Source organism: Lutjanus erythropterus, chromosome 21 (genome assembly GCF_056507025.1).
Source record: "Lutjanus erythropterus isolate fLutEry1 chromosome 21, fLutEry1.hap2, whole genome shotgun sequence".
NCBI lineage: Eukaryota > Metazoa > Chordata > Actinopteri > Lutjaniformes > Lutjanidae > Lutjanus > Lutjanus erythropterus.
In genome coordinates this window covers 9714537-9980000 of record NC_139337.1, presented here as the reverse complement: position 1 = coordinate 9980000, position 265464 = coordinate 9714537, and the positions used below count along the sequence as shown (strand labels likewise).

Here is a 265464-nt window from a genome sequence, read left to right as displayed (position 1 = left end):
ACGTATGCTCTCTCCACTATGTATGTATGTATGTATGTATCTATGTATGTATGCTCTCTCCACTATGTATGTATGTATGTATGCACGTATGCTCTCTCCACTATGTATGTATTTATGTATGTATGTATGTATGTATGTATGTATGTATGTATGCTCTCTCCACTATGTATGTATGTATGTATGTATGTATGTATGTATGTATGCTCTCTCCACTATGTATGTGTGTATGTATGTATGTATGTATGTATGTATGTATGTATGCTCTCTCCACTATGTATGTATGTATGCATCTATGTAGGTATGTATGTATGCTCTCTCCACTATGTATGTATGTATGTATGCATGTATGTATGTATGTATGTATGTATGTATGTATGTATTCTCTCTCCACTATGTATGTATGTATGTATGTATGTATGCTCTCTCCACTATGTATGTATGTATGTATGTATGTATGTATATATGTATGTATGCTCTCTCCACTATGTATGTATGTATGTATGTATGTATGCTCTCTCCACTATGTATGTATGTATGTATGTATGTATGTATGTATGCTCTCTCCACTATGTATGTATGTATGTATGTATGTATGTATGCTCTCTCCACTATGTATGTATGTATGTATGTATGCTCTCTCCACTGTGTATGTATGTATGTATGTATGTATGCTCTCTCCACTATGTATGTATGTATGTATGTATGTATGCTCTCTCCACTATATATGTATGTATGTATGCTCTCTCCACTATGTATGTATGTATGTATGTATGCTGTCTCCACTATGTATGTATGTATTTATGTATGTATGTATGCTCTCTCCACTATGTATGTATGTATGTATGTATGTATGCTTTCTCCACTATGTATGTATATATGTATGTATGTATGTATGTATGTATGTATGCTCTCTCCACTATGTATGTATGCATGTATGTATGTATGTATGTATGTCTCAAAAGTCAAAAAATGAACAAGTCAGTTGTCATTATGTTTTGTCATTTTTATTAAACCTGTACTCACAGAGGTAAATCTCATGGCATGTCAGCTGACCACTATCACTTGACATAGGCTAGAGGAAGATGGTAAATGGTCCGTATTTATATAGTGCTTTACTATACCTGAAACGATACCCAAAACGCTTTACATTATACATCACATTCACCCAGTCACACACTCAAGGCGGAAGAGCTGCCATGCAAGACGTTAACCACGACCCATCAGGAGCGGTTAGGGGTTCGGTGTCTTGCTCAGGGACACCTCAACATGACCTCTGTAGGCCAGGATCGAACCAGCAACGGTTACAAGATGGCCACTCTACCCACTGAGCCATACTGCCCCGTCATTCAAAGTGATACAATAGCCATTTATGAGAGGATATATTTATGTCAAATTTTAAATAATATGTTGGTTTTATGAATACCTATGCATACCCTCGTCAAATGAAGTGTTACTTAAATTTGTTTTGTTAGTTTGTGGTTGTTTTCACGAGATAGTGATTTGTTGGAAAACTGTGGAGAGCGAAGTATGTTTAGGGAAGCAATAGTTATTCTCTTGTTTCAAAGTCAGTGTATTTAACAGTCTTAGATTCTCAAAACACAAAATATAGACCTCTATATTACATTATCTGTCAATTTTTACATTATCATTTTTTTTTTTTAAAAAAAGACCCACCTGAAAATGTAATAAATCTCCAATAATGTAATAAGGTATTACATTATCGGTAAAAATGTTATTAAAATATCAGTCAGAATATTTTATTACATTATTGGTCAAGTTATTACATTATCGGGTTTTATTACATTTTCGATTGAGTTAAGTGCAAATTTGAGCACATTTTCAGGCGTTATTACATTTTCAGTAAATTGTTACATTATTGGGTGCTACAAGGGTATCTGCAGGGTCTTAAAAAAGCATTAAGTTTAAACATCTAAAATTAAGGCCATAAAAGTCTGAAATTTGATTTGCAAGTCTTGAATTTTGTTAACAAAGGTCTGATGGGATTCTAGAAATACTGTAAAGTCATAAATAATTGTTAAATGAATACGTTTTGGTGTAAAAAGTCAGTGAAGAGCAGAGCAGAGACTGTGCAGTGAAGAGACAATAAAGTGAAACTAAGTCAAAGATTAGCGTACTTGGGTTCATGACATCATGCTCATTACTGTAAGCAAGTCCTATAAAACCCAGTGAGTTAAAAGCCAATTCTTTATCAATACACCTGTTCAATAACCGTAAAACATGGATGCTGCAAGGTGCCAGTCTGCTCTGTCCACAGTCTCTCATCCATCAGCTTTGTTTTACACAAGCACAGCATGATAGCTTGGCTAATAGCATTAGCTATTAGCTGTCTGTATGAATTCAAACTGTTGAACTCAAATTGCCACAAACCTTAAAACTTTTGTACACTTCCTGCTGGATGAGAAAAATGAGCCCTTCCTCTCTCCGTGATACCTGCAGGCAGTGATCAGAGAAAAACAGACAACATGATGATTCTGACAGATAATGTGACTATGGATTATGGATTATGGTTTATGTAGACACTTAACTGTTGTAAACATTACTGTTGCTGCTATGGAAACAACATTTAGTTATATCGGTGCCAGATTTCAGCAGCTGGGAGATCATCTCAGACAAACAACAGGGTTGAATGCTCTGGTAGGGATGTTAATGATTAATGGAATAATTGCTGTTAAGAATTTAGTGAATTAAAAATTCATTTATCAATAATTAATCAATAATCAAGATTTTTGTCTGGTGGAGCCAGTTGAATTTTCAACTATCAGTTGAAATGCAGAAAATGCAGGAAAATACAAAACACTATATCACTCCAGATGTGAACGGTACCCAACCAAAGCAGTTATGCAGCTCCTTTTGGGAATGTCCAGATCAGTGCAGAGTTCCAGTACATGTATAAAATGTTCTTAAGACAAGGAACCGTTGAGTATTTGGCATTGTTTGTTTAAAAATAAAACAAACATTTTTTACAATTAATAAAGTTATGAAATAAATGCAGATTAAATGCAGATTCTTTGATGGTTTTTTGACTCAGTGATTAATTGCCTAATAGTTGCAAGCTGTATGTCCATTATCCTTTTCAGTGGCAGTAATCCTGCCATACACATAATGTTCTACGTGACAACAGATCTTTATAGATTGTTGTCATTATGTATTTGGCCTGGCCTATGAATTTCTGGACATAAGGTTTGAGTGTGATAGGGCTGGAACTAGTGATTATTTTCTCAATTAATGGATTGATCATTTGCTCTAAAAATATCAGAAAATATAACAAAATTTATATGTCAAAGATGACATCATGAACTGCCTTGTTTCATCGAGCCAAAGGACTTTGATTAATTAATCGATTATCAAAAAATCAGGTTGAGTTGTACAACAAAAGAGTTCTGTGTGTGTGTGTGTGTGTGTGTGTGTGTGTGTGTGTTTCTCCACTTTACAACTTATAAGCAATTTTTGTTTTAACGGACCCTCCAACAATAGCAGGTTGATCTCTCCCTGCTGTTTCTCTGGCTAATTTTCCAGAATCTCTGATATGACATAATGATATGGCGTAAATGGCATAATTTCCACATCTCTCCTGTGGGAACAGCGGAGGAGAGGAGAGTGTGAATGGTTTAATAGGCAGAAGAGGTTGGGAGCTGGAGGGGAGACAGCCTCTCGTTTTCCACCGTCTTCAGCGGCAATTACAGCTAACACTTCCTGACAGTGAACCGTGGCAGCTAAAAGTGCAGCACACACCCTCTGTCCCACCGCCCCGCCATAATTGCAGAGTAATGACAACTGCACGTGAGCTAACAAAAAGACCGAGAGCAAACAAGAAGTGACAGCAGACTTGCTCTACAAACCGAATGCCATGTCACGTTTGTCTCTCCTGCCATCAGCAGCTTTCATAGACATTTGATAGCATTTGATAGAACTACACGTTTGAGTGTGTATATATATGTGTGTTTGTGGGTTTGTGTGTGTGTGTGTGTGTGGTGTCTGTATGCAGATTTGACATCCTGTCTCTGGAGGAATACACCGGCACTTACCAGGTTCTCAGCAACTGTCAGTATTGCAGCAGCACAGCAAAATAACAAAGTGCTCTAAAACCTCTTAGTCGTCTGTACCTGAATTGTTTCATTTACATTTTACCTTTTAGGCATTTGGCGTACTCTCTCATCCACTTACAGTGAGCACATTGTGATACTCCCTGAGATTTTCTTAAATTCACACATCAGTCATTATGTACTTATTAAGAAGGAAGATAAGGATCAAAGCCAAACTGCCAGAACAAATACTCTAGTTAGCTTGGCAGATTTATGTAAGATAAAAATGTGCTGTTAGGTAAAGACATAACAAGTGGGCTGGAAATGTGGCTTCAAGACATGTTGAACAACAGTCTTATTGTGAAGGTTTTTGGTCTTTGCCTTTTTGTTTAGCATCACTGTTGGTTGTTTGTAGAGCTGTACCCGACAGAAATTTGTCAGTTTAATTGGATTTGACTGTTCTACACAAAGATTCAACCTTTGTTTTTCCACATAGACTATCAAGCAACACTTTATTGAATTGTCAGATTTTTGAATGGGTTTTGGCAGGACATTCAGGGCGACAGCAAGGTTCACGTAATATAGTAAACAAGCCAAGTTAAAGCCTGGATTATACTCCCAAGCTAATATGTGCTAAATACAATGATGATGGGTTGGAAACATGCAACATTTTTTTTGTTGACACTAGATATTAAAGAAAGACTGTACCATTGATGTGAGCTGTAAATTCACCACTTCTAAGTAGAGGTCAGAAAATAACCCTGACTGGACAGAGCCTTTCTTCTGGGTCCAGGTCGGCAGGACCTGTCCTTTGCTTTCATCAGCAGGTCAGGTCGACTTGATGTAGTGGTGGATATTTAACCCAAATGAAAAACAAGGAGTGTTCACTTTGCAGCTAATACTGGTGACTGAAATGTACCTGGAGTACACTGCAAAACAAAACAAAACAAAAAAAACCCCCAAAAACTAACAAAAACCAAAAAACGATTGCTCAACTTGAATCTTGGTTGACTGAGGGGTCTCCGACTGATGACTCGTATCTTTGACTTTCAGGGGGCAGCCCAAGTTGTTAGTGTGTTTCTTTTAATTACACTGAAATCTCTTGCTGGATATCTGTATATTAATTCCCTCAATGGAGAAGATCCATTTAATTAGGAACTATTGTACAAGTAAATAATTGTCTGGCCACAGAATTTCATTGCCCTTGCAATCCACAAACGATAAAAGAAATCAAACATCACTGCTGAGTTAACTAAAGATAGCTGTATCCATTTCTTAAATTTCAGTTTAACAACAGCCTGAAATTCACACACTGCTGTGAGGCAATGGGCTGTGGATGTGAGAGTGATTATTTTCATTTTAAGAGTGTAGAACTGACTATAATAGCTTTTGTCTCAGGAAAGAAGAAGGGAGCAATTTGATGCCATAATTGCACAAAATCTGTGTAGTCAGTATAATAAAACTTTGATTTCATTGTAGCTGCTGAAGCTGGTGGGATCTGGGCTTTGACTGACATACTGTAAAATTACACCCCTGTCTTGAGAACGACCATAGCCCCCTTTGGCTGAAAACGAGCACTGTAAAACCAGTCGCTCAGTATGTGTGTCTGAGGCGAACACTTGATCACAGGTTAGTTAATGATGGTATTGAATAAATGGCATGGGGGCTGATTTTCTCTGTAGATCAAAGTGAATCAGAAAAGAGTCTTAGTGATGATCTAACTGAAGTTTTTACTGTAAAAAGTGTGGCCTGCTCTTAGAATGGAGTTTGGTTCAACAGTACCAAAACAGCAAAGTGACAAATGGCCGAATGCATTACCTAAAGATTGAATCACACTGAAAGGACCCCTATTTCTTCTTTTTTTTTTTTCTGTGTAACAACACCAATCGTTGATCGGCAAAGATGCTGCAAAAGTGCTCACCTAAATGGGCTCCTAATAGCTAAACAGTGATACGGTTCTCTTATTTTCTGCAAAGACCTGAATTTATATCGACTGCCAGTCTAATTAGAGTGGCTGTTTTCACCCAGAAAGGGGCAGGAGCATGATGCAGGAGCAAAATATCTGGATGGGCTGCTCTCATCCATTCTAATAAATCTTGTCGGTATGTTGGTCAAAGAAGTTCAGGCAGGAAAACTTGGTCCACAGAGGACCACCAAACCAGACCTGCCTAATCTTTATGGGTCTAGAGGACCTTTGGGGTTTATGGTTAAGGGGAAATTCAGCTCACTTCAACATCTCTGACTGCAAAAAGTTCCCATGATTCCCTCTTCCTTTGCAACTCCCTATGCCTACGATCACAGGGAGTCTTGACCTTGGCTGTCAGACACTGCAGAGATGCCATTAAGTAACACTGAATACTCCCCTCCCTCCTCACCACCCATTCTAAAAACCCTTTAACCTTAATCAACCTTTTAATCAATTACCTTGTCTGATTACACTCCCCACACACCTCCCACCGAGCACACCTCCTATCTTCCCTTCTCTCTGTCTCTCTGCCTCTTGTATTCCCAGGTGGGCTGTACCCTGCAATGTCAGAAGGTGCCTGTAACGATACAGCAGTTTTCTCCAGCCCCGGCCTCTCTAATAGGACAAAGTTTAGTCCCCTAATTAGCCCTTAATGCTGTGTCAATTTGAATTAAGAAGGAAGCCAGTTTTAGAAAGAAAAACTAGATGTGGAGCTCTAGACGCTGCTTGTGTGTGTGAAGGGACTCAACGCTAATCTTAATCAAGAATCAGCTAGCTTTTTTCTTTACGCTCCCTCCATGACTGAACAGGAACAAAAGGGAGCAGAGAAGAAAAAAAGCCTCATAGGAGCGACTGACATACAGTAATAGATTGGAAATATTAAAGGTCTATTAAATGAATGGCTAGGCCTGACCTCAGTGCTATCATGTGGAGCAGCGCATCACGGCTGGTTGGAGAAAGGGCGTGGGAGGAGGGGAATGCTGCATGCATATAAAGAAAGTTTCTGCCTCCGTTTCTCCTCCCAATATAGCTGATAAAATGATGGAGCAAATTATATTATGCATTTGGCATCATTTAGCTTTTTATCCTGTCTATTATCTTGTGGTATAAAGGCTGAAGTGACACTTGCATTCCACTTAAAGAGTACAAGAGGAAAGTCTCTTTAAAGTTTTTTTTTTTTCAAAGTGACCTCTTCTGGTTGAAAGTTTCAAGTGTTTTGTATCACAAAATCTAGATTTTCAGCTGCTGTTAAGGAATTATAGCAACAATAACCAGAAACCTGCTGGATTCCTACTGTGTGAAGCAGTAAATAAAATTTACAATGCACTGTTACTGTATTCCATATTGTGTCCATATTTTGTAAAAGACAAATTTAAAAAGAGTCAGTTGTTGTAACACATTAACATCACATGTTGCCATTGAAAGTGTGTGTCAGCTAGTTTAGAAATAGTTATCTAAAAGTAATGAATAAACAGTTTAAATAGATAGAACTAATGGATAGATGAGTGAAAAGGTTAGGTAAAAGTGGGGTTGCACGATCTGGTAAAAAAGTCATTGCGATTATTTTGACTTACATTGATATTGAGATATGTGATATGATTAGTAGGAATGATAATTTTTGCCTCAGAGGTTCCATTTCCACAGAAAAAAACTATTAAAATTGTGATGATGTGACATTTGAAAACATGTTGGCCAGATTTGTCTGCCAGAGCATCTCTACGGCACTACAGGACTTCATTATAATACTGTTTTGTTACATGTTTTTGTTTGTTTTTTTCTTACTTATCAAAAAATTGCAGATGCTATTTCTGTTGATTCACACATGGCAATTGGCTAAAAGTAATGAATGCAATGACTTATTGATTATATAATCAATAAGATAGTGATTGTGAGACAGTTCTAGCAGCCTGCATGCTTTACCTGCATTTGGCTGGTGGCTAGTGCTTATTTTGTGCCCTGCTTGGAACCTTTTGCCCATTAATATATATATTTTTCATTTAATTCTTCAAGTAGCATGCAGCAGCAATATTGATGTATTTTTTTGCGGTTCTCTTTGCAGTATTGGGTTTATTGAACGTGATCGTGAAGTGAAATGCTAACAGAGTACATGAGCCTCACTATAAATCTGTGTAAGAGCAAGGCAGAAATCATCTTTCATAGCATCTCACCAGCACATTTGGTGGTGTTAAAACTTTCAAGTCATTATCTAAACCATCAATTTGTTCTGACATCTGTACTCCCGTGACAGGAACGTAGCATGTAAGTGTGATCCTGCTTCTAATCAGTGTGAACTTTCTGATGTTGTACCTGATACACCCTCTCCTGGTTCAGGCAGTGTCATTTTATCTTAACAAACGACTGTGTCTCGTGTGGCTCTGTCTCATCTTTATAGATGTAAATACAGCGTCTGTAGAAGAGGGGGACTTTACTGGCTATAAATGAGTTTTCACTTCTGACACTTTCTTCCTTTTCCTGAACTGGATAAAGTGGAAGCACCTTTGCTGTACTTTTCCTATCATCTTCACTGCACTTAAATTCCATTGTGTAGTACAGTGTGAATCTCTTAAATATGATACACTTTTTGTTTCAGCTTGAACACACAATGGAGAGTATTACATCCTCTGTCCTAACAACTGGCTTGTGTGTGTGTCCTTTTTTTTTTGCAGCACAGTGACGTCGGCGGTGTTCACGGTGGGTGACAATGTGGTTTCAGGGAGTGACGACCGCACTGTCAAGGTGTGGGATTTGAAAAACATGAGGTCGCCTATAGCAACCATCCGCACTGACTCAGCTGTGAACAGGTAGGTGAAAGTAGGGATGTGACTGGATGAGAGCCGAGCTCTGTAGGTGCTCCAGGAAGTCTCTTTTGATTCTCTGCGGACAAATAAGGTCACTAAAGAATCTGAGAATAGAGAATTCATACATCAAAATCGATTCCTAATCTGAAAATGATTTTGATTCCACACGAGCATGTTGTCATATTGCTGTGTGAAGGTGTTTCATCGTGGATGAATCATGACACAGTGGGCACAAATGTAAAAGACCATTCTCCTATTGAACAGCAAGTCGCTCAGAAGGGCTCCATATGGAAATGTGTGCAAACTAAAGTTGCAGCATGGTATTAAAATGAATGCTTATTATATTTTTGCTCATCTATGGTATTGAGTCCTGCTGTATTAGTTTTAAAAAAAGAATTTTCCTGTATTAGTGTTATTAAAAAGAAAAATATTAACTTATGCTGTATTGGTTTTGTAAAAATACTAAATTCCATCATATTAAAGTTCTGAAAAATTGTGAATTATATCTCATTAGTGTAATTTAAAAAGCATTTAAGTCTACAGCATTAGTGTAAAAAAAAAAAAAGAAATCTGCTGTATTAGTCGTATTAAAAAATAGGACATAATATCTTAGAAAGTTATAAATATTGTGTTTTTTTCCAACCAAAAAACCTTCTGTTTTCATCTGTTTACTGGTCACTGTAACTGATGTTAATTCTACTACTACTCTCATACTGTTGCAACTCAAGTGCAAACTAGAAAGTGAAAACGTGCGAAAGCGAATTTGTGCTTTGGAGAGCTCTGTAAATCTAATGCTGAGCTATATTTCAAAACAGTGAAAAATTAAAAACAGTAGAATAAAAGTCCACAATGCAGTTGCACTGCAGAACTTGGAGTATCAACAAAGTGTGGCCAAGATTGAAAGTGAACTCTGATCTGATCTTTCAGAGTAAGCGTCTCTGCCAACCAGAGGATCATCGCACTGCCGCATGACAATCGACAGGTCCGACTGTTTGACATGAGCGGAGTGAGGCTGGCCAGACTTCCACGCAGCAACAGAATGGTAAGAACAGGAACAACGTAGATGGGAATGCCGTGTGTTTGATCAGCCATTTGCCATAATTAAACCTAAGTCAAGTCAAAGTTTATTATAGCCCATATCACAAAACATGTCTCAAAGCTCTGTACATAACAAAATACACTGAAAAACAGTGAAATAATCTACATATAAAACTCTGTAACAACATTTTAAAACTATTTAAAAATATATAAAAATAAAGGTCAAATTAAACAAAACACAGTATGCGTATTTGGATAGGGAAGTGGTTTGAAAGAAGAGGTACTTGGTAAGAAAAAAACCTGCCACATAATGATAACTTGTTTACTTATTTACTGACATGTTGTGATCATAGAGCCCTAACAGGTACAAGGACTGACTAGAGGTAATAAGGATAGGATGGTGCAAGTCTGTGTAATACTTAATAGTAGAATATTGACGTCGGATCTAGCATGTACAGGAAAGGGTAATAAGTCTTGGTTATTATCCCAGCAGCAGTATATTTATAAATTGTACTTTGTTAACAGCTGGTTTGAGTAAGCCTGAGAAAAAAGTGTTATTATAGTTGAGTCCAGATCAGAAAAATGTAGAAAAAGTATTTCAACATCACCCAAGGAAAGAATGGAACAGATCTAGGAGATATTTTGTAAATGGAAATATTCAGTCTTTGTAATTTCCTTGATTTGTTTTTAAAAAGGGAGATTAAAAAAAATCTAATCTGATGTGGATCAAGAACTAGCAGTTCATCAGTATTGAAAAGGAGGAAGTTAGATGACATCAGTTGTTTGATACTAAAAAGCATTCTTCCAGCATCACAGGCACCAGGCTTGATGGAGATATAGAGCAGAGTATCATCTGCATAGGAATGTACAAAAACACCTCGATTTAATGATTTATTAATTTATGAAGGGACAACATGTAGAGAACAGAATAGGATCAAGCACAGAGCCTTGTGCCACACCATAATTGACCTTAGTGCAGTCTCATAAGAGTTGTTGTGAAAGACAAAGTGAGATCTGCCAGTTGAATATGATCTAATCGAGGGGAGAACAGGATCAGTGAGACCAGTATAAGTAAAAACCTAATCATTTAAATGTGTGTTTGCACAGGGTCATAGGCGAATGGTGTGTTGCACAGCATGGAACGAAGAGAACCAGTCATGCAACTTGTTCACCTGCGGCTTCGACCGGCAGGCCATCGGCTGGAACATCAACATCCCCGCCCTGCTGCAGGAGAAGTGATGCCGCTGACACACACATATCAGAAACACACAGTAGAGTAGGACTCGGTGCACATAAACACTGTAATCTGTGGCCTCGCACATGCTACTATGTTGGAAGAGTTTACCCTGTGAAGCATTTTAGTTGTCATGTAGTATACTGATTTCCAGCTGCTCGGATGTGTGAAAAACATGATTTATTATCACAGTTACAGTACTGTTGCTTTTGAAAATGCAGCTATTAGCATTGACTGACAGGAGCATGGATTACTCTGATTTATTGTGTACATCTGCAGTTTAAAGCTGCAAAAACATCTCCTGGGGCTGTATTACAGAAACTTCCTACCTTGCAGATCAGCTACCATAACTGTTTGGTTACCATGGTAATTAAGTTTAGGACATGATTTAGGAAAAAAAAACATTACAAATGAACAGCTCCTAAGTTAATGTTCTTAATCCTAACTTAAGATAGGAAATGTGTATTACACAAGCATCCTAACTTCCCAAAACTTTGAGTAAACTCTCCTAACTTCAGCATAATCGTAAAGGTGTTCTATCTTAAACTCTTCCACCTGTACACATAGCTAACATACTAACTAGCTAGTGCTAATGTTTGCTAACAATAGCTAACGATTGCAGTTGCTTACAGTAGTATTTGCTAACAGTAGCTCACAGTAGTGTTTGCTGAAAATAGCTTATAGTAGTGTTCACTAACAGTAGCTCAAAGTAATGTTTGCTAATGGTAGCTAACTGTAGTATTTGCTAACAACAGCTCATGGTAGTGTTCACTAACAGTATCTTACACTATTGTTCTCTAAGGGTCGTGTTCGATAACAGTAGCTGACAGTAGTGTTCACTGACAGTAGCCCTTGGTAGTGTTAGCTAAGGGTAGCTAATAGAACTGTTTGCTAACAATAGCTCATGGTAGAATTCACTAACAATAGCTTACAGTAGTGTTAACTAGTTAGTTAGTTGATAAGTGACATTGTATTGAGTATTTAGGATTTCCTAACCTGAGATACGATAAAATAAATAAAAGAAGATAGGATTCCTGAAGTTAGTTAGGATTTGCTTCTGTAATACCAAATTTCTAAAAATCTCCTCGAAGACTCATCTTGTCTTGAAAATAGGAAGTTTCTGTTCCATGGCCCTCGGTGTTTAAGTGACTAACATGGGGTCCAAGTGTGTGTGTGTGAGGCCACAGAGCTGATCTCGTGTATTTGACCCTTTCACTTATTTAGCATGACTTGTGAATTGTGACCTGGCTAGTATGATCCTCTCACTCCTAGCCTTTTCTGTTTTAAAGTATAAAAGTATATATTTGACTCCACGGTCATAGGCTGCTGCTCACATCACTGTTGTTTAGTTACTGCTGAACAGTTGCTCTTGCATGTAGATAATTTGCGAATGTTACTTGTAAAGTTGTGAGAGAACAATTATAAGGCCAGGAGAGTTTGTAGAATACAATATAAAGACGTTGTGTATATATTATGTCGTGGCCTAGTTAAGTGACCTGATTGTGTTGCAGGTTGTCGCTAATTCATGGATTAAGTGTCTTTACGGTTATCTCCCTTATGAGGGCAGCAAAGATAACGTGGCTCTGTGAAACATTTTTATCCTTTTAGTCAGTCTTTCTTATCATGGAACAAAACATATCATATCGAGGCCTGCCACATCACCCAGCCTGCTGGGTCGTTCAGTTGTCTTAAAAGTGTGTCACACAGGATCTACTGTCCTGCGTGAAAGTTTGAGATTTGAGTCTTTCCCTATTACCTTTTGATGCTTTCGATTCACACTCAGCCTCCATATTATTTCAAACTTATGATGCTGTAACTCTGCCTTGTTCCATGTTTACAGTAGGATTTAATTTTTTAAGTATTACTCTATTCTGCCTCTCTGTCAGAATGCAAAGTGTCAAGAGCATAGCAATAATGGAAAAACAACAGCACTTCTGTTGCTCACAAATCTTTTGTAGGTCTGGGAAAGGGACTTTTCAACATGAACATAATCTAATATTCCTTATATGTTACAGGTTTAGGTGTGACTACTTTTAGCCATAAGATATTTCCTTGTGTCAGTGAATTACAGACCCATCTTCCTCAGCCTGTTGCCAACTCAGAGCCCTGCATTGCTGTAATGTGTCAACCCCAAGTGAACTTGTTGGTTACTGGTTATTTCTGTGCTTCAGTAACAGCCTGTCAATATGAAGTTATAGTGTTTACACTTTGCATTGAACCCTTTTAGCCTTGTATAACCTCTTGCACCTTTTGTTGTAGATGGCGCTTTTCAGTCTGCGAGAGAAACTCTTTATCCCAAATACAGAAGCAATAACCCAGCTCCTCTATGTTTCTGGTGCTCAGTGTGAAGCCCATTTCTGTCTTAGAAATCAGTGAAAACGACTTGAAATACGCACTGAATCTCAGTTTGTTTTAACTAGAACTGACCCTTCCTAAGTCCCACCTCTTTTTGCTGTGCTCCAAAAGCAGTTCTAACTAGCTTGCTAATCTACATCAGTCATTAGCTACTTAACTCGTGTTTTGCTATGTAGAATAACACTGGCAAACTACAACTGACTGCTGATCTTACAGTGGAGGACTCATCGTCGATTGTTATTGTCAAATTAATTGCCTAGCACATATCAAGAACCGAGAATTTCACTGAGGCTCTGCTTGGTACCAACCTCACTCAACTGTTACTGACGGAGCAGTTACTTGGTATGACAGACCCAAAAGGGGTGGGGCTTCGGAAGGGTTATTTGGGCTTGAACGTAATCCAGGAAACTCTATTTGTTACACTTGTGCAATATCCTAAACATGAAGTCATGCTGTAGTTTTTGATCTTCAGATGTTTAACTTATTTCAGAGCTGTAAGTTCCATAAAATGATCTTATGTATTTGTGTGAGTGATGTGGTTGTAGCTCAGTGTGTGTAGGTATGCAAAACTTACCCCAAAGTTGGCTTCAGGCTACACACTTCATCAACAATAGAGTCAGGATGGATTTTTGAAGTAGCATGAACCTAAAAATGTAAGAAACTTATTTAAATGCCTTACCATTGCATTGAAAATTGTGCATTAGCCTTATCCATCTGAGCATCAATGCACTTTTCCAAATGCTTGTTAAATAACTAATTGTGTTCCACTGCACAGCGCGGATAGGATTTTTATTCCTGTTTCATTCAGGGAACTCAATCTCGCGCCCACTGATATCAATGTCATTTTAATCTGCAGGTAGAAAGGCAAGTCCGACTTGCACCCCACATGAATTCTGACTCGGAGGAAATATGATTTTGGATTGATACATTAAATTATTGCGTGCCACGTTGGAGGGGTAAAAAAAAAGTGGATAGGCTTCGCTTCATTGTAGCGAATCATATTCAACTCAAACTTCATTATGTGATCTACTTTGCATACTTTATTGTGACGGGTACGTGCTCTCTGACACTTTCCAATAAAAATGTGTGATTTCCTTTTCCAGTCTCTCGTGTCTCTTTTTCATCTTATTTAACACAAACCTCTCACCCTTTTATTCAGTCCAATAAGATGTATCACTTTAAAATCACACTTTATTCCACTATATGGAAATCTGGGAGCTTGTAATAATGATGTCTTGTGATAATGAGCAAGGAGCTATAAGGTGTATGAATATGTGTAGAGTGCAAACAAGAACTATTCTTCCCAAGGCTGATTTAACACTTAATATTTTTAGTTTGTGTAAAGTTTCATTGCGAAGTCGTCCTCCAGCTCAAAGGAGGCCATTTGACAGGTACACAGTTTTCACACATACATATGCTCTCTAACACATTGAAGTGGGTTAAATAAAGAAGGCAATGTTTTATCTTCTGTCTCAGTTTAGATGCAGTGTCTAATCTTAGTATCTACAGGCATTTTTACAGAAGACATTCTAACTTAACCCAGTAGGAAAAGTAACACCTGACTCTCCTCTAGATAAATGTCACAAGACCAGGGCCCTGCTGACAAATCAGCTAAATGGAATTCAGCCCATAATTAATTTTTATTAAATTCACCTGTCCTTTTCCTGCTGTGACATTTCCAAATGTCTTCCAGGAAAAGGGCCTTTTTTCTAGGTATGGATCTGATGTGTCGATTGTTGATATCTAACCTAAGATCCACTGGAGTTTGAAATTAATATAGACAGACTCGTCGAACAGCATGATGCCATTTTTAATTCCAGGAAGTGTTATATTAAATTAGAACCTCGAGGATCTGTGCATATCAGTTTCTCTTAAAAGCTGTCATTGTAGATATGAAGCTCCGGTAGCTCATGTCTTATGAGACATTTTATCATACGCACCTGTGTCCCAAGCATAACTGCATAGTAGGGCAGCACAGTTCATTGAAATATTATCAGAATGGCCAAGTGCTATATCCAAATTATAAAAGCAACAGTTCTTTGAAAGGAAAAATGTGTGAAAACAGCATTATACTGAAATACTGTAGTGCTAAACTTTCCTACGTTACTTTATGCTGATTACAAGGTTTACAAAGTTAAGATACCCTTTGCTCCAAGTTAATAAAAACACTGTGCTAGATGTGAAAGCTGTAAAGGTGATGATTTGTTAATGATGCATTCATAACAGGTTTCTGCTGCCCCCAAGTGGCCAAAAACTGTTATTGCAGGTTTACGTTAAAACCGTATGAGACGCTTAGAGATAAAATCGCTTTCAAGTCAAAAACATCATATGGAAAGTAACTAGTTAGTCAAAGAAATGTCGTGGAGTAAAAAGCACTGTACATGTCCCTCTGGAAAGTAGTAAAGTAGAACTAGAAAAGATCAAGTACAATACGATCACATCATATTTCTTCTACTACTTATAATAGCATACAGTACTTGGGTAAATATACTTTGTTACTTCTGCAACATTAACTGTATTTTGGTGGCAAAAAGCTGCAACACTTTATTGATTATTAAATGAATCTCCAACTAATTTGATAGTTAATTGTTTTGAGACATTTTTTTAATAGAAATTCTCTGGTTTCAGCTATTCAGTGTAAATATTTTCTGGTTTCTTGACTCCTCTCTGACAGTAAACTGAATATCTTTGGAAAACAGCGATCAACATCTTCACAATTTTCTGACGCATTATAGGCCAAATAATAACTCGTTTAATCAAGAAAATAATCAACGGACTAATTGCTAAGAAAAAAAATGTTAGTTGCAGCCCTACAGAGAATGGTTGGCACCAGTCTAAAAACCACTCAGTATGTAAGGGGTGTATATCGGTCTGAGCCTGTATGTTGAAACAGTGTCATACTTAAAGTGTTATGGCTCTTAGATTTTATTGAGAAACAGCACGACACTGGCAGACAGAATATTCTGTGTTGAGTTTTACCTCTCTGTCCTCGTCCATTAGATTATAGCGGTCTGGCCGTGACCAGCCACTGGAGCAAATTGTCAATTATGATGTTTATTGTAGAGCACACAGTCGACTCCATGGCCTTAGGGGGAAGGGTGGGTGCTGCTGAGGAGGCATACCTCGACCCAACCCCCCCCCTACCACCCTACCACCACCACCACCACCACCACCTCTTTTCTCCTCTCTTCTTCTTCCTCGCTTCATTCTTCCTCCAGGCTAATTTGGTGGCTGGTCTGTATGACACCTGCCACCGAGCCTAACAGAGATAACCATTTCCCCCTGGATTTCCCCTGGGAGAGACAGGAGGAGGGAGGCCTCTAATATTTGTCTGGATGCTCCTGAGGCTGGCTATAGAAAGGTGATCATGAAGCTGACATAGTGGAAACGGACAAATATCAGCACTCATTATTAGATTTTTCTGTATTTCTTTTAAGACAAATAAAATATTGTTGTTGACAAGGTAAAATTACAAGATTTTGTGTTTTTATTCACATATACAGTACAAACATTCACTTTTTATTTGTTACTGAAGTGCAATTTACAGACCTTAGCAGCAATTCTTCATATACTTTAATTTACATCATAATTAGACATTTTAGGATCTCTTTCACATCTTTTTCAACATCTTTTATACATTTGTTTACATATGTACACTCTTAGATACAATATTGCCATTCAGACATGCCTTATAGTTATTATCTCTCAAAATAAATCTGTAAATCTGTTTGGATGGCTAATACAGTCGTCGTGAAACATGGTGCGATGATGTTACCTGTGTGACGAACTATGTTACGTCTGTAGTTATGGAGTGTAGGCTGATGATGAAACAAAGAAAATCTGCACTACATGTTGATTAAAGACAAACACTACCTCTGTGTTCTGATACACACAGACAAGATTTACACAAAAGCTGATCTTTGCCAACATAGGAGGGCAGATTGAGGATTTTCAGCGCTTTTTAAAGGTCTAAACAAAGAATCAGACTAAATGGCCTCTGAAAACTGACTTCAGGTGTTGTTTACTTCATTAAAGCTGCCACAGGCCGAGACCCCAGGCCCTCAGAGACCCTTAAGTCCCAAGCTCAATATATGTCAATTGTGTTTGGTAATTTGGCAAACTGCAGATGTATTAGTGAATTTACATTAGGGCCAGACAAACCTACTGGTTGACCGATATTATTGGCTCGATATTGGACCATCACAGCTATACTGGCGTGTGAAAATGTTTCTTTAAACAGAACAAAATGTCCATTTTTATTTATTTAAATGTTTTTTGTTTTTTTTTGACTCCCTAATATCAGTATCAGCTAAAAAATCCAGTATCATCCAGGCTTTAATTGCATCTCTGCATTTCTAAAGTTCAGTATTAAGTCTTGACCATCAATTCATAATGCACATTTTGCTTTAGGAACTAATTTTGTTTCTTTGTTGTGCCTTCTCTTGTGGCATCAAAATGTATTATTTTAATTTGTGTTTTCATGGGGCATTTTTTCGACTAAAGTTGTGTCTAAACAAATTACCACAAACGAACTGACATACAGAAAATCTAGGGGCAGTTCAGACATAGAAGTTGGCCTCAATACACAATAAAGCTGCTGATGTACAGGGGGTGGGTAGAGGTGTTGGGGGTTAATAAGGGTCCCTAGGCTTATGTCATTTGCACATAATATATTGTAGCAATATCTTTATGTTTTGCCATTTTCAGGACAACCGTCTTCCAGAATTTTACTCTCATGACAAAAAAAAAAACTTTACAATGGCATACAGACCATCATGCAACATAAAAACTCCAATGAAATATGAGATGCTAAAATATTTTAGGTCATCTTTGAAAGGCAGATCCATCATACCCATTCAGTATTAGTAAGAAGCTGACTGAGGAACAGGACCTTTAACTGGTTTGTCTCACATGCCAAGATGTCCCAGAGTTTCCCCTATGAGTAAAGAAGTCTTGCATGAACAGAACATTTTGTGCCAAAGTTGGAACAGTTTTGGTTATTTCATGAGTTTTCTGGGCTTAAAGTGAGGATGAGGGGGTTTGGGAGGTGGGAGGTGGGGGGGTGGCTTCATTTAGAAAAAGGTCACATACTTTAGTGAACCAATCAGGATGATTAGTTGGTTCAATGATTTTTCCCCAAACTTTAACTTTTACTTATTAAATCATGAATATTTAATGTTTTAGAGAAATTCTTAAGATTTGAAACCAAGCTTTTAGGGGCTTTAAAACTTTCAAAAAAGTATATCAAATTTACAGCTGTGAAGATTCAAAACGGGGCCGTACACTCTTAACAGTGTTGCGGAAACCATGAAAAGGAGGTAAACTAATAAATCTACTATCAAAAAAAGCTTGTCAAACTAAAACAACTTTCAAAAAGTAATTTAGCTGCATCAAATGAACACACTGAGTCTGGTATGCAGAGGTACAATTAAACTGACCCTGAGTACTGTGATTTCAAACTGATTTATTGACAAGGGCAGGTCAGTCGTCACTTGGGCAGCTCCAGGATGTGTTTTAAGGTGAGGACAGGGAGCATTTGTTGATGACTACACCCCAACACTGCCTATTAAAGCCCTGTTTAGACCTTTTAAAGGATAAAAAAAATGGCCCAGTGAATGTGAAGCCAGATGCAGGTCACATGTAGGTCAACTTCTGTCTTGTGTGAGTCTGTCTGTGTGTTAGAACATCCTCCCCACACACTGATCTCCACTGACATCTACACTTCAACTGACCAGACAGTCAACAGTTTGACTTGACGCTGTCTCCTGACTGGAGCACATACAGTACTGTGATGCTGCCAGAACGGGGGGCAGCAACAGTAAGGAACAGGACAGGGGAACAATGACAGGAAAACACCACCAGATGTCACTCTCACAACTCCGATCTTACTGCTGACTGAGCCACGCTGGTGGCGGTTTGGATGCCTCGACTAAAAATCCTTGAAGAGAATACAGCAATGACAGAACCACAACAGTCATATGATCATAATGAACATCAACACTTCAGCTGCATAAAAAAAAATCACACACAGTCAGTGCGGATGTTTACATGGAGACATAAAAACAGTGTGAGGTACAAATGTACATGGTGGTGATCAGGGATATTTACCTCGCTGATTTTTAATCTTTAAATCGTGCGTGAAGTGCGTAGAAAATGACGTTTCAAAATAAAATCCCTCAAGACGATCACTGACAGTGAGGAGGGTGGGGGTTTACAAAACTTTCCTCCACCTCGACTATCTTCTGTCTGTTCAGGGCGGTCATGACCACAGAAAGAAAAGCACGAGTCGATCAGGTCAACGAGGCCTCCCTAATGAGTCACGACCGAAACGCGCTCTTATTGGTGGCTTCGATTCAGACGTACGGAAGCTCGCTGAAAACTGAGGTCATCCAGGTCAAAAGACAGAGAGAGAAATGAATTTAGTATGAAAGGGAAGGAAAAACAGGAATCCCTTCCTCTTCCTCCATCATCACCTCCACCTGTGCTTAAGCGAGCTGTAATGGCGGCGTTTATGCAGCAAGCCTCTATTCTTCTCCGTCTCTCTACCCAGTGGGGTGAGGACGGGAGGAGAAAAAAAAGGAGAGGGTGTATTAACCTGTCGTCGTGTCGTGTTAACCTCCGCCGCGCTTGAAAGGCAGGTGGAGGAGGAGGGGTGGACGGGTAGAGGAGAGAGCGACAAAGAGGAGGAGGAGGCGAGGGGAATGGGTGGAGAGAATAAAATGGAAAAAAAAGAGGGCAAGGAGGGAGAGGTGGAGACAAAAGAAGGAGAAGGGAAGTCAGGAGTCAAAGGGTGAGTCGGAGAAGGAGGACAAAGACAGGAATGAGAGAAGGAAGGTGAGGCTCGTCGCTTCCCGTCCTCTTCCTCTATCAGCCGTCACCCTGACAGGGCTGGTAATTGGACGTGGACCTCTCCGTCTCTCTTTCTTTTCCTCTTTCTCTGTCTCCCTCTCTCCCCCGTGGCTCTGCTCCTCAGCGGGAGCCTTGGGGCCCGGAAATAGCTGATGACAAGATAGCGGCTGCCTTTCATTCCGCTCAAGGTTACCCCACCCTTCCTTGACAGCCGGAGAGGGGGGTATTTAGGTGTGTGTTTGCTTAAAACGTGTGTGTTTGTGCGTTTAAAAGGAGGGCAAGTCAAAGAAAGAAAGAGTCCGTCTTTTTATGTCCTGTTTTCTTTTCAGGCCGTCCGGTTGACCTTCCTCTACAGGGTGGACAGCAACACTCTTAGAAATAGAAATAAGAATTTTTCCTGAAGGAACAAGGTTCTACCCAGAACCATTTGCTTCTGAACCTTTTTTTTTTTTTAAAATAAATGGTTCATTGAACGTTCTTTGTGAGACTAAGGGTTCCCTTAAGAATCTGTCTCCATGGAACCCTTTCTGGAAGAAAGAATTCGTCAAGGATTGCTGAAATCCTCTAAGAAGTCTTTCGTCAAGGGTTTGTTAAGGGTTCTTTGGAAGACAAAGAGTTCCATTAAGAACTTTTTCATCCATAGAACCCTTTTTAGAAAAAGGTTCTTCAAGGATTGTTGAAATCCTTTAAATACTCTTTCCTCAAGTGTTCTTCAAGGGTTCTTTGTAAGATTAAGGGCTCCATTAAGAACCTTTTTTATCCAAAGAGAAGTTAGAGTTCTTCAAGAATTGTTAAAATCCTCCGTCAAGGGTTAGTGAAGAGTATAATATAAAAGGGTTCTCAATAGAACCCCCATGGTGGATTCAAGATAAAACCCTTGCAAAAGAAAAGGGTTCTCAGCTGAACTCCATGGGGTGGGTTCTTCTTAGCAGCCTCAAAAGATGGGCAGGTTTTGGATAGAACCTCCAGACCGGACTCTCAGTAGAGCCTTTCCCCATAGAAAAGTTCTCTGTAGAAACTCTCTTAAGGGATCCAAGGTGAAATCTTTCACAGATGGTTCTTGGTATAACCCGTTATGTTCTAGGGAGAACTCTCTAACAGTCCTTTTCTACCAAATTACCTCTGGTTCTTGAAACAATCTGCGTTTCCACCTATTTTGAGTGGAACCATTGTAATACTGGATGTCATCAACAGAGGGCGCTGTACAATGTACAACAACTTGTAGAACATGACACATCCACTCTGGTTCTCAAGGAAAACCTGCTAATTTTCGATTCCAGCAGGGTACCAACTTTTTGGGTTTGGATCGGTGGAAATCCTTAAAACTGTTCAAATGTAGGTGCAGGAACCAGAACAGGGCCGGTTCCATGTTGGTCTATGAAAAGATTCCACGTGTAAACTCTAAAAAAAGGTTCTACCATGAACCAAAAAGGGTTTTCCAATGGGAACAAGTCGAAGAACCCTTTATGGTTCTAGTTAGCACCTTTATTTCTAAGACTGCGGAATGACACACACACACAAACACACACACACACGGAGGTGATAGTGTTGAGTTCAGAGGTCGCAGTGGGAAACATTCAGGTATGAAGGTGTGAAGCAGGATGTTGGTACAGAGTCATCTTACCCTAAAAAAATAAAGGATAAACAAACATACACTCTGTCTCACACACACACACACACACACACTCTCGTCCTCAGACCGACAGCAGGAACTGTTCCTGCTCAGGCGGCTTCTTGACCCAGGTGCCGAGGCCCGTTTCCTGCAGAGATCTGAACCACTGCTGCTTCACTGTCTGGTAGGGACGCGCCGCCATCTTGGCCTCGCAGTACATGAGCTGGCGGTCCACCGAGCCGGACACGTGGATCCCCAACTGGAGAGGGTAAGCAAGCGAGAAAGACAGGAGGAAAGACAGAGAAAGAGGAATTGTGGGAGTCAGATAAAAGCGACACAGAGACAGACATGAAGATAGGACGGAAAACAAAGAGAGGAATAAAGCCGGGGCAGAGAGGCTAAAGGTTTCGTCAAGCGGGGGGGAAGAGAAGAAGAAGAAGAAGGAGAGCGACCAAACAAAACGAATGAGCCGGCACAAATGCATTTGGGTGGGGTTGGGAGGTGGCGGGGTGGTGGTGGGGGGGCTCCAACAGCTGTGTAATCTCCCCATTTAAATTTCACAAGCAATTGAACATTCTCTGTGCTTTTTGCGCATTCCTATTGTCGCGAGGGGAAACAATGAAGATCGGCGGAGAGACAAGTGGGGAGAGACAGAGAGGGAGAGAGTGAAAGTTTCTTTTGGAGATTAGTGCGACTGCTCTTGCGTGGCCCTTATATACGGCGCGCAGGGAGCACTTAGGGTGGGGGCCTCCTCGAGTACTCCTCCAAATAATTATGGTTTCATAGTCATTATGCTTTAACGGCCGCCATTTGGCGTTGCAGGCAGTGTGTGTTACATAAAGTTTCAGAATGGAAATGAAAGTGCAGCGGCTCTGTGTGCTGACGTTAAAGATCCGAGCTGCCAGTTTTTGATAAGCCGCATAGACAGCAGATGTTGCCGGGCCAACAAATTTATCTATGGCGGGGAGGAAATTCCACATCTCCTCTGCAGAGCGTTCACCTGCAGCCACTCGGATTTTAATACACGTGTCGGTGCTTTTTGACTGAGTGGATGTTGGCATGCAGCTCTGCAGTTAATGCGCGTATGTGCTCACATGCGATTCCTGATGGCAGAGGACTGCATATTGTTCCTGACGACATGTGAGTAATGCTTCCTGTTTTCCAGCAGAGGAGCATTTACAGCAACTGAAGCAGAGTGGTGAAACACATTTATTCACAGAATAAAAATGGAACTATTGTTCAGGCTCATATTAATTAAATAGTACATCATAATATTTTACCAGCGAGTAACAGATACACTGTGGAGGGTGCTTTTTAATTAACATTTAAATTGGTAGGACTCTTTCATAGCAGATATTTTCGACATGTCATAACAAGCAGAGCACAGTGTAATTAGTAATAGCAATAATGGCTGTATTCCATTTAGTTGTGCCAGTAGCCTGGTATTCTTATACCTGTGTTTTTTCTACCATAACGTAAGTGTCAAAATCTCTGCTGTGAGAAAACGCCTACAGAGTGAGAGGAGCATTATTTTTATAACTGTAAATTCACATTTCTTGTGATGATACCCTGAATATTCCACAACAGACACCTGAGAGGCAGGTGTAGAATTTAACACGGTGCAAAGGACATAAATAATAATTAATCACTTGAATTGTCTTGACTTTGACTCTGGGATGCCTCTGTAGTTTAGAATCGCAGCATTCAAAGTGCGAGCCTGACCTGGGCAGTGTTGGAATGTAACTAAGTACATTTACTCAAATACTTTACTTTAGTGTTTCCACTTTTTCCAACTTTTCACTTCTCCTTGACTACATATCAGAGGCAAATTTACTTTACTCCACTACATTTATCTGACAGCTTTAGTTACTTTGCAGATAACAATTTTTAATGCCCTTCCTGTCCAGCGAACACCTTGTATCTCCAAATTTGGTCATTTCGAATGTTTGTGATAAACTGAAGGATTAAGTGTTACTTCAGGGGTTGAGAGAAGATAACTAAGCTTAAGATAAACAAACTTTTTAAAAAAACCCTATTGGATTAGTTGTTATGAGCATCATCAAGCTGAAAAAGGCCTATTTATCTGAGCTCATGAAAAGTTGACCTTTTAAAGACACATGGTTTTACTACACTACAATCACATCCTGGTCTTATAGAATGTGATGCACTGTTGTAGCTTAAACAACCGCAGATAAATCACTTAAAATGAGCTCAACTGAACTCAACATCTACAACAGTAATATGCAACATACACACAAATGCAGCGGTAAAAGACAATGGCACAAATCAGAGCTGTAACAAATTCAGAACTCTTCTTTGGCGTGATTGGGAACAAAACACCACATCACAGTCGCAGTTCATCCAAAAGTTCTGACTTTTAAACTGAAAGTGTTTTATCAGGTTTCTATAAAACAAAATATGTCTTTAGTTTGTGCACACGACAGAATTTTAAGCTCATGATTAAATGGTTCTTAGCGAAATGAAGCTTGTTAGCTTGTTTTCTGGTATACAGTCTAATACCTTTTTTTTTTCCAGCCAAAGATCTGACATCTTCTAACACAGTGTTATTTTCTGTTGCAGTTGCTGATGTCTTGGAAGTGCTGCAAATGCCATTAATTAAATTAACTACTTAATTAATAGCTGTAGCTCCATATATTTGTCAAATGATGAATTTGAAATCAACTTTTAAATGGTTGCAAAAGAAGCAAATTATGCATTAAATAGTTTGTAGTAAATAAACCAGGCTACAAACAGCTCAGCTTTCATCAAAAGTTGGAGAAGAAAGCTATGATCACAAAAAGTAGAGGTTGCAAACTAGAAACAAAGCTAATTATTTGCCTACTGCAGATAAACCTCAAAGGAAAAGAAGAAGAAACAAAACCTGTTGTATTGTTTTGTGATGTTTGTCAGTCAGAAGTTATTCAGAAAAGCTGCTCCCATCTCTTATTAAGTGCATGAACTTTTTCGAAAAAGGCAAAAAGCACCTCAAGCCAGTGTAATTTTTTTTTTTTTTTCAGGTTTTGTTTCCATCAACCTTTTCTAATGCAATACTTAAAAATGTGCATAAAAATACATTGATGGAAACAGATATTGTCTATAAATTTCACAGCAGCCTAAAATACAATTCAGCCACTGACCCAAAGTGTTGCTCTCATAGATTCTCTCTCTCCACTGATAAATTTTCCGGAGCCCGTTCTGCCCTGACTTTAACTTCCCTGTGGACAGTTGCTCTCACCTTGCGGTAAAGTCTGCTCCAGCGGGTGAACAGGGTGTGCTTGCAAAGACGCGAGGGTGTCCCTGATTCCCGTCTCCGTCCTGTGGCCGTGTTGACCACCTCCAACTGTGCGTCACCCAGCGTCCAGTTGACACTCACGCACGAGGCCTTCCCCGGCTGCTGGTACTCGGCGCTGCTCAGCCCTGCAGGGAGGACAACAGGGGAGAGGTTTAATCTCTTAAATTCAAGCCATCCAAATGATCTCTATTGTGTAAAACAAAACATTTCATCAAAGTGTTAGTAAATGTAATGCGGCTGAGAGTAAAACCCAGACAAGAGGAGAAAATTTGTTATTTTCCTTTCAAACCTGCACTTTGTTGTTTCGTTTAACCTTCCTTCACCTTCCCTCACACTCTCCCTGAGGCCGATGGCAGACAAAGTTTTGCAGCGCTGCAAAAAGCCAAGTCAACCCAGGCCTGAAACTGCACGGCTGTTTATATGAAGCTTTGATACGCCCTCAGAGAGAGGCAGGGAGGTGAGAAGAGGAGGGCTACTGAGCACATAAGCAATGTGTTCCTGCCTTTGTATTAGTACTTGTCTGCTCTTGAGCTCCTAACAGCTTCGATGTACGCTGTAAATATTATCCGCAGTCACAAAGATGAACCTTCCCCGACACTGGACCGTCTGTGTCAATGTCCCGCCCTCTCTACCTTCACTCTCTGAAATAATTAGCCTCGCTAGCAAAGCACACAAAGCGATCAGTCGAGGGAGGAGAAACAGAGAGGTGGAAGGAGAGTGGAGGTGAGTGGCAGCCACACTGGGTTCTGCATCGAGAACACGGGTGATTGCAGAGGTGCCGGGGCTGTGGTGGAAACAGAGCTGGCAGCTGGGAGAGAAACGAACGAGCGCCCAGGGCCAAAATGTTCTTGAGAGGTCGGCACGAGTGTTTCAGTTTTCCAGTGTATTCTGGGTAAGGAAATGAGAGTTGTGACACTAGCTATGTTCTGATCTACAGTGTCCTTAGGCTGTACTCCCTGCTCAGGGAATTTTGACTGGAACAAAACACTGAGTGAAACAAAACAAACAAAACAAAAGCTGAAACAAAACTCAATTTTATCGAAATGTAGGCAATGTAAGTTTTGAATAATTTAGAATTAGCAATAAATACAAAATATAAAAATATGTATGGGATGTAAAACTCCTCTGTGAGCTCCATTGTTTGATTCTGGTGTGATGACTTATGGGTAATCTTGCTTGTCAACTTCTGGCAAAGTGATGAACCCTTGTTCACTTCTTCCCCACACAGTTCACAGTTCCCTTTGAACTGAGTATTTCTTGCTCCCTACAGTTCAGAATCTTTCTTAACATGGCTGAATGCCCTGTGCAAGTCCACTTCACAGTCAGCTTCCAGACCATCAGAGTGCAGCCTCTGTGTTGGAGCTGCTCTGCTCCAAGCAGGAGAAAAATGCTGAGCCACGTACTGCTTAGAGATGAAGTGAAGAAATGGATCTGCCAGAAGTTTCCAGCAGTGGTAAAGAGGTATATATTTTTACAGCAATAATGCAAACTGATCACTGTTGTCTCAGATGTGAAGTTGGCCATAAGAGGTTGTAAACTGGTTTTTGTGATTAACAACGGAACAACTGTTATTGCTACAGACAGTTCCACATTTTTCTCTCTTGCCAAGAGTTAGTAGATGATAACTTTGATTAAGTGTCTGTATTTAGAAGTTCTACATGCACTCTTGGACAGAGCCGGACCAGTTCTTTCCTCCTGTTCCCTGTCTTCATTATAAGTTAAACTTAACCAGTGTAGGTACCAGATGTCATTGGCCTGCCAGATGTTCTTGTGGTCATGATTGGCTGTATGTCACAAAGTGCGTGGATGCTGTGTACAAACAACTGCTTATGTAATGTTAGCACTGTGATGTTAATCTGACATTTGTTGCGCATTTGGTTTTGTTAAGGACAATATTCTGTTAAGGTGCCAGCAAAAAGAATTAGGTAATAAGGCCCGGTACCCACAAAATGCATCGTTGACTATTAATAAGTGCATAATTAACTGCTAATAAATGCATAATTAAGTACGTAGAAATCTTAATAAAGGAACAACAATAACTTAGTAAAGGTTCAATGATATAATAGGTACAGTGGGTCAATAAATCTGTTTATAATGCTATTATAAACAATTAGAAGAAACTTTTATTAACATTCTTAAGCAGTCAATAAAGTTATCAAGTTTCTAATAATTGCTTATAAATGTGAATCTAATAATAAACATGTTTGTTATGCTATTATTAACCCTTATATATTCTTATTTACACATTAATGCTAATAAGCATCTTATAAAGGCTTTATTACCTATTAAATAATGCTCATTACAGACACTTTATTATAAAGTGTTACCCAGTATTCTATTAAGTTGGATTAATTAGCTAGTTAACATTAGCTGTTAGAAAAAAAATAAAATAAAATAAGACCACAGAGAAATCTTGATATTACTTTGACAAAAATCCAATTATCAAAGCTTAACATGAAATGTTTGTAAATACTGTCGGGTGTGCAGCCAGTCATAATGTGTATAACCTCTGTGAAGCACAGTTGGCAGGCCGATCACATCTGGTACATACACTGGCTGCTGGCTGTTGGTTCATATTTAGCAAGTGGTATCTGTCTTCTAAACTAACTCTTGGCAAGGTAGGTAGAATTACTGTTTCCCAAAATGTCAAACTGCTTCATTAAGTGTTATGCCCATATACTGATATTATTGTAAATAACAATAAAACAAGTTACAGAAAGCAGCAAATTGCTCATCTGTTTGTTAGCTGACCTCTGTGTCTTCCTCTCAGCATTATCAGAGCTGAAACTGTCTGATGTAAAGTGTTTACTATGATTTACACCACAATATGCTGCATTGTATTTTTATCATGGATGCGTTTTTTTTTTTTTTACTTCTAGCTGACAGTACAGAGGAAACATTGGGTACATTATGTGTCATAGTGCCACACACAAGTTCACATGTAGCATCTAAGCTAACAAAGCCTGACAGTTAAGTGCTGCTTGAACATTATATCCACTCTAAATCTGTAAAAGTGTCTTCAGAAAGGAATCACTGTCTTGGATTTCACCTCGACTTCAAACCCAGTTATTTATCATATCATGCGATGTTAAAGGTTCCTTCATAGAATATCAGTAGACAGATTCTGCGCGACGGGCGAACAACAGTCGCCTCTGATCTCTTCGTCTGACAGACAGCTTGTTACAGTACAATACCTGATGTACAATACCACAATACATGCCTGCAGATCATCTCTCCCCCTGCCACACTCATTTTCCCGTCTTCACTCTTCCATTCACCAATCGCGGCTCTCCTTTTCTGTAGCTCCTTGGAGCTGGAATGAATTGCCTGCCACAGTAACAATCCTCCAAGTCTCTTATTACCCATCTCTTCTCTCTTGTGGAGACGCACCTCTTTGAACAAAAGACCCTCCTATCCATCCTGCCTTTTTCCTTTCTCTCGCTCCATTCATGGCTCATTTCATCCCTTCAATGGACTTGACTCCTCTGTTTCTGTAATAGCCAATTTGATTTTTCCCTCATTGAAGACTTGATCAATTTCTCTTCTGGGAAGTGTTTGGCAGACATGAAAGAGGCAGAATTAGAGCCTTCGGTTATGGGATTTCTAACTGTACAGTACACATACTCGCAGCTTAATATCTGAGGCTGCTGTAGAACTACAATAAAGGAGAGTCTGAGTGTTTATGTGTACACACTGCATCTATCCCGCATTACTGTAGTACTACAGGGTTTCCCACACATGTTCCTCATGGGGGTGGAGCAGCACAGGAGGAGTGATGAAGCAACAGGTAATAGACTTCATCACTTTCTGTGGAAGAGGCAGCATCTCAGCACTTTACCTCACGTGCTTCACGCAAATAGTTAAAGTACACACTCTGACTCTAACTCTAACCTGAACCTTAGTAGGGGCAAAACCACACCAATTCAGCACCATGGACAGCGCTGGCAGTCACTGAACTTCGAACTGCAGGGAAAGTGTGTGTTTTTAGACCATTTGGGTGTTTGTTTTCAGGGTAACGGGCTGTCAGACAAATGGGCATTCAGGCCAACGGGACTATTGAGGTTTTGGAAAAATGGGCCATCAGAACAATGGACAGTCCCCCTTTTCTGTGAGTCCTTATAGGACTAGATTGGAAAGACTGAAAGTCTTATATTCTTGATATATGCAGAATGTGGGGATGTATATAAATATTGCATTGCATCAACACAGCTTCCCCTGTTCCACCAATCATTGCAGTCCCATGCGCAAACATCATACATGTAAGTTTTATTTGTTTAAAAAAACATTGTTAAGGGTACGGAAAAGAACACGGTTTTTGTTACTATTACTGACATTTATTAATGCTCTGTGGACTACGTTTACCAAGAACACTCAGAGCAGAGTGTGGATTTATTCTTCCTGGAACAAGCTGCCTTTGATTTTTAATGAATTATACAAAAAATATGCAAAAAATGCCTAAAAACATTGCAACATGCGTCATAACTTTATTGAAAAGTGGCAGTGAAATCAGGCGTTTAAGGCTACAACAATCCCCAAAAAATGCACATGAAATCCTGGAAGGACTTAAACAATGTGATCAAAAATTTCAAACCACCCTCCCATCATGTAAAACCTACAGGTCTCCAGTTATAGGCCATTTTTTCTCAGGTCGGTGATGTCATGTTCTGTGGCTTTTAGTCTCTGGATGTATTTGTTTGTTTTACAACTTGTTTAACCTGAGGCAGGCCAAACAAGCAACAATGATAGCAATCGTATCACAAAGTTGCTGGAATTGGTATCAGTAATGAAAAATGGTATAGGAACATCTGTACAACAGTGACAATCTGAATTGTGAGTATGTGAAATGTCTAGCTGTAAAACAAGCGCATGTACTGCAAACCTCCAAAAGTGGTGAACAACCATTATTACTGTTTCCTTATCTTTTGTTCTGATTCTTCTTATCCCAAAACGACAAAGCCCTGCCACAGTTTCTGTTCACGCTGCGGTGGAGGCGAACGGCAGGACGGGAGTGAAGGACAAGTCAGTCCATCGATGTGTTTGGCCCTGCGGGTTCAGGTGGAGCTGCTTTGGCTGTGTGTGATAAGAGCACGCCCTGCGATCCCCAGGAATTTCCTCTAGGGGTGTTGCTTTTAAATAACCCTGGACACACAATAGCTGGGGAGCTCATCAGAGCCAATGAAAGGATGGAGGAGGAGGAGATGAGAGGAGGTGGGGGAGGAGGTACCCACACAGACATCTGAATGCAACCGAAGCTCTCTTTTCCTTTCCCCCCTTCCTGCCTTGCTGCCTCCATCTTTCCCCTCTCTCTCTGTCCGAGCTCCCTTCAGATTGAATGGCTGTCTGATAAGGGCTGTGATTACATTGATTTGGTGTAGGGCCATCTCCACTGTCTGTCCATCTTCCTTCCACCCCTTTTTCCCTTCCTTCACCCTTCTACCCTTCAGTGGACTGTAGCTACTTGAGGTACTGCTGGCGCAATGATCTGACAGTTGGGGATGTGTGGACTCACACACAGAAAACACACATCACATGTCAGAGGGGAAGGCAGAGTGTTTGCAGGAGACACAGGAGGCCACCTTTGTTTTGTGTAAAGAGTAGAGCAGAAGGTAAAAATCAGGTCTATATCATTCGTCAACACAAGGAACCCTGAACAAGACCCCGTTTACACCTGCTACTAATACAATACTTTGGTGATCTGATCACAAGTGGACAGCTCAGATATGACAATATTCACTCAGTGTGCAGGCAATATGTTCTGGACCACACTGAAGGACCACTTACTCACTGCAATGTAAACTGACCTGCCCTAAGTCCAGCTACTTTTTATTCTGTGCTTCAGTGACAATTGAGCAAACTTTGTACTTGGTAAACCTTCTCCTTTCCTGTTACATCTACTTAGATATGCTATACGCTAGACTCATCTATGTTGCAATGAAAACTTTTGAAGATGGTTTAAAAAATATCTTTTGCTAAGGGAAAGTTGACAGAAGCACCAAACTTGCTCAACTGTTATTGGAGAACAGAGCAAAAAGTGACGGGACCTGTAACAGGTTTGGGCTCTCTTAACTGCCAGGATAAGCAGGAGATGTTCAGTAACACACTTGCAGTTTCAACTCACCATTGAACTAATAACGGTATATACCCAGCCTCCTTTGAAAAAATTGTGCAAGTTTGTGAGTTATTCTGTAGGGAGAAAAACAATCAACACCGAGGAAAAATGGCTATGGCCTTTTTGATCATTTGTGCCTTTTTGTAGATTCGGCATTAAATGCAATTCATTAAGTTGTTTCCTTCCTTGTAAACAACCCTGTGTCGGTTTGTCATGGCATCACCGTCTAAAGTGCATCTTATCTGGCAAAATTTCAATTGACCCTGTTTCGTACCTAGACTCCCCTAAAAAGTTTTAAATTTTATGAGTTGTTGAGTTAGGAGAAACTTTATAAACTTTGCAAAACACTATCTATGATAAATTCTTAATTATTTGGGCCTTCTTGTAAATTTGGCAAATATTATACATTGAGTTATTTCTTTCTTTCTTGGTGGCGACTACTGTTAGTCCACCAGTAACTATGGTTTGGTCTTGCATATGTGTTTATTTGCATATAGAGCAGAGAAGTGAAATCTGATCACAAATGATCATTCAAGGTTCATGGAAGTCACACAGTATTCAGAGCTGTCCACTTGTGATAAGATCACCTGAGACATGTTAATGCAAGGTGTAAACAGCCTTTAAGAAACAGCGTAGAGGACATTCTGCAGCATCAACTTGTGTTAGCAGGTGAGGAAAAACTCTACATAGTCATTAAACAATCTATGTACTTAATGTGACATTTATTATAGTCAGAGTGAATAACTTAATATTATAAGTAAGTATAAATGATGGACAAATCATACGTGACCACAATCCTCTAAATGTTAGCTGCAGCTTGTACTATCTGAAACCAAAAACTCATCCCTGAAAAGTCAAATGACTCCATTCACAAAGCCATTGAACAAATCATGAGAAATGCTCGCTGAAGGCCGTGGTCGAAGGATTCAATGATGAATTCGTCCCAGCTATCATCACCAGAGGACAATTCAGCACAATTATCAATCTTGATGAGGACAGGCCTCACAAAATATTCATCCTCATGGCACCCAATTACCCGGAGCAGAGGCCCGCAACACAAAGAGCTCCTGTGCCCTTCAAGAAGTACACTTGAAACCTGATAAAAGTACGGTGGATACAGAGAGTGTAGCATGTAGAGTGTGTGATTGTCACCGTCTTTGTTCCTATCAATGATGCTTGCAACAAAATGTGCCCTACATCTCTGCGAGTCTCTGTCGCTCAGCTTCTCCGACTGGCCTAGATCTGAAGTGATGGCTGATGCAGTTCCTACAAGTTGGGTGTCATTCAGATCCTCTTCCAGCATTCATCTCCGCTACAAACGAAAGCCTCAGGTCTCAGCGGAGCCCTGGAGGCAGACGTGCCAGACAACTTCTTAGCTGTTGCTTGTCTGGCTGGCACAATGTAACTGTAGAGAAGCGCGGGTACATGAGTTTGTTGAGCGTGTGCGTGCGTGTGTGTGGGTGTTACACGTGTGATCTGTTGTGTTTCATTTGGTCTGGAGCTGACATATTTATTAAAAGGAACCACTGAAAATAGATAGTGTATACATACAGCCCAGCATCTCTGTATGGGAAACCCCATCTGAAAACACAGAGATGCTTTTATTTAGCACAGAAAGGTATGTCACTGTTTAAAGAGTAGAAAGAACAGTCTGACATTTAGCTGGAGAAAATAAAAATGGAAATAAAAAACTTTCACTAAATCATTTGGAAGCCAAAATAAGATCCAAGCAGGTCAATCAACCAAACTGTTAACTCGTGGTTTAGTAAATTTAAAACGTTTTTAATTAACCACATTGGCTACAGGGTATTCCTGATGTATTTCCCTCATGCTTTAAAAGAGCTAAAAACCATGAATTCTTCTTTTTCTGCAACATGACGTTTGGTATATGAAACATTAAATGTAAAAGTCATTAATAATGAACGCAGACAGACATCTATGAGCTCCCAGTAGATCTTTCATGGTGATGTTCTGTAGTAAAGTACAGAAGTGGCTTCATATTAAATTGCAAAGACTAATCTTAAAAGGGATGTTAATAAATATTTAAGTAATAATATAATGGATACCAATCGATCAAATGACTGCGTTTAATGTGAAAGTGATCGATCACAGTGATAATCCTGCAGTGTTATAATCAGACTCTTCAGTATCACTGAGTTGTGCAGAGATTGATAACACGTTTTAACCTGCTGATTTGGTTTTACAACCTGCAACTTTTTTGTTTTATTCTCTCTCACCAAGCTGTATTTCCACTTACGGTACAGCTTGATATGATGTAGTGAAGCTATTCCAGCACTTAGGAAACAACACACACACACACACACACACGCTTGCCAGGTTGAGTGGCAGTGGAAATGCGACTACAGCATCATTTTCATTCCACAGGAAGCTGTTCTGAGTCACAAAGCTCTAAAATAATTTGGTGCTACCTTCCCAGCACCAAACAGCAGTTAGTCAGCAACCAGCTAGATAACATAGAAGAGCATTTAGCAGCTAAAGAATTTCCTCACAGAAGTTGGTGGAGACCAACACACAAATAAAAGAGAGTCAGTATTGACATACAGTAACGTGGACACCAACATGACAAAAGATGAATGCTAATGTTTCACCATATTGGCTGATGTGCAAAAAACTGCTGTATTTAGTATAGCAACAAATATACCAGATTAATTTAAAAGTGATAATATATCAGTGTTGTGTTCACAGCTTGTTTCTGATGCCCAAAAGTATAAAACTAAAAATAAATCGACTAAATATAGCTGATGTACTACAGTTGACTTGTTTTTGCTGAGTAATGTCATGCAGTGGTTTTCAGTTGGAAGCCCCTTATCCTTCTATGAAATGGGAAAATAGTTGTTTGTGCTTCAACACAGCATGTTATGTGACTTCAAATGCTCTTATTCAAAACTACTGTATTGTAAAAATATCACAGTGATTACAGATATAAAAAACACTAATCAAATCCACTGCACCTGACTCCTGGAACCAAACACTGCATAAAATCAATATACATATTCTATTTGGACACTTCAACCTCCCAACCTCTACTTGCAATTGTTTTACACATTTGTATTTCATTTACATTTAAATTTTAATTTCTAAGATCACCTTCCCTAACCAGACATTTTTCTGTTTCTTTTTTTGTAAGTGACTTGATGTCATTGTAAATGAGGGTCACTCTCTAGTATAAATATATAAAAGGTTGAATGAATGAACGAATGAATGAACGAATGAATGAATGGAAAATTACAGCATCACTTTTGAGATTATGTTAGTGTCCTAAAAACACTTAAAAAAGTGCCAAATGATTATGAATCTAATCTTAGTCACATGGATAATCTGGACGCCCACATTCTCATCACTTACCGGGGAAACTGTACAACACAGTGAAATTCCAGACAGAAATCAGTTCATTTCAATGGATCCCTGCCATCAGTAGATTTGTTCACAGAAGTAAATTTGCACTATTTCACCATCTTGACAGTTCTGACCTTTAAGGAAACGAAAGACCCGCAGACCAATCCCAAACAGAGAAAAATCTCATTACCTGTTGCACCACCCTCAAATAGTCAATATGTCAGTGAGCTTCCAGCTACAGCTATACTGAAAGAACTCGTGAATGAATTCCATTGTGCCACCTTCAATGTGAAGTCGATGTATTCCTAAATGTAATTATCACACTGAGACGTGTTTGCATGGAGATCATACCGCTGAGCAGGGGCTGGTTGCGTCTGTGCGTGGCAGGTAGGGGGCCCAGGCGCTCTAGCCGCTGGTTCAGAACTCTGCCCAGATGGCCCGTGTGGCGGAGGCTGCCGACGGTCACGCTGTGCAGGTACACCGGCTCCACGAAGTGGCTCAGCAACGCCCCCTGCAGGCCAAGGACGTTCCATCTGTGGGGAGGGAGGAGATAGAGAATGGAGGAGCGGTTTGATGGTTTGAAAAGCAGATAAGGAGGGGAAGGTGAGAGGAAGGAGGGACAAAAGAACATTTATGAGGTGTGGATGAAAGAAAGAAGAAAAAAAGGAGAGAAAAAAGGAGAGAAGACAACAGTTGGGAGGAAGGAGAGAAGAAACAGGGGGGAAGGAGGAGAAAGGGGAGAGATGGAAGGGAGAAAAAGGCAGAGAGACAGATGTGAGAGCTTCAATGACAGGTAGAGACAATTTGATCATTATCTTGATGTGGGACGTGATGAATAACAGCCACCGGACTAACAACACACACCAGCAGATACACACATAATCTGACAAACACACACACACGTCCTCTTCTCTCCCTTTCCCTGGTTCAGATACACAAACCATCACCAACAACAGCAACAGCAGCAAAGGTCAGTACATCAGCATTCATTACATGGAACAACACATTACCATGTGTGCATTCATCAGCACCATTGAGGTTAATGCACTGCATGGGATTGCGAGAAAGCCTCCGATGATCGCTCAGAGCGAGGGCCGATCACCTCAGGATTTGTTTCGGGTGAAATCCACAAGTGACACAAAATCACTGTGGGGCTAATCCTGCCAGCCCCAGTGACCAACATCTGATACTGTAGTCTTCAGGTGGACTCAGGAGGGGCAATTTCCACCTCCTGGTGCCCCAGTGTTTGAAAAAACACAGCAAAAGTGCCCTCTTGGATGCCTTTGTGGTAAATAAAACATTGTAAATTGCCCTCTAGGGAGTCCATCCAGTGAACATGTGATAGTGTCCTCTAGGGTGCCTTTTCATTGGTGATAACATGATAAAATGCCCTCCTGGGTGTCTATCCAGTGGACAAGAAGTGGCAAAGTGCCCCCTAGGGTGCCCTACCATTGGACAAAACATGATTAAGTGCCCTCTACAGTGCCTTCCAATGTACAAAACGAAAACCCAGGGTGCTTTTTTAGTGGACAAAACGTGTTCAAGTTTCTGCTTGGGTGCCTTTCAGCGGAGAAAATGCAATGCAGTGGTGTGCGATGTCCTTGTGTTGAGGTGTTGTATTTGTTGGAGCAACTTTTAATCTAAACCAAGGACTGGAACTGTTTCACCGTAAACGCATCACGACTTTTGCTGTTGCTGGTGTCCCACTGCGTACAGCTGGTGCCCTTTTTACTTTTTTCGCCCCTGTCCCTCAAACAGCCTGAGTCCGCCACTGCTGTAGCCAGCTGGTCATGTGCAACCTACTGCAGAAATCCCCTCTATTTAACCAGCAGATGCTAATTTATGGATGGAAAATGATAATTACTGTGTTTATTATCATTCCTGCCCTTCATAGAGGGAGAGAAAGCCTGCTGCGTGCCGTCTCTCCGGTGCACCGGACTAATGAACTTATGCGATGCACAATCAAAGCCTCGACATTATGCTACTAATTTTTAGATCATTGTTCTTTTTGTTAATCAATGTCTCTTTATCATGGATGCAATTACAGCGGCTGCTTGTTTTGTTTTTGTTTTTTTCTCTCCCTCCGACTTAATAATCACTCATTACGGCTTCTTTCGCTTCCCGAGCAGTCAATTAACATCAACGGCTTTCTGGGAATCACTAAATGCGCTCACGAAGCAGGCAGCGCCCGCCCGCCTACGCTGTACCTGCAATCTGTCAGGGAGATCTGTCCTTCCTTCTCAAAACAGAGAGGAGGAGCTTTGTTCAAACAAAAAAAAGCACACACGCACACACACACACACACACACACACACACACACACACACACACACACACACACACACAACCTCCACCAAAACAGAAATAGTTTAGCCTGAAATATTAATTTACCCAGAAAGCGACACCGTGAATCAGAAACATCTTCTAATCTCATGCAAGAAAAGACAGCCATCTGGCTCGGGCGTGTGAATTTAAAGAGAGGAGAGGGGAGAGACCTCCTCTCTGCCTCTCTCTGTCTCTCTACATCTATCCTTTCTTCCCTCCCCCGGTAAACGCAGACCATTAAAGTAATGTGTTCATCTGCATAAAACTGCAGTGGAATTGAGAACATCATCGTTATATGAAAGCCATTTAGGCCCCTCAATTAAATCCAGCTGTCGACTTCAAATCAAATATTAGCAGAGGAGCTTCACTGGGCCTGGATTAAGAAAACAAAATGATGATCATCAGGTGAAGTGATGTTCGGGTGCCCATTATCAGAAATGTTTATGATAAGAGCAAAGATCCTAAATTCCCCGGCGGTCAAAGCTGAACTAACTATAATAAAGTGCAGGAACTGAAGGAAGTGGGGAAATAAAAAAGTAATGGGAGGTTGCAAAATGAGTGTGACAGAGGACAAGAAGAGTATCCAGGGGATCACTTTAAGACTGCAGCAGTGTGTGCGTGTGTGTGTGTGTAGCTGTGTGTGTTGAGTCTGCGGTCCTAAGCTCCTCTCAGTTCCACCCTCCACCCTGACCTTGATAAACTGGCCCTTGGTGACCCACTCACTTTAACGACGGCCACCCATCATTTACAGCAATATAAAAAAAAAAGCGGAAAAGGGGAGGCTGTGGAGCAAAGAGAGTGCGTCTGCTGTCTGGCCTGGTGGGGTGGAGGGGAGGAGGACGGCGGGAGGGAAGAAAAGCAGGGTGTCCCTTCTCCCTCCCCCGTCACTCCATTTTTTTGTAAAGTAATTGCTTTCACCCCCGTTGGTGACCTGGGTAGATTTAATCACACCATCTCCAGCCCTGGCCAACTGAATCAAATTGGTCAAATTAACAGCGGCTCCACAGGAGAAGGGTTCACCTCTCTGTGTGCGTGTGTGTGTGTGTTGGTGCCAGTCCGTTCACACACACTACAGTGGCTCAGCTGTAGTCCTGTATGGCTCAGTTGGCACAGTGCGGTGCTTACTAAGCTAAATTCATGGGTTCAGTTCCTGTTGAGGCCCAGTCCTGGCAGAAAAACTGAGACTATATTAAAAATTTATTTCAGATATGTTAGAAAACACCACATCACACCAGGGTGGAAGTAAAGATTTACTATTGTTGTGTACTTCCATTGTTAACTTTTACAATTTTGAGTGTTTGTAGTCAAGCTAACAGCATGGCTCTAGGGATGATCATGAAGGTCGATGAGTTTGGTCAAGACTGTGATTGAAATATATCATACATTCTTGGTTCACAGACGCACCTCTATAAGGTCAAAAGTGTCCAGGAGTTTAGTTTATATATATATGTAAAAAATCCTCAAAACTGATGACATTCCTATCAGTACTTGTATTAAATGCAAATTATCAAAGATTTTATAATTGTGAGAATTTTTGCATGTTAATGTCAAACAGAGTATAATGAATTCTTCACTAAATCCTGGCTAATCCATTTAGAGGTGGAGCATGAGTGGAGCTGAGATAACTAAATGAAGCAGCTACCTGATGGCCACCAGCAACCATCTGCAACTTTTATAATGTTAATATAATTTCAACGGTTGAGTTATACACAAAGTCACCCCATTTACAGTTGGCATGAATGGAGAAATTAGCCATAGAGACTGAACCTTTTTTTTTTTGTACCAGGCTGTAAACATGTAAACATAGCTCATTCATGCCCCCTTTATATATGACAGCAGATTTGTCCATTTCAAACAATGTGCCACTGCCCACATACTTCCATGTGTCCTTTACATTGGCATAGATGTTAAGCAATACATCCATTAGAGAGCGCCACTGAGAGTCAGAAGTTACCCTGAAGAAAAAGGATAAGACAACAAAAAGTTTCTGACAAGCACAGCAACTGATGATGACAAACCCCATTTCCAATACTTCAGGATTTTTGAAATTTCATCATATCCTGTGGTTGTGTCTTGTTTTAACAATTAGCTACACTGCTCCCACTACTCCTTTGGTGGCTTATGTTAGTTAATGCTAGGAAACTTTACACAGATATTGCTGTGTAATTTAGATTTCACTGAGTTAATAAGTTTTCATTAACTATACTATTTAGCAAAAGTTACACTGACTTTGACTGATGTTTTAGTTGGATATACTGTAATCAAAACTGACTTCATTGTAAAACTTTTATTTTTCCCAATAAAGCCACTGTAGTTCACTGAGAATCTCAGTCCCTGCAGAAGCAGATGTTCTGCAACATGTACAGGAACAAACAGCTTCTTAACACGTTGCAGCTAAAATACTAACATATTTATTTAATCATAGAGACATAATAGTTACCAAAGGATTAACTATCCAGTAGGTGGATATCATTCTGCATATTTGTGTGTGTTTGTGTATGGATGTCTCCCTCTGCCTGTAAAGATGCTCCCGTGTGTACACACCGATGCCTTCACTCCTCACACATGAGGACAGTGTGAAAACGGAGGCGGAAGAGCAAAGCTGTCCTGATTTAGCGTTGCCGTCTGTCCTACGCAGGCTTGCCAGCATGCATTAACAATTCATGAACATACACAGGCTCCATTGTGTTTTTGTTCTCTGTGTAGACTACAAGTATTATCAGTAGTAAATCTGCAAATAACTAAATGGGAAATAAGTGGCATTGCCCTGGAATTCTGGACTTATTTCAAAACACACTTTTGGCTTAGCTAAAATTCCAGCATAGAAACCTTGCCCTGACATTTTAGCATGTAGCTGCTAAAGTACAAATAAATAGCCCACAGCGGAAAATGGGTGTATGACTAATATGCTAGCTAGCTGGAGGAGAGTCAGCCCTACAGATCTGAGGATTAAAACAATGACGTGATTAATACACTAATTCATTACAAAGGGATTAGCCGTTCAAGCCACATATGGGAAATCAATAGTCACCACCCGCACTCTAAAACATTTCACATATAGCGTGGCTCATGTCAACACAAACATGCACCTACACACACAGATGCACTAAGGTAAATATCAGATAAACCTCCGACGAGCTCATAGAACACATTTTAAAATGCTTTATTTAAAAAGAGATTACTCCTTCTCATATGGAAACTAATCTCCTAATAAAGATAAATCTTCCAACAATCCTTTTACCTGTCTTTTCTTACGTAGGCCACAGACCTTTGTGGTGAAAGGATGTGCTGATCACATGGTTCGTTAGGAGTTTATGTTGGGGTGTCTTGTGTCGACCTTTACAAAAAAATCAACATAATCCAAGTGCTAATAACTGCAATGAGAAAAATACGGAAATTGTATTCAAGGGCTGTGGCATTTGTGTTGCTGAACACCTCTGACTGTTTTCTTTAATTTATTCACTTGAGATCAGTGGTAAATGCTTGAGACATACAACTGTGATTCTATTAAACTTTAGTTTTATTGAGGGAGACATGGTGAATAAATCAGAAGGAAGAAAAAAAGTTGCATACAAACAAAAGCATTTTCTGTGCAGTCCAATATCAAACCTACAGGCCAGATCTACATCTGAAGAGTGTACGCACTATATATTTAAGAAAACATTTGATTAGACTGAATTGTGGAGCTAGACCAGTTTTTAACAAAACGACACAGAAGAGAAAAGAAATACCATTCTGTCACCGTCCTCTGGCTCTGGTGGCACACAATTATTGTTGCTTTAAATGATTTTGAAGATATACATTATATACATTATATACATTCGAGGGAATGGGTATGTGTAAAGATTAACTAATTTTGGGCAGGCAGCAGGTGATAACAAAAATCTATTTCTGTTTTTCCCCTGGAGAAATCAGAAAAAATGACTGAGGAAGTATTTTACATATTCATAATCAGTCACCAGAGTTTTATTTTGTTGTGACAATCTACAACACAACCTTTGATCCTGCAGCCAGCCAATAATAAGAAATCACTGATTTGACAGCGATGTAGGCCAACTGTTAGCTAGTACATCAAAATGGACAACTAAAAGCAAAACTAGCTAGTGGAGAAGACCAAACTGTGTAAAATGCATTGAAGGCCAAGTCTGACATTTTAAAGAAATCACCAATGCAACACCAATTGATAGATACTCTTCCAACAGCACAAGTGAGTGAGGGTGTATGCATGTATGTTTAATCATGGGTATATTGTGGTTAATGGTTTGGTTCTGGTACTCAGCTTTTTGGGTGCAGGTTTAAAAAACTGGACGCATGCATGACTCTGGAATATTCAGAATGGCAACAGAACAGAAAATGAGTTTTGATTTTGTAATGTCGTGTCAAAAAGGAAAAATGCAACCTTTAACCCACAAAGTAATAAAGTCTAAAGCTCAGAGATAACATCTGCCAGCACTGACCTGGTGATCTTGTCGGTGCAGGACATGGTGATGAGCTGCTCTCCCTGTAAGACACCGTCCCACGTCTGGACGGGCCCCCGGCATCGCACCGGCACCGTCCCCTCGCCGGACTCGATTTTGGTCCGCAGGTGGCTGCGATGCTTTCTCATGAGGTGTCTGCTGGTGTGTACTGTCAACACAACACACACACAGTCACAGCCTGAGCTTCAGCACTCCACATTGTGTCATTTCTTATTACATGACTTTGCTGGATAATTAGCTGATAATGAAGTCTGTTATTCCTCAGTAACACAAAGCTGGTTCAGATCTGATCATAGTTTATAGCTGCTTATCATTTGAATCCGGTGTGTTGAAGGGGAAACATCTAAAACATGACAAGACCAGTCCAGGGTGGGAAATACTAAAGCATGCAGGAAAACATTTTCCCAATATTATTTTCAATGTATGAGAATAAACAGCACATAGCACTTGTGTTAAATTCTCTGTAATAATTAGGGATGTGTTTATGTGTAAGTAGCTGCATGTAATGAGAAAAAGTTTAAAGGTTTATCCAATATTATGGTAAACCAATCAAAAAAAAAATATTACTGTTACAATGACTGACACAGTTTCAAGTAGAGGACAAATATTGTACTTCCTATGTAAGCACAAGATTAAATGAGGTTAATAGCTTATTTTGGGAAATTTAATTAATTATTTTGGGACCACTGGCTGCCTAACTGTTAATGAAATAAGCATTTAAATGGGCTAACTTAGTTATTTAAATACAATTTAGAGGTACTTGTACTTTACTTGAGTATTGTTTATTTTATGCTACTTTTTACTTTCACTCTGTTGCATTTCAGAGGGAATATTGAACTTTCTGCTCCACTACATTTATTTGACAGCTTAAGTTACAAGTTAGTTTTAAGATGAAGATTTGACACAGTGGGTAATATGACAAGCATTTAAAATACAAAACACTGTTGACTAAACCAGTGGTTTCAAACCTTTTTGGCTTCTTATTTTTCACAAAATGCAGTGTAGTCAGGGACACATTTCAGATGTCTATGAGTTGTTAACCTCTCCACCAAATAGAGACTTTTCCCTCTAAACTTCTCACTTGGTTTTATATCAATAAATGTCCAATATTTCATTAAAATTAAAGACTAGAGAGAAAGTCAAAAAACTTCAGAAGTTTTTTGACTTTCAAAAAAACTTCAGAAGTTTTTTGACTTTCTCTCTTGTTAATTACATCATGGTCTCTCAGATTTATCTGCTGACCTTGTACATAAAACTATATGTAGAGTTTGAGTGAATCTGGATCTTTGGGGTCGATGCCAATATTGATATGAGGGAGTAAAAAAATATTCCTATGTATTTCAATATATTGGCTGATATTGTTATTCTGTTTTTTTTCTCTTAAAGCCCCAACATGCTATTAACTTGCGTACGCAAACCATCACACCACACACACCCAGTTCAGACGGTGTGCTTTTGGATTTCACCAGATGAGCAACATGGAGGCATTTTATTACTGTTGTCATATTTTAAAACTGGTCACCATTCACTCACATTGTTTGGGAAATTCTGTCCAGCAGCGTTTTGTGGACTAGAAAACTAAACCCAACTTTCAGCTGGCATGAAGGTGAGTAGATAATAACTGAATTTTCATTTTTGGGTGAACTAACTGGAACTGGATGAATTATGTACAGATTTTTTGCTTGCTTTCAATAAAATAACAGTGAAGAATTGTATGTCGATAATCACCGTTTTTGTTTTAATAACCTCACAGTTCTTTAGGCTTAAACTCCACTTCGTTTCTCTGCATTTCTCTCTCTTCCTCCACGGCTGTTGCGTCGGCTGATGTGACAGCAGCTAAAAAAAATTAAGCCCTGACTTCCAGCTCAGAAGTGTTTAAGAACAGTCAGGAAAAGGTACTAAGTAATTTTCTAATCTCTGAGAGCGCACTGCAGAACATTTAAAGGTTTAATGACCAAAAAAACGTCAGGTTCAAAGTGACAGCAGCGTCTTTTCTCCCCCTCTCTTTCCATCCTTACTGGTTTCATGTAAATCTCTCCACTGTAGTGTGTATTCATAGAGCTGAACAGCAGCTTCAGTCAGTGATGAAAAGGGAGGGGGGTATATATGTATTCTACTGATGGAAACTGCAGTTCAGATTACATTTCTGAACTCGTAGGCCACCAGAAAAATGCTGGGCAAACCGTCTAAATGAATATACAATTTATTTTCCGTGGGTAAGCAATAAAATGTCATCTAGTCAGCACAGCGTGGCTGAAAGAGGCCAAAGACGGAGTGTGACATGAAAAGGATGCCAGCTTCTTGACTGTGTCTGGAAAAAAAAAAAAAAAAAAGCAGAGCAGTGGCTTTCAGAGTATCTGCCAGATATCTCTCTATAAACCAGAGGGACTGAGAGAATGAGATGATGAGAAAATGACAGTGATTACATTAAAGAGGACATGTTATGCTTTTCCTTGTTTTCTGTCAGATATATAATGTTACAATATTGGATGATATTAAATGTGGCAAAAGTTTTAAATAATGAGGCAAGCATATGTAGGAGTAACCCCTATGAGAAAAATGCTCAGGTTTCTGACTGCGCTTACTGCAACGTTGGTAATGTTTTTTGGCTATGTTCCATGATGGGCTGACATTGGTTTGTCAACACAGCGGCAACTGCTAATTAGCCATGTGCACCCCTGTGTTTGAGCTCCCAGCCCAAGTTAACTGAGTTAACTAGCAGTTAGCGGCTAAAGTAGCTAGCTGCTTCTGCTAGCTAGGGTGGTGCTCCCCCCGGTGTTTGAGATCCCAGTCTGGGCAGAGTCAGCTGCATGATTAACTAAGCTAACTAGCAGTTAGCGGCTAAAGCAGCTAACTGCTAACAGCAAAGCTTTGTCCATCAGGAAACTCCACAAATCACCAAAAGTTGAAGCAGAGCAGGTGAAGGACATCTGAGTAAAAACAAAAAATAATTCCTCTATAAAATATGATATTTCACCAATATCAGTGAACAGAGTAATGAAAGTTGTTTTTCCAACCTAACTCTCGCCTCACTTGTGGTCTGATTAATAGCAAATTAATAAATTCAGTGCTTCATATCACTGTTTTCTATGCTGAGTTACTTTAGCTGTCATATGCCATTTAGTACACCAACAAAAGCCAAACGTTGAGGCAGAGCACCTGAAGGACATCACAGGGACTTTTTTTTTCTTTATGAAATATAATCCAGTTTCACCAAAACCAGAAAATAAAGTGATGTGACACCCAGCACCCAACACACTGTTAGAGATGTTAGAAATGGGCTTTTAGAGAGGCGGCCTTAAAGAAAACTGTTTCATACAAAAGCTGAATGAAGGGGCTGCATAAAGGGCCAGTATAAGATAAATAAAGATGTTTTGAACAGGTAATCATGCAAAGCTACTCTAGTGGAGTCCCACAATAAAAATATAGAACTGTAAATGAGCATTATGGGTCCCCTTTAAATAGAAATACATCATGTGTGTATTAAAAGTAGCTTTCTTTTTCTATTTTTAGCATCAACTCATGTAAAACAAATGAAACAGAAATGCCTGGTGTCTTACGGTCAGTGGTGATCTCATAGGGCGAGTTCAGCCTCCCGTCCCCACACGGCGACGTGCTGATGTACATGTGGAAATGGACGTTGTCTCTCAACCTGTAGCCGCACTCCTTGTGCCGCACGAATATCGACTCCTCCCAGTCCTCCGGCCTTTTACTTTAGTGGTGAGAGAGAGAAAAGGCAAACAACAAGTACGATGGAGACTGATGACAAAGGCAGCACCATTCATCACAGCATAAGAAATAGATTTCCTGTTTTTGTTTCCAATGATAGAGCGAGGCAGAGAGGGCGAGCGATGGACACTGGCCCTCTGTCTGACCACGGCCCATTCTCCTGCTGTCACACACAGTCCTGGACATTACTCAGGCTGTCCAAATGTCTCAGAGGAAACAGAGAGAGTGAGTTCAACCTGTGGCCTACACATGCTTTGCACTCATGAAAGTGTCATCATGGAGGTCAACTAAAGATTTGGCTGTATTAAAGCTACGGTTAAATGTAACAAACATATGTTATATGAAGTAAGGGTTCAACAGTTTCATAGCCACTGTTGTGGTTTGTCACGCTAGTTATACACCTGGAGGGGATCATGTCATCGGGTCTGTGTGTGTGTGACTGAGACAGAGTGAGTGAGTGTGTACATGATCACTCGATCTGGATCTGTGGGGATTGGCTCGCTTTTGGAACCAACCTCAAGCGGTCATTAGAAGAACTGCAGTTTTTGGCACTTCTGTACTGGCTGCATTTTTCATTATATTGTAGCAAAAACACCACACTGTTTATTAGAAAAAATATTGCACATTTTTAAGACAGCTAAATCAGAAGTTTGAAAAAGTTTTTCCCATCCCACGAGCTGAACACTTGGTGATACATAGTCTAACTTTTAAAAAATGGGTCACTGTTTCTGCTGTGAGCAGGAATAAGGCTTTCATCACTCACACACACACACACATATAAGTATGTATAGGATATTTAAACTATGCATCACAATGCAAAGCACGACTGCACGCTTTATATAACCTCTCCTCCGTCTCCGATGTCCTTTCACTGAGTGTAAATATGGCAGTTCTGGCATTTTGTTTGGTCATTTCATTATGACTTATCTTCCCCATTAGCCATTTTACTCAGCCGCAAAGTCTCTGTACCTGCCATCCAGCATTGTGCTAAGACAAAAAGTCAGTGCTGTGTATGCAAATATGACATTCAACGATCTAGACTTCTAGCCACTAATCTGATGAATCAGCCTTGCTATCGAGCTCCTCGGGGAGCTCAAAAACATAATATATGCTTACGCACTGGAGGTAGTTAGGAGTCAAAACTCATCAAGACAGTCTCTTGATACTGGTGAAAAATCTCAGTCAGACTTTGAGTGCACCAAGGTTCACAGGTTACAAAGGCACACAAAGATGATCCATATAAAAAAAAGTGCTAAAAACAAGTAGGCCGTTGGGACCCTGAGCTGAACCAGTCGAGGGTGTGATAGTATGCTTATGTGCTGGAGAGAACAGCACACATATGGCTTGTTGATTATTGGAAGGTCTCTGGTGAACAAAGCAGTGCTGTTTCCATGGAGCTTATTATAGAGGAGAGAGCATTCTTTGGCACCGCAGCGGGAGGTCATAACAAACAACATATTTAATGCTATTAAGCATACTGTAATGTAATGCATGGTGAAATTGTTGGAGGCACCTTGGAAACTAAAGTCTGTAAAGCCTACACAGCTTGTTGGCAGCAGTCTAACATCTAGATATAGCCGGAGTTAAATAAGCATTGTACATTCAAGCAAGTACTATACTTAACGGGGCATTTCAAGGAGCTAACACTGCACTTCTGTAAATAAAAAAAAAAAAAAAAAAAAAAAGAATAGTCAAAATTGAACCAACAGATGCAAACTTCGAAACCCCTAGCTCGCTGCACAGGCTTTCTGGTGAAAACTTCAAGTCTTGACGCTAATCTGAGATAACCCTGATGACATCACTATGATATCATCAGGGTTATTTTTTAAACATTTGAAAGCTTCCTTCAGAGCCACAAAGGACATCATACAACTGCACTAACAGGCTGAGTAAACCTCCTCCTGACAAGTGAACATCAGTGTTAACTTGTGCCCCTTTAAGTACGATTTTGAGGTACTTTTCAGCCACTTTTAACTTGTACCCTACTACAAAGGCAAATATTGTACTTCCTACTACACTACATAGTTATTAGGTACTTTAAGATCTTTCAGACAAAGCATATGATCATTTTATAAAATACACAGGTATAACCTGATACAACAGTAGAATTCTACTTTATTGTCATTTATGCATCAGTAATAATGATCCAATTTCAGAATAATGTAACAATGACAGAGGCAATTCTGACGCATTATGATTTATTACTTTTAATACCAGAGATTATGTAACATTTGGCGACTGTGGCCATAAGTCAACAATTACAGCATAATGGCTCATTCTAAAATATAGTGCAACGGTATAACAGCATGAGAGGAGCCATTAAGTAATTTAAGTGACTCAGGTATGTCAGTCACCCTGCAATATCAAACTTAAGTTTGCTAAAATTAGCTGACATTTAACCACTTTAATGTCCGACTGAAATCCCATTTAGTCTTTCCTGTTTCTAGCCAAAAATGGCAACTTTAAAAAAAAAAAAAAAATGCGTTGTTAATAGTTTTTTTTTATGTTAAATTGAAGAAGAAAGCCTTGGGAAATATCAGAAATTTTTGTCTCAACCTGTTGGAGGGGTGTGTCTGTATTAAACGGACAGCTGCTGGCAGGCTGAGCCCCAGCAGGGGAACAAGAAACAAAGTAAACAAACTTGCACTGAAGCCTACATGTCACGGGCAGACAGTGTGTTGTTAGTGGTATTAAAGGACAGCTTACCCCAAAATCAAAAACAGATATTTTCCGTCTGTCTTCTCTCAAATATAATGGCACTAAATGGCATTTGGATTGTGGCCCTCAAAGCACCAAAAAATACATCTGAAAAATTCAAAACTAGTGTCTCTTTCCAAAAATCATGAACTACTTTAGAATCTGCCTGAACTACTTTCTATCTAATGGAAAGAAGATGCTCACAACAGGGTCTGTGAATTATTTTAAGTACTTTAACTGTGTGATGATTTTTGGAAAGAGGCACCAGTTTTGAATTTTTCAAATGTATTCGTTTGGTGCATTGAGCACCACAAGCTGAGTGCAATTTAGTCCCATTATACTGAAGAGACGACAGACATCTCTATGGCCAATATCCCCAAAACTCACACCACAAAAATCTAGATGGATAAATAGCACTACAAGGCAGGGGTAAAATATGTATTTTGGGGTGAACTGTCCCTTTAAAGAGTAAGGAGAACACCAGCATCTAACTGGACTGAGGTGACATTTGCAGGTATGTTTACATGTTGTTTAATGTGCTGCAGCTGAGCAGCTAATTACTGACATTAGCAGTGCACTTCTTCTCTGTGAATGTTTGTTTGGTGTTTCGTTCAACAAGCTGAGGCGCAGGACAAGATGTGTCTTCATGTTTGTAAGTTAGATAAGAAGGACACTTTGCAGGAAAGCTAATGTGGGCTGTTGTTGTTCAAAGTCTATGGCTCTTGTGTTGTGTAAAACGATGCTGTCTGGCTCAGCATGACTATCTGTTCTGCCTACAATACAACACTGACATTACTGCTTTATACAGATATGTTTACAATGAAGCTATTTGATTGGTTATATCAAAATAAGGTCTTTATTTATTTAGGTGTTTACCAGAATGGTATTCTGTTGAATTAATGCAAAACTCAAGTGTCCTCACCAAAAAAAATATAAACTATACATTTCTCTTTTGGTTTCTAACTGTTTTCTAAAAAAGAGAAAACAGGACAAGTAATTAAAAGAGCAGAGAGAGCAAAGAGCAAAAAAAAAACAATTTAATATCAGTTGGAATTTAAGTCAAACAGATTATTTCGAATGATTTCAACTTTTAATCTGTAAAAGGAATATTCTGTTAATTTTTATTTGAAAAGCTAGTCTCGTTTGAAGTGCATTTGACTGAAAAAACTTACATACTTTAAAAATTTTGAAAGCAAGACTTGTAAGGAAGTGTTTTTACACTTTTTTATAGTTAATTTTACTTAGTAAAGAAATTGATATTTCATGCACCACTGGTTAAATTTATCAGAACCTCTACAACTCTACAGTTCTGCATATACAACATACAAATCAATATTAACTTTGGACTAAGGCTGAAATGATGATGGTAAATATTTGTATTAGCAAACAGACAACTAGTTTGATAATCGATTAATCCCTTAAATCACTGTTTGAGAAAAACAGAAAAACATTGACTTTTGGGTCAATACTTGTTGGTTTTCTTTTTCTTATGACAGTAGAGTAAATGACAGAAATAATCAATTTCAAAATGTCAACGTAAGCTTTAGGAAACTGTGATGGGAATTTGAAATGGAGTCACATGGACAACTATATGGTCAGCAAAGAAGCATGAGATGAAAAAGAAGAACGTCCTTTAATAGTCCCCGTTGGAGGAAATTCAATTTTCTTTTCACTCCATTGTAAATTATTTTACACACATAGGCTTGCATACACTCATTCACATGCAATGTTTTGGCTGGAAAGGTGGTGGAGTGATGGATGCTGCCCAGAAACAGGCACCCTGAGCAGTTGGGGGTTCGGTGTCTGACACCTCATAGTCCCTAGGAGGTGAACCGGTGCCTCTCCAACAACCAGTCCATTCCATTCTTTTTGATCCAAGCTGGACTTGAACAACTACCCTTCAGTTCCTAAGACAAGTTCTTATGAACTGAGCTACTGTTGCCCCCAAGGTGACTGATTTTTCAATAATAAACCAGAGACTTCCAATAGACTAGTTATTGCAAGCATTATCTGACAATATTAAAGACCCCCTCCAGTGAAAATCACATTTTTAACTTTGTTAACATGTCCGTGTGGTGTTTTTCATGTGTTACAAGACATATCAGGAGAGAAATAAACAGTTAACATAATGTCTGAGCCTTTCTTGCTCTGAAACTGCAGTGAGCAAGGCCAGTCTCCAATAAACTGATTCAGTCAGGCTGGGTATATGATGTCATAAAACTAAGGAACCAATCCTGTTAATCGACGGGTTGGTGCTTTACATATCATTATCAGTCATGCCCAGCCCACACGGGAAGCCAGATGTGGCTGGTTACCGTGATTAGCTCGCAAAACAGAGGAGAAGCCAGCTGCAGCGACTCAGGGGTCGGGGCGTGTGGAGACAAATATCAAAGCTGCAGAAAATGGAAGCACAGCACTCAGACAATGACACAGCAGAAGACTGAGCTATTACCTCAAGAAGAGTTCGAGTTGAGAGTAGAGGAAGCGTAGCAGTGCTCTGCGGGCCGTGACTTCAGCGTGACAGTCATTGACCACCTGTCCCTGGTCACTCAGATACTCGCCGTTGATGCACTTGGTGCCCGTGGATAACGCCACCACCTGGGCGTGCCTCAGGTCCAGACCTGTTGAGCAGTTACACACAGACAAATGTTCACTTTAGAGCGCTTGTCATACGTCCCATTGACTACATTGATTCCTTAATCCATGAGCTTAATAGTAACCCTCAGTGTTTAACACCTAATGCATCCGTCCTCACCTTCCTGTCTGTCGGTGGTAGTTTGTCATTATTAAAGGGACAATTTACCACCTTTTATGTGGATGTCCAGTAAATGTTGGTGGTTAATGTAGCTAATTAGAGCAATAAATTCCTCAATGTGTGCTATATTGACTGAAAAAGCTGAAAAAACTGTTGTTCTTCCTGCATCCAGTGATGTCACAGTGATGTCATCAGTGTTAAGGAAGAATTACAGGTGATTTCAGCTTGGAGTTCTATTTTCTGCCTCGGGGTAGGCAGGGCGAGTGCTTGATGAGTAGTTTCATCACCTGTTGCTATGCTTTGGCCAACAAAGTAGCATAATAGCTTTAGGCTAGGCTGATGATACTGTGTAACGAGGGGACGAGCATCACAAGGCTTGCATGCAATGCATCCTGGTACATGTAGGCACTGCTGGCATGGCTCCACGATCAGGAGAACTTGGACTGAGGAATATGGCTACATTTGCCATTTATTTGGTAAATTTTTCCTTTCAGAAATAAATCCAAGCACACACAGACATTCACAAAGAAAGAAAACAGATATACTTTCCTTTGACTGTTAAAATGAATAATGAGAAACTGACAGCAAGGTGGCCAAAGGTGAAAAACAGGGGCATTCAGACAATAAATGTAACTATTATTTCTCTGATTGTAATATATTTATGCATAATCAATAATGGCTCATTTTGGAAGAGGACATCAATAAATCACATCGAACTTCGTGCATATGTTGGCTTTTTTATGTTTTTGTACTATATTATATTATTAGACTAATTTGTATTTAGTGGAGGCGTCATATCTCAAGTAGAAAATAGAGCCACAAAGTCTTTTGCAGAATGAATATTAAAATCTAGGATAAGAAACATATTTTCCATCAATGAGGTCATGCCAACATTCCAGCACACTCTTCACCTGTGCACATTTTAAGAGTTTTATACAATGCCCACTTGGCCCAAGGAAGCAGTGAATATTTATATCATTTTACATGACTTTGTAGGAAGAAACACAAAACATTACCTTTGATAATATAAGATAAATGTAAAATCAAATAAAGCCAATAAATCCTACCATTAACAGAGATGTATGGATGGAAAAATACACCTCAGACTGAACATGGTCATGTCTCTAACTTGATCAAACAAGAGTTCCCTTTGCTCATGCAGTGAAAGGAAAAGGAAAACAGAAGAGGAGAATGGGGTAAAAAGGTCATTCTGACAGACAACTCTGGGTTATTTCCATAACCACAGTTCTCGGAGTGGCATGAGTGAGCGTCTCCTCAGAAGCTCCTATCACGCCACACCAGCTGGGATTAGCTGGACCTGAGGAGTGAGGGAGGGAAGAGACCCTCCACCTATAAACTGGGTTGACACCACCCCTACTCATTCAATAAGCTCACCTCTTCACATGCAGCTGCACAGTGGAGTGGCCTGAGTCTACAAGCAGAAAAGGGAGGAGGACACACACTCCACAATTATTCTGAAACCCAAGTTCAACAGTGCTCTGTGGATTTGTTGTTGCTTTAGAGGCGCTGTAATGAGCCAGTCATTGACCCAGATATATGACCACAAGGATCTAAGGCTGTCAGCTCTCTGGAGGAATATGGCAGTACGAACTTAGCAGTAAGCTCGGACTAAATGTACAGTTTATGTCACAGAGTGTCAGTTAATAAATGCTGCAGCCTCTAAAGACTAAGAAAAGTCTCATCTGTTATTTCCCAACTGCTGGAAAAGTGACAGGGTAAGCCCTGACGAGTTAAGCTAACGCTGACGCTAGTGTTGTACCTTTGTAACGACGGCCCAGTGAGATCATATCCCTTTCAGAAGGTTGGTAATCCAGCCTTGAACCACAGTGTCCTTTTTGGAGACGTGGTACAAAAAATTCATAATGATAAATCTAACGCTGAATGCTCTGTGTGATTGTTTGCCAATCTTTCCCAGTAACATCCATGGCGAGCAGATCCATAGTCAGGAGACATTTGTCGTCATCAATATTCAGGTGGCTTTCGTCAAAGTAACAACAATAACACTGTGAAATGGTCACAGTTTGGTTAGGTTTAGGCATGAAAACTACTTGGTAGGGTTTAGAAAAAGATCATGGTTTGGGTTCAAAATAATTATGTCATAAGTTGCAGCTTATGTACTCGACTGTAACTTAAAACTCTGAATATGTTCAAAGTCTAAGACTGTGTTTTTCGCACTGATGGAAGATTAAAGACAATGGACTTGTGATGCAGATACAGGTATCCATAACATCAAATAAACCAATCATGAAGGCCTAGAAAACACAAAAGAGCCAGATTTTCTTTCCACATCTAAGTAATTTATCAGGCATGCTGTTTCTTCCTACTGAGTGGAACCTGAGGCAGGTTGGACACTCTGGGGGCATTCCTGCTGGAAAAAATATTTTCTTTTTATGCCATGGACTCTTGGGAGTCAGTGCCCTAAAAGGGGCATGACGGACTGTCTGTGCCCTGCTCAGCACGATACAATCTGAGCAAATGTCTCGCATTTCCAACAGCTACAAGAGTGATGGCATGATTGTTCCTGAGTAAACTTCACAGTCTTCACATCCCTCTTTTTCTGCTGTTTTTCATCTTTGTGACAGCTGCAACAAAGATCGAAGTCCTGGGGTGTTATTTGAGGAAAGAAGAGGTCCTCATTTGCCTGCCGGACCATCACTGACTTGTTTTGAGGAGGTACAAATTCTGGGGAAAGAGGGGCATCATGTTTCTTTGCCCCGCCTCAGTATCAGAGAGCACATCAGATTCATCAGCTCCTGGACGGGGGCTGTGGAAGCCGTCATTAGGTCACCAAAGGAAAAAGAGGAACCAGGTGCAGTCGGTCTGCTTCTTCAACAACTCAAGGGTGGCTTGTGCGAGGAGCTTCTAACCCACCCACCTCCTCTAGACAGCATTCTCAGTATGAGAGGGATCATGGATCACAAAGTCATCCTGTCTCATGTTGGTTTTCCTTCGAGGAAAAGACACTTTTTCTCAGGAGGGATTCAGGCCAGTTCAGGGCCATGTGAGAGCCCGACTGACTGACAGATAGACAGAGGTGGTGCAGAGGTGGGGGAGGGAGGGCTGGATCAGCACGTTAACGGCATGCCATTCCTTCCCTGGCTGCCACAAATCTCTCCCATCGCCTCTGAAAGTCAGGCTTCGCTGGCTTCTGGCAGACCTGCAGGCACCGCCGGCCCGGCACATGAGCTTTTATCAGCCTCGGCCCAGATGGCACTGCGGCGGTGGAGTCCTGACACCTCCACTGATGAGGAATGGGAAGGAGGGCAAGGGAAGAAAAAGTTAAGGGAGGGAGGAGTGTGTGTGGTGGGTGAGTGTGGGCAGTTGAGGAAAAAAGAGCAAAGAGAAGAAAGGAAAGTCCGAGGTAAGGTGAACTTTTACTCTATATCCTGCAGCGGAAAACTTTAAATAATGTTCGTCTGAATGTTGTGTGGGTTACGGACTTTTTCGTGGATATTTCTTCCTTAAAACAGATAGCAGGGAAAATTGGGATTAACATATCGTCACCTTTTACATTTATATGGAAAAGTTATCAATAAATAGGTGCTGGTTTACACATCCAGTAGATACAGAGCAACTTAAGCATTCATTTGGAGACACATTTCCAGGAACCTAGAGGTTATAAGTCCAATATTCACTCCTATTTTAGTTTTTCTTCTCCACCAGCTAGGGAAGTTAATGATTAATCACCAACCAATGTTAAGAATTTAAAAGATTTTTATTTTATTTTAATTAAATAAGGACAAGCAAACAAGGTCAGGTTTTTCGAACAAGAACTCTATTATTTTATTATTAAACAAAACTGCACAAACTGCATAAAAATACACAAAATTTGCAACCCTATCACCATCTGAAAAAGATCGGATCTGAAAAACAGGCTAAAAACACTCTGTAAAGCTGAGCAGAACCGAATGATATTTTATATTACTTGATTTTGTTACTATGTAAGGCTGTTTTCAATGGCTAAGGTGTAATTTTTTTGCAAGGAAAATCTCTATTACCATAGCTTAAATTCTGACTAAAAATTAACAAAATCACCACTCTATATAAAAGACTGGAAGTGTTGAAATTCAGACTATAAATGATAAGTCTCCCCGTGCCACAGTTATTTTAAGACATTTCTGGTCTGGCCTGAATCCTCTTCCTTGCAAATTCATGTAAAATTATACTAAAACGTCTATCTCCCAGGCATGCCCAAAGTTAACTGAAAGCTGTGCTTGAACCATTTGGAGTATGTCCATGGGTTTGGTCTCTTTTGAAAGGTAATACTGTGAAGTTTCCACCCAGTCAGAATCACTGGCACTGAGTCAAAGAAGTTTGAACAAACGCAACAAGAAAGTTTTTATTTCCATCTGAGTATATATTTTTTTTTCAAACAGATGCTTGCTGATAACCTATAGCTGGGAATTATTAGCAGGAAAACACAATTTGACCACAGCATTTATCCCTGCATAATCCCAAATTCAAATCTGAAAACACCAGAGAAAATAAATATGTATGTTTTTTCTCTAAGGGGATATCTAGGCCTGGTCTATCTAATTAGCAGTCGTCTGACCCTTTAATGACCTTAATTTGGCCTTTCATCATTTATAAATGTGAAAAAATAGTAAATGCAACTTCCTCCTTAGTTTATGAGTATTACACTGTTTGATCATAAAGGTAATCTTTTTATTAGTAGGCTAATCAGACTGTTCATTTAGACACACCATTTTAAAAAGTCTTAACTCAGGCTGCACAAGCACTGAGGGAATTTAGGAGAGTCAAACTGAATAAAAAAGATGTTAAATGCAACATTACGTTAATAAAATAACAAGTAACTTCTAATGTATCATTGCAAAGGTGCATTGTTTTTTCCCCTCTGCTTAAGTACATGTTTCTTTTCAAAAACTTTTCGAAAACTAATATGGTAGAGGAAACAAAATAGGTATGGGTTGATTCGATATTCAGTATTATCTGATACTATTCAACAGCCTAAACTATCATGTACATGCTTAACCAAAGAGCAGCGTTGTCATCAGGTCTGCTGCGTGGAATAATTTTAAGTTCAAGGAGCAAAAAAGCAAAACAGCCAACATCAGTTTATTTAAATTTAATTTTGAATGTTTGAATGGTGCTGACCAGTCAAAAATGCTGTTCAAACTTTCATGTCGGAACAAGTTTTTAAATAAAATGGACCATGTATTTCTTCCTTCATGGCAGTAGAACATTTGTTTTACAGTTTGAGACTGATGTTAAACAAAGTGCTTCTATACAAATGTTTTATTGATAACTTAGTTGTTCAGGAGAAAGAAAAAGATTGGTTTTGGTATCACGATATCGATAATCAGGTTTGATTCTCAAGGCTGTGTTACTGATATCGGTATCAAACATGAAAAGGTGCACTGTTTTACACATTTAAATTCCTAATTTTATGTCAGACATAGAAAATGTGAATCGTGCCACTTGACACTTTACTTTTTCCAAATCCGGCCCTTCTCAAACAATAATTGAAAAGGATAGTCGGGGTGTTTTCCAACGGAGGCCAGTTGGAGACTCTGAAAAACCCCCTGGCTGGGTAACCATGGGCGGGCAGATTTAAAAGAGATAAATGTCAAAACATAGAAGAAGTGTTGTAAATGCTATTGTTGTAGATAATAATGACTTATTCACTGCTCCTCTACTGAGTCATCATATACATCTATTCACTCCAGCATTGTTGTGTGCAGAGATTAATCAAACATTTCAACAGTTCAAACAGCACCTTTCGTTGTTAGTATCACTCACGGAGGTGCAGGTTAAACCTACTGTACTGCTGCGCAGAAAACATACTGTATCTATGACTGAATAGCACCATAACAATCTCTATATCATGACTCCAGCTGCTGGCATTCCCTGTAAGCAATGCAGCCCAATTCCTTCTCGGTGATAAAGCGAGTTCAAAAAGGTAACAGACTCTCCCAATTTCATTCTCCTGCTTTTCCTTGCCGTTCCACTTTGCGATTGTTTAGATCAATTTTGCAGTGGATAATTTCTGCTGCGCTGCTCACTACCCTGGCATGAAATTGGCAGTGAGGTTGCCTTCAGTTTGCAGGAGAGAGGAGAGGAGAGGAGGAGAGATGAATGAGACGGAGAGACACACACAGAAGCGATGGAGAGGCCCTACAGGCAGTGTGCTGTTTTTAAACCAGGAATAATCAGCTGCATCACAGAAATACAAAACAAGAGGGTCAAAAGGAACAAGGTAGAGTAGAGTCAAAGGCCTGAGGCACTCTTCACACACAAATACATCTGTTACTGGTGATTCAAAGATGTCACACCCCAGGATAACAGCACTGTCAAAAAGCATGTACATCACAGACTGAGACCTGGAACTATTCACTATGGCAACTGCACTATACTGTTCAGTGCACAATACTGTCAGCGGCCTTTAACAGCAAGACAAAGCACGCACCGTCTCGCTATGGTTACTCAGGAGGTAAACACACTTTTTTTTTTTGTCAGGTTAACACAGGTATTTATTTAACAGGGGTTTCTGAGGGCGCACCGAAGTGGAGGAGAAAGCGAGGCAGGGGGCGTGTCAACAATCAAGGAAAACGATGCAATTTCCCTGTCAAGAATTAAAGGGAATTTGTGCACGCATTACCCACCAACCAGACCTAAAAGTTGGAGAAAATTGCACTCATATTCAAGTGAAGTAATATTACCACACTTTTCTGAGGCTAACTTGGCCGGTTCAGCTTATTTAAATCTGCATTATATTCAGCCCATGGGGACTCTGGTTTCCTCTCGGGAGAAGCTTTTGTGGCAGATCCAGTCCACACAGCTCCATCCATCACTGAATTGCTCGAGTGCTGTGGCAGAGACATACTGCTCTCAAAATAAGGAAGTGAAGTAATTTGATTGGTCATGAGCGATGTCAGTAGCTGTGACTGAATGTATTCTTCCTAAAGCCCCCCCCCGCTTCAAACTGTGCCACAAAACTATGTCCCAAATATAGTCTGGTGTCCTCCTTTAACAAAGCAGGACATTATGATTGGGCTCTACTCTAAAGACTAAAGACTATAGAAAAATATAATAATATTCTGAGAGAAACTGAGATTAAAGTAATAAATTTACAAGGAAAAAAAACTCAAGATATTCTTTGAGATTAATTTCATAAATTAACAAGAAAAAAATGTGAATATTTTCTGTGATTATAAAGCCATAAATCTGTGAGGAAAAAACTTAGAAATTCTCTGAGATTATAGTGATAAATTTCAGGAAAAAAACTTCAGGAACAAAATCTTAAATATTCTGATTTTATTAAGTCACATATTTGCATGAAAAAAAGACCCAAGACATTAAAAAATCACAAATTTACGATTAAAAAATATAATACTCTCTGACATTAAAGATGGAAATTCACAAGAAAAAATATATTTTCTGAGATTAAAGTCATAAAATTTACAAGAAAAAACTTGAATATCCTCTGAGATTATTAAAACTCTGAGATTATAGCCATAAAAAAGCTAAAAAATTCTCAGAGATTAAAGTGATAAATTATGAAAAAAATATGAAAAGATTTGAATATACTGAAATTAAAAAGTCATAAATTTCAGAGGGGAAAAAACTTAAATATTCTTGGAGATTACAAAGTCACAAAATTTATGAGTAAAAAAAAACTCATGAGACTTTATGAGAAAAACATTTAAATATTCTCTGAGATTATAAAGTCATATACAACATTATCTGACTGAAACTCTCAGAGATTAAAGTGATAAATTCATGAGCAAAAACCTTCAGTATTCTGAGTTTAAAAAGGGTTAAGTGATAAATTTCTGAGAAAAAGCTCACAAATTTACAAGGAAAAAACAAATATTCTCTGAGGTTCATCCATTTGCAGGGAAAGAATCCTCTAACATTAAAGTAATCCATTAGGAGAAAAACTTGAATAATATTCTCTGAGATTTAATATATTTTAATTAATATACTTAATAAATTCTTCAGGATTCAGGACATCTAATGTAATAGCCACAGCATATGTATTTCCTCTGTGTTCCTACTTAATGCTGCATTACTTCCACACCGGTTCTCCACTCACTCTGCATATTGGTAAAATGGCCTTTAACAACCAGGCTGCATCACACTACATTACACAGTGCTGCAGCAGACTGTGCGCCAGTCATTTAGTCTGTTAGACCAGACGGCCTCACCTAAATCTATATTTTGATTTAAGAGGCCAGGCTTCTGATTGAAGGGGCTGAGCTCTTCTGGGAAAACAAAGTATGGTGCAGCGAGGTCACTGATGTCGACTAAGGACAGACAAAGGGAAAGGGAACATAAAATCAGTGGTTATGCTCCATATGTGGTCGGGGTGGAGCTGAGATAGCCATACATTTAGTCAAATGTTAAAAATCACTCAATCCTACATGTACCATGATGCAACACAGTAGCATCTTTGATTCAGCCTCTCCTGACCCCACCAGGGTTATTTTTTTTCAAACATCTGAAAGCTCCCTGGACAGCTATAGAGGGCAAACTGCTTTCACAGGCTGAATAGTACTCTTCATGATGTGTAAAAACAGTGGAGTGCCCCTTTAATTTGTCACACACTCTATATTAAAATTATACTGGATAAGACTGTTCTTTAGCTATTATGCTGCAATCAAATTAATCTGTTGTTACACTGTTAGTTTCCTTATCAGTCACTAAGAAAAGATGAGAAGCACCAAAAAGAACTTCCTGTTATAGTTATTTATTTATAACTTTACCTGATTCTTTGTTTTAGATGTTTTCTTAAATTTTAGAGAGGCATCTAACACACTGTAACAAATTGTGTACCAAAGGAATGCTAATAAATGCTAAGAAGGGCATTAATTATCCACACTTGTAGAGATTCACTAAAAGTGTGCAGGAATATCAACCCAATAATGTTCTCTCTGAATTCTGTCAGACTCTGTGTGCTGTCTTGATTTCTCAGAAAAAGATTTCTGACCTTTAAGAAATAAATTTTTTAGAGGACAAGATGATTTTAGTTCCCTCTGAAGGTTTTTCCCAACAACAATTATCTGACTCTTTACGGACCAAACGACTTATCAGTTAATTGAGTAATTTTGAGTAAATAAAATATAACTTGCAAGCCTATTCAGGCTGTGCAGTGTTTACTTTTTCCACCACTGCAGAAACTGATAATTTACCCATGCAAATACAGTAACTTCCACACAGAAAGTGTCCAACTGGCTTTGGTTGGGTTTGTCAATGCTAACCAGTGTGACCAGTACAATAACATGGGGTCAACTGAAGCAAATATCTACAAGATATAAAGGATAAAGCCTCAACAAAAAAGCAATTACAAACTGTACTTCAAATGAAAAGTCAGGACAAATTGCTAAGAATACATTACTGGCTATCATGATGAGGACCCACAGGGAGAGTCAAACAGAACAATCCAAATAAACGACATGACCATGAACTTTACAACGATCCATTATTACACACAACTGCAATCGACAGACACTGCAGAGCCATTATCTGAATCCCTTTACTCTCTATGGTTATAAAACAGGGAAAAATGTTTCCTAATAAGCCGCCCATTATCTCTGAGCACCATAAAGCAGACATTTAAACATCTTCTTCTGAAGCAGAATGAGCTCTCAAGGTCAACTTTTAGTAAACTCATTTATATGCCATTTAGGTTGAGCTCCATAAATCCCATCTTTCATGTGTTCTTTCATCACAAGATGTTGGATGATTGCACCGAATGTCATTCAACGCGTGTCGTTTGAATCTCAGAAAATCTCTGAAAATGCTAAAAGACCAAAAAAAAAAAAAACAACTTGGCGAGAGTAGAGAAAGCACCCTGTTGAATCTTTATTAGCTTTAACAGGCAGCCGCTCTGAACATATAAGGGTGTCTTTGTGAAATGCTGCTGAAGCTGTCAAATCTCTCTGCTGCAACACACCCCGTGCACATCTCTGCTAATTTTTTTGCCTCTTAGCAAGCTGTTTTGTTGCCGGATGTGATTATTGAACGTTAAAATTTTGCGGCAGCCGGAAAACCAGATAAAGAGTAGAGGAAAAATCCCTGTTTGAAAATGGATACGCAGACTAAGAACCATAGCTTAACCGTCATTTGTAATCAACTTGTTTGAAACCCTTTGGTCTCATCTCTTTCTTTGAGTCCCTGTGGTATTTTTTCCCACTCGGAGCCTCATCACCCTGCTGAATAAAAAAGCCTCAGAAGAAGAGCTTCTCTCATCCCATCCAACAAACAAGTTTAAAAAAAGAAGGAGGAAGGGGGGTCTTTTTTAGCTTTTTTTTCCATGTGGACGTTCCTGATTTTTCATGTCTCTGAGCACATCTGAACACTGTTTACCATCTCCAGGCACCCAATGCTATCTCAGATAGATTCAAATGAGATTTTCCACACTATTTGACAACGTGTGCTGCTGGTTTACTTTGGCGGCCGTCTCGTGACTCTCAGCCTGGTGGCGAGGCTAATCTCACTCAGGTTGCAGCTCAACTGTCTCGGCGGGACTCCAGCGAGGGTGGGGGGTTCGTTGTGTCTGTCTACGGTTCAAAGACGGACCCTGATTAATATTCTTGAGGCAGAAGCAGAGGCATGAGACACACAGAGAGACAGAGAGAGAAACAGAGCAGGACTCCCCAGCGTTCCTGTCAAGTTCGGTGTCTGACTGTACGGACGCCGGCCGCCGCGCCACTGATGCCGCCGCTGCCTCGCTGCGAATACTTGGCAGCCCTACGTCTGGATCTCTGAAGATAACGTGTGCTATTAATAAACAAACAGAAGCAATTACTGGGAGGCAGAGGAGAGGAGAGGGATTGGATTAGGTCAGGATGAGCGGCGGTCTCACTGAAGTCTAAACTGATGAGCTGCAGCACTCCAAAGACAGCAGAGATACCAATCCCTCCTCACTGACCCCTGCACCCCCACAGCCTGCAGCCACACAGGAAGATAACACTCCTCTGTGTGTGTGTGTGTGTGTGTGTGTGTGTGTGTTAGCACTCCACATGTGTAGACCTGTGTGCATTTGTGTGTGTATGGTCATTTTTATATTATATCCTAGAAAAAGTGAAAGCCCTCTGTTTTTGAACATCTCTTCCACTGTGTATCTTTCTGTCTAAGGCCTTGTTCAGACTGCCAGCCCAAATCTGCTTTTGGTATATCACATGAAGTGCAATATTTGCAAATCAGATCCAAGCCTCGAGACGATGGATTTCCAATGCATGCTTCTGCATTAGAAAGCCACTTCTTCAGCGTACGTAGGTACTGATGCCTACGTCGCTACCATAGCAACCCAAACAGATAGCTTAGTGATGTCTGGACACACAAATCTGATCTAATCACTTGCAAATAACACAGTCTGTGGACAGCCCGTCTGAATGATCTGCATCGAGAAACACATCAGATTTGCCTGCAGCCGCAGCAAAGCCCTAATACTGTCACTTCACCTGTTTATTTCAGATTTGGTTCCATTTCTTGGGGTTGAAGTGATCATATTGTGAGTGACCAATACACACTGTGAAGTGTGCCAAAAGTTGTGTGAGCATATGGAAGCCCAAGATATATTTTAAATGAAGTTGTCAAAAGTACCAAAGTAGCGATACTTTTTTACCATGTATAAAGTTTTAAAAAAATCTAAGACCTTAGTTCAGTCTTTATTACCCTGCCTGAAATGTGGCCTGCAGCGTAGTAAAAGCAGACAGGTTTGGTGATTTTGTCTGCTGTGGTAGCAAAAGAGGTTTTGAGTATCGTTTTTCAATAGCAGTATTACATTTAAGTTTAAAATTCCGGTATCATGACAACTCTAATGTCAAATTGCATTTGATCTACCTTAAGGCCCTACAGGGTATCTCTGACAGGTGACATCATTCTCTAGAACTGATGTAACATATAATTAAACTGTCTTTAAATACTGCTCACCCCCAATCATAGCGCAGATATTCAGCAGCTTGATCAGACTATATCTGCATTGTATCTGCTTAGGCTTAACTACAGTGGCTCTCCCCACTGGCTTCATAGGCATCATCTGAATGCTACAGCTGCCTCAGTTCTCCAGCCACTATCAGTGAATATTTAATTCCACCTGTCTTACAAAAATCCAACAGATAACCTGTTATGAGAAACTATGCATGAGTCATGCCACTTGACTTGTCTTATTAAAGAGGAAAAGAAAAATGGTTTCAAGATAAAGTTGTGTGTAAGAGTACAGACGGGTCTACAGGGTCATCAGATGGGCAGACACTCACTAACCAGTCTTTTCTTGAGTTGGACCCACGACGCTGAGAACGCTCAACAACTCACTGACCTCCTAATCTGCACCCACACACTCAACACAGCCCTCTGACACAAGTAATATTCACTTCTGTGACATCACCAGCTAACATCATCAACTAATAACATGTTAGCTAACACCAAGCTAGGTAGCATGTGGCCACCAAAGAAACTTCAGCTACCTCATATTATGAAACACACACTTATGAACGAAACATCTCTAGCTAGCAGCATCTACTAACAAAACAGCTAATAACACGTTAAGCCAGCTAACAACAGCTAATAACATGTCAAACCAGCTGACAACAGCTAACAACAGCTAATAACATAAGCCGGCTAACAACAACAGCTAATTACATGTTAAGCTAGCAAACACAAACAACTCAGTTTACAACAACTAACAAAAAAGGGTCTTGTTACCAGCCAATGTGACTGGTATTGTTTTTAAGTGTGTGTGTGTGTGTGTGTGTGTGTGTGTGTGTGTGTGTGTGTGTGTGTGTGTGTGTGTGTGTGTGTGTGTGGTCATGGCATAATGTGGTCATGGAGACGACAAAAGTGGAAACTACCACAGAAAGGGTTTTTTGTGTTTGTGTTCGTCTGTGTACAGATTTTGTCAACGCCATAGTGTCACAATGGTGCAACCAGAAGACTTTACAGGTGTGTAGTTGAGATCAACATGAAGGAGGTCAAAAGGTAGGTGTGGTCCAAACAAGGGTGCAGAAAGTAGGGGGGCAGGAATTAGGGAAGGGTCCATTAGAAACTGGGTTGCTGAGGTGTGTCATCGTGGCAAAATGTGGTCCTTGAGACACCTACTGTAGCAAGAATAACCACAGGGGCAGTTTTGAGTACTTGGCCAGGTCTTTTACAAAACTTTACAGGTACAGCACAGAGAACTGAGTACTCATGTAATTATGTAGTAGTGGTTACTGTGTACTCATGGGTCAGAACGTCAGCATGCTGACGGGCGATGTGGCTGGTGTGATCCCACTGCAAGATAGTCTCTAGTTTTGGTTATGATTTAGCTTATTAAGTTCAGATGTTCTACAGTTTTTCATAAATAGCAGATAAAAAAAAACATGACAGCTTGTTTTGTACTAATTTCCTGTGAGATCATCCTGGGGTTTATGTGTGCATCAGTGCACCTATTGTGTTATGAGAGATGCGTAGTGTGTGTGAGTGTGCACTTACTGTACGGATATGTGTGCGTGTTTCCTTGCGTGCACTTGTGTGTGTGTGGGCGGCCCTGATGTCATATGCAACAAACACCACGCAGGAAAAGCTAAATAAAGCATGAAAGATGAATGTGTAGTAATAAGTCATTGTTTCATGCTGCAGGAGAACAGCAATGTGGAGCTTCCTCCTCCTCACTGTTCCTTCAGCGTGTCACTCAGCTGGGTTTCAGATTAAGTTTTAAGCTTATCTAGTTAAGATTTCCACTGTGGCATCTGGAACTCCTGTCAGAGCTGCCTGAGCACAGCAAGTCCAGCATGCAGTGGGGATGACTGACACTCACAACCATGTCTCATTCTCCTCAGAGACTCTGAATAGTCAATAATTCATCAGCGAGGTATACTCTGCTGCACGAGTGCAAGGTATGGAGAGGAAATTCTCTCCTTCTCTCCTCCCACCTTCAGTTTATCATTTCTCTCTCAATCTAGAATTCCTTCACATTTCTCCTCCTCTTTACTCTCTCTATATTGCACCACTTCAATAATTCAAAGTGATATATAAAAGTCAATGAAATTTGCCATACCTCGGGTCATTACGATGCCTGCCAGGGATTTGTGTCGAGCGTGCGCAGGACTGCAGCCGCCCACCAGCGACCGGTACTTCTCCCTCACCAAGTGGAATATTGAATCGGCAAAGTCCTGAAAAACACAATCGCTCCCTTAATTTCTACTAGACACAATCTGTGGAGACTGACTTCACAGGTTTCATTTCGCTGTATAATATTCCACTTCCCTAATCTGTTCAGGTAGTACAGTGAGTTTTTGGGAGAGTGGCCTGAATATCAACTTACCTGTTTATACAGAAATCAAACATTCTCTGTACATCATTATAGAGATGTTTCCAACACGTAAAAGAGTTCGGTTTTAAGTCGTGAGTGTTTGCTTTTGTCACTACATGCAATGCAATAACAAAAACAAACAAAAAATATTAGTAACTTCATATAGCTTTTATAGCTGAGATTACTATTTGAGGTGAGAAATTCATGTTCTCCTCTACTGAGAAGTGATTTCATTCTGCACACAGTCTGCCTCTGGGAAACACTTTTTACTTACATATTGTACAGGGCAAGTGCACCCCTGGTATTCCCCACTGCACAAAACTGCCAGGATCCTACTATCACTCAACATAGTGTGTACTAAAGGGTCTGTGGGGACACATACACTGGATTTAATGTTAACATTCTCATCACTTACTCTAAAGGTTAAGTTGACCAAAGGAGCATAAACTGTATTATCTGTATATTTATGTATTTTTGTTCATGTGTGAAGTGTAAAAGATGTGGCCATTCAGGAGGTACAGAGGAAAGATAATAGAGTTGCATTGTGGGAAATGCAAAATCAGCATTTCTGGGGCTTGATCCATACTAGAGACACATGTTAATGCAAGGCGTTAATGCTACATGATGGGAATGTGATCAGGGGCCAGTTTCACAAAGACAGACTCTGACTGTGGTTTAGATATGACAGATAGACATCGAAATGCATGCATTACACAAAGCAGTTTAGTTCTTGACTATCTTAAGTAGGACTATGGCACAGTGAATTCTGGATAAACTGAGACCTTTGTCAAAAAAAAAAAAGGCCGACCAAGAGATCACATCCAACCACTCGGCTCCGTTTATCCCAGCAGAAAATGTGTCTTTTGAAGGAACTCAACAGTTACATGGAAATTTTACTTGAAAAGTTAGATGAAGAGTTAATAAAATCTCTGGATTACTCTTTAAAAAACAGCAGAGTGTAGGATTTAGTGGCATCTAGCGGTGATCTTGCAGACTGCAAACACCTCATGTTGCCCTCCCCTTCCAAGAGTGTAGAAGATACAATGGCAGCAAAACCTGCAAAAACCATGAAAGGCTGTATCATGAGCCAGTGTTTTGTCTGTCTGTTCTGGGCTACTATAGAAACATGGCGGTTCAACATGGTAGCCTCCATGAAAGAGGACCTGCACCTTCTGTAGGTATGAATTTCTCACTATATGGTAACAAAAACACAATTCTTTTAAAATATGGTTTCTATATTATTTTCAACTATTCTGCCAACAGAGCTAATAATGACTGTCCACTTTTTCAATGTCTCTAGTTCCAGATGTGAATTTCCCTTTCATTCACTCCATTAACATTTCAGAAAATCCTTACATACATTTTGGACAAAAGAAAAGTGGGAAAATAGATAAAAAGGTGAAGGTAAAAGACTGTGTATGTAATAATTTTAGGAGTGAAGGAACTACTCATCCCATAAACCATAATTGTACCGCTTCTTCTTAAATTTAACTTGCCAATATTATAGTGTTTATTGACATTGTTAGTAACAGTGTTGTAATATGTTATAATTTGTGTTTTGTGTGTATATAAATTATATTCACTGTGGTGTAACTGCATTATTAGTATGACTCATGTTAGCTACCAAACTAGCCAGCTCACTAACAGAACTACCGGGCAGTAAACATTTCCATGGTAACAGTAAGCTCCACCAATCAGAGACACAGCTGTTACACTTCAGGATTGTGGGTAATGTTGGACTTCAGGGCATGTTTTTCTTAAGACAGGGCTGATATCGTACAGATCTGTGGCTTCTACAGAACCAGACAGCATTGTTTCACAGTCTCACAGCTCTACCTCGGATGGTAACAACATTATGACTAATAATCTAAATCCTATATCCAGAATATAAATGGCATTTTCACTTCCAGAATCTCACTGTTAAACTCTATAAATCACTGTAAATCTTACACACATACACACACACAAAAAAGAAACAAACAAATCAGGAGGTCAAATAAGGTTTTTCCCTGTGGTCGGTGAAACTCTGCTTCTCAGTCTGGTATTAAGTTATTCTTTACCAAGAAAAAAAAGATGGAAAAAAAGGAAGAAACCTGGAGAAGAGCCGCAAAGGATGTAATAGATGTTGTACTCTAAATACAGAGCAGACAGAAATAACAACTGTTATACTGCGATTATGATTAGATTACATTATGAAGAAACTGGTTGTATCTAACCCTACACTTATGGATCACTTATTGCTGCCAAGTTTCCACTCACATTATCTGACTGTGTGGTGAAAATTACCAGACCTGTGCAAGTGCAATACACACTGTCTGGCTAAAAAAAAAGCCACCACCTGGATTTAACTAAGCAAATTGGTAAAAGCCTTCCATTGGACAATTAATGTTTCAGCTGGCAACAAGTTATTTAACCCAACTGCAGTATTCTATGATGCAGTGAGGAGCTTCTCATTTCTTAAACAACCATGTCAGAAGACATATCCTGTGGTCGTGGAAAAGATGTTACTCTGTTTCCGAAGGCTCAAATTATTGCCCTGCATCAAGCAAAGAAAACAACTAAGGAGTTTGTTGAAACTACTAAAATTGGGTTAAGCACTGTCCAACACATTATTAAAACCTGGAAGGATAAAGGTGAAACATCATCTTCCAGGAGGAAATGTGGTCATGATCAGAGATGACTTAAACGTTTAATGAAATCAAATCGTAAAAAATCAACAGTAGAACTCAGGCTGTGTTTAATAGTGAAAGTAAGAGCATTTCCACACACACAGTGTGAAGAGAACTCAAGGGATTGGGACTAAACTGCTGTGTAGCCTTAAGAAAACCACTTATCAGTGAAGCTAATCAGAAAAAAAGCTTCAATTTGTTAGGGAGCATAAAGATTGGACTCTGGAGCAATGGAAACAGGTCATGTGGTCTGATGAGTCCAGATTTACCCTGTTCCAGAGTGATGGGTGCATCGGGGTAAGAAGAGGATGAAATGATGCTCCCATCATGCCTAGTGCCTACCATACAAGCCTGTGGGGTCAGTGTTATGATCTGGGGTTGCTTCAGTTGCTCAGGTTGAGGTTCAGCAACGTTATGTGCCCAAAAAATGAGGTCTGCTCATTAACTGAATATAATGAATGAACAGATTTTCCCCTCAATGGAATGCACTTTCACACATGGATTGGCCACCACAGAGTCCAGACCTTAACCCCATTGATGATCTTTGAGATGAGCTGGAGAAGACTCCAACTCTCCCATCATCAGTACAAGATCTTGGTGAAAAATGAATGCACCTCTGGACAGAAATAAATGTTGTGACATTGCATAAACTTATTGAAATGATGCCATGGCAAATGTGTGCTGTAATCAAAGCCAAAGGTGGACAAAATATTAGAGTGAGTGACTTTTTTTTGGCCAAGCAAGTTTTTTTGACATTGACATCAACCATTCTTAGGAGAATGGTTACTCATTGGTAACCATTCTCACAGTTCATGTGGAGATCAAAAGAAGAAATGCGATTTTGGACCCCATCGGCTACCATCTGATGATGATTTAGTTGTTTATTCGTTTTTAGTTATCTGCATTTATACTTGTGAAACAGTCTTAGATGAAGTCCAACTTTATTCTCCCATCTCAAGTTCCTAATCGGACTGTAAACAATGGGGCACATGGAAGAGGATGGGCTCAATTACACTCCCAAACGGACACATACACTGACAGGTGCAGACACCACTGACACCTATTAGTCCTTAGCAAACTCTTGCATGCTGGTGGATGCTAAAATATAATACCAGCTGAATTTTGGCCCGGATATCTGTTGTATCTGTTTGCTACACCACAAGTCCCAAAACATCAGCCTTTGCCCCCAGAGACTAAATCGTCATCAGGTGATGGCTGATGGATTCTGTGATTGCATATACATGTACATCATCTTCCATTTGTAAACCCTCTGTAAGCTTTAGCTCACTTTACACTGAACAGTATAGTTATATACCTGTTTTGTGCTGTAAATAACCTCTCAACATGCCACGAAGCAACACAGAAGATTAATCACCAATTTGGCCAGTTTTTTCACAATAAAAAAATGCAGACTGTATATGATTTATTGAGAATAAAACACTAAGTATGAGCAGAACTCTGTCCTTCCAACACTTCTCAGCCGACATCCACTAAATCCACACTGTTCAACAGATGTTGCAAAGACATGTGGATCATATCCACGCCTCTCCGAACCTTTAATGCTCATTACTCTGGTGGTAATTAAGGGCTTAGTCTCGGAGCGGCCTTCACGCCAACTGTAGAGCATAAATGGATCACCGGGAGATGGCAACAGAGTGGCAGCAGAGTGGGCCTTTTGGACAGATTGAGCGCCCGGTAGCTAAAAGGACATCAACAGATGCCACGCTGACGGACGCACAGAGCGAGAGAGGAGGAGAGAGATTAAGGGTGAAAACAGACAGCGAGAGGAGAGAGTGACTGAATTAGTGAGCATATTGCACATTATAGCCCTCGTCAGGGCTGTGAAATATTCTCACAGTTGGAACTGGCGGTCGAGGTGCTCACAGCTTGCGGTGTGGTGGGTGGTGTTTGTGTCCATGTGTGTGTACGCACATGGACATATTGTTGCTCTGACACTGGTGTCAGACCGAAACAGAGAAAGAACGGCGAGATGTTGTGAAATGTAAGAACTTCTACCGTGTTGTTTCAAGATAACTTATCAACCTCCAGAACAGATACATGACACGTCACTTCTGAGGTGAATGTAGTTCTCTGTAACGACTGGAAACAAGGACAAGAAGATAAGTATCTGTCTTAACTTTTTCATGTCATGTTGTTTACTTTATGCTTGAATACTCATTCCCATCTAAGAGCATGTTTGTTGAGCTCTAACTCAGAGCAGCTCATGTAGAACAAAATGAAGAGAAAAATCAAGTGACAAGCACAGGTTGATTCTCCACATCTTCAGTAGATTCTGTGTTACTCAGAAATCACTTTATGTTCCAAAGACATTCATCCTTTGCAAAAATTGACTGCTAAGAAAATGACTGCTAGCATAAAAGTAAGTTGTCTTATGAAATATTATATCAGCTGCTTAAGACGTAACTGGAAATATTCTCATGTTTATTTTGCTACATTCACAGACTCATGACAAAAGTGATTCAATAACAGAGAAATGTGCTGATCGACCTACTGTAGATTCCCTCTGTGCAATGATAGGAATTCTTAGTCCTTTTCTAGCTGATTCAATTAATGTTAACTTAAAAATAGACATGTCTAGAACCCTAGACCATTGAAGGATCTCAGGTTTTTCTGCCCCTAAACCAATGCAGATTTTAACCACAGTTATGTCAGATTATAAAACGTATTTAGTTTGGACAAGAAACAACGTATACAAATCTTATGAGAGTTTTGCCGATCAAGGATTCCCTCCTAGAGACCTACAAATGCTGTCTCTGGCTGACCAACTTGTCAGTAAAGTTTGGTTGTAGTCAATTCCAGGATGAAGAAAGTTCAGACCAGAGGGCTCCACTGTATCTATAACTGGCTGCCATATCTTGATAAATCTTTAGGGGTTTTCCATTTGACCTTTTCGCCATATTGAGTTAAACCATGCCACACTGATTTGTGCTATCATTACCAATTACACCACCCCAAATAAGCATGTGTCACAAGACTCAACTCTGTGCAGGAGAGCAGAGAGAAAGGCATTTTTAAAAGTCCATGTGTTCAGCTCTCAAGACTTGCAGCTCCTTACTGAATCTCTGAGGTTTGAAGTTTAGTTTCTCTCCTGAGTTGCTGTCTGTACTTTCAGGTATCTGCTTTATTTTACTTTTTCATGTTCACTTTCAGCTGTGTAGGAGTCATGTGAAGTTACTGCTCATGAAACTGAAAAATGACTGAATGATGAATGGTTTTTGCTTCTTTGTTTTCTGTCATTTTAAATGGTATACGGACTGTTGATGAGACAAAAACTGTAATAATGCACAGCAAGCGGCAGTATCTGTGGTGTGATGAGGTTGATCTGGAAAGTGAAATAATGTGGTTCCTTGACAAAAAAAAATCTGAGTTTTATTTCTCATAAATTTGAGAGATCAATCACAGAATTTTTTCTTGCAATTTTATGACTTTTTAATCCCAGAGAATATTCAAGTTTTTTCTAGTAAATTTGTGTTTTTCCTTATAAATATACCTCTTTAATCTTGGATGTTTTTTTCTCAGAATATTACCCCCTCCCCTGGCACCTGTTCTTTTTTTAAATGTACAATGGGCATAATATTCTGTCATAAAATCCTGTGAGATTTGAGATCCTTTACTAGATTTTATCAGCCAATATGTTGAAGAATCTTCTGATTCTGTAGTAGCACGAGTTACAAAATTGTGGGGAAAAAAAACCCTCCCTTGTTCCTTGTACCTGAAAGTGACATCCAATTAATTCTAACAGAATCTTACTTGGCTTGGCAGCGTCAGCTGGTGTCGGTCACCGTCTGAACCCTGAGTCAAGTCCTCCATCCCTCCTAAAGGCCTTTTCATTGATGACATTACAGAGGTGAGAGAAGGTGGCAGCTCAGAAAGGCCCAGAGAGCAAAGGTGGAATAGACCCTGGCACGCGGCCCAGGCTTTTTGTCCCTCCCCCCTGCTTCCTCCTCCCCTTCTCCTTTTGTTCTCTCTCCTCTCTTCCCCTTCACCTCTCTGTCAATTCACGTTTCCTCTTCTTCTCTTCCTGTCTTTTTAAGTCTGACTCTTCAGATTCTGGTCTCGCCTTTCATTCTTCCCCTTCTCTTCTGCCTTTAACCAATCTGCCTCCTCCTCCTCCTGCGTTGTCAGGTCTCTCTCCCTCTCTCAGTGCTGCTGTGTGATAGAGGGCAGTGATGTGCCAGGACTGAGAAGCCAACAGTGAGTCAGAACCTATAATTTCCTCATCCTGTGAGCCAGAGTGGGGAAACAACATAATCTACATCAGCTGACACAAAAGGAAAATAGACTCTGATTTACAGCTGCTTCCCTTCATATAAACACCTTCCAATTTCTCTGTCTTTATCTGCTTATATGAGCTAAATACATACATCTGCCTGTAACTGCTTTTTTCACATGTTTCCCCTATCAGTTTTCTTTACACAGTCACACACACTCTCTTTCCTCAGCGGGGGAGTTGAGTGCCACCTTCAGTGTGGGCCTAATGTGGCAGAAAAACGGGGCCAAGGATCTCGCTCCTCCGACAGACAGAACATCAGTGCGACCTGCCACACAGCGAGAAGAGGGCCGGCGTGTGAATGGCTGGCTGGCTGGCTTCCTCCTGGATGAGCATCAAGGTTAACGCTGCTCCATATAGCTACATTTGGGAATTTCAAAATCTGTCTCAGGTAACTGATGTAAGCTCCACTCGGAATACATCTCAGGTAGAAAGTGCTCAGAGCAGAAACTGCTGTAGTGGCTGATGTGTTGCCCACCCCACCTGGTGTCTTTCCTGCATTAGTTCTGACCAATTTACCTAGAAATTCCTCTGGGCCTCCTCAGGGTGGAGAAAACAAGCAGCAGTAGTTATTTGGTAACTGCTACAGCTGCAATGGATGAGATTTACTGCTGCAACAATACCCAAATCAGCCTTAATGAAGAAGAGGTGTTCAAGTACAGAGCACTAAAATGATCCACTGACCTTTGACCCCAATTACACTTTTAATGCATTTTAGGCTGACTGGCTATCTATATTTGATGTCAGAGAAGCTAAGTGTAAATGCAATCAAAAAGCAATCAAGACACATTGAAATCCTATTATGCCAAATGTTGAAAATCATTTGTCTCTCCATGACACATACACAATCTTTACTCCTCCCAGGTGTACTTATGTCAATAAGCTCGCCGTAAAAACAGCCTCTCAAAAGGTCTGTCCCATATATAATGGCAACAAACCTCACACTGAAATTAGTCTTTTCATTTTCCTTCTCATTAAAGTGACTGGAAAAAGTGACTCCAGTGACTTGAACACATATACTTATACAGAGTATACGCATCATGCTCTTATAATCTCACTTTTTAATAGATTTATCTCTTTAATCTTTTTACTAAGAAACTAAACTAAGAGCCAGTTTTAGAGGTGGAATGATTGTATACAGAGTCAAGGCAAAGAAATCAGTGGCGAGAAATTGATGAAAAAGTACCAGTGGGAACTTTCTTCAAGGTGAACAAACTTGGACTGTAAAAACATTTCAACTAATAAATCTGTATGTATATAGCGAGCTAAAAAAAACAACAACTTTGCATTCCATTTCCTTAGAAAGCAACTTTATAGTTGTATAGAAAATGGCACATTACAGCCTTTAATGCAGAATGAGCGCAGTGAAACAAGTTGTTAACAGATCACAGACATACTACCAGTTGGTATGGCTAACTTGCTAGCAGGTAACTGCTAGCAAATATGAAGCAACATTAGCATTCATTTGTCCAATATTCACTGGTGTCCACCAACTCCTGAGAGAAATATCTCGTTCTTTAGCCGCTAAATGCTTCACTGTGTTCACCAGCTAGCTCAGTAACCAACTTTGTATGTCTACGTCTTAAACAAGCAGCATACAGTGGGTTTATTAGAGGTGTTTATCAAAGCTTTTTTTTCCTCTGCTAAAAAAACAGCTGACTGCTGCATCTGGAAATGGCGCTGTGAGAATGATAAGCCTGAAACTAAACAGTTACGTTGTGCACTAAAAGAGGAAAATGTTGTCAAACTGTTTTATCAAATAAAATAAAGTTCAAACTTGCTGATTGTGACCTCTGCTGCTCTCAGCATTATCTAGCAGACTGAAGAAGCAACTGATTTTATTATCGATAAAATATCAATAATTCATACAATAAAAGATCTACACTTGGCATCCACATATTGATACAATATTGCTACTGCCTCCAACATGTAGTTATGTGATTCACTGTTGACGATATTGATTATAGAACTTAAAATGGACAATATGTAAGTTCTACAGCTAAGGGTTTCTCTCACATTAAAACAATAACAAACATTATCAAACAACCACAATTTCAGATGAAAATCTATCTGACATGACTTAAAAATAATTTTATTCTCGTTATATTTAGCCACGTTTGGCGGCTTCCTTCCTCACTCTCTGATGTGTCCTGTGTTTTCCTGTAAGTTACAGCAACTAGCAGGAAACACACCGTTACCTTGAATAAATAACAAATTTGAACATTGTTGAAAACATTTGGGATAATCTACCTACGCAACTCAACAAATTATATAAAATATGTCTAGCTTTTGTAGACATTTTAACACAGAAATGTTACATATTATAGCTTTAAGTAGGGGTATGCTGTGAGGTTCTGGTACTAAAATATTTTTAGATAAGAATCTTTTCCTCCATTTTTTTTTTATCTGTCCATCCATCCATCCCTCCCTGCCTGCGTCTTCTTTCCCACTCTCCCCCTCCCTAACTGTTTGTGCACGTAGACAGTTCGGCATCTATCTCCAAGGTAATGTGGAATGTCATCAACAATCCTCCTGCTGCCTTCCCTCTGAAGTCAATATTGTGCCAGAAACACAAAATGTCAACGGGGAAAATTTTCTCCGCTGCTGCCTGACCTAGAAGTCTGCGCATGCTGGTAGAGGTGATGATATGAGTGTGTGTGTGTGTGTGTGTGTGTTGTGAGGAAGGAAAAATACTCAATTGTATAATTTATTGTTTAGCATGAAGGCCCCAAAGGGAAACAATGACTGAAGATTTGTCAATGATTTCAATTTAAGACCTTCCATAACCTCGCCATATGCTTCCATATAGTCAATCTGATGAGTGTAAAACTGAGGCAGCCATGTTGATTGTGTGTGTCCATGTGTGTCACCGCATTCAGGGTAGCAGGGGGTGGATGTGGGCTTGATTTTACCCCACCCTCAGGATAACACACATGCACACACACACGCTTCAACCCACCACCCTCACCACCTTATCACCCGCCTGCAGAGCGGCCCAGGCAGCATAAAAACGGGGCCATGTCTTATATTTCTTTATAGAGGTATTTAACAATTCATTCTCCCGAGTTTTAATAGTGTCTGCCCTCTGCCTAGATATCTCCCCCCTACACTGCCGCCACCACCACCGGCCCACCCTTCCCTCTCCCCCCATCCCCTCGCCTGCTGCCGAGCATGAGGCTTTTGAAAATGGATATCTATTCATTTGGTGGAAACGTTGCCTCTGGGGGCTTTTTAGATTCTCAAAAAAGCCAGACTCCTCGCGGCGAGACAGATTTCCCTCTTGTTTGTTCTCCATATGACACATAGCATCACTCTCACTCGCTAAATCTTTTGCTCCTTCTCACTGTCCTCCAGATCTGTATCACACGAAGAGGAAGAAATAAAAAAAACGAGATGTGTCAATGCCGATGCTCAGATCCTCTTTCAGCGGTTGTCCTGTTGTCTCGTCTTTTATTGACAGTAAAATACGCCGTCGTGTCGTGTGATGACAACAAAGTGCAACCTAGAGAAGTTGAACTGTGTACAAATTTGGAGAACGCTGTGCAACACTCCAGCACCTCGCCTCGAACTACATCCAACCTTTTCTTGTGTTATGGCCAGATGGCCCCGCAGCCTGTGGTACAGATCTCTCTCAGTGCGTGCGTGTCTGTGTTTGTGTGTCAAACTTTTTGCCTGAACAGCGGGGCCTTGTCAGTCAGATCAGACGGCTGGCCTGCGCCATGCGGCCGGCGTCATCATAAGAAGAGGTTTTTCCCTTTCAAACCGTGAGCTTGATGTTAGCGAGGGAGAACAAAGGCGGACCGGAGAGGGAGCAAGTGGCAGAGATTGTGCAATTGATCTGCCTTTGCCACAGCTCGCCCAACCTTCTTTCCCCGGCGCGCACAAGGAGGGGGAGACGCGATGCCGCACCACAGGTTTCCAACAGCAAAGCAGAGCTCAAGCAGAGATTCCTCATTAGGCCTGAAAAGGTGGAAACCAAGACGACAAGCCTGGTGCATGTGGTAAGGATCAGAGTCAGGGATGAGCTACCACAAGAATGATCGCCTCACCCAAAAACCAAGGACACTGCTTCCTAGCGGTGATGCTAAACATAGAAGTGGATCATTATTTCTTTTCTATTCTCCTCTTGAGACCACAATCAATCCCTATGGCCCAGTTCTTCTGTACGGAATAATCAGAACTGTAAAGCAAAATACACAACAAAGGCAACAGACAGCTTGGAATATGCAGTGAGACTTTTATCCATGCTGGCAGTGTGGCTCTATGGATGGAAAAATCCATTGGTCCACCTCTCTGGTCCAGAAATATTCACCCAATATTTGTTGCAATTCACCCAACAAATACTGAGTGAATTGTAGGGTTCAGCACTGACCATGACCCAATGGCCACAAGAAGTTACTCAGTGGCCACCAAATAGTCCATGCAGGTGGCCCTCTGTGGCCTCTAAGTTTTATCTCTATACGCAGCTTTTGCCAACACAATGTTGAAGTTCCACAAACCTTCTGAGTCCTTCATGCATTTCAGTTTAACATTCTATGAAAACAGCAAACAGTACTTGCTGCCAGCTGGCTATAGATATGTTGGGCCAGCTGAAGTACTAAACCTACTCAAACTGCTAACACAATCCTTACAAAAGAACCAGAAACACAAAAGGTGGACTATGAAGAAACAAAGACGGCAACAATAATTCAGATGTGAATGGAAGCTGCCATTTTCCCTAACTAGCCAACTAGCTTGTTTGTCATCTGAAACAACGTCTTCAGGGAACACCATGTCAGAATTCATGGGTATTTTTTTTTTACAGAGGTTTACATTTGTGACACCTAATTTATGGGTTGGTGGCCCATGGGGCAAGTGCTTAAAATATTAGTGTCTATCAGTGGATTGCCATTAAATTTTGTGGACTAGTGGTGCACGGACAGCAGTTAAAACCATGGACAACACAGTTAATCGGCAGACTGGGCGGTCTGGGTCATAAAAATAACCATTCTGATTAATAGTGGATGGGTTGCAGGAGGGTAATTGGGTGCATCTTCTCATTAAGAGAGACGGTGAATGTGCATTTATGCACAAGGCACAGCATTGCAGCTTCATTGATTATTTAATTCTGTTTTCTCTGGAGAGTTTCCTCCGAAACTGAAAGCAGCTTCTCTATCATTCATGTAACTCATTCAGAAAACACTCATCAGTACAACTCACAATAAAGAAATCACCTGAAAGCTTGCACTGCATGAAATAATTTTAAATGTAATATAACTCTGCAGGGTCTCTAAATTGGAGATGATAATTAGTTCAGGTGGGTGGCGAATGGATGGTTTATGTGTGCATGTGGATTCAGATGAACTCAGAGCACATTCACACATCACAAGTAGAGTTTGACTTTCGTGATTCCCTGACTTTTCCTCGAATTTCTCACTTATCTAGTAAAATATTTCAACGTCTGCTTGTTGTATTGGAAAAAAAATCTGGTCCAGACATTAAATCTCCCCTCAGGATGAAATGTACTAACATGTTTGATGCCCTGACCTTTTATCTAGCGCCATCATCAGATGAAAATTTGATTTAAACTCTACTTTGTGTTCAGTATGAATTGATAGTTTGCTAACACACTATTCTATGGTGAACATGGTAAATCTTACCGTAGTTACACATCAGCATGTTATCATGCACTCTGGGTCTTGTTACTAATTTTCTTAGAAACTAAAACAAAGGGAATAAGGACAAAGTGCTGTAAATGCAGTTACAAGAGTTGCATAAAAAACAATTTCAAGCTAAGTGTATCAATTTACAACAATGTGATATTACTCTTATCTCAAATTATGTTGAAAGTGCTTTGTCAGCTTGTCACTTAGTATCCAGACAGTATCTCAGAGCACAATCAGACGTTTTATGACTATGAATGACACTACCTCAACACAGGAAAAAAAGAACTAGAACAGAAATGTTTTATTTGTGCTGAAAAGAAGAACGTGTTTTTGCAGTGTACAGTAATTCATGGATAACACAAAACTAGAAACCCAAACTTTGGTCACAGCTAACTTCATATGTCCCCTGATTGGTTACATCTGCTCAAAGCCACTAATGCTCTTAAGCCTAAATCCAAACATTAATTTGGGAAATGAAACCCCAACATTCAAGCCAAAACGAACTGAAGCCACTGAATCAGAACCACCAACCGCAGATGTTAAGCGCGACTGACTCTAAAACTCATTATCAATCTAAATTCTCTTCATCTGATCAAACAAGCACAGCCAGTTATGACAACATAGACGCTATCAGGGTCTGGCCCATGTGAGGCGCCATGTTTGGTGTGGTTGTGCCCTGGAAACCCTGCCTGCCAGGTTCCCAAACAACCTTCACCAGCCCCCCCCCCCCCGCGATGGCGGTTCACACGAGCTCTCTGCCTCAGAAAGACGACAGCATCTTTACAGAGTTTATTCCACTGAGCTGTCACTGATTCTGCAGCAGCTTTTAAAAAACAGACATTTGCCAGAGGGGAAATGTTAATTTGTAGGTGTCAGACATCAGACACATTCACAGGTAATGCTGCATTAATCAGCACTTTGGCTCTCTGGTTCATCTACATCTCTTTTGTAAAGAGTATAATAATGTTCCACCTAATGAGCTCATATTACAAAAAAGCAGTTGAAAATTAAATGCTTAACAAAGGTCCTGGGTTATATCCCTAATCAGAAAAATATCATTTCTTTGTTAGAAGAAATTGTTTTTGCTGAGTATAAAGAACAGGAGGCTCACAACATAATCTGTTTTTTAAAGTATGAAGTGTATCTTTATGTGCACAGTTCAGATCTGGCATTTTAATGATTCATTCATCAGACTTTAGAGCTGCAAATGATTAGTGGATTAATTGATTAGCTGGTTGAAGAAAATTAGTTGCAAAATATACATATTAATTAATAGTTTCAGTCATTTTTCAAGCAAAAATGTCAAACGTTTGTTGGTTCGAGCTTCTTAAATGTGAGGATGTGCTGCTTTTCTTTGTCATTTATGACAGTAAATGAAAAGTCTTTGGGTTTTGGACTGATTGTTGGACAGGTGAAGTCCTTTCAAGACATCACATTGGGCTCTTTTCTTCCTGATGTTGAGCCACAATGTTTCTACAGTAGCCCAGATCAGACAAACCAAAAAGGGCTTTTTGCAAGTTTTGCTGTCACTATAGCTTTGCTCACACCCTTGGCAACGAAGAGAGAGGTGAGGTGTTTGCAATCTTCAAGCTCACCACCAGATGCAACTAAATCCCACACACTGGTCCTTGTGTTGTCTGTGAGCACCATCATGGATTGAAATCATGTAGATATAGTGGCTGTAATACTGATACTGAGTAGTTTCTAAGAAGAGTGGGTAACACTTCATTTGAAGGGGTGTGCGTAACACCTTTAATTTGGTCAGTTGTGTTCATTTTAATGCAACGTTAGGTTTAGGTGTAGGGTTAGAGATTAATGACAACAGTCACAAAATTGATAAAGATGACTACACAATCTATTCTTGATGGACGCTGCATCAATCTGCTCACAGCAGATCAAGCAAACAGGAAATCAGACACAGACAGAGCAGAGAGTATCCTGTCATTTTTAAAAATAAAAGACCTCAGGCAGACTTGTGATCATAGAAACAGACAAAAAAGAAGCTATTTAACTACATAGCCAACGTATCCATGGTAATAACACAAAAATTTATGAAAAAATGACCAAATCAACAAAATCTGAGCAGGAAAAACATAATCAGGTGAAGAAAACGCTCCGCTTCTGAAATGCTGCTGGTGGGACATGAAGCCTTGTAAAGAACGAATCAAAACAAGACAAAGAGTCAATCTTATGCACACCACTTCAAATGAATAGTTACTGTCGTGTGTTTTATTATACAGTTTTTTAAAGTTTTACATCCCATTTATACCTAGAATTTTTAATTACGTTATATATTACATTAAGCCATAATTACAGTAAGTATTGCATTTCCTACAGGGCAAAACCACTACGCTGAGTATCAGTTGTTTTTTTCTGCATGATTATGCTCCACAGGGCTGCTCCCAGACCTCGCAAAGACTTGCTATATCAATTTCGTCTTTACTACAAAGTTCACAGTTTAAATACACTAACATCCTGTTCCTGAATCTGTCTTTAAATTATGCACAGGGCCGGGAGAAAGAAAAAAAGGTTCAGGGTGACAACGGTTGAAGCGCGTCTAAGTCGTTTTTGGTATAAATCCCCTCTGATTAACCTCCGTGGTGGAGATAAAAGCAGCGATATGCCTGAAACGACTTAATAATGTCAGGCACAGTGTAAAACACACACCAGCGGCTTTATACATTATGCACCAAAGGCCAGCAGAGGGACTCCTGCGAAAAGATAACATGACCTACCCCCGAGAGAGACGGAGGAGAGAGAAAGAGAGAGGAGACGAACTGGCAGGCACTTATAGGCTGGAGACAGAGGAGGAAATGAGAGGGTCAGCAATGAGGATTTAACAAGAGTCTATCATCTACAGTATGTAGTTGACTAAGGGAGGATGGAGGAGGAGGAGGAGGAGGAGGAGGAGGAGGAGGAGGCCACTCCAAAGGCCCCTGAGGGCTGTTCACACAACTCCCATTAATCTGCACATGATTCAGCACAGAGAGAGCGAAGAGACACTAACCTCTGTGGTCTGCCTGATCATTCAGGACAGAAACTTTACATATACATGCTGTACTGTATTATGAAATCCTTGCAGTACCTTCAGTACCAATTTAAGACTTGTCGTGATATTGAACAGCCGCCTCAGAGATTTATTAGCCACTTTGAAGGGACACGCTCTCTGATAAGTGCTTATCAACTGAAACTAATTGTCACTAAAACATCAACAGTTATGACTACAGGGGAATTTCCTGTGTAACTGACTTCTGAGTTGATTGCTTTGTGTGATTTATTGCTGAAACCAAGCAAATATATGGCAGCTACACCTGTCTATTAGCACCGGAATAATGCCTTTAAAGATGACATTTTCAGATTACAGCTGCCAGAAGTGAATACTGGAGACTTTCAAGATCAGGTTCAAACATTAAAAAAGAGCATGCAAGAAGGGTTCAGTCCAGGGCCACATCAGTAATCTGCTACACTGTCCGGTGCAAACACATACAGTATTTAGGAAAACACTGGCTTTGGATATGGCCTTTCATGTTTTTCACGAGTTCTGCTGCCATCAGAGCTTCTCCTACACCAGGCCTATAGGCATCATTCTAATTATGCTATAATTATGTATTATAATAAACCAGTTATATCAATTTATATTAGCCAACTCTTTAACAGAAATATCTTGGAAAATAACTGGATAAGCACAGATTACATCTGGGCTGTAGTTACTGGGCTTGAGTTAGTGTTTTAACAGAGACACACATGAAACTTCTGCTAAATGAATATTTGTCCAAATCATTCATTTGAGGAAATACATTTTCTGAACAAGTTTTCAAATGATGATTCAGAAGAAGATTTCAGTTATGCACAAGGACAGCATTGACAGACGCTTCTCAAGCCTGCACTGCTTAATAAAGTAATTATTTTCAGAAAGAGCCTGGTTTACAGAATTTTTTAAAAAATTATTTCATTATCACAGGTTGTCAGCAACACGTTTTTAATTTGGATATGCTTTGACCTTGCAGGCCAGATGGATGTGCTGGTGTAGCCAGGCAGGAGGATGCAGGTATTACTCCAGGGTTTATACTGCACCTCCACACCAGACCTGTAGGGTTTTTCCAGTCATATATGTGAAATAAAAAAAACAAAAACAAAAACATAATGAAGTAATATTCACTGGCTGCGATCACAGATGGATTTCTATCATAAAATAGGTGGAGGACATTGAGTTTTTAATAAAAGTCACATATTGGCATGATGTGTATGTTCACAGATTTATCAGTCTGACTCTATTCTCAGTCTCCCAACAGTTTTTGTCAGTTGACAGTCTGCAATCTGTAATATTTTATGCTGTCCAGAGTAGAGCCACAAAAGTAATAACAAAAACCAAATGGCGTTTGCTGTTTCGACATGTGGAGAGGCTGCAGCGACGGCTTTAAAACATTTGGGAGGATGGCGGGATCTAGCATCGCCTTTCATGTCTTGAAAGAGCCAAACCATTCAAATGGCTCCTCTGAAGCGCTGCGATGGCTCCCTCCAAAGGGCTGGGCGATTGTGTCGGCCTCCGCCCAGACGCGGCGGCCGCGCCTCCATCTCTGCTGCTCTTGAAGATACCGCTGTGGCTCTTTTGGCGGGCTCGACCCTGGCAATCAGCGAGACTTCAAACCCCGGCGCCACCCTTTGAACGGCGCCCGTGAACGTCTGTTGCCAAGCACCGCTCTCCCCTCGGCGTGGAGATTAGAGACGCAGACGAGGGGAAACACTGGTGCTTTCAGATGCTTTTCTGTCTCCTTGTCAAGCAGTGCCTGCAACATATTGTACTGTCAAGGGTACAATGTGCTGCTAATAACAACGCAGGAATACAACAAACTCACTACTGTTCACAAATGCATCATCATGGCCAGCTCAAGTGATGCAGCATTAATATACATTAATATCCTGCAAGATTACACAACCAATCAAATCAACCTCAGAGCAGAGGAAATAATGGTTGAAAAGAAAAATAAGAGTGGGTGTACTTAATTAGAGTGTCTTAAATCTCCTGCCTGACTTTCTGATTATGTGTTTCAAGAAAAAATCTGGGTTGCACCAGCAAGGATTAATTTTTAAATTTGATCAAATCATGGTTTACCTTTAAATTATGTTGCACTGATCTTTTAAAATGTAGAAATATTAACTTTTACTTTAAACCTACCTTAAATTTAATCTTATTGCACCAAATCTTTAAGAGCCAGTATTAACTTTAAAGTTAAACGTGAGGAGGTTTAACTTTTAAAATGGCTGTCTTTTTGAGATGGATTGAGCGAAATGATCAGTTTTCTCCAGGAATGTTCAGGGACAGAGTCACAGACTGATCTGGTAAAACAATCCGCCTATTGCTGCCAGGCAGTTTCTTTTTTCCTTACTGTGCCATCGTCCATTTTTTAGTCTTCTGTTATTTGGCCATAACGCTCCTTTAATTCTGCCAAGTTTTTCTGAAAAGAGGAGCTCTTCTGTCAAGCCATCATGTGTAGGTTATCTAGGCTAACTAACTTTTAGCTAGCTGGAAAACAATTAAACACAGAGCAGATAAAAGTTAACTTTCCCCCTTTTATATTTACTTGGGTAAGTAAGCATCTCCATACTGATTAAACAGTTACATTTCTGTGATTAGTTTTAAATGTGCAACAGAGCTTGGCTTAATTTTAAATCTGGATTTAGTCATTTAAAACCTAGTTTTGCTAAATTCTGATTAGAACTAATAAAATGAAATAATGATCAAATGAATCTTCATTGGTGCAACACAATCAAATAGTTTTTATGACTGAGTATGAGACCATTTGAGTTTTTCAGCTGTATTTTTTTCCAGTGTGGTGCGAGTCCATTTGCTTCTGAAAGAGTCATTTATCCAGCGGCCTTCCTCTGCTGATGACTAAGTGTGGACCAGACTCCGTGTCATGTCTGTGGGTGCGGCTGTGGCCAAAAGGCCCTACAGCCAGCCATACATCATCAGATATTGATACGGTTCCACCACAGCGCCACAGCTGACATTTGATTCATAGCTCTGGGTGCTCTTTTTGAATTCCTAACAGTCAACAAGGGATCATGAGGAAATGTCAATGCTGTGTTGGTTTGGGGCGCCTCAACGACAGGAGGGAGACTGCTAGAAATAATGGAGGCGGTCGGGACAGGTGGGTAACTTTGTCTTGAACTAATGGCCCTTCAGTTGTGTTTCAGGAGGCAGGATTTAATGTAATTTGAGGCTGTATCCATTCTTATTTGTTTATCAATTTGGTTTTAGTAAATCTTTTCTCAGATTTTTTAGCATAGTTCAGTAAATAAACCAAACATCTTATTTAACTTTTATTATCATCTATTGATGCCTTGGGTTGCATGAGAGTGGGATCTAAACACCAGACTCAGCTTGCATCCCATTGGTTGTACAGCTCATCATCACGGCTGCCTTAAAGCGCAACATCTGGTCTTTTAACAGTTACGACCATTTACGTTGACAGTTACTGAAGGTGAGTTATTTCTCCTTCTGAATGGACTTTGGGACTGGGTGCCAACTCACAAAAAATGTTCTCTCATGTATGGGTTTTACTAAAAAATACAAAGGCTCTGTATATAATAGGTGGGGGCTGAAATGAATGAACAGCTTGTGCTTGAATGTCTGCAAAAAGAAAAAAAATACAAAATGTGTTGCCAAAAAAAACATTTTTGGCTGTTGTGCATGCACTTTTGAGATGGCACCTATCTTCAGCTTGTGAGTTTTACATTTATTCTCCAGTCATGTAAGGCACTAGGTTTCAGTGTTATATCACAAGGTTAATAGTGGCATTTATGTAAACATCTGTTAAGTCACTATCTATCGCTGAATGAGGTAACACAATGGTGATTGAGGCTACAGTCCACAGATGAAAATATCAGAATATTTATATTTTATATTTGGGTCTGGGTGTCAACATCCCAGGAAAAAATGCTGTATTAAGTTAGAAGTTGGCAAAATATTAGTTGATTTTATTATGAAGTAGTCACAGGAAATGAAATGTATTTGTCAGTAAACTCAGCACTTACTGCTATTGTTCATCAAAGTCAACACTACAACACAACATTCATTTTTGGCGTTTTTTGACACTGGATCAATTTGAAACATTGAAGAGAGAAATGGAACAAGAAGGAGCAGCCACAGCGTGCTTAGATGACATGACATGGTGACAGGCTGCACACCTCTAACCTCCAACTTCTTACCGAGGTAACTGACTCCTTTCACTTTGACTGTTTGCAGACTCGTGTGCAACATAAAATTAGATTACATTTGCTCTGAGATGACAACAGTTTGTTGTGCAGCCCCCAGGATTCTGTGACTTGCAGTATTAAACCACATTAGCTGTTAGCACCAGTAACTACAGGTGTCGCCAAATCAACCAGATTTTGAAGCTTATCCTGCGCTGCCCTGCAAGTATGGTGCAAAATGTCTAATGATGAAGAATATTACTGCTAAAAATGTTTGTAGTATTTGAGTGCATTATCTGTTCACATCTCCAAAAGAATTCATATTTGTTTCCATCCTAACCCTTCAAGCAATGCATATGCATTGTTGTGACCCAATGTGAGGTGAAATGATCAATGCTGGGTGAGACCTCATACCTTCAGCTTTTACTGACTGCCATGTTTCAGCCTCAGCTGAAAGCTGACATGCTCCTCGGTGGTGTGAGAAAGTTAACCTTTGAGGCCTTATGACAGCCTTTAAAATCCCCGTGGACAAACTGAATGTATGTCAGACTCCACACGGCGCTGCTCTGATTGAGATGTGAGGTTTTCTCCCCACACTACTGATATGTTGATCCTGCAGACAGTCACTATAAGTTTACACCTGCCCTTTGGAGAAAAACAGCGCTGCTCTTTTCTGCACTGATGAATGTGGCTTCTAACAAACATCCCCTGACAGAAGGAGCTTAAACAGTGCATGATCCCTCTCACCGCCAACCGCTGCGCACGCACACACACACACACGACATAATATAATATGCACTTTGCAGCCCGCAGATGAAATGAATGCAAATAAGTGCGTTAGAAAGGCTTTTGAGCGTGCCGAAGAAATCAGTCTGTGGCCCCTGCTCTTTTAACATTTACTAAAAATCCATCACGTGGCGTTTGCAGAGTAAGCAGAACGGCAGATAGACTGTAACAAATGCTCATGCTCTCTTTTGTCACCTTTTTCTTTCCTTTCTGCCAAACCTTTCAAGTGCACACACACACACACACACTTCATAAGCTCCTGCAGCAGGCCAGCAGAGAGAGCAGGAGAGGCATGACAATAGACTGAAAGGAGAGTCAATATTGAACTGAGCAGAAAAAAAAGGCAAAGAACACTGAAGGTCTATACCTATTGTGTGTGTGTATGTGTGCGTGCATGTTGTGCTTTTAAGTCTGAAAATTACACACTACTACTCTGTGTGCGATGTGTCAGACAGTTTCTCTAATGAATGCGTGTCAGGCTACTGAGCATTGTGCAGATTTACAGAGATTTAACAAGCTGTTTTCTTTATTCCTTACACATGTTTTCTGTCCTTCCCTGCAGCTCACATCGCACGCCGTTGCCGTGTTTAGAGAGTGAGGTGAAGAAGGGTGGTCAGAAAAAGAAACGGAGACAAATGAGCGGTTCACCTCAAGACAGGAAGATCATCGTCTCTCCACCTCCATAATCTGCCTCCACCGCTGGTTAGGTTAAGCTCTAATAACAGCACTGAGAAAAAGCACTGAACGTCAGGCTGTATGTGTGAAGGAGCTGCAACGTCTAAACAAGCCAAATCTGTAAATGTGTTTCTATAAGGCAGTTCACAGGGGAAGATGCCCGACTTCAGCGTGGTTGTGGACAGGAGACAGAAAGCAGGAAGGGCAGAATGAAAGCAGTCTGTGTATAGTATACTCTAAGTGTGCATGTGCCGCTTGATTATGAGCAGAACTGTGGGAGATTGAGAGGACTGAAAGAGGCAATACAGCATGCAGTGTCACAACGCTCAAGGCTGACATTTCACGCAGCAATTAGAAAAAACAAAACAGCAGGTAGACGGAGCCTTTCCAAAAAACTATGCACATGTTTAATTATTTTAAGTATTGTAAAGAAGAAAATCAATCATGTATCTCCAAAATGTCAACTTTTCATGCGTTAAGAAAAACAGATGTTTTCAGCCTGGCGATGAAGCATTTTCTGACGATCCAGTGGGTTTCTATGATGTTGTTGGTATTCAGTTTCCCTGTTGATTAAATGGAAAGTCCACTACTCTAAAAGTAGAAAGAAAATATCTACAAATTTATTAATCAGTAACGTTAAATACTGCATGTATTAAGAAGCACTTGAAGCCATTACTCACATTCTTCAATAAAACCAAATCGTATTTAAATACTATTTAAATGTGTGGCACTTTGCACCGTGTATTATGAATACTGCACATTATCCTGCAAAACACAACTACAATTCACTAAATACTTAATTCTTTAGACTGCGTCTGCATTGCTAGCTGCCTGCTATCCTTGCAGGTTAACGTCCACGTGACCATACTGAATGTGGTTACACATCGCTCTGGTTGACTGGTTACATGCCAGTTTATTCTGACACAGCATACATACAACATTATTTTAAACTGTGCTGGTTATATGATATGTCAACTTTGTCGCACTTTCTGCTTCCCACCTTGCTGTATAAGAGGCATAACATCACATAATTACCTCTGGATAAAGTAGTCTTCATTGTTAGGGGCGGAGTCCGCCATTCCTTCCCTTAATTTGAATTATATACCTACTTACAGAAGATTCACAGGAAATGATGCATATGTGTACTATTTTTAATTCTATCTAATTAATATCATCTTGTTTTAGATGTACAATGAGTTATTTCTAATGCTAAACCAACATTGCTACTGCAGCGATTCGTACATTAAAAGCATTCTACTAGCAATACATGAGCTGGCTTTTATTGTGAAGTAGTCACAGGAAACTAGGGCCAGACTAGTATAATGATTAGCTCATATTCTCACGGTTAATGCTATGTATCTGCATGCTTTGACAGGAGATCAGTTTGAAATATTACAAGGAGCAGCCACAGTGAGCTGGTAGCAGGATAACCAACTCCTATCACTGCCCTGCTGTTGTGCAGAAAGCTTCTAACGGCACGCACAGCATGAGATCAGATTGCGGTCGCTCTTGGATTGATGGGAAAAGGCAGATTTTTGACTGACTTCTTTATTGTTACATCAGTTTTTTTTAGCTCCACTGTTAACAGATACACCAATTGGTCTTTTGTTGCGTTTCTGACAAAGTAGATGCTCAAGGAGTGTTACCACAGTAACCACGGGTGTTGCCAAATCAACAAGAGCTGAAACCTGGAGAATGCCCATAAAGGAAGACTTTATGCTTCAGTTAATTGAGAAATTCTTGCTTTTTCATTTCCTCCTCCTATATTATTAATATTCCTCTACCCTATATTACATTTTATGCTTTTTTTTACTCTGTTTATTTTGCTTATAGCTTTCACCGTCACTGTCACATCGCATGTTGTGTACAACATGTTCCAGTGGGTGAAAAGTGACACTAAAAAAACAGAAAACATTCCCACACAGAATGATGTTACTTCATCCACCACCGTCATCTTTTAAGCTAAGTTCACTTGTGTTTATGCCTTTGGTGCATAAAACTCTCCTTGTCAACCTATATGCGTCTGTCTGCGACTGTGGTGTTTCATTTCCCCATCAGCAGGAGTGGTGCGAGTTCATCATCCTGCACAGGAGAGTGCAACACAGGCCCTGAAATTCAGCCGGGATGTGGAGACAGCAAACAGGGCAGCAGGAATGGATTTGTTATGTACCTGCTGACGTACAACCAGGTGCTAAAGCGACGGCAGAAATGTATTAAAAGTCAGAGCGTGTGCATTGGTGGTTAAAGTTACACACAACTGTGAGGACAAATCTGCCAGTTCTATTAGTAATTCATCATCTTTTTACCAAATGTGATGGATAAGTGCAGCGAGCTGGGTCAAACTTTTCTCAGTCTAAGAGCTTAAAAGTCACCGGGACTGAAAACTTTTCCTTTCAGCCTCCGACTAAAGCACATGATAACTATTCATGCTGTGAGCCGTGGATTTTTTTCCCTTATAACACAATTTGTCAAAGCTTTATCACTGCTCTGTGAAGCCAATCGAATGGCTAATCAGCCCATCTACCCAGAAGACTTTGTTCTAAAGTTCACGCTGCCGAGATATCTCGAAGCTGTACATACGAGCCACCTCTGTGATAGCGCGAGTGATTGGTACAAACGTTCTGAGGGCATGATTTGCCCTAGCCTCCAGAATGGCTCTTATTTGATCTGCTAAGTGCTTTGCGAGGAAGACGGCGTCGGGCGAAGATATTATGACTCACGGCAACCCTGCCTGTCATCTGTATGCGGGGTTCAGCACTTCCTGTATCGGAGGGGAAGGAGCGCCATCAAAGGTCGCCCTGGAAACATCCCTCTGTGACAATGACAACGGAGAGGGTATTAACAGGCAGCTTCGGGTCCGCCTCTGAAATTTAGAGGTGACGCCTGTGACCCGAATCAGCGATTCAGCTGTTCTGTTACACAAAAAAAAAAATCAGCTGATAAAAGCAGAGAAAAGTGGGAAGTTCAGTAAGAGTTCAGCTGCATGTATTTTGTGCATTCATACTCCTCTAATTTGGCAGGGCTCAGCTATCGCGGAGGGGAACTCGGGCACGGAGAAATGCTGCTATACGGAGTGAATACTATGAAATATTGCACCTATTTCCCTGCAATTTTACACACACACATACACACACTCGTGCATGCACGCCTGATCACATTTACAAAATATGTGCGGAGAAGCCTAACACAGGGTGTGAAAACCATCATGTAAACATTATGCGGTACATATATGACCTCTGTGCTTCCTCTTATTGCCCAGTGGGAGAACATAAAAATACATGAAGATGTAGAGGGGGCTCCATCCATAACCCGACGGACAGTGGTTCCAGGCGCAGTGCAGGCCTTAACTAGCTGCCTGTTGTATACTCATGGGCAGGCAGGCTGAAATATGAGGGCTGAGGACATGAGGTCTTCCCAGAATGCTAAACTCTCTCCCTCTTTCTCCCCCCGCTGTGCCCTGCAACCAATCTGACGCCTAATTAATCCTGAAGGTCTTTTGTTCCGCTGAGGTTTTCCTCTCTTTCCCCCCACTGCACTCCATCCATCCTCACCTCCCCCCCTCTTATCCCTCCACCCCTGCCAGCTCTGTTTTCACCCCTCCTCCTCCTCCTCCTCCTCCTCCTCCTCCTCCTCCTCCGCTGCACACCTACACACACACACTCTCTCATACATACACCTTATTCCAGTCGCTCCCATTTTGCCCCCCCCCCTCCCAAGGGAGGCAGGGTGCAGTCCCAGAGAGCAGGACAGAGGTAACAGATGTTTTGCTTTTTCTTTTTTTCCCTCCATGTTTGGGGTAATTTAGGCATAAAAATGTATGACTGTTGTTACGTTTATTCCCAGTGTTCGACTAATTATGCTCATATGAGATATTTTCATGTATGCAGCATGTGGACACAGTGGAGACAATTAGCAGCAGAATAATGCAAAGATGTGTACTTTCACAACAGCAACCCTAATTGGTTGAGTCTTCATGTCTTTACAAGTCCAGTCTGTAAGATTTATTGGGATTTATTGGCAGAATAGACTGAATCTAATATTCATAAATATGTTTTTATTTGTGCACAATCATCTGTTTTTGTTACCTTAGAATGAGCCGTTTCTGTCTGCAGAGTGTTTGGGTCCTCTTCCATGAAGCCTGCCATGTTTCACTACTATGTTTCTACAATAACCCAGAATGGAAAAAACAAATACTAGAGAGGGCCTTTTACTTTTGTGAATTCGTGACCAGTGTAAGAGGTTGAGATGAGGTGTTTTCAATCTGCATATTTACAGCTAGGTGCCACTAAATCCTACACGCTGGTTCTTTAAAGAACTTTGTCAGCATTCAGGGAAATACACTCCTATGCTGTCTTGCCATGAGTAAGATGGAAAAAACTGATGTCACTCTCATGCTTGTGCACTGAATATGAATGTGGACTGGTCATTGTTCCACTGGCCAATTATTCAGAAACCCAAACAGCCTAAAAAATGTCTTATTGGACTGAAAACCCATTTCTACAACAGCCTGTTAAAAATATTGTTCTGAAGGCCCATTGCTCTGAAAATAAACACTCTCCCTTGATAGTTCACTGACTGTTGGACCTGTCCATGGTGCTGAATAGGCAGTGGGTTGACCCCGAATATTTAAGTGAATTTAGGTTTGGGTTAGCAGCTACAGGGAGAGTGTGTATTTTTGAAGCAATGGGCATTTTTCGGGACAACGTTCTGTCGTAGTGAGGCGCGGATGGCCTCATCTGATGTGATCTTACCTTGTAAATTAGGTGAGATTTCCTTATCGTGTGTTAACAGTTTACTTTAATTATTTGAGAGGATGCTTTCAGTTTTATTTGGATGCACGCAGACATGCTGCTGCAGCAAATATCATGGGACAGCAGCAAAACTAAAAACTGTACCTGCAGAGGAAACCGATGAAATGCTGTGCAGCAAATGGTTGTGCTGCTGTGCCTCATGCATAAATGTGCACACAGTGTCACTCTTAATGGGGACGACGCACCCTATTTCCTACCCACAACCCATTTGTTATTAGTTAGAATGACCTGGCCCACCCAGTCTGCAGATTAACCACAGTGCCCACAGTTTTAACTGCTGTTCACATATCAAGTCTCATTTAAGTCTGTAAGAAAGGGATTTCCCAACACGTCTAACTATTCCTGCCATTTGACGGTGAAAACACAATGACATTTGATATAAAATACATCTATTATCAGATCAACGACAAAGGTGGTTCTTAAAAGACCATTCCCTTTTTAAGTATGTCATGAACATGTATACTGTGATTACTTGCTGTATTTTTCATAAAATCCAGTTTGATGCACTAACAGAAGATGTTACAGGTGTGTTTATGCTATGAAGAAACTAGTTTGAATCAATAGAATTAGCAGACTGATGCAAAGGTGAGTATTTTAACGTAATAGTCGTAAAAAAAATTCCCCTGCTCCCATTCCTCAGCCAAGCAGAGCGTATCAGCAGCACAAGCCATGTTGCCTCTGCTCTGCAGTGAGGGGAGGAAACCCTCGGGAGAACATCTACAGAGGTTTGGTGAGGCCCAGTGGGTCCAAGTGATCAGCCAGGCATGTGAGTAGGTGGAGAGGGACAATCACTGTCGAGGGACGCGTGTCTGTTTCTGTGTGTCTGTGTAGCAGAAAGAGAGCTGATATTTTGGACATTTTGTTTTGAGGATATAATCCAGTCTCATGGCTGATTATTGTTTGAAAACCCAAATTAACAATCAGCAGCTGAGATGTCTGTAATCAGTTCAGGAAGCCTAGAAACATCAACATCATATTGGTAGACTAAAAGCAAAAGCTAGATGAACTAATTTATGATCAGAAGGCAATCTGTTATAATAGTAAGCAAAATGCAGTATGTGTAACTGCAAATATTATAATCTGTATAAATAAATTATAGCTCATTGCTTGCAGATAGAGATTTTCTTCTTTCTGTTCATCCTCCTCTGTTTGTCTCACCCTCTCAAAAGAATTTTACATCACTGGAAATAGTGAAAGTTACTAAAAGTTAACAGTGGTTATCTCCAACATGTTCTGAGGCATCAGTCCAAACTTTCCTGTCACAGCATTTCCAAACTCCCAGTTCTCTTTCCACAGATACTGGAAGATAGAAAAACAGAAAAATAGACATTTCACACACACAGAAAAAAAAAAAAACTTGTGGGGAGAAAAAAAACCTTCTGTAAAAACTACACGGCCACACAACAGCCAAAGGTGCTTTAGATAATATCATTAACAATCCACTCGCAGGTATGAAAGCTTCATAATTTAAATGTATAACAAAGTGAAATAGACAAAGCCTGCTTCTGTCAGAGGTCAACACTCTCTCATGGGGTCTGCTTAATGTCCCATGCTCATTTTAACTATGCTGAGTAGATTACTAACAGACCTTTTCAACCAAACAGTTTCAGGAACTATGGAACCAAAAGAACTTGTGATTCTGCTCCATCAGCAACTTTAGACCACTGATGGAAGAAAAAAAAAAGACATGATAGTACTGAAAAAAAAGTATGCTATTTCTTTGAAAAAGGAAATAAGTTCCAACATTAAAACTGTGGAGAGAATCTGTTCAATCATTAAAGACAAGTTAAAAGAATTTGAGAGGATCTGGTGATCTTTTGTCTCTCATCTCACAGAAGGAACCAAATCCTAACTGCAGTCTGTGGTGAGGGGTGGGAATGGTCATGAGGGGAGATAAGGAGAGAGCATGTGGTTGGTTATGGGTTAGAGGTCTTAAGGCTTTTTAAATTTATTCGGTTGTTTTATTTATTTATACATTTTTGATATGTGGAGCGTGTGCTTTTCTTATGTTTTTTGAGATTGTTAATATGGAAAGGAAGCATGGCAACAGCACGCTTTGTTATCATTTAAATTGATGCAATAAAAAAAAAAACATTTGAAACACAAAAACTCCCGCAGTGACTTTCAGACACAAGGAAACACAAGGCTGTGCTGTTCTTTGTATTTACTAAAGAACAGAGGTAGAATGGACTGAAAACCCAGATAGCCCTGACAGTTCCCGCATCATCAGAAAATAGTAGCTTGGGAACAGGGACTTTTTTGACAGCTCAAGAAACTAAATTTAACTGTTGCTTTCTCCGGTTGAAATGCAGGTTTTGTTCTTCAAAAGGCTCCTGGTTGCTTCTGAGGAAAAGCTCTATAAATGCATGTTTCCACCACAGGAACTTTCCCTAGGCACATTTCTGATTGGTCGGGGATTCACAGCATTTTATCAGCCACAATTTTAAAAAAATTGGCAAACCAGTTTGTTTTTTGTTCACTGTGCTTCAACAGATCAATGCCACATTTTAATTGAAAGTACCAGGAACCTTCATGACCCAGGAACTATTTTTCAAGGAATAAAAAGGTTCCTTCAGCCTGCTGTTGTCTGAGTTTCCACAACATTCTAAAGATCCACAAAGATTAAGAAAATTAGTCACGTATGAAAAACAACCATCTGATGAAAGCTTTCCTCTGTAACACCATGTTTGTGTTTCAAAGCACAATGAACAAAAAACAAACTAGTTTGCAGCTGCAGGTTGTTAAAAAAAATGGTGGTTGAAATAAAATGCTGCATGTACTGAACCAATCCAAAATGATCAACAGTGCAAGTCCCACGCACAAAGTTCTACCCCCCAAATAGGGACTTTTTGGGGTTTTAAAATAATGTCCCTGGAACTAAAAACACATTGAGTTCCTCCAAATGTTCCTAGTTCCTGGGAAAAATTTCTATGGTGGAAACCATGCACAACATGGAGTTAAATAAGAAAGCATTTGAGAGACAGGCTTACTGCTGTTGCAGTGCACCAAGTCACTTGCAAAGTGATGTGTAAACCAGCTGTCATTTTCATATATCAGCAGATTACTTTGCAGAATCTCTGTGGGTCTTTAGACTGCAGTGGAAACAGAGGCAACGATGGGATGAAAACACTTTTTCCTTCTAAATTAGTTCCTGGGACTAAAGGTTTTTAGTATCTTGTGTGAAAATCCAACTATAGAGAGTCTCAGTCCTCTGACCTAGCAAAAAAAATGTTATACCAGCCACTAAGTCTCAGCTAATGCTAAGATAATCGATATCATGTATTTACTGCAGGACTGATCAATACTACAGCAGGAACCATTCAGCATTCAGTTTTAATATCCCAAGGTTTGAATATTGTTTTTTGATGGCTTTCTTCTCACTAATGAGAATAGAGAATTTTAAAGATAATACAAGTAATCATCTGAAGGTGAACAAGTCAATCATGTGGGTGTTTTTATCTAGTTGCAGCATGCGTGTTAAGTTTTAAAACAACACTTTGGTGTCACATCTGTTGATCTGCTTACAGTATGTCATCACGCTGGCTTCACGAACGATCTGATCTCCCAGCTGCGACGCGTGCTGATTTGGGTGTGTGCACATCTCCATTCAGCGTGTATGACAGAACGGTCCATTGCTCCGGGCTGGAAGGTCATTTAAAGGCCAGACATCCAGACCTCTCCTCCCTCCTCCTCCTCTCCTGCCTGAGAGCCAGAGATAAACCTACACATGCCAGCCACACAGGACCAATAGTCGTGATTTATCGGAAGCCATTTGGTACCTGAACGCCTATGAAATTGTAATGAACTTGATTATGCTTTTAATGAAGTGTGAGAGGTTCTTCAGAAATGATTATAGCCATGCTCCGGCTCACAGCTAGGGGCTGCAGGGGGGGGGAAGGAGGAGGAGGAGGAAAGAGGGAAAGGGAGGAATGGAGGACTGCCACAAACAATGAAGACTTTGTAGCATCGACTCAGGATACTGTAGGGCGAGCAGAGGTGCACACAGGAGCGCTACGCTTCTTTGGAATAGATTACAGGGGCGTTTTACTGTATACGCGAGGTGCCTTGACCCGACCAACCCCATTTCAATTCCTCCCCGCGAAGGGATTTTCCCTCAAAGCTGCATGCTGACGCGGTACATTAGATTCAACAGCCTGCAGCCTCATAGGTCATATTTTGCATACATATTAGACAGTGGAGGATGATTCTAACCTTTCCATGTACGGGGCGCTCCCATTCACGTGGGGAAACATTATTGTTCGGTAATTTCACACGCAAATCTCCACTATCCCATGCTGCTTTTTCTTTAAATACCACATGATGAGGTAAGTGGCTGCTTAAAGGGCAGACTGACAGTCCAGGTGCAAACAGAGGCTTTTTGCTCAAATTATTATTGTGTGCTAAGTGACAAATTGTAATGAGATACTTTATGGAGACACATAAGGAATTCTCTTCCCCCTCTCATTTATACACCAGGATTAGTTTTCAAATACAACAAGACCTACTGAGGTTCTTTAAAAGATCATTCTAGTTTATTACAGTTGAGTATTACCTCCCAAGTTCTCTCTTTTTTTCAGTCATAAGAATATTGTACTCACCGAAGGAGTTCTGGGAACTTGTGACTGCTAGAGCTGCACATAATGATTATTTTCATTATCTACTAATCTATCATTATTTTCTCATTTAATAGATTCTTTGCAAATGCCATAAAAAAAATCACAAAATAGTGAAAAAAAAGCTCATCACAACACCTTAAGACCAACTGTGACACCTTCAAATTCCTCATTATGTCTTATGAACAGTCCTACATACAAATATATTCGATCCTCACAGCCGTCTTTATTATCCAAAAGCACTCTTCCTGTCTCTCACCTCCTTTCTTCTGATTGGTCGATACTGTTTGTCTGTGTAGTTCTCTTGAACTATATGTTTTGTGAGCTGTGCTGACAACAGTCCTTTGACAAAAAGTTGACTTTTTTGTCACACTATTGTCACCTTTTGAATGAATAAACTGATTTATTTTGCACCTGAAGAGCTTCTCATACTTTTCATGCACCTCACACTACTGCACAGTACAGTCAGGATTCAAAAGCACAAAAATCTTTTCACACATCCTTTTTTTATTTAACTTTTTAACCCTGACCATGTTTTTGTGTCTAAGTGACTAATTGGAACAACAGTTTTTGAAACTGGTCCAACATTGAGGATGAGCACTGCAGCAATACAGGCTGCAGTCTAATCTCTGTGGGCAGTAAAAGTGCAATAAAAGTGCTTGTTTTGCCACTGACTGACTCACTTGTTATTCATCATTATGGAAAGGATCCCTAAATAGATAGACCTTTGTGTTAAGAGTAAAATATGTTTTGGTTTACCAGAAACAGCTGATTTACCGCTCTCGCCAAAGCTACCACACTCAGTAAAACAAGCGTAAAACACGCTTCATTCAAACTTGACAGAAACGAGACGAAACTCGACAAAAACATCTCGATTTGTCTTTCACTGTTTGGAATGAAAAGAATTCACAGAGATGAGAAGATGAGAAGAAGGTCAGCAGGGAAAACAGCGTGTTGAACCAGAATAACACTGAATAGTATGCAGTTGTCCATAAGGATTACATGTAAATACTGCACCAATTTAAAAAACTTTTGTCCCTTTCTCCCTTTGTCCCACAAACATGGAAAAATACGGTCTAGAAAAATACTGCAGTTACTCTTCACTTTATATTCTAAATCACTTTATACATATTGTTAAACAACTGTATTACTGACATTTTGCATAATGAATGGTGCTTGATATTTAAAAGAATTACATTTTCATATTAAATTATGAATGTAAATTCATTACAATTTAATCCATTAACGCACAAGAAAACTGTATGACTGTTCAACCTCAGTTAGTGCCGTAAATCAATTTGAACCAGAAGGTTGGTCAGAAAACTATCTGGATGTTTATACCAGCTTTTTTTTGTGGCAGTTTTGCTGTTCATTTGTGTGACCTTGAGTTTTGCTTAAAATTTGCATGATTATTTTACTACTTGTGTTTATTAACATTCAAACTTTGTTGCAGCTATGTTGCCAAGTTCCCAGATCTCGCCAATTATCTTCAAGAGTACGATGTTATTACCAGTGATCAAAATGATCAAAACTCGAAAATTGGACAGGAATTATCCTTAAACTATTTAAAATACCAAACTAGAAACATTTTATTTGTCACACTTAACTTAGTCTGAGTGCTCTAATGCAATCAGCTGTAATAAAGTTAAGATAACTTCAGATAATATTACCACTTTATTGTCACTTGATGACACTTAGTAAAGGATTGTAATTTTTTCTACATTTATTTCAGCCTGCCTGGAGAAAACCTCAGCTGTGAGAGGCATTTTGTTTGACTGTATCAGCAGACAGTGACGAATGCAGATGTTTTATCAGTCTATTTGCGCTGCACCACTCGTGGTGATAATCACAGTTGATCCTGCGAGTACAGCCTGCCGCGCTAGCTGTCACTATGTGTGTATCTGTCGCTGTCACTGTCCACATGCTGAGGCTGTAACACTATCTGCAAGGTCTCCGAAGCTGTTAATCAACTCCTCTCTAATGTGTTGTTCACACCTTCTCCCTCTCTCCGCGACTCGGTGGATTTCTATCTTAGACAGGGCGCTTGGCTGGGCGATCGCTGTCGCTAATTTGTTGTGGCAATATTAATTAATGATCAGCCTGTCACAGCTGTTTATATTGAGACAGATTAGAAGTGGGAGAGATTAGACAAAGAAAACAATCTGCGAGAGGCTCAGCGGCTGACAGGGGTCACCTTCACGTGTCTGAAATCATATTCAATTTGCCGCGGCGGAGGCAGGGAAATTACTCCACTTGACCAGTCTGTATCCTTCTCTGTCTGTGATGGCTCACATTTAGAGATAACTAAATCAAATCATTTTGAACCGCAATAAACTAAAGGACAATATACAGTCGGGTCCGATCTCAGCTGATACGATGAAAAATTAAAATATTCTGTTTGTAATGACCAGAAGACAAACATGCTGCATTTTTCATCTGCAGCTTTTTCGTGCCTCTCCTCCATTAACTCTAATTTTCATTCTGCTCTGCCACCGAGCACATTTCCCTATTCAAATGGACCTTAATCCGAGGTGGCAGAGCGCGGCGTCCTCCTGACCACTGACCTCCGCACTGTCCTTTCCGCGTGGACCTGCTGACTCTGTGCCTTCCCACGGCTGCACACGAGTCTCGGTGCTCAGTTGACTTGGCAACACCGCAGCGCATTGTGATGGCGAGAGGGAGATTAAGTGGCCAATCAAGGCCTGAACAGTGGGGTAATCATTCCACTTGGCGAAATGGGTGTCAGGATTACTCCGGCACTTTCTCACTTCACTGTGCAGCCTTTAATAGGGCAAAGACATTTGCTGGTAACTAGAGTGCTGTGAGTTGGATTAAAGAACAGCCTCCTACTGACTGATTAATGACAAAGACGAAACATTATGATTACAGGCAAATGTAACACTGAAGTTAGGGACTGTACAAAAAGTATTAGGGGAGGAGGGGGGGTCAGTAAAGGGGGAGAGTCCTGTAAGTGTTATTTTTGCTGCGGGGAGACTGAGTCTGTCCTTCTTAGACCATAGTGCAACATTTGATACAATCTTTTTTCTATACCAGCACTGTGTACAGGTTCATTTTTGTCACGGTATCAAAAGAAGTATGGAGCATCGCTTTTTAATACTAGAATTGTATCGATGCTTAGAATTATGGCAATGTGACAACCCTACTGTGTACTAGCCTGTTTTCAGTCATACTGTATGTTTCTCAGGGTATAGAATATGGTATTCCTCTAGGAAGCGTTCTTGGCCCAGTTTTGTTTTTGTTATATATGCACTCTCTTGGAAATATTATTAACCATCACCATGGCAATTACAATTTGAGTCATACTGAACTCTGATTTAAATTTTAAGTTCCTTTATCTTCATGGGAATATGAACAAAGTCAGACCCCTTTTAACTCAAACATCTTCAAATATTCACCAAGGCTGTAATTCCTCCTCCCATAGGAAAACTACAGCTTGTTCAGTATGCTGCAGCCAGGGTCTTAAATAAAAGAAGAAAATGGATTACAATACCCAACTGCCTAATTGCATCCATACTAGGGCTGCACGATATTGGAAAAAACTGACATTGTGATTTTTTTTAACCTGCAATATATATTGCGATATGAAAAAATACAGGAATTTTAACCAGATGACTTGGATAGCACTTTATGTTACTGCTGCCATCTTGTGGACAATTAACCTGCACTGATCTTGCGACTCATTACATATGCAGGGGCGTGGTCTGCTTTGGCAAACTGATTAAGAACGATTGTGACTGGTGGATCGCTATGCGCAGTGTGTCAGGTACCCTTAAATTAGATGATTTCGTTTGCCTCCTACATTGCAGGATCTGTGATGTGACTATTGCGCACACGTACATTGCGATGACGATGCTCAAATGATATATTGTGCAGCTCTAATCCATACATAGTTATTTTAACCCAAACAGGAATCTTTCCCTAAACCTAACCAAGTAGTTTTGTTGCCCAAACTGTGTCCATTTCACAACGTTAACCACAACAAAAACCACTTTGACAGCAAAGGTCACCTAACTATTGTTACAATGTCCAAAACTCATAAAATATACAGGACTAAACAGTGTTAAATGGCACGCAAAAAGCTTAAACAACATAGACATGACATGTGAAATATCCTTAAAAGTGATGTGCTATTGTACACGATCCCATAAGATCACAAATTTTGGTCTCCTAGAAATAGACTTTACTCTTAACTGATCTGCAAAAGCAAATATGCTTTAGAAAAAACATAATGGTGCCTGACTTACGTTTTCTATTTACATAATGAGGAGTTCACGTTAACATTTCATTTGTTTTCTGCCAAAATATCTTCCAACACAACATCCACTCATATCAAATACAGCATTATTAAACTTTTTTTATTGTTATGTTTTGGCATTAACCTTAAGTTCTTTTGTTCCCTAAACTTAACCACAGACAGTGTCAAGGACTTCCGCTTTGTACGCCCACCAACCACTGTTGAGTGAGGCAGTTAACTCCCAAAAGCTCTTGGAGAGCTGCTAAATGTGGATGAATGTGGTTGTACTGGGCATCTCTCAGCTATGAATAAATATAGTGAAGTCAAGATAAGGCAACATATCTCTGCAGAATGCGTTCCCATTTGATTTCCCTAGATAAATAAAGGTTAAATGGTGGAATAAAAAATTAAAGTCCTTGCTGGAAGACAAATAGCTCTTTAATGTCAAGCAGACTGTGGCCCAATGCCTCATTTCTGCTATAAATGCTCAAGTCAATTCCCATAGACATGAGCGTAGGAGGGATTGAGGAAAATATAAGCTATATTAATGCAGGATAGAGTTCATTGCATGTGTGGACTTTCTTGGCACTCCCACTGTATTATTCCTTAGTATGTATGTGAAGAAGAGCAAAGCACCATGCGGTTCAGGTGAGTTTAAATATTTTATTGGGGGGATGGATTCTGGAGCTACTTGCCTTTCAGTTTGAGGGACTAATGCTGCCCCTCATGCTTATGTTCAACACCGGTGAGTTGATGCAATATCCTGATAATACAGTCCTGCCTCCCCTTACTTACTTTCACTGTCCCCTGTCAATATGTTCAAGTGCTGAATCCCTGTTTTTCTTCTCCCCGTTTCTTTTTACAAGACAGAAGCAGCAGTGTTGTCCTAACCCTGTGCTTTCCTTCTGACCTTTTGTTAGACAGTGGCTGGTGGTACACCCTGTGGCTCTTTATAAAAGTAAACCAATCAGTTGAGAGGTTGGGTATGAAACCTCTCCGCCACCATTGGGAGTGATGAAGATGACCCACTGCCTCCTTTGCCAGGAGGAAATATGTGTTCATGTAAGGAGAGAGTATCCACATGGGTACAGGCTGTTACAGCAGCTAAGTTGGATCAGAACTATTTTCCAGTATGTATCTTCAACATTAAGTTTGTATTAAGTTTATCAACAAAAACACTGGTAGTTAGTGTTTGACTGACCGCTGGGATTAAATACCAAAAGATGTGCATTTTGATCTGTAAAAAGACAAAGCAAGAAAGAAAAAAACATTTACCAGCTACATTAAATTGTCTTTTTTTTGTAAAATGCTGGATATTGCCACTTCTTTAAGCCTATTAAATAATTATTCAGATAAAACTGAGATGTTTTGTAAAAGACTGAACTTTTCAAGTCATTTTCAACCAGTCATGATGAGTTGTATATATAAACCGTTTCAAAGGATTACATTAATTTTAAAAGATTAATTACAACGTGGGTGTTATTTTCATTAGGCATCATCAGAAATCACAACAACGAACAGCAGTCACAGCAGAATTAGCATCAGATCACAAATGTACACATTTATCTCAGATTAGTTTAGATTCAAAGTTTTTTCTAATTTCACGATCTTTTCAGCTCTTTATAGTTACAGAATATTGAGGCAACACGAGAGGCGTAACTTGACTCTGGTTTCACAGGAACTTGGTTGAAGAATAAGGTTAAAGAATAATTTGGGTAATTGGAAACTTAGTAATTAGTTACAATTACTAGTTACTTCTCACAAACTTACTTTAATCAGAAATGATTGCATATAAATGTAATTAGTTAGTAGGTAAAGTAATTTTTGAGTTATTATGTTAGTTTTTATTTAACGTTTTGAGACATTAAGTAAGTGTTGCAGGTATTATCTTTTTCTTTGACATCCTTTCTGATCACAAACCTTTCATCTACATTTCTGTGATCAATAAGGCGATCTGATCCCAAACAGACCAATGAGAACAATCAATCAAGGATGAAAAACGATGAAAAACAGCACAGCACAGTTCTGAAGTAAAGATTTTCATGATTAATCATTAATCCGTTAACAATTTATCTAATTAAGAATGTACTAATCAATAGTATAAAAAATAGCAGTAACTGTACCTCATTCAACACTGTTTTGTCTGGTGGAGCCATTTGTTAAAAAAAATGTTTTAGACTGAAGATTTGGAAAACAGAAACCCCTTTGACTGAATTCTATTGATAATGCATTAAAAGTCAACAATTCAAAAGTAACTAATACTGAGTGGTTTCACAGAAGAATACTTATACTTTTACTTAAGTAATATTTTAGTAATGCAACAGTACTTTTCAGTACTCTTTCCACCAGTGGTTACCATGATAAGTAGAGAAAATACAGTAATATGTTACTCCTGTCACTGCTTTGGAGATGTAACTTTTTCTTTTCAAATTGTAGGGCCATTAATGCATCAAACTACAACAAACAAAATATTAATAACTCCTCAAAGAATAAGGTTTTTTAACAAAAATATCAACAAATGCCCTAATAATTCCACAGTCAGGAAAAGGGGTTAATGCTACATACTGTGCAAGACCATAAACATCTTCTCAACAAAGCTTTATCATGCAACAGGTATAGCCAGAGGGAATTGTGGGAGAAAAAAAAAAAGAAGGGACTGAGGTGGCACACATAACTTGGCATGCCACCATAACGTTTGCATTACCCTCAGGCTGCAGCTGGCAGCCGCCTCCACATTACCCGTCACATCTGCAGTGTAGTCAACCACTGCCCATGCAATCAGTGCTTGGCAAGAAGACGGACTCACATGTGAACATGAACTGAGTGTACGTGAGCTGGAGGCTTTATCATCAACATTATGCAACAGTCCACGCATGCAACACAACATACCTATATGTTTATACGCACATGCACGTATACATATAGTATCTGCGCTTTTGTCCTTTACCCATGAAAATAAAATGCCTCTCGAGGCTGGCAGACAGCACGGCTGACTTTCAAGAAATTCCACAAGCGAGTGCTTTCTGGAACTAAACGGGTGCGGCAAATCCTCTTAAAATCCTTTTAGACACCGTGGCAGCAGGGAGAAAAAGAAAAAGTTTCTCCCAGGCAAACATGTGCAGGTTTGTTGGGTTGATGTCGTGCTCTGGGGAAGGACACACTCGCCAGTTTATTTCTTCAAGGCTGGAAAAGAATGTTAATACGACACATACCCTACAGGACGCGCCGAAGCACAATATGGTGCCGCATGTGTCGACAGAGGGCTGCAAGGGAAGACTTTAGGGAGAGGACGCTTTGGATGTGTACGGCTTAATTTTTCGATCCAAGACTTGAAGAGTGTGGCGCTTTGCACATTCTTTTGTGTTGTATTAGGACGGTGGAGGAGAAATTTAAAGTTTCACTTTCAGCTGCCAACACGCAGTGACCTGAACAACTTGTATAGGAGGTTTGTCTCTATACACAAACAATAGTAAACAAGTAAAATCAGTGTGACTATCTACTCAGGGCAGTTTTACTTTAGATGAAATTCTTCAGCGGAAATGAAGTTTTAAATGGCTGTCAACAAGTGCCAGCCAATACAGCCACTATGTCTTTAGGCTCTCCAATTTCCTCAAGTTTCTAAAAAACTAGTTTCCTCGCTCTGATTGCCATTTACATATTTGGGTAAATGAGCATGGGATTGGGCTCGGTGGTTTGTTTGTCGATTTGCTCTTTGCTTTTCTATCTCCTTTGGGCAACAGATTGAATTAATGTTTGTAGACACTGTGATGCCACACATGAGGAAACAGGAGATCTTGCAAAATTACAAAACTCCCCCAATTACAGCTCTACAAACACATAAGACTGTGAAAAAAACTCATTTGGGTTGCGATGCAGATTTCTCTTGTGTCACACACACAAGGACAATAATTAGCTTCATTTACATGCTTTTCTATTTAAATAGACCAACAAACAGATATTGTTTACTCAAGACCCAAGCTTTGCAGAACACACACAAACACATGCACACACAGTTGTGATCTGTACTTCCTCTATATGCACTATTTTTCGACACAAGGTAAATGCCAGCTTGCTTACACATATCTTTATCAGTGCTGCGACCATTTTTCCTTCCATCTTGACTCCTTTTAGCTCCTATCTTCTTTCCCCCTTAATTACTTGTTAGAAGGTGTTTGGCTTTTCGCTGCACGCCTGCTGTTTTGGTCATTACAGGCCCCTGTAGGAAGTGGAGGAGCTGCCAAAGAAGCTTAGCAGAAGACAGGCGCTGGGGATGTGTCTCTACTCACCTGGGGTAAATGAGGACAGCTCTTCCTGCTGGCTTTCAGGCCTGTCCTCCCCTCGGGGGCCGTCCTGATGTTGAAGAGGGCCTGAAGAGCACACTGGGCTGCCTGGTTCTTGGCCAGCTTCTTGCTGCGACCACAGCCCTCGAATATCCGCCCATCCACGCGCACTGCCATCACAAAGCTACGCAGCCGCCGGCCTTCGGCTCGCTCTGAAAGGCAGGCGTAGCGCAGGCCCGGCCGGAGCTCATTGAGCAACGCCACGGGGCTCTTGGGAGCCTCGGGCTCTGGAACAATCCCGCCCAGCCTTTGCTGAGCCTGCACCATCAGGTCCAAGGTGTGGCGAAGCAACCGTCCATGTCTCAGCAGCTCGCTCGACAGCAGTTCACTCTCGGCGGCTGAGCTGCAGAGCGAGAGGCCGTCAGAGCACGGTGAAGTCTCGAACTCCTTGAAGAGTGTGTCAGGGAAGTCCGCTTGATCTGAGGTGAAGTCAGCCGAAGGGTTGGAGATGTTTCCCATGGCCAAGTGGGCCTGAGGAGCGTTGGGGAACTGGATGAAGGACTTGAGGGCCAACTCAGCGGCCCTCATCTTAGCTTTCTTTTTCGTGGGACCCGTCCCCTCGAAGGTCAGACCATTTACTTCCACGGCGATGGAGAAGACAGGAGCATGGACCGGCCCCGTCTGAGACACCATGCGATACTGCAGGCCTGGCCGGAGCTCGTTAAGCTGCACCAAAGCGTTCTTCGGCGCCTCGGACCAGGACACTTTCTTATAGATCAGACGGAGTTGACACAAGTGGCCGTTGTTGTCTTCCTCCAGCGGCCGCTTCCTCTTCAGACCTGAGCTGCCACTTCTCGCAGAGTCGGAGCAGAAGAGCGACTGGCACTCTGCAGATGCTATGGAACAATCCTCTAAGTTACCAATATTCCGGTTTTCCTTTACCTCTGCACTGCTGGTACCTGCAATAAAAACAGGAAAACAGAAACAATGTAACTCAAAGAGAAAGTGAGAAAAGAAAGCAGTCATTACTGCGTGACACATTTATCCTGGCTGAACAAAATGGAAAATCTCCCAAGGCAGATTGAGCCACTTGATACACAATGAAATGGTAATGAACAAATCTACAATCATCTCCCTGAGCCGAGCCCACTTCATACCATGGGGCTCTATCATATTTAAGTGTTTTAAAATCCAAATACAAATCCCCTAAAAATGGCGATGTTATCTGCCAAATCATTCTGTAATCTGCCTCCAAATTGGTTCTGAATCTGCGTTGTAAGGGTGGGGGGGGGGGCATCGGCCCCTGTGGCCAATGCAAAGCATCAATCCTATTTGTAATGGGGGTGGGGATCACATCAAGTGGCAGACATTCCAAGAAAGGATGAAATGTCTGTAGCCCCGCTTTATTTCACACTTCTATCCTCTGTGAGAGCAAAGTCTGAACAGCTGTGATACGCTCTTCAAACCTAGTTACGGGGAAGTGGTGGCGTATTGCATTTCTGATGGGAAATGAACAAAAATAGGGTGTTCAGATCTTGCCACAAGAATGTTAATGGTGGAGTGGGAGGCTGGGATCAAGTGCTGACATTCACTGGTGGGCTGGAGCAGATTGGAGCTTGATATGATAGGTACACGCACGCCTGGAAACACTATCTAATGACTTATTTATCACGAACACTCAAAATTTAATATTCAATAGCTCACTTTTATAAGATAATACAGATTTTAACACACAAGCTGACACCCGTGCGTAATCAAATAGCCCATTTCCCAAATAATTAATTATGTGGGTGACAGAGAGATGATTTCCATATTAGGCCTGCCACTGAGGGAGTTAGCGTGGCGTGCTGACAGAAAGAAAGAAAAGAGGCGGCAGCTTACTTAAACTGTCCTCGTCCTCTGTGCTGCTGGTCCCAGGGCTTATGTACTTGAAAGGAGCGATCAATGCTGACAGCATACTGACTTTCTCTGGAGGAGAGACAAGAGACACGCAGAGTCAACAAGAGGGCAGCGGCGCAGATGTTTTGATAGTTTTATCGATTAAAGCCGCGGACCGGCGTCGGCCCAACACGGAGACAGAGACGGGGCATAAGTGAGCAGGAGTATGCACACAAGGCTGTTCCTCTGTCACCGTTGCAGGAACAGCGATGCATGTATGACCACATAAAGAGGCAATCATACATATTAACACACTCACACACACATATGAAAACAAAGAAATAAAGTGAAATACACACTGGGCCTCATGCAAGGACATTTTTGTATTCTCATCCTAATCCTCTCTTACTATTTTCTGTCTGATCTGTGTGTACTTGTCCAAGTTGGATTCACCAAACTCTCTTAAAGCTGGGGTAGGCACTTTATTTTTGATGTCACCGGGCAAAAGTTCCATGATACCATTTAAGTGTAACATAATTAAAGTGGTCTGAGAGAAAACTACGCTTGTGCTCTTCCTCTCTGCTGCTGTTTCTGCCTTTAGAAAATCTTGCCTGTGATGAGAGACTTTGGCCAATCATTTGCCCCTCCCCTTCCGAAAAACTACGATGGCTGTGAGACTTGTGAAAACTAGAGCCAAGGTTTGGTTTGTTCATTCTGGGCTGCTGTAGAAACATGGCAACATGGAGGACCTGTACCCTTGCGTAGCTATAAACAAATAAAAATATAAATAAAAATACAAAAATTCTTATTTTCAGGTCATTATACACTAATGAAAACTTAATAGTTAATCCATTTTTGCCATTTTCTGCCAACAGATCCCTGCAAATTTTACACGGTGGACTTTTAAATCATTCATCTTGCATGAGAGGTTGTTCTATGAGGCTCATTATTAAAAGTATTTCACCTTTGTATATGAATTTAAAAGATGAATTATTTCAATTTTAGCTAATGGCAACTCGTGCAAGCAACACTGAGCTCTGCCCATGTCCCCCCCCCAAGCCCAAAATGAGATTGGCGACTCATTTTGTCATGCAAATTTCATGTCACAATGAAAAATACAGTTAGTAAATACAAGACAACATTTAGCCATCATTCAGTCATGACACAGCAAATGAATAGATAAAAAGAAAATACTTAGAACACCGTAAATCTTTTAAAACTGTTCATACACACACACACACACACACACACACTACATCTCTAGTTAGAAAGTTCCTTTCTTTATCAGTGCTAACTTGTCGACAGTGTGTTTGTCCCTGGGGTCTGCTGCTGTCCAGGTGTGCGTGTTGTTTACAGTATGAAGTCCTATTAGGGCGATCGCTTGGTCTGCTGCGCTCCATGCAGCACTGAACAGAATTGACAGACCAGTCTGGCTCCTTAATTACACCCCCTCTCTCTTCCCAACACCAGCTAATGATCAATAAAGAGGAAGGTAAGGGAGCGGCAACGAGAAGGAGGAACTGGAGGTGGACAGGAGTAGGGGGAGGTGATAAAGTAGGAAAAAGTAAAAAGAAGGAAATGAGTTTCTGTGGGCGTGTGGAATGTTAGAGGGCGAGCCCGAGGTCAGGCTCCCGCTGCCGCCGTCGCGGAGCAGCATTCAGGCCTGCAGCGGCAACAATCTCGGAGAGCTAAACGCTGCATAAATGGGGCGCCACATTACAGTGCAATAAACATGTTTTGATAAGAGCGCGAGGTTGTGAATGAGCTCCGGCCCCTGGTGCTCGCTCTCGCTCCTCGCAGCTCAACAGCACTAGAGGGGCTCAATGAGTCACTCTGACACACATGGATACACTCTAAACACTGAGACTGGAGCTGTGCTGGTCCTCCTGGGCCAACATCACAATACAAGCATTTGCATTCTGACCTAATTACGGACTAAAGCCCGACACAAGCAGCAATTTGGCCCTAAATGACTCCCTTGGCCAACAGGGTCATTATCCGGGCCATTTTCAAATCAGTCTATATTGTTTTTTAAAGCCCCTAAAGCCCTGTTTACAGTAAAAACATGGCTGTGTGCTGTGTTTACAAAAGTGGCAAAATTAGGCGTTTAAGGGGTTGTTGGCCGGCACAGCATATCTTAGCTAATTCTTGCATTTGTACACAAAAAAATATCCAGTTTCTCTGTAGCTTGAAAGACAAATGCTCACATCAAGCATGAAATTACAGGCAATTAACACACAGGAGTCCAGGCTCTCACACTGTGGCCTGTAATGTCTGTAATGTATATTTGATAATCCTGTTTCGCCGAGGGGTCTGCACCACCCACTTGACAGCTCCCGCCAAGTCAAAGGGCCCACTGGGCAATGAGATACCGAGGTCTGGTGTAAACAGATGAACACAGTGTGTACAATAGGCCATGAGCTTTAAAATCACAGCCTGCTACAGCATGAGTAAATTTATTCTCCTGAGAGAATAAACTGGTGCTGGTAACACTTAGATCTACAGGTTTAGAGCACACAGGGAGAAGAGAGCAGTTTGATATTTTATTGATCTCCTTTACTGCTGTCTTATGTGAATAAAGATCTGAGAGGAGAGTGTAGAGGCAACAGATATCCAGGTAAAGAGCTACAAAAGGCATTTTATCTTTCCCTCCCAAAAAGTAGCAGGTTTTACCATCTGGTTTCCAAATATGACCAGAGATGGTTTATCACTCTGACTTTGATGAAAAGTGTTTGTTAATTAGTTGTAAGCATGTTCAGTTGGTCCTAATGCTGCCACTTGCCTTTTGAGCCTGCGAGTGAAAATTGCAGGTTCAAAAGCTTTTAACAGTCAGGGCACAAATGTACTGTTCGTCAAAGACGATCCAGGAGGAAGGCCATTTATACCTGACACTAACATGGAATCTGTATCTGGACATCCTATTTGGATGAGGAAAAGTCCAAGTTAATGGCAAACATTAACACAATCAGCAAGACCACATTAAGAAGTGGTCTTGCACGTAAAAATGCAATCTGTACATTGACGCATTCTCTTAAAAAAACAAATATGCCCAACAAGCTTAAGCAAGTCTTACAAAAGTTAGACATGGCAGCAAAGATGTGTCAGTCTTTTGTTTGAATCAGCTCAGCAAAGAAGCTGCTGGTGTGTCTGTGGCTGCAGGAGGGCTGAGCTGTATGTCCAGAGATACATGTTGACCTTAATTAATCACAGATGCATGTGCCACACTGCAAGAATGCTAAGTAACCTAAGTGTTGGAGCTGGACTCACCACCCTGGACCATCCAAGGAGGAGTGGAGGACAGTGGGGATAAGAGCCATGCTAACCCCAACCTGGACTTAAGGCTGCTCCTGGCTAGCATCCGGCCACACAGCGTCAAGTCAGAGACTGTTGTGTCCAAACCTGCTTCACAAAGTCATGGATCAAGCTGTTGCACTTTGACGGGAGTACCGTATTCTAAACTGACAGGATGCAACATGCTGGACACCGGCAGGACAAGAGGAAGCAGTGTTTACATTGATGATGTTTCATGTACAAGTGCACACACAGTTGACAGTCGGTGTTCTCCAGATGTCAAACTTTTTACACCATCTTCTCACTGCTGTTCACATTCAACTAGATGCAAAAATGCATGTCAGAATTATTTCCTGGGTGTATACATGGATATATCTGTGTGTGAGTGTTGCATGAACTTTCTTTTTGTTGTGCAACCTTGTGTTACCTGGATTTATTGAAATACGTGTACTTTCAGTGAGGGGTGTGAGTTCTTTCTGCTGTTTTTAACTGTTAATCCTTGTCACGGTTGCGACTGAAGACAGAAGAGTCTCATTCAGCTCAAAGGTTTTTGAAAACTCTGAGGACCGCAGTGGGACAGAGAGGCTGTGTGTACTGGTTTTATCAGGACAGAGAGACTGAGTGAAATGGTTACATTGGGACAAAGAGGCTCAGTATCCTGGTTATATCAGGACAAAGAGAATGAATGAATTGGACATATCTGGACAGAGAGGCGGTTGGACCTAGAGCAGCTTGAGGAGGACTTCATGGTGCTCAAGACTTGCAGAATGTCGTTCAGACAGATGAGTACAACAACAAACTCACTGATGGATGCAAGTCTCTGGAGGAGAGCATCAGCAGGCACTGTGTATGTCTATGCGCGTGTGTGTGTGTGTGCATTCTGTGGTGTGTATAAACTGTGCAGGCTGTTTTTGCTGTCGAGTTTATATTGTCTGTCGGTTGCCTTGGTGATGCTTTATTCTGCTGGTAAAGTGGCATGTTACTTACTTTCATATCCCAATTTTGTTGGTTGCACCCGCTGCAGTGTCTGCAGCTCGTTCTATTTATTGTTGGCCATTTTTGTTTAATTGTCTGAATTTTGCTCTTCTTTCTGGTTGTTTCTGGTGAACCAACACAAAGAGAGGTGACTGTTTGTTTCAAATTTCTAATCAGCTGTATGCACAGGGTACAAACGTCTGTACATAGAAATGGAATTTATTGAGGGTTTGAACATAAGAGCTCAATTGTGCCATTCTCCATGACAGAGTGTACGCTGTCTTATTAGTCTTATTAGACATGTACCAATCCATTTCAGTTCTGATCTGACTCTGGTACCTGTATTTGAATATCTGCCAATACAAACACTATACAGATACCAACACGTCCATCTGTCCCGCTCTTATGAGCGCATTATATCAACAACGCCATGAGGGAATTTCAAATTTGGTACAAACATCCGCTTGGTTACAAGGATGATCAAGGATTTTGGTGGTCAAAGTGCAAGATATGACCCTCATTTCCCATGATGCATTGCTGAGAAGTCTGCTTTTTTATCCTCCAAAATGCTAATGTTACTCTGTAATTTGATAATAATGTGTTTGTTCAGAACACAGTGGTTTATGGTGATAAACATGAGTACATTTCTTTATTCCAACTGCATTTTAAAGCCAGAACTTGGTGCATGTTTTCTTTATAAATTGATAATGCACAGACGACATGAAAAGAGATTTTCACCTCTCACTTTGCGCAATGTAGCATGGTATTTACAAATGCACAAGGTTGTAGAATTTAGATCAGAATGCGGATCGGTGACATGAGTCCGATATCTGAAGAATGAATTCTGTCAGTCAATCGCTAGTCTGCATACATCACCATGTTAATGCATTTTATTTTGTAGCCTATGCTATAGATGTGCCTTAACAGTTTTATCAAATAACATTATCATATCCCCCACCACCTCCTTTTAAAAATGTAACACAGAAGTTACTGATCCACTTTTATCTTTTATCTGAGTACATTTTTTCACAAGTAACAAAGTACCAATCCCTGTAAAGAGGAAAGTAATTCTCAGCACTATCCTCAGTGCTTGCTGCTGTGTTTGGCTACATAAAAGCCTGAATAGACCCTTTTATTCTGTATTCAGGGGATTTTCATTTCGATGACAAAGTTCACAGTCAGAATAGAGCATGTCTGTATAGAGCTCCTCAGGTCTGTATAATTTCAAAGTAACCCTCAAAAACAATTCTTCTCACTTTCAATGGACCACAGTTCATTTCAAATGTCTCAGGAAGTAGCTATTGAGTGGAAAATACCATCATGTTTTCAATAACTCTGATGCTGAATCAACTGCGCAGTGGTAAGCGGTGCAGTTTAGAGGTCATCCTCGAAATGCCACCTCTTATCGTTTTTTGATAGGTTTATGAAGTGCTGGCAAAAACACACTTCACCCTGATTTATGAGCGAGCTGTGCGTAACGTCAGAGGCACTTTTTGTTTGTGTTTTACAGTATGTAGTGTGATTGATTTTTCCCAGAGAGATGCAGCATATTTTCAGCCTTATAAATTAAAAGAGTCTGCAGAGAGCTCACTCAGTCTCATGCTGCAGGACAATAATACAACTGCTTGTTGGATTGTTAGTACAAAACTCCAAGAACAGATTGTTCTGGTATTAAATTTTAAAGTCTAAACATCTAAGCTGCCAGACAGCTGTGCACACCAGCAATCCTAAATAATGTCAATAACGTCTTGGAAATGTGAAGAGTTTAGTTTAATCAGGAAATTTCCTGCAAATAATGATGCATTTTGGTATTAATTATAGATATCATTTAAATTTCCTTAAGAGAATTTGAACCAAAGGAAATATAACTATGTATTCATTTGTTATTGTCAATTTTATTTGTCATATAGCTTTAATTATATGCTAGACTGTAGAGACATTTCACATGTTGGCATGTATAACTGACCTATTGTGCACTTAAGTCTCTGTAGGTTACACTCAGTTAATTGGAATTAATTTAATAGAAATGTACCAATTGAAATCTGTCTTGACTGTATTTTCCCTGTAATTAGCATCAAATTACACAGTTCTTTCCAGGAAACTTCTAAATCAGTTCTTGGGAAAATAAATTGTAGAATAAAGCATTAATAAAAGACAGTATCTCTTGTAAATAACAGACTAATTTCAAACCATATGGGGAGATTTATTACAATCTATGAGCACAATAAATCCCTTAAAATGGTTATCTGAACCATCTGGAGGGAGAATAGTGTGATAATAATTATGGAGGACTGTAATTGCTAAATAAATAACTAAACAATTAAATTACTCAATATATACATAAATATGCCAATAAGTTCACCAAAATAATATTAAAAATAAATGTAGGCATTAATTAATTCAGCAAATGTGATCAAATTGAGGTTCTTGATGTATTTATCTCTGTATTAATTCCCTTATATTTTTTTGCTTTCCCATTTTTTATTTACTTCTGTATTTTCTTTTTACGTTTCTGTATACATTTCTGCTTCATTATTGAAATGAAGGGGCTGTCATTCATTCATACATTTATTGTCTAATCATGCGCATACATAGATCAACTGTACATTATCTGAACCTTTAAGAGGTTGGATGTACTGACTGTAATGGGGCCAAAATCCACAAAGAAAAATAATGAGGCCAGTATGTTCTTGCCAAGCAGTTTAAGGGAGCAATTTGTAAGACCCTCGCATTAAAAAATGAGTGCAGTCCAAACAGCGAGTTGAAGCCAAAGACAGTATATTAAATAGGTTGAATTTTTATTTATTATCCAATCTATGGTTGAAGCGAGTTGTTTCCCGCCCGACCCCTCCTCCCCAGACTCAAGACCCAGGCAGGTTGCCTGCAGGCTGCATCGACACCGGACCTTCATGAGCGCAACCTTATACTTTGACGCTGACAGGCGATGACGAGTCCTACACTGTAAGTCGATCAGCTGTTTACAGTCAGTTTACTATCACTTGTCTGTCAAAGTAAAATTAAGCCTGTTATCCCAAAAATAAAAGCCCAGTTGGAGTTGGAGTTCAGTGACTGCCTGCCAACCTCCATTAGCATATTGCTTAATTTTATCTGTTATAAGCATCCACTCCTTCTAAAACATTATTAATGATTTCTTATGAGTCATAAAGAGACACTCACTCATTCAGTGAACGTTCGGCATTAATTTAAAATCAATGTGAAGTGGGTAAACATGAAACAGGCAAACAAAAACAGATGTTCCCCAACAAAATGGAAGCTGGCTGTAACACTGATGGTTTTTCAACTTAGCATGTTTTCTTAATATCTGATGACCTATCATGGTTATTTGATGATCTATTACAGTAAATATATTACAATATTTTCCTGTAAGTATTAATTATTTGAGGACAGTGCATTTGGTACAGTCTGGCTCAAACACAGTCAGCTGTACACGGAGCTACTGTAATGCTGCTGAGGAAGTCCATATGGCCGCCAGACTGTTAGACCACCTGAAAGCTACATTACACAGAAATCATGTGGCATGTTGTCAGTAAATGCACCTCCCTCACACCTACTTTTCTTCTTTGTGTGTGTTCTTTAGTGGCGATGAAGAGTGTGAGGCCAACTGTAAAATCTGACATTGACCTTACATGATATCAGAGTTCCATTTGGGCTAATAAGGTGAACCTTTTCTGTTAAAGCCTCACTTCAAAGCTGGGAGAAAAAACCCCGTCCGGTGCAAAGTTCATCAAACGTACCACCAATCACTGCCGCTGATGTGGACATTGTTACCTTACATGCCCTTCACGCTATCTGTCATCCATCCCTTCTTATTCACCAGCCAGCCGAGTGGATGAGACAATGCATGCCAATAGTCTCGGCTCGCTACGTCCATCCCCCACTGCACCAGGACACGGTGAGAGGAGACGGCGCTCATTTGTTTCCACCGCGCAAAGGCGGGGAGGCGGAGGAGAGCCAGGTTAGATAGGGAGAGCCTTGGCAGATGGCCATACACTCCTGATAGTGACAACAGCGGTGATGGTGTCCATTCACAATGAGCCGGAGAAGAAGACTCTCTCTCTCTCTCTCTCTGTCTCTCTCTCTCTTTCTCTCTCCTTGCACTTCCTGTATCAGTTCTGAGGAGAGGGTAATGAGCCCAATCAGATTTCCCCATGGCTCAGCATAACGAATGGGTCAGATGAGCGACGGGAGACACTATTGAAACAGGCGCTGGGGGAAATCATTGACTCTCTCTCTTTCTCTCCATTCACCACCTGCCTTTCTCTCCCTCCTGTCTCCATCGTTCTCACAGTGTCTTCCTGCAGCCTCAGATTGAAAGCCACTGAGCCACTAAATGAGAGGCTGCATTGTTTCTCCACAGCACTTAAAACCAGATTCCTGTCACTTCTCGCATCTGATCTCCGAGCAAAGAGCAGCGTAAAAATAGACACTGAGTTAAGTGTCCTCTTCACCTCTTGTCTGTATTTATTAGACATAACTGCAGGGCTTTTATGCTGAAAGTTGATCTTGCCATGTCTGTTCACTGCAGATGTAACCAACATGTCTATACTGCTTTATTTCTGTGTTGTAAATTTTCGTAACAAAATTCTCTATATGTAGTTATTTGTGTCAGTCTTACTTGGAGATAAATTATATCTCCATATTTTTAAACTATTCCGCAATTTACGATATATATCTCCAGGAAAACGTCATCTAAAAAATTATAAAGCATAAGGGTCAGGCAGTATAGACAAAATCAATATTTTTGACCAAATACCTTGATATCAATATTCATCAATACTGCGGTACGACCATAGGGATGACTAATGGTACTCACAAAATATTAACACAGTGAGATTCTTGATAATCATCAGTAATGTGTAGAGCTGCCACAAGTATTCTATTAAACAATTAGTTGTCAGCCATTAAATTTATTGCCAATTATTTTTTATAAGTGGTTAATTTGTCAAGGAGCATTTTTAATAGAAAAAAATAGCCAAATACTGTCATTTCAGCTCCTCAAATATTAATATTTTCTGGTTTCTTTTGTCCATCCTGGCAGCAAACTGGATATTTTTTTTTCGTTGTGGGCAAAACAAGACCTTTGAGGACCGTGATCAATTCCCAATTTTCTGATATTTTATGGACCATGTAACTATCAATTAATCGAGAAAATGACTGACAGATTAATCGATAATGGAAATAATTGTTAGTTGGAGCCTGTCTGTAAAGGCAAATAACAGAACAGCTTGAACAGTCTGTTAAATTCAGAAAGTTACACCAGTTAACTGTGATGCAGCCTTTAAACACAGCAGGAGATTGGATGGCTTTGAAATCACATCATCGCAACATTACAATTTTATTCTGGGACAAATATGAGGCACAACTCAGACGTAATAGGCTATTTTTTTCTAATGTTTGGATTTGATTATGGGTCTGACTAACAAAGGAAACAACTATTTTCATGAGAAAATTTTTCTTTTCATGATCTGTTATTTCCCCTGTCAGCCAGAGGTCGACCAAGTCAGGTTCTTCAGTAGCTGGTGTCTCTATTTAGAGAGCAGGCTGATCTGAGAACACAGAAAGGTCATATGTAAGTCCATTATTCCATCTACATGTTTTCTTTACTGTGTCATCTTTCAAGTGTTTCACACACTGGATGCCATTAGTAGGTGGAGGTGGACGATTTTTGATTTAATACTGAAATTGTGAGTCCCCTGTTCTACACATTTTGGGGCAATAGAATACATAGCAATGTAGAAATATAGAAATTAAAATAGAAATCTTAAGTATGTAGAGACAAAATATGTAAAAAATAAAAATATGAACATTATACATTAAGAAATAAGAAGTGCAAGAATATGTAAAGAGTGGTGCACATAATGGTGTAAAATAACAGCTGAAGATGGAGGACAAGTGTGTTAGGATACACATATTATAATAGGTGTATAGATTATACACACATAGATTAGACACTATTGAATTATTATTATTGCACAGGCTATTAAACAGTTTAAATTACTGCACATGTAACCATACTGCTACATCAACACATATGAGATATGAATCAAATATAAATAATCATTTTCTGATGAAGTTGAGCATCTGATGGGTTGACATATAAATAACTAATAAGTAGCTTCTGACAGTGATGAAATAAGTCCAGGTCGGTCTATTTACTCAGACTGACAGAGGGAAGAGTTGTAGAGTTTGATGGCCACAGGTAGGAATGACTTCCTGTTGTGCTCTGTGGTGCATTTTGGAGGAGTCAGTCTCCCCCTGCATGTGCTCCTGTGTTTAACCAGCATGTCATGGAGTGTGTGGGAGACACAGTCCGAGTGTAGCATAAAGGGGCTACAGCTTGCAGTTGGTTGTAAAACACTGTGTTATAGAGTGATTAATATATGAACCTTAAAATGATTTAATTTTTAAACAAATTTTGCAGCAGTAACTGTGAGCCCTCTGTATGTTAAGGACAGGGAATGTGAGTACACACGAAAAAACAAGTGAGAAATCATGGATGGGAACTTAATTTCCAGACACTGACACAAGTATTTAGCTTTTAGTTTTAATTCTTGTGTCACTGTAGAGCTTTAACTACACAGCTCAGCTTTAAACACTACAGTTAGTTCAAACAAAAAAAAAAACCCACACAAATAACACTAACACTGTCATGGAACCTGTTAACAAAGGATTTCTGCATATTCAAACACGTCGAGCTTGATATATATTGACTGTAGTGTGAGAACAAAGTGTCAGCTGGGGAGACCTGTTCACATCAACCACCAGAGATAATTATTAACAGGATCTGGCTTTCTCTTCAGGCTCTGATATATCACACAAGCGTGCTGGAGGAACGTGTTTTAATCACGTTTAGGTTGCAGTTTGTCTTAAGTTTCTATCAGTGAGTGTTGTTGCAGACGAACTGAGGTTATATATGCAATGAAACAACTGGAATTATCCTTTGATAGAGGACAGAGGGAGTAAAATAGAGGTAGGGGGATGAATTAGCACAGACTGATGGATATTTAGCACCTGATTAGCCACAGTGAGGACAAAGTAGCCGGGCCATCTGCTTTACATTTGCTCCCCAGCCCATGAATGCCAAGGACAGAGAGTTGTTGTGTTATGTTGTTGTTAATGCTTTTCATATACATGCAGGTCAGCGCTCATGAAAATACAGTATGATGCAGTTTGGACTGTGCACACGCATCATTCACATCACATGCATGCTGTGACACGAGGTATTTATGTTGATGCCTTTAGGCAAATGTCTCACTTTCTGTTCCACTTGCTGTAATTTCTCACTTCTGCATCTAGAGACTGAGGCTGGCAGATATTGCATTTCATTTAATCGTGTTAAAAGCTATGTGTGTGACACCCTTTGAGACTGAGACTGATTAAACTTCTGAAATTCACACATCCGTTTGCTTTGTATTGTCGTACGTTTTTTTGTCATTTGATTTATTTGCAAATAATTTCTTATTAAACTTTGTAAAATAATAATGACAACAGACACTATGAATTATGAGGAAGCAAATCTTAAATAATGATAATTTAAAAAAGAGACAGAAAAAGAAATAAATAAAGTCAACGTTAAACTCTTCACGGGGATTTGACAGACGGTAATGTATAACATTCACCTAAATAGAAATCCCTGCATATTATACACCTACACACTTTATAACACAGTATACCAAAACATTTCTGGCACCTTCAAATGTGCAGTGCATAATTTCTGCCCCTACAGACCTCTCACATCAGAACAGTGACAGTTTTAGATGTAGTTTAGTGACAGTTGTGTGAGATCATAGGAGTTGTTGTCTGCATTATTAAAGGTAGTATAAGTAGGATTTTTCAGTTGCGCATCAAATACTGACGTTTTGGGTGAGTGAAACGCCCGAGCACAACAAAATAATGAGAAGACAAGAAGGTACAGTTGGAGGACCGGGTCCCTGTGGATGCAGGCGCCACTACGTGGTCCTGGTGGGTCGTGGTTGATGATTGAGAGGGATTATTTTTGTATGTATACGTCTATGCATTGTTTTCTGGAAACCATTGCCTTTAAACTAAATGTGTTAAAGTTTTAGCCACGTTATATTTAGTCACATTTGACCAATTCCTCCCTCACTCTCTGATGAAACCCAGGTTTCTCTGGAAGTTGTACTAACAGTCAACCAAATAAAGATAGCTTGAGTAAAATTTCTCTGGGTTTAAACATGGTTGGAAACATTTGGAACAATGTAAACTTACACAACTCAACAAATTCTACAACATAGGTCTACAATTTAAAGCGAAAATGTGATATATTTTATGTTAAAAGCAATAATTTGACATTTTGGAAAATATGCTTTGGCACTTGCTTGCAAAGAACTTTCATTCCAGGAGCTCTTTAAGCAGCAGCTAGCTAGCTTATCTTAGCATAAAGACTGGAAACAGGAGGAAACAGCTAGTTTGACTCTGTCTTAAGGTACCTGTTGTTTTACCACTAATTCTTTTAAGCGGTAGGGTCAGGTGGATTTTGTTATCTTTGGCATCCTTTCCAGTTTTCTGTGATAGCTCGCCAGCTGCTGGCTGTAGCTTCATATTTAGCATTCTAACATGAGAGCAGTATCAGACTTCTCATCTGCGCTAACTCTCGGTGAGAGAGAATCCTGAAATATATGTGTGAATGATGTGGCTTATATTAATAAAGTTGAGCTGAGTTAAGGACCAGCTTTGTGATTCCTTAAGTGTGGGCCGTGAAAGTTCTACAGATTAAGAATAAATAAAAAATAAATAAATAAAAAGTTTAAGTTTCAATTTTGTAGGTTTGAAATCACCCTAAATAGTTATGATTAATTGTAAAACAAAGTAATCAGAACCAAATAAACAAAGCCAATGGATTTAAAGTGAGTGTTTGTCTTCATTTATCTTCATTTATCTAGTTTAACAGGTGTTACAGCATATTTGATGATCCGTCACATTAATGATGAAATGTTTCTTGTATCTTGTCATTGGTACAATCAACGTCATGTGTTGATCAGAGCTGTGATTAAAGGTTTAGGTGGGCCGCAAAAGATTTTCAGATTTTAAACCAAGCGATGGAATGCTGAAGTTTGGGAATGGCTGTTTTAGAGAATTACATAATTAAGAAATCGAGATAATAATGAAGCCAGGGTTTGGTGCCAGTTAAAGAAGCCAAAAAACATTTGTTTTTGTAAGTTTGTTAATCTCACAGCACTTTTGTTGCCAAGACGTAATCAAGCTGGACTGTCTCTAAATGATATGACAGCACAGAAGTGAAATACTGTACTGTGTATCATTCATCATCATACTGTGTATATATACAAACCACAGACTGTGTTCTGACATACTGTACCATGTATGTGAAGTATGTAGGTCTGTCATTCATGTGATTATTCTCAGCATGTTTAACCAGAGTTACTTTTTATTCATTCTGCTTATTCTTTCTACTTCACATGATTTTCCATTTGCTGTATTCTATGACTATTTATTGCCACAAATACAGCAGGGCCCTGCTGTTCTACACTATATAACACAATCAAAGATAAGATTTAGCAGAGTCTTTTTGAATTCATAGGCAGCGCTGCCAGCAAGCGCTACTTTACTCAGAGTGAGACCGAGGTGGCCACAGAATACAACAATGTATTCCACTGTGGAGTGTATAAGCAGAAGAACTCCAGTGGACACTGAATTGCTTAATCATATTGTGGCACAGGGGAACATTTGATGCCACTTTCTCACTTTTTTTTTTTTTCATTTTGACAGCGAGACACAGAGTACACTCTCATGCTCCTGAGAGGCGACTTGCCATGGTTGAGTGTCATTGAGGAACCTGCTCAGAGTGTGTGACGGCTGTGGATTGTCACAGAGGCCCAGCAGACGGTGAGATGGTACAGCGGGGCTTATGATCACGCCGAGGCTCCGCCTGGTCGACCACACCGGCGCCTTACTCCGCTCGAGCACCCGCCTCTGAGAGCTGCGCTTACTTTGGAAAAGTGTCATGATAAAAGCTTTTTAATGTCACATCTCATGCCTGATTGGTACAAAAGTATGGTTTTTCATGGGCCAAAAAATATTAATTTTTCACTGCGTATTTTTTTCCAGCATGCACCTTGAATAAAAGTTATGTTGCCTTTGGACAGCTTTGCGTCTGACTTCAAAAGCTTTTAGAGCTAAAATAGCAGCCTTAGAGTGCAGAAAACAGGATTCCTACAGTTTTTCCAGGGTAAAATTCAAGTACTTAACATTACACATTTTCAAGCTTGTGGATTGGAGAATCTTTAAGTCAATTCTATTCAATGTTTGGAATTAAACTTTTTGCACAGTCGGCTATGCAATTATTAGACTATTGAGTCTTGATTGGTAAAGATCATAGAATCATTGGTTTTATGCCCTGATATTTATATTTTTGAAAAGATAGCCTATACGGTAAAAGGTTTGATATAATAGTTGGTCAGCTGTGCCGTGTTGTCTTTTTAAATGTTTTTTCTTTGGACATGCACCGATGACACAACTATTCAAGGGAGGAAAAAATACTGAAAATCTCAGATTCTGCCTTTGATTTCAATTATTTACACTGAAAGATCAACTGGAGTGAAGCAGTTTTTTGGGTGCTTGTACTTTTATGAGTTTATTTTCAAGTCTGTACTTTTACAAATACTTAAGTATGCATTGCACTATGTAATCTAAACTCCGCAGCAGTCACAGGTTTGGAGAGGTGAGTGGAAGAGGAGAGCTGACCAGAACAGGAGTTGAGTTGAGACTAATTTAGAATGAAGATGTGGAGGAAGAGAAACCTGTTTCATTTGAATGCCTGCTATTGATAATACATTATAAATCAGTGGTTAAAAAGTATGATAATAGTAATACTCTGAGATTTTTTTGAGAAAAATAATTTTTACTTCTTTCTAACACCGGTACTTTTACTTCTGATTGAGTAAAATTTTGGTAATGCAATGGTACTTGCTCTTGAGTGTAAATTTTCAGTAGTCTCCCCACTATTGGCCACAAAAAAACAAAACTACATTTAATGATAGTGTTCTACCAAAGGGTGACACAAACACAACAAATCTGTTTCAAGATGTTTGAAAATGTGTCATCTGTCTGTAGGCAAACCTGGCTGAGCCAATATAAAACAGTAACTCAGTTACCAGACAAATAAGTTCAGTTTCAATCAAATCTTTTTCATTTTTTTGTTTTCACATCAGTGTTCATTCAAACAACAAACTCCCGGCATGTTGTCGTCTGTTAGCCTCCCACTCACTGCTCCATCGGAGAGCATGCATCAGCAAAGAAAGACAGATCAAACACACAGAGCGACAAGCTGCTTGAGCGGAGTCATCTTCATTTTGAATAAAAGGCAAAAGCGATCAAGTTCTTCTCCAACTTAGTATCTCCACCTGCCATAAGCCTGGAGGGGATCATGTGATCGCTTGTGCATGTTTGTGATCAATTAACCTGATCTTGCCCATCGTTAATCTTGAATGCTACTGTACCGATTGGCCAATTTTTTTCAGTGCACATTCATGACTTTATGTTGAAAGACCTCTGTGATTCAGAACAAAAAAAAAAACTCCAGAAACCCTTTTTTATGCCTCCATGCTGGCAACAGCTGTGACCAGAGCATTATGTATTTGGGTCAACCCATTGTTGTGAACGCCGCATCTTCTTAAGGGAATTTCTTCAAACTTAGCATAAATGGGTTACTTGCCACTTGGACTCAAGGATAAACTGATAAAGTTTTGCTGGTCAAAGGTCACTGTGCCCTCATGTCCGTACCATTCTTGTGAACGTGACATTTCAAGAACGCTTTCCTCAAATTTGGTACTTGGACTCAAGGTGACTGTGACCTCATGAAACACGCTTTTGGTCATAACCCAAGATTTCCAGTCTGACAAAATTTCACACAAATGTCTAACAGGATATTAACAGTGTCAGAGAGTAACTACTTACATGTAACTGGTTACTTGTAATTAAATTACAAAATAAATATAACTATAAATATGGTTACTGAGATAAAATATGTAATTAAATTATAGCTACTAACCAAAATGTTGGTGACTACAAAGAGGCTACACCCAAATATTCTTTTCAGGTTGCCTGGCAAAGATCTGCACACTAAATGACCTCACTCTGTCTTATAAAACCTATTCAGTGACAATTTCAAGTGGTTTCAAAGCACTTTATCCAAAATTTAGGGACTTTTTCCATAACTTGACAATGCTACATTAAAAATCAAGTGCCTTAAGGATTTCCAGCACCCATATGAACCTTGTTCAAAGGCCTTTATGAAAAGAGTGAAAGAGAAGAAACATACAAGCAACATGTCATCCTAAAAACGAACTTAGCCTCAGTTGTGATGTCAGTGTGGCCTGGAGATGGAATAGGAATAATCCAAATAAATCCCATATGCTGTCACCATCCATCCTCCGAATACCTTTTGGCAATTAAAAGCAAACAGGCATGACTTTTTTTTTTCTCCCGAAGTTCGACACAGATCACGATCACTACCTGATAAGTGGCGGATTTAATGCGCGCTCGCTTCCCTCCTTAACAGAATATTAATGTAGGCTGTCATCCATGAGAATGACTCATTTACAAGCATGCAGAGGAAGCTGAGGACTGAAACCTGGATGAGGTTTGTCGCCTCGCTCGTTTGATAACAAGCACTCGAGTGTATTTACAAGGCAGAGCGAGCGAGATAAGTCTGCGGTGTAATGACACTAAGCAGGTCAGGAATGTCTCTGCCTCTCAGTGTGTTGCTGCTCACCTCCCTCCTGTGGTTATCCCTCTTTCTGTCAGAGAGCTATACTTCCCCACGCAGCCCGACGCCGCGCGGCGCTGTCATCTGCGCCAAAGCAACGCATGAATATCAAATGCTGCCATTCTCTAGTTTGACTTGTGAAGCCTTTTTATTGCACTCTTTCAACTTTCATCACATTTGTGTGCTCGGAGCTGAGATCCTGTCCTGCTGGTGCAGTCAGAGCACAGAAAACATTGTGTCGCTTATTGCCTGTCTCGGCAGTAAGTGCGCAACCATGCTGACATGGCACTCAGATGGCGATGTGACCCTGCATGTAGTCTCCAATCTCCGAGTGTGTGGGAGTCAATAGGTAGGTGTGAGGTTAGATACAAATTGGCCCGTTCGTGTCACAGCCCTGCAGTCACCAGCTCAAGCCTGGACGGCGGCTCCGACTGGAAAGCAACAATCTGAGGAGATGGAAAGTGTGAGGGAGAAAAATAGCTGAAAGGTGATTTTTGTGCAACTTAATATGAACCACAATACACACTGCCTGGTCCAAAAAAAGTCACACACTCTAAGATTTGTTAGACCACCTTTAGCTTTGATTGGCATGCATTCGACATTGTTTTGATAAGCTTATGGAAAGTTACAACATCACTTCATCTGCCTCTCTTCTCACCCTGGTGTGCCCATCACTCTGGAGCAGGGTAAATCTGGACTCATCAGACCACATGACCTTTTTCCATTGCTCCAGAGTCCAATCTTTAATCCCTCTAGCAAAATGACGCCTTTTTTCCCAGTTAACCTTTTCTTAAGGCTACACAGCAGTTTAGTCCCAATCCTTTGAGTTCTCTTCACACTGTGTGTGTGGAAATGCTCTTACTTTCACTATTAAACACAGCCTGAGTTCTACTGTTGATTTTTATGATTTGATTTCATGATGTTTCAAGATGTTTTTCCGACCACATTTCCTCCTGGAAGATGATGTTTCACCTCTATCCTTCCAGGTTTTAATAATGTGTTGGACAGTGCTTAACCCAGTTTTAGTAGTTTCAACAATCTCCTTACAGTAACATCTTTTCCACGACCACAGGATATGTCTTCTGACATGGTTGTTTAAGAAATGAGAAGCTACTCACTGCATCAGTTAGGGTTAAATATCTTGTTGCGAGCTGAAACATGTTAGTCACTGCAGCAATTATCCAATGGAAGGCTATTACCATTTTTTTTTTAGTTAAATCTAGGTGGTGACTTTTTTTGGCCAGGCAGTGTATGTGTTTGGAGGGCTGAAAGAAATCTGTATTGCTCCAGTATTGTTCCAATTTTTTTAATTTTTTTTGTTCTTTCACTTTTATGCACCAGATCGCTGAATGTCTACCCAGGACCATTTGCTTCTGAGGAACACTTTGCTGTAGAAAATGATTTGTCAAGGTTCTTTGAAAGACTGAAGGTTCCAGTCTTTTAAGACTTAAAAGGTTCTTTGAGGACTGTTGAAATCCTTGAAGGACTCTTTTGTCAAGATCCATCAAGGGTTCTTTGTACCAATGATATAAAAGAATTCTTAGTAGAACCCCACCAGGTGGGTTCTAGATAAAACCTTTGGTATAAATAAGTCCTCAGTAGAACCCCTTGTATGAGCTCTAGATAAAAGCTTTGAATTACTAAAGCTTGCCTTTAGTACCCCTTGGGTGGGTTCTAGATTGAACCTTTGGAATAAAAGCGTGCTCAGTAGAACCCCTAGGGTGGTTTCTTATTACCATCCAGAAGGTGGAAAGGTACTTGATAGACCTCCCAGATAGGGTTCAGGGTGAAAACATTACATCATACAGAGGTTTTCTGTAGAACCTAGGAGTTTTGTGGGAAACCTTTCACAAACGCTTTCACGTTTAACCCTTTATGTTGGGTTCCAGGCAGAAATCTCTGACAGGATCCAAGTGTAACTTTTATAAAAGGTTCTACCAAGAACCTAAAAAGAGTTCTCCTATGGGGACAAGCTGAAGAACCTTTGATGGTTCTATTTAGCACCTGTATTTGAAGAGTGTACTTCACCTACATCCTGTCCTTCTCTGCTCACTCCCTCCTCTCCTCTCATCAAATAAACCTGCCAGAGACTGTGTGATCTTCCCCAGCAGTGTTTTATGCCTCACATTATGACACATATAATCAGCCTGGCTGTTTGCACTACTTTGTTCAGCACAAATTGCTGCACCGATGGTCGCGGCAAAGCACAGATGGGACGTGGACAGTTTTTCATCGGCTGTTCCATACCACAGAGCCCAACACATCTGGTATGCAGCGAGAAGCATCTTTGCACTAATTTGTTTGTCACTATACATTGAAGGGACTATCTGTCATCCTGCCATGCTTTGGTTGCGGCATGATGTTTGAAGAACATGACTAGTCACAAGTTTCAGGCAGCCCGGCTGGCTGGCCGCTTGGGACTCACTCACATGAGCCATCTGACTGTGGGAACGAAGGGGAGGAGGAGGGAGGGAAGGAATGGGATGCAGAGGAGGAGAGGAAAATAGAAAGACTAGAGAGAGTTTGTCAATTTCACTCCTTAACCCTCAATGTCCAAGGCGAGGGAGAGAGGTAATCCATTTTCACTCCCAAGTCTCCTGCAAACTTGAATCAGCATGCGTCAGTTATAAAATAAGAATTTTCAAAAGGTTTCATTAGTGGTGTGAACTGTGTGTATGGTGGTTCTCTGCCCTGTCGCCCTGAGCTGCTGTTGCTCGTAGCGTAGACTGTAAACTGAATAGTGGACAGAGCTACCAGGTCTGGAAAGTGAAGCCTGTCAAAGTATCAACCTGTCAAACTGGGCAGCCCTGATCGAATATGGATCAGGCAGCCATTTTTCCCTGCTGAACAGACGAGCCAAAACCAAATATCACCCAACGGCCATAAGGCAAAACTCATGGCTTCAAAACTTTAGTCCATAAACAAATGGTTGACGGTGGGTTTACACTTAAAATTCTCTGCACATGTGCTGTTTCTAGAACTTAGAGCAAGGGCTGCTATCGTTAGCCTAAACTTTGATAGCATCCAGGATCAGCATTATTTGTGATAAAGCATTTTTTTCAGTGCAGCCTGCAAGTTAGGATGTGCTTCCTGGCCTTACTGTAAGACTTAGTTGCTACTATAGGTAGCATCCTCAGCTAGTTAGCCAGACATGCTAATGATTGTGGCTTACACTGGAGCAGATAAACACAATGTTACACTGCACTGTTCAGGAAAGCTACTAAAAATGACACCACCTTCCAAACACACATGAAACCCAAAGCTTGAGAGGCCTGCCATGCCTCATTACGGTGCTAAGCTCTGGTTGGACAATCAGTGATAAGAGGAGGAGTTTAGTACATCAGTTTCATGTGTCAGACTCCTCACAGATTTCTTGGCCTGTTTTTTTTTCCAAGCTTTGATTTTCCATACAATCCCAGAGTGGAAAAAAAGAAAGAACATGATGAATGCAACCTGACAGCTCATAATATCCCCTTTCCCATTCTATGCTCTACATTTAGTGTGATTCTAAGTCAATTAAAGAACTGTTTGATGTTGATGCATTCAGACTTGGAAATTAAGCACCAGTCTGGTAGTTTGTTAGTTGACAGCGTTGGTCTTCACGTCCATTTTTACACCAACAGTCTCCTACAGGCAATTTAAGTAGCTTCTCTGGGAATATCCATCTCTATCTATATATACTGTGAACCTAGCTTTGGATAAACAACGGATAAGATGCACACTTTTGATGATATATTTTTATCCAAAATACAATAAAACAGGGAGAAGTAGACTGGAAGGGGGCCTGAAAAAGTGTGCTTTTTGAGTGAAATGTAAATGGCTCGGTGCTTGCACAGCAATCTATTTTTCAGAGGGGAAAAAAACACTTTTATCTGACGACAAGCACTTTCCGTGGCTACTTAAGGATGACATTAATGTTGCAGGGGAGGATGATGCTGTGGTAATACTGGCTGCAAAGAGACTTGGAGTAACAGGGCACTCAATATCTTAGAAATATCAGTTTTATGTTTACTTACATTGAAAAGGAAAAAGCTTCTGCATTTTTCCTAAGGCTTATTTTAGCCCAATCTAGTTGTAAGTAACTTAAAAATATTTTCCAATTTGCGCAAATTCATGTAGCAAAAGCTGAAAACTACATAAGAGGGCAGAGCAGGGAAATGTGATTTCCTGTAATTCAATGAACTGAATTTGTGATGTCTGAAATGGAGGCTTTTTATGAATTGTAGAGACAGAATGTTCTCTGAACAGGAAAGAAGATAACTGGATTATTCACATTCATTGGTTAGAAAATGAAAATTCAAACATTAAGGTAAAAATGAAGTCTAAAATCTCTCATATGCCTTCATACAAACACACACTGGTCACTGTTTTGACTCACTGAATAATTGTGCATTCAGAGTCCCCACAGAGAAACCTGTGGCCTCTTCACTCAGGCTATATTTCCACTTGCGTGTTGCATTCAGGTGCACATAACCTTACAGCTGGTTTAATGCACAGCTGGTTTAAAAAAAAAAAAAACAGAGCCCTCTCATGAAACAAATGTACAGTCACGCAGAACTAAAGTGAAAGACAGAGAAAAGGAGAAGGTATATTTAGTTCTCAAACTGTCAGAAGTGTGCTGAATAATAGAGCGGCAGAATGTGGGCACGCAGACACAGTAAAAGGTTTTTGCTGTATTTCTTTGATTTGGTGTCACTGAGATGAAGGTATGTGTTGTGTCATCATGAAGCACAGTCTTTAATGCCCTGTGTCCCCATGTGCTGAAGCACAGCTTCTCCATCAACATGTTTTTAAAGGCTTTAATTCAGTCTGACAGATTAGGAATCATAGCCTGCTGACCTGTAAAAAAGGTCAGGGTGACAGTCAGTAGAAGGTCTCAGATCTATATTTTCAGAGTGTGACAAGCTGGGAGAATTACCAAACACTTGACAGCTGCCTCCTCCCTTATTATAAAGTGTGCTGTATGACTGCATCACATTATATTACAGCAGCTAATACCAATATCAATACATTAATAAGAACTAAACAAACATTAGCCCTACAAATACTGAAACAAAATAATCTGTCTAATGAATAATAATTTAGTCTATAAAATGTAATAAAAGAGTGTAAAATGTCAGAACATAGCCATCAGCCAAAACACAGTTATTCTGTTTACCGTCAAATAAGAACTAAGACTTAAATAAAAGTAGCAAGTCATCATGTTTGAAAAGTTGGATCCAGTAAATGATGGCTTGAATAATTTCCGAGTTGGGGCTCTCCAGACTTCTTTATTTTTAAATCTGCTCAAAAATCTGTCTTGTTTGTTGTTGTTTCATTTGGATGTTTGAGCTCCACTGTGAAGAATGACATACGTGCAGAGACTTTCTCTGCATGCACCTTAAATCTCAGTTTAAGACGTACAAGAGCGTGATTTAGTGACATTACAACTAGTCAAGAGGCCAGTCGCAGATCAGTGTATAACTTACGTAAGTGTGATGTGGAAACCGTTTGGATCAGTGCGCGACTACGTCAGTTTGGTGTGCTCTGTTACCCAAACTGTCAAAATTGTCTATTTATATGTACTCCTCACACCGACAATTTTTGACATTTCTAAAGCACGAGTTTTATTATTTTTAAATTTTTTATGATAAATCATACTACATAAAATTCAAATCATGATAATGGAGATATCAGAATATTATAAATTCACATTGTGATGATGCCAATATTAGAGTGGAGGAGTTAGTTCTAAAAAAGGAAGTCACTTCAGTAGTGTGGAAATGATTTGGTTACAAAAGATCAGATATACAGTGTTATATGGAAGAAGGGCAAGAAGACTGTAACAGCAAAATCAACACAACAAACTAATTTCACCAGCTCAAACAGAAGCACTCGGTGGAGTGTGATGAGAGCCAACATCCAGCAAGAGAAGTCAACAACTATTGTGAGGTCTAAACCAAAAATATATTTCAGTATTTTTTCATATTGTCAAGAATACTGTTATAGCAAAATACCCAAAAATATTGTGATATTACTTCAGGGCTATATTGTTCACCCCTGACGTTGGGTCTGTCTGTGGAAACATGACATCACCCAAATGCGTTGACAAGCAGGATAAAACAGAGTGGAATGCGACTCCGTCTCACCACAGTGTTCAGGCCGCCTCTCGCTGTAGATTCAGACCAAAGCAATAACTAATAGGAGCATCTATCTCTATGGATACATGACTATACTCAGTCTAAAGAATACAGAATGAAAACATACGGTCAAAGGGCTTGAGCTCTGCTACAATGTGCCTTGACACGTGCATGTTAGTCAGTCCAGTGTGCAACTGCAATTATGACAAAGAGACACAATTTTTAATGTTTTTCAAAATAAATTACGTTATCTTCTTTTTTCGTTTTCCCTGTTGTACTGAACCGTGACCCTAAAAAAAAGGTACATACAGAATGGTGAAGTTTGTGTATCGTTACACCCCCAATTCACTTTTTTAAATGGAAAAGTATTTTTCGTACAAGTACAAATTTTAACTAAGTAATTGAACGTTTTTGGAAAAAGTATTTGCACATATCGCGAAACAAATCTGGAGAGGAAGTTTATAGAATATATATATTTAAACCATATCATTCAGCGTCATGCAGGGATGGAGTGGAGGGTAAACACATCCAAATTCAGCTGCATAAATAGAGCTTATCACCCTTTCAGGCTGACATAAAGGAGTGACATCAGGAGTGAAATTCACAGTGTTCTAGTAGGTAGCATCAAACTGAAGTAAGTCATAGACAGAAGAGTCTTGAGCTGCAATCACATCGTATTTAAACTACAGATAAAAAAGAGCTAATGAAGCCAAACACAGCGAGGCAAACGTCATATGGAAGGAAAACTGACTATTATTCTGAGGGGGGACCAGAAAGTCTTATCCCAACTACTCCAAGCTGCTTTCATTCACGCAAGTCTCCCGCCCCCCTATCACCTTCTGCGAGCCTCGAATCCACGAGCCAGCACTACCTTCCCACCACAGCAGTGGCTGAATGAATGATGAGTAATCGTGTAGGAGAGTGAGGTCATTATCGAGATGTGGAAGTTTGAATCGGCACACCGGAGCCTTCATTTGTGCTGCATTCACGACTCCTTTTGACTTTGAAGTGTGCAGCACACCTGACTCTTAGAGGGGAGACTGGTGTTTCTGCTCATTTCCGCTCCGTCTTTTTGAAGCTAAAGCAGGCTGGTCTATTTTGAGAAGGGCCTCTACAATACTTCCCTAAATGCTGGATGGAAGAAATGTGGGAAGCTGCAGTAAAATGTAATGTTCTCGTGTCTGTGTATAGAGATTTCTTGCCCACAGTGTTGCTCACTGCAGGAGTGTGAGAGAAAAAGCAAGAGGGATAGAAATGTGTAGTCTGTATCTACTGCATATGAGGGAGAAGAGGAGTGTTTCATGAATCCAAAACATTTCATGTTTTTTATGATGATATTTTAATCATATATTTGATTATAACCCCACTACACACTAAATGAGCTTCACATACAAATTTGAATATACATAATCTTGGTAAATGGTAGTTTGAAGTCTGTGCTTTCTCTGACTGGCCATATTAGAGGTTGAGAACGTTCAGAATGAACAAAAGATATAAACACTTTTTTATAACTTTATTTTGCAGATGATGAGTTAGTGTTTCAAAGTTGCGTATCAGCCAGCTATCAAAAGCCTCTGGCTTGTCAGAGCTGACATTTGCTCCTTTTCTAAACTAGCATGCTATATTAAAGCTGCACTAATCAATATTTTTATACAAACAATCAGTCCAATGACTTCCTGTTAAGTGAAAGGCACTGTGGGTAGTGATGAAGCAACAGAGAATTAGAGGTATGTTGGTCAGAGAACACAGTACCTGATAATAAGGTTAAAAAAAAACTGTATGTATGTGACGTGCTAAGTATTTTATGTAGATAATGTTTGAAAAAGTCGCAGTTTGGTTAGGTTTAGATGGCAAAACTGCTTGGTTATGTTTAGGAAAAAGTCATGGTTTGGGTTAAAATAAGTATGTTAATTACAGAAATACGCAAGTTAAGTAATGTGTGCATACTAATAAGCAAAGGATAAATGTAGTATAAAGTGAGCACGAGTGGAGAGACAAAAAAAATACTAGGAGAATTGCTGTTTCTGCCCTTGATTTCAATTTGGACACCACTATTGCATATCCCACAATTTCAGAGGAAAAGGAAAAATCATGGTCGACCGTATATAACTAATCACACTACAAACCTTTGTATACTACAGCAGTTAGGTAGAGTTAACACGTTCTTGTTTTCACTCTTCTGCCAGCAGACAGACAGATGGTTCATCCAATCACCTGCCAAGTACCTTTTGAAAGTGCCTGCCCTTATCCAAACAGTTTCCAAGGATGACAAACTTGTAACAAACTTGTTAGCTATTTACTTTTTAACATTCATTGTTTTCCTACATTAGCTACAAGTGAGCTACAACTTGAGGGTTTTGGAGTGCAACTGAAGACACAGGTGGAGTTTAGTTTAATTTGTGTTATTTTAAATGTAATTTGGACCCTACTGAGTCTAAATCAATAGACTTACACCCACACTGAATCAACATCTTCATGTACTTGTCTTTGACTTCACTGGTTGTTACTCATTATTTGTGTACAGCTCAATCTCCAGCGGACCTGCATGACACCAGGCATGGTTGCTAGGAGACCTGTGACGCAACTTCAAAGTTTCCAAGAAAACATCACATTATTCTTATTTCCAACAGAGGTGTGGGTTTTTTTTGTGTGAGAAGACATCGACTTCACTCCGTGTGTGTGTCTCCTCTCTGAAATGTCTGCTCTGAGTCACTCTCTGGTTTCATTTTCTTTGATCTCAAGTGGATAGCTGTTATTTCTCAGGTGATGCCACATATTTAGTCATTTCAAGGTTGTGCTTGTTTGTTAACTACAAGAAAGAGAGTATTGTGATACCCTCCCTGGAGTAACCAGGTGAAAGCAGATAAAAAAGAAAAACTACCCCCATAAAAAAAAAAAAAAAAAAAAAAAAAAAAAAATCTCACCACAGGGAATGTTTAAGTCTTCCACAGAGTAAATAATGGGATCAGAGATGTTATCCGCTGTCTGTGTAGGCAAAGCATTTCGCTTCTGGTGCATGACCCAAAACAGACAAGCCCATGAAATGGAACACCAGCTTAGTATTGCTCTAGTAGACTCTGATGGGTGGAAACAAATGGAGTTTGGCACTGCTACCCAACATAGCTGTGTATGATACAGTGTGTCCTAAATGCTCTCTGACAGTAATACAAGCCTTTGTCTGTTTACATCCATACAGCGATACAGATCAGAGGGAGGAGAGGGCTACGTTCATACGATACTGCCTTGCAAATTTTGTCTGCATCCAAGGTAATAGAGCCTGTGTTTCTGCATTACAATCATAGACTGTATAAGAGTCGTGGATGTAGCCACCGTGAAGTCACCCATTGTTTTTGTCGGCATCTTGGTCTTTTGGAGCCAGAGGTGACCGTATCTGGATTGGAGTGCGGAGGTGGGAAGGTCGCCGTGGTAGTGACATGACAGATCGTTGTAATAGCAACTTGTCAATCACAAGGTAACCCCGCCCTAAAGCATACCCTGCTTTCTCATGTATTTTACTCTGAACTGGATCACAATTTACAAAATAAACATCATGCTGTCATGAAAAAGACTTGAAACTAACGATTGAGACCATAAAGTCATTATGAAATTGTTTACTGAGGTCATAATTCAAGTGTAATTTTCTCATAGACTTTCATACAATCAGACTTGTTTTTGCAACCAGTGGAGTTGCCCCCTGATGGCCATTAAAAGAAGGCAAGCTCGAGGCATTTATGAACTTGCTTCACTGTTCAGACCCAAAAGCTACCATTATCTTAAACAGTCTATGATCACAGATTACCAACTAGTAATCTGAGGTCTAATGTCTATAGACACATGTCTGAATATGAAAACACAATTTGTAAGCAAGCAACAAGATTTTGGTATCTGCAGTGTTCTGGTTTTCATTTGTTGTCTGAATAGTATTAACCAATCGTGTCTGAGTGGACTTTGGTTGCATGCAGGTGAACAGTCCATAGGGAAAGACGCAGAAGTCATTGGCTGAAATGTAATATTTGAAAACATCAGTTATCATCTGACAAAGATTTAGCTTTTCATTAACTTTTTCAAATGTGCAGATATCTGGTTACAGAGATTTGCTCCCAACTTCATTTTCACGCCTCAAGTTGCTAGTCGGACTGTAAACAATGACCGGCACATGAAAGAGGCCCAGATATCTGTTATCTGGATATCTGCTAGCTACACTGGAGGGCCAGAAACTCTGGCTTTTGCCTCAAGAGAATCACTGTCAGATGATAGCCAGTGGTTTCCAAGATTGTTTGAAACCCACTTTTGTCTTCTTTTGTCTGAAATCAAGTACCCAAGAATTTGTGGTTAAACCTGCTGGGACTTAGCTAACGGTCAATTCCACTGCTTCAGTGTGGCCAGAACTGTCAGAATCTGTACCAGGAATAAACCGTGTACATTACAAATGGTGTTTTTAAATAGGAACTGTAAAAGATTTCATGAACCAGCTGCAGGCCGTACCTCTTGTTGTGTTAAATCTGAGGAATAAATGGGAAAGGTTGTGGATAATTACAGTTTTATTAATGAGGACCATCAAGTCAATATCAAGTGTGAGACTTGTGACCAGTGTCCTTGTAATCAACTGCCTCTGCCCCATGTTATTGCCTCTCCCTGTCTATCTTTACCTCCCTCTGTCTGCCTCCACCCTGTGTGCATGCCTCTGTAAGCCTCTCTACCTGGCTGCCTGTCGCCCTGCCTGTCAGAGCAACTATCTACCTATCAATCTGTGAGTGTGTCCGCCTGCGTGTGGTGATAAGGAGCCGTGGGTGTCTGTAGCCCTGACACCAGCTGATTTATGCCGGCCTCTTTCCCTTTAGGGGGCCGATTTGTGAGAAAATCCCCAACGAATCATGCTGACTTTGTGTGCGTGAGTGTGTTTCTGTTTGTCTGGCTGTTTGCATGTGCGTGTGTGCGCCGTGCCGGGATCGTCTGTCAAAACAAAGATGACAGGGAGCTGTAACTCTTTTATTGCCATATTTCAACTCCTGTATATCACTCACACCTGATTTAATATTTGTACTGCAGTCTCAAAAACAACGTAATGGAACGGTTTTCATTTACAGAAACATATCGGAGCCTCTTCTACCCACACATGAGTGAAATCAATATGCAATAAAAGATAAATGAGTAAAAGTCAAGCGTATTGCTAACTCGACTTAAAAGTTGATGACTTCCACCTTAAAGGACCATTTGATTTAGAGTTAAAAATTGATGTGAGAAACAGCCTGAAATCTGTTTCTCAGTATGTGGGAGGGTGTATCTTTAATATTTTATGTTATTCAATCAATTCAGATGATTCTTGGTGAAAAACTGCAGACTAAAAATAACATTAAAAATACATATGAACAGAAATATAATTAAAGTTAAAGCTTGAGAATAGATTTTAACAAAGCAGTATGACCTCCAACTGCTGGTAACTGCCACAAAACCTCTCTGTGTGTTTCCATCAAGCTGGTTATATCTGTCTTTTCAATGTGGAAACACTGGGGGGAAAAAAGTGGAAAAGTAAAAAAAAAAATTAAAAAAATGCTTTAAATATACACCGAAGCTTCCGCTCCACATCACATCTGTGTGCAGCAATGAGGACACCGCAACCTTCCTCAAATCAAAACTGAGCAAACCTAAATGCCATATTTCCATCATGTTTTCTGCATGGTTCTACAATATTTGTTATGAAACCCTCCCTGGGTCAGCTGAATAAAAGAAGAGTCATTTGTAAAGCTACACTCTTCTGTGATAAATCTGTGTCTGGATTTGTAATCTATACCCACAGTTTTGTAAACTGTGTGTACTGAATCTGCTTGCAAATCCATGTGCGTGGATTTGTAACCCAAGAACACAGATCTTTTACTCAGCTGCTCACCCCAGAGGGAGTGCTATAGTTTGAGGTAGGGCTGCACAATTAATCGCAATAAAATCACAATATAGCAAAGTGCACTATGCAAATTGCAGGAACAGAACCAAGTTGCAATTTTAAGAAAAAGGAAAAATGTATTAGAAAACAGCATTATAATGAGGCACTGTAGAGCTGCAAAGATGACCTGGCCAAAAAATCTTGTTCTCCAGATAAAATAAAACATATTTGAATAGTTTTTATCTCAGTGAACATGAAAATTTCAATCAAAACTTTCTAAAGCAAAACTGTCCACTAATCGTATCACATATCACAATCAGTCAAAATAATCGCAATATGACTTTTTACCAGATCATCCAGCCATAGTTTGAGGTGGTCGTGTCTAAATTAGGGGTGTCACGATCCTTTATGTAAATGAAATCATTAATATCACAATGTAAAAATACTTCATTACAAGTAGAAATCCTGCATTTAAAGTCCTACACAAAGTACTAAAGTAAAAGCACTAAGTGAAGTAACTTTACCTTTACTGTAGTACCCTACTTAGTACTTTTTACTTTACTTTTATTTTACTTAAGTACAGGCATGTCCAAACTATGGAAGTTTTTGTTCTAACCAATCAACAGCACGCCTGATTCCATTAATCAGCTGTTTGAAGACTGAAATCAGTTGAATAAATGAGTTGAGTCTGGTAAGAATGAAAACCTGCAGCCACATGGCCTGTTATGGAAAAGTTTAGACATGTCTGCTTTAGTGCCTTATTTTATTAAGGCAAAAGTAAAAGTAATGTCTGCAGATGATGATGAACAGAAGATGTAGGTCACTCTTTAAACAGGAACAGAGTGCAGTGTGAATATGTTATATATTTATTTATTTACGCAAGAGTTATAGATTAGATAGATTAGAACCTAATCTAAACTGTTTATCATGATTAGTTAAATGAATGGAGCTTAAAACTTTTGCCACAGACCCCTACTGGTCCCCAGACCCCTATTTGAAAACCACAGCTCTAGACAGCCATGTAGGAGCTGACCTGAGGTCATATCCCAGGCAATTTATCATGTCCCAACCTGAACAGCTCACCGTTCACATAAATACAAGTAACTTCAAAACTTCACATCAGCAAAGATGACGATGACAGCGTTCTGCTTTGTGAACTGAGTGACTGACCGTTATGGGTCAGGGGAAGTCCTCAGTCCACCTCAGCTGGCCCGATGTGAACTCACTCCTGTATCTGTCTGTCATTTATCACATCTAGCCCCACTCGCCAAAGATACTCTCAGAGATCCAGAGCACTCAGGCTTCCGGATTGACTCGGATCAAGTGAGCTAACAGGGGGAGCGCAGAGGAGACTCTGGCTAAGGGATGGATGCACCCACTGGGTGTCATTCAGAGGCTGTTACTCAGCACTCAATCGTACTATCTCCACTTCATCTCCTGTTTTCTATTTAAAGTTTTGTCCTCATGTTTGTGGCAAGCGACAGCCTGGAATGACACAGACGAGTCAGAATGAAACAACATGTCTCTGCGCTGTTTTGGCTCCAGTACAACTCTGTTGATAGAATGTATATTCAACACACCCAGAGCCTGTTTGCAGAGATAATTAAATTCTCAAAGGATGCGAGGAGACGCAACACGTAAATTAATTTGAGCTGCAGCAACAGACAGGATTTATGCCGCTTTGGCGGGAGCATTCACTTCCAGAACAAATAAATGGGATGTTTTTGAAATTAATTACTGTTCCAGTGCGCCATTAAAGAGTATCAGTTATCAGATGACTTTGAAATACACACTTGGCTCTTTTGATGTGTTAATGATGACAAAGTAAATCATCCTCCCTGCCATGGAGGAGTTTGAGAGACAGAGGAGGAGAGGAATCCAATGAAAAAGAGGAAAGAGCATCAGTGAATAACAGACAAAAGAAAAAAGAATTGTGTAAAGGACTAAATGGCAGAAACTAACAGTGCAAACTCATGCATTTTATGTATATCAGATCCTTTAATATGAAGGTTATGGCCTTCATGGTTCAGACGCTAAAATGTCTGTTCCTGCTCGTATTCCCCGTTCACCGTCCCTGAGAAGATTTCAAGTGGAGGTTCAGGTCATGCCTGAGGCTCGTTCAGTCGACTCTATAAAATATAAACTTCATTCACTTCAAATGAAGCAACGTGCATCAGAATGTAGGCCAGAATTACAGTAGATATGACTGATTGTGTTTCAGTCTCTCCTCTGTTGTAATGTAGGGCTGGATTTAATAGTCCGGCTGTTAATCCGTGTCAAGGAAGGCAGAAAAGGCCCATTTGACATGGGCTAACTTCCCTCTGTAATTAGAAAACCTCATTAAGTTCATTAAGTCATTCCTTGTGTTGGGGGATTTGTTTTACATGCGCCGCCAACAGACTCAGGCCACCGCTAGCAGAATGTGGGCTAACTGAGGCTGGACCCAGTGAATGAAATACAGTGTGGGAAACAGTCAGGATGACCAAAAAAAGCATTAAAAAAAAAAGTTCATATATGAAAGTGCTGACAACAAGCTCTATGTCTCATCTTCAGTAATCAGGTCATGACCTTTGGAAAGAAACTGGCTGTCAATTTTTCAAAACCAATTTTTTTTCTTACTTAGAGCACCACAAGCCAAGTGCCATTTAGTGCCATTATATTGGAGAATGAAGGCAGGCATCTCTATGGCCAATATCTCTAAAACTCTGTAAATCAGAGCAATAATTTCTACAAGGATGAATAGTACTACAGGCCAGAGGAAAAATACATATTTTTGATTTTGGGATGAACTGTCCCTTTAAGTGTGTTTTTTTGGTACAATGTAAGTTATTAATATATGTAAGTATATTGACAGGTATGATTTCAGTAAATAATTTCCAGCGTGAAGCATGCTGTCTTCACAGTGAAGTACAGAGGACTGACAGAGAGCTGAAGAATATTATCATGTCACAATGAGGTTGACCTTTGACCTTTTGGATATTAAATGTCATCGCTTCATCATTTTATCTTAAGACATTTATGTGACATTTTGTTATAATTAGCGTATGAATTATTGCGTTATAGCCGATAACATGTTTGTGAGGTCACAAAGATCTTGACTTTTGATCTCCAAAATCTAATGAGCTCATCATTGAGTCCAAGTGAACATTTGTACCAACTTGAAAGAAATTCAATCAAGGCGTTGTTGAGATATCACGTTCACAAAGATGTGACAAGACTGGGACGGAAGCTGTCAGCAGTGCTGAGGCATAAAAAGCAAAACTCTCATGGTTGTCCTACAGCTTTTATTATCATGACCATTTCTTGTCTTTACGAGGGGCCTTGGCTACAGCTATCAGTCTAACAACTCCAAATGGGGATCATCATAGCGGCATCATTTTGATGGGGAGGGATATCAATGTGACACCTTCCTGAAAGGCCCTTTGTTTTTCTATTTATCAGAGGCCTTGAGCACACAGAGGGGGGGAATACCTTGTGCGGCCTCGGAAAGCGACACAGTAACAGATGACTAGACGCCACCGCCAGAGGCCCTCTGTGTTTTTTTTTTTTTTTGCAGTTTTTTTTTTTTTTTTTTGCAGTTTTGGCTCCGGGACCCAATGATTCCAATTTGGGTGTCAGTGAGAGCAGCGATTCATCATTGGCTGGATTACTTAGTGGGCCGAGAGCAGAGGGCTATTCATCTCTGTAGCTGACACAACCCCGGCCAGAGAGACGCCATGCTGCCAGCGCTGCCACTGCTGCTGATGCAGCTGCTGCAGAACTGAGTGCTAGAAACACACTCACGTGCACGCAGATGCTCTCCTTCACAGATTTATGTGTAAATTTGAGTTGTTACCTGGGTACAGAGACCTTACCATCACTGTATAGAAAATGAGCTGATCTCTTACACTTTTTTTAGTGGTTTAAAGAGCACCACTTTAAATATTTTTAACTAGGTGCAATAATACCACAATAGAAAGTCCACAATACAATATTTATCATGATATTAAAAAACAAAAATAAATAATTAAATAATAAATCAGATGAGTATACCATTTTTGTTTGTTCAAAATTAATTTTTTCTTCTAACTTAAAGTGCTGAAGTTCTTTCTTTCTTTCTTTCCATCTTTCCTTCCTTCTTTAAACCATAACATAAACGTGTGCAAAAAATTGGCATAAACTGCTGAATTTTTGAATTAAATATGTACTGCAAAACAAAAAGAAGGAAGCTAGCACAACACATTGATACAAAAACAGAAGCATTAAAAACAACATTTTTTTTTGTTTTTTACAGTGCAAACAGATGAGCTATAATGTATTAAGCAGTGAGCCATAAAGGTTTTGGTTGACAAATTTTGTTAACTTAGAACAGAGCCATGCTTCCCCCTATTTGCAGTCTTTATGCTAAGCTAAGCTAAGCTTCATTTTAATGACAAAATATAAACAGCAAATAAGTGCATTTCCCCAAATGTATCCCCTTAAAAAGAGGGGGTAAAAATGAGGATGCAAGTACATGCATGTGTGCACAAATAAATTCAGCTTGTGTGAAAAACAGCCATAAATACAATACTAAAAATACAGCTCTGCATGGAACTATACAGGGAACCCCCACTCTCACAAACACACACTCATAAACACACACCTCCACCCCCTGCCAGGCCTAAACACCGCTGTGTGCTGATAAGACAGAGAAACCACTTGCTTCCCTGCAGGTGAAAAACAAGGTGGACATCCACATACTGCGCCTCACACAGTGTACAACATTTACAATACACCTCTGTGGCATCAACATAAATCTGCAGTATGTGCTCGTCGAGGATACACATGATTTAAAGCCCTGGAATGGGTGTCAGAGCCTCTATTCAGTTTAGGGGCAACAATAGAGTGAAACGCATAAGCACAGGGGAATAAAAGGGTTAGTTGAAAATGGTAAATGGGGCACCTCGAGGTAAAGTGGAACATTTTTCTGTCTTGTAGTGGCACACTTTTACTTTGGTCTGGAGTTAGATTTTTTTTTTTTTTAAAAGAGGAAAAAAAAAAGGCAAAGGGCACATTTTTTGAGCCATGCCAAACGAGGGCAAGTGTGCACCTTCATACACAGAATCTTTGCTGTCTTGTTTTGTTTCTTTCATTTCATCTTTGACCCTAACCACAGAGGGCCATCAGTGCTAAAGTGCATCCCCTGACTTCATTTAACTCCACTTTTACCACAGGCCACCACCACACATCGGACAACATGGCTGTCTACATGTTGTAACTGTCAGAGTCATGTTTCACTGACATGTCCAGGTCATATTTTTGGGTCATAAATTTGTGATTATTTAAGTTCAAGTATTATTTATAGTATTTAAGTCAATTATGTTGCCTCAATCTAACCAAATATGTTGCTTAAACCTAACTAAATATTATACCTGAACCAAACTAAGTATGTTGCCTAAATCTAACCAAGTATGTTGTCTCAACTTAACCAAGCAGTTTTGTTACCTAAACCTGACCAAGTAGACTTCTTCCATAAACTCAACCAAGCACTTTCAATGCCCAAACCTACCAAAAGATTTTTGTTGCCTAAACTTAACCAAGTAATGAAAGCAAGCAGTTGCACAACCAGCAGAAATGTTGGCGAGAGTCTGGGTCTTTTGATGCAGATCATTCACATGTTATTTTGGAAATGTCAGAAAAAGAAATGGCATGTGAGGAGCAACAGGAGTTGAGGTTCCTAAAAGTTGTTTGGTGCTTTATTTCTCTAAATTCTCTGAAGAAAATGTCCTTGCCAGTGATAGATGTTTGATCAAAATTCTGCTAGTAGCAAGCAAGAAAGCTATCACTGGGATCTGGGGTTAGGTACCACCACCAACGCAAAACCACTGGCTAACAACTGCAGAGGAAATATTTTTAATGGAAAAACTGACACACAAACGGAGACTGCAAGAAGCCCAACTGGACAGAAAATAGGAAAAATGGACTGTATACTGGAACATTAGATACATTAATCTTCAAGGTTATAAAAATATGAACTTCACAAGCAGTTTCTGTTAGCTTTTGTTGGTGGTTTGCCATTTTGTTGTTGCAACTGGCATGCAAATGTTGTAAACATAATATCAATAAAGATTTAAATTAACAAAAAAACCTAACCAAGTAAACTTGATACCTAAACCTAACAAAATTCTGACTTATAAGTGAAAATAATAACCAATAAAAAAACGCAATAATAAGTTGACAAAAACTACAAATGTAGTTAACACCAACTCCTGATTTCACACTAGAATAAAATCCTGCTCTCCCAGGACAGGATTTGACTCCTGTGCTTAACCCAGTGAACACCTATTCTCACCCAGGTGCAAATAGACACTTGGTAAAAAAGAAATTTTCAATAGAAGTGTGTATGCTGCATGGCTATTATTTCACTGAGCCAGTGTAGTTACACATACCATCCGCAGCCTGCACAGCCTGAGCTAATTCACACACATGTTGCCACCGCTGAGCCTTCACTGTGAACTGTGCACTCCATAAGCTGTATGACAACTCAGGGAAATGGACTTCAGAGTCGTGCCCAGCCATCTGAAATGCCACAACTAAATTATCAGCTATCAGTGAGGAGGGAGAAACAGAGAGAGAGACACAGATGGAGAAAAGAGAGATTCCATCTAGAGTCCGCTTATTCTTGTGAGTCGCATCAAAAGGAAAAGTAATTAAGTCGTCTGAGGATGTTATTGGAAACGAGAATTCTATCAGTGAGGCTGTGGGCTTGTGATGCCTGCAGCTTATCCAGCCTGTGTGTGTGTGTGTGTGTGTGTGTGTATTTCTGTGACTGACACGCTGCCGTGCAGTAGAAGATGAGACCTCTGTTGTGCGTTTGTAACAGGCGCAGCCAGCCGCTCCTCATTAACCTTTTGGGAGATAAGCCTGTTTTAAGTCCATGTTTGAACAGCCTGTGTGAAGTATCTCCCACTGATATGTGGCTAGCCAACCACCCAAACCGTCCTTCCCTCCCCTTTCACATTCAATATTCCTCTTCCCTCACCTCCACCAGATTACCAGAATTAAATTTCAATTTTAATCACAGCCCTGAAAATCTCCATAAATCTAGCACCTGAGCCACCCTTAATTACGGAACAAGCATTCTGGGGCGTGCGCTGCCGTGGCCCGCTAACAAGGTTAAAAGGTGCAAAGTGTGTGTAATGGGAGGCAGAGGAACTCACTGAGCAATTGTTAACACCATGTTAGCTACTCTCACTTCTTTGTCTCATGCCATGTTCCCTTCCTATTTTCCCAGCTAGCAGAATACACAGAGCACCTTGTTAGAGGCGCTAGGCTAGAAGTAATGTAATTTAGCTAAGTGGTGAATGTGGAGGTGCCAGATGCGTGTTTTTCAGTGGATGGTGTCGGCAGCGGTGATGGAGCAGGCACACAGAGGCAAAGCTGTTACATTATCTGCTGCTCGCTGGACTGCTGTAGACACAATCTGATAATTGGCAAAGAGGTGGAGTCTGTTTTCTGGAGGGAGCTAGTGTTTTCTTTGCTTTTTGTCAACATCCAAAACTGCATAAAAGTAACATGGGAAATATATTGACAGCAATGTAAATATTAAATGCTATTCGTTATGATTTTTCATCCTATACAGTACCATATACAGGAGTCTGATTCTGCTGAATGGTTATATACAATTTAAAGACTCCATCTGATCCTTACACAGTGAGGCTTTACAATGGGTGGATACCCAGTCCCTGGAAAATACCACCTTAAAGCTATATTCCTAAAGATTTTCAAGAAATCAACCTCCATTTTTGATGCCATGTATGGTTGCTTCGTTTCATAAATAGCCAATCAATATGTTTACATCTAGTTATTTCCTCTCTATATTGCTGTTTTCATTGATAGTGGCGGGGCCCGCCATTCTCGCACTAGTTTAAAGTATCAATTTGTATGTGAAACACTTAGTCTTTAGTTTTTAGTCTTTTAGTCTTTATATCCACATTACTGATGATGATTTATTAAACATCCACTTGTGTTAATATTTTGTGAAAGTACCAACAGTCATTTCTACAATATTGTTGCAATATCGATATATATCAATATCAAAGTATTTAGTCAAAAATAGTGATATTTCATTTTGTCCATATCGCCAAATCTTAATTTATAGTCAGCACTTGTTTTATAAATATTCATAAATACATTTACATTTAGCAACAACCTCTTTATATTGTGGTTTTAATTGTTAGTTGCGGGGTCTGCTATTCCCAGACTTTTAAAATAACCAACCTTAGCATAAGGGATTCACAGAGAACTTTTAAAATTTGACCTGTCTCAGTTGTTTGAACAAATCAAAGGGATGTTAGCAGTGTTTAAATTACACTGTGGCTTTTGGGGAAGCCCTGTTTCTCATGGGTGGAGTACACGTGCATACAGGTAAGCACCCACCTACATGCAAAAATATCACACACATTTTAATTCAAACACAGATTATTTTGCCTTGGACAGTCTACAAACAAACAAACACTGAGAATCACTTTACACCGAGAAACTATACAAAAAATCCAATGCATGGTTGAGAGAAGTGGCTGTTAGCCATGAGAAGTTCACTTCAAAGATAACATACAGTGTGTAACGTGTGTTAAGTGCACCCCAGCTCAATGTGTTTATTAGACACAAATGATCAGAAACTATTATGTGCGAATAAACAGACAAGTCAACTATGAGCCTATTATTTATTTCAGGAATCTAATTATACAGCAAAATAAAAACACTGAAAATTTCTCAAATGAGGCATTCAGGGGATCCGAGATCCCTGTAGTTGCCTCATATTTTTGGACCCTCGTGTTTCAGACTGTTAAAAACATCTACTACTGTCTTAAAGATGATTAATTATTTCTTACAACTCGTTAACAGACACATACTCATTCTGCAAATGTGCTACATTGATTTTAACTCCAATTAATGTAAATCGGGCAAATAATAACACAAGTTGTGTGGCAGAAAAATCTGGAAGGACACTGCTTCTGGAGCGTTGTCAGAGAAGCGAGTATTTCAACTCAGCATGTTTCCTTAATCCCTGATAAAAAAAAAATGGTCATTTTATGTTGTATTACAGTAAATATATTACAGATCGCTCCTTTAAATGTTAGTTTCAATGTTAGACATGGATTTAGTGTGATTTTAAAAAAAGTACAGTGTTTAAGCTAAGACATGACCTCCAGATTTACAGTTTCAGGCTCCATTTGTCTCCTGACTTTGGATACACAAGGTGATGGGATGTGTTTCAGCCTATCGGGGGAATAATCACTGACTGCGCGCTGTCACAAAGAGTCTGAAAAACCAGTGAATCCCACATACGCTTGAGTCTTTGTTTCACAATGTGTAAGCCGCAGGCTGTGAATTAAAGCGAGACAATGTAATGCAGTCCATAATACAATTATGCGTGAGAGGACTGCATGTAGGAATTGTGAAAAGGGGTTTTGTGACAGGATTTCAGAGTGCGAAAAAGCGACTTTAATTAAGCAGTGGTGCATAATAGGAGTCTTTGAGCTTTCCACTGTGTGAAATTGTATGCCAATTAGATAATCATCTGTGAAAACATTGGACATGAAAGACAATTCCATGATAACAGTATGATTATACACAAATGCAGCATCACAGTAATTATGCATGTCATTCATTTTGTGCAAAGTCTGTGTGATTATTATATTATCGCTGCACAAAAACACTCCCATCGCCCATGCAGTATGTCCCAACACAGACAGAAAAACGTCTAAAAATGTCCATTAAATTTGCTTTCTGTTTACTGTATTGTTAATATGCTTTTCCCTGTCTGACAAATAAATAAAGAAATAAATGGAAACTGCTAGAAAGAGACTAATTTACACAAGTTTCATCCTGACAGCTGGCCAGCTAATACTGCATAGCCGCCTTGTTTTGTTTACACATTGGCTTGATTTTGATCACTGGTCTGCTCAGCTTTCCAGATGTCTTGCCCACATGTGTGTCTGCCATTTCTGAATGCTGAAACCACGGTGATGAATCTAAGTGGCTGTCTGTCTGGAAAGCTGGAAAGTACATCTGAACGTGTGATTTTTCTTTTTTTAGGACATGTTTCATTTTCTTTAACACACACACAGACACACACAGAATAATCAATATGACTCCAGCAGCAGTGAGCATTGAGTGTGCACGTGCAGCCGTGTGTGTGTGTGTGTGTGTGTGTGTGTGTGTGTGTGTCAGATAGCAATGGGGGAAGCAGCTGTTCTCCCTCCCGTCCCCTGCCACTGATTTAACATATGGCTAACCTTTTGGAGATAGCACCGCTGTTTACTTTCCTGCTCTGCACTGATAACATCCCAAATCATTACCCGAAACCTGTGTCACACTAAGCTTTTAGAACCCAGCCACAATAAATTGGTACCACGCGCGTGTTTAAGGGAGAAAACAAAAAGATGGCGATCGTTTTCACACATCTGGTTGAAAGCTCGGAGAGAAACGCAGGTTTGCTTTGTTTTGATCATCAGGGAAAATTAAGCCTGCGCATGTGCCTGTGTGCCACATTGTTAAACAACAATTTTAATACTAAAGCCTGTAAAAATCTTGCAATCATTCAGTGTTACTTCAGTGTTTCAATACCAATTTTTCACCATTGGAAAATATGGGCACTGTCACTTTTAGTTCAGTTCATCTATGCTGGTGTGACAGCTGTCAATCACACTCTAATGTGGTTCATTTGTGACAACAAATATTTTGTAATAGAAATGTCATTTAAGCATTAATACAAAACATTAAACTACAGATAAATTCATCTGCTGATTGTAGCTGTGAAGAGAGGGGTCTGTATTAGAGCCCGACAGATAAATTGGTCAACCAGTAAAACTGTCCGACACTGGCCTATCAGTATCTGCATATATGTAATATGATATGGCCCTATAAACAAACTTTAAAAAAAAAAAAAAAAAAAACATTTAAAACATATGTTTTGCTCTATATAGTCTATATACTTTATATTATATTCTGGATAACAAATATTGGCCAATATATAGATATCAGATTATTTTTTTTACTCCCAATATCGGTATTGGCCCTAGAAATCCAGTATTAGTCAGGGCCCTAATCTATATATGAACGCAATATCGTAACTATTTTGCTCCCATTTCTCCCTGTTCGTTATCATACACGCTGTTCACAACAATCAGTCAAAGAAAATTTGATTTTCCTTTCCAATGAATGCGTTACCCACCAGTCCATACGATTTCATGGTTACAGATCTTGAAATCTTTGTAATATGCACTGCTGTACAAGCCACTGAAATTTAGTAATTAGTTACTATTATCAGTTACTTCTCTCAAAAGCAATACTGCTTATAAAAGTAATTAATTACTAGGTAAAGTGACTTCTACGTTACTTTTAAGCATCTGCTTCAATTGTCTTATTACTGCACACATAGCTATATTATTTTAGTATAGTTATTTTACGGTCAAGTGCCAAATTTTTATCTATCATTGTACCCATTATCACTGAGTTATTAATACCCCTGACCACCAGAGGGCAACAATGACTCCCTGTAAGCTACATATTCATTGCTTGTGGGAATGTAGGATTTGGTAGAAAAAGGCCACAGACAATGTTGGATCTACATCTTAACTAAGCGTTGCCCCATTACATGTCTGGTTACCAACAAAAGTAGAGGAATTACAGTAATGTGTGACTTTAAGGCCCAACACTGCTAATATTTGAGTGTGAACATAAATGAAACTAAAAGGAAACAATGTACATTAGAATTTTTTTATCACCTGAAATATAGGTGTCAAAGTACTTTTTCTCTCTTGAGTCTGTTCAGGTCAAGCTGCAGGTTATAAAAACTGCTGCAAATATGATCTGTGTAAAGTTTTCTTTAGCACAAATACATGGTTTGCTTTACTCTATGTAACCTTGCAAGTGATCTAGTGGTTGTTTGTGGTGGAGTTACACGGTTACACACGTCGCTGATACTGAGGGATTCTTGCCTCTCTGCTTCCTAACAACATTAAATGAATGGTCCACTTAGAATTAATGACTTCCTCACTCTGGACAAATTTGATTGTGTTAAGCTAACGACCAATCCTCAGTGAGAACCGGGCCAACATTTAGGTAGAGCTACGATTGGTTCCGCCGCTGTTTGAGACCTTTATTGATGGTGCCACACACGCACACACACATACACACACACACCTACACACACACACACACACACACACACAGAAGCACTCTTGAATGGGTGAGCACACACATACACACACCTTGAAATCAACACCTTCCCTCTGTTTCACAGTCAAGCAGGGGCAGCAAATCGCACGGCTCCCCAGACAATATTATCTCATATGCACAGACAAATTACCTCTTTGTTTTAAGGACATGAGTATTTCTCAAAAAGGAAAAAAAAAACACTCACACATTATGAAAATCCCTCCATAAATAGGAAAAAGAAAGCACTCAAAGGGAAGCTAAAGTGGCACTTATGGATACTGTTAGCGTTTTGCTTGGGCAAAAGAAATTCTCCTATTAAATGGGTCTCACTCTCTCTCTTTCTCTCTCGCCTGGCTCGCTGCAGAACAGATCAAATGAAGGTTACGCTGTCCTCTCTCATGGCCTACATCCTGATGCCAGAGCTAATTGCATAATTTGTTTCAGAATTAACAGCTAATAGCAGTCTCTTCTAGGCTCATGCCAGCCCCCTCCCTCCATATACTCACTTTCTATTTTTTTTTTTTTCCCCCATCAACCTCTCATTCCATTACGGCTGTATTTGCAAAAGCTTTGGACAATATAGCCCAAAAAATCATGCTGGAGTAAATTACATTCATACCCAAGAAGGCAGTCTGGTGATGAATTACAGGCTAATTCCCCACTTGGCCCTTGCTTATTGAATCTAATAGCATTGTTAAAATCTACAATGGATATTTCTCACCGCATTGACTGTTTGTCAAAGCAACTGAAAGAAGACAAAAAAGCACTATAATGAAACTAGAATTACCACCTTGCAGTTGTATGCCTCAGCCAACCAGTCAAGTTGCAGTTTACAACCAATTTTGTCAAGACTGATATAATAAATGCAGTGCATTATATGAGTCTGGACATGGATGTAAACTGTAACTTGACTGGTTGGAGGCATACAACTGGCAACTAGGGGCCGCAAGTCATCAACAACTCGAGACAATGAGTGTGGGGTCATGGGAATGTTGGTGGAACTTTGCAAATTTTGGCAGTTGTATTGGCATTGCAGTAGGTGCTTCACCATCTGCTGCCTGGGGGGGGTTGCACTCTACTGAGTGCATGCTTTAAATTCTTGTGTTATGGCCAAAACTTATTCTGTGAGGTCACAGGGCTATGGCCGGTTGACCATCAAACTGTAATAAATGCATTATTAAGTCCAAGTGGATGTTTGTGCCAGATGTAATGAAATTCGCCCCAGGGGTTCCTGGGATATCACGTTCGAGAGAATGGGATGATCATGAAGTCAAAGTGATCTTTGACCTCCAAAGTCAAATCACTTCATCCTTGTGGACACGTGGACATTTAGGCCAAATGTGAAGACACTTTGTTCTTGAGATATCACGTTCACAAGAAAGGGACAGACGACCCGAAAACATAATGCCTCCGGCCACGGCTGTCGCTGGTGTGGATGCATAAAAACTGCTCACTTTGAAAGATTCATCAGCTGCACTCTCTCCTCTCTGCGAGAAATGTTGATATTGTGCTCATTATGATCAGCTGACTGTTTCCGCAGTAGGATCCGTATTGAAACAAGCCTGCCTCCATGCATGTGCGGGCAGGCGGGCCTGCTAACAGATGACGGAGGATGCGAGAAGCTGAGAAAGACAGATGAGCTGCTCCAAAGGTGGCCACTATAAGTCAATGCCCCCTCGCACCAGGCAATAACCTTCTCTCTTCTCTGTGTAATAACCAGCCTGAATTTCAAAACTAAACCAAACAAACAGGAAGGGGAGCGAGGGAGGAAGAGGAGGAGGCAGGAGAGAAAGAGAGAGAGAGACACCGGTACTGCAAAACAAAGAGACTCTGGATTCAATCAATACTGTGATCCAGCTGTCAATCACTGGCTATATTAACCTGCGGTTGGAGGGTGTGAATGTTTTATCTGTTTATCTGTCCCAGATGCATCAGCAGCCACCGCAAATATGTCTTTTACATCATGTAAATGAGCTGCTCCCAGGAAGTGAAGCAAAATCTGTTATTTGGCTGCGGCCAAGTTCTGATCACAGCGAGAACAACAAATATTTCACCAAGAAGTTGTTTCAATCAATAAATCTGTGAGCGGTGTTATTTTTCTGTGGTAGACACCCTCACCCTGGCCTCACAGTGTGTGCCTTTTATACAAAAACAACAACACATTCACGTCACTAGAAAGCTACAATACAACCTCTTCACATTTCTCAAATTAAAGGTCACTTTCACCTAAAACTGACGATGCCATGGCAGGTAGTGAATGAGTTTACTCGCCTGCATCTGACTTCAAAAAAACAAGAAACTAAAGAAACCCCACAACATATTTGATTGCTAAGTCAGAAGGGTCGCCATGGTGAAAATGTTAATATTTTCTCCTAATCACATGACTTGACCCGGGTAGCCAATGATCTGTATCTGGCTCTCGCTCGTTCCTGATGTACTACAGCTTGCAAACAGAGCCCCAGGCACAAAAATCTTAATTAAGGTCCTTCCCAATGTGCAACCTTCAGACGACAACACTGAAACAAAGGGGGAGAGGGAAAAAAAAAGAGAAAGAAACCCTTTTTATTTCTGTATATACCATTTAGGAAATAACAGCCACTCGTTGAAAACTCTTCAAACCTTTGCCTGCATTTGGAATTTGATTGTAACCTCAGGTTGCCTTTTCTATTATGGTGGGAAATAATGTTACAATGCACAGCACCGGTTTTTAAATTGAAATTTGACAGCTCTACCACGCTGCAATGTGGGGGAAAAAAAAGCAGACTCAATATTGCATATTCACAGCTCATGCCCTTTTTACTCTCTCAGCTTTTTATGTGAAAAAAAAAGACTACTGCTGGCAATTTCCTTCAGTTGAAAAACAGTCTTAATCATGTATTTCTGCACCAGATTTTTCTTGTCGTTAACATGATAACAGCCGATACATAGAGTATCAATTTTATAAAAGCAGCCAGTCAACAGGGTTCTGTGTTTCTGTTATATAAACATGTACATTGAGCTGGGATCATCTGAGAGGGTGACTCACTGTTACATTAGTAGAGATCTGTACACCTGGTGAGTGATGCAAAATAATATGGAAATAATACACAATTTGATATTAGACTTGTTAGACAGCATTTTTGCTCTGAAATATAAAAGACCCTGGAGTTTAAAAATGACTACTGCAGTCCCGATAGCCAGTTGGAACCATAGACTGTATTTAAACGTTTTTTTTTTCCTATGTAATATACAATCTATGTTTGAAGTGACTTGTTTTCCCTCTCCTACCCAGACTCAGGCAGGTTGCTTACAAGCTGCTGGAGGTGGAGAACATATTGCTCTATTTAACTGTTGTTAACTTCTACTCCATCTAAAAGATTATGCATGGTTTCTTACAATGCATAGACACACCAATTTAGTACAGAAAACATATTTTATATTTCTCCTTTACATTAGAAATGATCATTCTTTAATTTCAGTTAATATGGGCGAGAAACAGGTTGAGAAAATATTCCCCTTTCATCAGGACTTCACTGACAAATATTTAACTTTTTTCTTGTTTTTTACATGAAGTCAACTTCAGGTTCACTTATGGTAAAAATAATTAACTGCAACTACAGAAAATTAAGCTGAAGATTTAATCTAAATTCATCCACTTAAAAGCTCTCAGGCTCCCCTTTGAATCTTCAGTTATTCTTATGAGAGCTAATGTTAGCTAACATTATACTTGCATCAACTGGCAGAGCAAACTGCTGCTTTTTAAGGGCTTTTACTACTTATAAATATAACTGACTGATTCTGACCATTCTTTGTTATCTGATAGCATTAGCTGTTGCTCAGTTCTTGACTGCAATCCAGCGACATTGGTCAGGGCTAGAAAATAATTTACGATGGCAGTTAACTTTGAGGGTTTACTGACTGACACACCTGTCTTTCTGTTTTTAAATATGATTCAAAAATTCAAATTCAAAACAATACCCTGTGGCATTTCACTCCTAAAACTCAACTACTGAGTTACTGTTATGTTAGCTAATGTTATACTTGCACAGACTGACAGAGCAAATACTGCACTTTACATGCTTTCATGCTAGGTGAATAAAACATTAATTTTAAGTACTATTTAAGAGTACTTAGTAAGTAAGTGACTGTTTCACACTACTGTTTTTTCTCTGCTAGCATTAGCCATTGGTTTGTTCTTGACTGCTATCTAGCTAGACTGTACACTGCTAAAAATTGATGTGTGCAGGCAGCTAAAGCTAACTTTAACTGTTTATTGACTGACATGTCTATCTCTCTGTTGGTCTTTGTTAACAGTAAAAATAGTCTTCTCTAACTTTTCAAATACAACTGAAAAATTCTAATTCAAAAGGATGCACAATGGCATTTCACTCTCTAAAAACCATCTTTGGCAGAGCTTTGGTTAATCCACAACATTCAAGCCAACAGCTTTGATATAAAAACGAGAAGCTAGTTAACGGCAATGATCCATTGCCACTGATTTTATGAGGACAATAGACCTTTTAGGCGGCAGCCATATTGATATAAGTAGTGTAGTACAGTACAGTACTCCTTCATATGGCTGCAATGAAAAACGTCTATGGTGCGCAGTTTGTAGTGATGGGACATTTTATATATGTATGTTTTAAAAGGGTCATCATCACAAATGCATGTATTTATATACACATGAACTGTATATATGTATATATCCAGTAACAGTGAGGAGGCTGTCAAACTTGCACTATAGTTACACTGGTCTACAGTATGTTACTCAGGTATATCATCCAATTGTAACTCGTCAATAGTGGGTCTAAAGTGTGCTGGCCACGGTCTGTTATTGGATGTGTGTCTCTGTGCATGTGTGTGTGTGCGAATGAGCGTGTGTCATAATTCTTTCACTTTCAGCAGTGCCCCCTGTAAGCCCCCCCACAGCCGGAGCAATATCAGCAGCACCAGAGACAGCATGTGACCCAGCTTTACTCATCTCAGCTAAACCCACCTCTGACACACACATATACACACACAACCACATGCACACACGCCGGCGCACGAACATATACTTTGAAAAAAGCACACAAGCTGAAAGGAGAGAGCTAATAATTGTCTTACCTGCTTCACCGAGTCAGCAACAGCAAATGAAGCCAGACAGGAAAGAAACAAAAGAAGTTGATGTGAGAGGCAGCATGGAAAAACTGATGCTTTACGAGACAGTATTGTGATAGATTATAAAACAGGTTATATGAGAAGAATAGATAAACACGTTTAAGTATAACCATCAGGAAATTACATCCAATACACTTCATGTAGCCTTTTTAAACACTGTTTTATTCACGTATAATTAATCACCGCTCAATTAACATGGTTTAATTAGTGTAAACAAGTAAAACCACGGTTGAGATGAATATAGCCTTTATCTTACGCCAGTGGTATTGTTAGCACTGCTGTGTCCAAATTAAGAGCACATTAACAACAATCCCTGCTGAATGAGATCTTTAATGCTGGTCAAAGATTTTCTGCTTCAGCTTCACTTAGGAGAATAAATATGCTTATTTTTCATTTTTCTAATGTCTTGGCTCATGATATAAAGTATTGCCCAATAGAAGTTGTTTATCCTTTCAGCATTACACTTACTTGTTAAAGCAACTGACCCTTCCTAAGTCCCACCCCTTTCTACTCTCTGCACTGTTGAGCAAACGTGGTACCTTTGTCAACTTTCTCCTTTTCCTGTAAAAGCAACATATAGAGTTACATCTTAAGTTAGCTAATGTAAGCTAGTTAGCTAGCATTTTGCTAAAATAAGATGTAATTATATGTTGCTTTTACAGGTCCCTCAGCAATGTCTTTTAACCAACTTCAACATTTGGTTCAACATTACATAAAAAAGCCTAGTACACATCATGTCTAAGTACAAAAGGTCATGACCCGCCCTACTCTGACTGGCTAGCACTTGTCAGTTTGGCCCAGATACCAAGCTTACTGGCAAGTCCTTGGAGTGCAGACCAAAAAGGGGCGGAGCTTGTAAAGAGTCATTGTTTGGAATTTTGCTTTCTTTCCAAGATGCGTCTGTTAAGTAGGCTATAAAGCTAGAGCTAGGCGGCAATTAGCTTAGCTTAGCATAGCATAAAGACTGGAAGCATGGGGGAAACAGCTAACCTTCCAAGAAATCTGCATGGCTGCACCTTTAAAAGTCAGTGAATAACACACTGCCACTTACTTACAAGTTGTCTTTTGCAGTGAGTTGCTGTAATCGTTTCTTGGCCAGGAACAGCGACTTTGCAGCTGATTAGCTTGGACTAACATAAAGACTGGAAAGAAGAGAAAATTCTTAATACTGACTTTCAGACTCCCCTAGTTGCCAGAAAAGAGTAAGCTAGCTGCTTCCTCGTTTCAAGTCTTTATGCTAAGCTAACTGGTTGCTAGCTTCAGGTTCATGTTCACTATACAGACATGAAAGTGCTATTGTTCTTCACATCCAACTCTTGGCAACAAAGCAAATAAGTGCATTTCCCCATTCCACTACTCATTTTAATAAAATTTTACTAATGTCTCAAAACGAATATGATAATGATAATTTGAATGATTTTATTGTATATTTACTTGGCTCATAACATTTAACCCCATAGATGTTTGTACATACAGTAAATTGAGTAGTAATGATAATAATCTTAATGTGAGCACATTATGTACTTATAATGACGTTCATGATCTTTTATGACCACCACTTCATTAAGAGTAAAGATATCAATATGGCCTGATCACACGACTGCAGACACAATCCCTGTGAGGACACAGCCTCCACCCCTCCCCCCGTTACAGTTACGGTAAACAACACGTGGTTGCAAAACCTGCCACATTCTAAAACAAATATTCATACTCTGAAAAGCAAGCATCAGGATCGAGGTAAAGGGAGGGAAGACGTTAGGAAAATGCAGTCATGCTGATTGGCTTTTTAGAGCGAGCAAAAACCGAGAGATTTCAATCAAGATTTCTGACAGTCTATTAGGATTGGCATAGGTTATCATTACCTTGTGTGTCGGCATCCTAATGCATGTTTTCCTTATCGACGTTTAGCACATTGATAACGCCAGAGAACAGCAAAATGTCATTCTCTGGCTAAAGGCAGGGCTATATGTCTCTGGCAAACAATGCAGCTGTCTTTGAAATAATCAGGTTTATCTTGTGGGGACATATTTTGAGCGTCAACTTAGGTGAAGATTGAGGTAATTTCCCCGATTTGCCTCTTGTGTACATTACTGTACCTGCCAAATGTCCAGAGGTTAGAGTAAATGCTAAATGCCAGCCATTTTCAACAATATTTTTGCAAAGCATTGATGTCAAGCACAGCTTTTGGTGTGATTAAATTCAATTAAATGTCTTGTTCTTTTTACACTGTTCAATATCCTCTTATGTCATGAACCACACCCTAAACCATGAATCACTACTCATATGCATTGATTTATGGGTCTGTCTGGGCAGCTTACTGAGATACAACACTACTGCAAACCCTCAGTCTTTTGTTGACCTATTTCAAGACTGCATGCTTGCTTTCTTTTCACACTTCGATGTCCTCAACTGACACTGGGATAATTATTTAAAATGTAAAAAATCTTATTCTGCTAACCAAGTTCTACTAAGTCTCTTATTCTGGACAAATTCAACTTGCCTCTGTGTGGTATTTTGGTGCTGCACAGAGGCAGTGTTTCTGACTCAGACCCCCTTTACACCTGGTATTAAAATGGGCTCAGAAACTGGATATGTTTTCTGGATAATAAATGATCTGATCTTGCTTTTGCATTTACATCTGGTATTTTAAATGCGTTCTGATTATCCTTCATGAGATTGGATCTTTGTCCTCGAGAGCAAAACCTGCGCCTGAGTACGCTACACCTACATGAATTAAAATAGCAGGTGTACTTGGAAACGTGCACACCCTGCACCCAGGATGTACGGCTTTGCACTTGACGTTGGGTTCGGAAATTAAAACAGAACCCTAAGAGTCGACAGTTATGCTAACAGCTCTGTGAGGCTGTACACATCTGTGGTTTGTGCTAAACACTAACATCAGTATGTGCACATGCCCACAGTAACAATGCTTCTAAACTAACACTTTAGCACTAAACAAAATGCAGCTGGGGTTGATGGGAAAGTCACAGGTTTTGCAGGTATTTGGTCATAAACCAAAGTATTGGGCAAACTGGTGATCCCTTGTGCCATCAGCAGGTCAAAATGTCAAGGTATTACAATCCAAACTTCATAGCAACTGATTCAACAGTTGTTGAGATATGTCACTCAAAAGCACATGCTATATGTGAACCTCATGGTGAAAGGTCAGGGGATCACTAAAGTCATTGGGCTACTTCATCCGGGAACCTTGAATGTGCACAAAATGTACCAATATAAAGTAAATGCTGAGATATTTCAGTCTGAACCAAAGTAGTGGACCGACCAATAGACTGATATTGACATCTACAGAGGAGCTAGCATGGCTAAAAATCTTGCCCAAAACCACTTTAAGCAGACAGTGTTCTCACCCGCAACCTTCATTCCACAATTCTAACCCAACTTGAACTTTTTATATCTCCAGATGACATCTCTGCCAAGCCCTCCAGCCTCTTGGCGAAGAGAGCTACTTATCATTCAACCTCACCAAGTACAGTATTCAAGCAACATGAGCTAACAGACAAACGGATGAAAAGATACCAGACTCTGAGACGATCTAAGGACGTGCACCTACAGATATGCAAATAGAGATTAGAGGGAGATGTGAATGAAGAGGAGAGGGACTGACACAGAGACAAAGTGAGAAAGGAGAGAAGATGCCACAAGACACTGGCAGATTAAGCAGGTTTCTTGGCTGAAGCCACACACGCTTACACAGAAAACAGCAGTGTGTGTGTTTGTAGCTGAACAGTGTTGCTGGCAGGCTTCTCTCTTGTCTGTCATACGGATCATCCAGCTCTGGCCAGATGCGGGTTACATCTGTACTAACATGTGGTTTTGGATCCTGTAAGTTCAGTGACAGTACAAGTGAGTGCTGTGATAAAAACAAGCCAAGAATTTGGTTTTACCTCCTCTTGTACCCTCAAAACTTCACAACACACACATACTGAATGTGCAAACACTGCACTCACTACACAGTAAAACTGCAACAGTCAGAACTGATTATTTCTTGTGGTTGAGCCAGCGTCTTCAACCTCTGACGTGCAAATTATGGCTGTGCATTGGCAAGAATCTGGCAATCCAATACAATTCATTATATTATGATACTTAGCGAGATGATATGTTGCTGTTTTTTTAAATCTTAATTTTTTTTTTATCTGTCATAGTATAAATAACACACCACCATATGCCTACAATCCGAGTTAAAAGGTTTACTTTTTTATTAAATCAGAACAGTAATGATAGACAACAAAACTGGTATCTGGTGATCGAGGGCTTTAAACACAACACAAAATGAACCACTGCCACAAATCTTTGTATGTATCAAGATTAAGTTTGGGTTATTGTTTTAATTTGAACAATTCTGATTCCAGCAACCTGTACTGTTAAAAAAGCCATTTGGGCTGAAGAGAGAAAAACAAATTTGTCTGGAACCTCAATTTTCTATCTTCTTTGGAGACTTTTCCGTTTTCTTGGATGTGGCATCCATATTATACAACCATCACAATGTGGAATTATGACTTTAAAAAAAACTTTAAAAACAACCGTAACATGTAATTTGATATAATGTGATGTGAGTTAGCATGACAACTCAACAGGAGTATACATACGTTCATACATAGTGATGCTTTTTACATGTATTATATGTCTTGTTTTATATGTTATATTTTATTACATGTGGACCCCAGACAGAGTAGAAGCTACAGTAGTGGCAGCTAGACTCAAAATAAGATTAGATAGCCAGGTTTATACATAGTAGTGTTCGCAATACATGGTTTAATTTGAAACTAGCATGAGTGAAATTTGTATAGGAAACAATATGCAGAATCAAAATTAAAATTTCTTAATGATTCCTTTGGAATCGTAATTTCAGAACAGATTAATATTTAAAATTAGTTCTTGGTACCCAACACTAATCACAATATCACAATACAGTGTTTTTAAGAATCAATACAGTATCACAAAATATAACATTGCAGTATTCAAGTGTATCAGTATTTTCTTATACCCCTAGTGTAATACGGTATGGTACGTCATATTTGACAGTATTAGTCATTGTGGTGGCATATCCTTGTTTTTCATGAGTTTTAGATTCTCAAGGTCCAAATTCTATTACAGATGGTTTTCCATCTCTAAAAGATTGAAGACTGGATGGAAAATACAGAATATAATTTTTTTTTTCAGCATCAAAATCACACTGATGATATCTGAATGAGCAGGATATATCATTTTTTTCCATTTCCATTTTTTATTCAGAAAATATCGGTACTGACCTTCAATAACCCATTTCTGTTGCCCCCTAAACTGCACACTGTCAAAGAGAGAAAGAGCGTTTGATGCTATTGTCCTCATTCCGCTGACATAGTTGCCAGCTTATCTCGGTGCTGAAACTGGAGCTCCTGGAGTCAGCACTCAGAATCAGATACATAGACCATTACTACACAGATGTTGCAGTGTTGTAGTGCTCAACTCTCTCATGATTTGATTGGCAGGCCAAGCCAGACAGCGACACGGTGCTATAATTACTGATGGTGTGGCTGTATGCGCAAAACAAACACAAGTCGACACAGAAATCTACGTCGAGCCGAGCTGCAGCATTCATCTCAACAGAGGCAACATCCTCAGAGTTGTGCTAACATCATTCAATCATGGAGGTAATTGATGTATTTTTTTTTTTTGCAGCTACAAGCAAGCTCGGGGGAAGAAGCTTTTGTCAGTGCGCTTTTTTCCCCCCTCACTCTTGCTTTTCCCTCTCAACACCTGCCACATGTTGCTCTGGCAGACAATCGACTGCACAGACGAGGGGAAGAAAGCGACGAGAGGGAAGTCAGAGAAACGCAGGGATGCGATGAGAAAGACAAGGCACCGGGAGAAACCCAGAAAAAAAAAAAAAACACACAGAGACACAGAAACACAAGGACGGTGAGATGACTGAAGGCAGAGAAAAACTGGGAGTCAATGTGGAGGAGGAGAAGGAGTGAAGGAATAAGTAATATACATCCAAACAGAGCAAAACACATGAGGGCGAATGTGTGACAGAGTCATGCTGGCAGCCATCCATCCACCACAGTGAGGCTGACACTAACATGCATGTCAAGCAATTAAGACCCAGCCACGGTGGAAAAGCCATAAATCATCAGCAGGCGCATGAAACACTCTTCTACTTCATTATGTACTTGTAAATATTGATGTGGATTTACAAGAAAGGTCAGGGGTGTAAAAATATGACAAACTGAATGTATACAGGCCTAAGAAATACACCTGAATAATGTATACAAAGGAATAATAAGTCACATTTAAAGATGAGTTAAGTGATTCTGGACAGTATCAACATTGTAAGTTGTAAGGTCTGCTGATTAATACTAATGCCCTAACAATTAATTCAGCCTCCTAAGGTAGTATGTCTCTGTTGAGTATCTGCTGCCATTAGCTTCTTGTTCTTCTATAAATGTGGCTCTATTCAATTTTAGATCAATACTGATTGACACAATTGCAGTTCCATGGTTGCCAGACGTGTCTGCTAAAGAAATATTTTGACATCTTGGGAGATACAAGTATTCACACTCTTGCACAGAATTAGATGAGAAGATTGATACCATTCTCATGTCTGATGGGTAAAAATGTAGCTTGAGCCAGGAGGCAAGTACTTTAGCTTAGCATGAAGACAGGAAACGGGGAAAGCAGCTAGCCTGGCTCTGTCATAAGCTATTGACACCTACATCATGTTTGTAATTATAATTAGGAAGTGTTTAGCTTAGCTTAGCATGAAGACTAGAAATGGGGAAGCAGCTATCTTGGCTGTCAAAAGCTTAAAAAGTCATCACATCAGAAATGAACCCCTGTGTCTTGTTTGCCAGAATTGTCGTTCCCCCTTGTGTGTAGTAAGAATTAGAAGGTGATTAGCTTAGCTTAGCATAAAGACTGGAAGCAAGGGGAAATGGCTAACCTTGTTCTTTCTAATGTTAAAAAAAAACCATCACATCAGTAAAGAACATAGTATATCTCATTTGCTAGGCTGTTTTTCCTCCTATGTAGCCACAGCTGTGAGGAAAGTAGCTTAGCTTAGCATAAAGGATGGAAGTAGGGAAAACAGTTCTCTCTAAAGTTAAAAAAACATTACATCAGTAATTAACACAGTATATCTAATGTTCCAGACTAACTGTTTTCACTTGTATGTCGCTAGAGTTAGGAGGTGATTAGCTTAGCATAAAGACTGGAAGAAGCAGGAAACAGCTGGCCTGGCAAACAGGACATGTTTTAATTACTGAGCCTCCAAGGTGCTGACATGGTTAACTTTAACTTTGACTGAGCCAGGCTAGCTGTTTCCTTGCTTCAGCTCTATAATGCACACATAGACATGAGATTGGTATCTTCTCAATGAAACTTTTGGTTTGGAAGCAAAAAATAAAATATATATACATCCCAAAATGTGAAATTAGTGTTTTAACAGAATACTGATTAAAGTAACTAACTTTACTGCCTGCCACACTGCAGTTATGTGTTACTGTGATTTTGCACTGACTTCTCTTTAGAGTAGTTTTGGGTTATGTTTGTTGCTCTTGTTGGCTATGAGACTCCCCTTGATACAGTAAGTGGACTGGATACCAGCTGCCAATGTTTGTACTTCAAGTATGTATCAACCAATTAGTTATCCAACTGTAGATCTGAGGAAAATGTGTTTGAAGAGACCCCATTTCCCATGTCGCACAACCCCACTACACCAGAGCCCTGGCTTCATGATACTATGTGACCAGTGCTGAGAGCTGACCCATTTGTATGTCGCTGAGCGCACCACAGTAGGAGGAAGGGCCATTCTTCTGCCATCTGCTGCACACAGAGCCACAGTTGCCCACTGCCCCCATTGATTTCAACTGGCTGGAGGTGCAACTGCTGAGCCAGTCAAGACACAAGGAGGTGCATTCAGGTCCTGCCAGCTCCGACTCTCAGCTCGGTTACACAAGCTCACTTGTACAAATTGGAGAGCCAAAAACGAGATAGATGACGGTGAAAACAAATGAAGGAATAATGAGCTGTTCAGAATGCATGATAATTGGCAATACATCTGTTTGTCATTTTGCTGAACTTTCCACCATCATGAAAAAAAAAACAAAACCCAACTGACTAATTAGAAATAGGTTACATGGTTAAATGTAAATGTGTCATTATTTTGTGAAGCCAGTGCATTCGCCAGCGAGGGCAAGCATTTCAGTGGTGGGGCCTAATTAAATCCGGGTTTGTCTGCACACAGCCAATGAACCTTGATGTGCGATGCCGTCTCATTAAATAACAGTGATGAATAGATGGATAGATAGACTGATAGATAGATGACTGCTCGGATGGATGGATGGAGACATAAACAGAACACATGCAAGTGCTCGATGTCGCTGTCAAAACAAACCCGAGACAAACACGAATGAGAAAACACACAGACACACAGACACAGCCAGTCTAGCAAACAGCTGGCTACTGACAGGAGTGCCAACCTGCCCAGCGTCGTATCTCTTTATTGGACACTTCATGCGTGACCGTCGTGATGCTGCTAAGTTTGGAGCGCCCACAGACAAACAACAGGGGAAAGAAAGTTGTTTCTGTCAGTGAGTCAGAGGCTGACAGAATGAGACAGGGCTGAGACGGCCACTGCTGTCTCTTACAAAGAGATGGCTGCCAGTTTGGTGAGGAAATCCAACTGAACCCATACCCTATGCAGTCATTAGTGTGACTTAGTGTGTCACGGTTTGGCACGCTTGTTGATATCTGACCCCTAAATGCACCTGTAATTTAATGCATTGTTGGTAAAGCAATAAAACCATTTAATTTAGCACATTCTGTTGAGCTTAATATCAATTTATTTAAGAGTATGGCAGCATAAAGTGTGCTGCCAGTGCCTGCCAGCACTCATACAATGTTGGCACAGGTAGGATCTCACTGAATATTTTCAGACTTCTTTTTTTTGCACATGATCTGTCTTTAAGGCTAAATATGCAACTAAGAGTAGGCGCATGGCATCCATTCAGATGTGACTCAAGAAATAACAACTAATTGGCCGACCATGACTAAAAACAATTTTTAATATTGCTTCTTGGAGCGATACCTCGTTCTAAATCTGCAGAGTTGAGTCTCACCCAAAGATAAGCGGGCCATCCCACAGTTCTCTCTTCCCCCCATTGTTAGCGTTCTTCCTGGCAGGCTGCTTCTTTTCTGATATGTTCTTATAGGCTCTTTCCCTGAAGCTACACAACATATATGTGTGTTTGTGTCCACTGGTCTTCACAAAGTGTGCTTATCTCTATACGTGCAATAACCTGTCAAACATACTTTTACTGCTCCTCTCCCTTCTGTGTACACTGTAAAATAAACTGTTTTAACTTAAAGGGTTAGATTGGGTTGCATCAACAAAGATTAGTTGTCTAAGATAAGTGCTAATCAGAATTTAGTAAAACTATAAACCAGATTCGAAATTAAACAAAGCTCTGTTGCACAATTTAAAAGTGAATGTCTGTATAGTAAATCAATTATAATCAATATGGAGATGCTTGCTTACCAAAATTAAAGTGAATATGAATCAAAATAACTACACTTAAGTGCTTTTGGGACATATGTATAAAAGAGAGGGAAAACCATTTTGGCCGCTCTTTATTCCTTAACAAAAGTTGTATTGTTTTTTTTTTTCTAGGTAGCTAAATAGTTTTTTTTTTTTTTTTTTTTTTTTAAAGTTATATTATTTGCTAGCTAGAAAAAAAAAAACGTTTTTTTAAAGGATATATTGTTTGCTAGCGAGCTAAAAACTTTTCAAAAATTATACTGTTTGCTAGCTATCTTAACAGTACATTAACCTAGTTATCTTATGCATGATGGCTCAGCAGAGAACTATTTTGCTCAGTCCATTTCAAAAAGGCAGCCACTTTAAAAGCTACCTCAAAAGGTCACATGTAAGTTTAAAGCCAATTCTGGATCACAGTTTCAATTGAAATTTAAAGCTTTGCTGCAACAGGAATCAGGTTTAAAAATTAATCCTTGTTGGTGAAATCCAGCCTTAGTGTCTGGGCTACCTAAAAATTTGACAGAATTAGAAAAGAAAAGGTGTGGTAGTTTTGTGGTGACTCAAAACAAATAAACTTCTAATCAAATACACTTGATACTAATTCAGTTGTACATGAGAAAAAATGTTAAATAAGCTTACGACATTAAGTTTAACCAACAACTCTTCGTTCAGGCTGCCAAACATTACAAACAAATTTGATTTCCTTTTCTAGCTTCTCAGTAAGAACCTTCAAACTATGAAGACTCTGAGTAGAGTTTGAACAGTGCACGCTGGAGAGCCTTAATGTGCTGATGATGCTACTTTAGAAACTTTATTTAATGAGTTGATTGAACTCTGTACAGTACATTCATTCAACTCATCATGTCAAGTCAAAGATTTCAAGTTAGAAGAACTTGTGAGTGAGACTTTTGTATTTACATTAAGTTCATGAGCAAAGATTTATTCCACCAAACTCCTGTATGATTTTTTGACAGTGAATGCATGTGCAAAACAGTTTGTTGTGTTAGCACTGGCCTGACATGCTTTTATTGGCTCTCAGGTGATCCTGCTGCTGAGGCATAAGCATAGCAGCGCTAAAGCAGCAGAGGAATCCTCACCATCACTGCCACCAATATGCAACCAGTAACACAAACAGAAGCGAGTTGTTTAATGCCTTCCCTACCATTAACTCTCAGGGTGTGTGCTTGTGTGTTAAAGCATGCATACGCATGTGTCTGATTGTCTGTGTGTGTGTGAACGAGAGAAGCATTTCCTCCGGGGGCCCTCTGGAAGACAACAAACACTTCAAAGGATCCCTCCGCGATACTGAGCATGATATCTGCCCGAAGACACGAGGTTTAAGCGCTGATCCGCCACTGTTTTCTTTACGATTAGCCAGGCGGCAGAGCAAAATGTCATTTAGTCTAACACTGTTCTGGTGGATTTGCAGCGCTGTTTGTCTTCTTAAATCTACAACAGAGGACTTGGCAAATGAACCCTGAGCCCTATGAATAAAACAACAGGGGAGGAGGGAGGTGGCGAGAGAAAAGCCTCGCTCGGTTTGAGCGTTTGAGGAACAGCGTGGTACAGAAGGCAACGTGATTGGAGCTGACAGCGGCAGCCGGCAGTCACCTGCGCGGGAGAAAAAGCCCCGTCTGGCTTTGCTCAGAAGGGCTTTTAGCGTTCAATCAGCGAGGGAGCGTTTTGTCAGGTGTATTAACACGTAAGGCCTGTGTGGCTTTTACCTCGCTGCAGTGGTGTCGGCAAGGACAAGTTGTTGCCATGTTGCATTTTGTTCCACCCTGACCGCTTTTAACTGCTGTGACCCAGAACACACACTTGATCATTAGAGTTATTCATCACGGCTCCTGACACTTCATAACCTGGACTATTTGCAAAAGCTGTTTCCATGGCGCAGCCAGCCTCCTGTAGAGCGACCTGAGACAGCAGATCTCCAGCTCTGACTTCACAAATTCACACTCATCTCAAAAGATACAGTTTAGCTCAATATTTCATATGAAGACACTTTTATACAGCTAACAAACACAAATGCATTCTAGGAGGGTAATTCATCCTTTACATGGTTGTTATTTACTATAAATACCAGCTGCAACATGGGAAAACATCCAGGTCAACCTTCATATAGTAATTATATGTGGGACATGTGAGTATATTTTGTAGGGCTCCAATATCTCCTCCTTGTGTATAAATTGTCTGAAAACAGGTGGCAGATGCACCAGTGTTATTTGAAGCTGCAACTGATTATTATTTTCACCAGCCACTCATCTAACAAGTATTTTTCTCTTTGCATTACCCTATTAATTGAATCAAATGCTCATTCTAACAGCTGGAATGGATGATGATGGATGGTTTGGCATTTTTATCCATGCTAGCACAAGTCTTAGTTTGTCAGTGATGGTCAGTCCAACATTTTGCTTAAGACTGAAATATATCAGAAACAACTGGATGGATTACTGTCAAATTGTGTACATAGAAAATACCTCCTATTGACTTTTAGTTAAATTCTGGACAGCTATAGGATAGATTCCCATAATAGCACTAATTATCTTAACTTAGCATGCTAACTCACTACACTAAGACATAGTGCCTTTGTGAGCATGTTAGCATGCTGATATTAGCATTTAGCTCAAAGCACCGCGATGGCTACAGTCTCAAAGACCTGTTAACAGAGCTGTTGACCAAACTGTTGGCCAGTGAGAAGAGTATTAGTGGAACCAAATTCTTATTTATCCGTTAGTCGCGGGAAAAAAACCCAGATCAAACTCCATTTGCGAGCTGCATCTCACCATCAGTCCCGCGGCATTGTTGCAAGTCAGACCTTCTCTCTTGTAACCAGCACACTCTTGTGCTATAGCTGCACTTAGCTAGTTATCAGTCCCATTAGACTGGGACACAGCCTCTGAGACCGACAGAGAAATATGACATTACCAAGGTGATTTAATGTTACAGCGGCTCCGACCAAGACTTCAGACTCCAGGACAATGAAGACACGGTGGGTTCAGGTGGAGACAAGAGGCGTGAAGAGGTTGAGGGGTGAGTTTCAAACTTTAGTGAATCAATTTGTAATTTGTACATCATCCACTGCAGGGTTGGGCAATATATAGATATTACATTGTATCTTCAAACTAAATATCATCTTATATACTGGATCGTTATATCATTGTATGGCATTACATGTTGTCACTGCTTTTGCCGTTAGCAGCTTGCATTGTGCTCCAAAAACATTTTACAAACAAATTTATATCATAAATGCGCGATGACCAGCCAACTAATAGCTTGAACTAACAACTGCTTGTTAAAATTTTCAGTCGGGGGCAACCTTATTATAATTTAGTTTTTGATAGACTTTTTGTTCTTGGTGGTGACGGCCCTTTAGTCTGGTTGCATGACACATAACAATTTATCATCATCATCATGATCGTTAAAATTACCGGTTCCGTTATTTCAACACTGAAGTACAAATGTAAATGACACCGTCTGATTCAGTTCTGTGATCACTGATGTTGTCAGTTGATTCTGGTTGGCCCATCAGGCACCAGCGCCTAGTACTTACTGGTCATTGGTCAGGAAGAGTTAACACCTCCAGAATATTATGACTCCATCTAACAGACATGGAGAGGTCATTAGTCCAGGGAGACGGTTTGGCCCAGTGACATTTCAACCAGCCCAGTCACTCATTCCTCACTAATGAATATGTTAGTGTCTGGCCAAAGAGAGCCTGTGTAATTTTTCCCTCCTTTTATCACAAGGATGCAGGCCGACACAGCCATGGCATACATTCAACACTCTGCGGGGACAGACAAACAGGCTCTGCCAACAAGATGGAGTGTTTATGTATTTCCCACCTCTCAGTTAATATTCAAATACCTCTACCCACTGGCACTGAGTCTGTGCCTGTGGTACACGAAGCACTGCTTTAGCATGATATCCTATCTCGCCAGTATTGATGACAATTCAATGGGCCCTCCTGACCCGCTGGTTCTAATCACCATCATAATCCACCCACTCACTATCGCTCGCCTCCTCCATAACAGACCGCTAGTGGCTGCGTCACCAATGGGCTCATTAACTCGTTGTGTCAAGGGAAACCTTTTTCATGGTGCAGGTAGGTTGGTGGACATTAATTAGTCCAACAATTGTCCATATGCATTATTCAAATGTGTAGGAGGTATTTTGGCTAAGGAAAGCCAGAAAAGTAAAATGTGATTGCTTCACTCTTCGCCTCCATATGAAGTGATTTGCAGCTAATCACACCATTTACATATTCACATCTGAAAGCGTGGGTTTCCTCCGGGTGCTCCAGCTTCCACGCAGCCCAAAGACCTGCAGGTGAGGTTAACTGGAGACTTTAAATCGCCCGTAGGTGTGAATGTGAGCGCGAATGGTTGTTTGTCTTTATGTGTCAGCCCTGTGATGGACTAGCAAGGTTTAGAGGCAGGGTACACCCATGACCCCCACCCCGTGACCCTCTGAAACATAAGCGGGTATCGATGAGGGATGCACTGCTGGACTTAAGGCAGGGGCAGGAGAGGCGATCACCCCCTCTGGTGCCCCCATCCTAAAAAAAAGGCACAAAACTGTCCTCTTGGATGCCCCTGTGGCAGATAAAATGTGAGGCAGTGCCCCCTGGGGTGCCCTTCTAGCAGACAAAAGAAGGTAAAGGGCCCTCTGAGGTGCCCTTCTAGTGGACAACACATGATAAAATCATCCAGTGGAGAAAACACAATGCAGTACCATATAGACTGTACTATACACTAGAAAATGATTTGGCTTCTATGTGCCTTTAAATGGTTAAATATTTCTCTATGTGATTTTAGTTTACAATTTTAATCTTAAAAAGAAATTGGGACTGTTTCACTTTAAATGCATAATCGTTTGCCACTGAATGAATGGATGGACATCTGAAAAGCTCCATTCTACTTGACTACAGTTACTGTATTAACAATAGTTTTCTTTCTTCTTCACTGTTGGTAAATAAAACTTGTTCTTCCAGTGAGTCAGACGATGATCAACACCAAAAGAAAGGCGAGAGTTGGTGAAGAAACACATCCAAGCTTTAATGGATCATTAGAGGCAACTTTTGGCTGGTAAAAATGTCTTGGATGACATCTCGATGTAATAAACTGCCCCAGCGAGGTTTTAGATGAAGCTCTGAGGCCGACTGCCAGCAGTGATAGAGCGCTGGCACAGTTGAGCAATAACAAGAATATTTAAAAGACCAGTTCAAAACACACACACACACACACACACACGCATGTGGCAGTGACTCAAATGTTAACTCAACAAGTCAGTGAGTAAGGCAGGAATGCTGACAGCCACAGCAAATATCAGCAGCCATGGTCAGCTGTGATTTGAGAGGTTTTGAAATTGTGTCTCTTGCCTACTTAAAATATTAATGTGAATTCTTTTTTTTTTTTTTAAATCACAACAGAATGAAGTAATGGATCAATGTACAAAACGGTCCTGTCCCAGATAATGAACAATTTTTTTTCAATGTCCCCATGCTGGTGAACGGTCTGTATATCTGTTGAAACTGACAGTGGGCCTCCCTGGTAAAACAACAGGGGCCCCTCTCAAACAACAGGAGCGTCCGGATTGAAAAAGTCACAAAACGACAACAAAGGACATGGCTGCCATGTTTGTGTTTTCTTGTAGTTCTTTGTGTCTCTGTGTGCTCTCTGTGTCTCTTTGTAGTCAACTCTTTGTTGCTGTTTGGCATCTCATTGTACCAGCTTGCACCATTTGTACAAATTTGTTGTCATTTTTGTGTCTCTTTGTAGTTGTTTTGCATCTATTTGTAGTCATTTTGTGTTTCTCTGTAGCTGTCTTGCATCTCTTTTAGTTGTGCATCTTTTTGTTGTTGTTTAGCGTCTCTTTCAGTGACATTCTGCAAGTCAAACTTTTCTTTGTAGTTCTTTTGTGTCACTGTGTAGTTATCTCGTGTCTCATTGTAGTCTTTTGTCTTCTATGTAATTTTGCATCTCTGTGTTGTTGTTTTGTGTCTCTTTGTGGGTGTTTTGCATCCTTTTATAGACATTTTGCATCTATTTCTAGTTGTTTTGTGTCTGTTTATCATCATTTTGTGTCTCTTCAGAGTTAGAATTTTTTTGTATAAACTTTTTGCATCTTTGTTGTTGTTGTCTCTTGTCATGTTGTGCCTCTTTGAAGCGGTTTTGAATCTTTTTATAGACATTTTGCATCTATTTGTAGGTGTTTTGTATGTTTGTAGTCATTTTGTGTCTCTTTGTACTTGTTTTGCATGTCTTTGAAGTTTTTGTGAATCTCTATTCTCTCATTTATCTTCTCTTTCAGTGACATTTTGCCAGTGAAACAACCTATCAGCTGCCTCTGTTGGTTAAGGCCTGTTCAGTCCATACAGATATTGCAACAACAACAATTACTACCACCAACATTGTTGGCAAAACCAAAGATTCACACCCTCTGGAAAACAGTAACATATGAGACCCCATCATGGCAGAAAAAAAGCAGTCCTCCTTTCAGTAGTTACAATTTTTATCAAATAAGTACACAAGTATGTATGCACTGTATGTATACAGTGATTTCTTCATATTTTCTGTATTTCAGTTCAACTTTAACGTTTAAGTGCAGTTTGGTGGTTAGCCTAAATCCTACATTAGTCCTGTGACAACCATCTGCCAAACCAGAGTCGAGCGGGAAGTGGAAGGCAATCATGGCTACATTTTATTAACAACTCCATTTAAATGGCTTAGTGGCAGCAGCAATCTGCAGAGGGCACCTTCAGCAATCAACAGCGTTTTGAGCACAGCTGCCATGTGAGGTGCACTATGGGTAGTGGAGAACGCTGAACAATGCGATTAATCCTGCAGGATAAGAGAAAAAGAAGAAATTCTACAGACAATCACAGTGGTACGACCTATTTGCTATACACAGGTCCGTTTGAATAAGTGCTTCATTTAATCATAATTGATGGAGGAGAAATCTGAACTGAGGACTGAGGTAGTGCACTGGTGACACACTCCCTTCTCTTTCTCTCCCTCTTCTGCCCGCTTTTCCTCCTCTCTCCAGAAATGTATTTTGTGCTTGAGTGAATTAGGTGATCATTTTTTATCTTACATGCCGCGCTGGCTTCTGGAGTTTCTAGCTCCAAGGAAATTGGAAGGGAAGAAGAAGTCGAACATTTATCGCATGCCGAGGTTAATCTCCTGAAATGGTGGGATTTGGTCAGGGAGGAAGTAGAAAATCCACGCTTGCCACTGTTATTTTTTTCTCTCCCTCCCTCCTTTCGCTCCCTCCATCCTGCCTTCCTCGTGGTGGAAGTAAAATCCTTCGAGCTGAACAGCGGTGACAAGACGGAGTAGCAATGCATAAATTAAGGCAGTGACTGTACTCATCACTCACTGTCTGATGCGCTGATAATACTCTGTGCCGTGTGATCATCTTTCATCGCTGTTGTTAATGCCTCAAATGCCAGCACCTGCACTGTTGTGTTTTGTCTAGCAGCAGTGCATGTGAGATGTTTACTACGACGTGACCGTAGACGGCTAACGATTTCAACAGCAGTGCTGCTAATTGCTCCACTGCGGGCGAGAAAAACGAAACCTGTTAACAAACAGGAAGTAAATCCAGGTGTCTTTTTCAAACGACTGATGCATAGGCACAAAAGTTTCTCCACCCATTTAACAACAGTGTTTTTAGGTCATTTCTGACATGCCTAATGTCAATCTGGAGCCATTTACGACAAATGAATGTCAAGTCTCAAGTCTCTGACTTGTTTTGACTCATTTTGCATCTACTTACAGTTGCTGTACGCCTCTTTATAGTCATTTTATATCTCTTTGTAGTTGTTTTGCAACTTTTTACAAAAATGTTGCATCTCTTCAGATTTGTTATTTTCATCTGGCACCTATTTATAGTTTGTCTCTTTGTAGTCATTTTGCATCTATTTGTAGTTGTTTTAAAGGCATTTCGCATCGATCTGTGGTTGTTTTGTGTCTCTTTTTAGACATTTTTCATCTATTTGTATTTGTTTTGTGATTTAGCAACTATTTGTGTTTTTTAATCTCTGTAGCTGTTTTGCATCTCCTTCTAGTTGTACGTCTCTTTGTTGTTGGTCAAGCAATACACTTTATAATACAAGACTGTTAGGTAACATTTTCCCATCCATGTTTGCCTAAAACTATTCTTACCTTGAATTAAAATTGGAATAAGAATAAAATTGAAACTGATATAAATAAATAAATAATTTGACATGACCAAAAGCTCCAGAAGAGCTACAAATGGACCTTAAGGGGAGACAGTTTTTGTCAACAAGGTTCATAATGACTGAATAAATGAAAAGACAATAATATCCAGGAAGTCTTGCTTGATATAAAGTCATGCAGACAACCATGGAAAAACATACTCCGTCTTCCAGTGAAATTTATTCTTTAAGTTTTTAAGTTTTTGTCTATATTAAAAAGACAAATAAATCTGACTGATGACAGTTGTGACATTGTTTACAAAGGCTGTGCTTGAAGAATAAATTTATAGTATTGTTTCATCAGAAGACAGAGTGGTTTTTTTCATGGTTGTCTGCATGACTTTATATCATGCAACAGCTGTCAGAGCCATAATGAACTAATATATATAACTGTATAACTGATTTTTAATCTTGATCTGAAAGTTTTCAGCCAACATAGACAAGAAGTCCAGAGGAAATTTTCCACATCTACTTTGAATTGTGTGATATGGAGCAAACTGTCTGCTGATGAAGATCAGGTGGTAGGAATCAAAGCCTGAGAACAGCTGCAGAACAATCTTATGATGAAGAAAAAATCAAGAATTAACTTTAACAATTACAGGATTTCACCTGGTCAAAACTCTCCAGGTCAATCTCTTTTTGATTTCAACTTTGCTTTTGTAACTCATGTCAACTCTTGGAAGTTAAATTTGCAGTTTGTCAAGTTTCAGATCTTTCAAAGTGCTTTTTTTGTGTGACTTTCAGTCAGATCTGTATCTATATCTGTATTTTACTTGAATATTTATTTTTTCTGACAACTTTTTACTTGTACTCCCTACATTTTAACACTAAACTTGTTTAGTAGTTTTAATGCATTTAAGGGGAATTATTATTTTTATTTTGTATCATCCTCAACATCCAGACTGATTTCAACCTAAATGGATGGAACAATCACACACAGAACAGACAGTTCCTTGATGTATCCATCACTGCATGTTGTGCATGGCAGTTGTAACAAGATGAAAACGACGTGAAAGATGCAACAAGACGAAACAGGCAAGAGAGGGAGACTTGACTGTGGATAAAGGGCACAGAAACAGCTTTTAGAAATGTTTGTCAGTGGGCAACTTTTTACTTTTATACTTTGAGTACATGTCAGAGTCTGCACATTTCCCACTTTGACTTGATTAAAGAAGTTGAATTAATACTTCTACTTTAACCAGTCTTTATAACACAAGTATCTGTACCTCTGCTTGAATAAAGAATGTGCCATCTCTGCTTACAGCAAGTCTGCCTCAAGACATCAAACACAAAATACTACCTTCTTTCCATAAGTCTCCTACAAGTATTGTATGAAATCACTGAGTTGACATGTGGTAGGACTGAAAGCCTAAGAACAGCCTCACGGTGAGATGGTTTTGTCAACTGAGGTTTCCAAGTTCAAGAATGAACTTTGAACTTTTTTTTTTTTTTTTTTTACATAATTTCACCAGGTCAATTGCACGATCCTGGCAGTGATTATTTCATCACAGAAACTATAGAGCCCTACCTTAATGCTGCTATCAGGCTCTTGCTGGCCTGTGACAGACCCCCGTCAAAAAAGACACTTGGCCACCGCCCCCTGTTAAAAGGTACTTGCCACAACTTTGCTGGGCAAAACCCTATTTTACCTTTGCAACACTTTTGGAAGTTAAGTTTCAAGTGAGACAAGTTTTGAGGTTTTCAAACCTTTCAAATGCAAATTCTGTGTGGCTCAAGACACTTAAGCAAAATAACAACTTCTTTCCATAACTTTCTCCTAAATATTGTCTGAAATCATAGACTTTGCAGAAGCCAAAATGCAGCCATACACTGAATAAGAGCAGTAGAACATCTTTTCTCTTTCACAACTTGTTTGCCTGTCGACTGTATAAATCATGTGAAAAGTTTTTGCCATGATTGCAGGACATCTGTCAAAATCACCTGGAGGCCTCCAAAGCTTTTTACCTGTTTTTAGATATCTACAGAAAGCATCAGTCACCACTGTGTACCAGCCACTTTTATCTCCACTGTACAATGCTTCTTCCTCTTCTTTTTTCCTTTTTCTTCCTCCAACCTTTCACTGTAAACACATGCTTGACAAGACGGAGGCTGCTGAAGAGCCCAGAAGCCTCAGATTAAGTGGATCTGGGTAAGAGATTTATACCTGCACTTTATGGCATTTGCAAATGACTGCCTCAGTGGTGGCAGAGTAATTCCATCCTGTCATATTTGTCTTTAGAAATTGTAACAAATTACAGTGAGTTTGCGGCAGAAGAAACTCTTCTCTACCATTTTCCAGCTTCCTTCCCTTCCCTTTTCCTCGCCCTTTTTTCCACTTTAGGGCTGCAGAGATAAGTCGCTGATGGCAAGATTGCGGGGGCCATCCATTTACAGTGTGTGGCAGGTGACAAGGAGACATGTTTCATTCTGCCTCGTGCCGCGTGATGCGGCTCCCCCCTTTCCCCTCTCTGTCTATTCTCCCTCCTCTGTTCTCCTCCCCTCTCTGAACTCCCCCAGCTTTCACCCTTCCATCACTTTTTTCCTTCTCCTCTTTCCTCCCCCCTCTTTCGACTTTCTCCCTCCCCACACTTTCTAGAGGGGTGCCTGTCAGCATAACTCAACCCGTCAGCTCAAGGGACAGGATAGGGGTAATTGGGGTAGAAGTGTGTGTGTGTGTGTGTGTGTGTGTGTGTGTGTGTGTGTGTGTGTGTGTGTGTGTGTGTGTGTGTGTGTGTGTGTGTGTGTGAGAGAGAGACAGCGCTTTCACGGCAGACATAACTGCCATTCTCTTTTCCACTACCTACTAATGAGGTGTGACTTGTGTCTTGTGGAGAGTCGGACAGACGATCATACCCTCCCTCCCCTCACACACCTCCCAGTGACCCTCTCTTTTCTCTTCTTTTCCAGTCAATAGATGCTGGAGATCCATCAGTCACCCAGACGGCGACTGAGGCCTGACCAGAGCACAGCGAGCAGGGTGTCAACACATTGCACATGGCTGCATCCACCGCAGCTAACACTCTCTCCCCAGTGTCAGAGTCAATACTTCCTGTAAAGACAGGGTTTATCGCTGGAGGAACTGCAACAAGCCATAAAGCAACAGGCTATTTATAATGACTGAATGATGCCAAGATCCTTCACGGGATAAAGTTAGAGGTAAATGGTAGGTACATGCGGAAATGTTTGAGTTATACAAAGTTAGTTATTTATGGAAAATCAGCATTTTGTTCCATTTCTCATCTCACTTTGCCAAAAGTACAGATGGATGGCAAATTAAATCAACCAGAAAAGAAACTTAAATTGGGCTTGCTGGCACTGAAAGATGCAGGTGAGAATACTGAAAACAGGTGTATATGTCTTAAAATGTTTATTCTTTTCTTGCTGCAGTTTAAGTTGAAGAAATGAAAAAGAGTCAAAGTGTCAGTTGATGTTAAACCATTGAAATGAGTTTGGTGTGTCAGGAGTTGAGGTGTCAGATAAGCTGTTGAATCAGAGGAAGTTTTTACTTAAAGAACGTGGAATTTCAAGTTAAAGCTGCAACTAGGCAATACATGAATATTATATCGTTATTGTGACATGAGACTGGACATTGTCTTAGATTTTGATAAGTGTTATCTTGATGTATGATGTAATTTTCTGAACTTACCAGAAAGTTTGAGTTGTTGTCATTTGCCTTTACCCACTTAGTCATCATGTCCACATTATTGATGATTATCTATTAAACACTGCATTCTGTTCATACTTTGTGAAAGCAGCAATACTCATCCTTACAATATGGCTGCATTATTAATAGGTAGATATTGATATTGAGGTATTGGACTTGGATGTAGTTGTTGTCAAGATCTGTCTGTGAATTAAAAGTGCTGTTGATCAATTACAAAATGCTAACAGATTGTGTTTACAGTTTCCTTCCATCACTTTTTAAGTTAGAAAATTGTCGCTACTTGACAACAAGACGGAGGTACTTGTCAGTGGAGCAGAGGCACACAGAGAGAAACTGACCTCTCAACTGAAGTTAATGACATTCAAATTAAGGTTTTGAACCCACATCCAAAATATTACAAAATCTGATTTACAGCAGCTGAAAAACTGCCAGAGTTTGTCTGCTTCTCTCCCAGGCTGATGCTGAAAAACTTGTGCATGCTTTTGTTACAACCAAACTTGTGTATTGTAATGCCCCCAAAAAGAGCTATCGTTCAGCTGCAACTTGTACAAAATTCAGCACTGGCTACCCATTAGTTTTAGAACTGACTTTAAGAATCTTTTATTGGCCTATAAATCCCAAAACGGTCTAGCTCCCGACTTCCTGTCTGACTTTTTACGTTTTAACATATGTGCCACTAGTCCCCTCAGGTCCTCTGACAGTTCTCTCTTGGTTGTTCCCTGGGTTTGGTCTGAGACCCACGGCGAAGCCGCCTTCAGCCACTACGGCCCCAGCATGAGGACCTAAGGGGAGCAGGGATTGTGGGTACTTTTAAAAGACAACCATCTTTTTAGCCTGGTTTTTATCTAGTTTGGTTGATTTTTGCTTGCACTTTACTGTTAAATTTATCTCCTATTTCCATATCTTTCATTTTTGTGTTTTATTTGTTCAAATGTTGTATTATGCACTTGGAATTGCATTTGATGTATGACTTGTGCTATATGAATAAAGATTAGATGACTGAACAGCAATTCATCAAGACTACATGGTGAATACAGGACTGTAGTAGTGTGCATGTAAATCATAGTCATCATCAGTAGTGTCCCAATTACGTGAGGTGATTCTTCTGTTGTAACTAATACTGATCAACTAAAAAGACAGAGTATGATGTATATTATGTGTGACACTGTATGATTATGTACAAAGTTAGATGCTTGTTGTACACTTTAGTCTATTGTCTAAGTCAACTATGGTGACCCATGCAAAACTAATTATTATCCTGAGTAAAGGGTGTGATATACTGAATAATGCACGTTCCATATCAATCCCAGGTATTCATCCATAAAAATAATACATGAGCTTTATAACTAAATATGAATTAATGTAGTGATTAAAAGCAACAGCTGTATTGTCTTGTACACACAGTCACAGAAACTGTTAACCTTAATTCCCCTCCAGACTGATGCACAGGATTTCTATTTTTAAGCCCTCGTAGCCAGTCTTTTCTGGTTATATGTGAATCAGACCTGACCTCATCTCACCCCGACGCCTCGGTCACAACAATGAGCATTTAGCCAGCGCGCTCCCTGTTGCTCAACCTGTCATCCTCTCTAACAAACCACTTGCTTGCTGTGGTGGCTTGTACCTCAGCAGCAAGGCCGGCGGTCTCATCGCTCAACTACAAAAGTGCCTGTGTACAATATCTCCTCTCATTAAGTCAGCTATAATGTGTCCCTCAGGCGGGAGTCACACGTAATGTGAAGCCGTCTCATTAGCGCTGTCACGTCACTTTCATTTAGGAGCTATCCGACAGCATTACGCGCCTCTTTGAGCGCTCTGGCCCTCCTGGCCTAGTTCAGCATGTCCAATGACTTATTCCTGCTTAGCGCTTCACATTTCCTTAACTTTCACTCATTACGGCTGTATTATAAAAACATATTCGCCACAGAGTTCTGCCAATTTAATCTTTTGTTAAACGTGTGAGCTGGAGTTGTAATCTAATAAACCTCATTAGTAGGAAATAAGACTTGATGAAGACGAGGGGATTTACGAGAGGCCGGCTAACCGCCCCGCTTTGGCCCTGAAAGAAATTACTAATCAACGACCAGCCCGCAATTAATTGCTAAAATAGCTTGGACAGACATTCCCAGGAAATATCAAGGGAATATTGCTGTCACTGTCTTCAATTCAACTTGAAACTGACGGTAAATTAAACTCCAATTCTACGAAAAAAAAAAAAAAAAACTTTGGCTGTTGTGCAAAACATAAAAACAGAACGCAATGACTTGCAAAAGCTTTTCAAAGACAGTACAAACACAAAATATTAAATGTTCAAAATGATGAATTTTATTGTCTTTTTGGTAATATGCCTAACTCTAAATTTGATGCGTGTAACAAAGTTGGGACAGGGACATATTTACCACTGTGATATATCACCTTTCTTTTAACAACACTCAGTGAGCGTCTGGGAACAACTTTTGTAATTGGGGTTTGTAGTTTAAAATCCATGACTACATTACTTGCAGCTCTAAATTTATTCTGAAAGTTTGTAATGATGAAATGTTCATGTTGAGCTATCACTGTCACATAATGCAGTTGTTGTTAATTAACATACAGTTTCTTTGCTAAAGAGGTTTACTGTAATAGAATACAACAATGGTTTAAGCAAATTAGTTTAAATTGCCTTTAGAAGCTGGAAAATGAATTAGAACAATATCACTATTGAGCTAAAGTGATTAAAAGAGGAATATTGCACCCTCATAAGCCAAAACAACCCCCTGGCATGAATGGTAATATGAGTGTTTGCTGCAGTGCGTTTTCTTCTATTCATTCCGACATTTAGCCGCTCATTCAGACAGTCGCTAGTGTCTTTACATACTTCAAATACAGTGCCTGAAAAAACAACTTCAAGGAAACTGCTGTTTGTTCAGATGTTTTGTCAGAGAGAAAAAGCAGGAGTGGGAGAGAAAAGCCAGATGAGAGGAAAAGTGGCCCAGAGCGGCAGGTTGGAGGCGTTCATCCAAACCGGAGAGGAAATTTGAGATGAAAATAGTCACCTGGGTGGCGACAGTGGGCCGGTTATCGATTTGTCCTCATGGGCGTCCGTCATTGAGACAAACTAAGGGGAAATCCCTGGAGGTGATCATTACCGCTGAATGCATGTCAGTAGGCCACCAGGGAACATGGCTGCCACTGGACTACGGGGAAGCAGAGGGGTAAAATGCTCGCTGGTACTAATGGAAACAAGACAGTACAGGACACATCTACAAATAAATCACTGACCACTCCCATTAACTGAGCATGTTTTTAGATCAGATACAGTTCAGTCCACTAAGGGACTATATAACAATTGTAAGCGGGGAGGGAAGGTTGAAGAGAGTGGGCTACTTACTTTGTATTTTTCACTGAAGGGAGAGTCGTCAGGCCTTATTTGGAGGGCAGGGGAGGGTATTTAAATTTGCACTCGTCCCTAAATTCAGATTTCAGCCTTTTAACGCAAACTATGTCATTTCTGCTGCTAGGGATCCCTTGCATCAAAACAATAACAAAAGACATAGTTTGATGACGATCATGAAGCAGCATGGGATCATGGGAGTTCTTGTTTTCATTGTTACACAACCACCACTGCCAGTGAAAATCTATCTGACATGATAAAATCATGTTCACAGTGGAGGTGATGTATTCAAGTGTTATTACTGTTACGTTAAGTCACATTTGCCAAATTTTCTCCTCCAAATAGTCATTTAAACTGTTGCTTCCATGCACTCCTACATTTTTGTTGCTGTTTTGCTCTTCAGTACTTCAGTAGCCCTGACATTTTGGTAGCTAGCAGACGACGATTATTGTTTGCTGTTTTTGTAGGATGTTGAACTAAAAGGTGCGAAGGAATCAAGGTGTTTGTGGAGCTGTAACGTTGCGTTGGCAAATGCTCACAGTATGGTCACCACACGGGGTCACGCACATGCAATATTTGGTGGCCTCAGATTAACTTTTTGTTAGCGTGGCTAATGACAAACACTGAACAAAGAAATTTCTAATTCCACTTCTAATGTGTGTATGATAAGTATTATTCCAAAGAAAATATTACCAAAATGCCTGCTTAAAAAGAATTATAATATAAATATATAATTATGATATACACCCCCTCACCACCCTAATAATTTTCAAACAGTCCCAAATTTTACCCAGAAGCTTTAACACCTCAGAATAGTGTAAGACTGTGTGTGTGCATGTATATGTTCTGTAGTGATCACCATTTGTAATATTTGGAGTACAAGTCTCTTGGGCTCATTCCAAACACATTATGTGCAGTTCACTTAACACCATTTTTGATTGACAACAAGCCAGGCAAACATTCATAGGGAACAGCAGGCTGTGTGTGATACTGCTGACTACACAAACCCGCCGTTTAAGTCCCGCTCTCGCTCGCCAAGCTGGGCACTTTTTCAGCTACTTTTGTCCTTTCAGCTCTCCTTCGCTCCCCCCTTCTTTCCCCCTTCCTCCCTCCTCTCTTTCTCCGTCAATCCCCGTCGTCCTACCTCATTTGATCCCACTCTCTATCCCTCTTCTTCTCCCGCACTCTTCCTTCCTTCCGTCGCCCCCCTCTCTCTGTCCAAAGCAGAGACAAATTAAACAAGTCTCCCCGTAATGGTGGAAACATAAGCCTCTGGCAGTGCTCTATTAGCCGGGCTGCTTATTTGTTAACAGACTGGATTAATGTGCTGTACTTGGTATGGGAGGCCACCTGCTCAGGCAGTGAAGGGTATTCACAGGCTCACCGGTCCGCTCACTAATCTGCCTCTAAGGATGATTGCAGGTTTCTGTGGCATGATAAGGCGGCTAACCCCCTTTTCCTCCCACTTTCCCCCCTCTCCCTCTCCAGGAACATCAGTGAATGGTTAATTTTATCACTTGAGGGACTGTTGACCCCTGAGCTGCCTTGACTTCCCTGGTATAGCTGGATGACCCGCATGCTAATGGAACGGTTTTGTCAGCTGAGACTCCGTCCTCAGCATTGAACTACGCCACCAAACATAAAACTTTAAACCTGGATATGGGCGCATACAAAGTGTCTCTCTTATTTTGGAGTACAATTTAGCCCCTTTTACACTGGACAAAAAATTTATTTACCATCTGGCATGTCTTGAATAGGAAAGGGTACCACCCCCATTATACCCTGGTTAAAAGACTGCAATAGTCACAGGTATGTATTGGTTCCAGCTCCAATCAGCAGTAATGGAAACATGAAAAAAGATATGTGTGGCTTGACTTGACTCTGTTTGACCCGGTGTGTCAGGCCAGCAAAGCAGAGTTTGGACCTGCTTGAAGGTGTGTATTTACTGATGAAGGTGTTTGTCTTTAGTCAAGCATCTGTAAATGGCGCATAAACATCTAATTTCCTATAAATTCTTCACAATAAAAGCCTCCCATTATTTTGTTATCAAAAAGCTTTCATTAAGAAGCAGCAAAATCAGGAAATGGGTTTTCATCAGCAGTAAATGAACACTACTCCTATCCAGCTGAAAGCAAATGTAAAACAGTAAATTAATCAAGACACATTAACTTAAAAACAGCTATGCAAGAGAGAAACTAAATTTCAAACAACAGAGATTCAGTTAGAAGCTACACCTGTAGTAACCTTAGTCTTGTTTAAAAAAATTATATACATGGTAATTTTGGTGTAAAACTTTAAAGATGAGGTCTTTATGGGTTGACTTAGTTTTTACCAACACCCGATTTAGTCTCTTAGACACGGTCCAAATCACAATTTTGTACCAGATGTTAAAATGAATTGGGTTCGGGTAAGCTCCCATTGCCAAACTGAAGGGGGTGTGTGCATCAATATACACCCGAGATCTGAGTAGATTCACAAGTATCTCTGACCACAAGGTGGGTCATTGGGTGTCACATTAGACTAAGGTAGGTTTTCCATTTTGGACCAGTGAGGACATCTACTGATTCCGTCACATAGTCTCAAACTTCACTGATGTGATACATCCCTTATTTTCCTCCAGAGCCTTTTTCCTCTTGTTTTGATGCTCATGCAAACGAGTCTTCCAAATTTTGGATAAGCACAGATTATTTGCTTAAGCTGAAGCATAAAGTGGATCTTTGCCCCACTGCCTAAAGCAAATCCGTGCGTGATCTGCTTAAATCTTTACATTGAGTTTGTAAGCATTCACCTTGAATTTTTGCTTCAACTTCAGTCTCACGTGCCTTGTCAGAGCGCGTCCACTGCAGTGATATTTTCTCCTTGGATTTCAGTTGAACTCAATGCTTGCATGTCAGGTTGCTAATCGGACTGCAAACAACCGGTACATAGAAGTTGTGGTGATGACAGCACCTATCCTTTCATCACACAGTACCAAATACTTGGGCCAATCACCCACCCAGCCATGACCAAGATTACAAACAATCACTCTCACTTGAATTAAGCAGGCCACCTTAGTAAAGTATAGATGAGACCCTTGGGCCAGATCTATAGAGAAGCCCAAGGGATGGGTGCACCAAAAAGGAGGTCTTGGCATGGATGTTCACTGTCTACACCAGAAGCCCTGAAATATTGGCCATTGTTGTCAGATGACAGCGATGGGTTTCAAGATTGAGACCAGTCTGAACAGTACTATTTGGAATAATGTATACTCTGTGTAGGATTGTGTTAGTTACATTAAACACATTTTTAGACAAGTGCATCATGATCATAATAAGTTGTTAAAACAGTATTTCTGCAAAGGGTTTCTCTACAAGACATGCCTACGTAATTAGCTAATAATGGAGGACGTGCCTTTGTTGATAATGTACTTTAGTGCTGCTAATTCCCAAACAAATTTGCAATTAATTAAGCTAGCAAAACCAATTGACATGCAATGAACCTTGGGCTTTTAGGCCCCCACAGGGTCACCAATCGCCTGCTTTGGCCAGTCTTGTGTAGGTGGCCCTCCCTTAAAGCATTTCTTGTCACATTATTATAGAGAAAGTACAATGGATAGTTTCCTGTGCATCAGATTGGTTTTCTTCATAAACCAGCAATAAGACACAATCAGTTTCTGAACATCAAATATAAAGCTTTCTGTAAATCACTAAAGTATTCGATAAATCAGAGACAAAAAAAAGAGCCAAGCGGCTATTTATTACAGATTAGGTTGAAAGTTGAGGCTGATAAAAACTCACTCGGAGCACATAACAGAATAACAACATGTAGCTGACAGTCACAGACTATTTCAAGAGGTGAGATTTTCAGCAGGCAGCGGCTTTAGTGAGCTGAATTGTACTGCAGAGAAACCAAAATTTGATTTCCTGCAATTTGTCAATATATTGATTACTTTTAAATGAGTTTAAATGAATACCACACACTGTTGTGTCTGTGAACTGACTTTCAATATGATGAATTACCTGTGATTCAGAGACCTCACACCTCTGCAGAACAATAAAACACATTTAATTGTCTGTCTGAACAGTAAATAATGAGCCAACCCTGTGTTTCTGACTCCACACAGCTGCAGTATCAAATTAAGTCTTTGGGCAGAGTTTTTAGTACAGATATATTCAGCAGTGTCCACGGCAACCTTGCGAAAACCGTAGTTTGCATTTACCTCCATCATCATACAGCATGTTAACAAAGTGAGGCAGCTGACTTGAATGGCAGGGGGCCCTGAGGGTTTGCAGTCTGCAGGAGGTGCTGATGGGTTGAGGTTTGGGCCCCTTTGCAACACACACATAAGCGCACACAAACAGAGGCGATGTCATGCTCTGTCAGGCACCCTAGGGCAGTGCTGCTTGTAGCATGTCAGGAAAGAGAAATGATCTGTGAATCCTGGGGGAGCAGTCGACTAATGTGCACTGAGCTCTGTGTCCCTGTACAACGTGGATAAGTGACATAAAAGGTTCGCTCCTCTCTTCACGCATCTCTTTCTTCCTAGACATCTCAGCTCATTGTCTCATGGTCCAATGAAATCAGAGGTGTGATGGCTTTTCTGCAGGCGATCCCTTAAAAATGGTTAGAATGTTAAAGACAACAGTGCCGTTTATATCCTTATATCTGAAAGTCACTTTGCTAATAGATTGTTTTCTCCCAAACAGCGATTGACCAATCAGAGCTTAGCAGCTGTAGCTAGGCACAGCAGGACTGTCAAGATTTGGATTTCTCCACATGTCAAAGTGGTGCACATGGGGCTCAAATGAGAGTGATATCTCTGTAGCTTGGAGGGTAGTGTCTTTGTTTCAAGCCTTTTCCCAAACCAAAAACACAAGAACAAAAGTGGAAGAATGGATTAATCAGCGTGTTTGTCTGTTTTAACTTAAGCTTTTTTAATGTGACATTACTTCCAAAGCCAAGAATCATATCAACAGCTATGCTTGGATGGTATAAAGGTATCACAGTACACCAGGGTATTAAGAGAACCTGATGGTGTGATTTCCAATACAGACATTCCTCTTCCTATTAAACTGATGCAGAGATGCTCTGTTGAGGTTATGTACTGTACACAAGAGGTCAGTCTCTCTACTAGTGAACAAGGCATCGTAGCCGAGCTGCTAGGGCTAACTAGCTTGAGCAGAAGTACAAAAACAACGCTGCTCCTTCAGGTTAATGTCTTCTGATAGTTATAACCATCAACTTGTGAGGATGCTGACCTTTTGTCTGAAGCCTCTTAAGCATCAGTCTTTTAGCATGATATCATGTATGTAACAATCAAGTACACATTTAAGACCCTTTAACAGGTCTGTCATTACAAAACAAGTTGAACACAGAGCTTTCAAACAACTATGGAGCTAATGTTAATTGGCTAGCCAGCTATGATAAAATATGCTTGCAAGAGTTCTTATTTCAGCCAGCAAAATTGATGGTTTCCAGCCAGAAATTGGCTTTTGTCAACCCTGTGTGACATCAAGGACCCATGGTTTCAAAAATCATAAAAGAACTTGAGTGGTAAACCTGCCACTGTTATTGCTGACAGTAAAAACAGAAACTATGAAGGCAGGAAACCCAATTACCCTTCTACTGCACAAAAAGATTTCTTTAAAGATAGAGACACGGCTCTTCACAACACAAGCCAAAGACCTTTAACATTTAACACTGACCAAACAATCATTTGTTCCTTCTAAATACGAGATGCAGCTTTTTTCATACCTCAATTAATTTGTGAGCAGAGAGAAACAGAGAGACCAAGAGCGGGAGGAGGCAGGAAGAGAAATAAAACGCATCACAGAGAAACGAGTGAAAGAGAGATGAATATGATGAGAGGGAGCGGGAGAGACATAGATGGGCGCCACCACTCGCTGTGTAGTCGGGTGACAAAGCGCCCCGCCCGAGGCTACAGCCGTCATAAAAGCAGTAATAGAGTGAACACACATTTTCATTAGCTATTGATTCATTTCCAATTCTCCATTAATTTCGGGGGGCCATCACCGCACAGTGGCCTTTCTCCTCCCCAGGCTACGTTCCTCAGCTCCGCCTGACATAACCGTGGTAATTACTGCGCTCCCGCCCCGCAAGCTGTTCACAGTCTCATATAGCAGTAAAAATTGAATGAGTATTCGAGAGGAAAAAGGCAGAGGAAGGGAAGAGAGGGAAGAAAAAACATTGACTGAAAGGGAGAAATCAAAAGACAGCGAGGCTATCACCTACAGGCGTGCGGTTTGACAAAACAGAATTACAATGGGCGTGAACAATTGCCATTGTGCTATTTCAGCCTTAATTGTCAAAGTGCTCGATCTGTTCAAAGCTCCGGGTGTGCACAGCAGCTGTGGCTGCTACAGTCGGCACAAACTTTTGCTCAGAAAGTGAGGAGAGGGGTGTAATAACAAGCACCAGTGACTGAGCGCAGGATTCAACGTTAAATGAGACCAACCTTGAGGAAAATGCTTGACTCAGAAAGCACAAGCTAACTGTGCATTATATACTCCTTGCAGATGGTGATACATCCCCCGTACAGTGTATACTTTATGGGTATATAATTCTCAGCGGCTGACAAACACACCAGGATGCCTATGATGTATGACAACATGCAGCTGACCTGTGCTTCAGACTGCAGGGAGGTTTATGTCAGGGAGACTGTGCACGCAGGGCCCTTGGCCTGTTAGTGAAAGGTCAGTGACTGATTCAAGTGTCTGACATGATGAAACACACGCAATAAAATGTGTACAATACACACACGCACGAACAAGCACATTTGTGTGGAAACAAACTGAGGGAGAAGAGAGTTCTTACCTGATGGAGAAGACATCAAGAAATGCATGAAAAACAAAAGAAAAGAGAATAATTAGTATTTTGTGTAGTTTTTGACATAATTAGTAATAAAAACAACATGTAAATATACATCATGTCTTGATGAAACATAACAAAAGAGCAACTGAAGGAGAAATCTGTAATAATAAATCCTAATATGAGCATTGTATGTCATCAAAGATGGAAACATGTTAAACATTAAATGCTTCTCTGACAGTAATGCTACAGCTGTGGTGTTTGAAATTTTTGTTCTGGTCCATAACTTTTGTTACTGTTTACCTGTTTCACATTAACTGGAATTCAAATTAATGCTGAATGTTTACCGTTTGTGTATGTGTCTGTTTACGAGTCTTACAAAATCATTACTAATCTTGTAGCAGGCGTAGATGTTTATAACAGTTAAACTGAACAATACATGAACAGAGTTTGAACTCCAACTCCAAAGTGTGTATTATCATAGCAATAGGCTTTTGTTTTCAGGGCTTAATGGGTTTAGTTTTACATTGACATTCAGTGTCAAACTTGTCATTGCTTGTTTTTGCCAAGTTAAAATTTTGCACTTGTCTTGCACTCCTGCAATGCTCCATCAGCCCGCCTGAGCTTCCTTGAGACTGGGGAGGGGGTGGTGGTGGGAAACAACTTGCCTCAACAAACCAAAGACTGTATATTAAATAGTATTTCAAGCTATGCAATATATTCTCTTCGTCTCCAACTCGCTGTTTGGATTGTAGTACCCATTTTTGGATGCACAACTGATATATATTGCTCCTTTAAATCTGATCTTAGAGATCAACCTAGTGGGAACAACTTTATATTTTTACAGGTGGGAGGAAAAGACAGTTCTTTAAAGAAATGTGATTCTGTTTTTATGATTCCTGAACGGATTTTTGAATTGCTTAATCTTTTTTCAATACACATAAATAACTAGTGCTTAGTCCGTTAGCTTGATGCTAATACATAATAGGAACGCCGATTGATGTTGCAATTGTGGTGATTTGACTTTAACAAACGGATTCTATTTCTTGCTCTGTGTTGCATTGCACATTTGGGAAATTTGACTCTTGATCTACATTCTCTAGAAGTGTATGATTCAACATTATCCCACAGTCTAGTGTTAAAAAAGCAAACAAAAATTCAAATAAATCATGACATCGAATCACAGCACTTGTAGAATTGCAATATTTAAGAATCGCCATACATATTGAATCAGCACCAAATAGTATCAGCCTGGGAGATAAGTGTATCATCCCAGCTCAACTATTTTTTCCTGTTCACATTGCTTTGCTCCCTCTTTACCAAAAAAATCTAAACACCATGCAGAATGAACATCCACATATACTAGGAGACACATGTTTAATAAGCGAGGAACATTACTATTCTGCCATAACCTGCACAGGAAAGCACCACTGTTCACTGCACTGGAGGCTACCCAGCAGTGTGAAGGGAAAAATGAACTGCACCAGGTTCATCTATCACACTAGCTGCCTCCTATGCTCCACAAAAGATGAAAAAAGGGAGAAACAAATGGCAAAGCAAATCAATTACACGAAAAAGAATCATGTCACCTGTCAAATATACACTCTGTTCTATGTCACTGTTTTTTTTTCCCCCCTTCCAACGGCGCACATTTTCGAAATTGAATTTTGAAAACCTTATACATTATTAACACTCTTCATGCTTCATCAATTTACAGTCCCTTTTTCCTGCTCGCTTTCTCTTCCGTTTCAATGAGGCAACATCTAATAAACACAGAGTTTGTTTGTGACATCTATGCTCTTTTTAATCCCACATATTAGGAGAGAATGCCACATATGAAATTCAACAGGGAGCCCCTTCAAACTCACAATGGGTGGAAGAGAATCAGAACAAGAGGAAGCGAGAAAAATCAAGCAGTGACCACACTTCCCATTTAAGTCATACAGAAAAGAGCCCCATGATGTGGGCTTAAGAGGTTGGACAGACAGTGTGGCTAACTGAGAAAAAAAAATACACATGAAGAGTTTTCATATCCGCTCAGATTAAGGGTACTTGGAAGAAGGGTGAAGTAACGACGGCGTTGTCAAGGAAACAAGTGCTACGGCGACACCTTAATCTGGAGAAATATAATTGGAAAAGGAGTGATAAACATCTTCCTATCTGAGTGTGTGATGTACTGAACGGTATTCGTAAGGAAGCCGCCTGAGCACTCATTACTGGAGTTATTGTAAGAATAACACTAATGAATACATATGGAGAGACATCCTCAGGGGCTAAAAGACGGATCTAGAAACAGCCTTCTAGGGCTTTCTTACAGGATGGAACAAGGCTTAAGAAGGCTTGTTGCACATCCACGCATACAAATGTGATGAGCGGCGGTGGAGATGGCACTTGTACAGAAAATGAATCTGGATTACTCCGCAAAACAAATATTGGATCTTGCGAGTGTGTACAGGTGCACGCCACACATGCTGCTTCACTTCCCTCTTCGGCTGCACGCTCGCAGTTTGAATCCACAACACGAGCAAGTCACACCGTAGGACACAGTATCATTAGCGACTCAACCTTCACAGATGAAAAAAGAAGTCATAAAGAACTCTGTGCAAAATGACATGCAAATAAGGAAGAACTCAAGAAATCTTTGCCATCTCTCACCAATTATCTTGTTAATTACAAGCCATTGTGAAGGGCTCCCACTGTCGACGGGCTCTCTGATTATACAGTGCATTTGTCCCCACTTTCCACAGCCTAATCAGTAATTACTACCTGCAGCTGCAGCTCAGTACAGAATGGGCTCGGCCATCTTGGGACAACAGGGAACACTGGGCAATTTGAAGCGACTCTGGGCCTGTCAGCAGCGTACATATTTAGTTCACTCAGTAGGAGTGTGTTGCTGGAGAAGTCAGGGCCTCTGGGAGTTCACCGAGTTGCCCATGAGTCACTCGGCAGTTTTCACTTTCACACCTCGCAGCTTCTTTCAACAGTGGTATGTGTAACATTTTAATCATCGCTGTTGTTAATTTGGGAGTTGACTACTGTACAAAATGACATCATCCAAGAGAATTAGTTGCCTCTACATGTCTCTAAACTGAATTTTAGAAGGTCCTTTTCCATCACATTAGCTCTGGTTCTTGAACCTTGGTTCTATCCAGTGAAGCAGCCCGTATTTCCACCAGTTTGCTTGGAACCACTATAATCAAGGATATCATCAACAGAGAGCGCTGCACAATGCAACAAGCTGTAGAATATGGCACGCACACTTTGGTTCCCAAGGAAAACCTGCTATTTTTCGTTTCCAACTGGGAACCACCTTTTCAAGTTCTGAACCAGTTTACTTTTGGTGGAAATGGTCAGAACGGTTTAATGTTGAGTGCATGCTTGTTGATGGAAAAGTCCTAACACTGTGCATCAGAGTAGGAAACGAGTCACTTTCTGTATATTCTTAGACAAGTTATTAACATCTAGTGTAGCTTCAACTTAATTGTCATATAATTACACAAAATAAATGTCTCCAAAGTCATTCTTTAACTTAGTTCTATAAGGTTCCGCCCTGTGAAGCCAATGTCAAGTCCTGCTTCTTGACCATGTTGCCTATAGTGCTCCAATTTTACAAGTTGTTTACCTTTTTTGAACTTGATGAAAAGCTGTGTTCTCTTTAGCCACCTATGCTACATAGGAGGACTGCCCATTATTTGGATGGTCCATTATTCTGATACCGCAATAGTCTGAAAAATTTCCCATTGGACTGCCTGCAGTTGTCAGTTCAGTAACTGTTGGCCCTGTCCATGGTGCTGAATCTGCAGGTGTTCTGCTCTGAACAGACTATCTTTCTGGCCTTACATCAAACAACATGTCAAGCAGTTTTACTGTTGCGGAATAAAATCAGGAGTTTTACTTCAATTTTTGCACGCCCTGTGACCTGAGTCATTAAACACAGGCTGATCAAAACCTCAGTCAGACCGGTTCTAATAGTCTACAGTCTTTTTGCCGTCTTGGCTGTTCAAACAAAATTAAACATGTTTAATCTTTATTATTAGATATTGTGTTGGGGTGCAATAGGCCTTCAGAGTTTTTGGGATGATGGGCTGTCAGACAACGGGGCATTTTTTGGGGTTTCAGAATAATAGGCCCTTGGAACAATGGTTTGGCACCTTATATGGCAGTTTGCTAATTTGATTTACAGAGCCCATGTTATCGTTTGTGTGCAAAAAATAAAAAAGTGGAAGTCAATTTGGGAGCAGAGAAGAGACAAGAAGAGCACAGACAACAAAAACATTAGACAAAGCAATAGGCTATGAAACCAAATATGTATACAAATATGTAACAGACAGAAAAAAAACATTTTATTTATTGCATTGTTTGTAATTAGGAATTCTATTGTCATATTAAATCTGTCAGTGAAAATATTTGACCAAGTGTCTAAGTTAATTTAAATAAAACTTTTGTCAGGACAGAATCTTAAATCTCTTCAGTAACACATAGAATTTACATGTTAACACAAACTAAACTTTACTTTACCTTTTTCAAGAACATGCCTGCTTTGTTTAGTGCCTTCCAGACAGAATGTTATAAACACAAGCAAAAGAAAGGTTTTGATTATTAGAAGTCTCAACAATCCAGCTGATCTCTGAACCATATTAAAAATATTTACTGTATGTCTAGCTATCTAGAATCTGAACCAGTTTGACTGTAAATAGAAGCTTGTACTCTTGAGGTGAAAAGTTGGAAAGCTTTATAACACAAATGAAAATGATGGTATAACCAATTCCTTAACTTTGAGAATATACATTTTCAATAGTTCTGTTGGCAACAAGAGATTTTCAAACACAATAAACCTAAATAACTACAAATACAAACTATCAAACCACACCCTGGAAAAATTACTGGTTGTTCAGCCGCAGAAATAATGATGCAAAGCAATGGTTTAATAAAAGGAGTACAACTCTGCCCTTTGCTACTGCTGCACCAAACGCGAGGACTACATCGACAGCATGATCCCTCCGGGCGATTACATTGGGGGGGCCTCAGGCTGTATTCAGCTGCCACCTTCATGTCGATATCCCTGGGGGAAACTACAATCTGCCTCTGATTATTCACTAGTTAGCACACTCCTGCATTCCTCACACCTACAGGGTTAAGTGCCATTTCTGAAACCACTCTGTATAGAATTTAAAATTACACTGCAACTGCTTAAAAAGCATTTTGTGGTAATTCAAGACAATTAATTGACAGGGCCTGTAGAGAACACCGGCTTCACACCTGGAGGTTAGAGCACTGGGTTTGTAAAGCGCCTTTTCCATCGAACAAATAACCCACTACATCTGGCTTTTTAATTCAGTGGGAAAGGGTACAATCAGCATTCACTCTTGGGTCAAATAACTCCGCAGTAATCACAAGTATTTATCGTCTAAGCTCCCATCAGCTGTGATGTAGACATCACACCTGGGTGGACACGCTATGTTCGGCCATTTTTGGCAATGAAGGCACCTCCTTCGACAAATCCTGCGAATCTTCTGTTCCTATTTCATACACGAGTGCTGCTTGGCTTGACTCTGACTTGGTGCGTCAGCCCACCACAAACGAAGCTTCCCCCTGCTTGAAGGTGTGCATTTAACTGAAACGCGCTCGATTTGAGTAAAGCAGCTGTTGAACAGTGAATAGCCATTTTATTTCACACAAATTCTTTACAATAAAAGTCCCATGTTATTTTGTTTTCTAAAAGCTTTTATTATGAAAAAAAAAAAACAAAATCGGGAAATGCTGGGTTGTCATCCGTATTAACTTAATACAACTTCCATCAGCTAAAAGTGAACATGAAAGTATAGCAGACACCTGAAGGTACAAATAGCAACACTGGAGAGAAACCAACCTTCAAAGCGCAGAGATGCAGTTAGAAGCAACAAAAGTACTGAAAGTCTTGGCTTTCAAGCACAAAACAGAAAAGCAAACTCATCTACTGGCAATGTGAAAGGAGTCAGTCACCAATCTATAAGTAGGTTTAGCTGCATTTAAAAAAAAACCTGGATATATGTACTAATTTTAGTGTAAAACAGTACAGGAGAAGTATTTATGGTTGGGATCGCAATGATGTACAGACACTCCAGATCAGGGATACTCAACTTGCAGTCGTGGGCTGAATTTGATCCATGATGAGGGCCCAGCTATTTTTAGTTACTGTAACAAAAATAAATTCAGCCACACTGTTTGTCCCAGGGAGGGGTGTCCAGTCTCCCACTCTCCCATAACTTCCGCCTGTGGTGACACCACATGTCTCTACACAGTTGACCTGCATGGGGCTGCAGCAGTCAGATTTGCTGCTTAGTAGAAATGAGTGAGGACAGCATACAAGGAAAGGTTGGAATTTGAAAGACAATTTAATGAAAAATGGACAGATGAATTTGCCTTTATTTTGCCACCTTATACCAATTCTGTGTTAAATTGCCAAATGGCAATTGCTAGCTTCTCTCCCATTCTGTTCCAGGCTCTGGGGGTCACAACCTGCACCCACACACCAGCACCCAGAGAGAAAGACTTGTTCTCTAGTGGGAAGCAATGCATATCAATAGGGAAGCTCTATTAAGGAGGTGTTGAGGGAGAGGATCTCCAGGGGCAGGATGGGTTCTATTTGACTGCCATCAAGGTCGGGGAAGGTTGAGGAGGGCATTAGGTATGATGACTCAGACCAGATGGATTCACTGGTATGACTTATGGGAGAAACAGCCTGGCCTTCATCTTTCTCATCTTCTCCCAATGGAGGAGGACGTGGAGATGCACCAATTAATGCCTGTCTGTGGAATACAGCCCAAGCTTGAGTTTCAAGTCCACCATGGGGGTTGTTTATGATCTCGACTTGGTCACATGTCATTTGGCAGGGGCAGTATTATGACTCTGAGACATGCTAATGAAAGCCAAGGCGTCTTATCACGCCAGTAAACCTGAGACTCAGATATTTAAAGCTCTTCAGTGGCCAGTAAACACACAGAATATTGTCTCGGCGGAATCAGTGCAGAGGCACTGGTGCGTTAGACTGCCTCGGTGTGCGCTGTTGTATGTGCTTATGAATAAGTGGGCTGTGTATGTGTGTGCTCATGTGGCTAGTCAAACAGGAAACAACCCGGCGACCTTCAGAGGTCAGGGCTCCACCGTCAGCCTATTAATCACAGCCGCGTCTCGCTCCTCTACTGCCATGAAGACAGACTGGCAGAGCTCGCCGTGTTCAGCGCTGATGTCTGAGTGTCAGGTTAGACATCCACCACTCGGGCTCACTGCCCACATGTCCACTCCATCGAAGAACAAATCCCCAAACAGGTAATCAAATGAAACATCAGCTGTTGAGTAACAGATTATTAGCCCAGAATTATTGCTAATCAGTGGAGATACTACATAGTGAATGTATACTGAGTGAATCAGACAGACTGTGTGTGAATGCAACCAAGAGATCAACTGCAGTCCAACTGTCCAAACTGCCTCTGGATCTGGTTTTATATGCAGATGTTTCATTATCAGAACTGTTTTAGTAGATGGATACCTTTGTTAGCTAGCAGCTATCTAAATGTACAGGCAGAGAGTAAGACTACTGTCACAGCGAGGGGTGGGGTGCAATAATCTTTCAAATGGCAATAATGGCACCTCCCTGAAGGTAGTCATGGTTTGGCACTTGTTTCTACACGCAAAAATTGTCAGAAGTAGCTGCTTGAAGAATGAAAAAGAGAGCTTGGTAGAGAAATACAAATCTTGCATATTTTCCAGCCTCCACACACAGCCAATCATTGCATAAAGTGGCCATAATAGTCACATTACAACAGCAGCAAAGAAGTGAGGGGATTGAGTTTTACACACTTTTCAACAACTTGACAAGCACTTCATCTGAAGCATATGAACCCCTTTAAGGTGATTGTATACTCCTTCATCAAGGCTTGCCTGATAATCAGAACAACTTGGGAAACCTCCTCCCATAACTTTCAGATGTTAGACTTGAAGGGGCATTTCTGATATTTCTGATATTTCAAAACTGACAATATGACATCCACATGCAGTACACACAGTTATTGGCTAGTTGTGTCAAGGTGCAAAAGCAGGGTTTGAACTTTCCTCTGTTGCTCTTTTTCATTCTTTCCACAACAATTTGTCTCTTTAGGTATACATGCACAAATAATGCAACGCTATGAGACACTGCCTGAAAACGTGCATATATCCCTATTTTCCAATGATTATCTCACTTCTCTGTATGATGGTCGGCTTTAAATTCCACCTTTAAGTGTAGCTCTTTGGAACAGCTGTGAACACCTTGTCCAACAACAATCAGATCACAGAGACACATATAAGCGGCATGTGTACAGTGGAAGGACTTTTAAGTGTCCTAAGTGTTTTGCACCAACTCCCCCATGAGATCTTAACATCTGAAATCAGCAGTTGAGTGTAAAGTCACAGTGCTGTAGTAGGGCTGGGCGATAAGACAAATATATCGTCTATCATCTAACGATTTGCTGAGTCCATTGGGCCGATTTTGGGGCGATATTTGTCATTTTATTTTGCTAATGTAATGGTCTGCAGAGTGACAGCTGCTGCTCCGTGCTGCGCTCTCATCCAGCTGCACAGTTCACACCCACTCACGGCCATGAGTGCAGTTGGGTGCGGAGTGAGACATAAACAGCCTGCAGAGTCAGACTCTTTGCACTCTTTTCACGTGGTGAATTAAGGATTTAATTCGACCAAACCAGAGCTGCAGGTTGTTGGAAGAGCGGGCAGTCTAACAAAGATGGTTTTGGTGAGTTTTAGATGTTTTTCTGTCAAGTCTGAATGAAGTGATGTTTCCGAGGATTTAACAAGCTAATTAAGCTTGTCTTTGTTCAGTAAAGGGAGAAACTTGAATTTAAAAGGTGTACGGTTGTATTTCTCTTCTTTTAAAAAGGAAATTGGTGTGAGAATATTTAATTTCTTGAGACTTTCTAAGTTTATTTTATTTATTGGGCATAGTGAACGTACGCAGTGTGCATAACAGTGAATTTGCCACTTGCACACTTCTCCCAGCTGAAACCCAAGAGGACGGGAGGCAGTGAGAGGTGGGACGAAGACATTGTCAATTGCAGATTGTTGGCCTGAGGTTGGTTGTTTAGAAAATTTGAACATATTGCCAAACTCTACGCTGTAGTGGGTTTATCTGTGCATAGCTGTGTGCACATAATACCATAACACATGCAATGCTACAGGAGAAGTGTGGCACAACCACGGCACAGGTGTGTCATTCCCACAGGTGGGTGAGACACTGTAAACAAAACAGCGTCACACTCCACCTGAATTTTAAGACACTTGGAGTGAGAAATTCAAATTGCGGACTCTGTTATGTCTGATGTGGGTAGTGTGGTAGGGATGCAGCAGGTGTTTTGTGATTACTCTGTGATCACCAATCTGATGGTGGACAGAAATGAGCAAAGCTACCCACGTTTCTGCCAAAAACAGCACATCACAGAAAATAAAGGCCACTGCAAGCACTGAGTAAAATTTCAATACACCACCGTGTTTACTAGAATTCTCCTATGACCTCAAGACATTTCTGGCTTAATCATGTTTAAATACATCATAGGTTTTGTTAAGAGTTATTACATGTGAGTGAGCGCTTGATGACTAAGGTGCTTACTCAACTCCTGCAGCAAGCAGGGCATGAAAAGGGTTATTACTGAGGCAGAACAAGAGTTTGCCGTCTGTCCACTGTATTAAACTGCTTCTACTCTTTTAGAAGATGCAGTGTTTTATGTGTTTTTGTCCTGACTATAAAATGAAATATCTAGTAGCCTTTGGGAGTGAGTGGTTGAAACTGTGCTTAATGTTTAGTGACTGATAATGATAGTATATTCTTTATATTTATTTATTAGGGATGTAAGAAAACAGAGATATGCTTTGGTCTTCACTGTTGACAATCTTCACTGTAGTGATTGCATAAAAGAGTAACTTTTTAACTCAGATGTTATACATATGGTGGTGTGTTCTTTATACTAAAAAGTTTTCCTAAAATTAGATTAAAGAATAGCAATATATCACCTTGTTTACAGTTATGCAATACATTAAATCACAGTTCTATTATATATTAAACCTGGAAATGACTCAAACACAGCTTGGTGCCATCTGTAAAGGGCTCTATTGTACATTCAACAAAAATATAAAAGTAACACTTGTTTTTGCTCCCATTTTTCATGAGTTGAGGTAAAACACTTAAGAATTCTGTGTACACAGAAGGTTAATTTCTCTAAAATATTGTTCAGAAATTTGTTAAAATCTGTGTTAGAGAGCACCTCTCTCTTACCAAAGTAATCCATCCACCTGACAGGTGTAGCATATAGGTGTTCCTTGGACTGGACACAATGAAAGGCAAATGTGCATTTTTATCTTTAAACAAGATATTTATTAGGTACTGAACTATGGCTATTATATATAGAGATACAGATACAGATACCTTTTTACCCTACTCTGCCCATTACTTGCTGCCTTTGTTACAATATTAAGGTTAGCAAGTCAGAAAGCCCTACTTTGCCTCTGTTTGGCTTATCCAGGGGCAAGTTCAATCTGAAAACAGTGTGCACTGTTTCACTATGGTTTCCAGATTAAACGTACGTTTCCTCAAAACAGTGTCCGATGGTTTGCAACAGGCTCCTCCATTTGGTGGGTATGCCACAGGTGTTACCCAATCAGCAGCGTCGTGTATGTAAACACTTGCATACACAACAGGGTGTTCAACGTAGCTGTTTAAATAAACGTTTTGCCATGTTTTGTCATTACTGTACATGGCCCTCCAGTGAAAGGCCACAAGTACTAGCCAATCACAGGCAGAGTAGGGCAGGCCATGACTGCCTTCCTGGGGAAAAAAAAAAATTAAAAAAGGGAAACCACTAACCACTGCTCAACCGTGCTGCCTGATTTTAATACATTTGTGAACAAAATTTGAAAGATATAAACTTTTGGTGGTGGTGGTGGATGTTACAGCTTTTTTTTGATCGGACAGCTGAAGATATGACAGAAAAGAGGCTACAGAGAGTTTGGGAAGGACATGCAGCAAAGGGACACAGGCTGTTATCAAACCCACCGTCACTACAGAGGACCTGCAGCCCAACTAAGTCATCAGGGCGCCCCAGAAATAACCTTTTGTGCATAGAAGAAGTCTTAGATTATGAGAAATGAGCAAAAAAAAGTGTTGTGTTTATATTTTCATTGAGTGTATTTTAAACCTGGCATTAATTCTATGTCTACCGACATAGCAGCTGTAAATGGCTCTATAGTGTATCTTAAAAATTCAGAGATGCGGCCTTCCTAGATGCTAGATCTTTACTGTCTGCGTGGGAGGACAGAAAGCTGAGAAGAGGGAGAGATGAAGTAATGGGAGAGGGATGGATGGATGGAAAGATGGATGGATAAATGAAGGGGAATGATAAAGAGGAGGGAGATCACTCCTGCAGCCCTGATGGGTGTACAGGTAAAGCAGAAGGAGGGGGGGCTTGAGCAGGAGGCGAAAGAGCATGCCAGGAAGAGAAGACTGGATGAGGAGACGGAGGGATGGATGGATGGATGGATGGAAGTGGAGAGGAGGGAGAATGCTTCAGTGGCTCCACTTGACAGCTGAGTGAGAGGGGAAGCGGAGTGGCTACTCTATGTAATTTGTTAGCGGGTCCATGATGCATGCAGGCATGATACCACACCAAGCCTGGCGAACACAGACTAGAAAGAGAGACAGACAGCAGAGAGGAGGGAGGAGGAGGGGAGGAGGAAAGACAGGGGAGTGTTTTGACAGATCGGAGGTGCATCAAGGGGAAGATCAGGTGTGGGAAGAAGAGGGGATAAAGATCCACATCCCTTCCCGCGTTCTCCAGCCTCTGTCGGCCGGGTGAGACCGACCAGCATCCCTATCTCCTGCATTGTACACAAGGCGGGGGATGTTTAGCATAACAGCACCTGCATCCTGCGCACCTTCGCGGGTGAGCTTTGAAATCATTGTCTCCGCCGTTATCTCGACAGCTCCTTCTGCTTTGCTCCGCAGCAGGTGCATCTCATCTCCGTACAAGCCACTCTGGATGCGCCGCAGACACAATTTGCCCGGCTTGTCTGAGACGCCGAATAAAATGACACAAATCTGGGCATCAGCCCGCTAATAATGATGCCATGTTGATGTGGGACCTATTCTGCGTGTGTGTGTGTGTCAGAGTGTGTGTTTGCGGCTTGTTGACGTGGGACTGATCCAGGATGCCATGGCAGCTGTCTGCTATAATTACCTGGGAGCCCGATCACACACACAAACGCACCCATACGCGCACACACACCTCTCCTGATTACCTCATAAGGCGAGGTTTGTCTGATTAGCTTCCATATTTACACCAAAGACTTATTATTAATGAACATGTGTTCGACGTTTCGCTCCGCTATACTTTGTAACTCTCTGAACATTTGGAAGGCAATCTTTGACAATGTTTGAGGAGCATCACTGATTAGACGCCACATTCAAAATACCAAGGCCTGTTTTGATTGGAAAAACAGTTTTCTGCATGTGTATAATTTTCAATTTGAGAATGAAGCTTTATGGCTGTTTGTTGTTTGGGAAAATGGAAAGTGAAAAAAGAGGGAGGAAGGAGAGGGCGCCTGGCATCCCACCGCTGACACCTTGGAAGAGCGCAGACATTACCAGACGGTATTTCTGGGGGGCATGTCTACGAGACTGAATGGCTCCATCAACCAAACACAGTCTGCTGTCTGACACACATTCACACACACACTCCCACACATGCACTAACACACACACGCTCACAGCACAAGGCACAATCCCACCCACAGCTCTCAGCCCACACCTTTTTCTGCCAAATATTAGCATAATGAAATGCACTGTTATTTATGTGTCATCAGACTCTGCAGGACCTGAAAATGAAGTGCTCGTTAGCTGTATGGATCTCTAAATAGATCATCAGGTGTCCAATACAGGCAAGGATACACAACAATGACTCCCTCGTTTGAGTACACTCCCGCCTCTTTCCTACCTCACTTAAATGCCACGCGTTTGAAAAAATAAGTGATGCAACCACTCACTGTGGGCATGTTAGGACTGTAGTGCAGGATCATTTGCATTTGCTACATGCTTAGAAATATGGGTGCTAACTGGAACCAAAAATAGTTCTTCTGCTTGACCCCATCGGAGAACTCTTTCTGGCTCCTGGCAGAACCTTTTATGATAGTTCCACTTTCAAAAAGTTTTATCTGGATAGAGGGTTATATCTAGAACCATCAGTTAAAGGTTTCACCCAGAACTCCCTACGAGAGGTTCTAAAGAAGAACCCTTGTATGGTGTACAAAGAGCCTGCTCTGGGGATTCTATCCAGAATCTTTACACCCTTTGACAGTGCTAACAAGCACCCACCCAGTGGGTTCTAGCAAGAACCATGTTATATTATGGTACAAAGAATCCTTGACAAGAGTTCTCCAAGCATCTTTGGAAGAACCCATCCAGGAGGTTCTACTGAAAACCCTCCTATATTCCAAGGGTTTCATCTTGAACCCACTCAGTGGGTTCTACCAAGGACCCTTTTATATTACGGTACAAAGAACCCTTGATGAAAGGTTTCAATCATCCTCGAAAAAATCTTTTTTCTAAAACGTTTCTTTGAATGAAAAGGATTCCTAAGTCTTACAAAAAACCCTTGATGAACCCTTGCACCAACAAAGGTTTCTTTAGAAGCAAATAGTTCTGGGTAGAACCTCATCTCTTCAGGAAGAACCTTTTTGGAACCCTTACTTCTGTAGTGTAATAGAGAGTAACAGAGGAGAACAGTGAAGAAGCAGTTACAGGATGTACATGAAATGAAAATACAGTAAATATCAAAGTGACTAGCATTGGAAAGAGACATGAGAAGGAGGGGTGGGAGTTGGAAAAATGGGGGCAGCAAAGGAGGTGAGAAAGAGGAAAGAGGGAGGGGGAGTGCAACAGGGCAGAGCAGAAAGGACTGGAGTCTTGACTGGGGAGAGGGTGGGAGGGATTGTGAGTAGCGGAGGTGATGGGCTGCTCTGTTTTCTCCAGTCATGCCTGTCCATGTTACCTGGAGAGCCTTATTCCCCGTTTATCAGGGCGTCAGGTGTGGAATGCAAATGGCGCCCCGTGGCAGCCTGCATGTGCTCGGAACAGCGCAGAGACCCCGAGGGCCGCCGCTTAATGAGCTCACTTTAAAGCGTTAATATAGCAGGGAAATACGGCGTTCGTGTGATTAGCCACAGCCTGTCAGATATGAGATGGTCAACAAGAAGGACAGGAGGCAGAACTTACTGTGTGCGCTGGAAATAAAATGTTGGGAAATGAGACAGCACCAGTGCAGGACAGAGGAAAAGACAAGTCTTTACAACTGCAAATGAATGTCTGCTAATTTACTGACCCACTGAGAATTTCATAAATAGAAATATAAAAAGAGTAAATAAAAGAAAAAAATCTTTTGCGAGACCATGGGCCTTTGAAACATAAAAGTATTAGACAAGACTAAGGGTCTGAAGTGGCTCTGTGAGGCTGCACTTAAGCACAGTGGTACTTTGAGCTAAGTGCTCACCTGAGCATGCTAACATGCTCACAGCAACAATGTTAATGTTCACCATCTTACGTTATCATGCTAACATTTGGTAACTGTCACCAAAAACTGGAGCTTGAGCTAGTCGACGGAAAGAAAATAAGTTGCCAACAATTTTGACAATCCATTACTTGTTTTAGTCATGTTTCAAGCAAAAATGTTAAAAATCTCCTGGTCTCAGCCTCTTTAATGTGAGAATTTGCTGCTTTTGTTTGTCATTTATGACAGTAAATGAAGAGTCTTTGAGTTTTGGTTGTTGGCTGGACAAAAGAAGCAATTTGAAGATGTCACTTCTGTTTCTAGGAAATTGTGATGAGCATTTTTTCACCATTCTTTTTTCATTTCATACACTAAACCATTAACAGATTAATCCTAAAAATATTTAGTAGATTAATCTATTATGAAAATAATTGTTGGTTGCAGCACTACTAAAAACAAAGTACTGTGAAGAATGATGAGAATGTTGCTCATCTGCGGTTCAATGAAATTTGTACAATACTTATGACTACTCACAAACCAAATTTCAGAGTAATTAAAATTTGCCCTGAAGGTGCTGGAGGAAAAGTCAGGGAATCATCAAAGTCACTTTAAAATATTCTCTGGGGATCATGAATGTCACAGCAATCAGTCCAACACTTGTTGAGATAATTAGTCTGGACCAGGGGTCTGCAACCTGCAGCTCTTTTGTCTCATTCCAGGGGCTCCCTGTGGCGTTGACAAAAAATTATATGGAAAATAAGAACTAATTTTTTATTTCTGTTCATCATTGTCTAAATTTCCTCGTCTTTGCTATGTTTTTGCCACAGATGGCAAATCAAAAAAAGTTTCTGAGGAAAATAGAGAATTTAATAGCTGTGGCTCCAAACAGATTTTATTTACTTTTCTTTGACCAAAAATCGCTCTATTGAGAGTAAAGGTTGACATTTTGGGAATGAGACTCATCAACTATTTTGTCAACCTGAAAGTGACCAAATTGTCCTGTCACAGGCTGGAGCTAGAGCCAAGACGAGGAGCAGAGGTCTAGTTTTCTCTCAGACCACTTAAATTACATCACAGCGCACGGTTCGTTCCAACTGCACGACCACTTGTGTTACTGTAGGTAGCTATCCAAGATGGCGGCTTGCTCACACACGTGCAGGAGCTGGAACGGATCGTGTGCTGACAGTGATCACGTGGCAGATGTCAACCCATATAAACGCGTCATATTGCAAGTCTCCATGTAGACAGGAAGTTAAAAGACAACATAAGAGAATGGGATCATCTCCTTGTTGCTGAAACGCACAAGGTCAATAGAATGGGACCGAATGAATGGTTTCCGGTCCTAACTCCTACTGCACTCCGATGGTCACACAGTGGACTTGGGGCTGGAGGCATATAGGTACAGAGAAAGAGTGTAAACACTGGGCTTTGTCTCTGTGGGCACGCCTACACAAGGAGAGGAGGATTTCTTTCCCTCTAATCCTCCCGTTTACAAGAGCAGCCACTTTCCAGGGCCATTGTGGACGGTCGTCTCCCTCCATTTACTCCCTGCATGGCACTCATTCCAGCTAGTTTAACGCTGCCTGGGTTCCAGGGGGAAGGATTAGGACGTGACGCGCGCCGGCTAGTGTGGAAACAACATTGACTACGGAGCCCTCTGTCACTCCTCTCTCTTCCCTGAAGGGCACACTTGTGGACTTTGTGAAATTCTCCACATGGATTTATGCTGATTATCGGTGCAAGCGTGCATTCTTAAACCAATCAGGAGGGTTTGAGCTGCAGCAGGAGGGGAGCAGCGGAGCACTTTGCTACATTCAGAAGACTCGTTTTAGTCTATTTACTCCTATTAGTTAGGCTTTTTTTTTCACGTACTGAGACTTGAATGCAGATTTGGGGAATTAATCTTGCCTTGTTTGTCTGGCAACACCCAGACTCTTCAAAGAGGGAAGGAAGGAATGCAAACCATAATCATCATCTTAGTATCTGTGGACTACTTGTTAACATTTCAGGCTTGTAAGTTAAGATGATATTAAAATAAAGCAGCACCCAGGCTTACATTTCATTTCAGGCTTTTGTTGTCAATTATTTACTTAACATACCTTCTGTTAATGGACATTGATCAGAGCATAAAGACTGAAAGCAGGGGTAAACCTGTCTTGTGATACCAGACAACCAGAGATCTCACCACCTACAGATCAGCTGGGGATTTATAAATGCAAGGTAGCACCTGTGCAACCTATGCCACTTACATTTCCCAACGATACACCTAATCAGACACGATGATCTCCCCCCATTCTGCTGAGTCAGAAGCACCGGATGTCACCAAACCAATATAAGGGCTGTCCTACCGACCATGGATTGGTTCAGCAGTGCAGGTTTCTTTTCAAGCTCTTATGTTGTTTCCACCCAGTTTTAGCGATGAATGCTGGGAAATTGTCACCAGTCTCTACTGAAGCATTTACCAATGGACTGCCTTGTGTCTACTGGTAAGCAACTAGCCTGGCTCTGTCTAAAGGTAAAACAACAGTCCAAAAATGTGTGAAAATGCACAAAAGTTGTGGTTTAAGGGGGTTATATGTTGGAACTATCTCTTCACCGGTTTACTGGCAGTAATTTCAACATTTATTAATGCATTGATCCACTCATTAAACTCTTGGCAAGAAAGTAAATAGGAATAAGTCCTCCAAATGTCTAACTATTCCTTTACAGATCCAGTGTGGAGCCCATCTGTTGGCAGAAAATGGCATGAAAGGAATATAATGTTCATAAGTGTGTTTTCTTAGTATTTATCAACTATTAAAACAATTAGCTACGGACGCAATTTTGGTGATAGACTCTGCAGGTGCAATAAAATTATTTTTAAATTTAGATTTGTGTCGAATTATTTATTTCTTTTAAAGTAAGCAGCCATGTAATAAGCAGAATGATGTACAGTAAGCTGCTCATCATTGTGAAATAAATGCCTACATGAGTCACCCTGAATAATGACCTGCTCACTGTACATTATCTCTTTACATATTCACCTGAAAACGCGTTCATTTCTACGGAAGCTGCCATGGTTCTATAGTCGCTTAGAATGGACAAACAAAACACTGGCTCTGGATAGGACCTTTCGTGTTTTTTGTAAGTTCTGTGGACACCGTAGTCTCTGCTTCATGCTTAAAAGGCGAGGACTAAATCCTACACACAGGTCCTTTAAATAATTAATCTGTTAGTTTTGAGGCCCTATATCCTAGCATTTGATCACGGAGCATGACTTGAAATGCTTCCTTTTGTTTCCACCCACCACTGAAGAGGTTTTGAATTAACCTTGGCACTTTGGCACATCTGTAACCAAATTGTGCATAATGATAAATGCAAAACATAATGGTCTCCCTCCATAACCACACACTTTGATCCTCCCCAAATTCTCCAAGCTCTCCAAACATATGTTGGAAAAGAGTCGTGTTGAGATAATGCTGATGAAATGAGAGTTTAACGGGGAAATCTCCTCCCCCAGCGCTCAGTGATGGGCAGCAAAGTGAGTCAGTGGATTACCCGATTTCACAGAGCTCACAGTGGAGGGCAAGGCTAATGGCACGTCACTTATTGAAATGGAGCAGCATAGGTTAACCTCACACGTGGGCCGACATCTTTTCATTTAGTTTGCACAGCTAACCAAAAAGGCGATTACCACAGGGAGCAAAGCCATTAAAATGCTGACCTTTTCCCTTTGTGAGGATAGCTGTGTGTGTGTGTGTGTTGGCAAAATGCCATAATAACTTGCATTAACTTATTTAGCATGATCGAATATTCGCAGGGTGTTGAGGTAAAGGGCAATATGTCATTTTAGGGAATGAGTACAAGTGTATGTGCACACACTCCTACCCTGAGCCCGTTTACAGTCTTTATTACTGTATATCAACCTAATAGAGGAAAAGGACGTGTCTGAAATCACAGCAACCTTTTCTTTGTCCCTTTTGCCGGTTCAGTCATTTGTAATTTTCCCACAATCCACAGACTTCATTAGAGTGATCAAAGCATATTGGAAAACCAATAAGATGTAAACCAACAGGTTGCGGTTCATCTAAAGCCTGAATTCATTTTGATAAATCATCGCCCAGCGGTTTGATTGCTTATTTTTCCCGACATGCCATTAGCAATTTCTGGAAGGTATTGTCCTCCTCTATTCAAAATGAATTGGTCAGAGGTACAGCCAGTGTCCTTTTGTGAATAAATCACTCAGAAATGTCCTAATTAAGTCTGCCCATTGGTGAGCAAGGGAAGTCAGGCGCCGACACGGGGAGAAAACCGCAGAAAAGAGAAAAAAAAAAAATCCAATTCCTTCTCTAAAAAGCGGAACAATGGCGGAGATGGCCGGGCCCTGACTGACAAAAGGAGAATTCACAACAGCTGAGGCGCGAAGGCATTCTTTTTGACTTCCTATTATGTTTGCACCTTGGAGATGTTGGGATCTGATTTTCCAGCACGCTGTTCTGTTCCAATCTCCCTCCATTCACTCGCACATCAGTCCATTATCATTAAATACGTGTTTGATTTCCTCACAATGCACTCACTCCTCACAATGAACAGAGACGCGGAGAGTGAGAGGAGAGAGAGAGAAAGAGAGAGAGAGAGAGAGGCAAAACACATTAAATAAATGGCCTATGAGTGAATGACAACAATAAACATATTTGCGGTGGGAGCAATGAGCAATGTTTATAGTGACAAATGATGTGTAGAGGTGGATCGGCCTAGATGCACTGCAGGAATCCCTGACGGCGGGAAACACAGACAAGGGGAAAGGGAGGACAGCTAATGAAAGAAGACGGTGAGCGGTAAAACAGGTAATGAAAAAGAAGAAACACTGAATGATGCAGTGGTGCAATGTGGTCTTTTGAGCAAATTTCTAATGTTTCAGCAAAATAAATATGAATCAGTGAGAGTTTCCAATAACTACGTCTGTGTGAATGTAGAAAAGACAATATAGCATAATTAATGGAGCACCAGTGACTCTGATACCTCATGGCATTTTATTGCTTCTTCCCACTGAAGATGGCATTTGTGTTTTTTAATGAAGGAACGTATTTCTTGTGGTGTTTTTCTCAGCTGCTAAAGAGCTTTCACAATTTGAACTGAGGATTTTTATATTTATTTACACTTATTATGATTATTATTATTATAATAATAAAAACTATTATTACTCTCTTTTGATTTTACTGAGGCACATTTTTGGACTTTCTGGTGGAGTGGAGACATAACAATAAGTGTTAGCATGAAGGGAAAGCTTTATCTGTGGTGGAGGAAGTGGAAGGATGTACAGTAATATCAATAGTCGTGTTTCCATCAAAGTATTTTTATGTGCGTTTTGAAGCATTGCATTGCAAAACATTTTGGCAAGACACTTCCTCAATTTTGCAAAAAATCTTTTACACCCATTTGAAGTGTTTTTTGCCTATTTTGAATGTGCTTAAAGGAAACGGGAAACATTTTTTCTGAAAATATTCTGACACTGAGTACCTATGGTTAACAATACATCCAACATTCATACCTGGAACATAAACATAAATAAATGTCATGTTTTCTTTGTGTTTTCTTTAGTGTTTTTCACTGTTTGAGGTTCACCTGCTGTTCTTTTAATAACCTATCTTGTGGTATATTGGTTTTCTGACTGGAGAATTGGTGCCACCGACTGCTTATCTCAATGACCCAACTGTTAATAATCACAAAACTTGGATGGAAACAAGCATCATTTGCTCAAAATTTGGTTAAAATTTGCAAAATATTTAGAGGAGGGGGATTGAATAACCAATAGTTGTCAAGAATTTCATTCAGACACAAAAGCGTCAAAAGGTAAAAGACCCAAAAGGTAAAAATGTTGAGCAGATGCCAGATGAAAATCCAAGGACATAATTTAGACTCATCCTCTAGGGACCATGAATGTCTGCTCAAAAGCTCATGGAAATCCATCAGACTGTTGTTAATAATTATATTATTATATAATATTGAAATTGAGCAGCACTAACTCTGACACATGACGACATTTCAATACTACACAACTTCCCACCAAAGATGGTACTTGTGTTTTGCTTCGGCTTAATGAATGAATTTGTCTCCACTGATCCATGTGTCGCCTGCTGTGTTTATTATCAGCTGCTATGGCGATACAGAGAGACGTGCAACATGTTTTACACATCTCACATCTGTGCTATGTTCCTTCCTGATTTTTTAGGCTTTCTGGTGTCAGTTTCAGTATCGCCACTGCGCATCGGAAAATAACTCTGCTTTCTTCATTACGTATTTGAGATATTTTAACCTGTTCATCCCATTAAGTATCTTCCTTTGAGGATATTTGGTCAAACATTGAGAACATGACATCATGTTGAGATTCTTCCAACACTGCAGCTGCAACAGAGTCTGATATCACAAAATGTTTTAGTGATCATAAAACATCAGCAGTGACTGTCAAGTTTTGGTGTCAGTCACTTGAAATCAAACAACGATGGCTTCTTTCTACTTTCGACTGTTTAAGCACTGACAAACAATGACAGTAGGAGAAATCTATTATGAAAAAGGATGTCAAGTCTTCCAGTGACAGTGGCCTCCTTAGACCAGAATTCAGTGCAGCTAGAAGACAGGTTCTCAGTAAGAGGGCTGACAAGAGTTTTCTGTCAAAAAAAGAAAAACACTTTACATCTTATTACATTTTCCCTCTTATTTTTGAAAACTGACATTTGAATTGAATGAAACCTGTCCTGGAATCCTTTGAGGTTGCTGAAATGCACCCTGGGAAATGTAGGATACTCTAAATGAGGTAAACAAAGCACACAAGCAGACCCAGCTGTCATTGTTTCAGTTTAGCTCCCCTTCAGGTCACAAACCTCCCATGTTACTCTAACCTCCAGGCAACCGCCGGCCCATTAAACCTATCCAGAGACGTGCATTGTGGGAGAACAGATCAACACATGCAGCAGCAGCACTGGGTCACTTAACCAGATTAGGGAGGTAATGCCTGTCTGCCACTCCGAGATACTCTGGACCTCTGGGGCCTGCATGTGTGTTTATATCAGTGCGTCAGAGAACACAGAAAATACAGGGAAAAAAATTAAATATGTTAAATATAATGTCACATAAGAAGCAAAGAGACCACACATCATCCTGACATGGCTCTGGATCAAGAGGGGAGGCTCATCATCACCCCGCACTGTGAGATAACTGTGAAGAAAAGCCAGGGCACTATGGGTAATGCTGCTGATTAATAGCATTCAGCAGACATTAAGGCGCTATGATTATCTCTCCCGCACTGCGCCTCTCTCTCCCGCTATGCTAATTATTGTGGTGTCGCTCTGAGGGGTATTTCTTTTTTTCTTTCTCTTTTTTCCCCCCTAACATCTCTCTTCGACACGCGTTTCTCTCTCTCTGCATCTGATATCGCTTGTTATCAAATCATCAAAACTCGCTTTTATCACCTAAATCACTGATGATTAAGTGAAGCAATGGCTGATGAATGACAAGATACTATGAGATGAAGATATTATTAGCATTAAATCTTTGTTGAGATATTTCCTGCAAACACATTTTTGGTGATTTTCGCTTGATCTTTCCATTAAAATGATAAATATAACGACTAATTGGACTGGCTCAGACTGACGTGTTAAATGGCCGACAGAGAGCTAATCAAACAGGTGTTAGATCTGCTGACAAGTCTCAGACTGTCTTTTTTAAAAATCAACAAAATACTGATTATGCTTGAATGAAATAAACGAAAGTCCTTAGAGTCGCTTAGCTATTAGAGACAAGTTGTTGTTATTCTTTTGTTGCAGCTAATGTTGTCCACATTTCATGTTGTCTCCTGTAGTGACGCACAGAAATGTTTCAGCCAATATCCTGTCACCACAGTTAATGGCAGCAGAGCCATGACAGGTTGATTATACCTGCAGCACCAGCATGAAGGACACCCCTGTGAAGGTTGTAATGGACAGATGTTTCACAGACAAACATTGCTTCGTCAGTATTTGTGCACAACAAATAGATTTCGGGGCTAATTTCCATACATTTCCATCTGTCCACCTAAAGCAAATGGGAGAATTTACTTACGGACCTTTTTAAAGCTCCCAAAACTTTTGCTCTTGTATTTTCAGTCATGAGAATAAGAAGAAGATCTCGCACACTGCTCTCGCTCAGCATCACAATTTGTTGATCACACTAACATTTCGTCTCTCTGGACCAATAAATTGTGATGCTGAGCGAGAGCAGTGTGCGGAAACTTCTTTTCTCAAGACTGACACTTGAAGTGACAACGCACCTGCTTGAGATAGTTGCATGTGCGAATATCTCCCTTGAAAAAAAGACTAACATAAAAAACACAAAACACTCAAAACTCTTTCTTACAGAGAATTGCTCTCACTACAGCACTTCAGTGTATGCTGAAAAAGTCTTCACTCCAGCCATAACAATTAATTAATTTGTATTTAAACATGTGGTATAAGAAGATTCCATCACAAAATCATTGAGTCAGATCTTCAGCGTCATAATAATTTTGTAATATTTTCTATTGTGAATGTGAAGTAATGTCATTCATACAAAAGTTCTGGATCGGTGCTCAAATAAAGAGATATACCGGTGAAGTTACTGAATTGGAAAAGGGAAAAAGCAAACAGAAACAGACAAAAACGAGTGTGTGTCTGTGTGTGTTAGGTATAAGCGTGTGGAAATTGGATGCCAGGCTTTGTAGATCCCCATACCGTGATAACGCACAGCCCATCCACACGTCACAAACACATGCTCACAAGTTGTGACAGTTCAAAATGAGAAAACACTGAACTCTAACTTGGAGCAAAACAAACCCAGCAAAAAAACAGAAAGTGATTTGGATTTAAAGCTGCGAAAAAATCAAATCTGATGACTGGCAGGACCTGCGAAACACTCGACAGCCTTATTGACTTCTCCTGAGTCTGCATGTGACAACGCCGCTGTCAGCGTGAGACAAGGCAACATTTTATATTCCACCAGAGGCGAGCCTGATCTGTGCTAACTCTCGATGCCAAACGTCTTGAAATGAGTTCAGGCGACAAGCGAGCACACCCCCTGGTTGTTTCAATCACACTTCCAGGCACCGTCTCCTCTCTCCCAGGGCCTCTTCTTCCTCTCTGTTTGAAAATAAAGACGATTTACGTGGAGGCTAGTGGCGCTGCTTTGTGAGGAAGGTGGTAAATGCATGGCGGCGGCAGCGGTGCTGGGAGTGCTGGCAGGGATTTCTTGCCGGCCCGGTACGGCGGTTCTGATCCGGCCCTGAGGGAGAGGCAGCTCAAGGCGGGATGGCATGGGAGAGCTGACACTTAACATGGACAGGGGCAGGATGGGGCAGACAGGGAAGGTCACAAGGTCCCCCTGGATGTGTGACTGTCTGTGTGTGTGTGTGTGCACGTATGTGTACACTGCTGTTGTGAGTGAAGCAAAGCTAGAAGAAGCTCGCACAACTGGCATGTAGCCAGAAGAGAGAGTCTGAGATTTCCCTGTGTGCATAATGTGAAGCATATATTGTATTGTACGTGGTCTGGAGAGTCTGGACGGTGTGTGTGTGTTTGTGTGTGCGTGTGAAGAGGTAATAGAAGCTGACAATAGCGAGGTGCGTCCCCTAACTCTGAGTGGCCTGACAAGGACATGTGACAGCATCCAGGCCAGCTCAACTGTCAGCGCCACTCACTGAAGAGCCACGCTGATGACAGCAGACAGCGGCCAAACACCACCTCTCATGGATCCACTACACACACACGCACACTCCTCATGTTTTTATATTTACAGCCTCCCATCAGAACACCGATAATCTGTTATTTATGAAGACAAAACGTCCGTTTGCTGCTGCCCGTCACTGCCGGTTTTTAAGCTTTTCGAGATGCAGCAGCTCAGGTAGAACCTTCATCCTTTCACACACAGGAAGCGGCGCGTTTATGAGTCCCTGCAGCAGTCATGTGCATTGTTTAGCAGAAGCAGAAGGATGAGAGGGCAAATAGCATTAGCAAGTGATAGCCACTGTGGCTGAGCAGGCAGAGAAATCAACAGACAGACTCAGACTTCAACAGAAAATACATAATACTGCTAGACAGTCAAACGGTGGCAAAAAACAATCTGTTAATTTGCTGTTGATCTTTTAATTGTTAATTATGTGGCTAATTCTTTCAGCAGCAGACTAATTATTTGAACCATTTTTTTCATTTTTTCACAGCAGTAATAGTGATATGAAATAGTAAGTGAAACACTAATGTTACCAATGATACTAATTAAGGTCCCATTCCATTTAGTGTAGCAGAGCCTTTCCAGTGAGCCAGCATGCACCTCAGCAGCACTATGACTCTGTTTGACCTGAATGGTGTGAAATCTTTATAAGTATCACTGATACTGAAAAAAAGAGTAATGAAAGACGGTTTTCAGCTGAAAACCAATGGATGTGGGAAATAATTAGTGCTATTGATTGATTCAGGTTCAAATTATTGGAATTGTACATATTGTGTTGGATATATGTTACTGCCCTCCACTGCTTGAAACCCAGCTAGTACAATTGAATTTTGGAACTGGCTGATCTGGAGGCAGCTGATGTATATGGTGGCAGATTTTGTCACCGACCTTCCTGCCCGCCCAACAGAAAAAAAAAAAAAGGAGTTTCTAATTGCTGTAGAATCAGCAACCGACTGCATCCTTTCCTTGTTTGATCCACTGACACAACACAGCCACCATAGCATGATTGTGCATTATAGTCAAAGACAGTCAGAGCTCCAGCTGACTCTCTGTCTTTCCAGCACAGACAAAGACAGTCTGATAGCAGCTGCCCGTGGCTTGTTAGCTCTGACTACCAGCTATAGCTGTTGCTGCTACACTGAGCGCTGGTCAGCGTCCTCACTCCATAGGTGTAAGATATTAACTGACAGAGCACTGCCACTCAGCCTTGAAGCCAGTGGCCACTTGCAGTATTGCAGAGCAAAATTCTTCACTGACCCAAAAAGCATTTTCCCCCATTGGCCATTTTTATAAAAGACAGGATGCCTCAAACTGATAAAGGTCAGCTATCACTCCATTATGATTTTTTTTGACCCATGGACTTCTATTTTTGTAAACCTTTCCCTGAGCCTCAAAAAAAATTAAATAAATAAATAAATAATCACAATATAAGGTCTATGGGCATGTGTGTGTGTGTGTGTGGGGGGGGGGGGTGTTCAGTGAGCTGTATAACCAGGAAGTAAACCTGATCATTTCTGTGACACACACTGTGTAGGCACGAGGCCACGCCCCCTACAGTGGTTGTCTAGTGCATCCCATCCCATCCCCCACCCCACCCCCTGACTCAGTCCCTTACTACCTTTTTTAGTATTTTTCAAAATGATGAACCCGGGGGTGCAGTTACAACAATACATCCATCGGAGGAATAAGGAGTTATTTCTACTTTCAAACGTGACATAGTCTGGCTTTAATTTAAAAAAAGAAATAAATAAATAGATCTTAATCTCTTCTATGAGTCACAAATAACAGAACTGAAAATCAGCTGAAAAGCTGCATTAAGCCTCCCACAGAGCGACACTCACCTCAGAGGACAAACAATAAAACCAGTCACAGCTCTCTGACAGAAGCCATTTCATATGAGCCCTTTCTCTTTGCATTTCTACCTTTGCTGCCGTCGGCATTCTCTTTCCCTTCGCTCTCGCTCTCACTGGAGGCGGGAAAGCCAGCCAGGAGCAACCCCCCACCTCCCACCCCCCATGCAGTACTATATGTGTGTGTGTGTGTGTGTGTGTGTGTGTGTGTGTGTGTGTGTGTGTGTGTGTGTGTGTGTTGTATGGGAGCCAGCCGCTGGGTCTGGCTGTGCACCGCGAGGTCAATACACATCCTGACAGTCAGTAATTGTACCAGAGGGAGGTGTGGGAGGGCGCCATAATGCAGGGTGACATCTCGCAAGACTTTTAGGCAGCCAAATGCTGGGAGGGAGGAGAGAGGGAGAGCAGAGCGCGGCACTTCAAAACACCACTGACAGATGTGAAAACCTATGACTGGAGAGCTGACCCTTATGTTTCAACTTCAGTCACGAGTTTAAGGAGGATCAGTGAGACGATTTCGCAAACTGGAGTCATTACAGTGAAGAAGCCATTCACTCCCCTCCATGCTAATCCTCCACAGAATTTAAAATGTTAATGTAGCAAGTATTTAACAGCCTCCTGTGTCTTCATGCACCAGAAATCTGTTTATTTCATATCCACTTCTCACCCAGTCACACCCCCCACCCCTCCTCCTCTCAAGAGAAAAAAAAAAAACACAATTTAGCTGCCACTTTGTTATGATTGCATTTCGCAATCTGATGGGATTCTTAACGAAAGGAAAGCCAGTTGGGGTTTTTATTCAGATGTTTTCAGGCGCTCAGCAGGGGATCTCCAGCTGATGGTATCTGATGGCGCAACGCACACACAGACAGACTCACACATGTTCCTGCACATAGTACGCATGTGGAAATGCACCCACACCCATGCAACAACACTAATAAGAGTGACAGGAATAAGGGAGCCTTTTCTGGGGTCTTTCAGAGATGCAGGGTTCATTTTGACACTGCCACTTGAAAGTCAGCAGGTTGCTGTGCTAATTAATGGAGCATGACTGCTGTCCTCAGGCAGATCCTTACGAATACACACACCCACAACAGCAAACTCACATGTATATTCTTTACACACACGCACACAGACACAAACACACAAAGCACAGGCAATAAAATCACTACCAAAAACAGGCACAGACAAATAGAATAAGTTTTTAGGGAAGTGTGTGTAAGTGACCGCGTATGTGTGTGTGTGAGGTAATCAAGTGACATGCAGCTGCACACTCAATCAGATCAGCCTCAATTGGGACACACCCACACAAGCACACAGACGCACCCCAGCAAGCACACACACATGGCAGCAAGCAAACATTTCCCATCAGCTTCAACGCTCATGCAGCAGTGGCTGTCGGAGGCAAGAGGCTTAATGGAGTCCTGTACACCAGTGGTTCCCACCTGTGGTCTGTCTGACGTACCCCCACATCCCTGTTAGATGAGCTCACATACCCCTTTGTTGACCTCATCTGTTTGGGCCTTTCACACATTTATCTATTAGTTTATCTATCAGCTGTAGTTAAGACGTTTAGCCATCACTTTTAACTCATCTCAACTGTTTAAATTACTTTTAGTGAATCATTTCTACCAATTATCACTATGTCTACTTTTAACTAATTATTTCAACTATTCTACATTAAGCTAAGTATTTGAACAAAAAACCTTTAGTTAACTATTTCTACCATTTATCATTACTTAAGCTATTTCAACTGTCTGTCCATTGCTTTTAGTGAATTATGTCACTGTAGCTAACAACTTGCACAGTTAATATGAACTTTAGCTAGTTATTTCTGCTATTTATTATTACTTTGTGCTATTTCAACTGTTTATCAATTACTTTTAGGTAATTATTCCACTTTAGATATTATATTTATTTAATGGTTTGAACAGTTTCAACTACCTTCTGCTAACTATTCATACCATTTACTTTTAGCTAATTATTTCAACTGCTTGAATTATTTTAGCCAACTTTTTCAACAATTTATCACTAGGTCTATTTGTAGCTAAGCTAATTCTAACTATTTGAACTGTTGAAATCACCTTTAGCCAAGCATTTCTATCATTTATCATTACTCTGAACTAACTGCAGTATTTCAACTGTTTATCCACTACCCTTAACTCATTATTTCAACTAAAATTTGCCTACTTTTGGCTACCTGTTTACTGCTGATCAATTACTTACAGCAAATTATTTCAACTGTTTAGAATTTACTTTGAACTAACTACTTAAAGCATTTATCCCATTACAGTTAGCCAACTATTTTGACCTCTCTGTTAGCTTCAAAACTTCTTTTCATGCTTTTTCAATGGCAAAATGTGGCTTTAACATGAAACAACCCACTCAGGTCACACTGTGCAGTCAGCCTATCATATCCGGTAGCTTGTTGATTACTTAAGATCAGCATCATTTGTATGAATTTGTCAATTTTTGTACTCCATACCAATATGTGGATAGATTTTTTGGATAAAATCCTAAACTGTATTTTTTTCATAGCTGAGCTACACCACAGTCTTTTCACATCCCCCTGGCAGCAGCAAGAGTCGCCCTGTGGGGTTCTGAATCCTGCTGAATCTTCAAATGAGTCTACAAGAAAGCTACTTTAAAGTAAGCGAGCTAAAATGGTTATGGAAATCACTTCTTCTGGTTGAAGCCAGAAGAATGCAAACATCATACATAGGTTCATATGACATTTCTTTGAGGCAGCATCTGTCTCCACAATCCTTGAACCAGGTCACCTTTGTTCATGTGGGAGACACTTATGGTAATAAGGCCACTGCTTTAATTCCAATGCACTGAGGTCTACTAAAGAACACACACATACAGTTTAATAACCCTGGAAGCGTTTAAGTGTTTGTCCATGTGTGTGTGCGGTGAGAAGGAGGGAGAGGGTGGGAGGTCAATGTCAGAGGCTGGTATCCTTGTGCAGTGATGAGCGGGCGGGCTGCTGACACAACCGTGATTATACAGGACCAGCTTGACCTGGAACAACACCACTAACAACAACGGACACACAGTCTCTCTCTCTCTCACACACACACACACAAGCACACGGCTGTTACACTGCGAGAGGTATAAAACAGGACAAATAGCAGGTTGGGAAATATACCAAGGCCAGATGGGACAAAGCAGAACATACACCTGTTCAAAATCACACAACCTGTCGGCAGACAAAAGCCTGCGGCGCCTGACATGAATAGCGCCCTTGTTTTCCATCATGAGGACCGCACACACTGTCATTATGAATCACTGGAAATGAGCATTAAACAGGGATGTCTTTGTGATGCCCGTTAGCACAGTATCAGATGTTCCATCCACGCTGATTAAGTGACGAAACTGTGCGAAACACAGCTGACTGCCAAATGTCACTTCTGCAGATCCTGTTTTGGGTCAGACTGCAGCATGTGCGAAAGTCTGTGCAAAATCAGGCCCACTTCATTCTGCATCCACAGAAATGAAGATGAATTTGTCTTTTAAAACAGTGGTTTCTGCCTTTCAAGAAACCTCACGGGTGGGGGTGGGGAGGGGGGCTTTCCCTCCAGCGAAGTGACTATCTGACGCCAACCCAGTTTCCAAATGACTATAATTTTGCTTTTAAGCTGAATCCTGACCCAGAATCATAATTCATTATCAGCGACGCCGAGAGAGAATGAATCGGGGACTCCGAAAAATTACTTATAAAAGCCATCAGTGGTCTGACAAGGGTAGTAAATCTTGGCTTGCACTCAGGTGTGACTGCATTGTGCGAATCAGGTGTTAAATTTGGAATTAGCTGCTTGCTGGCTAACAACACATACATCACACTAATGCAGTTCTGTCATTGCTGCGCTCGCCCTTAATCAGGGCGCATCTGTGTTCTGATGAGGCGCCTCGCTTCTCTATGATGATAATACGCACACAAACACGCATAGAGGTAGTCCCCAGAAACCTAATGTTTGCATTGGACTGTGCAGTATGCAGGGAGAACATCATCGCGGCGGACAGTTTCAGTTTGCTGTCATGCAGGTTTTTGATGCTCCATGCCCTCTAATGGAGAACCACAGCTGGATCTGTGGATGTTTACTGGAGTTCAGATGCCATTGTCATTTAGCTGCACAGAGTGCTGTTACTGCTAATGCTGAGGGGGCAGAGGCAGAGTAGTATTCAGGATACCCAAGAGATACAATAAATCCTGTACAGGAGCTGCAGTAGCTGGTACAGAGTGAAGACTGACATAGCAATACACTCTGTTGTATGATGTATATTCTACATAATCTTTTGTTGTTTTATTGTCTTTTTATTGCCATTGTGAAGCACTTTGTTACCTGTATATGAAAATGCACAAATATAGTGTATTATTTAGTATCTTGAATTCTTTCTAATGGCCAGCAGGGGGCAACGGCACTGGTTGCAAAAAGAAGTCACAGAATCTATGAGAAAATTACCCTTCTTCTCACTTAATATATTGACTCAGTAAAAACCTTCCTAATGAGTTTGTGGCCCCAATCTTTAGTTTCAAGTCTTGTTCCTTACAGCATTATGTTCAGTTTGTAAATTACGGTCCCATTTTGAGTAAAATACACTTTAAATGAGGGTATGCTTTTGGGTGTGGCTACCTTTTGATCACTACCATGCTACAGGTGACCTGTGAAGCAGGATTGTGGCATAGCAATGAATATTCATGGCACTGTCTACATTTAAATTGCTATGAACTTTTGGGTATTGTCTGTGTTTTCCTCCTAGAATTTTGACCTTTCACGGTCTGTTTTCAGTTCATTAAAGTTAATTGTAATTGTCGCCTAAAAATGTCTTGCTCAGCATTTGGATGTACGAAAAGATCATTTTTTCTCGAAGTACATTTTGTTTTAAGTCTGTTTTCTGCATGCCAAAATTAGCACCCCAATTAATATAATTTAACATGATTTATGGTTGCCCCTTGCTAACCAAGCCAGCTAGTAAACGATGACAGCAATTGGCCCCACCATGCTGGTAACCTGTATTAACCTTACACTGTTCACCCTCCTGTCCAAATTTGGTCATTTCTCTTTCCAAAAAAATGAGATGGTAACAACCAAAATGCCAAACTCATGGCCTCAAAACAACAGTCCACAAACCAATGGGTGGCAATAGCTACATCAACTTCTTTTATACAGTCTCTGGCAACAACAGCTAGAACTGTCATGCTATAAAAATGGTATGTTCATCTTTTAACGTCTATCAGATGAATAATAAGGCTGTTAAACGAATATTGCGGCATTTAGACAAATATTTCTGTGGCTTATATTTACAGTAGATTAAATTGTTAAGATCTCAAACTAAGGGACTGATTATTGCGGAGGAGGAGGGACGGCTGAAGGCCATGTTTGACTTTTAAAAGAGTGTTTTTAATATTTCCACTGATTTCAAGCTTAAAATGTCAATGGAACAATCATTTCTACATAGTCCAAATCACACATTGGGAGTAGAAATGGCAATTGCCAAAATTATAGTAAATTTAACAATTGTTTACACAGGCTTCCAGCTGCTGTCTATTTTTGAAACCAAGGGCTACTGAATGAGCAGTTTTTACTGCAGTAGCTGAATATAGTGGTCCTATTAGGAAGCAGAAAATAACGACCTGTTACAGGGATAATGGCACCCAGAAAATACATGTTTTTGAAATAACTATTTTGACGTGTTTATTAAATCTTTATAAAGTCAGTCTCTCAGAAATAACAAAATATAAAGTTGGGACATGGAAAAATTAAAGACCCTGCAATGCTTTTCCAAAATAATCACCTTCTCGTTAACTAAAAGGAAAACACACATCTCTCCCACTTTTCTGACCCTACGTCCCTCACTAATAGTTTTCAAACAGTCCCTGATGTAACTTAAAAGACCTTTTAATGGGAGGATAAATTCACTGATAGGCAGAAACATGCGAGTATTCTGGCCTTTATCGCCTCCAAAAATTCCCCTCATACTGTACTTTGGGACATCCCTCAGCAACTCAAAACAATCTTTTTCACTTCATCAGGGGTATAGCTGTTTGAAGAGGTGTTGAAACAGTTTTTATCACAAGTACCTCTCCCAAACGACATTTTCTATTGATGTTTGGTGCTTGACTTTTCTCTGAAGAACAGCTTTGTGATTCATGTCTGGTAAAAAAACATCAATGAACACATCTTTTATTTTGTAGCTGCAGGCGGTGTGACACAGAATTTATTCTGACTAAAGCTTGTTCCTTCTTTCACATTTGTACGCTGCACCTCTGATTTATCAGAAGTCTATCTGGTGTAACAATGCTGGGACCCATACGCAGGCAACAGAAAGGCCAAAGAGAAATCTGTTTTCCGCTAATAGAAACATGGAGACATGTGTTAGACCACTCAAAAAAGTTCTGCCTGCTCATGGATACAAACATGCCTCAACAAAGCTAGAATGACAGTTTCTGATGGAGTTTCCTTTCTCTTTCCCCATCTTTTCTGGGTGGCAGACTGTTCCCTGTGACTGATATCCTTCATTTTCACTGACAGAAGGTGGTAACACAGTGCCATGCCAGTGACGACTACAGAAGCTGAAAAAAGTGATGTCAGAGTTTAAATAGGAAACAATGTCTTCTTCATAAAGTCTGAAGCAGTAAAATTACAGTATTTAAGACCTTTCCCATATATATTAGCTAGGTAATTATGGTTATGAGCAAATGCTGACCCTGCTGTCGCTCCATGTTAAATTGCATGTATCTCTCACAGCAATATGCATTAGTCCAGAACACAGGACCTTCTCCCTGGTTTTACTTTCTTGCTCCCGCCCCAGTCACGTCTGACAAATAAGCGCAGTGAACGTTCTCGCTTGGTTTGCAGTGACGTATTTTGGTTAGCTTGTGTTTTTCTCTGTGTGAAGAGAAACCGAACAAAGCCATTAACTGGTTCAGACTGTCAGTGTGAAAACGCCCTGGGTTCACGCTCCTCCTCTGTTCTGTAAAGTTAATAAACCTTCATTAAGTAATATGTTCAAAATCCATTTAGGTATTCAACCCCCCCCCCAAAAAAACTGATTTAATATTCTGTGAAACAAACAAAAGAACTGTTAACTACAGGTTCTCCACGATCCTCATCTGTAGCAGGGGTAGACTACCTTGGTTAGGTATACTACAACATGGTAAGCGTTGATTTCTTTTACGCCCACCTCAACTCAACAGCCACATCACAACATTATCCACTGCCCGTCACCTTCAACTTCATCCCGCAACAATCTTCCCCTAACTCCATCATCTGCTGCATTTCCATGCTGCACATCCCTATGCAGCACTGCCAGCATTTGGCGTCACACCTGACGATGGGACGGCTCCATCTGTGACCGGTTTGTCCCGGTTCATCCAGGGGATTATCAGCTATCAGCCGCTGACTTTTCCGCCGGGGCCGGCTCTCAACTCATCTGCTCCTGAGCAGCGCTCCACTGCCCGTCATAATTGAGGCCGATACCGTTCCCCCATGGCTGCCATCTTACATTGCTTCTACCAAACCCCCACCCTCCCTCTTTCGCTCCTCACATCCCTCTGCCTTCCTCTGTGTGCCTTATCGCTTCCCAAAAACCTTCACCTGGGGCCAGGCCAGGAGAACGCACCACACAGACCTGGGTTTAGTGAACAGTTTTAGTTTTTTTCTTTGACCTGCAGGCTAATTATGGGTTTAATGATCACTGGAGTCTTTTAAGGTCAGTACCAATATTATTATTGTTTGACCTAAGTCACTCTTTAGCTCTGAAAAGTATTTAGACCACTACAGGACACTAAATCTCTCCAATTAATCCACAGAGTAACTAAATGGGTTGCAACACCTGTTCAGCTGAGAGGAAAATTCATGTATATGAGTGAAGAAAAATTCCATTTCAAGTTGTATTGACTTTTCATGTAACTGTGACCAGGGATGACCCCACTGGTCTAATTCTTTTACACACTCATTTACAGCATTTGACAATATTATTGCATTGGTGAGGCTTTTTTGTCTCAGACATGGTAAAAATGTTTGACCCCCCCCTTTGCCAGAAATCAAAGTTGTCTTCCTCTGTCAGAAAGAGGAAGGGAGTGAGTTGAACTTTCAAAGGCTCACAAAGCAGGTTGACAGTGTTTTTCCTCCTTTGATCGGCGGCGATGTCAGACAGAAGACTCGCTCTTTGAGGTGCCAGTGAAGGTGAGAACAGCTGAAGAGCTAAAACAATGTCCTTGCTCTCGTCTATTAGGGAAAACCTATCCACTAACAATAAATTCTCCACAATTATACACACAGGCAACGCAAGGTGGAAACCGCTTTGGGTTTCAGCAGCGGCTACCTCTGCCTAGATCTGAGGTGAAAAAAGGTTTTCACTGAGAACAGCAGATAAGGACAATAAAGTAACAGCCTTCACTTTCATTTCATTGGAAGGGGCTGATAAAACATGAGCCCATAACCATAGCATTTTACTTTTATGCCCTAACAGCATATTATGTCCATGCGTCATTGCGACCTTCAGATTCAAAACTGTGTGCTCTCAGGAGTAAAAAGGTAACTAGGTCATCTGTGCAGAACAGACCTCTATTCAAATGTTAAATCACCTTGCAAAAGGAATGAGCCATTTCTGAATGTATTGCGGAAATGATGGCAGCAATAATACCTGGCGGTTAAAATGAGCCATCCGAACAAGACTCTCTGACCCAGAATCTGCAGCCAAGATGAGACATAAAAAAAAATTGGACAAAGACAGACAAACCCAGAACCTTTACAGCGTTGCATAAGCAACAGTGACTTTCCTCTTTTGTGTATAACGTATCTGCATGCAAGGACTAACAAATTGTCATGTAAATTTCACAACTTGAACCACTTCACATCCAGACAGACTGACTCACAAAACACAAGCACACTGTTGGCGCTCATTATTGACCCAATTCCTCAACAAGTAATTCAATGTCATCTTCCTGGCAGGGGAATACAGCTTAGTCTGCTCGTAACAATACCCCGACTAAGTAATGATGTTCGCCCGGCAAACTAACAAAGCCATCAGCTCAACAAACTTCTTAGACGAGACAGCATCATTATGTACAAATCAGCCATGAAATGCGATCTAAGAGCACTTGATCCATACGGATATATGACAGAGACACAAGGGATTGGAGTTCAGGGTCAGTGATTACGTTCAAAGCAAGAGGAAGAAGGGAAACTAGCAGAGGTTGTTAGTATTTTCACAGTGTTTTAAAGGGGTTACAAGCTGTGGTTCAGCCTTCGGAGGTGCAAATTAATGTGGGGGAATACTGGATATTCTTGGATAGTCTGTTGATAAAAAGCTACTTTCTTTCAACTTTTTTCTTTATGCAAACAGGGAGAATGTACATTCAAAGGATAAATGTAATGCACCGAGTTTTAGCATATTTCTACTCTCCGTCTGTAGGCCCTGGGCAGGTCAGCCGGGAATCCCTCACTTCAATGTCATTGCATTATCAATGCAAACAGAACAATATGCTTCTGAATGCATCTGGAGAGACCTACAACCAGTCAGAGCAACAAAATGTGACCAACAACAAACCAACAAAACAAAACATGTGAGAGGACACAAAATAGCAGCCGCCTGGTCGCAATCCGTCTCATATTACAACCAAACAGTACACTACAATATGTTTTAGAAAACATTTGAGTCAAGAAATTGGTAATGCAGTACTGCCTAGTTTGAGTCTGATCTGAGAATTGGAAGCTTAATGGACACAACTGGATAGATCAGAGAAGAAAAATGTGTGACGTGACTTTTCAAATGTGTTAGGGTTAGAAAAACTAAATGAACCCAATGTGCTGAGATTTGCATGGATAAACCCAGGCCGGGGCCAGTTTCAGGGCAAGAAGAAGAAATCAGAGTTTAGAGGATGTTCTCAAATTGCTTGTCAACCTCATGATGGCCACAAGGCTGCAGGAAATCACAGCAACTGGACACGAACTATTGTGTCACCTTACCCCACCCTGTAAAAGCACAACAGTATTGTTTTTACACTTTGGTTTTAGTGGTATACATCCTCTCATCCAACTCTCAGCAAGAAAGCAAATAATAATATCATATTCCCAAAAATGTTGAACTGTTACTTTAAGCAAACTAATTCCACACAAGTCACTTTGGTTTTTCTGATACATTATACTGTAAACACTGATCCATAAAATACCACACGTATTGTCTTTGATTTGAGACTGATGGGTCCATCTATGAAACTTGTAATGGGAGAGAGTAGCAAAAGGTTTGTTCATTTATATGGAAACATTGGGGATTATTATTCTATTATGCAATAGATAGAAATAATCAATAATGGCCAAGTCAAAGAGGATTTTATCTCCATTCACATAAGAGATCATCAGTGTGCTAACTTGCTTTTAGGAAAACCGGCGTGGCTGCAGTAAGGTCAGGGATCACATCACATACCACAGCTTGTGGCATCTCACTGTGCGCCGCAGAGGTAGAAGAAGTATTAGAAGTGAGGAATGGTGGGCGTTTTGGGTGGGAGGCAGGGGGCTGATCCGCCACCAGAATGCTTCGCCGCGTCTCCACACCATCAGCGCGCCAGTCAGTGGGCGCGGGAGAAGACAAATTACCAGAGGAATGACTGGAGAGTAAGGCGAGCTTCCCATTCCCAGCCTCCTCCAGATGGACATAATTAAACCATTAGCCGGCGAGTGGGGGCTGATGACTCCATCAGGACCCATTTTGGGCTTAAATAAACGGTGGAAAATAAAGCTGCGTTCAAAATTGCAGCCCGCTTGTTCACGCGCTGTTTACCAGCAGTGTGCTAGGAACCAAAGAGAAAAAAGAAGGGGTGGGCTGTTTTTCCATATTCATCTGTTGTTGTTTTGCCTTTTCTGCCTACTTTTCTCTTTTATTTGATGACAGAGGGACTTTTTATCTTTCAGGAACTTAAGCAGCACTTACGCAGGCTCGCCTGTAAAAGCCTCTTGCATGCGATCCTCCTGTAGGATCCTAAACGAGGCTGATGATTTAAAGATGAAACGTTCAGGGATGAAATCTGAAGAGGCTTTCTCCCTCCCTCTTGGGTCTAGTTTATCTGTCTTCACCTCAGCTGTCTCATATATCTGCGCGCAGAGAGGCTGGTGGTGTGAATCAGGCCCGCCATCATTCACCCTGTCCGAGTCTCTTAGAGTCTCTGCGACTACCGCCACAAGTGCTGCGGCAAGCAATCACGGCCACAATGGCCCCGCATTTACTCCCTCTATCTGCTACTTTTAGCGGCCGTTTGAGTGATAAGACATCGATCTGCGGCGGGTGTTCTCTTCACATCCGGACACGATTCGACAAAGACAGCGAAGGTGAGATTTTCCTGTAGCAGCTGCAAGGAGAGTCGGCTTTGTCGAATCGGTGACCTGAGTTGTTGCACTCTCCCTTGCTATCCTTACCATCTGACTTCAGGGGCATTACTCACACACTTCACCTTGACAGATAACTCAAACCACAAAATAAATATGAAATAGCCAACATGAAAAGAACCTGACCCGACACTGACTTCAGCCACAGGAATTTATCACCCTATTTATCACCTGTGAGGATGAAATAATGGCTGATCGTAAATTTTGCCGGATCACAGCAAATGGTATATATCTCGAAAGGGCCATTTATGGTGAGGTGGCAAGAAAAACTGTCAAGCTGATCTTAAAGATGTCAGCATCACCTTACACATAGCAGTAGCTGAATCATGGGAAATGTTGTTTTCCCATTCTGGGCGCACTCGCCAGGTCACCCTGCAATTGAACCAGGCATCAGTTCCCATGTGCCTCTGTTTACCTGCCCCGACTACCAACACAAGGTCCTTTTTTTCCTCCCTCTCTTTTACACCATCAGGTAATATAGGAGCAGCTGCTCCTGGGTCTGTCACTCTTTTTACTTTCATTTTTTCCCACCTCACCCCAATCCTTCTCCTCTCTCTCTGTACATCACAATGTCTCTAGTGTTTCTCTCCCTTTCTTCTCCCTGACAATGAAATACAGTGACACCAATCTCGGGGGTCCCTCGGCGCCAAAACACAGCTGTGTGGCTGTCCCACTTTCTTGCCATCGAACACCCCGCCTGCCAACACTTCCACTTAGTTCTACCAACAGCGCAGCTTTTTCGTTTTCCTCCTCGTTGTCTCCTTTCAGTCATCTCCTCCTCCCTCTCTCTTTATTCTCCCCTCTTCCGTCACTCACTTTACCGGAGGATGTCAGCGTCAAAGATAAGGGCCAAACAAAGTCAACATTCCTGTGAACATCTGTTCTGTATCGCCGCTCGCTTGCTCGCTCTGGTGCTCCATTTTACGTTTGATTTCTCTGTCAGCATCAGGGGAACGCCACTTCGAGCTGCTAGCGTATGGCATGCTACAAGGCTTCCAAAACGTCCTTGTTGAATTAAAAATACAGCATATGCTGCAGACAGCGCTTTGTGATGTTACAAAGAGCAGACATCCCCTCTCTTTAGGAAATGGAGCACACACCTGACATGAACAGCAAGGTGTTTACTGATATAAGAGCTTACTTAGATAACAGCAGAAGGGCGAGGTGGTGTCAAGTCTGTACACGGGGGGCCTGACTGTATTCTGTTTTAAATCATAATGAAGACAGTGATTCCTTATTTACGCCTGTGGGGGAGTTTTGCCAGGGAGGTTAGAGGTTGGCATCAAGCACACAGCAACATCCCTGAAGCAAGTGTAAAATTGGACATGATGTCAATTTGTCCTTTTATCCAGTGTTGTTTGTCATGGATGAAGATCATGGAAGGCAAACTGTTCTGTGTCCTGGATGCCTCAAGTGGGCGTAACAGAAAAGGTACCATGCCAAACTTTTTTTTAGTTTTCTTTTGCTTACTTTAACAATAACTGCAACATGCCCTGATAATTTGGCATCATTGGGCTGGCTTTTGCATGGTTAAATTCCAGTTTTCTAAAAGAACATAGTATGTTTCCTATGTGTATTAATAATACATTAATAGTTACTGATGTGAAATATGGAGTACCTCAGGGCTCTGTTCCTGGCCCTTTTCTTTTCTCTCTATATGTACTCTCTTCTACGCACTTGATTTGACTTTGCTTCATTATACTTCAAACACAACAATTGTTGACCTTCTCTGGCCCTTTCATGCCGATCACCTCTGCATGTCATGCAGGTGGTAAAAGACTGGTTTCAGCAGGTAGTCGGACATGTTTCTTGCCCAAATCACAAGAGGAATATAAAGCATCATGATCAATTAATTTGGCAGAGTGACAATGTTGACAGACATAAATGTCATAGTGTGAAAAGAATGAGAACACTTCACACCTAACCTGTTTGGTTCGGTTCAAACAAACTGATGCATTGACTCATTTGGTTTGGTGTGTTGAGGCTGGTTGAAACAAATCAATCAAACTCTGGACAGACAGCCTAAAAAGGAGTTTGTTCTGTGAATGCAAAACAGACGACCCCAGGATTTTATGGTGAGACATATATGATTTTAATTCCAAGGCTAAACTAGTGTTAAATTCATCTGCACCTCATAAGCTGTCAGGAGGTGATAAGCAGCATATATATTTATGCAAAATCATTTAGGTATGCGTATCAATATATGAGCATGGGGATTTTCCACTATCAATCAGCTTGTGTTTGACTCAGTGCATTTAGCAGTTCCTCAATAGAAAGGGAGAATAGAATAGAAAGCTCTTAATGACCGTGATACAAGATAAATGAAGGGTTATGCTGTGCTGCATGTCTTGCTGTCAGTAATTGGCATTAGATTTTTCCCAAGCAGGAACCCTGATGATACAGGAAGAGCTCACCAAAAGAGTCCGATAACTTGTCAGTCCTGGTCAGTGACTTCAGATTTACACCTCTTTGTTAGTTTGTAAAAAGCCAATATGAACATGCACGAGACCAGAAATAAAAGGCAACAAATCATTTTTTGGTCCAGAACAAATGAAACCATCTACAGGTGTGAATGGATGGATACCTGTCAATATGGCAGACAGTAGAAATACTAAAAACTGTGCGTATCTTGTTTTTCTGACAACAATGGGACCCCTTGAAACATTTGTATAATGAATCTGAGGAGTAAACAGATAATTAACAGAAGAGGAAGGCCTTATTAATGGGTGCATAATACCTTGGACAGACCAATCAGAGCGATAAAATGTGACCTACAACTAATCAGAGCAAAGAAACGTGTGATGTACCACTGACTGACACATGCAAGTTGGGACAGTGTTCGGTCCATTTTTAGGCAGGAAAAAATGGCATCCTGGTCAAAAACAGATACACTTAATGTGTTGAGTCATATTTGATCAGCACTGCCTAGTTTGACATTAGACATCTCAATGCGTTTTTCAAATCTGGTCCAGTGATGATCCTCTGCCATTAACTGTATCAAACCTGCCTCATGAAATAAACAGTTGTGACTGGTTCAAAGAGAACCAGGATGGGAGGAAATCTGTCTGAATGGGAGGGGGGGTGACATGTAACAGTAAAAGCAAAGTACACATGAACTTGCAGATTTGTTTGGTTCCCAGGTTAGTGATGAGGGTTCACTAGTAGAGAAAAATGATGGGAAGCACTGCTCAACAGTGAAGGACATGGAGCTTAACCAGCAATATGTATGACATATATTTGAGACATTTTATGTCTGAAATGTCAAGTGTTGTTGAAATGTAGGCTAATTATTTTGGGTTAGTGTGTCTCCATTTTATTTTGTTCAGTTTTCAAATGTTAAATCTACACACCTTGGACACACTAACAAGCTGTATCACCCAGAAATTTGGTGGAGGCAAGACACCAGCAAAACATACTGAGCTCTGTGTTTTGTTTCCAACATGTTCAGCAGTTATAGCTGAGGCTGAGTGTTAATTTTGACACACTGTCACAACAGCAGCCACAGCAGACTTTCACAAGGGGACTGCAGGCACTGCCAGAGAACCCAGAACACCCACTCCGAAGCCGGGCAGAGGGCGTGTGGGGTAGATTGTGTCTGTCATGTTCAAGCTGAGACCCAGCAAGGAGAAGCTTTAGTCTTCTCCCTCCATCGCCCTCCCAACCCTCTAATAAACACCGACACTCACGTCTCTCTGACATCCCCTCCTCCTCTCTCATCTGACGCTCCGGCGAAACCAGCAATTGGCCTCAAATCAGCCAAACATAATCCCACCATCCTCCTCATTTCCTGGCCAACTCGTACGGGAGAGACAACAGGGAAGAACAAAGGAGCTGGTGGAGGTTTCGTGTCTTGATCCGGCTCAGCCACTCTGCCTCCTCTTGTGTCAGAGAGGAGCAGTGTTTAGCACAGTCAGCTAGCACCATGCTGTCTCTATTGTTCTGTGTAATTGCACTCAATGGACCTTGAGAAGTACATAGGCTGCAGACGCTCTTCCTCTCGCTTATGACTGCTGTCTTCACGGACACTGAAAAGGTGAGAACATTGAAGGCAAGCCACATCCGAGCCGCCTTAAAGAAAAAAAAACTATCCTTTGGCCTTTCAGACTCCTGTGCGCTCAATCAATGTACTGTTGCCGGACTCTTTTCCTTTCCTTCAGTTCCTCTCCTCCGGCCCTTGTCTTCATCCATCAAACTGTCGCTCACTAAACTGGGAGAGCTCGTCACCCCGGTGCTTAACCCCTCTTCTCTTCCTCTGCTCAATCATCCTCCTTCCTTCACACCTGCCCTGGATCGTTTGCATGTGTTTTGCTGCATTTACCCTCCGGTTGCTCGGGTGCGATACCTGCCGCTGACCTCTGAGTTGGGGAACACCAGCCCTGGCAGCTGTCCCAACCCTCTGACACTCTCACGGACTGCCACACGCTCATTTCCTCTCCTGTTTCACTGTTTTCTACACATGAACACGGACACACACAGTTCCCAGGGAATCACCCTCATTTTCCATCTATCATCCACATCCCCCACACACACACCATCGCCACCATGTGCGACCCTGCTCCACTTTCCTCCTGCCTCCCCGTAGACCCTCTGGACTCTTTTCTGTGCTTTTTTGCAGGAGCCCTCAACATGGAGTCAGCACACCCAGGTACCCAGAGGTGGTGCAGGCTACATGCTCACAGACATGGATGACTAACCACTTGAAAGGCAGGTGGGATTACCAAGACAATAGCTTGGCTTTATGGGACATTTGTGGGCTTTCTGGCTGGTCTGCTAGAGAGTAGAGAAATCCAAGCTCCCCCTCTGTGTTGGCAAGTGTCCTTGAACAAGACACTGAATCGCTACCAGGTCTGGAGCTGTTGTTCTGTAGCCGGCGCTGACCTCTGACCTCCCTTCTGGAGGATGCGGAATGGAACACATTCCTTATGGGAATGCAGTGTGTTCAGCAGGTGCAGGTTTGAAAACACCAGTTTGTTAACCCCCTATGGACTAAATGTGCTATACTTTGCACCTTAATTTAATATCACAATTATTACAATGCGTTAAAATAAATACTGCAAGAAAGAAAGCCCTCCAAGATACAGGTAGGAATAAGCACAGAAAAGAAGGTGCTGCCTTCAAGTTCAAAGGGAGCTGAAATCCTCCTTCAGAGTTTCTAATAATGGCAGCTGCTATAAGAAGAGAAAGGAGGGGGGAACATTCTAGCGTTAGGATAACAGGTTAGTTTCCCGGGTTATTAATGAAATTGTTCCACCAAGACATCCAGTAGTCCCCATATTTTGGTCTAAAAAAGTAACGTGGTCTAAAAGTACAGCACAAAATCTATTTAAGGGTACAACAATCCAGCCTTTACCCTCTTGATACGGATTCTGACAGTCAAACTCAGGGTATTAGACTAGATATTGAGATACTGACCTGTTGTTGGCACTACATAGGGGTATCACAATTTATATATTAAATCAAAAGTCGTCTTACCCCACCTACTTGCAGCATCTGGTGTCTATCTGAAGAAGAAAACAAAACTTCAAAGATGAAAAAGTGCAGCTTCATTATATCGGTCATTATATCACTCTTTATACGTCAGGGCAGGGAATCATCAAAAACTGACACCAAAGTTGTTAGGATTCATCCACTGGGGACCATAAATGCCCATACAAAATTTGATGACAATCCATCCAGCAGTTGTTGAGATGTTTGGACTAAAATGGTGGGTTGATTAACTGATAGTGCCGCCGCTGGGGAAATGCCACTAGCCTTATTAAGAAAGTATTAGTAAAACCTTCTATGTGGAACTGATAACCATCATTGCTCTATGTTTAAGATGAGGCTGTGAAGACACAACTTTTTACTTACAAGTAGAGGTATGCATAAACCAACATCCTATTTGGGTTTTGTGCAAATTTGACTGTTCTGTATCTGTTCACTAAACCACTTCATCTGTGTGTGGCTCAGGCTTTGTCCTCACAAACCAAAACTATATTTAGCCTAATGGGGATATGTCACATCTTGCACATCCACTTAATAAGGCCAGTATCAGTGCTGATACTGATCCGACAGCTCAGAGCATCACTGCTAATACTTAAAATACCGCAGGTTATCTTAGGTCAAGGTATCAGAAACCCCCTGAGAATAACATATTAATATGCAAAGAAAAGTACCACAGCAATAATAAAAATGACCCTAAAACTAAATTTCTTCATCACCTATAACCTGCAGTATGTATAGCTTTTCTCACTGGTTTAAAGTGGGTGGTGTTCACCTGGAAAAGGGACAGTCACACATTTCTCTGCATGCAATCCAGGGTTTATTTTCCTGAACTCTGACTGTTGCTTATCTGTAGTGAATATTTAATGTTCGAAAAATACCTAAGATTTGAAGCCAAGTTTACAGTTTGACAGTTGCATCATCAAAACATCAAAATAGTATCTTCTTGTTAACCTTCTGTGAGCATTAGATAATACATTGTTGTTTTCCTTCCCCACATTAACAGTGAATACAGCTCGACAGGCCTGAACAGGGAACATAGGGGAGATAATATCAGATCATCACTATGTGAAAACTATCATGATCACTGAGATGATGGCAATAAAGACGGCATATTAGTGCATAACGACTTGCAGGGGGAGAGAGAAAGTGTGTGTGTGTGTATGTGTGTGTGGTGAGGTGAAGGGGGTGGGGGCTTAGAGCAAAACAACGCCGGCTCCCATTTTCTCAAGTTCAATTAAATGGCTTGTGACAGCGCGCATGTGAGGGCATATCTGCCGCGCGCCACTTGACTCCCGTCATTAGGGTGCGATGGTGCCAGGCTACACCAGTTTTATAAGCGTATTTTTAGCAATAATAACCAGCTGGTGAGCATTGATGGCTGTGAAAGCGCTGGGAGGCCCTGCGATCACGTCAAGTTGAGTCTGAGGCTCCAGGGGTGATGAGTGACGATGAAGTCTTTGCTGTGCTGTTGTTAGTGTGATTAAGGCATACAGTAAGAGAAAAGTGATGTCCTTAATTCAGATGTTATATAATTGCTAATATAATAAAGCACATCGTTTGGAGACGCGTGTGCAGGGAGGTATGTTTGTGTAAGTGTGATTGTGACTCAGGACTTGTAGTTCTGCCTTCTATCAGCAACACCTCGTCTTTCACTAAGCAATCTGTTGATTAGCTTAACAAAGAGGTAAGAAAAGTAAAACATGTCAAAGTAACTGCCTACCAAGTCCCCTGCCAATTGTCACTCTAATTAAAAAAAATGCTAATTATAATGTGCGTTCGTCTCAAACAGCCACTCAGGTATAACGCCCTGGCTGTCAGGTGTAAACAAGGCTCACAGTTGCACAGGAAGGAAAATCAATCGACATCTGTTAATTTATCTCAGGCAGGAGACCAAATTGAAAAATGGATTGCTCGACGTGCGCCCGGCGCAAATCTGCATTGTGATCAAGGAGCGATACGTCTCAGCACCTGCTTAGAGCACGATAATGGCCAGCGCTGCAGTTTGGCCAAGTGCGCAGCCAATAAGGATCAGATTACCATCTTGGCAGGAAAACGGTCGACAACAAGCAGGTGTGTGAAGGACTTCAGCCTGGAAGCTGCAGGGGCTGGTTTGATGAAGGGCGGAGAGACAACATGACAACAGAAAGTCTGATTATTGCCGTTTATTTCCTGGGACTGATTTCACACTCCGTAACTTAAAGTCTTGCTGCATATGTGCTCCAAAACATTTGATAAACTCTGTGTTGTATCAACGTTGTCACTTAAAGCTGTGTTTATGAATTATCTGTTGTTGTATGTGTTTATTTCTGTACATGCTTTTGTTTTGTATGTTTTCTTCAATGTTTTTGGTTATATGGTTATGTCAGTTTTACTATTTGTGCTTAGGTGCTTTCTGTATGTAGTTACATGCTATTGTATACATTTTGTAATGTTTTTTTTACACTCGATCAATCTGCTTTTGTCTGTGCTTTTACACATTATGTTTTAATGTTTTTACAGGTCGTCAATCTGCCTGCCACTGCAGATGAAAGTTAGCCTATATGGCATGTTTGCATGATAGATTTAAGTAAATTCATGAATAACAATTAATAAGAAATTTACAAATTGTAAGATAGTTATGAATAGTCCTCACCTGTTTAATACAAGTTTAAATTGTTCAGAGATTTACAGCTCTGTTATACTTTATACACTTGCTATGAATGCTTTGTAGGAAGATTTAGATATTAATAGAGACACTAATAAAATGGTTATAATCCATTTATTCATTATTTTTATGCACAGCAAATATATGATAAAAGAAAATGTATTGCCAAATTGTTTTGTAACGTAAAGGCCCAGTGTGTAGGACTTAGTAGATTTGGTAATCCTTCTAAGTGTGGCTGCAAAACTTGAGGAAAATGTAAAGGAGTCTATCTACTGAGTCTACTGTGGAAACATAGTGGCACAACCTGTCAGCTGCTGCGGAAGAGGACCTGCGCCTTCTGTAGATATAAAAGTAACAAAAATAACTATTCTTATTTTCAGGTAATGATGCACTAATGAAAACATACCTCAATATCTTTGATTCATCAGCCTGTTTGCCAAATCTTATAATCATAGACAGCACAATTCTTTCGTTTGGTGTTTTTGGTCTCCAGGTGTAGCTTGCCATAATAATGCAATAATTACCAATGTTTTGTAATTTTATTTATCCATGCCTATTTAACGTGTTTAATGTTGAAATTGTTGGTCTGGGCTCATTTAATACTCCCCACTCTGCTTTATTCATATGATAATCCCAGTTTTCTTCACTATATCCATTATTACAAGCTGCAGCTGCAACACTCAGCTGCAACTAATTTCCCCACAGGGATCATTAAAGTTTCATGTTATTTCTTCTTATCTGAACAGGTGATGTTAGTGTCTGAGTAAAGTGTCGTCTGTTGAGAAGGTAAATTCTTGCTAGGAGCAAACCAGTCTTCATTATAGGGGTCTAATGAGTGGAAATGAAAGACAATGAATCTATTCACCATTCAGGGTTGGCTGGCTCTTTACTGTAGCCAGACTAATGATAATGCCTTCTCTGGTTTTAACAAAGAGCCGATCCATATGCCCTCTGACTCATTACATAACACTGCTGCAACTCACAGCCAGGAGGTCTGTGGGTGATGCTAAAAGCTAATCTGTTTATGTGCTGATGTTTTGCTCATTTCTGTTGGAGATCATGTTGTCATTACTGCATTCAGCTTATTGTAAAGCATTTTGTAACAACAGTGTTGCTGTTCTCCTTATTACACTTTACATCTCTGCACGCCAGTGTTTTCAGTGTCATACAAACAAATTTGCTATTAGGCTAATAGTTAACCAATTATAGTCATCTCATATGGCTGAAATCACACACTAATCTTTTCTTTGGATTGTTAAAAGAGCCCAACAGTGAGGCTCTGTAAATGAAATTCACATTCATATTCTGGATATAGGATTTAGATTATTAGTCATAACGTGGTAACAATCTAAGGTAGACTCAGCATCAGCTCTGAGATTAAGAAATAATGGTATATGCCCCTTTAGAGACCACATGACTGTATGATATTAACTTTATTTTAAGAAAAACATGATTTATTTGGAATGTCATGGAGGAGTACCACACTACCCACAATGCTAAAGTGTAACAGCGACGTGTCTGATTGCAGGTGCAGTAAACATTTCCACAGTAACAGCAAGATCTACCAAACAGGTAATTCCAGCTATGGCTAGCTATATCACTAATATGAGTCATAATACTAACATTGTTATGCTGTTGTGAATATAATGTGCACTCAACACAAACTACAATGTAATACAACACTTTCCAGCCTTTTTTCCCCTCAGAATCAAATATTTTATGGTCACGATTCATCTCGTATTTGGCTGGCTTGGTTTCAGGCTTAAAACAGTTTAATTGCTACTAATGGCACATCCAGCTTTGCTTTGATGCAGAGAGACAGATGAAAAGATTTATACCGCTCTCCTGGGATATCTGTCTGGGAAATGTATAGCTACAGCCAGCTGCTTATCTTAGCTTAGCATGAAGGCTTGAAACTGGGGGAAAGAGTCCAACAGTAAGTCCACCTACCAACAACTTAAAGCTCACTAATTAACATGTTATATTTTGTCTGTTTAATTGGTACAAAAGTTACAGTAACCTCATGCCATTTTGTCAAATATTCTCCTGTTTCTTGCATTTATGCTAAGCTAAGCTAACTGGTTGAGGGGGATAACTGTATATTTATCAAGCTGACATGAAAGTGGCATCAATCTTCTCAACAAATTCAGAGTAAGAAAGCGAGTACCAGTCTTTTTCAAAATCTGGAACTCTTTACTTTCACTACATTAACATTTAATTAGTTTAATCAAGACAGAAGTGTAAGAAAAATAAATAAATAAAAATTGTAGAATTGGTTAAATTACTAAAATTCTACGGTGCCAGTTGTTTTTTTGTCTTTTGTTACTTTTGAACAAGCTATGCTTGCTGTTTCTCCCTGCGTCAGTCTTTACGCTAAGCTAATCACAACTAGTCACATTTGTATATCTAGTATACACACTTAAAGTTATATTATGTAACATTTCTGCTTTAAAATGTCTAAAACGCCAGACAAACAGACTCATGTATCCACATTATCGCAAATGTTTCCAACAATGCTCAAATCAGGGTATTTTTGCTTTTCCTGTGAGCCATTTCTAACTGGCCGCTAGTTGCTATAACTGACTAAGCGTGACTAAATGTAACACGAATAAAATTCAATACATCACCCAGATTGCTTCATGTCAAAATAGATTTTCAGCAGCGATGGCAGTTAATTAACAATGAAGAAAACAACTCCCATCATCCCACATTGCTTCACTGTTATTAAACTATGGAAATCTTCTCACCTAACTCTCAGCAAGAAGACTAATAAACTTTTCTTCTAACACATTGATAAATTCCTTTAAACACATCCATTTGATTTAGCATCATGAACTGAAAAAAACAAACAAAAACAATTAAGTGCAGTGCAACTGAAACATGATCATACCTACAGGATGTGAAGCATAACAGGACACAGAAAATAAAATACGGCAGTATGAAAACTAAACTAAAAAATATAGCCAAAAAATATAAATGCATGCAGGAATTGGAGTCCTCAGGTAAGTGTTTGTGGCTATGAGTGGGAGTGTATGTATGCGTGTATGTGTGTGTGTGTGTGCAGCACAGACAGGCATACTTGCCTGAAGACAAATAGTCCTTTGACCTTTGTATGAACCAGCAGCCCCTGGTGGGTGATAACTCATGACCTGGTGGACTGGTGGGGCATCCATCTCTCACCCTGGTAAGGATGAATGCGATGATGAACGCACCCACTTGCTGCTATTTAGATAGCCCTGAAGTCACAGCTATGACAAACTACCCACACAGAGAGAGCCAGGCAGGGCTGAGCCTTGTTTATACAGTCTGCCCGTCCAACACCAGGCCAGGACTGTACAAACTCTGAGTGTGCCACAGGGAACTAGCACAAACTCAGGGTCAACTAAGAACAAATATCTGTCTCCGTGAGGACACTGATTTAGACTTTCACAGTACAGACTAGATACAACATTTAATGTTTTTACAGTACAGTGTACATGAATGTAGAATAAGGCTATCATGGTGAAGTTATGATCAGAACAAAAATACTTCTAACAATCTTATTAGGATCACAGACTGAAACAAACTGTGTGAACACTGATTTCTTTCACCATAGTCAAGTTTATATATATATTGTGATGAGCTTGCAGATTACCACCTGCTCTTCCAAGCTTGTAGGAGAAACGACGGCGACTGCAAAACTTTCAAAAAATGCAAAAGATCATATCTAGAGCCAGTGTTTGGTTTGTCCAGTCTGAGCTACAGTAAAAACATGATGATGCATCATGGCGGCCTCTGCAGAAGAAGATCCACAACCTCTGTAGATATTAGGGATGTGCAAAATTAGTCGCCTACACCATTAAACGTCACCACCATCACTAGTCAGGACCAGAAATATCAGTCGTTTAAACTATTAACTGTTGCGGCTAAGATGTTATGCAGCTGCCCGCCACTAGTCGGGGCTGCGGCCCCATTAGATAGCAGACCCTCTCACCATACGCTGTAAGTGTGTATTCCCTGATGGCCCACACACCCCCAGATGTTTGTATCAGCCATGTTGGACAAATGACAGCTTGTAAAACCAGCGTGGTTTGGCAGCAACATGTGACCACATTCAGCACAGACATGGACATGAACCTGCAAGCAGAGCAGCTGTTGCTGCTAGCTCTGCTAACGTTAGCCACACTATGTGGCAGGCTGGCAGCTAATGTCAGCTCCAGGTTGTTTACCCTCAGACACTGTGATCCTCTTTGCTCTGAAAAGTTGAAGCATTTACTGAGCTGTTGTCATGTTTTGCATGTTAATGTGTAAGGTTTGTATTGCACAGTGCACAATGGCACGCATTTCAACAGCATTAAAAGTACAATTTGGCAATTATAGACTGTGATTAACGGCTTCAAATGGCTCTTAATACGAACAGTATTTTTTTGGACAGTGTTTAACATTATAAATTACTAATTTATGCTCAATATTAACTGCTTTCTTAGTGTTTTCTTACTGTTATACTGGTTGATTAGTCTAAATTAAATTTTAATTGACAGAGAAAAGTAGATATAAATGGTTCATTTTAAGTTGACTTTTTTTTTTCAATCATTGATTATTCTGCCAGTTATTTTCACTATTAATCAATGAATCATTTAATCCAGGGGTCTTCCAGGCCAGGGCTCCCTTAGCTGATAGAGAGACGAAGCAGGGACCCCTACTACAAAAACTGTACTGAATATCTCCTGGTCTTCTCTCGTTTGCTCCGTCCTGTTAAGTCAGCAGCAGCTGTAGCTTAGCTAATGTTGGCTGCGATGGCTTCACCCTCTGTTCTTTAGCTGGTGGTTACTGAGGTGGAGGGTGTGTCTGAGTCTCTTGCTCGTGAAGTTACAATAACTTGGCGGACCCCCTGCAGTACATGGTTTAGTCAATAAAATGTCAAACAATTGTGAAAAATGCAAAACACAATTTCCCAGTTCCCAAATTGACATCTTTAAATTTGTTTATTTTTTGTTTTTGTCAAACCAACAGTCCAAAACCAGAAGAATCTTTATTTACAATCATAAATGAAAAATAAAAGCAGCAAATCCTGACATTTAAGAAGTTGGAACCAGTAAATGTTTGACATTTTTGCTTGGAAAATGACTGAAATGATTTATCTATCATCAAAAAATTTGGCAGCTAATTTTGTTTTCGAGTGACTAAACACAATGACTTATTTTCAGATTTCACTGATGAAAATATACTTATTAACATTCAATTAATTTCTGCCATATTCTGCCAATAAATACCTGCATGTCTTACACACAGGACCTTTAAACTTTGAGCCACAACATCAGGCATCAAATGTATCGAGTCCCGTAATGATTTAAACCACAATCTATTAACTAAATTGTGGTGAGATTAATCATCGAGATGATCAATCACATCATACCTTTGCTTCGCAGTAATTAAAAATAGCAGGGTAGCATTGCCCACCACCTCCACTAACCCAATTTCCCCTGCTGGCTGATATCAGATCTTTGATAAAACTATGAAGGTGAAAAAGAGAAAAAGAGAAGTGACACAAAGAAAAGATAGAAAAGGTAAAAAATGATTCCATGGCAGACTGTCAGGGAAGATATACTGCTGCGTACCCTCACACACATTTCTACAACAATTCATCAGCTGATTCAGCACCTTTCCATCTTATAGGTAAGTTGCGATCTTAACGTCTAAAATAGGGATGTTATCTAGTAGGCACGCTATCAAAGAAAGTATTTGATGTATGATAGAAAAGCATGTAAAAACATTTTAAAAATCTAGGAGGTATGCTATTGTTTGAATTGATAGTTTTTCAATTCTACATGTTTAGAAACAATACAATAGTAACATTTGATACCATTAAAACTACCAAAGCTAGTTGGCTAGTTAGTGTATAGTTCAGTTCAGTCTTTACTGTCCTGCCTGAAATTTGGCTTGCAGCAAAACAAGACAGTGTTTACTGATTCTATTTGTACCAGCACTGTGTGCAGGTTGTTAATTGTTAATAGAAGAATAAAATATCATACTATCTGTGCTGAGGGCTGTTTTTCTTTTTGCGGTGCAGAGCTGCCAGAACGGCACTCCACTACTTTTTTCTCTCAAGCGAGAAAAAAGAATATTCACAGATTGCACACACACACAGATTTCTTTTTAAGCACTTAAAGATGGAAACAATAAAGCGTATGACTCCGATCAAACAGAGCACAGTTTTTACAGTGACAGGTGTCTTTTTTCCAGATGTTTTCTACATCGATGAGAAACGTGTGATGCAGACTCGCAGTAGCTGCAGAGAGAGGGAGCTCACGTTGAATCACTGCCGTGGAATTTTCTCAACATGATGAAACTATGGCTGCAGCTAATGATTTTTTTCATAATTGATTAATATGTTAATTATTTTCTTGATTAATTGATTAGTTTTTTGGTCCATAAAATGTCAGAAAATTTTGAAGAATGTTGATCAGTGTTTCTCAAGGCCCTCAAATGTCTTGTTTGTCCTCACAGATATTCAGTTTAATGTCATAGACGAGTAAAGAAACCTTGAGATGCTGAAATCAAAGAATTTGGACTTAAGACTCAAAGTGATTAATTGATCATCAAAATAGTTGGTATTTAATTTAATAGACGATTAATAATCAACAAATCGGTGCAGCTCTAGATCAAACTAGTCATAACGTCAGTTAAACATTTGATTGTGTGGTCAGTTACAGTATATTTAAATCTGCCATCATGGGAACAGAGGTTTTATACATTCTATGTTCTGATATTGTGACAACTGTGGTATGTTAAAATGATTTTTTTTAAAACAATGTTATTATATGATAGGACCGTGTTCTCAGTCTCAGAACATGGGGTGCCTGTTCTACCAAATGACTCCCAGGGTGCCCCAAAAGTCGATGTGTTTTTGAAGAAGAGGTGCGGCCTTCTTCTTCTTCACCTTCTACCACCTTGAAATCTTGAACACTACTCTTTTAGGTTTGGCGGGACACTAACTAAAACTGTCTATTTATTTTGGGTCAAAATTAGGCTCAAAAGAACGCGACCTCTCCTTGTAAATGTGGAATTCTCAGTAGACAATCTCACATAATAATTTCATGATCTATTCAATCTGGTTTAACATCTCAAGTTGAATAAATGTAATCAACAAGGCTCCCTGTCTCCGTGTCCAGTGGCTGCCTGTGTTATTGGAAGCCTTCTTTGTCTGCCATCTTGGTGTTTTAAGCCTCGGCTGTGGCTGACAGTCAGAAGAAAGTCTCCTGGAACAGGTGCCAAGAAGATAATAGCACCTGCAGCCCAGAGAGGTCACCACACTGACCTGTGGCCACTTCTCTATTGTTGTGTCTTTGTCTGAGCGCACAGACCAGACGGCGTGTGTGTGTGTGTGTGTGTATACATGCATGTGCCTGCAGCCGTTCATGCGCACATTTTTCTCTCCATGCTCGATTTCTCTTCCACACAAGTCTGTGCACGTACGCGGGCGAGCACTTCTCTCCTTATCCAACTGATGGTCCTTTCAAATTAAAATGAACCTCCATCACGCTAATAGGGGGAGCGGAGAACAAAGCGCGGGCTCTCTGCAGTCAGCAGGAATAGCAGGAGGATTATCATTGCTATCGTCAGGGCTATTATCATTAAACCCAGTTGCCACTCTCCCCTTCCGCTGCAAACCACCGGGCCACACTGAGTTTACTGCGGCACCAGTTGGAGTTCAGCTCAGAGCAGAGCGGCTGGTTTATTGAGAGAAGTCTGGTGTGCTGCAAACAGTACAAGACATGATTAGATTTATTTCAATTATTGTTTCTGGACATTCAGGATATTGTGTGTACTTTGAAAAGCATTCATCCTAATTTGAATTTAATGAGATGTTTCACTCAGTGTTACAGACATTCAAAAACAAAACCCTTATAGTACACTATCAAACTGTATTTAAAAGTTATATTGTTTATGAAAATATGCATCTTCCTCTTTAACATGGCATTACTGTTGTCAGAAATGTGACTTAATTTGTTTTCCTTTCAACCTTTCATGACAAAAACATGCACAGTTTTTTAAAACAAAGGATCTAAATGTACTGTACAGTAAATATTAGGGACGTTACATAAAGCTTATAACTCTATCTGTTCTGTTCATCTCACAGAAAGAGTTGAATCTGGATTTTAGATTTATACCAGAAATGGGCTGATCTTACACTGGACCAGAGCTGCAATGATTAATCGATTAATTGATCATTAAATTAATTGCCAGCTATTTCGAAGATCGATTGATCGTTTTGGTGTAATTTTCTATGTACAAAAGTCAAAATTCTCTGACTTCAGCTTCTTAAATGTGAATATTGTGAGTTGTGAGTAATACACGACAATTTAGGACGTCATCTTAGGCTTTGGGAGGCATTGATCAACATTTTTTGACATTTTAAAAAATGTGTTAATAAATTCATTAATCAAGAAAATAGTTGACCAATTAACTGACAATGAAAATAATCGTTAGTTGCAGCCGTACACTGGACACTGTCAGGCATCATCTAGATTGTGTTAAAACTTGAGTCCAATCTGAATCTAAATAAAAGCTGTTGAATCTGGGCGAGGGATTTTATTTTTTGCTTCATTGGGCAGAAGTCCTCCACCTCCTCTTCACTCTGTTTTCGGACTTTAGAAAGTGGCCAAAATAAACAAGGCAGCATAAACAAGTTGTGAACACAACAGTGACACATCACCACCTCTTACGTAAAGTCTGATATGCCAAATTTATTAGCAATCAGTTGCTTATTTCTGCATCCAACAGTTATGAACCAACAGTTTCATTCATTTGGAGTTGTGTTTTCTAGCTCTGTTTTTGGTCACTACCACCTCCTGCAGGAAATAGATGACACTTTAGCAGAAAGCACCACCATGTTCACAAGCTAGTCTCTAACTTTGTTAGAGTCTGCTGCTGAGAAACTACTCTACAGCGGGTTTTTAGACCTTTCTATTGAAAACAGTTGTTGGCTGCAGCTAAGAACGATGCTATGAGATTGTTGACAGTGAACCTCAAGAAGCTGTGCACCAAACTCACTATAAAGCCCCATAAAGCCGAGGAAGACTGCTGACTGAGGTGAAAATTCTGTCTGTTAATCACTACAAGCAATCTCCTTCACATTTTTTATGTTTTTTGTCACATTTACATTTGATGCTATTATAAAAAAGTAAATTAAAAAAAGTATAGATTAGTGCCACTTTACTGATAAGAGATTTGTTTTTCAAAGTGGAGGTTTTGTATGTGATGTGGGGGGGGGGGGATGCAAAGTAATGCAAAATATTTAAACGGGTTGTACTTGCAGTAGAAGAAGGTTCACATGAAAGTAAAGTCGTGTGATTAAAAAAATTATATTAAACAAAAATCTGAAAATCTGTTTTGCTTCAGGTTTCTTTTTTTTTTTTAACTACTGTCAAGTTGTGACAGGTGCCACAATGTGATCCATCCACCTGAGGTAAAAGTAATACCTGTGCAACATCAGTTACATTGATCCCAACAAATCTGCCCAACTTATCTGATGAAAAGTGATGAAAAGTTATGAAGCACGAACCCTGTTTCATCTCTCAACTTTCCATATCTCCTTGTTTTTAGAGGCCTATTGCCTGTTTGATGTTCAAACAACTCAGTTCACATTATCTATTCTTGTCTGAATAGATAAATGACAGCTGAAGTTGTCTGTGTCGTATTTTCCATCAGTAATCAGAGAAATAAACAGGTGCAAAATGAACTCAGTCAAAGCTGTTTGAGCAGCTGATGCGACCGATTCTATTCAGATGTACAGCTGCTATTTCCACTAAAATTTGGGATGTTCTTACTGGAGGCATCCCTCTTATGGGGACTTACATGATATACCTTGTGTCTAATTTTAGACTGGTGGTTATGTGGGTTCATCTGTGCCAGCATTCCAGGTCCTGCTCTCTCTTTGTCCTTCACGCAAGGCAACACTGGTAGCCTGGAGTCCTACGCACCCTTCACCCTTCACCGACAGCTCCGGCCCCAAAGCACCACTGCAGGATTGTCAGCGATGTGGAGGAGGGTAGGGAGGGGCGGAGGGGGTAGTTTGGGGATGAAATTCTCCATCATGCCAAAGCCCATCCAAGCAGACCCGTGCCAAAGCACCATGTGTGTACAAACAATTCAACTGAATCCGACTCAATGTATACTCAGGCCTTATCAGGGCGAAGCCAAATACACCCTGAGCTATCAAAGGCAATGGATGAGCGATTGGAACTCTCAGTTTTTCGGCAAATGCAAACACATCTATTACGCTCCACCACTTCAAGCTGTACAAATCAAAATCAGAGCAGCAAGGAGGAAAAATAAACACCATGCTGTGTGACTGTTAAGAAACTTGGAAAACAGGACTTCACATATCACGCGGATCGGCCCAGAGGTATATGAAACTCCAACTCGCCCATTGCCGACCGACTCTGCGGTGATACGCACAACATCAGACAGAGTTAATGCAGGTAAAGATTTTTTTTTTTAAATACCTTTTAAAGGATTTGCAAGATAAGCCTGTCGGTCTCTCCTAGAAGGAGCCCCTAAAGGATGCTAGAATCGATGGATGAGAGAGGATTTACTGTAGGGCCGAGAGGGGGGAAAAACTGTTATTTAACGCTCGCATGTGAGCAGAATAATGAAGCGGCCAGGAAGTTCACATGTGTGCGCTCGTCATTATCAATGCACTAATCTGCCATTAAGCAGTTCCATCAGCCACATGGATCTAATGTGCGCTGGATGAAACGTTTATTTACCATTTACGAGGAAACATCTGCCATCAGATATATTTATATACTGAAGAAGAAGAAGAAATGAGAGGCTGTTCTTGACCGCTCACACAGAGTGAGATGAAAATACCACATTGTGTTTAGAAGCATAGTAAGCAAGCTCATGACACAGACCTCTTTACTGCACAGAGATAATGCATTGTTGCTCATAATGCTCACCACTTATCATGTAACGCTGTAATCCTTTGTGGATATATAGCATCATCATGGGGTTATTACCAAATAGATAAAGTGCTAAACCCTTCCTCTGAACACTAGCTGTGTTTACATGAACCCTAATATTCCTCAAATAATCAGAATAATAGCCCAATCAGAATAAAAGTGCCTTATGTAAACACCTCAGTCGGAAGAGACTGGCCTGATCCAGTCGGATCAGAAGGAATTTTCAATCAGATTAGAAGGGTGGTGTGAACCTTTAATAATCCACCCAAAAGAAAAATAATAACCATGTTAACAGTCACTCTGATCGTTCCTCACTGGCTGGAATAAATATCTTTTTTCTGTGCCTGTCTGTCTCAAGCGGGGGTTGGAGTTTTGAAGAGGAGCAGAAACACGGCTGTAGCAAAACAGAACTGGTCAACAGTTGACACAATTTTACTGTTAGATACTTCAGTATATTTAAAGATGCACAGAAAAATCCCAAGAGCAAAACTGTAACAGATTGATTGAACAGTGTTTCTGTAAACTATAAACAGCATTCACAGCTAAAAAGCCTTTCAGTACTGACCTAACCTCGCATTACTTCCAAGACCAGGGAGCACATTAACTGCATTTCATTGGATTATGTTAAAAAAAAAAACATTTATGTTTTGTACATCTAGTGTGTCACATTAATTTTTTAGAGGTAATATTAGGACTGTCTTTATTTGATTTAGGGATGTTTGCGCCAAAGTACCCCACCTAGGTCATTCTAAAGTTCTACTTTTTGTCACATACGCCAGACATATTAATCCTCATCATAAAAAGTCTTTTCTCTTGTAAATGCATAAAACACTAACAAATACAAACAATAAATTTAGCTCTTATCCAAGTACGTAAGAAAGCAAGTTACGAAATGTTAGTCTGATCACATACTTTCATTCTTATAATAGTGGGACTAATTAGCTCTACACTGCAAGAACATTTCTGTCTTTATTTCCATGTCGTCTACATGGATCATCGACTGACACAATATCATGTCTGTCCAAACTGTCCAGAACAGGAAATGAAAAAAAAATCCTGTGTTTTTAAACTGCTGGGAGATGTTAGCTTCTGAGGCTTTTTACTAGACAAAATCATGGTTTAGGTTAAAATAGCAAGATTTCTGCCAGAAAGGCTACCTCCTCTCATGTGCCATTTTTAAAATGGTACCAACAGTAATGTAATCAAGTTATCTAGTACATATTTAACACGATTTACAGCATTCTTGTTTAAAAATGAGTCAGCTGGAAACATTAAGATGTCCACTGTCTCCAGTGTCTTCAACTAAGGAGCTGCTGCTTAATCAGCTAGTTAGCTGCAGTTGATAAACTCTGCCAGGAACAGTTCCAAACATTACTTATAATTTCAAGATATAAGACTTTTTTTTAGCGAACTCATTTTATTTCATAGTATTGTCATGCTATCTGCCCACCTGGCCCTCCATTATAAAAACATACTACAGTGCTGACAGAGCGAAGGTAGCAGCTTCTCAAGCTGCTCAGATTCATATTAACGACCTAAAAAGATCTATCAAGAAAGGACAGCAGTGATTATGGTGATTGAGTGTCCGCTTCAGCCCGAGTTGCGTGGAGCCACGTCAAGGTTAAGACAAGTTTCTTTGGGAAAAGGCACGCTGCAGTGTCTCCACACGCCCGCTCGGTGAAATGAACTCGTTTGGAGGTTGTTAAGGTGTAGGATACTCTCCGACCTCCAGAGAGAGCCCTCAGGAGAGGCCCTCTTGTAAAACGCTCCATCTTATTAATGGAAATAAATGCTGTTAGCGCCCCACCCCTCCCCATCGCCTGTCCCCCCCCCCCCCCCCCCAGCAATAAGACGTGTCTATTCTTGGCTAAAGTCCCCTTCATTAATGTTATCTCAAATAGGCACCCAGTCTGATGGCGAGAGAAGGGACGGCGCGCGGTTAAGCTGCTTCATCCAATTTCATTATTCCATATGAGGCGGGGTATCAGTGGTAACTTTGCTATGTCAGCACAGCGGACGAGGTGGTGGTGCTGCCATGTGGCTGAAGCATGACATCAGTCAGCGAGAGTCGACAGTGCAGAGTCTGCCAACTGATCAGATGCTGTCAAAGGCCGCTGCTGTGTTTGTGACTTTTAATTCTGAAGCTCACTCGGATGGCAGCTCAACACATTTCACGGCTGACTTTCTGTATTTTGGACTGAGTTTGTGAAACAGCAAAAAGCTTTTTTGGTGCACAAGTTCCAACACCTTCTTTAGCTATTTTCTGCTTATGAAATATGTCCCTTTTCACAGTAGCTGCTACCGTGCTGTGAATACACACGAGCAAGCCGGAGGACAACAATAACAGTGTGTGCGCCGCCGAAACGAGACGCAGGAAGGGAGAGAGAGAGACAGAAAAGGAAAAGAGAGGAGAGAGGAAAGGAGAGAGCGGAGGAGAGGGATGAAGAAAGTGTGAAACTGCGGACCGTCAAATGATCTGGCCTCTCTCCAGGCATGATGACTCAGGGATGATGGCACAGTTAGAGCTAATTAGGATCATAAACTGGAGAAATGTTTTGCCACCATGATGTGTGGGGCGCTTCCACGCTATTGGCAGGACTTCAGATTAGACGTGCGAGCTGGTCGGGACAGCATGCTAAAACTGTTGGAAAAAAGGGGGAAAAAAAATCTGCTGCCTTCAGTCCACAACTACACTCAGACTTGATTTTGTGAAAAATGTAGAAAAACCCTAAACTTGATGATTATGTTTTAGTTTGAAGCTGTCAGGATGCAAAAGTAGGCTTTTTTTTACATTTTGTCCAGGACTTCACTTCACTTTATATACTAGTTTTGTATAGTTTCAGCTAAAGCCAAACAAATATATTGGTTGGCAAGTATTATCAGCCCAATATTGACCCAGCACAGTTATTGATAGTGCATATTTTATTCCTGCTTTTTTAATAGAACATAATGGGTTATAATAATAATTATAAAGATTTTTGCTGTTTTTTCTTAATTACACATGTATATTCAATCCTTTTTTATTTAAGTTGTTCTATTTGTTTTTTCTTTTAGTTATTTCTAATCACTAAAATATTAGTGACAGTTTTAAAAACTAGTCATGCTCTCCACATCCAAATGCATTTTGAGGAATTAGCTTTTCAAGTCACAGAAAGTAGCGTTTATCTGACTTTTGTTGCCCTGGGTTTTGACTTTCAGGCTACATACGCAGTTTCCTCCTTCTTAGTAGAGGTTTTTGGGACTTTTTACAGCATGAAGCCACTCAGGGTCGAAAAGAGCTCTGCATGTTTTTCTGATTAAAAAAAATGAGATTTTAATCTACAGTATATTTTTTATTCTTTATTATTATTTAGTCTTTATTTAGTAAAAATGCACGTAAATTATCTATCATCAATTCTCTATAAAGGAAAGTAAACATGATTTTAAGCAGGGTTAGTGCACAAACAATGCAAACAATTTCATATCTCTCTATTTTAAGCAGCATTCATATTACATTGAATAGCTTGAAAACGGCTTTTTGATTGAACCCAGTCAACACAGACATGCAGACATGGATCTAAAAAAGACTTGAAAGTAGAACTGAAAGTGCTGACTGACAGAAAGAGCAATCACCAGCTAGTTTTTCAATTAATCACTTCAGTCATTTTTCCAGAGAAAAAGAAAAGGAAAACAATTTTTCTGTGGATTTTGGACAGTTGGTCAGACAAAACAAGACATTTATAGATATCATGCTCTGAGAAAATAACTACTTTCTGATTTCTGACATTTTATAAAGTAAATTATTAATGGATTAATCAAAAACAATATTATAATGACTAATCAATTCATGAAAACTGTCAGCTGCAGCCCCGGTTTCAAAATAAGGAGTGAATTGTAAATGAAGAAAGAACGTACATCCGAATAAAAAACCCGAACATTTTTCATGTTAAAACTGTCATGACACGTTCACTGACTGCCTGACACATCATGTGCAACACAAAGTTCTATAATATCGGAGCTTTGATTGAAACAGCGGCGAGAGGGCCGCTTTGGCTCGACTTTGCTTCTCACATCCGACGTCGCCACCTCAAAATCTCTTGACAGTCGCTATGAGGCAGCTCTGCACTCCTCTTTTAGGCCGTCAACTCTCTTATGTTGCGTTGTCTAGTGGACTGCAGACACACAAACACTGACAGCGAGCGATAATGCTGCTGACTCGCCGCGCTACATCTCCGTTTATGAGGACTGACAGTTCACCAGCTCGTACTGTACACATACCCACACAGGGAAAACACACACACGCAAACAAATTAACACACACGCAATCTGATTCACTCTGGAGCAGAACTCTCATCGCAGCAACACATACATTAGCGCTGGTAAGCTATATTGCAGCATAACAGCAAAGTATTCATTGTTTTGAAAGCTGTTGTGGACAGATTGAAGGAGCGTAACACATGACTAACTCAATTAAATTCCTGTGTTTTGTCGTCATAGCAACAAGTGCAACAAGTTATTTGTGATGTGAGTAATACGCTTATCTCTCCAACTGTGGGAGTCATCAAACAACAGACTAATTAACTTAAGTGTCACCTTCTGAATTTTTTAAATCTGCATCTGTGCTTTTGATAGTCGTGATTCATTTTCTCCACAACCTGACTCTCAGCAGCCAACGTGTGTGTTATTGAGACACTCTGGCATGGAAATTTGTTTTCTGTGCCTGAACTTTAAGTACAATTTCTCACTGCCGAGCTCCAAAAAGCCAAGAGGGACTATTACGAGATAATTACTAATTATGCTAATGTGCTAAAGTTGTGCTATTCCTTTTCCGTGGTCATTTTATCAGCCGTCCTCAAGAGACCACAGTCAGTAGTAATAACCTTTTTTCCCTCCGCTAAATGCTCAGTCAGTTAGAGGACGCCGTGTCCTAAACCGCTGACTCCTCCGCCACTACCCTTAATCAGGAAGTGCCTGTAAATTCACAAAGCCATGCATGCGCACACAGAGGGAGCGCCGCGCCGTTTCCATCGGCACTGACCTTCATTAACCTCATAAATGCCAGCGGTGTTTTTGTCGCAGCTCTTAATGCGGTTATCAGCACAAACACAAACAAATGTGACAGAAGTGTTTCAGGGATAAAACTCCAGCTTTACATCTGTGAAATACATCTCTGATTCCCTCCAACACACACACACACACACACACACAGGCTGGGTGACATTGGGCTGTCCCAACATGGAAACCAGCACCGGTAACTACCGTGTTCCATAACCTGAAACACCCCCACCACACACACACAGACAGACACACACATACCCCCTCCTGCTGTGAATAAACCTACATTAGGAAATTGATGGCATGGACAATTTGGAAGGCCGAGCAAGATGGGCATTTATTTAAGTCCTGTTTCTGTCTGTGTCCTGCTGCACAAGGATTTTATTTATGAATGGATTGTGAATGTAAATCTAGGACACTGCAGAGAATATACTGTACCGTTACAATGCATATGACCAGGTTTATACATAGCCGTAGATTTCTTTTAAAAGATTTCCAGTTTCAAAGTAGAGTACATAACAATCCACCCACTCGTACCCACCCTATATCATTCCCTGTCACTCATTTTAATAGACAGAAATGTAAGTGTAAAGTAATAATGTCAATAACAACAAAAACACAGTGTTAACCCGCATTACAAAAGTATATGGCCATATTTAGGACAGGGCACTATTAAGATTAAAGGCAACATGAATGTATAATAAGAAGCACATAGACTATAACCACATGGTTAAATTAAACATATATATTGGGGAAAAAATACAACTGAGGTACAGGTACTGTACATATAGTATCAGTCAATGTCAGTTTACCAGCCAGACTTTTTTTTTTTCTTGGTGATCTCTTGGTGGTTCAAATTATACAAACTGCATAAAGCTGCCATCAGAGCAAAAGTTGGCTACACTGAATAATCTAAAATATCAAAGAGCAAAAAAACACCTTTGCACACTTGTAGGTTGACAGGTGCGTTGGAGGAGACCATGGATCAGACTCTCGCACACTGTCCTCTGGACTTGATTGTAAGTGCACAAAACATTTTTAAGAATCTAAAACACGAAACATATCTTCCTTGTTTTCACATTTTTTGCTCACTACATAATTCCGTATTTTACAGCTTTAATATTTCCAGTATTAGCCTATAATGTAAAAAAATAAAAAATAAAGAAAAAACACTGAATGAGAAGCTGTGTCCGAACTTTTGAATGGCTCTGTACGTATTCACAGACACATATACATAAACATGCTAATACACAAATAAATACACACGTGTGTACTTCACAAGAATTTTCCTTATGCATGAGAAAATATCTGCAGTAGATGACATCAGTATACTTCCTGCCTCTGCTTGACCCATATCAAAAGTAAAAAAGTGGAAAAAGTGGAAAGATGAAAGATGAAATGACCAACCCAACACCGCACATCTCAAGAAACAGACTTCTGCACTAGTCAGAGGCTCCTGGAGGGTTTGTCCAAAAGGGATTAAAATGGACTCAAGACCTCATGAAACCTTTTCTCCACCCCTCGCACTGTATACCTCTTCTCCAGTTCATGGACGTAGATATAAGGGTGGACGGCAGGGACAGGTGCCCCCTCAATATTTAGAACACATGCATTTGTCTTCTCAAATAAAGACAGGGAAGTAGCAAAGGACTTTTATTTTGAAAAACTGCTTGCCTAAGAGCCTTACTGCATTCCATTTCATTATATTTTGAATAATTTTCTCTTTACCTTTACATAAATAATTGATGTTCCCACTCTAAATTGATGCAGAAAAGGCACAAATTGGTGCATTTAAAAAAAATCACCAAAATTCAGGAAATAAGGTACCAGTGTTGAAACGAAACTTGTGTCCTTAGGTTTGCAAGTTCTGCTACACTGGTTTTACACCAAGCACAGAAAAACACCGGCTTAACTAAGACTGAAAAAAATCTGGAGAATGAATGAAACATCAGCATCTTCCACTTTGCAGCTCCCATTTTCACCTGATCAGCACAGCACAGTGAATGCACCACAACGAGGAGCAGCAGCAGCACTCCACTACAGACTCTGCAGACAGTGTTTGGACAGTTTGCACCATTGTAGCTTGAGTGTAACCATTCTGAGTATTTTTCAATGAGATCTCAGTGCAGTATTACCTGGAACTGAGCAGACTATTTTTACTTGCTTTTATTACTGACAGGTAGCTTTTTATTGATGCAATCATTCAGGCTCTAACAGACACCATGTAGAAATTGTGCCGCACATAAAAGGGACCTATTTTCTAAAATTGTATTCATTTTTTTTCTTTGGAATTCCGCTGTTGCTTAAAAAAAACTCTACAACTACATTTTTTGAACTTTAAGGAGATAAAACGGCATTAAGACCTCATAAAAAGGGACTTTCAAGTAACTAAATTTCTAATTACAAACTCAGCTGCACAGATCATCACGCAAGGTTGACTACTAATTTCAGCAATTAAAGATTTTTAATTTGTGAGTCAAAAAAGAAACTTCAAAAAGACTAAATTGTGGGTCCAAACTATTTGTGGGGGCGGCCGACCTGGAAGTCTATTACAGTGGTTCTCAACCTGGGGGTCGGGACTCCCAAGGGGGTTGCGAGATCATTCCTGAGGGGTTGCCAGATATTTGTGGAGAATAAGATAATATAAGATACTGTGGCAAGCAGCATGGATTGAGAGCCAGGAAACTTTTTACATCACCTGTACCAGTGATATGTGTACAGTAATGCCTGAACAGTCCCAGGCAGAGGGGAGACGGGGTCGGGGTCAAAAACACCAAACAGATTTTTCTCGAGGGTCGTATCTCGAAAAGGTTGAGAAGCGCTGCTCTACTGCTCTACGACGGACAACATGAGACTACAATGTAAGAGCCTCAGGGTGGTTTGCAGAGGTCCAGAGGTGTGGAATGAGATTAATAACAGAGCACTATAAAAATATAATGAATATAAAATGTCATTATCTGTGTCTGTTTTCAAAAAGAGCTTAAGCAAACAGTTAGTATTATAATATCTTAAAGCCTGAATATCCTAAACGGCTGGGGATTTCTAAACCAGTTGCTCTAATCTGAAATCCATTTAAACTGTACTGGTATTTTACACTTTCCATATGTCTTTATTTATTACAGCTTATCTATTTAGTCCACATTTAATGAATAAATGTCCCAGGTCCATTAAGTCATTTTTAAGGTTTCAGCTGGGTCAGCTTTTAGCTTCTTAGGGACTTTGTTGGTTGTAAATGTTAAAATTACAATACACTTTAAGTTCCAGATAGCGCAGGGCATCTCACTTCACTACAATATGTCTTACATGACAGTATTTGTATTTCAACTTGTTTTGTGAATAAACTTGAAGGTAGAGTCAGTAGGATTTATCCAAGCTGTTCGTAAAGCACCATAAAGATAGTTCAGTGCTGACTGTCATTCCCAGGATGTCAGTTACAGACGTTTTTGATTGGTAAAACATCCCAAGCACAGACATAGAATGAGAAATACAAGTGATGCTTGAAAGGGATTATGTTTTTGAGTATATACATTATTTTTTGTGCAAACTTTTGCATATTATGCCTGTAAACTGACCTTAATATTCCCAGTTCCATTCCAGCTGAGCACAATCTGTCCTGACAGAAAGTGAGGTACAGAGTTGACAAAATGAAAATACTGTAACTGGATATTTTGTACAGTGTATTAGCTTAATAGTTAACACAACTGTGATTTAGCTGCTTTACATTTCATGCTCCTCTAAAGTAAAGTTGTCACAGCTATTTAAGTTTTAATTCTTTTTCAATACCAAGTGTTTAAAACGATGCATTATGTGTCAACTATAGTAACAACACTACCAAAGCGGTAAAAAAAATTATCTCAGCGCTCATTCAAGACATCAGTTCAGTTTAGTCTCTTTTCCTGCTGGAAATTTGGCTCACAGCAAAATCAGACAATGTCCAGAAACCGTCTCGGTGCCAGCTTTGTGTGCTAGATGTTAAAGGCATAATCTGTAGGATTTCACATCCGAGCTGTTCATAAACACACCAGAAAGATACCAGGACATCAAATAACAACGATACGGGTTGGTGAAGTGTCCCAAGCACAGCAAAATAATGAGAAAAATAAGGAAATTCAGGCAGGAATATTTAATATGAATCTACCTAACGTTTTAAAAGAAAATGTTGCATATTACACCTTTAACTTAAAAAGAAAAAATATCCTTTTTTTTCACTTCTTGCCATGGAAACGAAAGAGATATCAACTGTTGTTTTGTTACACCAGTATCGTATCATAGTTTGAAATTCTGGTATTGTGACAACTAAGCCTGACAGGTAGCGAGGTAAAGAAGTGACAAAATGAAAATAACTACATCTTTTGTACAGTATATTAGTTTTCAAATACTTCTAACACCGCTACCACAACAATGATTTAAAAAATATAAGTTTAATGCTCCTCTATAACCTAAATAAAGAGAATACTTTATAATATTCACCAAACTGAAACAACTGTATTATTGTTCATTACAACACACAACATTTTGGAGATACAAGGTTTTCATCTGACGGTGACAGTTACCGCAAGTTTTGTGTGCAGTAAAGCAATAAGTATCAGTATTTAAAAATGGTACGGATCACATAGAAACATACCTGTTTGCTTAAGCCATTTGTTAAAAATGATCAAATCCTAATGGAGGTTTTGTATCGCTCGGTCTCTGCTCTCCGTCCTGACCTTTGCCCTCAGCGCAGTCTGCATCACCGTCACCAGCCTTCAGAGAGGAGCTGATGACACCGCACAGCCACACTTTCCTCTCACTCTTCCCTCCCCCTGTTCAGCTGACAGTCAGAGCAGCCCTCAAAGAGCCGATCGACTCGTCTGCCCCGCTAACGTCTCCGGCGGTGGCCCCCTCGCCTCTCTAGAAGGGGAGCCTCCCGAAGGTGACGACCCTCATCCTCTTGCCCTCCCTCCTCCTCCTCCTCCTGCTTCCTCTGCCTCAACTTCTATCACCGTCCCCGACAGCCCACACTCGACCCCTCTGCCTGCCGCCACCTTCTCTCGCAACAAGAACGTAAACAGTAATTGCTACATAAATTATGTTACACTCTGTGTTTTTCACATTTCCCCCTGGGCGCTCTTGATGATACGCTGATATACTGTACGCTGAGAGTACAGGGTGATAAGTGTGGCTGTAAAAAATAATGTTGCTCTATAAATCTCTGCTGTGCTTATTTTTGTTCATAAAAAACACACTGTGGATAAAAGAAGGAATATGCTGTACATATGGAGGAATAAAGGTCATGTAGTGGTGATTGGCAGGTGTGCTTTTACTATATTCACCCTGTGAATCACTGGACTGTCACACACCTCCAAAAGGATTTTATTTGTGGCCCCGACACCCCTGAGGGACATAACCATAAATCATGAGGCTGTGATTAATTAAGAGACAGACATGCAGCATGTCCATGAATCCCTCCAGGAGCGTTGACACTGGTCAAACACTGCGCTTAAGGGAGGGCAAACAAATGCGGAGCTTGGTGTACGTCTGCACAATGCCGAAGACTGTAACCTGAACAATACGAGGAGGCAGCGGCCAGCAAAGTGCGAGCAGAGGGAGTAAAAACACAGCTGATGAATTTAGGAAAGTGTGTGATTTCTAGGAATTCTGAGCCCAAATAAATCTCCAACCTTTAATCTTAATCTGCGGTTATTTTCTGTAGCAGCACTAAAAACGAACAGTTTCAAAGTGGAGTTTGGTGGGGGGGAAAAAAATTAAAAGAAGTTGTGACGGGGGAATCTGCTTATAACCTTTTGAATACACACATAGGTTTTAGTGAGTCCATCTACAAATAATCTGCAGCCTTTTCAACGGATTAAGACCCAAATGCCACGCAATAATCCCTCTGTGACTTTTTGCCTTGAGGTTTATAAAAATAATTGTGTAGAATCTCAAGATGATGATCAGCTGGCATTTGAGATGAAGGAAAATAATGAAAAAAAAAAAACATCAATCCGGCTTTGCGTAATTTTGTAAGTTTGAAGCAGGGAAAAAAATCAATCATGAACTGTGCTCTTATTTTGACAGCTTAAGAAAAAATTTAAATTCTGAGCTCCTTGAATCTATCAGGGAAAAAATGGAGAGACAAACATTCAAACAGGACAGAACAGCTCTGTTTCAGCTGTGAGCCCACCTCCTGCAGCTTTTGGAGGAGTCAGCGGCCATCAGCACTTCCCAAAGACACAGTTCATTTACAAGCGGTCCCTGAACTGGCCCCTAATGTCCCGTGTTATCAGAATGAATCAGCAGCGCTGATAAATTAGCCGTTCGGAAACACGCTGCGAGAGGCCTGTCAGCTAATGTGTGGCGCGTTTGTGTGGTACTCATATGCAATGCTTAATGTTGTGGAACCAATTCTGTCGTTTCCATTATGTAAATACATTTGCCTCAGCACTATATTTTATGTATTGTCTCCCTTGTCTCAATTACTTGGGCTATTAAAAATCAAGAGGTTATGGAAATGAGCTGCAGTTGTCTGTTTGTAGTTTGATGACAAGTGCAAAGTGTTTATGAAAGCTCGTTATGCATTCATTTGCAGTCGGATACGTCAACACGCTCCGAGCGTTCATCCATATTCCACAATGCAACGGGGTGGCACGCTGGTATCTTCAAGCATAAACAACATAACAGTTGTGTTATCATCTGTTCTACATATAAATAAACAAAAATAAATGTGTGGTTGTGTATTTATTTGGATCTTCTCTGCTTTCTTACAGAGAAAGCAGGAAATGTGAAAGTGGAAAATGAAAAAAAAAGATTTCTGGGAGTGTTTTTTGGCCTGTACCAGAGCAAATACATGTTTGATGCTTCAGTTTGGGTATGTTACAGTTAATTAGCCAAAATACCTCAGGAAATAATCAAGAAAACTAAATCAGGGAGAATCTCTTAAGCTTTTAAGTACGGAAGCTTTCACTGACATATCCAAATAATTCCTTTCTTAATCTTTTTTGTAAATGTCATTTTCACTTCTTTTTTTCACTGTGAGGCAGAATATGAAATAAATTCAAATTACTCAGCAATCACAGATTAAATTCAACAAAACTCTGTGATAAATTGTGACCATTTTTGAGATTGACAAAAAAACCCACAATATCTCAAAGTGAGATGGAAATGTGCGATCAGTCAAAGTGCTGTCATTTTTTAGCTTTTTTTTTTTTTCAGTAAAAGCATAAATGGCATAAATCTGTAACTGTCGTTGGCAGATAAAGTGTACATATGCCTGCAGGTTACAGTGCATAAAACCACACAGGGGATTTGTTTACACAAGCTCCGGTCAACATCTATTTCAGCACAGCGTAAGAGAAAATGTTGCTTTGTTATTATGTCACTAAAAATCAGCACACTTTTCCATTTTGATTACCGATATAATTAACTGTTCTGCAGTGTGTCTGAGAGGTTTGATACACTGACATGATACACACTTCTGTATTAGGAACACTTCTAGTAGTTTAATTCAAAAATACCCACACGAGATGGCATGGAATTAAATATTATTCTAAGGTACTAAACAACTAAAGGTTTTTTTCTCCTCTTTTTCTCTCCCTGTTGAAGGCCCAGAACTGGTTCTCAAACTTTAGACTTTTTCTGTTGAATTAAGCACAGCAGAGCAGTGAAGTTCATGCCTCTAATGAGGTAAAAAAGAGTTTCTATGAGACAAGAGAAAAAGAAAGAAGCTCTAAGGATTTATTAGGAATAAGAGTTTCAGGGTATGTATATGCTAGAGTACGCAGCACTGACATCTAAGTGCTTTCTTTAAGAAATAAATCTTGCAGTTTTATTTCAGTGTGTGTTTAACCATTAGTTTGAATATTTAGTCACTAGTAGTAACTGATTTAGTAACCTGACTGAAATAATGGAAGAAATATGTGATGTTTTCATGAGAAGTTGAACGGCTTTCAGAGACAACGGTGAGTCTTCTCGGATGCATTAAAATCAGGTGTTAAATATGAAAAAAACAATCCGTTTTTCTTCGTGAGCTCATGTTCAAACTTCTATTAAATCAAATTGGTGTTATTTTCTCTCTGTCCTCGTCGGTGTCAGAGACAACGGAGGCTTTATAAGGACAAAAGACGCAGCAGCAACTAAACTTTCCAACGCAAACACAATGCGTCATTTAAAGCCGACGGCACCTCTTAAACACGACTCATTTCTTCGTGTTGGTTGTTTGGGGAATTTAAAGATGTAGAGAAGTAAAAACCCGCCGCGGAGTGTGAGCTGCACAGAGGCTGGAGCGGCGCAGGGTCGAGCGGCCGGGCTGCCGCGCCGTGCGCTCCGACGCCCCGCCAAGGTGCGCACGACCTCTGCTCACGCTGCAAAGAGAAGGCAGGAGGAAAAAGGAAAAAATAAAGAAGTGTTGTAAAGTTGTACCTTTTCTCTTCGATCGCCTCCTCCTCCTCCTCTTCAGCTTGCATTTGACCTGGCCGCCCTGAGCCCCCGACGCGCGGCTGCTGTTCCCAAGTACGGATGCCATCAGCTCAGCGCAGCCTTTGGAGCGCAGCACAGGAATAACTTGGACTCGGCGGCTCGACTCTCCTTTGTACTTGTCTCGCTTCAGCCTCCGCTGCTCTCTGATAACGCAGCGTCCTCGGGCTTTGACGTAGACTCGGACTATATTTTCGGCTCTCCCTCTCTTTTTTTTATCCCTCCGAACCAGGGGGGAGCGCGTCTTGCTGCTCCTGTATCACCTCTGAAACTCCAGCTCGCCTCCAGCTCGCAGAGAGACTGTTCGCAGCGCAGCGTGCAGGCGGCTCTCAGCAGCAGCAGCAGCAGCAGCAGCGCTGATAGGTCTCCTCCGCTCCTCTCCGGCAGTTTTCCGCGCCTCTGCAGAAATTTTGGCATCAGCCACTTTGGATTCAATCATGCAGGACGCCTATCTATTTGCTGCCGAGCTTTCTAATTAGGGTCCAATCGTGGCTGTCTGGGAGGTGTGACATCACCAGCGACACCCACCAGCTCACACCCCTTCTTCACCCGCTGCTTTTTTAAATCTTTCCTACATTTGGACACTTTTTCCTTCACTTTTCTCCACACTGCAGGGGGAGTGTGTTCTCTCCAGCCCTCCACAGGTCGGGTCAGGGGTCAGACCGGGAAGGATCCTTGCTCAAGGGCACTTCAGCACGTCGCATGAGGGACTTATGTTTATGGTTCTCTTCGCTGGCGGACTGTTCCCATACTTTCTATACGCCACCCTGCTGCAAACTCACCACCACCTCGAGGCTAAAGAACAGAGCGATGTGGTGTTTTGGACACAAAAATACAGATTCTCCTCTCCACACAGAGTCCTCTGTTACACACTGTAAAAATAAACTATTTGTTTCAACTTAAACAAGTTAGTTTGCAGGTTGCCCTAAAATCATGTTGGCTGAGTTTAAAAAGAGAAGTTGAGGTCATTTTGTAATGATTAAAAAAAAAAAAAGGGAAAAAAAAATCTTGTCAAATAAACCTTATAACCTGACAAAGACTTAGAGTTAATATGCATAGGTCTGTTTGTTTACTTGTGCTGGAAGAATATATTTAAACTATTATTTCACCAGGAGACTGGTTGTCTGCATAACTTTATATCATGACTTCTTGAATCATGATGTATTTTTAAACTCTATACCAATTAAATTGTACTTGAGAAAACATATTCAATAAGCTTAAGATATTAAGTTGAAATGTACACAAAAACACAAACTGTCCTGAGCCCTGTGTTACACACTGTAAAAATAAATTTAAATTTGTTTTAACTAAAACAAGTTAGAGTCTGGGCTGCCTTAAAATTTTAAGTTGTCTGAATTTGAAAAGACATATTGAGGTAATGATTCAAAATGAATAAACTTGTCACATAAACTTGATATTAATTCAGTGTAGTGTTTTCATCATTACGAAAATAAACAACCGTGACTTATCTTAAAGTGTATTAGAAACACACAGCAAGTTTTCATCATGTTTCAAACTATATAAAAGAAGAGGAATTTTGACTCAATGAGACAATGCATGCTGGGAAGTCTGCTAATGCTAATCATGTTTCTTTAGAAACTTAATTTGATGAGTTGAACTCTGTACGGTACATTAATTCAATTCGTCATTTAAAGTTAAAAAACCGCAAGTTAGAAGAGTTATTTTTTATGTTGTGAAAGTAAATGCTACAATTTTAAAGTGTAATTAATTTAAATAAATAAAACTTGAAGTTAAGTTAATGAGAAAAGATTAGTTAATTCCATTAAATTCCTCTATGTTTTTTTTTTGTTTTTTTTTGCAGTATAGGGACTGAAATAAGTTTTCTTAAAACTATATCAGACAGAAGAGTTGTTTTCAATCCATGCTGGTAAGTCTGGTAAGATGCTGATCATGTTTCTTTGAAAATTAAATTAATTGAGTTGACTGAACCTGAATTCATTAAGCTTGTCTATTTCAAGTCAAAAGACTCAAAGCTAGAAGAACTCAAGTGTGGAAGCGGTCTGAAAATAAATGATAGAATTTTTTAGATTTAATAACTTTGAATAAATAAAACTTGTTTATTTAGTTAATGTGAGTTAATGAGAAAAAATTTGTTGATTCCACTAAATTCCTTTTTTTATTTTTTTATAGTGCGTGTTTCCCTCTCCTCACTCTCCTTGTTTGTCTTCTGAAATCTGGGACTTGCAGGATTATGGAACTGTAATAAATTCCCTCTCATTCCCACTCTGTTCTAAAGTCACTGACAAGTCCTCAAAGGGAGATTACTCTAAGATGCACGATGTTCAATAAGCAGAAACTCAATAACGGCTCAGTATAAACAAATACATCTTTGAGTCAAATTCTGTTTTCCAGCTCTATAATTACATTAGAATGCTAATTACAAAATAATACGTCCTCTTTTATTTTGAAAATCCTGTTTGGAGGTTGCAGGTGACCTTCAGCACAGTAGGCACAAACTCTACTGACAGTGTGTTGCTGCCACAAAGTTTGACGAATATGACATTTTGGCATTTTTGTGTGAAAGTGCAGTGTCGAGGCTTTCAGAAAGCATTTGTGGCTTTCCTAGCTGGAGGTTATTGTTTTATTCCCCCAGCATCCTCCTCTGTGGAAGGTCAGGTATGGGTTGGGAGGCGGCGCCATGGTACCGCTACATACATTGAAGGCCGGTGCAGTGAAAAAAAGAATGTAGAATTTGTTGAGGTCTCATCAAAAACATAATTTTTGTTTGTTTTCTGCAGCTTTAAGTTTGTTTTTACATGTGTAGCAACTGAATAAAAGAAAGAATGATGACAAAAATTGGTCTTCTATTGTCTGTAAATGCTGCTATTTTCCCTTAAAACATCTCCTTTACCCTCACCGGCTTTCATCCATTTTAATGTTTAAAAAAAAAAAAAAAAACAATGCATTTGCAGAAAAAAAGCAGATGTCAGATTGAAAAGTCACTTTGAGGTTCTGTTGTTGGGTGGAAATGTTTCCTCCCGGCCCGAGGGAGGACAGAGGAGGGAGAGGGTGAGGGGCCGTCCGCCAGGCTGCAGCCTGCCCTCAGGACGCCCACAAATATCCATGTAAATTGCAGTTTAAGAGAAATCAATACGAGTGACAAGTTGCCAATGCCACTATCTGGGGCAGTAATGAAGGTGTGCTAGCAAAGGGGGGTGGGGGGGCTGGAGCGTACATAGATAACAGCAAACAGGCTGGGTGGGGCCGAGGTACAGGTCACTCACACTCACCCACACACACACACACACACAGCAAGGTCAGTCAGTAGTTGTTGGATTGATACAAAGTGCCACTAAGTGACTGAAACTAACCTGGATATCCTCTGCTACAACCACTGATGTATCTCCATGTTACATGTACCACTTTTCTTTTATGAGTCATTTGTTGACGCCTCAAACTATCAGACATCTGTGGACAAAGTGTAACCTGTGGCTGTGATCTTCAAACACAAGCCTGCACTACTTGTTACGCAGACTTGAGCTAGTGTTCTTCTGCACGTCAGCAAAAACAAATTCCATGTTGTAGCGGTTCTGAAGTTTGTTCCAGGTTAAAAAAAAAAAAAAAAAGATGAACCAATTACATAGTATGCAGTGTAAGGCTCAACAATTCATTCTTTTTTTCAGTTCAGTCCACCATAATAAATTCCTCCATCAGGCTACATGAGTATGTTTTACTAATAAGACTCACACTCTAACACCTTTCTTCGCCATGTGTGATGCAAAAACATCAGATTTTCATACAGCAGTAAAAGTGCTGAACAGAAGTAAAAGTGTGCATCCTCCAATAGCACAGTTATAAAATCAGCACACTGGCGCACACTGCAAGCTCCTTCACATCGTTAATGAAGGATTTACTTCTGTCAAACAAGAGTCTGTGATGGATGGAAAAGTAGAAAGACAAAACAAGACTTTTTTTTGTGAGTTTAAGTTTGTTTCTGTTGAGTCTGAATGAAGCTGATGATGTTTTGGAGCTGGAGTCTGGTTAGTTTGGTGAGAACAATAAAACAGCTGTTCTGGTTAAACAAACTGTATTATTCAGTATTATAGAATCAAACATTCTTGCTAAGTTGTTAAAATAAAAATGGCAGCTAATCTGTATGAGAATTTATTTATTTATTAATTTATTTACTGAGTGATCTTCATATTTATTGTATTTTATTTGTTCATTACAAGGCAAAAAGTGCCAATGTCCATTTACTTTATATCTCTTGCTTTTGTGTTTATGTGTGTGTGTATATACATATATATACATATATGCAGACAGACAGACAGATAGAGATAGAGAGATAAAGAGATAGAACAGCTTGAATTAAAAAAGTAGTAACATAAAATGCTACTTCCTAAAATCATTTCAGGCCACTAATATCAGTCAACTGATGTATCTGTCTGGCTCTACTACAAAGATGATTCCTTGCTTTTATTTTGATTTTGATCACCCATGGTGAATGGGAAAATTGTCGATGATTACATTTGTACACTCTCCATCAAAAGTGTTTATCACAAAAAAAAGTGGTGGCGTTGAATATCTATCTTATTTTATAAACTGTCACAGTACTGGCTGTGTGTCAGGGAACATTGATGTAATGTCAATGTTAAAATAAACCTGAATAGTATCTGTATCAGACAATTCTATGAAATAAACACAGTATAAGTTAAGGTGTGTGTTCTCTGTGTCTGTGTTTACTTACTAGAATTATTTAGCCAAACACTTGGCATTAGTTTGATGTGATATCTATGGATTAAAGAGTTAGATTTAAATTGAGATTACAGCAAACATGTGGCAACAACTCCTCTTTTTTCCATCATCAAATCAGACACCTGCAATCTAAGATAAGGAGGCCAATCAGTACGCTGTTCACACACATTCATTTTCTGCACTTTTGATTTTGATTTTTCTTTTTTTTTTTCATTTGATGTAATATGGCTGTCTAGAAATTAAGAAATTGTTCCTCTACACGCCTCTCACAGTGCCTTTCATTGTGCAACTTTGTTCTTTTGCTGTTCTCATTATTAGAATAATTAATATATGACTATCACGGTTTCCATGGCAATACATCTGTTACTCTCCAATCAAAACACTGTAATTGACATCTATTTTTCCTCTATTCACAGTTAAGAAAGAGCATGTGTCACTATTCAGAGGAGCTTTAGCCTGGAGACGTCCTTTGAGGAGATTGAAAAGACAGCTGTCCTGCCTCTTGAGAGTCCACAGCTCATACTACAACAACCCAACATGAGTCAACCTATATAAAAGATTTATAGTTTATCAGTTTAGTGTCATATTCAAGTTACAGAAGAGTAGCAAACACTGTCACTATTGCTACATACAGCAGCTAGCTCATCAGGTCACAAAGGTGCCACTGAGAGGTGCGCTCAAAGATCAAATTATTTCAGCTTTGACCTTGGTTGCTGCCGACCTTTCAAAGTACAACCAATGAGACAACAGCTGTATGTGACGAAGCCAGAGGCAACGAATACAAGCAGGGGAGACAGAGTGATGGAAGAAAAGGAGTTCCCCAACCTCTAAAACATTACAAACGTACCACAAGCGCACAAGGAAAAGTAGTGCATGGCAAAAAACATCAGCAGTCAGATGGGGCTACCAGGTTTCTGAATAGGCACACACTTTACATACTTAACTAAATGCAATGCTAAAGTTAGCTTAGCTGCAAACTTTTTGATGATGTATACCTGGGCTGTGCTCTGCCTGCGTCTGCACTATACTGAGCGAAGAGCAAATCAGTTGTGTACCTGTATTATTCCAAATGTTTCCAACAATGTTCAAACGCAGAGATATGTGTAATTTATTCAAGGTAACTATAACTTCTGTGAAAATAAGGGATACGTTGGATAAATCAGAGCGAAGAAGAAAGTCGGCGAACATGACCTAAAAGTAACGTGAACAAAACTTTAATATTACCTCATTAATGAACATGATTTCTGAGTCATGTCAGATAGATTTACACTGGTAATGGTGGTTGTTCAACAATGATGATAACAACTCCCATGATCCCACACTGCTTCATGTCATCATCCAATTATGTGATTTATTATCCATCCAAAACAATTATTGAAACATTTACATCATTAGGAATTATTGTTATATACTTGTGGAAAGTACTGAAAAAATATAATAATTCTAGGCAACATCGTCCCCACTGATTTTCTCATAAATGTCTACACTCTTACGCAGGTACGATTGGGAAAAGTGTGAAAAATTTAGTTATTTATTCTTTTTTTTTTGTGATATTTAAAGGGTCTGGCTAGTTGTTTTCCTCCATTGTATTATTCTTCATGCTTGAAGACTGTATTAAAATTGATAAAGCAATCAGATAGATATACAAGTATGTATAATACACGGTTTACAGCTGAATAGCTCAGAATTAAGAAAATATAACCTGCTGGGTTCCTAATATATTCCGTATAGTTTTCTATAATATTTTCCACATGAGTGTCAGTATGTATCTGTTGCTGGGAGGGTTTGGACAAGACTTAGACAGTCTTTAGCAATAAAGCCCCTCAAAACATGATTTCAAATCCAAAGTTTTTCTTTCTTGAAATAGTGACTTCATACTGAATCTACTTTATTTACAACATTATTACATATTTAGGTAATTTATTAAAATATTTATTGATCCTGGTCACATTTCATAGTGTTTATTCCAGAGAAAATCCAGTGGTTCTGTCCAGTTGACTTGAAAAGTGCCATACCTTATGACACTCCAAAGCAACATCACATTCACCCCCCTGTCTGCTGCTCAACTGCAAGTGCCAAGTTTACTGTCTGTGATTTGTCTTCTGAGAGTAAGAACCTCATGAAAGCATGAAAGTGAGATTTTACAAATATTTGCTATATGAACTAATGAAATTTATTAAAGCAAGTCATTTGGTGTCTTCTAAGACATTCTATTTAATAAAGTATTCTACGGCATTTTCCTGAATATATTTTAATGTGTTCTGTGTTCAAAAGATAAATAAATAAAATATTTTTTTCTCATTTCCCGTCATTGTATTTCCCAGGAAACAGGAAATGGTCTTGATTAGATTTCCCAGGAATTTTGTTTTCCCAGATTAAACCCTAGTGCACAGGAGTGTGTCACGTTTTTCCAACTGAGCCCCACCAGCTGTTAAATGACCAAAGCGGTTGTAACATTATCCATGACTTTAATGGGTTTTTTTTCCAGTTACAATGAAAATTGTGATGCAAAAATGATTATTCCCTCTAATCGTGAATCGCAATACCCGTCAAAATAGTCACAATGTGTGATTGTGCAGTGTTAAGTGTAGTATGACCAGAGAGTCTTTTTTACCTTTCTTTTGGCATGTGAAATGAATTACGAAAGACTTCTTCCTCCTCTTTGGTGCCTCTCCAGCAGGTGGCGCTAACATGATACCTGTGTGGAAAACAAGGGAAGAAAAAAAAAAAAATTACGTATAAGAATCTGACATGCATCAGAGACCCAGTTGCATTCGATGATACATTTGAACATGAAAACACCTTTATCTCCACAATCCGCGTTTAAGATCTACATAAACACAAAGAAGCTTTTGCACACGTATTCCACCAAGAAGCAGATGCATCAAACAGGTGGCAGACACTTTAATAAGCAGCATACTTCAAAATTGGATTGTCAGGATAGAGCTGAAATGAGAAAAATCAAAACAAGTTACAAGTGGTGTCAACACGAGGAGAGGAAGTGACATTTGTGACAAGCTGTTTGTGCAAATGAGCAAGAATTCTGTTTCCAGCTGTGAATATATTCTGACTACATCTAGAAACAAGACAAACAAATGTTTAACAGCAGGCGTGACACCGGTTTTTCACCATTTTCCTCCTTGCATCTAAACTTTATACATTTCCAGGGGCTGTTCTTGCACACACGGCCAGCAGAGTGAAGGCGGAGGACAAGCAAGGACATCTGTGACGGGAAACTGACTGCACAGCTTTTTAAAATACCTTACATGGCCTTCCCACCAGTGGCAAAGAGCAAATCCAGGCAATATTGCAACGCTGGAATTACACCAGAGAATAGTTTACATTTTTTTTGCAAGTAATGTCAGGAATTTGAGCAAACTATGCCTTAATGTACCCTGCAAACATCACCAACACAAAGCAAACTAATTGCTGGTAGCAAACTCTTGCCCGCGTCTAATTTCAAGGTTGCATTCCCCAGCCGTATTTAAACTTTGAAAGTGACATTGAACATTTTCATTTTACAGCTACAGCCAGGGGGGCTAAATTCTCGCCGCCGCTTGATGAAGTGCCGCGAATGTACCTTTTCGTCAGCAACAATCTCCTTTGGATGACTTTTTCCTTTTCTTTTTCAACCTCACCCCACCCCTCTTAAGTGACACCCATTAATCACATTAGGTCTTTGGGAGAATTGTCTGCTGAGCGTCAAGTCTTGGCTGACCCTAACATTTGGAGAGTGAAGATAAAGACGTTGCACTGACAGCTCGGAAATAGCCCCTTTTTCCGAGGGTCAGCGTTCAGGGGAATATGAATATTATTATACATAAAAAGAGGGGGAAAACAATTGAGTTCTTACTTCAGACGAGCTGAATGACATTGGGAATTCTCAGTGTTTCTGCAGCGGTGAATAGATTGTCTGGGTAGGTTTCAAATTAACGGATTGGTAGAAAAAGGCTTGATGTAAATGTATGGATGAATAAGATCATCATTAAAGTCTATCTTCCTAATATTATGGCTATATTAGTTAGTCTTTACTGGTACCTATCTGGAAAGAAAGCATCTTCTGAGATACCGGCTAATAAAATACTCAGAGCCCACGATTGTGCAGATCAATGGTGATTGTGTTTAATATTGGATTCCTTAATTTCTGAAAGCATTGAATATTATGGCGCTCTTTGTGAGTCTACATTCCAATCAAAATGTCTCTCTGAATAGGAACTAACATCATTGCCCTTAATGTCACGTAACATTATCAGCTCTGTGGTTTAGCACAATGGAGCCATTGTGTTCTGTGGTGAGGGGAGCTTATCAGTGAAAGACAGGAAAGGAGAAAGGAAAGGAGAAAATGAATAGAATAAAAGTAAATTCGATCTCTGTTTAGCAAAGGAGAGATTTCTCAAAATAGTTGGTCTTCACAATGCTGGACTGAGATACCTTGTTCAACTGAAATTAAAATCCATTTTTGCTAAGAAATCAATATATATATCCAATGTGTCTGTTTTAATGCAGCACTTCAGATGTTAGAATTGTAATAATCAAAAAGAACAGTATTAAGTCTTACTTTTTTGCAGTGACAGCACCCTCTACATTTATGTTCTGCAGGAGGGTTTGGTTCAGAACATTGTCTGTATATAAAGACTCATGACACGGCAGCTCCCAGAAAGTAAAGTGAAGACATCTGGTTGCCCCCCCGGTGGCTGGCTGCAGTATAGGTCATAAACCCCACCCCTCCATGTTAGCAGATAGGACATAGGTCAAGCGAAAAAAAAAAAAAAAAAATCAAAAGACAAACGAACACGATTTCTGTCCTTTCAGGTCGTTCTTATCACATCAGTTAGTTAAATGACTGAAAGTGAGGGGCGGGACCTCGATACTGTGGCTTCAACTGTGATCACTTCTGTACAGACTACAATATTTTGGAGATATTTTGGTGTCATTTTTGTACAGTGAGAGAAAGTGGGGATGCGCTGTCCATCTTTATACAGTCAAGTATTATGAATGATAATATTTGTATTGGAATTTGATTGGTTCAATGGCTGTGCGGGCAACCACTACAGATGGTTCCTAACACTGTAGGTGGCAGGCAGGGTCAGACAGGGTCTTCTGTCCATACTCTTCCTTCATTTCGTCCATATCCATACGCTTTCAGAAAACATGCACAAATACGGATGAAATGGAGTAGCACCACAGGTAGTCGTGGGGGCAGCTGGAGGCAGCTGGATGCAGATGATCTGAGTATAAGTCCGAAAGATGCCGACTGCATTAGTTGATGGTCTCAGTGTCTGCTGCTCCAAACATCCCACATCTTCATTTTTCAATGTCTACGTCTGTTTTTCTGTCATAGGTGATGAGTATGGTGGCAATAAAGCTGAAAAGAATAACAGATTAAAGGAGAAAACTATCAAAGCTTGAAGGCCTACATGCGCAGCCGTTGCCATAGCAACCTGATACAGAGAGATGCCTAGAGATATATATTTGTTAATTTCCTCAACTTGAGGATGAGTCATTAAAAAGAGGCAGATTATAAAAATACTTCTTAGTCTTTTACAAAATCTAAAAAAAACAAACAAATTTTGCAATAAACAAGCAATAAACACAGGGCCCCAGAATAACATCTTGGAAATTATATTTCTAATTTCACCGTCTTTGAGCTTAGGCTCCATTTGTTTGACAAAATAGAAAATATGTCCAAGAGCTGCAGTAGCATCATAGTTTGTATTACCTTAGACAAAACAGTCCAATTCAGTGAAGGTGAAATTTGGATGATATTACAGTACATTAAATAAAGTGTTTGATGGTTCTTCGCTTTAGCCTTATCGATACAAGAGACCAGCAAGTTCAACTGGAGCTCATGCTCCATATTTTCATGTTTGTTCCTCTTGTTGTTGTTTGTGTTTTCAGGCAGATGGAGAGTTATATCTGCACAGACAGACAGAGAAAACTGTTGTGGAGTTCCTGAAGGTAAAGATGCCAGGACCAATCAGGCTGAATTCTGCAGCTGGGGGGCAAAATGATGTACAGCTACATTCGGGTTTTGTTTCGCTCATTGGTGTCAGGCAGGTACAGTGCTGGAACCCCCGACCCGACCTCTCCGACGGCAGATTTCATGAAAGTTAAAAATACCTCTTTGAAGCTCTGTTGTGAACAAACACTTGGTTGTTGTACACCTCATGCGGACATTATGAGCTGTTCTGTTTGTGACCTGACAACAGAGCTGGGGACAAGGACGAGAGTTAAAAAAAAAAAAAAAAAAAAAAATCAAATGTCAGCAGAGCTTAGTTCTGATCAAACATCCTGTTCCAACTGATAGCACCCCGGACGCTGGAGCCGCTCGGGAACTGGCTGTAATTGAAAATGAGCAAAACAAAATCAAACAAACTCTGGTGCTCTCATGCATGTCTGATTAAAAAAAAATGAATGGGTTTCATCACTAGACCTGCTTTTAAATAACCCGTAATTGCACACATGCATGTTTGGATATCTGCCACGTATTCACGCGTGCCACCGTCAATATGACCACATGGGAAAATTAGTAAACAGAAGCTTATCATTTTCCAAAAGATCCTAAAGGCCTTGAAGCTCAGCTGTATCCCATTTTGAAGACAGAGATTAATTGCCTCTTTTCCGCCCCGACAGTAATCCTTGAAACTGCCTCTGCTTGGTGCAACAGCATCTCAGCCAGCCTCCACTCGTCTCGCACACACCAAG

At 40.3% G+C, this 265464-nt stretch overlaps 2 protein-coding genes across 5 annotated transcripts in view; one reads left to right on the top strand and one right to left on the bottom strand.

Annotated features, from left to right (window-relative positions):
* LOC146307297 (WD repeat-containing protein 37-like) overlaps positions 1-14532 on the top strand; it is a 52897-nt gene extending 38365 nt beyond the window's left edge. For all 4 annotated transcript variants that reach the window (XM_084746776.1, XM_084746775.1, XM_084746774.1 and 1 more), the window contains 3 exons: positions 8676-8810; positions 9735-9849; positions 10953-14532. In XM_084746776.1, the coding sequence (XP_084602902.1) occupies positions 8676-8810; positions 9735-9849; positions 10953-11084 (382 nt within the window). In that variant the 3' untranslated portion in view covers positions 11085-14532. The remainder of the gene's footprint in view (positions 1-8675; positions 8811-9734; positions 9850-10952) is intronic.
* A 7420-nt stretch (positions 14533-21952) lies between these two features.
* adarb2 (adenosine deaminase RNA specific B2 (inactive)) lies at positions 21953-254488 on the bottom strand. The gene is made up of 10 exons (XM_084747013.1): positions 253990-254488; positions 106019-106105; positions 104144-105096; positions 64661-64775; positions 50335-50503; positions 45017-45168; positions 41436-41604; positions 35005-35186; positions 25131-25312; positions 21953-22154 (listed from the first exon to the last, which is right to left on the bottom strand). The coding sequence occupies exons 1-10, from the start codon at positions 254090-254092 to the stop codon at positions 21978-21980; spliced, it is 2289 nt and encodes a 762-aa protein (XP_084603139.1). The 5' UTR covers positions 254093-254488; the 3' UTR covers positions 21953-21977.
* Between the last annotated feature and the right edge of the window lie 10976 nt (positions 254489-265464).

Excerpts from the sequence above, each read along its gene's own strand:
- adarb2 (XM_084747013.1), bottom strand. The coding sequence starts at position 254,092 with ATGGCATCCGTACTTGGGAACAGCAGCCGCGCGTCGGGGGCTCAGGGC. Across the intron at positions 64,776-104,143 it reads GCTGTCCTCATTTACCCCAG|GACTTTGCCGATTCAATATT; the intron begins GTGAGTAGAGAC and ends TGTGTTTTTCAG. Across the intron at positions 35,187-41,435 it reads TGCACCGACAAGATCACCAG|ATGGAACGTCCTTGGCCTGC; the intron begins GTCAGTGCTGGC and ends CCCTCCCCACAG.